This window comes from Budorcas taxicolor, chromosome 17 (assembly GCF_023091745.1).
Source record: "Budorcas taxicolor isolate Tak-1 chromosome 17, Takin1.1, whole genome shotgun sequence".
NCBI lineage: Eukaryota > Metazoa > Chordata > Mammalia > Artiodactyla > Bovidae > Budorcas > Budorcas taxicolor.
Window position 1 is genome coordinate 31,320,703 of NC_068926.1, and position 288,358 is coordinate 31,609,060.

Consider the following 288,358-nt stretch of genomic DNA (forward strand, 5'->3'; position numbering starts at 1 on the left):
ACCTTGACTTTGAATATGTCTTCAGGACTTTCCTCTAACAGAGACCCTCCCTCTTCTGTTCCCTGTATTTTTGAACTCTTGTCCATCTCCTTGCTAGCTCCTTCCTCAATCAAATCGTCCTCACCCTAAGGGGATTATTGCTCACAATGCAGCTTCTTTATTACCTAAATCATGTTGTGTTTTCTCTCCATCATTACTCATATTCTTGTAAGAGTCACTTACAAGATCCTTCTCTGTATTGCAGACTACTGTCTTCTTGTATTCTCACTTGGCTGAAGGGCTGAGAGAGCTCTCTGGGGTCCCTTTTTGAGGGCACTGTATTGTGAGTGTGCTGTGCTTAGTCACTCAGTCATGTCCAACTGTTTGCAACCCGATGGACGCCAGACAGGCTCCTCTGTCCATGGGGATTCTCCAGGCAAGAATACTGGAGTGGATTGCCATGCCCTCCTCCAGGGGGTCTTCCCAACCTAGGGATCGAACCCAGGTCTCCCACATTGCAGGTGGATTGAGGGCACTAGTCTCATACAAAAGAGCTCTACCTTCATGCACCTAATTATCTCCCAAAGGTCCCACTTCCTAATAGCATCACAGTGGGGATTAGGATGTCAACATATGAATTCTGGGGAGATACAAACATTCAACCCATTGCAGTCTCAATCTGAGCATGTCAAAAAGTCAGTGTTAAGTTTCTGCCTCAGATATGCTTCTCCTTCACTGCCTCCTATTTTAATAGACAACTTCCTTTATTCTGGTATGGGTTTGGTCTTGGCTCCCATTTCCTCTTTGTCCTCACGTCTATTATGTTAGCAAATCCTAACAAGTCTGTACATATAATGTGTCTCCAAATTCCTTCTTTCTGCTGACCTTGTTAGTCTCAGCCATTATGACTTATAACCTGAGTACCACAGAGCTTACTAATTAGTCTCTCTTCTGCTTCACGATCTCTGTCTATAATCCATTCTCTACAGAAGAAACAGAATGATTTATTTCAAATGTACATATCTTCATCCCCTCTGAAAATCTGGCAGTGGTAACTTTTGACTCAAAATCTCTGACAGGTCCTACAGGATTGTGCAAAATTTAATGCTCCCTCCTTATTTCTTCTTCTCTTTCTCTCTAAGTTGATTTTTCTGCTTTACTGCCAACCTACAGTACCCAGTGTGAGTAGACCACTCATCTTGCTGAGGTTGCTTAACAATTGCTACCTCCTTATGCTGCAGGGCTTTTTCTTAAGTTACTCTTTCAGTGAAGTTCTTCATCCTCTTCTGTTATCTGATTACCTCCTACTTTTCTGTCATAGCCTCACTTAAATGCTGTTTCCTTAGGGTGGCCTTCCTTGAATTATTAATGAGCAGCAGTGAAAGTCAGTCGTGTCTGGCTCTTGTGACCCCTTGAACTGTAGTCCACCAGATTCCTCAGTCCGTGGGATTCTCCAGGCAAGAATACTGGAGTGGGTTGCCATTTGGCTCCAGGGGATATTCCCGACCCAAGAATCGAACCCAAGTCTCCTGCATTGTAGGCAGATTCTTTACTGACTGAGCTAGGAGGGACTTGAATCATTAGCTGAAGAAGAATAAGCATGTTGTTTAGCTTCCCTGTCTAGATTCTTTCATAGCAGCCAATGTTTTTCCCTACAGTCTTGCTTACAATTGCAATGGTATACTTATCTGCAGCATTATTTCTTTAACATCCATTTGCTTATTAGACTGTAAGTGCCTGGATGGCAGAGACAGTTACCTATATCCACTGTTGTAAACATAAAGGACAGAATGAATAAGTGAATGAATGAATGAAAGGTGCTTAGGATGCAGTGACTAATTCTGTTTTCAAATTGCTTGAATGACACCTGCATAGAACCATGTTCACCATTGCTTTCTAAGTTGATCTAAGCTGTGACAGCAAGTACATTTTCTTGAGACTCTGTGTTCTTACTTTATCCTATGAAGACATGACTTGTGATTTTATAAATTTCAATAGTTATGACTACTAAGTACCTGAGGTCATAAAACAAAACAAAGCAAAACTAAACTCTGTTATGCTATGTAATTATCAAGTCTGAGTCGTGGAATTGTTAGAATCTCATTAACTTCATGAGAAATCAAACAAAACTGAAAAGAAGTACATATCTCCACACACTGATCTTACCATGTAGTGGCTTCCACTGATTCAGCTCTAGATATTCCATGTAGTCAATAAATTGTTTATTTAAAACTGGCCATAATTGGAGCCATAAGTCAGGTAGTTTTCAGTTCACTAGAGAAAGTAATCAGTTGGCTACTAATTTTAAAGAAAAAATAAAGAATTCACTGCTCAGCATGTGTATTTCTAGCATACCTGTCTTTAGAAAAAGGCAATAGCACCCCATTTTACTGCTTCAAAGATATTCCAATGGACAAATACATGCTGAGATAACAATATAGTTACTGTATTATTAAAATTAAAGGCTTGTTTCCTCAAGTAACACTATTTTAAATTTTTTTCTAAAATGAAAGATAATTGCTTTACAATGTTGTGTTGGTTTCTGCCGTAAAACACGAATCAGTCACAAAGATACATATATCCCCTCCCTCTTGCTACTGTCCCCCACCCCCAACCAACCCATCACCCCTCTAGGGTATCAGAGAGTGCCAGGCTGGGCTCCCTGTGTTATAGCCGCTTCCCTCTAGCTCTCTGTTTTACACAGGGCAGAGTATATATCTCAGTGCTACTTTTTCAGTTCATCCCACTCTCTTTCCCCAGTGTGTCCACAGTCTTTTCTCTACAACTGCATCCCTATTCCTGCCCTAAAAATAACTTCAGGATGGGGAACACGTGTATGCCCGTAGTGGATTCATGTTGATGTGTGGCAGAACCAATGAAGTGAAGTCAGTCGTGTCCGACTCTTTGCAACCCCATGGAGCCCGCTCAGGCTCCTCTATCCATGGGATTCTCCAGGCAAGAATACTGGAGTGGGTTGCCATTTCCTTCAGTAATTAGCCTCCAATGAAAATAAATAAATTTGAATTAAAAAAATAACTTCCAGTATCATGCATCGAACCTGGACTGGCAATTCATTTCATATATGATATATACAAGTTTCAACGCCATTCTCCCAAATCATCCCACCCTTGCCCTCTCCCACAGAGTCCAAAAGACTGTTCTGTAACTCTGTGCTTCTTTTGCTGTCTTGCATACAGGGTTATCGTTACCATCTTTCTAAATTTCATATATATGCGTTAGTATAAGACAACCCAGAGGGATGGTACGGGGAGAGAGGAGGGAGGGGGGTTCAGGATGGGGAACACGTGTATACCTGTGGTGGATTCATGTTGATATATGGCAAAACCAATACAATATTGTAAAGTAATTAACCTCCAATTAAAATAAATAAATTAAAAAATAAATGTTAAAGGAAAAAAGAAATAAAAGGTGACTTTAAATGAAAAAAAAAATAAAATAACTTTATCAGTACCATTTTTTGATCTTCCATATATATTCATTAATAATAGAAAATTTGTTTTTCTCTTTCTGACTTCACTCTGTATAACAGGCTCTAGGTTTATCTATCTCAGTTAAACTGACTCACATTTGTTGCTTTTCATAGACTTTCTAAGTCCTACAAAGTCAAATCAAAATAAGTTTTATTAGGGGAAAAGAGTATAGACGACCAAAAACACTCTATAAATAGGAAAAAGAGCTGTCATTTTCATTAGAAAGAAAGCAAGATAACATTTCTGGCACTTTTATAAAGCTTTATATAAGAATACTATTTTGTGATGATATTGCCATCATGTTCATAATCTCTACTTAATTGATATTTTATTATTTTTATTTTCACTAAGAACAGTGTAAACCCATTCCCAAAAATCTTGTTTTATGGTTTTATAAATAGATATAGCTTTTAAGGTCTTTGAAATCAAGCAGTTGTGGCTAGATGTTAATTTATACATCAATATTAAGTATGCATATATTGATTTTGAGTTAATTCATGTGTTAGAACTTGAATATTTATTTCAATTTTTAACTAAATTAATATTAGGAGTTTTAGCTTAGGTAGATTAAATACATGTTTTTAAAACTGAAAATGACTTGAAAATATAATTTTTAAAAATAACAATTACTTTTCACATTGGTTTGCATTTACAAAGTATTTTTATGACTATGAAATACTCTTTTAATTCTTATTTCATATATGAGTAATAAGTAATAGAAATTTCAGTGGATCATGAAAGATTGCATCTTTTTTCTATGAGTAATGCTATAGAAATTCTCCAAAAGATTTCTTTTTGAATGTTGAGATAATTTTATTTTCACATAGAAATATTAACTCTTTATACCTCAAACTGTTTAATTTTGGTATTTACATTCTAAAGAGGTTCTAAAAATTGTTATTTTGATTGTGACATTAATAGAAATCTCCGTTTTGCATTTTTGATGGAATGTGATAATGAGAGACAGAGTAGGCAACATTTTACACTGCTAATAACTGAAAGTATCTTCCCCAAATGTCACAAAAAATAATCAATTAATTTCAAACTCTACCACTTATAGTGCACAGCCATTCAATATTATATTACAGTGACTGATTTTTAAAGAGCAAAGTTTCATAGATATATTTTGAAAGACCTTCTTACCTTACAAAAATTTATGACAAAGCCTAGGACTATTAAAAATATTAAAATACATTTTTGGCCACTTGATTCACATTTCTGGAATACCACCTACTGTCCCACAATACTTGTAATTCTCTTCACATTCAGATACACTCTGTTGTACCTGAACCTCTTTTATGAAGCTCCTAAAATTCCTTTTGTGACCCAAGATAATACTCTCAGAGTCTAAGTTTATATTGAACTCCAGACTGCTGAGTGAATATATTTTGTTCTTTTATTTTTCTGCTGACAAAAACCAAACCCCTCTTTCTTATAAGGTGTTCATTTTCTATAAAGTGCTTCAGTTAGGGGCTCATAAATCCACGAAGGCTTTTTTGCCATTATGAAAGTCTTATAGAACTAAATGTTTTTATCCTTAGCATTGCAAACCTGTGACTATATACATATCTTATATGTCTTAAGTTTTAATCAGCTACTTGCCCATCAACTTGGTGAAAACTTGCCTGACTGATAAGTACAGGAAATGAGCTGTGAAGAACATCTTACAAGTTTCTGGACTCACTTAAACCACAGAATTTCAATAATGAAATACATTTCTTTCTAAAATAAATTGATCATGTATCCTATTTTGCCAGAAACTAGGTTAAACTACTTTGTACTTGAAATAGGACTTATACTGTTGTACTTTTCTGCCTTTCACTGGTGTCATTCCATATATTTTGATCATGGACATCCAAGTTTCTCTTTCCAATAAATATCTTGGCTAAAGTAAGCAACATCATAAGAAACTTCACTGGACTTACCAAGTGTTTCACTAATTAAAAAGAAAAAAAGAGAGAATGCCTCAGGCTTTTGATTCTCTTCGAATAATATAATCAAAACAATACTAGCAAATCAGATGTGAAATCAAGAAATGACATGAGTATCTAACACATATTTCCCTTTCATAGTATTCAAAAAAAAATAGCTGAACATTGAATAACATTAAGTTTGGAAATCAAAGTAATGTAGATAGACTATATCAAACATCATATGACTAACATTGAGCTCAGTTTAAAAAATCAATTTAGTAATTACTGACAGCCATTGACTTTTTATTTCTCTTTTTGGAGTAAAATCTTTCTTGCTTCAGTGAACATGTTGCTCCTGCCACTGTGTTCTTTCTTTCATCTTTACTGAGACCTTTTGCAAACTGATTTGGTTACAGTCAGGTATTTCCAATAATCTTTCAAACAGACATCTCTTCCCCATTTCCATCGAGACCAAAACATTTTTATAGATAGTCTACTCATTACTGTTTCTATAAATTATTAGAGAAATATTAGAGTGATGACCCACTGTAGATCTCATATAGCATTTTTATAATACAATGTGACTTGGATAATTTTACCCATATCTGCCTGTACTCATATCACAGCTGTAATTGATTTAAATAGTTCTGTACTAGAGTTTTCTTAGTCAGGATAGAAAGGGGTCTTCTATTCTTCTCACAAGTTATTCCCATTAGCTGGCCACACTGTTCAGTTTTAAGTATTAACTGTCCAAAATACTCAGTATCCTTTTTGAGAATGACTATAGGGGCTTCCCTGGTGGCTCAGAGAGTAATGAATCTGTCTGCAATTTGGGAGACTCAGGTTCGATCCCTGGGTTAGGAAGATCCTTTAGAGAAGAGAATGGCAACCCACCATGGTATTCTGGCCTGGAAAATCCCATGGACAGAGGGGCCTGGCACGCTACAGTCCATGAGGTTGCTTAGAGTCAGACACCACTGAATGAACGCACACAGGGATTTACATTGACTAATGTTGACTGATAACTTTAGGAACACTGTGCTAACTTAAGAATGACATTTGTTTTCCAACAATTAAGACATTGGGAAATGGTTTATGTGGAATGTTGTATCTTTTAACTTCTTGGACTATATAATAATATCACTTTATTTCTCCTGGCTCAGTTCCTTATGCTAATAGTTTTTACAACTGGTTGTTGAAAATAGCTGTATGTGTATGGTACAGTCATATACATAGGCAGTACTCAAAGCTGCAGTTTTAATTTTCTGAACTTGCTATTTCAGCTGCTCTATTTTCTGTGATTTGGATTAGACTTCCACTCAGACCTATTGATTGATTAATACAGCAATTACTTTATCCAGTGTTTATTAATAATAACAAAAGGCAAATTTTCTACAAAATTGGAGAAGTAAACCATTCTTCATTCTCAGGACATTTAGTACTTAGAACACCCTCATACTGATGGATACAGATTATTTTTCTGCTTCATAACATAAACTGAATTATTTAGCTTTCTCTTGGGCTGACAAATATTCTGTTGAAAAATGGAATTGTCTGGGGAAATTGGTTGGATCAAGTCAAATTCATTACTGGGAGAGAAACATATGCACACATAACACACATGTACACTCAAATATTATGGCCTTCTGAGCAAAAATCAGTGAAAAAGGAAAACTTTATGCAGAAGCAGAAAGGATGTCCCTTAGATAATGTGATTATTTCCTAATTATTTTAACTCTGGTGGCAAGTGTGTGTTAGGTGAGGAGGAGCACTAGATAACTATGACACATATTTTTGAGTGTTTAGTTTTACAAAAGGGTGAATAATTTTAACGGAGATAGAGTACAGATTGTTATAATCTTAACATATAAATTTCTGACTTCAAAGGAGTTTCCTGACTCTCGTAGTCTATTTCAGAAGACTTTCTCTTTGTCATCCTTGATGAGCCAGTTTGCCAAAAAAGTTTTGGATTGTTTTTCCGTGAAAGTAGCTGTTATGGCTGACATATTTTGATTCAAGGAGACTCCCTGTCTGAAAAGAATGTCCCTTGCTATTCATATGAACCTAAGTACTTAGACTGATTGCAATGCTTATAAGGACTGCAGTGTTTTTGAGTTTTTCAATAAATTTGTTAAAATGCATGTGTCATTAGGAAAGAATGATCAATTACACTGTCATTTTTTTTTTTAATCACAGGAACCTGTACTTCCAGCAGATAAGCAACTACATAAATGTTTCAGTCAGAGAAAATGTGAAATGCCTGTTTAGGCAGGGTAATAGTGCAGTAATGATGTGGAATGCCTTGATTCTCCTCCCATCGCAAACATATTAGGGTAGTCATACAATGTTGAATAACTGAAGGATTGTATACGATATTGAGAATCTCATGTAGTAGATGCAGTAGAAGGTGTTTCTAATTGTTCATTCAACTTGGAAGGTAAATGTGGTTAGAGTTGATTGGGATTGGTAGGAACACATTGGTCCAGTATGAACTGTATCATAAATAGATTTTTTTAAGAGAGTTCAGTTTGTCAAGTTATATGTCTGTATGCAGTCTGTCACACCCAGGGTACAATTTGGATTCTTTGCTTACAGCCTTTAGTCCCCTCACTGTATAAAGGAGATCTAAGGTTAAGACCATTTCAGAAGTCTAGCATAGTGTCTGGACCTACAAACTGCTTATTACATTTTGAATCTTTTCTTACCTCTCTATTCTACTCTTACTACATTTGTTAATTTACTACTAGATTTAAAGCAATAAAGTCATTGGCCCAAAAAGATTTATATATGAAATTATGCCACTGCTCTCCTGCTTCATAGAAATTGGAACATGGTCAACTAATTTAAATGATCAAGATGATTTACTACTGCTAGACATTTCAGTGTCCAGTAATGCTTTTCTACTTGGGATTTTCTTGTTTTTGTCTGAGGTCTCTGCCTGTATTGAGTCAATTTTATTATCATTACCAGTACTCTCAATCTTTTGGCAACGTCTCTGTAGCCTTAGGGAGGGCAGCCAACCAGCAAAACGAGCAAAGGCAGAAACAGGAGTTGCTGGGGCGGGTTGAGGGGAGAGAGACCAGGAGTTCAGCCAACCAGTCAGCCAGGGGACTCAGCTAGTTCCAAGAGGTCAGGCATCAGTCAGCCAATATTTGATAAACAAATGAACTCAGCTACTGAGCTTCAGTCAGCCTCATTTTACTGAGTTCTATCTTGGGAGAAATGACCTGAATCTTCCTTAAATTCCAGTGGACCTTCCAGCTAATCAGTATGTTTTGGAGCCAAATGCTGAAGAGTGTTACGTATGTGGCAAATAATTACATCCTTTTCTTCTACATGGGGAAGATAAAAATATGAAACAAAGTTTGAAGATAGTCTATTTGCCAAGTATCCAGATCAATAATGGTGTAATCTTATTGTGTAAGTGTCACAGGACAGAATGAATTGAATTTTTCATTATTTTTTTATTGTTTTTAATATGCTTCTTTTTATCTATGTTTTGAAATAGCTTAAAATATGCATGCAATTTGCCAGATGGTACAGAAAACTTCTGAGTTCTAAGTACAAAATATTCCAAAATACAAAAAATCCCCCTGCCAAAGCAATACTATGTTCTAGAGTCTCAAACTAACACACTACTGCATTTATTCTCTCTTTCCCCCCAAGTAAAATTTCCCTATATTGCCTTCATAAAGTTCCCCAACTAAGAAATAAGCACTGATATAATGATAGCATTCACATTTTACCAATTGTCCCAGCAGTGTCTCTTTTTCCTTTCTTTCCAGGATTCTGTCTAAAAATATGTGTGGCACCTAGTTATCAGATCTCATCAGTTTTCTTTGATTCATCCCTAAATCTTGCCTTGTCTTTCATGTCACAGACTCAGGCCATGCTTTCTTGGCAGGAATGCCACAGAAATGATGCAAGGCTTTTCTCAGTGGACCCCATCATGTGACACATGATGTCATTGGTCCCACTACTTGTGATGTTAACTTTCATCACCTAATCTAGTCACTGCCCATTCCTTTTCTTCAATATACATTCACTATTTTCTTTTTGGTATTTGACTAATATTTTGTGAAGTGATATTCCAGTATTTTCTAATAGCCTATACCTCATAAACTTTTACCCACTGGTTTTAGCCTCCATTAATCACTCTTATGTATAACAAGTACTCCTGTGATGTTTACCAAATGATGAAATATATATTGTTCACTTTTTCTACTTTGATTAGTTACCATTCTACTGTTTCTTATATCTGTGATGGATATTCCTCTCCCTGTTAATGTAGGGCTTGATAATGTTAATTTCAAAATCCTTGAAATCAATGATTATAAGAAACAACTGTGTTTTAAACTTTAAATAATCAATACATTTATTTTATGTCCTTTAAGAGGATCATTGAGAAGGAAACAAAGCAAAATAGTAGTAGACAATTACTTAGATTTAAATATATTAAAAATGCTCCCAATGAAAAAATTCTCAAAAACAACAAATCAAAGGAAAAAAAATCCAAAACTCAAGAGTGTCAATAGATTACAGACATTGGCAGTATTCATATTATAATAAAAATTTATAACAAAAAGTTATAATCATAGATTATTGAACTTGGTTCTGGTGTCAATACAATTTAACAATAAGTGTCAATACAACAGAGACCAAACATATCAGTAGTCTCCATAGTATTTTCTTGGTGTAACTTCATTGACCCATGTGGAACAGAATTGGGGCAATTTCATAGAGATAATTGAGAATGTTATAAAACTCCTAAATTGTTTTTTGAGATTATCATGGAACTGAAATGTTATATTAAGGATACTGAAAGTATATTGGTAAATTGAATTGAAAGGAATATCTGTATAACTAAGATTTATATCAGTTCAGTTCAGTCAGTAAGTCATGTCCAACTCTTTGTGACCCCATGAACTGCAGCATACCAGGCTTCCTTGTCCATCACCAACTCCCGGAGCGTGCTCAAATTCATGTCCATCAAATGGGTGATGCCATCCAACAATCTCATCCTCTGTCATCCCCTTCTCCTCCCGCCTTCAATCTTTCCTCAGGGTCTTTTCAAATGAGTCAGTTCTTCGAATCAAGTGGCCAAAGTATTGAGTTTCAGCTTCAGCATCAGTCCTCCCAATGACTATTCTGATTTCCTGTAGGATTGACTGATTCGATCTCCTTTCTGTCCAAGCGACTCTCAAGAGTCTTATCCAACACCATAGTTCAAAAGCATCAATTCTTCGGTGCTCAGCTTTCTTTGTAATCCAACTCTCACATCCATACATGACTACTGGAAAAACCCTAGCTTTGACTAGACGGACCTTGTTGGTGAAGTAATGTCTCTGCCTTTAATATGCTGTGGACTTTCCTGGTAGCTCAGATGGTAAAGCGTCTGCCTACAACGCGGGAGACCCAAGTTCAATCCCTGGGTCAGGAAGATCTCCTGGAGAAGGAAATGGCAACCCACTCCAGTATTCTTGCCTGGAAAATCCCATGGATGGAAGAGCCTGGTAGGCTACAGTCCACAGGGTTGCAAAGAGTCTGGACACGACTGAGAGACTTCACTTTCAGTAGGTTGGTCATAGCTTTTCTTCCAAGGAGCAAGCATCTTTTAATTTCATGGCTCCAATCACCATCTTCAGTGATTCTGGAGCCCAAAAATAAAGTCTCTCACTGTTTCCATTACTTCCCCATCTATTTGCCATGAAGTGATGGGACCAGATGCCATGATCTTTGATTTTTCAATGTTGAATTTTAAGCCAGCTTTTTCATTCCCCTCTTTAATTTTCATCAACAGGCTTTTTAGTTCTTCTTCACTTTCTGCCATAAGGGTGGTGTCATCTGCATATCTGAGGTTATTGATATTTCTCCTAGCAATCTTGATTCCAGCTTGTGCTTCTTCCAGACCAGTGTTTCGCATGATGTACTCTGTGTATTAGTTTAATAGGCAGGATGACAGTATACAGTCTTGACGTACTTCTTTCCCAATTTGGACCAGTCTGTTGTTCCATGTCCAGTTCTAATTGTTGCTTCTTGACCTGCATACAGATTTCCCAGCAGGCAGGCAAGGTGGTCTGGTATCCCCATCTCTTGAAGACTTTCCCAAAGTTTGTTTTGATCTACATAGTCAAAAGCTTTGGCATAATCAATAAAGCAGATGTTTTCCTGTAATTCTCTTGCTTTTTTGATGATCCAGCAGATGTTGGCAATTTGATCTCTGGTTCCTCTGCCTTTTCTAAATCCAGTTAGAACATCTGGAAGTTCATGGTTCACATACTGTTGAAGCCTGTCTTGGAGAGTTTTGAGCATTAATTTGCTAGTGTGTGAGATGAGTGCAATTGTGCATAGTTTGAACATTCTTTAACATTGCCTTTCTTAGGGATTGGAATGAATCCCAGGCCTGCTGTGTGTCTCACTATTCCCATCTGGGCCATGAGGGTATTTACTTACATTATTATTATGTTAGGGAATGAAATATATTGTATGAAAAACAGTATTTTAATATATAAATGTATCCGAGACTTGGTTTTAGTATTTTGTTTTCAGATAGAATTATCTGAAAAACTGTCAGTAGTTTAATTTCCTGATCTATTTTTATATTTAACATACTGCATAAGAAATGAGATCCTGGAAGCTAACCATTGTACCCTTAGTTCAAAAATGTTTTTAAATATGTGTTTTATGGAAATGCTGTATTTCTTTTTATTCATATTTTATTTTTTATGTTTTAAATATAAATTTATTTATTTTAATTGGAAGCTAATTACTTTACAATATTGTATTGGTTTTGCCATACATTGACTTGAATCCACCATGGGTGTACATGTGTTCCCCATCCTGAACCCCCTTCCCACCTCCCTCCACATCCCACCCCTCTGGGTCATCCCAGTGCACCAGCCCCAAACACCCTGTCTTATGCTTCGAACCTGGACTGGCAATCTGTTTCACATATGATAATACACATTCTAATGCCATTCTAAACTTTAAAGCACCTTTAGCCATATAATTTATATGAATTAAAAATGCATATGCCATTCAAAGTAATATTGATTGTAGAATACCTGTTAACTTCACTTGCAATTATTAGAACTAGGTTTCAGTGTGAGAAAGTTTTGATTGCAGTATTTACTTCTGTGATCACTTTCCTGGCTTTTCTGGCACACTGAATGTGGAGTTTTAAAGACTTCTGTGAAGCTGCTATCTCTCCTTTCAGCCTGAAACAGAGGTCACAGTCTCTGTAGTCTCTTCACCTCTTTACTCTTTTCTTTCTTCACAGCAATTGGTCATACAGTGATTTTTCCCTCTCTAGCCAAGACTCTTCCTGAATTGGACACATAGCCAAATCAGTTTATGATACCATTCAAAGTAAGGGGGCTACATATTGGTAATGCTTAATATGCTGTCCTGTTTTCCCCTACTCCTTCATTTCCTCCTTCCCCAAGCCCAGTAATCATGTGTTGCTCCTACTAAGCTCTGCAGTACTCCCTCATCTTTCAGTTTTGTTTCACCACTTCCGCAGTCCATTTACATGTTATAATCACATTTATAGGAGTCCTTTGCTTTGGAAATAATTAGCAAGAAAGGAAACTCAGGCTTAGAAATACAAAGGAAATGGTAGAAGAATAGAGAGTTATTTGGAGACAAACCTTATGAAATATAATGAATGAGAGCATAAGTTTCAATTTATGATATGGAAGGAACTGAGGCATAAAAAGGGAAGACTAAGGGATTGAAAGAAGGATACTAGGAATTAAGAAAATGAGATGTGGAAAGTTGGAATTAGCACATTTTGAGTTAAAAAAGTAATAAAAGTAATAAAGGTGTTGAATAATCATGTATAAATTCACATACAAAAACATACTTCCCAATGTCTGTTCCCTGGTGGCTCAGGGGTAAAGAATCCACCTGCAATGCAGGAGATGCAAGTTTGATCCCTGTATCAGAAAGATCCCCTGGAGAAGGAAATGGCAACTCACTCCAGTATTCTTACCTGGGAAATCTCATGGATAGAGGAGCCTGGCAGACTATAGTCCATGGGGTCTCAAGAGGGTCAGACATTACTAGCAACTAAAAAGCAACAAAAATATATGTTACCTGTGACAGACCAAAGTGAATTTTTAGGCATCATCTTGAAACTTCTAAGGGGGAGATCCAATTAATTTTGAAGGAGCATGGAGGAAAAAGGAAATTAAGGGTCTAACATCATTTGTATATTGTTACTCTAACATTGTATAACATGTTCCTTAACTCTATTTTTATTTGATGTAAAATTGCTGTAACAGCTTTTCATATTTTCATATCTACCTCAAAGACCCATCCTAATATTCCACTTAAAATGTTAAAATTCTTGGTTGTATCTTCCTCATTAATAGTAAGTGATTACATGCAAAAATATTTTATTGGTAGGAAAATTTTGTTTTTTCAAATGTTTTTTTCATAATTCAACAAAATAGGACCATTAGCAAAATCATGAGTGATTTTCCTTCTAATTTATTAGATTTCCATTTAAAAAGAATGTATATCTTCAAGGAGACCTTGCTATTCTTGGATGTAATAATTGGGTTTCTTCTCTTCTGAAATTCTTTTTTTTTTTTTGAAGTCATCCTTTTAGTTTTATTTTATTTATTTATTTTTAACTTGACTGTGGCTGGTCTTAGTTGTGGCACAGGGGATATTTAGCTGTGGTAGGTGGGATCTAGTTCCCTGACCAGGGTTCAAACCCAGGCCCTCAGCACTGGGAGAATGGAGTATTAACCATTAGACAAGCAGGGAAGCCCTGAAATTCTTTCTTTAATTCATCTTTGTTTTTATCATCCCAATCTAACTTCTAGTCCCCTTTTTCTCTCCCTTGTATGCCTGTGTGCTTACTCATTCCACACTGCACCATTATCATCATCATCACTATCAGTAATAGCAACAACAAAACACAGAGGCTATAATAAAGATTTCCAAACAATGTATAGGGGGACTTGGGCTTTGAAGGTACATAGAGTATGTAAGGTAATAAACTATGTGCTATATTTCTAGTTAATCTATCAGTAACCATCCAGCTGGGTTTATTAAACTTCTTAGAGCTTTATTTCTTTATCTGTAAAATGGTAAGAATTGTCTTTTTTTTTCTTCTAAATCACAAGGGTATGGTGTGAACCAAATAAAATAATGAGAAACATTTAAAATTGTCTAATGTTATGTAAAACTCCCTATTATTTTTATTATCATTATTATAAGGAAACATTTTACTTTTACTTATTGTAGGCCCTTATGTGCCTGAGTGGGTCATAGTTGGCCTAATTCGAAAACAAGACCAAAAACATATATTTTAATTCCTGTTGACTTCTTATCTATCGTGATTTAAATGGAAAGTTTAAAAATTTATAAGAATAATGGTTTGAAATAAAAGAGAAACTTTATAACATGAATTTTATGATAACATGGAAAGTTTTATGATAAATAAAATAAAATAATTTTCATTGTATAGCCCAAAGATCACAGTTTCTCACAATAGTTTTAAAAGTTAATTTTACATATATCTTTAACAGCAAAAAACAGGAATGTGATCAATAGCAATTTCATTCCAGATTGTATTATTTCTATTCTAAGAGCAATCTTCTAGATTAGTGGTACTCATAAAACTTATACTAAATTGCAACAAGGTAACAAAGAGGAAAATGTAAATTTTGGTTAAAGATGCTACAGAGTAAAGAAAAAGACTTACTACCTGAGATTAAAAGACTTACTACCTGAGGTTTGTTTTGTTTGCTTGGTGTTGGATTAACAAGGTAGAATTTTCTATACTTGAATGTTGAAGTGAAAAATACTAATATTTTATTTAAATAATAACATTGTAATTTAAAGCAATCCATCTGGAATATTATTACATTTTTAACAGAGGAAAATTTGTTATAATTGAAACTATTTTATTTTTTTTCCTAGTGTTAAATATAAAGTATAGATGATTGACTGTGACTTCATGTGTGTAATTCACCTTTTTTTAAAATTTTACTTTATTTTACTTTATAATACTGTATTGGTTTTGCCATACATCAACATGAATCTGCCACTGGTGTACATGTGTTCCCAATCCTGAACCCCCCTCCCACCTCCCTCCCCATACCATCTCTCTGGGTCATCCCAGTGCACCAGCCCCAAGCATCCTGTATCCTGCATCAAACCTAGACTGGTGCTTCGTTTCTTATGTATGATATTTCTTTTGGACTCTGTGGGAGAGGGAGAGGGTGGGATGATTTGGGAGAATGGCATTGAAACATGTATAATATCATATATGAAACGAGTCACCAGCCCAGGTTCAATGCATGATACTGGATGCTTGGGGCTGGTGCACTGGGATGACCCAGAGGGATGGTACGGGGAGGGAGGAGGGAGGGGGGTTCAGGATGGGGAACACGTGTATACCTGTGGCAGATACATGGTGATGTATGGAAAAACCAATACAATATTGTTAAGTAATTAACCTCCACTTAAAAAAAAATAAATGTATATTAAAAAAATAAATAAAAGAACTGAGTATATTGTTAAGGGATATTCAGTTCAACTTTCGGAGAAGGCAATGGCACCCCACTCCAGTACTCTTGCCTGGAGAATCCCATGGATGGAGGAGCCTGGAAGGCTGCAGTCCATGGGGTCGCTGAGGGTCAGACATGACTGAGCGACTTCACTTTCACTTTTCACTTTCATGCATTGGAGAAGGGAATGGCAACCCACTTCAGTGTTCTTGCCTGGAGAGTCCCAGGGAAGGGGGAGCCTGGTGGGCTGCCATCTATGGGGTCGCACAGAGTCAGACACGACTGAAGCGACTTAGCAGCAGCAGCAGCAGTTCAACTTTACTATTTTTGTATTATTTACATACAACTAGAATGTTGTGAATCTAAAGGCATGAAAATTATTGAGCATTTCAAGTGAAGCTTATTGTTTGTTTCATACTTAAAAAAAAAAAAACAAAACTCACTAGATTTCTTCTGAAGACCTCAGACTTTCTACAAAGGAATGTGTACCCTTTCCAAATTTCCCCCCAAGAAAGGATTCAAATAAATTGTCTTTATGTTTTTCATTGCAACTATGACATATAAGCAGGCATATTCATTATTTGAGAAAGTTATAAAACTGTAAAAATGTCATTACAAAATCTATCTTAAACAATATTAAATGCCACATGATTACTCTCTTCTGATCATCCTATCTCTTTGGTGTTCTAAGAACTATGAGTAAAATCTATAAATTAAACTCTGGCTTTCCATATTGTATTTCCTAACACTGATGTTATCCAGACAGGCAATCGTGAACATTTATTTGGACTACCAGGTCTGTTTACATTTAAAATATTTGTATTTAAACCTACTGTACAATTATTTTTTTTCTATTTGTCCCATCTGATCTATATAATTTTTTTCTCTCTTTCTCCCCATTCTTGTTGGATTGTGTTTTTTTTTTTTAATTTAATTCATTCTCTTTATTTAGTTTAACATTGCATTCTCTAGATATTCTTTCTGTGGTTACCAGGGGGCAGACCAGAAATATCCTTAATATATATAAATTAAGGATGTTAACACTTTCTGGGACAATGAATGGACTTTTTAATCCTTGAAATCCATTTTCACCTCCTGCCTGTCGTTCCATTCTTTTCATGTATTCTATTTATCTATAAATAAATATATTCTATATATTTATCATGTATTCTATTCTATGTATCATGTATTCTAATATTTCAGTCCTTACAACTTATTACTAATCTTGTTTCACATGGTCAGTATTCATTTAGAGTCACCAAATATTTACCCTTTTGTTATTTCTCATTCCTTTCTTCATCTCTGTGCTTCCAAATATGATTTATTTTCCTTTTAATAAAAGAACTTTTAATATATATTTTTTATCTTCTGAGACTAAATCCTTTTGGGTTATTTTGTTGTTGTTGTTATTCTAAATATTTTTCTTTCCTCATTTTTTCTCCATTTTTCATTTTGAAAAAATTCAAACCTAAGAAATATTTAAAAGATCTACTTGATGAAACATCTTTAAGCTAAGCTGATATATTTTTAACATTTTGCCACATTTGCTTTCTTTGTTTACTGATCCATATTTGTCTATCTACCAATCTGTCTATCTATTTATGCTTTTTTTCTTCTTGCTAAAACATTTTAAAAAGTAATTGCCAGATATCATGACATTTCACTCCAGACATTTCAGACTCCATATCCAGAGAACAAGCACATTCTCCTACATAACTCCAGCATTGTTATAACCAAAAATATTAATTCAATATTTATTACTGATTCAATCATAATGTTTGCAATATAGGCCATAGTATAGTCCATTTCTGCAATTTTCCCAAGAATGTCCTATCTGAAATAGTATTGATGCACTGTATTTATTTTTCATGTCCCTAGTTTCCTTTAGTTTGAAAGTGATGCACTTTTTTATGTCTTTCATGAACTTCTCATTTAAAAAGTTAGATTTTTAAAAAAATGTCTTATAATTTGAACATGATGAATTGTATCCTATTATTCAGATTAGAAAGTTTTATAAAGATTTTCATATGTGATGCTCTGTATTTTCTGTCCTATCACATCAAACATAGTTTATTCTACTTTTTTGGTAATCCTCAGTTTGATTACCTGGTTAAAGTATCAATAGTACCTACCAGCTCTTTGAGCTTTAAAACTTATTAAGTAATCTGTAAGGTGATACACTGGGGTTGTGTTCTGTTCCCCAGTATGACCTTTGATTAAAGTCATTCTTCACTTTTCTGTCATTTAACAGATTTGTGGATTTTAAAATATATGTTATGATGAATTATTATCTGCATTCTTTTCTGATGCTTAAAAATATCCCATATTTGGCCAGCAAAATAATAGATTGCAGAATATCTATTTTTATATATATATGTGTATATATATACACATATAATACTTATAAGATTATATACATATATATGTATATATACTCATATATGTATATATACACATATATATTTACTGGATTATAGAATATCTATATATGTATATGTATGTATATATCCCCATTTTGAAGATATACTTGCTACTTTGATAAAAGTTTGGTAATTTTACAATTTTATAATATTAATTATTCTGATAGGTGTATAAAAGTATTTTGCTGTGCATTTAATTTGCATTTCTCTGATGGGTAATGAAATTGAGCACAGTTTAATATCAAAGCACAGCAAAATATCAATTTGGACAGTCTGTTTTGTGATGTGACTATTCAAGCCTTTTGTATATTTTTCTATTATCTTTTTTTTTCTTATTGATTTGTAGGAATTTGTTATATATTTTGGGTGTGATTCTTTTGTCATATATGCATTGCAACTATCTTCTCCCATTCTTTGTTTTGACATTATTTTTCTCTGAATGATGTCTTTTGATAAATGTAAATTTCAAAATGCTAAGTATTAGCTGAACAGAGAGGAAGCAGAGCTTTCTTACTTTGCTTGTGAGAGTGTAAATTTATACAACCATTTTTGAAAATTTTGGCACTGTTTACCAAAGAGAAAATATAAATATTCTGTGACACATCAGTCTAATCCTAGGTATAAACTTAAGAGAAATGCATATATATTTTCACCAAAGGGCATATGAAAACTGTGAAGTGTTGCTCCAAACGTTAACCTCACGTTTTGAGCTTTCCCCTTTTTCTTAAAATCATGGTCCCTCAAATTGCTACTGCATTAGAAGTAGTTCAACACTTCCAAACAAATTTAAAATAGTTTTCAGTGTTTCTAGTTACTCTTGACAGAGGATTAGCGTGCAACATATTATTTGGCCATTGTCAGAAGCAGAAATCTTAAAGTGGTATTATGTATGTTTTTTCACATATCTAGTCCTAAATTCCTAAGTGGGGTCATTAACTTAAAATCAGAAATAAAGTAGCTTTTATTGTTGTAAGTCCACATATATAAATGTAGAATCTCTGAATTCCCACTTAATCTGCATGTGTCTTTTGGGTAATATCAGCATTAGTAAAACCTGGGTGGTCAGGATTTTCAGCTATTTCAGGGATTCCAAGTCAGTTTCTATCCAGTCTGATTCTTTTATAGCATCCACTTACTGGTAGGTTTGTGATCCTTCTGAGTGTTACTGCTGTTGTGTGCCCACTCTTCAGGTAGTGTAATGGTCTGCCTTAAGTGTAATAGCTGCAGTCTCATCATTCTTATCTAGCTATATTGTCCATTTTCTCCATGGGCCATTCAAATGGGTTTTCACCATAGCAATTCTCAGAACACTGATGTTAATTAACACATGTAACAAGTATTATAATTGGTACCAAAAACTTTACCAATTAAACATATTAGATTAAAGTCTCTAGGAGAAATATAAACAAGCATTTTTCTTTCCTTAAAACAGGATATTTTTGTCTCGAGATTTCAAAAATGAAAGTTCTTATATTTTTCAAGTTTTTATAATCTGCTAATTTGCTTTGAGAAGAAAAATTTGGGATTCCCCAGTGTACCTTTTAAATTTTAAAATGTTGAAGTAAGTGCATAGGACTGGACCAAGCAGAGAAAAGCAAACATCAAATATTGCAGAAATGAGCCTTGCCAAGGGATGGTCTGGATGACCTAATATGGGGTTTTTGCCATCACTAACACCTAAGGCTTGAGGGACTTTAAGATTAACTGCATTGGAGCAGAGATATACGCTGTCCTCATTGGAAATTCTTGTGTCTGGTGAGATATAAAGTCATAAAGTTACTTCATCAAATAGTGCTTTACAAAGGGAAGGAGGGGAGTTGCATTGTAGGCCAAAAATGATCTAAAATAAAGGCTAATCATTATGTACCTCTAGGAGTCACTTACATAATACTTAGATACAAATAAATTCATCAAATTCTTTGTTCTTTTCTTTGGTACAGTTCTAGAAGTGTGTTAAAATGTAGTCAAAAGTCAGTTGGCAGAATGGGAAATCTATATTCTCAGATGTGGTTGGTTGAAGAAGAAAGTTATATAGTTCAACAAATGGCAATTTGACAATAAAGTAACCTACTCCCTATAAAATCTGGGACATTATGTGGAATGAAATATAGTGCTTTGACCATTGCCTCAGTCTTCAAGTGGGAGTAGATGGAATGACCTTATCATCTCCATGAGGAATAGGGTGAGGATAGGAAATGAAAGTCTGTTGGTCAGGTGGGACTAAGACATTGAAGTATAAGTGCATGCTTTTGTAGTAATTATTCTGTTTCCCACGTGTACAAAACAATTATGTGGGAACGCATTATTGTGCTTTTGTTTATAGTTGCTAACCGAATATTTGAATGAAAAGTCCTGGTTTTCATTAACTTGTAAAAACACAACACTATATTTTATATAGTTGAATTTTTGAACCCAATTATACTGCTATAGGAGTTCATTGTCTTTAAAAATAAAATGATATGTGTATTTATATATTCAGTAATTTCATCTTTTGGAATTTAATCTACCGATATTCTTATCTACTCTAAAAATGACTGTTATAAAATGTTACACACTGAAGCTTTGTTGATGTAGAAAAATTATACATGCCCAGAAATAGTCCATTGACTAAATACGTTTTGGAATATATTCAATATATAAAAAGGGAGCTTATTATGTATGGAGAACTATCTTAAAATGTCTATAACATGCTCCTTGATGTGTTAGGGCGGGTGCAAAAGTAATTATGGTTTTAGACTCTGAATTTTAAATCATTATAACTAGGCTCAAATACACCTTTATTAATCAAAACAGGAACCATTGCAATCAACACATTTTTGCCAATGAGAAATGTTTGTTTATTCCTAAAGCATAAAAATCCATGTTTCAGGGTTTGGCTATCTTTTGGAAAGCATTTTCTGCATCCTGCTGGTTGTGAAAGCATTTTCCCTGCAAAAAGATATTGAGATGCTTAAAGAAGTGATGATTAGTGAGAGGTCAGGTGAATATGGCAGATGAGCAGAACCTTGCAGCCCAATTTCTTCAACTTTTGAAACATTGGTTGTGCAATGTGCAGTTGAGTGTTGTTGTGAAGCAGAATTGGTCTCTTTCTGTTGACCAATGCTGGCTGCAGATGTTTCACTTCTGAGTGCATCCCATTGATTTGCTGAGCATACTTCTCAGATGTGATGGTTTCACTGGGGTTCAGAAAGCTGTGGTGGATCAGACTCGCAGCAGATCAACAAACAGTGACCATGACCATTCTGGGGGCAAGTTTGGCTTTGGGAAGTGCTTTGGAGCTGCTTCTTGGTCCAGCCCCTGAGCTGGTCATTGCTGGTTGTTGTATGCAATCCATTTGGTCTCACATCACATCCAATTGAGAAATGGTTTGTTGTTGCATACAATAAGAGAAGACAACACTTCCGAATAAAGATTTTTTTTTGATTGCAGTCAGCTCATGAGGAACCCACTTATTGAGCTTTTTTACCTGTCCAGTTTGCTTCAAATGCCAAACAGCTGTAGAATGGTTGACATTGAATTCTTGGGCAACTTCTCATGTAGTTGGAAGAGGATCAGGTTTGATGATTTTCTCAGTTGGTCACTGTAAACTTCCAGTGGCTGGCCACTGTGCATCTCATCTTCAAGGCTCTCTCCTTTGCAAAACTTCTTGAACCACCACTGCACTGTACATTCATCATCAGTTCCTTGGCTAAATAAGTTGGTGATGTTGCAGGTTGTCTCCAATGCCTTATGACACATTTTAAACTTGAATAAGAAAATCACTCAAATTTGCTTTTGTCTTACATCAATTCCATAGTCTGAAGTATATGTAAAAATATGTAAAATAAACAGCAAGTAATAGTTCATTAGCAAAAAACATAAAGCAAGAAATGCACATTAGAATGATGTATAACATAACCACATTTATTTAACAGTATATTCCAATATCAAATGACAGAGTTCAACAATGCAAAACTATAACTACTTTGCACCAACATAATATATTAAGCATTCTGTATGTATATCTCTTTATTTATGAATAGAGAAATTATGCAAGGAGAAATAGAAATTCAGGACTTCCTTTGGAGGTAGAGACAGGGGTCAGGTGGTAGAGGGATGCAGAGAGGCTTTGCATACCTTTTATTCTTTCTTTTTGAATCATGAAAACATAGCACTTATTCCAAAAATAATATTTAAATTGCAGTCACAAAATGAAGATCAACTACAATTTGTGAATAATAAATATAGCAGCGATACTTAGATTCATTATGAGTTGTGCCAAAGTGTTATTAGATCATAGAAAAGCAAGGAAATTCCAAAAATCATCGCTACTTCTGCTTCATTGATTATGCTAAAGCTTTTGACCATAATCACAACAAATTAGAATATTCTTAAAGAGATGGGAATACCAGACCACTTTATCTGCCTCCTGATAAACCTGTATGCAGGACAAGAAGCAACCATTAGAACTGGCTACATAGAATGACAGACTGGTTCAAAACTGGGAAAGGAATACATCAAGGATATATATTGTCTGCTTATTTAACTTATATGCAGAATACATGATATGAAATGCTGCACTGGATGACTCACAAGCTGGAATCAAGATTGCCAGGAGAAATATCAACAACCTCAGATATGCAAGGGATACCATTTTAATGGCAGAAAGTGAAGAAGAACTGAAGAGCCTCTTGATGAAGGTGAAAGAGGAGAGTGATCATGCTGCCTTAAAACTCAGTATTCAAAAAGCAAAGACATGGCATCCGGTCCTGTCACTTCATGGCAAATAGGTGCTGAAACAATGGAAACAGTGCCAGATTTCATTTTCTTGGGCTCCAAATTCGCTGTGGATGGTCACTGCAGCCATGAAATTAAAAGACGCTTGCTCCTTGGAAGGAAACTATGACAAACATAGACAGCATATTAAAAATCAGAGATGTCACTTTGCCAACAAAAGTCCAACTAGTCAAAACTATGTTTTTTCCAGTAGTCATGTATGGATGTGATAGTTAGACCATAAAGAAGGCTGAGTGCTGAAGAACTGATGCTTTCAAACTGTGGTGCTGGAGAATACTCTTGAGAATCCCCTGGACAGTAGAGTTCAAACCAGTCAATCCTAAAGGAAATCAACCCTGAATATTCATTGGAAGAACTGATGCTGAAGCTGAAGCTCCAGTATTTTGGACACCTGATGCAAAGAGCCAGCTCATTGGAAAAAATCCTAATCCTGGGAAATACTGAGGGCAAGAAGAGATGGGGGAAATAGAAGATGAGATTGTTGGATGGTATCACTGACATGAGTGATGGACATGAGTTTGAGCAAACTCTGGGAGATAGTGAAAGATAGGGAAGCCTGGTGTGCTGCAGTTCATGGGGTTGCAAAGAGTCGGATATGACTTAGCAACTGAACAACAACAAAGTATTACAGTTATGTTTTAGTCTTTCTTACTTGAGGGATTTGATTGATTATCTTGTCTTAAAGATATATTTGTATCTCATTAATCACAGTGCTGACAGAATCCCATACCTTACCAAGATCACATTCTCTGATTTTTCTTTACGAGAACAGACATATTTAGAACACTGTAATTTTGATAATCTGTCCTTAATGTAGTACCAAATGATATGTTGAAGGACAGTATCGCACAGTTTTTTGCATCATGAAATAAAGAACAAAGATCGCTTATGACCCTTTACATTATGTTTATGTAATCATTAGGAAGCTCTCAGTTAGGCTTTTTTCCAGTTTCCTAATGTGATTAATTTTGTTAGTTTAGGTTAATTTCTTGTCCCTGTATTTCATGAGCACTGATATATGTGTGTGTGTGTGTGTGTGTGTGTGTGTGTGTATTCTTGGGCTTTCCAGGTGGTACAGTGGTAAAGAATCCAGCGGGAGACACAAGAGACATGGGTTCAGTTCTGAGTCAGGAAAATCCCCTGAGAAGGAAATGGCAACCCTCTTCAGTGTTCTTGTCTGGGAAATCCTATGGACAGAGAAACCTGCTGGGCTACAGTCCATAGAGTTGTAAAGAATAAGAAATAACTGAGTAACTGAGCAGCAATGAGAAATATATATATGTAAACTTGCATATATATATACACACACACACACACATATATAGCAAGTCTTGTCTGTATGAATATATTCTTCATAAAAAATTACAGTGATGTAATAGGACCTTAAAAATGTGTTTTGTATAATGACATTTAAATGTGTTATTTTTGCCAAACTAGTCCACCTTGAGAGATTTACATATGTATTATGATCTCTCTTTATGATATACCTATAGAATTATCCTTTAAGAAATTTTATGAGAATCTTTTAAGAATGAAATTAAGCATCCATGATCACACATATTTTCATAGCCAAAGTATTTTTATTCATCTGATGACTGAATATGTTTGCTAGGGCCGCCATAACAAAATACCACACAGTGGTTGGCTTAAATAGCAGACATTTATTTTCTCACAGTTCTGGAATCTAGAAGTCAGAGGTCAAGATTTTAGCAGGATAGGTGTCTTCTGAAGTTTCTCTCCTTGTTTCCAAAGGGCCGTTTCCTCCTCTCTTGACATGGTCTTCCCTCTCTTTGTGTCTGTAGCCAAATATTCTCTTCTTCTAAGTTCACCTGCATGCCTTCATTTTGACCTGATTACCTTTTTAAAGACTTTATCTCCAACTACGGTTACATTTTGTGATGTTGTACAACCCAGGTGTGCGAAATGCCAACTGTGCTAAGCAGAAAATCAGGAAGTGATAGCTTTGGCTTCCATTCAGCTTTCAAAATCTCACTCACTTTCTTCTCATTAGCTGAACCTGAAAGAGCTCTTCCAGCAAGGGCTGCCTGGTGAAAGTGTGTCCAAGGGGTACAGACTTGTGATTCAGGGGAGAGCAAGTCAGGCAGTGAGTAATTCTGAACAATAGACAGACAAACTAGCAAGTTTCAATATGTTAGTTGATAATTAAATCATTACACCAAAACCATAATTTATAGTCATATTTTGAGAAGAAAAATAACACATCTAACAACTTTGCCATTTCAGTTTGTCCAATATGCATCATTCATTTGAAATCTACAGGATACTTGACTGCATTCACCAGGTGTTTTAAAACAAATGATGTTTTAAAAGAATTCAATGAAGACTGAAAGAGTTATTTCAAAAGTGATATAATGTGTATTTGAATTTTCCTCAATTATTGTACATTTTATCACTGACTGTTGAAATTAAAGCTTTAAGAAAGTAACCCTGAGTTCAAGAATTCACTAGAACATTTCTTTTTTTTTCAAAAGTTGTTTGTCTACTAGTAATCAGAATAACTTCTGAATAGTGCAAATACAATATATCCTTCATTTTGTTTTCTTTTAGGTTATAACATAGCTTTACTTCCCCTGTTCTTTTAATCTACTACTGAAAATGATTCCAGATATTTTTAGTAGAATATTTGTCCTTTGTTTACTTTCCTTAATTTTGGGCAAGTCTTTATCTTATCAAACAACAACAACAAAACAAGAAACCAGTCTTCTCTTCCAGAAGAAACAGCTTTTGCTTGTGTAAAATTAAAGCCTACTATCCCTGAGAGTAAATGGGAAAGACACAAAAAGGAATTTAACAAAGAAACATGCTGTATCTTTCTCAAGGTTTTTCTGACTCTCATTGTCCAATTTTCCATTCTTTTATTTCAATTTTACTAACTGGGAAGTCTGCTAAAGGAAGTATGAAAACAGGCAGAACCCAGATAGAAGTACACAAGTTGATAATTTGCAAGCATTCATATTATTTGACTCATTATGGAAATTTCTGCAAACCTAAAACCTTTGCCTGATTTCATGATTATGTGTTAGGTTTAACTAGGTAGGCATGAAAGATACTGTATATGTCCAGTGAAATGTAACCAGCTCCCAAAGCATGTGCTACTTTGGATTAATATAATGTACATACCCATTGTCACATGTACTCCTTGAATATGACAACAGAGTGGTTCCAAGACAGATGCAATTTTAGTTTTATATAAATAAATATATATATATATATATAAATATATATATGTGTGTGGATGAGTGGGGATATAGAGATCTAAAGCCCAGTGGTTCTGACCAAGGGAAAAATAAATATTAACAGGTACACTGAATTAATAAATGGTATTTCTAACTCTGAAGCATTTAGTTTAAGAGTTTTTTTGTATTTCAAAAGATGATGCAACACCATCAGAATGTAAGAATTTGTTACTAATGTGCTCTAACTTTTATAATAAATAGTCATTAGCTTCACAATAACTGTAATTTTCTTTAGCTTGATTGGTGACAGCAGTATTTAACTGTTGAAATAGTTTTATAGGCATAGCTGCCTTTCCTGGTGCAAGAATAAGTATCCATATTTTGATTTTGCTTTCCCCCCACAGGAGGGAAAAAAGACCCAAAATGATCTAATTATGTTTTGAAAACAGAGATACATGAAGTTTTCACTTCTAATTGACGTATAATACACTACCATGTGTAAAACAGATAGCTAGTGAGAAGCTGCTGTGTAGCACTGGGAGCTCAGCCCAGCACTCTGTGATGACCTAGAGGGGTGGAATGACAGATGGTGGGGTGGCAAGGCTCCAGTGGGAGGGGATGCATGTATACATATGGCTAATTAACATTATTACACAGCTCTCTAATGAATGGAAGTATCGATTCCTTCTATTTTCATCTTGAGAATTGCTGATTATTTGTTTTTATGACAAATATTCAGAAACATCAGCTTCAATCAGCACAATGCAAGAGAGATCTATGTACCATAAGGATTAACATCTGTAGTATTTTCAGAAGGAAAAAGTGGGCTAATTGGGCTAATTGAGGTTTTTGAATGGGTTAACACTATACAACAAAACTGAAATTGATACTTTCATAGCACTATAAAAATTATTTTAAAAGGAAAGCAAAAATAAAATAATGTAGTTGTTTTAGTACTTGTGTGTTATTCTAATTCCCAGCTGAGTTGGGTGAACACTCAATATAAGGCTAACTATACTTTACAGTGATTTCTTTCTTAAATTCTTTTGGCTGTTTTGTGTCCTTTTCCATATGAATTTTAGGATCAAGTGGAATCTTGATATGAAATTCCTTGACTCTAAAAAGCCTATAGTTTGGGAAGTAGTGTCATTTTAACAGTGTTAAGATTTTCAATCCGTGAATATGGAAGCTCTTTCTACTTCTTTAGATTGTTTTTAATTTCTTTAAACAATGTGTTTTATAGTTTTAGTATACAAGTTGTGCACATCTTAGGGTAGTTTTATTTCTAATTATTTTATTATTTTTGCGATTTCTTTAAACACCCAGAACCAAAAAACACAAAACCTTCCACTACTTCCCAAGGGGCTTTGTGTGTGTTGGGCTGTATGTGTCACCATCCACACACATCCAGGAAGTTTAAAATTGTGTCTGCATCTTCACTTTATGCTTCCTCAGAGCCTTAAGATTATCAAGAGATGACAGCTATGGCTTCCTCTAGTCTTTCCTATGAACTTATTATTGTGCAGTCTCTATGTCATGTCTGACTCTTTGTGACCCCTTGGACTGCAGCATGCCAGGCTTTCCTGTCCTTCACTGTCTCCCAGAGTTTGCTCAAACTCTTGCCCACTGAGTCAGTGATGCCATCCAACTATCTCATCCTCTGTTGCCCTCTCCTCCTCCTGCCCTCAGTCTTTCCTAAAAAATGACTCAGCTCTTTGCATCAGGTGGCCAAAATATTGAGCATCAGTCCTTCCAATGAGTATTCAGGGTTGATTTCCTTTAGGATTGATTAGTTTGATCTCTTTATGGTCCAAGTGATTCTCAAGAGTCTTCTCCAGCACCACAGTTTGAAAGTATCAATTCTTCAGCACTCAGCCATTTTTATGGTCCAGTTCCTACATCCATACATGACTACTAGAAAAACCAGAGCTTTGACTAGATGGATCGTTGTTAGTAAAGTGACGTCTCCTTTTTTATTAACTGTCTAGGTTTCTCGTAGCTTTCCTAACAAGAAGCAAGTGTCTTTTAATTTCATGGCTACAGTCACATCTTCAGTGATTTTGGAGCCAAAGAAGTTAAAATCCATCACTGTTGGCATTTTTTACCCATCTATTTGCCATGAAGTGATGGGACCAGATGCCACAATCTTAGTTTATTGAATGTTGAATTTGAGCCAGGTTTTTCACTCTTCTCTTTCACCCTCATTAAGAGGCTCTTTAGTTCCTCTTTGCTTTCACTTTCTGCCATTTGAGTGGTGTCATCTGCATATCCTAAGGTTGTTGATATTTGTCCAGGCAGTCTTGATTCCAGTTGGTGCTTCATCCAGCCCAGCATTTCACATGATGCCCTCTGCATATAAGTTAGATAAGCAGGGTGAAAACATGCAGCCTTGATGTACTTCTTTCCCAATTTTTGACAAGTTCTATGTCTGTTGCTTCTTGACCTTGATTAGATGTTTTTGTGGAATTCCTTTGCTTTTTCTGTGATACAGTGGATGTTGGCAATTTGATCTCTGGTTCCTCTGCCTTTTCTAAAAAAACCCAGCTTGTACATCTGGAAGTTCTTGGTTAACCTACTCCTGAAGCCTAGCTGGAAGGATTTTGAGCATAACCTTGCCAATGTGTGAAATGAGCACAGTTGTATGGTAGTTTGGACATTCTTTGGTACTGTCCTTCTTTGAGACTTGAAAACTGTGCAGTTATAAACATGTGCAGGAACTTTGAGATTCCCAGGAAAATTTTAAGGTTTTCCAAGTCCTTAAGGACACATCTTTCCCCAGCCTTTCATACAAAGCCTTTTTTTTTTTTTTTTTTCCTAGGCTACTGTTTGCCTCAGCTGTTATCTATCACCTTGGGCAGTGGCACAATGTAAATATTTTTGACAAATTCTCTTGGAAGTAGCAATAGAAATAAGCTTTTAGAAATACGCTAGTCAATTCTGGTAGGTGAAATAAAGACACACCTTTTATGCTGTTATTCTTGGGCACAGGTCAGAACAAATAATTAGTGATAATTTATGAATGAGGTCCATTCTGCCCTTTCAGGTACTGGGAATGTAGGCTGTGACTTTCACTCATTCCATTGAACTGGGGTGTGGGAGATGGGACTGGGGCAAGCTACAACTTCACTATTCTTGCCAAGAATCAGCTTTTTTTTTTTCCTTCTTCCTTTTTTTTTTGAATAAGTGTTTCCATGGATTGCTTCAAGCCTTTGGTTAATTTTGAGTTCTGAAAAAGTTTATTCTGATGATCTTTGCCCATTTGAAAAAAAATTGCTTTGTGGATGGGCAGAATTTCCAGTTCCCTATTGTGCAGTTTTTGCTGAAATGCTGATGTCATTGTGTGCTAATTTTTCCAAAAAAAATTTTTACCCTTTTATTGATCAACAAATTTATAGTCTTATTTTCTTAGTCTTTTATTAGTTGATGAAAGCTTTATTTTTGACAATCTATTTTGCAATACTGGCTCTTCTGATAATAAACTTTATAAATATGTTTGTGCAACCTCTGTTAATTCAGCGAACATTAATTGAATGCATGCTATATGTGAGGTACATATCTTACTAGACATAGGATATAGACAAGTGAGCAACTCAAAGTTTAGTGGGGGCAGACAAGCATCTAAATTGTATGATCATTTATACACTTTTGCCATTAATTATAAACATCACATTTTTTCTAATATGAGTATATTTACCCATTAAATAAGTCACTTAAATTAAAATAACAAGGTTAATTTAGCAACTGGGTATTTCTAATTTTGAAAGCACAGTCCTATTAAGGTATAGAACAAGGATTCTGAAAACCAGACATTCTCCTTGAGTTTGTTTAACTTGGACCAAGAACCTCCTTGCCTGAATGACATGCTTCATTCCAACTTTTAAACTGTCGACTGAGTTAAGATGTGTTGATGAATACTAATTTCTTTTACTAAAAGCTCTAACACTGAGACATGCCTGTTGTCTGCTTGTTCCATCAAATAATGAAAGGTCTTGGTGATTTCCTCCAATGTGTGGATGTTGGCACCTGGAGCTAATGGACATATTTCAGAGAACCCCTGCTATAAACTACTCTGTTTTGCCATTTATTGATGGCCTCGAAGGTGCCTTTATTCTATTTCTGCTGCACGTGTTTGATACTGTAGCCCCCTTTTGAGACCGTCTCAGGGATTATTTATAATGTACTGATGTTACCTTCTTAGTAGCTGCTATTTCTGCACAGAAGCATGAGCTTTGTTGACACTTGTTTTACTGCTGAAACTTTATTTTTGGTGTCTGGTAGACCACTATGGAGTTTCACTCCTGAAACATTATGGCAGCCTGAGTGAAAAGTCATCCCATGCTCATTTTCCTGTGGGCCCTAAAGGTTCAAATAAGCACCTGAATAAGCTTTAGAGCTTGACAGACAATGCAGTTTCACAGTGTTACTGCATTCTTGTTTCAATTGGCACTTTTAATATTCTTACAGTTTGTGGAGTTGATAACTTTCCTTTGCAGGAGTATTTAAAAAATAGGTCCAAAGTAGCATGAATGCAAATTTACAGAAGGGAGACATATTAAAGCATTTTTTCAAATTTAATTTTGGAACAGTACTTTTTTAGCACTGCTGAGTAATTCCCAAGGCTGGCTCTCCTGTGACCTAGGAATCTATGCACAGAATCAATGTGAGCTGATAGGAAGCCTTCACTCTGCCCAGTTTGCAGGGGGTGCTTTTTTATTCAGCTTCTTCATGAAAAGCTCCAAGCTAAGGCACTTTGGGCAGCTTTGGTTCTTTTTCTTCTCTGCCCTTTAGACATCTCTGCACCATCTCCTTTCTAGTTTCCAATAATCTAACCATTTTTAAATGGATGCATGCAAACTAATTTTTAATTTAAAGTACATCTTGGGGAACAAACATTAACAAAACTGTATTTCCATTCTTTGAGGCAAGCTGTGTTTGTAAAAATGTTTCTTTATTTATGGCTGTGTTGGGCCTCCGTTGCAGCATTCTGTCTTCTGTCTAGTTGTGGACGTGACACACTAGCTGCTCTGCAGCACGTGGGATCTTAGTTCCCCGGCCAGGGAGAGAACCCACTCCCCTGAATTGGAAGGTGGATTCTTAACCACTGGGCCACCAGGGATGTTCCAAGTTGTGTTTTTTAATTAAAGCTTTTCCCCTATAAAATATGTATCTAAGACTGTTTTGTTGTTTCATTTTTCTTTGATTATAATACGTTATAAAACAAGAAGGCTAGAGCTACATGTAAAATAACCCAAAATTTTGTAAAACCAAGGGTAAGAAGATGATATTTCTCATATATACACACATACATATATATATGTGTATATAGTGTGTGTATGCATACATATAAATATACAGATTGCTCATCAGTGCCTATATAGATACATTGATTGCATATAGACAGTATATATACATATGCATATATACTGTCTATTGTATGTCTCTTTGTGTACATATTTATTTGCGTGTATATATACGTGTGTATACAGCTGGGAAAGATTGAAGGGGGGAGGAGAAGGGGACGACAGAGGATGAGATGGTTGGATGGCATCCCCGACTCAATGGATATGAGTTTGAGTAAACTCCAGGAGTTGGTGATGGACAGGGAGGCCTGGTGTGCTGCGGTTCATGGGGTTGCAAAGAGTCCGACATGACTGAGTGACTGAACTGACCTGAACTGATACACATATAAATATGTATACAAAGAGACATATACATTGGTATATGATATATATCCATATGTATATATGTATACACACACACACACTTGGGTTTCCCAGGTGGCACAGTGGTAAAGTATCCCCCTGCCAATGCAGGAGACACAGGAGATGCAGGTTCAATCTTTGGGTCAGGAAGATCCCCCCTGGAGTAGGAAATTTTCCTCTGGAAAATTCCATTGACAGAGGAGCCTGGTGGGCTACAGTCCATGGGGTCGCAAAGAGTCAAACATAACTTAGCACATACACATACACCCACGTAAATGTGGTTATATATGTAAATATGTGTGTATATATATGTACATGAAAATGGCTAAAATTTAGAAACAGATAAGTAGAATATAATTTTTCTCATTTATTCAACATTTGTTTTTGATTCCCCAATGCATGCTAATTTATGATGCTCAGCACTGAGATACAAAGTGGCAAATTAAAACTTGGTCTTATGTGTAATGACTATTTGTGTTTCTTTTTCTGAGAGATTCTTGTTACTCTTCTTGGCCTGTTTTTCATTGGGAATTGTTCATTCTTTAGTCATTGATTTGTATATATTGTTGTAAATGAACAGACATAGTCATTTATTTCTCAAATATGCTACAGGCATTCTTCTAATCTGTCTTTTGCTTTGACATTTTCAATAAGAAAGCCTTGTGTTTCTTTAGGGGAGGGGACTTGGTCTTGCTTTCAGGTTACTTATACAGAGGAGGTTACAGATAGCTAACAGACAGTTATAAAAGCCTGTGAAAACTGCTGAGACAGCAAGCCGAGGGTACTAGAAGAGGAGTCTAAACCACCTGAGGAGGCCCAGAAGACTTCTGTGAGGAATTCCTGTCTACTGAGACCTGCAAGGTTGGATCGTCCTTACTAGACAGAAGAAATGAGTGATGAGGAGGAGGCGAGGAGGCAAACTAGAGTGGAAGGGACAGCATATCTGAAGGCCAAGAGACCAAGGGGACAGAGGAAGCAGAAAGGGCATATATTTATATAGCTGGGGAAATAGGAATGGTCTTCATCAGGAAGATTTTCATAACTCATGTTAATGAGTTTTGAGTAGGAGAATGAGATGGTCACACTGAACATGTAGCAAAGAGCTGCACAATAGTGAGGTTGGAAATTCTAGAGTAATACAGTCATCAGGGAATTTTAAAACATGTCATTGATACTTAATAGCTCAGAATCATTTCTGATAAGTCTATAGGGCTTCCCTGGTGGCTCAGCCTATAAAGAATCTGCCCACGATGCAGGAGACCTGGATTCAATCCCTGGATTGGGAAGCTCCCCTAGAGAAGGGAATGGCAACCCACTCCAATATTCTTGCCTGGAGAATCCTCATGGACAGAGGAGCCTGGTGGGCTACAGTCAATGAAGTCACAAAGAGTCGGACATGACTGAGTGACTAACACTTTCACTTTCATGTAGGTTAGCAATAGTTTAACATCAGTTAGGTTGATCTTGTTTTGTCCCGTAAATTATATAGTATGTGGTAATGAAGATCCCTTAAAATTCCGGGTTGTCTTTGCTATGAATGTTTTATCTCTGGTTGCTGCTGCTGCTAAATTTCTTCAGTCATGTCCGACTCTGTGCGACCCCATAGATGGAAGCCCACCAGGCTCCCCCGTCCCTGGGATTCTCTAGGCAAGAACACTGGAGTGGGTTGCCATTTCCTTCTCCAATGCATGAAAGTGAAAAGTGAAAGTGAAGTCGTTCAGTCGTGTCCGACTCTTAGCGACCCCATGGACTGCAGCCTACCAGGCTCCTCCGTCCACGGGATTTTCCAGGCAAGAGCACTGGAGTGGGGTGCCATTGCCTTCTCCATTATCTCTGGTTAGAGACAGTATTAGTATTAATATCTTCTTGTTTCCTCTCTTAGTTTATAATGAATAGCAATTAGGTAAACCTAGTAAATAGTAAGTTGTCAAAAGAAAATAGGAGAGAATTACAGATATATGAATGTCCAATTAATGAGGGAAATTCAGATTCTATGTATTTTGGAAAATCAAGAAAAAAAGAAAACCTGTTATGGGACAGGTCAAATTCCCTCCAAAAGAAAAAAAAATCATGAACATCGTCAAGCCCCAAAGGGAGAAATATCTTAAGGATAAATAATGGTTAAATATTTGACAAAACGTGAAAAAAGTCCTAAAGTTGTTGATGGCCAGAGGACATGTGCACCAGGATTTTCAAGATTCCTGGAATTGTCAATCTTATTCACCTCTTTGAGTTGGATCTGGCTCTTGAAGATCATATTAAAATACTTTCATATTTCCCTGGAAGAGTTATATATGAATTCATTAGCCTAGATTAGTTTGTCAGCTGAGTTGAATGTTGTCCAAGAGATGATAAAGTTGAAAAGAAACAGGAATTGGAGTACATATATTCTATGTGATAGAAGCAAGTTTGGGAAACTTGAAGATTTTAAAAAGTCAGGCTTAAGTGGGGAGCAACAACAGCAGTCTCACTATCTGGGGGCAGGAGGAGTTAAAATTTGGAGGTATGTTAAAGAGAAATTGAAGAAAAACTTGCATCTTGAAACTGGTAATTGTATATTGGGTCTAAGAGCAAATTTAATTAACAGAATTTTAACACAGTTACAACTATCTGGGGATCTCTTATAATTTTAATTGCAATGAAATGAGTTTTAGCATTAAAGTTCAGACAAACAGTTTCCTTGTCTTGCTGTTGTTTAGTCACTCACTTGTGTCTGAGTATTTGCGACTCCACGGATTGCAGCACATCAGGCTTCTCTGTCCTTCACCATCTCCCAGAGTTTGCTCAAACTGATGTCCATTGGTTGGTGATGCCATCCAACCATCTCATCCTCTGTCGTCCCCTTCTCCTGCTTTCAATCTTTCTCAGTGTTAGGGTCTTTTCTAATAAGTCAGCTTTTTGTATCAGATGGCCAAAGTATTGGAGTTTCAGCTTCAGCATCAATCCTTCCAATGAATATTCAGGACTGATTTCCTTTAGGATTGATTGGGTTGATTTCCTTGTAGTCCAAGGAATTTTCAAGAGTCTTCTCTAACACCACAATTCAAAAGCATCAGTTCTTTTGCACTCAGCCTTCTGTATGGCCCAACTTTCACATCTATACACGACTACTGGAAAAACCATAGCTTTGACTATACAGACCTTTGTTGGCAAAGTAATGTCTCTGTTTTTTAATACACTGTCTAATTTGGTCATAGCTTTTCTTCCAGTGAGCAACTGTCTTTCACTTTCTTGGCTGCAGTCACCATCTGCAGTGATTTTGGAGCCCAAGAAAGTAAAGTCTGTCACTGTTTCTATTATTTCCCCATCTATTTGCCATGAAGTGATGGGACTGGATGTCATGATCTTCATTTTTTAAATGTTGAGTTTTAAGCCAGCTTTTTCACTCTCCTTTTTCACCTTCATCTAGAGGCTGTTTGGTTCCTCTTCACTTTCTGCCATAAGTTTGGCATCATCTGCATATCTGAGGTTATGATATTTCTACCAGCAATCTTGATTCAGTTTTTACCTCATTGAAGAAGAAATCACCAAGACCTGGAGTCTATGACATGCTCCAGCCTCTGACTGTTTTGGTACTTGATTAGCATTGAGAAGCGAACAGCTAATAGATCATATAATCCAATGATGTCTATAATTCAGTAGGAGTGTCATCACTGTCACTATGTTCCCTGGGGTTTCTGAATAGGTTACTCATAAGGATAATGAGGATATGTAACAATTGCTTTCTGAGGAACCCTTGCATTCTGTTCAGGAGCTTTTAGGAAAAGAGGGAGAGGGAGGCTAGTACTTAGGCCCTCCCTTCTCAAGCTGAAGTGGGCAGAGTCACTGTTTTAGTAACTAGGGTTCCATACAAGATTTCCTTAAAAAAAAAAAAAAAGCCAGTTTTTAAAAAGAAGAAGAAAAACATGTAAATCCATTCTTCTCAGTTTACCTTGGAAAAACACTATGTACACAGAGGTTTAGCTCAGGGTTACACACAGATTAGAGCAAAATCAGGCAGTGAACTAGGATGCCTTATTTTCTAGTCCAATTTCTAGTCACGATTTGGTTCTACAATACAGTCAGTACACATGGGTATCCGCTTTTTAATTAACAAAATGTGTTAGATCACAGCTCAGAAAGCAGGCTTACTCAATCATTTATGCATACTTAATCATATATATCTTTTAATTTCCTAAATTCATGGCTAATGCTAACTGATGTAGTGGATGACTTGTGATGCATCTGGTGATAAATTGAAAGTAAGCCTGGTGTTTTTCTTTTCTGGCATACCTAATTCTTATTTGTGGATTAATCACTGATCCTAATCAAGCAGCTTGAGATAGATTTACTTCTTCTAAGTAGAAACAGCTCTTCTTGGGATAATAATGGATATAGGACACATTCACATGCTTGGTCATATTTTTGAGTGTTTTGTGCTTATCTGCATGCATATTTTCCTGTGTATCTTATCAGTAGCGTGGATTGAAATGAAATATTTTTGAGACAAAGGATTGCTTGGTAAGCTTGACAAGGGGTGCAACCACAGTTGTCTGGATAGGCCTTGTGGAGGTAAACATTCTTTTATTAGTTGGAAGTGTGCCCATTTTCAAATTTGTTTAAAAGGAAAAGGAAATTTTCTCCTCCCTGCTTATTCCATTTCTAAACATCTTGTAAAGACCTCTTTTTCATCTTTTATTACAGGACATTATGAGGATGGCAGAAATTAGACTTTCCTGGGCATTTACAAACCTAGTGTTTTGAAAGGTATATTACTTTTTCCACTGGAAATTAATGTAATGAGAAATGTTTTACCAATACTCTAAACTATAAAAACACAAACATGCTTTGTGTGTGGCATTTCTACTTCAATGGAACCCTAGTCTCTGGGTAGATCATCCCTCCATGGCCCTGACACTGTGACCTCGGCCTTGCTAGCTCACCAGTTTTTCTCCCTGGCTCACTTTTCTCCTAAATGGTCTTTGTACCATTGTTCCTTTTCAATCTGCCTTTACTTATTTCTTTTCTATAACAATTGTACTTCCTATTTGCTTGTGTTTATATGAATAACTGACATTTTTCTTTGAGATTTGCCTTGATATATTTCTGTTCTTCCTGGATTCTTTTATGCTGAGGACTCCTAAATCTATATTCCTAACCACTGGAGGAGGAAATGGTAACCTACTCCAGCAGTCTTGCCTGGAGAACCCCATGAATGGTATGAAAAGGCAAAACGATATGACACCAGAAGATGAGTCCCCCCAACTCTGAAGGTTTCCAATATTTTACTAGGAAAGAGTGGACGGCAATTACTAATAGCTCCAGAAGCAGTGAAGAGGCTTGGCTAATGCAGAAATGGTGCTCATTTGTGGCTGTGTCTGATGGTGAAAGTCAAGTCCGATGCTAAAAGAACAATATTTCACAGGAACCTAGAATGTAGGTCCATGAATCAAGGTCAAGCAGTAGATGGCAAGACTGAACATCGACATATTAGGAATCAGTGAACTGAAATGGATGGGAATGGGAAATTTTAATTCTGTACTACTATAGGCAAGAATCCCTTTGAAGAAGTGGATTAACCCTCACAGTCAATGGAAGAGTCTGAAATGCAGTACTTGGGTGCAGAGCCCTAAAAGTGACAGTATAATGTCAGTTCATTTCCAAGGCAAATCTTTCAACATCACAGTAATCCAAGTTTATGCCCCAACTAGTAATGCCAGAGAAGCAAACTGAAGTTGGACAGTTCTGTGAAGATCTGTAACACTTAGAACTAACATCACAAAAGATGCCATTTTCATCATAGGGGACTGGAATGCAAAAATGTAGGAAGTCAAGAGATACTTGGAGTATCAGGCAAGATTGGCCTTGGAGTACAAAATGAAGCAGAGCAAAGGCTAATAAAGTCTTGTAAAAAAATACTCTCGTCAAAGCAAACACCCTTTTCTAACAATACAAAAAATGACTCTACACATGGAATCACCAGATGGGCAACACTGAAATCAGATTGATTATATTCTTTGCAGTTGAAGATGGAAAAGCTTGGTACAATCATCAAAAAACTAGGCCAAGAGCTGGCTGTGGTTCAGATCATGAACTCCTTATTTCAAACTTCAGGCTTAGATTTAAGAGAGTAGGGCAAACCACTAAACCATTCAGATATAACCTAAATCACATCCCTTATGATTATACGGTGATGAATAGATTCAAAGAATTAGATCTGATAGATAGACTGCCTGAAGAACTATGAACAGAAATTTGTAACAGTGTACAGGAGGCAGTGACCAAAACCATCCCAAAGAAAAAGAAATGCAAGCAGGCAAAGTGGTTGTCTGAGGAGGCCTTACAAATATCTGAGAAAAGAAGAGAAGTGAAAGGCAAGGGGGAAAGGGAAAGATAGACCCCAGCTGAATACAGAGCTCCAAAGAATAGCAAGGAGAGATATGACAGCTTCTTAAATGAGCAATGCAAAGAAATAGAGGAAAATGATAGAATGAGAACATCTAGAGGTCTCTTCCAAGAAAACTGGATATATCAAGGGAATATTTTAGGCAAGGGTATGCATGATAAAGGACAGAAAAGGTAAGGACCTAACAGAAGCAGAAAAGATAAAGAAGAAATGGCAAGAATACACACTCTACAATAAAGGTCTTAATGATGCAATTAATCGCAATGATGTGGTCACTCACCTGGAGCTGGACATCCTGGAGCGGGAAGTCAATTGGACCTTAGGAAACATTACTATGAACAAAGCTAGTGAAGGTGACAGAATTCCATCTGAGCTATTTAAAATCCTAAAAGATGATGCTGTTAAAGCGCTACACTCAACATGCCAACAAATCTGGAAAACTCAGCAGTGGCCACAGGACTGGAAAAGGTCAGTTTTCATTTCAGTCCCAAAGAAGGGCAATGCCAAAGAATGTTCAAACTACCGCACAATTGCACTCATATCACATGCTAGCAAGGTTATGCTCCAAATCCTTCAAGCTAGGCTTCAGCAGTATCTGAACCAAGAACTTCCAGATGTACAAACTAGGTTTTTGAAAAGGCAAAGGAACCTGAGATCATATTGCCAACATTCATTCGATCATGGAGAAAGTGAGGGAGTTCTTCAAAAACATCTGCTGCTGCTGCTAAGTCACTTCAGTCGTGTCCGACTCTGTGCCACCCCATAGATGGCGGCCCACCAGGCTCCCCCGTCCCTGGGATTCTCCAGGCAAGAACACTGGAGTGGGCTGCCATTTCCTTCTCCAATGCATAAAAGTGAAAAGTGAAAGTGAAAAGTGAAAGTGAAGTCGCTCAGTTGTGTCTGACCCTCAGCGACCCCATGGACTGCAGCCTTCCACGCTACTCTGTCCATGGGATTTTCCAGGCAAGAGTACTGGAGTGAGTTGCCATTGCCTTCTACTTTTGCTTAATTGACTATGCTAAAGCCTTTGACTGTGTGGATCACAACATGTGGAAAATTGTTAAAGATATGGGAATATCAGACCACCTTACCTGTCTCCTGGGAAGCCTGTATGTAGGTCAAGAAGCAACAGTTAGAACCAGAACAACTGATTGATTCAAAATTAAGAAGGGAGCATGATTAGGCTGTATTTTGTCGCTCTGCTTATTTAAATTATATGTAGAATATGTGCATGCTAAGAGTACCCCATGGGCTATAGCCTCCCTGGCTCCTCTGTCCATGGGATTTCCTAGGCAAGAATACGGGAGTGGATAGCCATTCCATTCTCCAGGCGATCTTCCCAACCCATGGATCAAATCCAGGTCACCTGCATTGCAGGCAGATTCTTTACTATTTGAGCCATCAGGGAAGCCCAAGCATTATATGGATATTGTTAAATGGAATTTAAATTGCAAAAATAAATGCAGTTTCATACTGTTGCTATGTAAGATAATATAGTTATTCTTAGGAAATACACATTGAAATATTCAGGGGTAAATGACAGTGGTATATGGAAAATACTCTTAAATGGTTTAAAAAGTAATGTTAATGTACACATGGATGTATATGCACGTAACATATGTAGGTGTATGTTTAATTGGGTGGATAAGTGGACAATGAAAAAGCAAATGAAGTAAAATATTAAATGTAGGTAAATACAGAAGCAGGGTATATGAGTATTCATTTTATCATTTTTATCTTTGTCTAAGTTATGTCATTCCCATATGTGATGTCTGTGATTTATTATATGGGCCTCAAAGGGAAGACCTTTAAATGAGTAGATGTTTTTCACAGACTTCAAGGACTTTTTATTTATCTGCATAGTTTATTATTTTTATTTTTAACCTGACTTTATCATAAATTAGTCTGCCCAAGATAATAAATAGTTGATTATACCCATATTAATTAAGAATTGATGATATTCAAAATATGTAAGTTCTTAACAGTCAGGCACTGACTAATCACAACAGACACTTTGGATTGTAGTCATTTGGCTGACATGTGAGGTCAAAAGCTACCTGGAGCTGAAGTGGTGTGTGCTAGTGAAAAATTAGCTATGATATTCCTACTTCGAAGAAAGAATGAGAAAAATCTCATCTTTAAAGATAAGATAAAAGATAAAGATAAAAGAATGTATGAAACTTAGCTGGCTAGATCACTTTAAGGACTTTGTTGATAACTTTACGTGGTTCTAAACTTACATTTTTTCCATGAAACTACTTTTCTTCTCCCCAAGTTGCTGCCTTTCTCTGTAGAAAACCAGGTTTGCTTGGCACTTTACATATGTTATCTTTTATATCAGGCATAAGAATATATGTTTTACAGATGAGGAAATTGAGTCAGAGAGAGGTAGATAAATAAAATGCTTTTAAATTTACAGGTTTTCTCATGGTTAATACAGTAAATTCTATTCTAGAGGGTCTAGTTTTAATAAAGAATTTGGTCTATTTAATCTAATACTGTTTAATTAAACAACACATTTATGCACATATAGTACATATACCAAATATATACACAAAATATGTATGTAACATACACATAATATTTATTTGCCATATATAAAGAAATTTCTCTCCAGCATAGTCTAAAAAATTTCTATTTTCATAAGCAGTGTATTAGGTCTATTTCCTGAAATCTTCTCCAATAACTTGGCAGTTTTGTTTTTGGGAGTTCTGTAATCTGATAGATGTGGTTTGGGAATTTTTCTTCAATACCTAAATATTTTCAGTACTAGACAGGGCCTTCAAAATCATCTATTTCAAATCTTCATTTTCATGTAGAAAAATGAGTCTCAGGACCTTTAAGTGATTTAGCTAAACTTGTAGAATCCATTACTTGACTCTCGCCCAGTCTTGCTACCATTCTAATATGCTACAACCAGTGATCAGTGATCTTATCTATATAAATTGCTTCATACACTTTTTCTAAGTTAAATTTTTTTCAAATCATTAAGTGCTAATTTTAATTTGAATTATTTGTCTGAAAAGCTATAATACAGAAAAATAGAAGTTGGTCTTTACGATTTAGATCAGCAAATTCTTTCAAGCTATTAAAATTGTTCCATAACCTGATTGAATGGCATTGTGCAATTAAATTATTTATTCATTGAATTGAAGCTTCTCTATTTACAGTATGCATTACACTTTCTGAGATGTTCTTTAGTTTTGCATTATTAACATGGATAAAATTAAGTATTAATTTAGAACATTCTGTAAAGTATTTATAACATTCTATAATTTAGAAACCTGATAACTCTAATGTTATCACTGTAGTGGATAATGACTCTGGAAGTAAAATTGAATTCGATAGATTACTTTAGTAATTCAAATGTGATTTTACTAATACCATTAAATGTGCATGAAAACAACCTTTAAATGTGGATAATTTGAATACTTTCTTCACATTTAAAAATATTAGTTTTGTTTTTCCCACTACCCTCCAATCGTTGTCTTTTAAAAAAAGCAATTAACTTTAGAATACATACTTGACATTACTCTAGGGACCTAATTCTGAAAAAGATTAGCCAGGATAATAGAAGAGGGATAGGGTAGTTTTGTATTTCCCATGAGCTGATGCTTGATTTTCCTCAGGTCTTCATTAGATTTACCTTATGCTTCTTGGCATCTGTGTTGGTGCTTATTTGCAAGATTTTATTAAGGTAGTTAATTATGCTGTTGTTTGTGGACTTTTAATCTGAATCTCATTATTTTTTCAATAACTGTTTACTCTGAATTTAGAATGCACAGCAGGAAAGCCAAATTAAAGGGGTCATTATAGAGCAAGAGGTGCAGAATGCGTAAGAAGCTTTAAAAAATGAATTTGATATTAAAACAGTTTTTAAAACCCTTAAAAAATTCCCTCTCTCTCCCTGACTCTCTGTCTCTCTCCGTCTCTGTCTTTTATTTATTTTTTGACCTGGAGTTTATTTGTGTGCTTTAACCACACAGGAGATGATGTCAGATGACAGGAGAGTGTTATAATGTCTATATGAATTATCATAATGGGTTACAGACTTGATGGTCCGCCATGATCTCACCAAGGAAACGAGGTTAATACAGATTCATATGTTGGAAGCACACAATCTGGAGCTATACTAGTGAGTCAGAGAGTAGATATCTTAATTTGGGTTCCTACAAACTGCATATTTCTAAAATACTAATTCATCAATAAACTGCGTTAGTTTCAGAAATTCACTGACAAAGGATTTTATATTTTAGGTGAATAGGGAAATTATCTCTGAATATACTTGAAAAAAATCTCTAGTATTTTTTCATCTTTAAGCTAAGAAGTATTTATGAAGAGTTAAAGTTTTATTATCTTTATGTTTGCAGTTTTGAACCAATGACTCAATATGAGTCTTAATAGTGCAACAATGAGTACTAACTGAGTAGAAGAAAAGAGAAAATTGTTATGATTGCTGGACACATGGCATAAGTGTAAAGAAGGTTTCTGCTTCTTTGGACTCACAAGTTTAGATTTTAAGAAAAGATATCACTGTAGAAATTGCATTTAGAAGGTATTCTGTTCAATAATATTGTGTAATAGAGTAAAAATAGCTTTGCCAAAGTGGTAGGCAATCTAAAGTAGCTCAGTTAGAGAAAAAGACAAAGAGAATTTACTCTTCCTTTCTCTGAGTATGAGTTAGTCTGGACTCAATTAACACCTACCTACCTACCCAAAGTAAACTCAATTATAACATGCTATTTAGGTGACTATCTTTTAATTTTTATGTCTTTATTCATTTATACTTATCATACTTTCGAGTTGAATTGTCCCATATGAAATGTTTTACTTTAAAACAGATAAGATAGTATAAAATGTATACTTTATATGATCAAATATATATGTTTAGAGCGTGTATATTATTGTTGATATTGATTACATAGTACTCACTTGTTAATTTTGTGACTTATCATTAGTAGTCAAAACAATGATTTATCATTAGTCCCACATGATTATCTCAGCCTACGAAATTCAAGATGTTTTCAGTTTTTAAACATTAACATGGACAACAGCTGGATGATGGAAAACACATTCATGTTCTACAAGACTGCTTTTCATGTGAACCATAAATAGAAAATCTTAAAACAGACAACTGAGGGTTCTAAGATTAGCCCAGCCTAAAGATAGAGATAACATATCAACATGAATTTCCAAAAATAATTGAGCAAAAGAACAAATGAAAAATGTAGGTTCTTTTACAGCCCTAACTCTAATATGTGCTATCCTTTTTTATCAGATGGAAACTAAAGCATAGGATTTGGATCTTGCATTTTCTTTTTAAGTTATCTTTCCTCACCTTGTGCATCTTATCTTTGAAAAAAATCTATTTCTGAGCAACAGTTAACTGATTTCACTTTCTCATTTACAGTGATTTCTAATTTATATAGTTTTACATGTATGACATCCAACTTGGTTAAACCACAGAAGAGAGAAACAGTCTTTTAGACAAGAATGTTAGGGTATCTTGAACAGAAAAACTCAAAAGGACATAGTACACATTCTAAAAGAAATATATATGATCTTCTTATTTATCTCAGAGGCTTGATACCTTATTATTTTGCCTGGTGTCTTATTATAATGTCTCCCAACCTGATGTAATAACCAACTATGATGCCTTTATTTTTTGATAATAAGTTTTGTAAAACTTTCCAGATTAATGTCAAACCAACTTTTCTGATACACAATGAAAAGGTGCTTATTGGCCTATCTATATTCAAAAGCAAAGATATTACTTTGTTGACTAAGGTCCGTCTAGTCAAGGCTATGGTTTTTCCAGTAGTCATGTATGGATGTGAGAGTTGGACTGTGAAGAAGGCTGAGCACCGAAGAATTGATGCTTTTGAACTGTGGTGTTGGAGAAGACTCTTGAGAGTCCCTTGGACTGCAAGGAGATCCAACCAGTCCATTCTGAAGGAGATCAGCCCTGGAATTTCTTTGGAAGGAATGATGCTAAAGCTGAAGCTCCAGTACTTTGGCCACCTCATGTGAAGAGCTGACTCACTGGAAAAGACTCTGCTGCTGGGAGGGATTGGGGGCAGGAGGAGAAGGGGATGACAGAGGATGAGATGGCTGGATGGCATCACTGACTCGATGGGCGTGAGTCTGAGTGAACTCCAGGAGTTGGTGATGGACAGGGAGGCCTGGTGTGCTGCGATTCATGGGGTCACAAAGAGTCGGACACGACTGAGCGACTGAACTGAACTGAACCTAATACTGCTATGTTCTAGTCAAATATCAAAATTGTAAATCTCATTTAACTATTTCCTTTTGGTTTTCTGAAATTAAGGAAAGTTTGCAGCTACTGGTAAATAAAAAATATTATTCTTTAGGCAGAAGTATAGTATTTATGACCCTAACTAATGTAATTAAGAAAAGAACATAATATAAAATACAGACATCAAAGAGGACTTCTAATAAGTCAAAGAAACATGAAACAGAAAGGAAAGACAAAGAAGTGGGGTAAGCAAAGGGCTAAATAGTGCACTAAGTAGAAAAATATATTTCTAAAATTTACATTGATATCATTAGATAAATCTTTTTAGAAATATTTGGAAAAAATCTCCAAAGCATAAAATATTACAAAACATAGTTAAGTATGATAAATTAGAGAGACTAGGCTAAAAATATGCCCATCAAGTTTAACAAATTTGACAATGATAGAAAATAGCTTAAATTTTTCTTTAAATAGGAATAATCTATTATTAAATAGAATCCATTTATCTGCTAATACAGGAGGCACCTAAAAATCACATTATTTAAATACTAATAAGAAAAAACCATATATAAATTTAACTCAAATTAGAGTAGGGATTTTATATCAATTTTGAAACATAGAATTTAAGCTGAGAAAACTAAGTTTCATTTCATGTGAAAATCACTGATTACAATATATTAAAATTCATGGTGACTTATTATTACATCTTTTGTATAAAAGTCATAGCAGCAGGACAAAACATTGTTAAAAAACCATAATAAATAGAATTTTAGATAGAAAATCTTAAACATTATTAGTATGTCAGACCAATTAGTCAGCAGGATCAGTAAAGAAATGGATAATCTGAGTACAGACAGAATAAAATGCATCACATTACACACTTTGCAAATATAGACTATGCTTTCTATTGTGTCCATTTAATATATATGTTGTTGATCTTTGTTGACAAATACAATTCCAATAAATACAATAAGAAAAAAACAGGGTTCTGTTTTCTGATGAAAATATAATTGTGTGTGTGTGTGTGTGTGTGTGCACGCGCACAGTCACTCAATCATGTCTGACTCTTTTGCGACCTCATGGACTGTAGCTTTCCAGGCTCCTCTGTCCATGCAGTTTTCCAGGCATGAAAAATGGAGTGGGTAGCCATTCCCTTCTCCAGGGTATCTTCTTGAAGCTGGGAATGAACCCATGTCTCTCTTCATCTCCTGTGTTAGCAGGCAGATTCTTTACCACTGTGTCACCTGGAAAGATTTAAGAAACATTAATTTAAGGTCAATAAAAATTAAATAGAAACAGTGACAGTTTTTATTTTCTTGGGCTGAAAATTCACTGGGATGGTGACTGCAGACACAAAATTACAAGATGTTTGCTCCTTGGAAGAAAAGCTATAACAAACCTAGACAGCATATTAAAAAGCAGATACATCACATTGCCAGAAAAGGTCCGTATAGTCAAAGATATGTATGGGTGTGAGAGTTGAACTATGAAGAAGGCTGAGCACTGAAGAATTGATGCTTTCAAATTATGGTGCTCAAGAAGACTCTTGAGAGTCCCTTGGACAGCAAGGAGATCCAACCAGTCAATCCTAAAGGATATTAACCCTGAATATTCATTGGAAGAACTGGTGCTAAAGCTGAAGCTCTAATACTTTGTCCACCTGATATGAAGAGCCAGCTCATTGGAAAAGACTCATTTGCTGGGAAAGACTGAGGGCAAGAAAAGTAGGGGGGCAACAGAGGATGAGATAGTTGGATGGCATCACTAACTCACTGGACCTGAGTTTAAGCAGCTCTGGGAGAGCAAGCCTGGTATGCTACAGTCCATGGGATTGAAAAGAGTCAGACATGACTTGGTGACTGAGCAACAATTAATTAAATAAATTAAATAATTTAAAATTTTATGATAAAATATTAGATAAATCATCTGATAAAATTAATTCAGCTAAAATAATGACAACTATGAAATAATTCAGTTAAAATAATTACAACTATTGCATCAAAAGAGCTAATATGTTTATAGCAAAGTAATATAATTACCTTAAATAAAATTGATAATATGATAAAAAACTACAGAATTTGGATTTTTAAAAATTATACTTTTATGCTTTCATAAGTAAATATAGAACAGATATATGTGAGCCAAGCTTTAATATCAACATTTAATAAAGTATAAAATACTGTTAATCAAAAACTAGTAAAAATAATGAATATACATAAATTATAAATGAGACAATATATACATTATTAATACATTATATTTAATAAATATAATATATTTATATTATATTTAATAAATACATAATAAATATATATATTATATGATAAATACATTATATTTAATAAAATTATTTCCCATAGTCACACACTATTTATTTTATATTACAAAATTAATTATCAGAGAACTATTAAAAAAAAAACCCACAAACCCCATTTTTTCTTAGTATATTCTTGAAGCCAGAAAGGAAGAAATAAAGAGACAAACATTTGAACTGTTGAACATTTTTTTCTCTGTCAGTATGACTGAATATAAGGAAAATCTTACTTTTTTGGATTTCATGTACATCCTAGCATATTTTCTGATATTTATTGTCAAATATGGGGCTTCTCTCATAGCTCAATTGGTAAAGAATCTGCCTGTAATGAAGGAGACCCTGGTTCAATTCCTGGGTTGGAAAGATCTGCTGGAGAAGGGATAGGCTACCCACTCCCCTATACTCGCGCTTCCTTTGTGGCTGAGCTAGTAAAGAAACTGCTTGCAATGCAGGAGTTCTGGGTTCGACCCCTGGCTTGGGAAGATCCACTGGAGATGGGAAGGGCTACCCACTCCAGTGTTCTGGCCTGGAGAATTCCATGGAGTATACAGTCCATGGGATCGCAAACAGTCAGACGTGACTGTCTGACTTTCACTTTCATTGTCAAATATTTGAGGGAATCTATAGCATTTATCTGATGTAAACTGCTCTCCACTATAGATGGACAGGAATAATCATTATCTCCTTCATCTTAACTTCCATTTCTTTTTCCTCCAGTAATGTGAGTGTTTGTATTTACTTTATTAAAAGTTAACCTAGGAAACCCCAACAGGAGAAAGGGAAATAAGGCAAAGAACTGAAAGAATTCATGATAGAGTGTATTAATGAGATGTTATCCTTGTGGGCAAATAAGGCTTTGACCTGTTGGAGATTGCTCATGTAAAGAACACTTCTGGAATCAGTCCCACTGAAGGAGAGTGGAAGCTGGGGCATTTATTCTTCAGTTCTCATTCATCAGTGACCAAGATTGCCAGGGTTGAGAGGGAGTTATGTCCCCAGCACTAATGAACTGTCCTTTGCTGAGAGAAAACCCTGGATGAAGAGTCACAGGTACGAGTACTAGATACTAGATCTGAGGGGTTACAAGTAGAACACCTGTGGTAGGAGGGCTTCCTCCCCTCCTGCTTTAAAGACTCTTTTTACACAAAATTACTCTGATGAGGCAAGCAAATTGACATTAGTAGTACAATATCTGAGTCATAATGAAGTACTATAGATGGTAAGTGAAATATTATTCTTGGAAAGAAGGAACTGCTGAAGTTTTTAAAAATAGGAAAGAGATCAATAAAATATATACAGAAAGATTTTTTTGGACATACCTGAAAAAAAATTCAAAACTGAGCAGACTTGTTAAAGTAGAAGATGGGATTAAATGAGAAATTTTTATAGTCTATTTATATGGAAAGTAATAAATAGATGTTTTTTCAAGTAAAACATTGTAAATTATTTAAATTATACGTATGCTCAATTTTGGAATAGTGGTTTATAATGGAAATTTAAGAGACTTTGCATTTTTTAAGACAGGTATTTTAGAATATATATATAGGTGTGTATATATATATAAGCATATTTAAAATATATACTTTAAACATATTTTTTAAATGTATATTTTGAAAATATACATTTCTCCCCACTTGAGAAACTAAAGCATCTTTGTTAGAATATAGAATACACAAATAAGCAAATATCAATAGAAAATGCTTCTAAGTTCATTAATTGATTATTCAGTTTATAATTAAAATAAAATTTTTATTTTTTATGACATTTAATAATTTGGACATGAAAAGTGGCTGGTGAATATTTTTATTATTCAGTATGGAAAAACAACTTATATATTTGATTCAAACTTCTTGTTTTAATTAAGAAGTGCTATGCATTAGAAACCTACAAAGCTATGCATTATTTTCACTTAAAATCAGTTACATTTATTTATGGTGGTTGAAATAGACCCACATTTTAAAGGTGGGATATTCCTGACTATCACAGTTTTATCATGAGATTATTTTTAGGTGTAATTGGAAATCCTATGTTCTGTACTTCTTATAATTAGAATAATGCACCGATATATTTTTGTTCTATCCTCCCTCCCTCCTTTCCTCCCTTCCTTTCTTCATTTCTTCTATCCTCCCTTCTCTTTTTATGTGGGATTTTCTGAAATATTTAGGTCTATTTACATTTCTTATTTCAAGTTCAGTGTAAATGGTTGTATATATTTTATGTAACACTGAGATTTTCAGTGTAAACACACGACTTGTATAATTCCAAATTCTGGATTATTCCTTTTTTAACTCCATTTTTTTTCCTTCTATTCAAAAAAGTGTATGGAAATTCAGTCAAGTAACAGTGACAATTAAAGAGAGAAAAAATTTCAAAATCCAGTTTCTTGTTGCTCAGGCTATTAGTCTCAAACTAGCTTTCAGTATTCATCAAATACTGTCAGCACTTTGATCTACAATCTGTTCTAGAGGGAACTTCCTTGTTGCCTTACTGAGTGTTATTGCTCAGAGTTCTGAAGGAATAAGTATCTGTTCCTAATCACCCTCAAGATTTTGTTCATTTTTTATCTATCTTTGTTGAATGGTTAATGCTAATGGAAATTACCTTGATCTTTCTCAGCTTCACTTTTTCTTAGTTAATTTTTTTCCGCAGAAGGATGAGACAGAGTGAATCAGGTGTCAAATAGACATTAAATTTTACTGTTATTAAAATAGTATTGAACTATATTCATATGAACAACTTTCATGTTTATGGATTCCTGATTATGATTAAGAATAAGAGAATTTGTGATTTTTTTAAAAAAATAAGCTTACTCTGACAATACTAGATTTTTCCTCAGAAGAAAACTCATGTAAGCTCCCGAGCCTGGCTTAATTCAACACTTAGTGTTCTAATTGGGCTATGTTTATCTTCTAATGACATCTGTTTTTTCATTTAAAATTTTTCAAGTTTCTGTAGGGTTTAGACTCAAACTCAGAATACTATGATACACAGAAATTAATATGTGCTTTCTTGAAGGAAATTATTCAAAGTTACCTGAAAGGAAGGCAATGATATTTTTGTTTTCATTTGTAACATAGGAAACCTCGATTTGAGGAAAACAAAAAGCAACAGCAACCACCTAAAATTCTATGTCCCTCTTCTTAGTAAAGCATGAAACACTGCTGATAATCAACCCAGGATCTAATCAGCCTATACAGCTTGAGAAAACTCCAGCTTCTGGGTCCTTTAACAGTAAACCAAATGCATCAGATTATCTGCTACTGAGACCCAAAGTTCACCCTCCCCTAAGACTGTTATAATTGTCTACTATTTTCAAATCCCTGTTTTCCTCAGTCAATGTCTAAAATGTAAGCCTTTAGCCACTGATTTTTTATTTTTTTGCCACATCATAATGTCACCCATAATGGTTGTACCTCTTTACTCCTAATGAAATCCTTCATATATCCCCACTATGCTGGAATTGGTCTATAGCAGTCCTGTCCAATAGAAATATAATGTCAGCCCCATATACAATTTAAAATTTTCTAGTAGCTGCATTAAAAAAAGTAAAAAAAAGAAACAAGTGTTAATAATAGTGTTAATAATATTTTAACCTCTTATATTCAATATTACTATTTTATATGTATTGACAGATTATATATTATAGGTTGAATATATAATGGGTTTCCCAGGTGACGTTAGTGATAAAGAACCCGCCTGCCAACGCAGGAGACATAAGAGTGGCGGGTTCAGTCCCTGGGTTGGGAAGATCCCCTGGAGGAGGGCATGGCAACCCACTTTAGTATTCTTACCTGGAGAATTCCATGGACAGAGGAGCCTGGCAGGCTACAGTCAATGGGGTTGCAAACAGTCAGACATGACAGAAGTGACTTAGCATGCATACATATATGTAATACATATAAAAATAATTTTTAAAATATTGTGTATTTTTATATACTAAACCTTAGAAATCTGGTGTGTACTTTACACTTACATCATGTCAGTTCCAAGTAGCCACATTTCAATGTTAAAGAGCTACACGTGGGTAATGGATACCACATGGGACAGAGCAGCCATGAGGAACATGGCATTTATTCTCAATCTTTCTTTCTGTGTTTCCTGGCTATCAAATTTGAAGGGATAAACTTGCATGACCCAGAGAAGCCTCAGCAGGAGACTGAACATAGGAGTGGGTCAGACGTCTTTCTTGTGCAGTGGCAGCTGGCAAGCCATGTTGAACATAGTGAGTGTGGTGGCCAGTCTTCACGTTTCATGTGTGGTCACCTCCTCATGGGGGTGGGGCAGTGGGGCAATGGGCTGGGGGGAGTAGTGGCAGAACCACCTGATTTTTTTTCCACCTGGGGTCCTGCAGTTTTCTCTTAATGTCTAGTCATCTTTTCATCATATCCTTTCTTTCTTTGAGTAATACAGTTTCAAGAGCTAGCGCAGGAAACATCTCCTGAGCAACATTCCCTGACCTCATTCACTCTCTTACCCATGTACAATTACTTCTTCCCTGAGTACTTACCATACTATTTTATAGTCGCTTTTTAAATCTCTCTGTCTTACTGAAAGTGGGGATAGTCTTTTCACTATTGCTGTTTTTATTGTTAATAGTTGTTTAGTATCTGGCACATTATAGGTTTTCAGTAAATGCTCACGAAATGAATGACTGAAGAATGGACAGAATAACAATGGTCAGAGTACATAGAGCTAAGGCTAGGACAATCCTGGGGCATGTGGTGCAAAGGGAATTCTGCAGTGTGGGAGTTTTTGGCACTGGGCACAGCATTGGAGAGTTCTGACAAAACGTGGTCCACTGGAGAAGGGACTGGCAAACTACTTCAGTATTCTTGCCTTGAGAACCCCATGAACAGTATGAAAAGATAGACACTGAACTCCCCAGGTTGGAGGGTGCCCCGTATGCTACTGGAGATCAGTGGAGAAATAACTCCAGAAAGAATGAAGAGACAGAACCAAAGCAAAAACAGCCCTAGCTGTGGATGTGACTGGTGATGGAAGTAAAGTCTGATGCGGTAAAGAACAATATTGCATAGGAACATGGAATATTAGATCCATGAATCAAGGCAATTTGGAAGTGGTCAAACAGGAGATGGCAAGAGTGAACATTGACATTTTAGGAATCAGTGAACTAAAATGGCCTGGATGGATGAATTTAACTCGCATGACCATTAATATCTACTACTGTGGGAAAGAATCCCTTAGAAGAAATGGAATAACCCTCATAGTCAACAAAACAATCTAAAATGCAGTACTTGGATGCAATCTCAAAAACGACAGAATGATCTCTGTTTCCAAGGCAAGCCATTCAATATCAGAGTAATCCAAGTCTATGCCCCAATCAGTAATGCTGAAGAAGCTGAAGTTGAACAGTTCTATGAAGACCTACAAGACCTTGTAGAACTAACACTCAAAAAAGGTGTCCTTTTCATTATAGGGGACTGGAATGCAAAAGTAGGAAGTTAAGAGATACCTAGAGTAACAGGCAAATTTGGCCTTGGAGTACAAAATGAAGCAGGGCAAAGGCTAATAGAGTTTTGTCAAGAGAACACAATGGTCAGAGAAAACACCCTCTTCCAACAACATAAGAGAAGACTTTACACATGGACATCACCAGATGGTCAATACCGAAATCAGATTGATTATAGTCTTTACAGTCAAAGATGGAGAAGCTTGATACAGTCAGCAAAAACAAGACTAGGAGCTGACTGTGACTCACATTATGAACTCCTTATTGCCAAATTCAGACTTAAATTGAAGAAAGTAGGGAAAACCACTAGACTATGCAGGTATGACCTAAATCAAATCCCTTATGATTATACAGTGGAAGTGACAAATAGATTCAAGGAATTAGATCTGATAGACAGAGTGCCTGAAGAACTGTGAATGGAGGTTTGTGACATTGTATAGGAGGCAAGGGTCAAGATCATCCCTAAGAAAAAGAAATGCAAAAAGGCAAAGTGGTTGTCTGAGGAGGCCTTACAAATAGCTGTGAAAAGAAGAGAAGTTAAAACAAAGTAGAAAAGGAAAGATACCCATTTTAATACAGACTTCCAAAGAACAGCAAGAAGAGATAAGAAAGGCTTCCTCAGTGATCAATGCAAGGAAAAAGAGGAAAACAATAGAATGAGAAAGACTAGAGATCTCGTCAAGAAACTTAGAGATACCAAGGGAACATTTCACGGAAAGATGGGCACAATAAAGGACAGAAATAGTATGGACCTCACAGAAGGAGAAAATAACAAGAGATGGAAAAATACACAGATGAACTATACAAAAAAGATCTTCATGACTCAGATAACCATGATGGTGTGATCACTCACCTAGAGCCAGACATCCTGGAGTCAAGTGGGCCTTAGGAAGCATCACTACAAACAAAGCTAGTGGAAATGATGGAATTCCAGTTGAGCTATTTCAGCTTCTAAAAGATGATGCTGTGAAAGTACTGTGCTCAATATGCCAGCAAATTTGGGAAACCAACAGTGGCCACAGGACTGGAAAAGGTCAGTTTTCATTCCAATCCCAAAGAAAGGCAATGCCAAAGAATGCTCAAACTACTGCATGATTGCACTCATCTCACACGCTAGTAAAGTAATGCTCGAAATTCTCCAAGCCCAGCTTCAACAGTATGTGAACTGTGAAATTCCAGATGTCCAAGCTGGTTTTAGAAAAGGCAGAGGAACCAGAGATCAAATTGCCAACATCCGCTGGATCATAGAGAAAGAAAGAAAGTTCCAGAAAAACATCTACTTCTGCTTTATTGACTATGCCAAAGCCTTTCACTGTGTAGATCACAACAAACTGTGGAAAATTCTTCAAGAGATGGGAATACCAGACCACCTGACCTGCCTCTTGAGAAATCTGTATGCAGGTCAAGAAGCACCAGTTAGAACCAGACATGGAACTACAAACTGGTTCCAAATCAGGAAAGGAGTACATCAGTGATGTATATTGTCACCCTGCTTATTTAACTTATATGCAGAGTTCTTCATGAGAAATGCTGGACTGGATGAAACAGAAGCTGAAATCAAGATTGCCGGGAGAAATATCAATAACCTCAGATATGCAGATGATACCACCGTTATGGCAGAAAGCAAAGAACTAAAGAGCCTCTTGATGAAAGTGAAAGAGGAGAGTGAAAAAGTTGGCTTAAAACTCAACATTCAAAAAACTAAGATCATGGCATCCGGTCCCATCACTTCATGGCAAATAGATAGGGAAACCATGGAAACAGTGTCAGACTTTATTTTGGGGGGCTCCAAAATCACTGCACATTGTGACTGCAGCCATTAAATAAAAAGACGCTTGCTCCTTGGAAGAAAAGTTATGACAAACCTAGACAGAATATTAAAAGGCAGAAACAATACTTTGCCAACAAGGTCCATATAGTCAAGGCTATGGTTTTTCCAGTGGTCATGTATGGATGTGAGTGTTGGACTATGAAAAAAACTGAGTGTCAAAGAATTAATGCTTTTGAACTGTGGTGTTGGAGAAGACTCTTGAGAGTCCCTTGGACAGCAAAGAGGTCCAACAAGTCCAACCTAAAGAGATCAGCCCTGAATATTCATTTAAAGGCCTGATGCTGAAGCTGATACTCTGATACTTTGGCCATTAATGTGAAGAACTGACTCATTTGAAAAGGCCCTTATGCTAGGAAAGATTGAAGGTGGGAGGAGAGGATTGCTGCTTTAGTCAGCTTTTTGATTATATCCATTTTTTTTTCTTTAATTTGTTTCAAGTGGTGAACTCTGCTTTTCTTCTTTGGAAAATATAGGTTATTTTTCTTTGCAGCCCTCCTCCCTGTTTAACTGTGTAATAGAATTTGATTCTATCATCATACTTCTGATCATAAAATTAGCACAGAATTCTTTTAGATATTCTAATATTTTATACTGAGAGCAACATGAGAAAATAAATAAGAATATTTTAAAGAAGTTTAATGAAACCTATCTGTATTACTTATTAAAATATATTAATCAGCATATATTTTAATACAATATAATATCAACCGACATGGTGCTAATGCTAAAGAACCTGTCTGCCAATGCAGGAGGCTTAAAGACGCCAATTTGATCCCTGGGTCAGGAAGATCCCTGGAGAAGGACATGACAACCCACTCCAGTATTCTTAGAGAATCCCATGGACAAAAGAGCCCGAAGGGCTACAGTCCATGGGGTTGCAAAGAGTTGGACATGACTGAAGAGACTTAGCATGCATGCATGAGCTCTGATAATTTTCACATGATTACTACATCTCTCTTGTTAAGGATTTCAGTCAGTACATTTGCAGAATTCCTTTTGATTAAGCAAGAGGGCTTTCTTTTATTGCCCTATCCTCTCTGTCCAAACCTAGCAACATTTCTTGATTTTAGCAGTAAAATTTTCTACAGAGACTTTTGTTGAGCAATGTGATCTGGATAATATTACTAGGTATTCTATGAAAGAGGGCATCCTTTGGGAATCTCAGTTGGGTAAATGCTCTAGCTTAGGCACTAAAATAATTTCAGAGTTTTTAGTATGTTGACATGGAAGGAAACTCTCTAAGATGAGAGAGTATTGAACATTTTATCAGCTGATTGAACTACAGAAGTGTTTTGCTTTTTGCTTTAACATTTTTGTTTTTATCTTTATTATGTTTAATGTTTTTGCTTTTAAAGTATTCAAGTTAAAGTATTGTTATGCTGCAAACACTTAGTTTTCAATTACTTGAAAAGATACATTTCATATATACAAGAATACTAAATATAAATTTTAGTTCCCAGAATACTCAGGCAGTATTACCCCTCAATTCAAGAGTAATCAAATTTTATAGTTCTTCCAGGATCTGTTATATTTTTAAAAAGGAATATCATGGGGATAAGTCTGATCTTTCTTTTGTAGAGAGAAAAAATGGTTTAGTCACACAACCCTACATTCTCTGCTACAGTGGAAGGAGGTGAAGAACCTGTAGCAGGAACTGGCTCTCTTAACATTTCAATTCTCCCAAAGATACAGTACCTTCTACTGTATTACGCTGGTCTTTCGTAGTAAAGCAGCAGCCACTTAGGTATTCTGCTAGAAATAAGTTTAAAATGAAATTAGCAGCAATATATCCAACCTTAGGAGTCCTGAGGGGGCAAATGTTAGGTTTTGCTAGGTTGCTAGGTTTTGAAGCAAAGGTTGCCTTCAACATCTTTGGAAGTACAAAGATCACAGAAAGCTACCACCAATAAAGTGGGCCACTCCCAACACCAAAGTTTATGCAGGAAGTCTCCCTACACTAAGGGCAAAGAACCCATAGATCTACCATCTTCCTCTACCCACATGACTTCCCACAATGATCACAGAAATTAATGGTCATTTCTTATCTTTTGTCTTTAAAGTCATGTCTCATTGGTCATGTCAAAACAGACCTGCTGGCAAGTAAATCCATAAAATATTTGTGGGATTTAAGGCTCTGTAATCTAGGAGAGACCTTAGAAGGATGGAACTAGAACCTGAGTGACAACAACAAAAAATATCTAGAATACCTACACTGTAGGCAGCAAGTAGAAAGGTATAAGGTGGCTGTTATATTGAGCAGTTAATATCCTTTCAGTGTTGGAGGAAAGGGAAAAATTACAAAGAAAAATGCCGTTCCTAATTCCACTAATTGGAGCAATCAGTTATCAGAAAAGATCATATACATTTTTGGTTCTTAAAGTATGGTTTGTGTTTCAGCAACAACAATGTTACTTGCAAGTTTTCGAAGTGCAAAATCTTGGGCCACCACAGACAAACTGAATTAGAAACTCTGGGAATGGAGCCTTGAAACCTGTGTTTTAATAAGCTCACTGGATATTTCTGACATACACTAAGTTTTGAGAATCATTGGTATAAGGTTTCTGAAGGGAGTATCCCATGAGTATGGCTTCCGTTCTTAAGAAGGGTAAAGAATGCTTGAAGCTTTATAAACTCTTAGTAGAGGCTAAAATGCCTGAGATTCTGTCCAAGAATATCTGGATAGAGCTGAGAAATTTAAAAGGAAGCAAGCCAGCTGAACTTTCCATTTTGCAGAGTATTAGTGTAAGAGTAGGAAGAGTGGTGTCTGAATTACTGAAAATGAGCTGGCACTCACAACAAAAGACATTAAAAGGGATCAATGTAAGTGATTCTAGTTTTTATACACATACTCTGGGTAAAAACGGATAGGGTATGGGACATGGATATGGAGTAAGCCACCAGAATTACCAGTGTAGTTCCCTGGTCTTCTTCAAAATTCATGCATCCTGAGCAACAATTCAGAGCTTCAGGCAGCTTCTGTTCTGTGTTTGATCCACTGTAAGTTTCTGCATTAACCCTTCATCCACTCATGAAAAGCACCTTGCACTGACGGATCATGGGGATGTGAAGACCTACCGGCTTTACAGCCACCATGAGGCTAATTATGGTAAAAGCAATGCTTTCTTTATTACTTCCAAAAAGTGATCTCTGTTTTTCCCCATCCTTAATTTTAAAAGCAGAAAGAAAGAAAAAAACACACACACACACACACACACCACCACCACCACCACCAATTATTGGTTAACAAAACTGAAGGAGTTTGAACTCTTACCATGCACAAAGTGAAAACAGGTTTTCAAACTGTCTTTTTTAATTTAAATATTGCTTCTGTATAAGAAGATTTTCCAAAGTCATCTAGCAGGTAGCTCAAGGGCAGAGTTAGTCTAGCAGCCATCCTTCCCTGGGGATTGAAAGGAATGACTTCTGAAACCAGCCATTTCTTAGCAAATCATATAAAAACCTCACTGGAGAATTTTGCTGCCAGGAGAGAGATTTTATGCATCCACTGATGAAACCTCTAAGACAATAAAGAGTGCCAGACGCATCCGATTTGAGTTTTAAAACTGCTGATGTCCACATTTAGCCTAAACATGCTTTATCCAATCTTGAAAAACTAACGTAGTGCTACGTTCTTTCATGTGAGGTAATGTCGATTTGAAGAGATTTTCTTCTCCTGCTAATACAAATCAGAAGGGTGGCTGTCTGTATAAAGTAGAGAAAAACAAAAATAAAAATAAAACATCCTGATTAATAGTGGAAAGAGAAGGGTATATGTTTTGGTGGGGGGAGGTGGGTTGTAGTTTAAAAGGGAGGGAGTGAAGGAGAGAGAGGGAAAGAGAGATGCATAATACACATCCCCTGTTCTGAAAGAAATGAGAGTTAAGTCATTCAATATATTTGATTTTATGTCTAATCATCCTATAATTGAATATCTTCTATTAATCAGAGCCAAAGTAAAGAAAAGATATTAAAATTTTGTCATGGATCAGGCTTTTAAAAAGTAGCTCTTATTAAATTCTTAAAAGTTTGGAAGTGATCAAACTCTTCTATGTCTTGATTGAGGCGCTGGTAACATCCCTACATGCATCTGTCAAAACTTACAGAACTGTGCTCTCAAATGGGTGAGTTTTACTGTACTAAATGTAATCTTAGTAAGAAAGTTGCTCTCCACATTTTAGACTACTGAGAGAGAAATCATTGTTCTGAGCATCTCTGAAGCTGTCAGTAAAACAAATTAATTTTATAATTTGTTGAATTAAGTTGTATAAGAAATATGTTTGAAATTAACGCCAAGATCAAGTACATCAATCAGAAAAAAATTGCACTGGAAAAAACAATACTAGTAGTTTAACTTAGCATGGGCTATAAATGGAATATTTTGATTTAACTTCCTTGAGTGTATTTCTCTTGTTCCTTCAAAAATCTAGATCCATCTTCATTTTTAAAAAGAGTCAGATGAGGTAACACTGGCAATCTTCATTGTGGAAAATTTTACACACTATTTAAATGCTCTACTTCTGTGACATGAACAACCAATTATTTTCTGTATATATATACACACAAGTTTTCACATAGATGCCTAAGTAGGAGGAAATATGCATTGACCAGGTGATGAAAAATTATCTTATATTAGTTTCACTTTTATAATAAGCAATTAATGATTTTGGATTTTTTTTTTTCTGCTTCCACAGTGTACTTCTTAAAGCATTTTAATAAAGTATATTTTTAAACTTGATTGTTAAAATGAGTTTTAACATGACTATTTCCAGTGTCTTTAAACTTTGGATTCCATCTCCACCCTCTCCCCTCCCAGCCAAGCCATTGCAACCTTCTAATGGGTCCCTTACTTTTCCTTGTTAAATCTTAACAACCTATTACTGGCTCTAGGCTGGCTGGCTTGCTGTAGAAATATATGCTGTTTTTGAATCCTAAGTGCTTAAGGGCTTTTGGGTCAGATAAGGGCCATGGGATAGAGCCAAAGGAACTGGTAATGTTGGTACCTAAAAGAAATCTGAAATGAAGGCTTATTATGCAGAGAGTGATGAGGTGAGAAACCAGGAGGTTTGTGTGTAGCTTACTGTATTTGCTGTTTGACAATGTCATTCTTTAAAAATAAAAACCCTTTTCACTTAAAAGGTATGAATTACATCATACAACCAACCCTTTCTCTCCCTTCCTTTTTACACACTTGTCCCAATACATCAGTTGACCCAACTTAATGAATTTTCTTTATCCAATATTACTGACTTTTGCTCCTTTTTTTTTCAAAATCCCCAAAAGAAGAAAATAAGAACAGTTTGTGATTGTCATGCCCATTGTTTTTAAAATTACCATTTTATTTAAAAGTAGATGAACCTTAAGGTCACTTTGAAATAAACTGTAGTTATGTTATCAAACTCAGGTCCGGCTGCTCACTACTGGAAAATCAATACTAGAGAGACAGGCAAATGTTGGTTAAAAAAAAGGAAAGTTGCTTTTAATTAGAATGCTGGCCATCTTGGAAGATGGTGTACTCTTTTTGGCAAAAAACCCAAAAATTCAACTTCGCCTTGCAAGTTTTTGAAGGAAAAAGGGAAAGCAATCTGAGCTAATCATTTGAGATAGGTCAGACTCTTTTCTGTCTCCAGCCTTGTACAGTCTTGTGACTTCCTACCTTCTTTATTTAGATACTATCTTGTTCATGCAGTTTGTCCACATTGTTAGGTTCTTCTTCCTTGACTCTTTTCTGGTTATAGCAAAGAACTGAAATTACAGACCATGATAGCTCAAGCAGGCAAAATTCATTGAGTATACTGTAAGCAGTACTCTTTCTCAAGACATGAGAGGGGACCAACCCCTGCAGGAGTGGTCCTAGCCCATCTTGGCTTCCCTTTTAATATCCTTTATTCCCTCTCTTGGGCAGTTCCTGGGGCCGGATTGGTTGTGCCCTATGCAAATAAGGCATGAGCCTGAGGCCAATCTGGGAATGGGGTGTGCCAGGCTTGTTTTCCCTCAGGAAGTCTTCACTCAAGTTTGCGGTTTTCTTTCCTTTGTTTTTTTTCTTTTTTTTTTTTTCTTTTATTTGTTCAGTTCAGTTCAGTAGCTCAGTAGTGTCTGACTCTTTGCAACCCCATGAATCGCAGCACACCAGGCCTCCCTGTCCATCACCAACTCCTGGAGTTCATTCAGACTCACATCCATCGAGTCAGTGATGCCATCCAGCCATCTCATCCTCTGTCATCCCCTTCTCCTCCTGCCCCCAATCCCTCCCAGCATCAGAGTCTTTTCCAATGTGTCAACTCTTTGCATGAGGTGGCCAAAGTACTGGAGTTTCAACTTCAGCATCATTCCCTCCAAAGAAATCCCAGGGCTGATCTCCTTCAGAATGGACTGGTTGGATCTCCTTGCAGTCCAAGGGACTCTCAAGAGTCTTCTCCAACACCACAGTTCAAAAGCATCAATTCTTTGATGCTCAGCTTTCTTCACAGACCGACTCTCACATCCATACATGGCCACTGGAAAAACCATAGCCTTGACTAGACAGACCTTTGTTGGCAAAGTAATGTCTCTGCTTTTCTTTGTTAGCCCTCTGTATATGTGATCTCCTAGCTTCCACTTCCTCTAACCACCATTTTGGACCCCTTTCTTCCTTTTTTAACTGCTTAACAATGTGATTACTGAAGAGGAAGCTATGGAAGTCATGTGTTAATTACTTACTCTTCATTTCTACTTATTTGACCAATGGAAAGAATCAACAGGTTAGGCAAGATATTGTGTAATCAAAAGATCTGAAAGGTATGCTAAGGCCAAAGATGAGTAGATCATGGGGGTGCCTGATTTAAAAGTTAGTTACAAAATTGGCTTAAATTGATAAGAAAAGGGGTTTCTTCCTTAGAGCAGTTTCCTGCAAATTGCTGCTTATGGTTATACTGAAAAAAATTTCAGTGAAGAGATTAACTTTTATAAATCACCGTAACAGGTCAGTCATCCTTTTATTTGAAGAACTGTAACATTCTTAATATTCAATTTTAACACCAAGCTCATCATACCAAAGTGACACTAATAGATAAGTTACATATAAGAAAACTGTGGGCCATGTCCAATAAAGTTTGACATAATTTCCAGTTAAGTTAGTAACAGACACCTTGAAAGAGGTGAGGACTTAGAATGGGTGGAGCTACCACTGAGAATTCTGGGAAGATATTTGTACAGATAAATTCCCCTGGTAAAACTTCACATCTTACTATTGCTGCAACTACACACTGAAGCAAATCCTGTGGTTCGGATACACTGACTTCATTTTCCTCACTTCTGGTATTGTTTAGATTTGGTCGTGCCCACTCTTTTCACAGTAAAACACTAGTGGAGCTGGTATAACTGACAAAGAGTTTACGGTGTTTGAGGAACTGGCAAGAAATGGAAGGCAGGCTGGATTATAAGTGTAAATGTGAAGAAAATGGTTGTACTTGGTGAGAATATCAGTTTATTGAGGATTGCTGGTAACTTGTATGGCTTCTTCAACTAATTAGAAGCAGAAAAGGAGGGCAGATTCCTTTTATGTTATGGTCATCCTAGAAAAGCAGAGGAGCCTCCCACTCAAAATTTGATTCATATTGAGACTGATGATGCTGTATGAATACATATGAAATGTATATAAAGAGTTTATTTCCTACAAAATTGAGGTTTCTGGGGAGAACAGGAGGAGAGAAGCCAGGCCTGGGTTTTAGCTATGGTGCTTTGTGGGGTGGGACTGGAGTGACAGTAGGGGTTTGCGTGGTTTCAGTCTCCCTAGGGTGCTAAGGGGAAGCCAGGCTTTCTAATCAGCTTGGCAGATGTAGGGTGCAGGGGAATAGGGAGGGGTAAAGCTTAAAAGCTTTCAGCGCTCAAACATCAAAAAATGGAATCAGACTCCTCGTTATAACATAGGCTCCAAATTCCTGCAATTCTGGTCTTACCTCTTCCCTTGAGAAGGAAGTCCAGGGTTTATTTATTTATTTATTTATTCCCCCCCCCCCCCCCCCCGCCCCCGCCCCATTATCTTTCATAACAAATTGCCCCAGCATTTTTGTGTTGTATTCAAAATTGAGGTCTATTATCTTGTTTACCTGCTAAAGGAAGGGAACTCTCATCTTCTCTTTAATGCATATATAGACAGTTTCTGGCTTTCAGCACAGCCCTGCCTTGATAAACTCCTTACAGAAATTACCTTATTGTTTTTTGCTGAAGAGGAGGTCTAGAAAGAGAACTGATATCTTGACAGACTCCATCTGCAAGAATAGAACCTCGGTGATTTTTACTGACCTCACAGTCATTGCTGCCAGTGTCAGCTGATTTGTGCAGGTCTAGTTGGCAATTCGCAAGGCATAAAATTAGAGGAGTCTTGGTGGAGAAGGAGAGAAGTTCATCAAATCTCACTCAGATTTTTGTGACTGAGGAGACCAGCAGCAATTCCATTAATGACAGAGATTAACATGCTCATGTAGAACAGCTTACAGCAATAACTTCTCAAGGTCCTTACTAGTTAACTTGCATGAGAACAGCTATGTATTTCAGGGCAAATGCTCACTCCAACTCTCATCCTGTTTGTTAGAGCCCCTAAACCTCTAATGCTGCTGCTGCTAAGTCACTTCAGTCGTGTTCGACTCTGTGCGACCCCATAGACAGCAGCCCACCAGGCTCCCGTCCCTGGGATTCTCCAGGCAAGAACACTGGAGTGGGTTGCCATTTCCTCCAATGCATGACAGTGAAAAGTGAAAGTGAAGTCACTCAGTTGTGTCCGACCCTCATTGACCCCATGGACTGCAGCCTTCCAGGCTCCTCCGTCCATGGGATTTTCCAGGTAAGAGTACTGCAGTGGGGTGCCATTGCCTTCTCCGAAATCTCTAATAGATACTTACACAAAAGCCCATTGTTACATTTCTCAGTGTCAAAAGTTTTTACTCTCATCAGTGTGGAAAGCATACTGTCTATACTAATGATTATATTTAAATACTTTTTCAGGATAATCTAGAAATCTTGGTTAAAACCAAAAGCCAGATGCTTCAGTTAATATGGAGAACACATCAAGCACCCTGCTGGTTTTGGTTGGTTATAGAGGTATGACATGATAAAACCTGAATGTGTTGTTACCTTGGGGTGCTACAGGATTTGAGGTCCTTCAAAGAGGATATTGAAAGGAACCCTGAATGTGCTACACAAACCAGGCTCCCTTTCTCTGTCTTCCAGTTGGGTTCAGCTCATGGATTGGCCAATGCTATGCTCCTCTACGTAAGGCCAGAGCCCTTGATGGAGGCTTCCGTCTCATATTCTCATAGCTACAAAGAAAGCTAAGGTTTCTTGGGTCCAGTAGCTGCTTGTCTTCCTTTGCTCTTTCAGACTTCGGGGTGGTGACTTCCACACTGTTTCTAGTCCCAATTTTTGGTTTCTTTGCCCTGCCTGCAGCTTTGTAAATAAACTCTTTATTAAAATTTCCCCAAGTACTCTGAATTTGCTTCTCTCTTCTCCTGGAGCATTGTCTGATTTCCTAAAATATAAGAAGGAGTCAGCCATGCAGAGTTAGGGGAAGGACATACCAGGCAATGATGTCAGCAAGTACATTTGTATGAAACATAAACATGTAATGATGCAGATAGTTGTGATATAAAGGGGGCAAATTAATTATAAGACATCCAGAGTTATTTTAGATGGGTGACTTATACAACTCATTGTTGTTACACAAACTTTTTTTTTTTTTTTACCACCTGTTTAAGATGATGAACTAGATACCGCAGCTGTATTATGGATCCAGTTCAAATATTCCAATATTCATTGTTGAATTTGAGTCTGTCAACAGATCACATTCTTTTGATGCTGACTTATTGGGAGCAAAAGCAGTAGCATATTTTAATAGTGGGATCACTTAAAGAATTCCTTAGTGACAGTGCATGAATTGAGATGACTACTTAGAACTTTCCATTCCTTCATGCCCTCTCTCCATACACACACACACAGACACACATCCACACATCCACAAAACAAAGTTTCAGTTTATTCAAGTTTCAGCTTCATACTTGAAATTGTCTCTAACAAGGTCATGTAGGTTCTTTGCTACAGGTTTTATACTTCAAAGCATATTATCCTTAGCTTGGCATCTACTCTAATATTGCCTTCATAAGAACATTCTTTTCTGTTTTGGAGTAATATACTGCTTTGATATGATTAATGACAGCCCAATATTTCCTTCACTTTTTCAGTGGAAGAATATGGTTTTTCACAAAATGTCCTCATGCGATAAACAGATGCCAGAATTTTATTCCATGCAAGTTTTAATTAGATATTAAATCAGAAATGAAAATGTAGTTTGGGGAAATAAAAGGGAGTCCTGTTTAGCTTTGATTTTCTCTGTTGGTCTTATTTTTACAGTGACTTTTATCAGCCCTCTTCTCTACCATGAAGCTTGGGAAAGTTTGGGCTATTTACATTGCTTTTCCTGTTTTCATTTGGCAGACATGCATTGTTAAGAAAAAAAAAGAAAGTCTTCTGTTAAAAGCCAAAGGCAAGGGAAAGAGAGAAAGTATCCTGAAATTTTAATCATGTTTTTTCTAGTCTAAATTTAAAAAATTTTATATTTAATCTTTTTTAGACCATACATCTCATTTTAAAAATAATTCTCTTTCCATCAGAAAGTTTTGTTGATCACATATTAATTTTTCTTAACTTTTACTGGCTTAGATTTTTAAGAAAATTTTTCTTTTTTTCTATATTTATGACATATTTGTTTAGAATACAAATCTAAGAAAGTTTCTTCTGGTGAATTTTGATTCTTCTCTCACATTATATATACTTGTTCAATTTACAGTTTCTATTTAGTTTTGAGAATTTTATTTCTCCCTAATTAAATGTTTGAACAAAGAAGAGATGTGGTATTGAAGGCAGAATTGGATAAAGTACACAGAATTATGATATCTTGCATATAGAAAACTCTATTATTAGTACAGAGACTAAAAGAACACTCTGAAATCTTACTAGGGAAATGTTTGATTTGTCCAATTATGTTTTACTTATGACTGCTTTGGGGAAGGCTTAATAAGTAGAATTGTCTCCCAAAGATGTCTACACCCTAATTTATTTAACCCATGAATATGTAACATTACACGGTGAAACTAAAAAGATTCAAACCTTGAGATGGTCTCTATTAGATTATATCTATCAATTATCAGTTAATCTTATTATATTTTGGAAAGAGTTTGAAGGTAGTCATTTAAATATAGACCTCTCTGGAAAATCCTGAAATGCCAATATCATCTGAGTCATGAGTAGAAACACTGATACTTGGTGGATATAGATTCTAGATGACAAATATAAAATCAGTAATTTTGTGATCCATATATGTTGGGGTAGGTGTGGAAGTGCCTTCAGTGTTGGGTAAGGTGTTTAGAGTATCCCTCGAGCTGGGTAGAACCAAGAGAGTTTTTACCCAAATTCCTGGGCTTGCTGGGGGTGGTGGATCAAACTAAGAAAACTAGTAGAATGGAGACTGGTCTTACGTCAGTAAATGTACTACTATCCACACACTTGCTCAAATCATAATTTAGAGATCATCCATGATTTGTTCCCAAGATATTTCTATCAACCTTCTGATACATGTCATTCCGCTCATTATATCTTTCCATACTCACTCAGTGGTACCATCCTACAAAAGGATACCTACAACTTATAATACTCTTACTACTAAGTGCTAACTCCAGTAATATATATGTGGGCTTCCCTGGTGGCTCAACTGGTAAAGAACCCACCTGCGATGTGGGAGACCTGGGTTAGATCCCTGGGTTGGAAAGGTCCCCTGGAGAAGGGAAAGGCTACCCACTCCAGTATTCTGGCCTGGAGAATTCAATGGACTGAATAGACCATGGGGTCACAAAGAGTCAGACATGACTGAGTGACTTACACTTTCACTTTCTTTTTTTCACAACACCTGGTAGCCACTGTTATTATTTTCTTTGCAATAATAAAGAATCTAAAGAAGTGACTTGCTCAAAATCACACAGGTTGTAAATACCAGAGAAGAGCTTTGTTAATCTCTTTCCATAGCCTGCACTCAACCACTCCATTACATTCTCTTCCAAGTCCAGGCCCAAGACCCCTTCACACTGCACTGAAACACCAATACCTTTGTCCTTCTGTGGACATTTATCTAGGAAAATGATGCTTCTTAACATCTCTGCTTAATTTTAGGGAGTATTCTATTGTGTGAGAATTGATTGGAGGCACTCCCCTCTGGTTTTCACTACAGAAAACAAAGGGACCAGCTTCGTCTTGTAACATCCTTTGTAAGTTTGAGTATGGACATATGACACAGTTTAGACCTTTGTTTGATAGTACTCAGGAGTTTGAATCTGAAGACATGATGCACAGAGGCAGGAAGAATAGGAGAAATGTTTATGACAACAGGGAAGCATCTAGAATCCAACAGATTATGAGAGTTTAGCACATGCATCACTGAATAATCAGTGGCAATGACATTTGGGAAGGCATCCCTCCAGATTGTTTTTATCTTCATTTTTCTGTGCTTCCTGTTGTCCACCCTTTCTCGATTACTGTTGGCTTTTATATCCAATCCTCCAGGCTTCTGGATGATTCTGTGGGTTACTTGACATTCTTCCAAACAGTTCCTTTCCTGTGTAAGTTAGTCAAAGTATGTTTCTAATGCTTGCAGCCAAGAACCTTCAGTCTTCCAACTTCTACTCTTGGTCTACTTGTGTTCTTTTCTGTTCTTGGCAGTTAGAATGGCCTTTAAAAACATTAATTGATATTATCTCTCCCATTAAAAACTCACAATTGCACTGAGAATAACATTCAAATTCTTTACTCAGGCTTACAGGCTTACAAAGTCAAATACTATTTACCTACAGACTTTTCTTATCTAACCATGTTCCAATAACTCTGTTTTTCAGAGGTGTTCTCTCTGGTTAGAAGGCTGCCTATCATATGGTTCAATAAATATCTTCTGGATAAACTAGCATATAAATTAATAATTGAGCTTGTTATGTTTTAGCCTGCCTCTCCTTTCATCATATTTCTTCTTTCTTTCTATTAGGACACTTCGCATATGGAAGGAAAGTGGCCAGGTCCTCGTTCTCTTCCCATAAATGCAGGGTAAGCAGGTAGCATGGGTTTAGATATTCAGACTTGATGCCCAGACAAGGACATAGAGACAGGTAGAGGTCATATTTTAACCAGTGGCAGGATCTGTATTGAAACCAGCCTCTTCTGTTGTGTGGCTTTGCTATGTACGTTTTTTATTGCCTCACTTTGTCAGAAGTTCTTGGTATCTGTCAATTTCCCAAAGCTGATATTCCAGGTTCCTATTATTTCTGTGAGACTATGATATTTTTCCAATAAATTCATTTTTTTTTTTTTACTTAAAATATGTTGCTAACTGCCAAAAATGTCACTGATGATTATAGCTTGGTAACTTAGGTCTACATGGTGGGAAACAAAACTCTGTCAAAGTTAAAAGATAAGACCAAAATAAAACCACAGTATGGTTGGTTGGATGTATGACTGGGGATATAGAGAAGTGAAATGCAATAAGTTTAGGAGACTTGGTTCATTAATCAGGCTCATATTCTCAGATTGCCATTTTACATTTTTTTAAAGGGGATCTTATCTGTTGTACCTTCACCTTAGATAGTATCATGTCTATAGAAAGAGCAAAGAAAAAAAAATAGTTAAGTGGAATTTGCATTTACTAAACTGAGAGATAAGAATTTGTGTGGAGCCCTAGAGTTCTGTGTCATAAATTAAATGTAGAAATGAAATATTGTGGTGATATTGAAGTACCAATGAATGTCTAGTTATGTGTGGGCTGGAATGATGGCTTGCTCTAGGTGGAGTTCATTACAAACATAATCTAAGGCTATTGACACAGCTATGCATCTCAAGGTAATAGGAAATCCTAATGATGTAGGGAAATTTCATTCAAATTTAACAACTCAAAATTGAATGGATTCTTTGTTGGGCCTCAAGCAAAAATGTCTAGCTGATTATTTTCGCAAAAGTTCAGTTATATTTATTAGAAGTGGGTTGGGAGTTCTGCTAGAGTGTTTACTTATATTCATGATGCTAATGACTACATTTAGTTTATTTTGTTACTTTTTCTATGACCCATTCTTCAGGATCCATTCTTCATATGGCTGCCAAAGAGATCTTTTAAAAACAGAAATTAGATTATGTCACATTCTTCCTTAACCCTACAATGACTCCTATTGCATTTTCTGAAATCAGCCTCCTAACCATGCCCTGAAAGGACTGACCATATCTGTTTCTGTACATTTTGCTTTCTAATATCCAATCTCAGCAATATACACAAAATATATCAGGCTTATGCCTATTTTCGGTCCTTTGTCACTCACCATTATCTCTGTCTAGAATGCTGTTTCCTCAATGGTCTTTCCTTTGGCTGAGTTGTGCTTCCAAATGTCATCTCTTCAAACAGTACTTGTCCATGACTCTAAAATTCTTCTTCCCCATTGCTTTCTATGTTTTGCTGTGTTCTGCTTTGTTCACAGCACTTAACACTTCCTTATGCTTGCTTTATTTGCTTGGTATCTTTCCCACTGAAATTTAAACGATTCACTAGGAAATCTATTTATTTCATTCACTGAGGCACTTCCTATATATAGAACAATGCCTAGGTGAGTGAGTAAGTAGTGTTTTATAGATCTAGATGAAGATTAGTAAACGGTGCTCTACCTGTTGATAGGGTTGTGGATTTGCTACTGGGTGAGACCGCAGTAAAGTGGGAAGCCAGGAAGTGGGTGATGTAGAATAATGACTCCCTAAATTGGGCCCCCAAGTGGTTCTCTGATATGTGTTCTCAGTTTGAGGGGAACTCCCTTTAATGAAAACAGTCTTTGAGGTACTAGTAGCCATGTAGCCTTCTGTCAGGCCTTTAGCTCCCATTACACTAAAACACTTTGGGAGCGTCCCATCACAACCCACGCGCTTTGTTAGGAAGGAAGTGTAGCATGGAATTTAGCCAGTGCTAACCAGAGCTAGACACAGAGCTCAATTAGTTTGGCTTCTCTGCCAGATTTCACAGCCAAGTCAGTTCATCCTTTGGGCCTACTGTGAATATTTTTTGGTATTACACCTGCAGTGAAATATGATCCCAAGACAGTTCTTAAGTAAATAACTAAAATGCAGAGGCATGATAATCAATGAGATGAAGGAATAAAATGTAGAAGTGATTAACTAAGTAATTAGGTAGAGTCCTCACAGAAAGATATTTGAGCTTGAGTTTCAGGGTAAAGGATAAATAACATTTAACCAGGCAAAGGAGAAAGATCAAATAAAGGCATATGTTAAACATGAATAGAGGTGAGAAATTCATAGCGTGGATAACTGAGATTAGTTTGGCCTCACTAAATTATGAAAGAAGGATAGAAGTCAAGATATGATGGAGGTTAAGACTGGAAACCTCATGAGAGTCAAGATTATGAAGGAGCGTGAGGGTTAAGGAATTTCATAATCATTTTATAGTGGCACAAAACTAATGATGTCATTTATTTTGAGGAATAGCAAAGTCATTTTTGTATCTAAAGCAGGTACATTTTAATAACATTCATTCAATACACGTATATTCAGCATTAGTACTTCCAATGAATATTCAGGACTCGTTTTCTTTAGGATTGACTGATTTGATCTCCTTGCAGTCCAAGGGACTCTCAAGAGTCTTCTCCAGCACAGTTCAAAAGCATCAATTCTTTGGTGCTCAGCCTTCTTTATGGTCCAATTCTCACATCCATACATGACTACTGGAAAAACTATAGCTTTGACTAGATGAACCTTTGTCGGCAAAGTAATGTCTCTGCTTTAAATGTGCTGTCTAAATTTGTCTTAACTTTTCTTCCAAGAAGCAAACATCTTTTAATTTCATGCAGATAATCAGTTATTATCTGCAGTGGTTTTGGAGCCCAAGAAAATAAAATCTGTCACTATTTCCATTGTTTCCCCATATATTTGCCATGCAGTGATGGGACCAGATGCCATGATCTTAGTTTTTAGAATTTTGAGTTTTAAACCAGGCTTTTCACTCTTTCACCTTCATCAAGAGGATCTTTACTTCCACTTTGCTTTCTTCCATAAGTGTGGTATCATCTGCATATGTGAGGTTACTGATATTTCTCTGAGCAATCTTGATTCCAGCTTGTGCTTCATCCAGTCTGGGATTCCACATGATGTACTCTGAGTATAAGTTAAATAAGCAGGGTGACAATATACAGTCTTCACATACTCACTTCTCAGTTTTGAACCAGTCTGTTGTTCTATGTCCAGTTCTAACTGTTGCTTCACAACCTGCATACAGGTTTCTCAGGAGGCAGGTAAGGTGGTCTGATATTTCCATCTTTTGAAGAATTTTTTCACAGTTTGTTGTGATCCACACAGTCAAAGGCTTTAACGCAGTCAATGAAGAAGAAGTTGTTTTTTCTGGAATTCTCTTCCTTTTTCTATGATTCAATGGATGTTGACAATTTGATGTCTGGTTCCTCTTTCTTATCTAAATCCAGCTTGTACATCCAGAAGTTCTCAGTTCACATACTGTTGAAATCTAACTTGGAGAATTTTGAGCATTACTTCACTAGCGTGTGAGATGAGTGCAATTGTGCAGTAGTTTGAACATTCTTGGGCATTGCTTTTCTTTGGGATTGGAATGAAAACTGACCCTTTCCAGTCCTGTGGCCACTGCTGAGTTTTCCAAATTTGCTGGCATATTGAGTGTAACACTTTCACAGTACCATCTTTGGGGATTTGAAATAGCTCAACTGGAATTCCATCACCTCTACTAGCTTTCTTTGTAGTGATGCTTCTTAAGGCCCTGTTGTCTTTGCACTCCAGGATGTTTGGCTCTAGGTGAGTAATCATAACTCAGTGGTTATCTGGGTCATTAAGATCTTTCTTGTTTAGCTCTTTTGTGTATTCTTACCACCTGTTCTAAATATCTTCTGCTTCTGTGAGGTCCATACCATTTCTGTCCTTTATTGTATATTGAAGATTATATACTAAAATAAATGACATTATACTTTTTAAGTACTATAATAGATGGAACATGGATCCACTGGGTAAATTAGGAATATTTTGGATGGAATGCTCAATAAAAGAAACCAGAGTCTATAACTGTGGAAGATTAAAGAGTTTCAAATTCTTTGCTACTAATTCCAGTTGTTTTTGTTTGTTTGTTTTGTTTGTTTATTTGTTTTAAGGGGAGGGAATATGGATTGGTTGTTGCAAACTTCTGTCTTTTTTTCTTTTGTTTTTGACAACCCACTCCGGTATTCTTGCCTGGAGAATCCCATGGACAGAGAAGCCTGGTGGGCTACAGTCCACGGGGTCGCAAAGAGTCGGACACGACTGAGCGACTTCACTTCCACTTCCACTTTTGGTCTTTACTGCTACACGAAGGCTTTCTCCAGGTGCAATGAGTGGGGGTTACTCTCTAGTTGTGGTGCAAGCACTTCTCGCCGCACTGGCTTCTCTTGTCCTAGAGTAAGGCTGTAGGGCACGTGGCCTCCAGTAGTTTCGGGTCGTGAGCTCTAGATTACAGGCTCATTAGTTGTGGTGCACGGGCTTGTTTGCCCAGAGGCATGTGGGATCCTTCCAGGCCAGGGATGGAACCAATGTGCCCTGCATTTTGGGGTGGACTCCTAACCACTGGACCACCAGAGAAGCCCTATGTAGTTGTTTCTAATTTCTCTTCCCTTGGATTTGGTTGGGATGGCAATAGTGAAATATGATCAATAAGCTAAACAAGAAATGACCTTCTGGAACTTCGTAAGTGAAGTCATTGAAGCCTTTGCAGCTTTCTTCCAGGCCTTTTAAGATACTAGCTCTTAGAACTCTAGATGACATATAAGGCATTTGGCTACCCTTAGGACATCATGATGGAGAGACCATATTGAGGGAACATATACAGTGGCCCTAGATGACATAAAGAAAAGTTAACGCTTGGCCAGTCCCTAGCTGTCCTAGCCACCAGCTACTAGAGTGAACCCAGCTCAGGTATGAGACAATGTACAGTGGAAGTGAGTAGTTACTTCCTAGCTGTCTCACACTGCAAACTTGTGGGTTTTTCAAGCCACGTGAAATACCAGAGAGTCAATCCAAAGTGAGAAGGGGAGACAAATTCAAAGTTTAACTGTCTAAAGACAAATTGACATGGGATACAAGAATTGGAGGGAAAAGGAAGACTTCAGGGTAATTGCTACTGTGATCACTAGTTGTCTAATACTAGTTAGAAAGTTAGTTCAGATTAAGAACACAGTGTCAGAGAAAACAGCCATAGAAATATCGAACAATGCCATCATAAATCTTCTAACTTACTATAGTGGATGAAAAACCAGAAGTTGACCAAAAATATGTGTAATCTCAGCGCAGAATAATAGAATAGAAAAAATTTAAATATTAGATTAGTAGAATTGAGTAACATTTATATATATGTAAAATTATAATTAACTTTAAAAAATAATTCACATAGAAGTAAAAATCCCTCATTTTTTCCTCTGTGAAAACAGATACTACTTTTTGAAATTAGTATTTGTATGAAAAGTGAAAAGAGAATGGGATGGAAATGAACGACAATAGTTTAGAATGTTGAGACACTGAAGTTGTATTAGGGTGACTGGGTTGTGAGTAATATTTTTTTCTTTTCTAGTAATTTTTCTTTACTGTATTGTTGCATTGTTGGTTTAATTTAAAAAGTTAAAGTATAGAAATTGAAAAAAAATTCAAATAAAATGGTTTATTTCCTGAGTATATAGTACATTTTCACTTTTCCTCTAGATAAAACTGTGTTTTCTTCACTGTTAATATTGGTATTGCCAAGTCTTGCTAGTTTTATTTTCTTTGGAAGGCTTGTAAATATTCTATAAATATCCTGGTGTTGCAAAATTGTCTTCAGTTTGCCTATTTTTATTTATGGAAATTCTTGTGAAATTTCACCAACAGCATTGTGGTGCCTATTACTATTAAAATAAAGAATACAAATATTCTATATGTCAACATTTATTATAATGTATATGTATATTTTTAAAATTCTTGACTATGTTTGCAATTTTGGGAGTAATCACTGATATCCATTGTATTCCTTGTTCTATTTTTAGGTTCACAGGATATAGTTAAAAATAAACAAACATCATGAAAAGAAAAACATTTTTATACCCTGTGATACTTGTGTGAAATATTGGATTGGCCAAAAAGTTAGTCCAGTATTTTCTGTACCATCTTCCAGAAAAATCTGAATGGACTTTTTGGCCAATCCATATATATTTGTGTGAAAGGAGAGAATAGGAAAGAAAAAAAAGAAATAATAGATACAAAGGATAAATTTTGATAGTGATAAGTATTAAGTAGAAATAATTTTTGGCAGCATCTTATTGACTATCTAGGAAAATACAAATCTAATTTTTACCATACCTGCTTACTTTTCTCTTTGTTTTCCTTAAGGCATCTAATCCCTTTATTGATATCATGAAATCTGTCTCTTTTTAAAATCAGTACATCCATTATTAAACAGCATTATTAATGTCTCAAATCTAAAACTCATTATCATAGATGACTGCAAATGTTATTTGTAATACTAAGTAATGAAATAACAACACTGATTAGTATATAATACATAGTTTATATTGTATCTAAGATCTGGGATGTTTTGTTTCTAAAATATAGAAATTGGTCTCAAGAGTTTTTAACCCTCAACTTGATTATAAATATGCAAATAAGTACATAGCCACAATTATATGATTTAAAAGAAAATTGAGCAGGGACTTAAGCTAATTACTCTGGGCTTCTTTATATTTTTGGTAGTTTGGACATTCAAAAAATTATTTGCTACTTGGAACTTCAGACATTTGCTCAAGCAGAATCAATATTATCTTATTTTGAAGTGTAACATCTGTTATATTATGTAGTTTATTCTTCCCCAAAACAAAAACCCATGACTGTTTTCAGCCTTGAAATGTATTTCATTTTTCCGTCTATTTCATGTTTGGGTTTTTTGGCCTGTAAATTTAATCTTTGAAGTTTCAAGGTCTTGTTAAGTTTACTGGTATATGAGATCAAACATGCTTTGAAATGCTAAAGTTTTATACAGTCCAAAAAAGAGCATCAGTCAATCATTCATTTCTATGATGCCCTTTAATGGTATTTTTAGTTACATGGATTTACCAGAACTTGGAAATTTACAATGACTATTTTTTAATGTATTTTATGGTGAATTTTTATATGGAATAGAACCTTCTTCTCTGTTAAAGTCAAAGATGTCATTTTAAATTTACTTTACATTTAAAAAGTCACTCTCAGAACTTTCTGAATGGCAATATTACCCTTCTACACCTTTAATATAATTATAAAAGTTTGCCTTTGACTCTCTAACAGTTGGATATTTGTGTTTAAATGTATTATATCAAAGTTTCCCTAGTAATTTAATAAATGTGAGCCCTTAAATGAGTATGAGTTGTATTTTTGCTAAAGAAAAAAAAAATTAACTTAAAAGTGGGATGCCCTGCACATATGGAGAAGATTTTATTGACCCAGCATCAGTTGGCCATGTGTCTTTAGTTGTTTTTCCAATAATTGTAATGGATTTACACTCATTCACCCATACCCTTTCATCCATTTCTCATTGTGAAGAAGAGCATCCATGTGCAAGATGGCTGGAATAGAGAGTGCATGTGATAGTCACAGAACAAAGAGAGTTAAGATATAACAAATATCTGTTCAGTGTTTACTTATATCAGACTTTAAGTGCATTTTTAATTGATTCTTTTAATTAAATTTCACATAGAGGAAAATCAATCAGCTTGTTATTTGTATAGTAAAGTTTTAAAATGTTCTTTAAAAGAAAGACATTCAGAGCCTTTAAATATAATATATATATATTATTATTATTATGCCAAATTGCTTCAGTCGTGTACAACTCTGAAACCCCATGGACTGTAGCGCACCAAGCTCTCTGTCCATGGGATTCTCCAGGCAAGAATAGTGGAGTGGGTTGCTATGCCCTCCTCCTAGAGGATATTCCCAACCCAGGAATCAAACCTGAGGTACCTATGGCTCCTGCATTGTAGGTGGGTTCTTTACCACTGGTGCCACCATATATATATATATGTTTATGTGTGTGTGTGTGTATAGCCTACCTGAAGTAAAGAAGAAACCATTGCCAAATGTAAATATCCTTTTGAAAGGATATGTCAGGGCCTAAGGGAATCTTTGTATTGGGAAGAGGCCAACTGGATGGGTGTTATATGCAGTATAGCCATTCTACTACTAGAATCAACCAAGAAGAATGGAAAAATCAGGGCACAGAATCCAAGCTGCAGACCACAAAACAGCCTATACATTCCAGACCGTGTTGAAACTTTCTGAAAATCTGTCATGTGAGGTCCTTTCTGGATGAGTAAGAATTTGCTAAATATTTTAGGGCTTGTTTTTTATTTGTTTATAATGTTAGTACATGATTACCCTAGGGAAGTTATTTCTATAATTATAACTCCTTGGAAAGAGGGCAGAAATCAAGACAGTTTATGCAAGTATCATAGTACTAGAGGAAAAATAGCAACATATTTGTCCTGCTCTGTCCGTGCTGACTATAAGAGCAATTCAGTCCCAAGTGCCACTGTAATTTTTTTACTCTGAGTAAGATACAACAGATATGCTAAATAATTTACTTCCTCATACCACATATTAGCCTTGAAAAAAAGAAATGAAAGTGTTAGTTGCTCAATCATGTCCTATTCTTAGTGATGCCATGTAGCCCACCAAACTCTTCTGTCCTTGGAATTCTCCAGATAAGAATACTGGAGTGGGTAGCCATTTTCTTATCCAGGGGATCTTCCTGACCCAGGGATCGAACCTTGGTCTCCTGCAATGCAGGCAGATTCTGTACCATTGGAAACACCAGGGAAGCCCTACGGGCCTGTAATCCAATGAAGCTCACCTCTTCCCATTCAGATGGACCATCTGTGGGCAAGACAGACCACTGAATAATGAGGTAGCCTTCTCTTCCCCCTAATTCTGATGACAGGAATTGGGAGAAAATTTAGTAAAACATTAGCCTTATTAGACTAATTAGAGTAAACTAATAAAATATTAATTTTATTATACTAAACACTAATCTTATTAGATTAGAGTAATAGTTATGAGTATTATTAGTCTGATAAGAATGACCTCTGGTCACTTGTGTCACTGTTTATATATCATTGTAAAAATAGGAAATCATAAATAAATATAACATCAAACCTATTGCCATGGCCTAGACATACCTTTTATAATATTTTAAAGTAATTTTTGTACAGCATGTTTTTTTTTTTGTTTTAAGTAGTGAAGATAGTTCTTTTTATTTTGGCTTTAAAATATATACTTTTCCCTGAGTTTTATAATTTTTCATTTTCTGTAGCTGTATGGTATGCCATTACATGAATATACTTGATTAATTTTAATCTTTATTTTGAGATCACTTGTTTCTTAGTGTGAATATGTTTTTGACAAGCATTGTTGTAAGCAAATCTTTACATATGTGTGTGTGTGTGTGTGTGTGTGTGTGTGTGTATCTGTGTATACCCCCGATAGACTCCTACAAGTTAATATACTTGAGTCAAAGTATAAGAAAATGTATGAAGTTGTTAATAAAAATTGCCAAATTGCTTTCCAAACCATTGATTTGACTTTCATTCCTTCAAGTAGTGTATGAAAGTGCCTGTTGAACAACACCCAGGGAAACACCTTGTTAAAAGTGTGATGCCTAAAGCAGGAGGGACAGGCTGAGGCACTAATGTTCACACATTCTGCTAAAAATAGATAGAAGCTTGAGACATTTTGGCATAGAAAGCTGGCCACTTCCAAATCCCTACAGCCAAGGCAGGCTGAGGCCTTCTAAAGCCAGCTTCTCTCTGGTTATGTGACCAGCTGTGCTTGGTCCAAGCCAGAAACTGAGTCACACCATCTGGGAGTATCAGTGAGTGTTTAATAATGTGCTCCCTCAAAACTAATCGAGTCATTCATGGATTGTTTCCATAGCACCTATGCATTATTAAGTAAACTTTGCCTAAGTATATCAGGCTCACACTATTCTACATCAGTTAATGATGGACTGCTTTAGAATATTTTTCATGCGATGTCTTCCAGCCAGTTATTTAGAAGATGTGGTTTCATTGTCTTTGTCTAGAGAGCCTACTTACTTATGTGGCTAATTATGTAAAGAGTTGGCATAAAAATGAGTGAGAATTAGAGATGGAAGTTCTGATAAACTATTATAATTAAATTTAGAATTTTAGTGTTAAGTATCAAGAAGAACAAAATGCAACTTGATTAAAGATAAAATGCACATTAATTAGGCTAAAACTTATAACTTATGAAATGATTTGGACTTTGAGAAACAGTACTTTCCTTTCTTTCAGAATAGCTTTGGTGGATATCTAGCCCTTTTGAGATGAGCATTGAACTGAATGAATATAAAGGAAAATAACACTACTAAGGGTAGGTATGAAATAGTATGAATATACTATTAAAATTGTGTCCAAAATGTGTTAGTCTGTTAACAAAACCCAGTTATTTCATATAAGCCTATTGGTTGGCTTTCTTTCACTCTCTCATCACACTCTATTTCAATAACACATCATGCCTTGATGTAGGTGTACTACTCATGCATAAGAGCCTATTGGAGAGGCATTCAGTTGCTTATGATTCTATTTCTTTGAAATTACTCCTTTGTAATTTTTTTTTTATTTTGGTGGTGATACTTTATTTCTTCTGGGTTATACATTATTTGTGCTATATTGTTTTAATAAGGAATTAACATAAAATTTATACTTTTTATTGTGGTGCTAATTTACTTCACACACACACAGAAGTGACCAGTGAAGGACTTCTTATTGCTTGGTCTTCATTCTAGATTAAGCCTTCATCAAAGTACAAAATTCCTGGCAAAAGTTTAGTTTGGAGAAGATGCCTATCAAATTATATTCATGGGTTTAGAGATCAATTACTAATGTTAGAGAATTTAACTTTCTGAGTAATGTTTCAAAGTTATAATGTGATATGATTTTCTTTCTATTAAGTGGTAACAAAGGTACAGAATATTTTTTTCATATCCACTGTGTTATTTATAGTCATTCCTTCTTTCTCCACTTATAGTTTTTCGTACTTTTCTTATTTTTCTCTTCTAACAGTAAAGTAACTAAAAAACTAATAAAAATTTTTAATTGCTATTATATTGCTTTCAAGTAAAAAGTATATATTCATAATATTCTATTATTCTTTTAGCCCAAGTAATAGCATATATGGCTGTTGCTCCTGGGGCTAAGTCGCTTTAGTCGTGCCCGACTCTGTGCGACTCCATAGACAGCATCCTGCCACGCTCCCCCAACCCTGGGATTCTCCAGGCAAGAACACTGGAGTGGGTTGCCATTTCCTTCTCCAACACATGAAAGTGAAAAGTGAAAGTGAAGTCGGTCAGTCATTTCCGACTTGTGGTGATCCCACGGACTGCAGTCTACCAGGCTCCTCCACCCATGGGCTTTTCCATGGAAGAGTACTGGAGTGGGGTGCCATCAGCTTCTCTGATATGGCTGTTAAGAGTAATCGATAAGGTAGTTAAAAAGTAATTAAAATTTTATTTTCTCTATACTTCATTGTATATATTTCTGTGTTGCTCTATGCAGGAAGGAGAAAACCATAATGAGAGTTAATTCATTTTACATTGGGTGGAATACTCTTATCTCTGAGTTTCTAACAGTCTACTATATGAATATCAAGGACCCAAGTCATAATAAGTAGCATTCTACTATTGTTGATGGCATGCCAAGCTCTATGTTAAATATTTTAGACACTTTCTTGTTTAATCTTCACAATGATTCTATGAAGTGAGTGGTAATACTTTAAGAAAGGAATTGATAGAAAAATTAATTAATAGTATTGGTTTGCATTTATTTAAACAAAAGCAGTGATCTGGGCATTTATGTGTTTATCAACTTATATTTACCATGAATAAGTGCAAAAATGTTTTCTAAGAACATTAAAAAATGTACTGAATATTTTCTGTACACCAGAGTCTTTCTACTTTGACCTAACATATGTTGCTAATCCTTGATTCTGGGTTCAACCATATTATTTGCTTTATAAAATGGCGTGTTAACATATATGATGCAAGCAGAGTTTCAAAGCATGCTTTTTTGATTAGGCTTACTCTTTCTTGTGCATTTGCTATTGCCACAAAAATATATGCCTATCTGAACCCCAAAATACCCATAGGCAGATTACAGACACCCCAGAAGCAAGAGTGAGACCCCAACCTAAATCACTCTGTTCCCAGTATTGTGATTTGTGAGCTGTAATAATTTTGGATAGGTTTTTTCATCAGCGGTAACTAACTGATACAGAAGTCTAGAGATGAGTTACTCATAGAACCTCCTAAAAAGGAAAAACGAGAGTTGCAAATATGAACTTCACATAGTACTTTTCTGTACACTAACACATTTTTTTTGTCCTCTAAATGGTGAAGTGCACAAAACTGATTGATGTAATAGAGTTGTCCGAATTTAATTTCATTCCAGGTGAGAAATTGGTATCACATGTATTCGGTAATAAAAGTGTTACTGAAGTATTATAACTCTCAGAGATCAATATCTCCAGTTTTTGTTTTTGTTTTTTTCTCTCTCTCCAATCCCCTTGCTATACTTTAGCCATAGGGGTCATTTAAAACAACAAATCTTATCGTGTCAGTTTCCTGCTAAAAATCTTTCATTTTCTCTTTATATAAGGTCCAAAATTCTTAATATGGTAGACAGGGTCTTATCTATCTTGTACATCTTTTTCTAGCTTAATTTCATGTCATTCTAACTCCTGTTTTGCCTGCTATGTTTCTACCTTTTAAAATTTCTTTCTTACTAGCTATTGTCTCTTTGATCCCTGTGCCTTCATGCGCATGGTTCCCTCCACCTAGGACGTGTACCATGTTATTTCTTGCCTAACTTAAAAAATATATTTTTCCATTTTCATCTTAGAAATCACTTCATTTAAGAAGTCTTCCCTTCTCTGCTAGTGGAGTTAGGTAGTCCTTCATTTAGGACAGGATACTTCCTTTTACTTTCAGTTACACTGCAGGCAATTGTTTGTTTATGGAACCCTATGAGACCAACTACCCTGCATATTTGCTTATTGCATTCATAGGTGCTTACATGGGACCTGAGAAGGTGAATGCCCTTCAAGTTCTTAATAAATATATGTGCTGTGCTGTGCTGTGCTTAGTCGCTCAGTCTGTCAGACTCTTTGTGACCCCATGGACTGTAGCCCACCAGGCTCCTCTGTCCATGGGGATTCTCCAGGCAAGAATACTAGAGTGGGTTGCCATGCCCTCCTCCAGGAGATCTTCCCAACCCAGGGATCAAACCCAGGTCTCCCACATTGCAGGTCGATTCTTTACAGTCTGAGCCACCAGAGAAACCCTAATAAATTTCATTTAACTTAGATCAGCCTTTCTAAAGTAGGAATAGTAAAGACTGCAAAGTATGAACCACTTTCAGTCATGCTGGTAAAGTTAAGAGGTAGACTTTATGGTTTGAATGTTCAGTTTCCTGAGGATACAGACATCACTAGGCAAACTTGGGACACTTTGATTCATTGAAGTATTTTATAACATTTTACATAAATTATTTTTGGATGAATTAGTCATATTACTAATGAACCATATAAGCCAAGTGTTGTGTTGTATTCTTTAAGGATTGTCTCCATACTTACTGAATATTTTCCTGGCACACACATTAGGCACCAGTATAATCATTGTCAGCACTTTTTCTAGCTTGTTTTATTTTCATATGTCTGTATATTATTTTGTTGTTGGTGTTTGTAGCAAATATTGTAGTAGAGCCAACTGATATACATTTCTATTTTATGTCTATTTTATATTGAGTTTGAAAAACCTTATGGAAAAGTTACATCTTAGTGTTTGTGGAAACAAATACATAACTGGTTTAAAGAGATCTTCCTATAAAGAACTCTTTGAGGATCTATATGTGTGTGCATGCATGATTTTTTCTTTCCTTATTTTTTAAAATTAATGAGGCAGTGTTTCGCCTGAGGAGTTGGGGATAGGGAGTAGAAAGAGTGTGTCCTTTGTTTTGTTTTTCCTGAGGAAGAGGACTCGTATTAATACTGTCTCATGATGTTGCTGGTAATGAGTTATTGTTGAATAAAGGATGGGTGTAAAGCCCACTGGACCTGAATGCTTGGAATTTATTAATATAACACTGAGCTCTTTCTTTTCGTAGGGGTATGTGGGCATATAATTCAGACGTAAATGATCACAAAGGCTAATTTTGAGGGGCAAAGTAGAATTGCATATCCCATTTGCTTTGGCACATCGATTAAAAAGCCAGATGTTAAGAACAGATGTCAGGGAGCCATTTTTCATATGCCATGGTTTACAGTTATGAACTCTCCATTTATCACCTCAGATGGGAACAGTTAATTTGACAGGGAGTGCTTTGGTTATTAGCCAATTTCAACATGAGTCCTTGGTTTTTGAAATCTGATGTACAGATATGTGATAAAAGACTCACAATGGAAGCACTGTTAACTTGATTTTTATGCTTTAGAGTTTACCAGTGTATATGATGCTCTTCTGGTGAATGAACATAAATTCAGTATTGGCAAATAAATAATGTAAATGTTATGACTGAAATACAGAATGGTTAATCCAAATGTAGATTTTAAATAAGCAAAAGTCAGACCTTATATGGGTGAATGGCATAGTGAGTTTTGCTTATTTGTTGTATTTGATTGTAATAACAGTTCATTGAAATATTTCTGGCTATGTTTGTTTTAAAAATATCTTTGGTGTTGGTTTCAAAATTTTGCTCTATTATGAAGTAATTATGGTATAGAATGCCATATTTCAAATTATTTGTAAGCTTTGTTGATATAATAAGTATTTTAAACCAGCCAGTTAATATAATCTATAAAACTTAAGCAACAGATAAAAATAGCATAATAATAATTTTGAAATGCATATGGACAATATTTGGAATATTAAAAATATGTCTACACATATCTTTATATTTTCACATCAACTTTATGAGTTAAATCATTATTTTTACTTTATTATTCCTAAGGCTAGGAAGGATGGAAATGGAATTTTAGTTTGTTTTTTTTTCCATTTTCTATACTGTCTTTTTTTCTTACTATATTTTACTCCCTCTTCTTCAATTCAGAAGTCAAAAAAATAATAGTTCAATCCAGGGGTTTAAAAATGTATGATTTGGCCTTTGGAGATCTGATCATATTCCAAACAATTTAACCCCTTTCCAACTTGTTACCTAAAGTGATGACTTGATAAGTGCAATAGAAATTAGGTTAAATTACACTTTACCAACTGCTAGATTAACTGAAGCTCTCCATTTTCTCTGTAACATACTGATTTGAGCCAATAGCACACTGAAATCTCTATTTCTGTTCATACCACATTAACTGTGTGCTGAGTATAAGTCAGTACTGTCTTTTCATGATTTTTTGTACTGTTAATAGTTGCTTCTGTTATATTAGTTGAATATTGTATAAGCCAGTGAAATATGAAAACTAACAAATAATTATTTATATGAGAATTAAGTGGAATGGTTTGAAGTGTTAAATCAAGGTTAGCTGCAATAATATTGTGTACCTGAAAACTTATGATTATTGGGGGAGGGTGTTATATAATACTAGAAAACTTTTGCATTCAATTTGATTTCCATTTACTTTTACAAATTCTAGTTTCTCTTTAAAATGGCAAGAGGAGATGGTGCCTTTTGCATATAACTGTAGTATGAGAAACGGTGGGCTGGAAGAAGCACAAGCTGGAATCAAGATTGCTGGGAGAAATATCAATAACCTCAGATATGCAGATGACACCACCCTTATGGCAGAAAGTGAAGAGGAGCTAAAAAGCCTCTTGATGAAAGTGAAAGAGGAGAGTGAAAAAGTTGGCTTAAAGCTCAGCATTCAGAAAACGAAGATCATGGCATCTGGTCCCATCACTTCATGGGAAATAGATGGGGAAACAGTGGAAACAGTGTCAGACTTTATTTTTGGGGGCTCCAAAATCACTGCAGATGGTGACTGCAGCCATGAAATTAAAAGACGCTTACTCCTCGGAAGAAAAGTTATGACCAACCTAGATAGCATGTTCAAACGCAGAGACATTACTTTGCCAACAAAGGTCTGCCTAGTCAAGGCTATGGTTTTTCCAGTGGTCATGTATGGATGTGAGAGTTGGACTGTGAAGAAGGCTGAGCACCGAAGAATTGATGCTTTTGAATTGTGGTGTTGGAGAAGATTCTTGAGAGTCCCTTGGACTGCAAGGAGATCCAACCCGTCCATTCTGAAGGAGATCAGCCCTGGGATTTAAAGCTGAAACTCCAGTACTTTGGCCACCTCATGCGAAAAGTTGACTCATTGAAAAAGACTCTGATGCTGGGAGGGATTGGGGGCAGGAGGAGAAGGGGACGACAGAGGATGAGATGGCTGAATGGCATCACTGACTCGAAGGACGTGAGCCTGAGTGAACTCCTGGAGTTGGTTATGGACAGGGAGGCCTGGCCTGCTGTGATTCATGGGGTCTCCAAGAGTCGGACACGACTGAGCGACTGAATTGAACTGAACTGTAGTAAGAAAAAGGATAATTTTATAAGTAACTGCAAGCTGTAGATCAATTCTTCAAGAAGGCCTTTTTTCCTACCATAGAACACTTCTGTGTTTCAAATTAAAATTAAATGTTTAAATTATGATTGTATTGCTTATGAATTCCAGATTCAGCTTCTTTTTATAATAATTTTACCAATGCCTGATCTCAAATATTCCAGATATGAGCAATTCTCTTATTTCTAAATACCTAATACTGATTTATTAAATACCTGTTGGCTAGCCCAGGGTCCATATCTCAGTGATAGTTGTTTATGGAGCCCCAGAGTAGACTTGCAGAGGTTTCAAAAGTCCCCATGGACTGTAGCAACCAGGCTTCCCTGTCCATCACCAACTCCCAGAGTTTGCTCAAACTCATGTCCACTGAGTCGATGATGCCATCCAACCTTCTCATCCTCTGTCATCCCCTTCACATGCTGCCTTCAATCTTTCCCAGCATCATGATCTTTTCCAAGGAGTCAGTTCTTCATATCAGGCAGACAGTATTGGAGTTTCAGCTTTAGCATCAGTCCTTCCAGTGAATATTCAGGGCTGATTTCCTTTAGGATAGACTGGTTGGATCTCCTTGCTGTCCAAGGGACTTTCAAGAGCCTTCTCCAACACCACAAGTTCAAAAGCATAGATTCTTTGGTGCTCAGCTTTCTTTATAGTCCAAGTCTCACATCCACATATGACTACTAGAAAAACCATAGCTTTGACTATGGTGGACTTCTGTCAGCAAAATAATGCCTCCGCATTTTAATATGCTGTCTAGGATGGTCAAGCTTTTCTTCCAAGGAGCAAGTGTCTTTAAATTTCACGGCTGCAATCACCATCTGCAGTGATTTTGGAGCCCAAGAAAATAAAGTCTATCACTGTTTCCATTGTTTCCCCATCTATTTGCCATGAAGTGATGGGATCAGATGCCATGATCTTTGGTTTTTGAATGTTGAGTTTTAAGCCAACTTTTTCACTCTCCTCTTTCACTTTCATCAAGAGACTCGTTCTTCTTCACTTTCTACCATAAGTGTGGTATCATCTGCATATCTGAGGTTATTGGTATTTCTCCTGGCAGTCTTGATTCCAACTTGTGCTTCACCCAGCCAGGCATTTCACATGATGTACTCTGCATATAAGTTAAATAAGCAGGGTGACAATATACAGCCTTGACATACTCCTTTCCCAAGTTGGAACCAGTCTGTTGTTCCATATCCAGTTCCAAATGTTACTTCTTACCCTGCATACAGATTTCTCAGGAGGCAGGTCAGGTAGTCTGGTATTCCCATCAAATGGAGAATTTTCCACAGTTTTCTGCAATTTTTTACACAGTCAAAGGCTTTGGCATAATCAGTAAAGCAGAAGCAGATATTTTTCTGGAGTTCTCTAGCTTTTTCGATGATTCAGCAGATGTTGGCAATTTGATCTGGTTCCCCTACGTTTTCTAAATCCTGCTTGAACATCTGGAAGTTCATGGTTCACATACTGTTGAAGCCTTGCTTGGAGAATTTTGAGTGTTACATTGCTAGCATGTGAGATAAGTGCAATTGTGCAGTAGTTTGAACATTCTTGGCATTGCTTTCCTTTGGGATTAGAATGAAAACTGACCTTTTTCAGTCATGTGGCCACTGCTGAGTTTTCCAAATTTGCTGGCATATTGAGTGCAGTACTTTCATAGCATCAGTTTTTAGGATTTGAAATGGCTATACTGGAATTCCATCACCTCCATTAGATTTGTTTATAGTGATGGTTCTTAAGGCCCACTTGACTTTGCATTCCACGATGTCTGGTTCCAGGTGAATGATCACACCATTGTGGTTATCTGGGTCATTAAGATCTTCTTTGTATAGTTCTTCTGTATATTCTTCCACATCTTCTTAATATCTTCTGCTTCTGTTAGATCCATTCCCTTTCTGTCCTTTATTGTGCCCATTTTTGCATGAAATGTTCCCTTGGAATCTCTAATTTTCTCGAAGAGACCTCTTTTTTCCTTTCTATTGTTTTTCTTTTCTATTGCCTTTCCTATTCTATTGTTTTCCTCTATTTCATTGCATTGGTCACTGGGGAAGTCTTTCTCATCTCTACTTGCTATTCTTTGGAACTCTGCTTTCAAATAGGTGTATCATTCCTTTATCCTTTGCCTTTAGCTTCTCTTCTTTTTTCAGCAATTTGTAAGGCCTCCTTAGACAACCATTTTGCCTTTTTGCATTTCTTTTTCTTGGGGCTGGTCTTGATCACTGCCTACTGTACAGTGTCACAAACCTCCGTCCGTAGTTCTTCAGGCACTCTTCAAATCTAGTCCCTTAAATCTTTCTCACTTCCACTGTATAATCATAAGGGATTTGATTTAGGTCATACCTGAATGATCTAGTGGTTTTCCCCACTTTCTTCAACTTAAGTCTAAATTTGGAAGCAAGGAGTTCATGATCTGAGCCACTGTCAGCTCCTGGGCTTGTTTTTGCTGACAGTATAGAGCTTCTCCATCTTTGGCTGCAAAGAATATAATCAATCTGATTTTGATATTGACCATCTGGTGATGTCCATGTACAGAGTCTTTTCTTGTGTTGTTGGAAGAGGGTGTTTGCTATGCCCAGTGCATTCTCTTGGCAAAACTCTGTTATTAACCTTTGCCCTGCTTCATTTTGTACTCCAAGGCCCAATTTACCTGTTACTCCAGGTATCTCTTGGCTTCCTACTTTTGCATTCCAGTCCCCTATGATGAAAAAGACATCTTTTTGGGGTGGTAGTTCTAGAAGGTCTAGTAGTTCTTCACAGAACTGTTCAACTTCAGCTTCTTCAGCCTTACTGATTGGGACGTACACTTAGATTACTCTGATACTGAATGGCTTTCCTTAGAAATGAACAGAGATCATTCTGTTGTTTTTGAGATTGCATCCAAGTACTGCATTTTAGACTGTTTTGTTGACTATGATGGCTACTCCATTTCTTCTAAGGGATTCTTTCCCACTGTAGTCGATATAATGGTCATCTGAATGAAATTTGCCCCTTCCAGTCCATTTTAGTTCACTGATTCCTAAAATGTCAATGATCACTCTTGCCATCTCCTGTTTGACCACTTCTAATTTATCTTGATTCATGAGCCTAACATTCCAGGTTCCAATGCAATATCTCTCTTTACAGCACTGGAACTTACATCCATCACCAGTCACATCCACAACTGCTTTGGCTCCCCTCTCCATTCTTTCTGAGTTATTTCTCTACTGATCTCCAGTAGCATATTGGGCACCTACCGACCTGAGGAGTTCATCTTTCAGTGTCTATCTTTTTCCTTTCTAATACTGTTCATGGGGTTCTTAAGGCAAGAATACTGAAGTGGTTTGCGGTTCCCATCTTCAGTGGACCATGTTTTGTTAGACCTCTCCATCATGACCCATTTTTCTTGGGTGGCCCTAGATGGCATGGCCCATAGTTTCATTGAGTTAGACACAACTGTGATCCATGTGATCAGTTTGATTAGTTTTCTGTGATTCCAGCTTGTCATTAAAAAAATATATTTCACTCTCATATAAAAATTTCTTTAAACGTATTTTTCTGACTAAAGGGCTAAAAATCATTGGTTAGGATAAACACAACAATAGTGAAATATTTTTATACACATTAATTTTGAAACTTAAATGCACACACAGTTATTTTATATCAACTCTGGTTAAATCCCCTGGAATATTTAATCTTCAGTTATACATCTAAACCTTCTCTTTTGGTCCTTCTAGCACCTAGTTATATGGCAGAAAAGTGCTTATTTTTGCACACAGATATTAATGATGATTACTAGAGGCAATCTGCTGCTAAGTCACTTCAGTCATCTCTGACTCTGTGTGACCCCATAGATGGCAGCCCATGAGGCTCCCCCGTCCCTGGGATTCTCCAGGCAAGAACACTGGAGTGGGTTGCCATTTCCTTCTCCAATGCATGACAGTGAAAAGGGAAAGTGAAGTTGCTCAGTCGTGTCGGACGCTCAGCAACCCCGTGGACTGCAGCCCACCAGGCTCCTCCGTCCATGGGATTTTCCAGGCAAGAGTACTGGAGTGGGATGCCATTGCCTTCTCCAGAGGCAATCTAGTAATGATTATTACTAGAATAATAATTTAGATTATTTTATTAATTTAAATTTGGCTCTGTTAAAAATACTATAATTCTATTTTATGATCCATATAAATATGACCTTGGAAGGGAAAGCGTATAACTTAAAATAAAATATAATACCTATCAGTTCTTAGGTTTTGTTTTTTCATCTGCAGTCCTACAAAACACATTCCATTCCCATCCACAAGTTAATTTCTTAAAGTTGTCTTAAGAATTTTATCTGCATGAAAATTTTCAGTTACTGTGAAATAACTCGAAATTTCTCCAAAGATATTATGATTAAATCACCAGGAAAAGTCTTACATGCTTGGAATTTCAGAATGATTTGGACAAGCAGCCAAAATCTTTGTCATCAAATCTGTGGTTACTAAGTATAGCTAGACAATTTAATGCTGTTTTTGTGCTTTACATTCCTCAATTCTGTGACAGAAAAATCAAGATTGTACACATATCTATGAGCATAGCTAATAAGGCCATATTGACTGAATTGACCCAAGATGAGAAGAGAGACTGTTTATCAAGAAAAATGCTGGGTTTTTTTCCTTAGAATTTTCTTGCTATTTATTTGTCTACTAATTTAATCAGAATGTTCAAACAGTGTACAATTGGCCCTCTGTATCTGCAGGTTTCCCATCAGTGGTTTTAGCCAATCTTGGATCAAAAAATCTTTTTAAAAATCCAGAAAATTCCAAAAAGCAAAACTTGAATTTGTGTTTGCATGGCATTTACATTGTATTTATAACTATTTCCATAGCATTTACATTGTGTTACATATTATAAGTCACTTCAGTTGTGTCTAACTCTTTGTAACCTTGTGGACCATAGCCCATCAGGCTCCTCTGTCCACAGGATTCTCCAGGCAAGAATAGTGGAGTGGATTGCCATACATTCTCCAGGGGATCTTCCTGACCCAGGGATCAAACTTGCATCTGTTAATCTCCTGTGTTAGCAAGTAGGTTCTTTACTGCTAGCACCACCTGGGGAGCTGTAGAGTTGAGTTAAGGTTTAAGGGAAGATGTGCATGGGTTATATGGAAATACTATACCATTTTATATAAGGAACTTGAGCATCCATGGATTTTGGTATCTGCAGGGGTTCCTAGAACCAATCTCCCTTAGATACAGAGGGATGACTATATATTCAAATTAAATCAGAATTCATTGAGAAGTTCACTTTTTTCTCTTCTTTTAAAAAACTTTATTATTAATATTACCGTTCTCTCTTTTTTTTTTTTTTTGCTTTACAACTGTTTTATTTTTTTAATATAAATTTATTTATTTTGATTGGAGGTTAATTACTTTACAATATTGTATTGGTTTTGCCATACATCAACATGAATCTGCCACAGGTATACATGTGTTCCCCATCCTGAATCCCCCTCCCACCTCCCTCCCCATACCATCCCTCTGGGTCGTCTCTCTTTTAATGCAGTTTTAGGGTTCACAGCAAAATTGAGTGAAAGGTGCAGAGATTTCCCATCTATTCCCTGTTTTCACACAAGCACAGCCTCCTTTATTCTTAACATGTTTCACCAGAAGGTACATTTGTTATGACTGATGAAACTACATTGGTACCATAAACAAATGGTTTAGGTTTTGAAACAATAAGTTCTGATGATCTATTATGTACCTCATATATAAGTAGACTCTTTAAAATTCGTGAAAAATACATGTAGCGATCTTTGTACAGAGAGTCCTCTTCTGTTGAATTATTTCTGTTATTTAATTTGGGAAGATTGTAGATTCATAGGTTCAGTCACCATCTTAACTGGAAATTTCCATCAGGTGTTCTAGACATTTATCATATTTTAAGGTGTGTGTGCTTAGTTGCTCAGTTGCATCCAACTCTTTCTGACCCCATGGACTTAGCCCACCAGGCTCCTTTGTCTATGGGATTCTCCAGGCAAGAATATTGAAGTGGGTATCTATTCCATTTCCAGGGTATCTTTCCAACCCAGGGATTAAACCTGGGTCTCCTGCATTGTAGGCAGATTCCTTATCATCTGAGCCACCAAGGGGGTATGAGCGAATTTGAAAATGTATGCAAAGTAATGAAGAGGTTAAGGATATAGAGACTAGATTATATTTAATAATCAAATAAACTGAATACATTTCCTTTCGGTAAAACTGCTTGTGAAGGCATGTCTTCAAATATGTGGAGTGGTGTCATTTCAAGTGCAGATTAGACTTACTGTTTGAAATTCCAAATGGCTGAGGGAACTAAAAATAAAATAACTGAATAGGAAAACAGATTTTAGTGTAAAAATGACATTTTTTAAATTAAAATAATCCAAAAATTGAAAAAATGCTGCATGAGATTGTGGTGTATTTCCTTTTGTGGTATGAGACCATACTTTGTTTAATTTCTATTCTTTTAAATTTTGTAAAGTGTGTTTTATGTCCCAGAATATGGTATATCTTGATGACAATTCTGTGTGAGATTAAGAAGAATTTAGATTCTGCTGTTAATGGAACCCCTGGTGGCTCAGTGGTAACGAACCTGCCTGCCAATGCAGGAGAAGCAAGTTCAATCCCTGGGCCAGGAAGATCCCCTGAAGAAGGAAATGGCAATCTACCCCAATATTCTTGCCTGGGAAATCCCATAGACAGAGGAGCCTGGCGGGCTAGAGTCCATGGGATTGCAGAAGAATCAGACATGACTTAGTGACTAAACAACAACATCGCAGTTTGATTGATAGTGATATTTAGATCCTCTTCATCCTTATTCATTCTCTGCCTGCTGAATCTGCCTGCTGAACACTACTGACAGAAGAGTGTTGAAGTCTCCAATTGCAGTACTGCATTTGTCTACTTCTTATTTTAATGCTCTAAGTTTTTGTCTCACATATTCTGATCTCACTTTTTAGGTGGATGCAGGTATTAGATTGGTCTGTCTTCTTGATAAGTTGACCTCTTTGTCATTTTGTCATTCTAGTGTTTATTCTTGATAATGTTCCTTGTGTTGAAGTCAACTGTGTCTGAAATCAATAGTTATTCCAACTTTCTTTTGATTAGTGTTATTGTGGCATATCTTTCTTTATACATTTATTTTTAACCTATTTAAAGTCATTTTTTGTTGGCAACATAGAGCTGGGTCCCACCTCTTAATCCACTCTGAAAAACTGTCTTTTAATTGGTGAATATAGATCATTCATTTAAAATATTATTGACATATTTGGATTAATATCTATCATATTTGTAACTGTCTTTTACTTGTGACCTTTGTACTTTGACTTTTCCCCTCCTCAATCTTTTTCTGTAGCTTTCATTTATATAATTTGATATAATTCCATTTTATTTTATAATATTTTATAGCATGTCAATTACATTTCCTTTTATAAAATTCTTAGGATTGCCCCAGAATTTGTAATATCCTTTTTTAAATAACCTTAACCAATTTAAAATTATACAATACCACTTCCTTGTGTTAGAAATATCCTATGAAAGAGTATTCCCATTTTCTCTATTTTCTCCCATTTTTTCCTTCCCATCCCTTGTGACATTACTGTTATTCATTTCATTTATCCAGATGCTATAATCACACAATACATTGTTACTATTTTTACTTTAAACAGAGAGTTGTTTTGATGATCTTTTAAAAATAAAAAGAGGCTTCCCTTGTGGCTCAGGTTGTAAAGAATCCACCTGCAATGCAAGAGACCTGGGTTCAATCTTAGGTTTGGAAGATTCCCTAGAGAAGGGAAAGGCTACCCACTCCAGTATTCCGTGGAGAATTGCATGGACTATATAGTCCATGGCGTTGCAAAGAGTCAGATACAACTGAAAGCGACTTTCACTTTTTTTCTTTCTTAAAGAAAGAAAAAAACATTGAAGGATTTTATATTACTTTCATTTATTCCTTCTCTAATGCTCATTTCTCTATATGTTAATAGATCTAATTTTCTTTCTCTATATCATTTTTATTTTCATGAAGACTTTCTAAAATATTTCTTGCAAGACAATTCTACTGGTGATGAATTAGCTTAACTTTTATTTGCAGACAAAAGTTTCATTTCTTCTTCAGTTTTGCAGGATAATTTTACTGGATGTAGAATTCTAGGTTGATGGCATATTTTTTTCAAACACTTAATTATTTCCTACTCTATTCCTGCTTCCATGGTATGAGAAATATACTCTAATTCTTATGTTTGTTCCTCTATAGTGAAGATTTTTCCCCTCTTAGGCTTTTTTTCCCCAAGAATTCCTTTTTCTCTTTCTGATGTTTGAATATGATAAGCTTTTAGGTTTTTTTTTTTTTTTTTTGTACAGGAGTGGTATTTATACCCTAGGTACTCTTTGATGTTTCTAGATCTGTAATTTAGTATCTGTTATTGATTTTGAAAAGCTCTCAGTAATTATTATTCATGACCAGTCCTCAGAGATAGTATGGAACCAAATCAAAATTTGATGCAAAAGTTGATTCTGATGATAAGACACACACACACACACACACACACACACACACACGAGAAAGGAGACTATGATATTTTTTTTTTCTGATATAATTAGGCTCTCTGGAAAGAGCAGGAGAACTCCCTAGCAAATGGTAGAATGGCTTGTAAGAGCTTGTGAAAGGGAAAGCCTTGGGATTTTTGTGGTGGTTGGGTGAGAGAGGCAGGATGAAGATTCCTGCTTGTGGTGGGAGTTTTCTACTAGCCCTGAAGGAAGGGACACATAGGCTTATTCAGATGTGGAGGAAAAGGCAAGAGAGGGAAGGTGAGGCTTAAAAGATGTCAGTTAGATTCATTATTACATTACTTCCAATATTTTTTTTTTCTGGGCCATTCTCTCTTTTTCTGGTATTCAATTGTGTTTATGTTACAACTTTTGAAATTGTCTATTTTGGAAGTTCTGTTGTGATTTCTTTTTTTATTCTATTTTTTGTTTGTTTGTTTTTTTCTATCTATACTTCAGTTAAGAGATTTCTATTGACCTAGCTTCCCTGGTGGGTCAGCAGTGAAGAATCTTCCTGCCAACACAGGAGATGCAAGTTGTGAATTTGACCTCTGGGGCAGAAAGATCCCCTCAAGGAGGAAATGGTAAACCATTCTTGTCTGGGAAATCCCATGGACAGAGGAGCCTGGAGGGCTACAGACCACAGGATTGCAAAGTGTCGGACAGACTGAGTAACTAAACAACAAACAGTCTTCACGATACTTAGTCCTTCCTGAGTTCTTCCTCAGTTAAGTCAACTCACTATCAAAAGCATTCTTCATTTCTGTTACAGTGTTTTGGATTTCTAGCAATTAAAAATTATTTCATGGAAGGATTTATTAATACAATGGGAAATATAGCTAATATTTTACAATAATATAAATGGAATATAACCTTTAAATTCTGTGAATCATTATATTGTACACCTTTTCATACTGTAAAAAAATAGAGGAAAACAATAGAATGAGAAAGACAAGAGATCTCTTCAAGAAAATTAGAGATACCAAGGGAATATTTCATGCAAACATGGGCATAATAAAGGACAAAAGATATGGACCTAACAGAAGCAGAAGATATTAAGAAGAGGTGTGAAGAATACACAGAAGAACTATACAAAAAAGATCTTAATGACCCAGATAACCACAATGGTGTGATCACTCACCTGGAACCAGATATCCTGGAGTTTGAAGACAAGTCACTATGAGGAAAGCTAGTACATGCAATGGAATACTAGCTGAATTATCTCAGGTCCTAAAAGATGGTGCTGTGAAAGTACTGCACACACTATGCCAGCAAATTTGGAATATTCAGCAGTGGCCAAAGGACTCGAAAAGTCAGTTTTCATTCCAATTCCAACGATGTGAATGGAAAGATGCTGATTTGTGTCCGACATTTGCAACCCTGTGGACTATAAAGTCCATGGAATTCTCCAGAGCAGAATACTGGAGTGGGTAGTCTTTCCCTTCTCCAGGACTATCCCAAATAAAGACAATGCCAGAGAATGTTCTAACTACCACACAATTGCGATTGTCTCACATGCTAGCAAAGTAATGCTTAAAATTCTCCAAGCTAGGCTTCAACAGTACATGAACTGGGAAATTCCAGATGTTCCAACTGGATTTAGAAAAGGCAGAGGAACCAGAGATCAAATTTCTAACATCTGATGGATCATAGGAAAAGCAAGAGAGTTCCAGAAAAAAAAAACTTTTGCTTTATTGACTATCCCAAAGCCTTTGACTATGTGTATTGCAACAAACTGTGGAAAATTCTTAAAGAGATGGGAATACCAGACCACCTGACCTGCCTCCTGAGAACTCTGTATGCAGGTTTAGGAGCAACAGTTAGAATTGAACATGGAACAATGGACTGGTTCTAAATTGGGAAAGGAGTATGTCGGGTTGTATATTGTCACCCTGCTTATTTAACGTATATGCAGAGTACATCATGCAAAATGCTGGGCTGGATGAAGAAAAGGGGAATCAAGATTGCTGGGACAAATATCAATAACCTCAGATATGCAGATGGCACCACCCTTATGGCAGTAAGCAAAGAGGAACTGAAGAGCCTCTTGATGAAGCTGAAAGAGGAGAGTGAAAAAGCTGGCTTAAAACTCAACATTTAAAAAATGAAGTTCATAGAATCTGGTCCCATCACTTCATGACAAATAGCTGGGGAAACAATGGAAACAATGACAGACATCATTTTCTTGGGCTTCAAAACCACTTGGACAGTGACTCCAACCACGAAATTAAAAGACGCTTGCTCCTTGGAAGAAAAGCTATGACCGACTTAGACATCATATTAAGAAATGGAGATATTATTTTGCTGAAAAATGTCCATCTAGTGAAAACTATGGTTTTTCTAGTAGTCATGTAGGATGTGAGAGATGGACTATAAAGAAAGCTGAGTGCTAAAGAATTGATGATTTTGAACTGTGGTATTGGAGAAGATTCTTGAGAGTCCCTTGGACTACAAGGAGATCAAAGCAGTCCATCCTAAAGGAAATCAGTCCTGAATATTCACTGGAAGGGCTAATGATGAAGCTGAAGCTGCAATACTTGACAATCTAATGTGAAGAACTAACTCATTTGAAAAGACCCTGATTCTGGGAAGGATTGAAGCCAGGAGGAGAAGGGCATGACAGAAGATGAGATGGTTGGATGGCATCACCAACTCGATGGACTTGAGTTTGAGTAAGATGCAGGAATTGGTGATGGACAGGGAATCCTGGCATGCTGCAGTCCATGGGGTCACATAGAGTTGGACACGACTGAGAGACTGAACTCATATTGTATACCTGTAACTTATATACTACTATACAGCTACTATACCTCAGTTTGAAAAAAAGAAGAGTAGAATGGTCCAAGGAAACAAAAAACAAATTGTTATACATCTGTTTTTTTTCCATGTTGTTTCCTATTTCTGCTAACCCTTAACATGTTAATCATAGTTGATTTAAATTTTCTATCTGATAATACCAATATCTGTAGTATTCTCTTACATCTATTTCTGATAATCACCTTTCCTCTTCAAGCTCTATTTTTACTTGCTCTTAGGCATTTCTTACAATTTTGTTGTTGAAAGCTAGGCATGTTTTATTGCATAATAGGAGTTGAGCTAAACAGAACTTAAGTGTAGGAATTTATGTTACCCTGACTAGGAGTTAGACTTTGTTTAATGTTTGCTGTATTATACATGCTAGAGCTATTTATTATGTTTCTAATATCATTGTTTCATCTACCCCTCGACTTTGGGCTTTCTTAAGCATTCCTTATCAGTGTGATTGAAGCTCCTCCGTCTATAATCTACTATTTTTAAACTGGATTCCTATTGGCATGGTAATGAAGTTTGGAGGAACAGAAGCATTCTTTAATCTTCCACCTGTGTAAAAATACTTTAGTATGCCTGTGTTTCAAGGCTGTGATCTTGGCAAGTGTTTCTTCAGTGATACAGCTTTAATCTCCTGACCCTCTTATATCAATTCTGATATCAGCTTTTCCAATCCATTTCTTTGAAGCCTCAATCCTGTTAATAAATATGTTTTCTTTTTTTCCTTAAGTGACTAGAGGGTGCTAGAGTGGGAGAATACCCCTTCTTTCACCTTTAAAAAGACTCCAAACAAATCTTTTTCTTGTAATAGTAGGCTTTTGTTATGAAGAAGACTCTGCATGTTTAACAATGATTGCTGCTGCTCCTGCTAAGTTGCTTCAGTCGTGTCTGACTCTGTGCAACCCCATAGATGGTGCCCACTAGGCTCCGCTGTTCCCGGGATTCTCCAGGCAAGAACACTGGAGTGGGTTGCCATTTCCTTCTCCAATGCATGAAAGTGAAAAGTGAAAGTGAAGTCGCTCAGTCTTGTCCAACTCTTCACGACCCCATGGACTGCAGCCTACCAGGCTCCTCTGTCCATGGGATTTTCCAGGCAAGAGTACTGGAGTGGGTTGCCATTGTCTTCTCCATTAACAATGATTTTTCTTTCTTTTATCCCTACCAGAGCCACAAGGGGCCATTCTGAGATATTCACCTGGTTGGGTTCAGGGAGGTAAAGTGCATGAAATTGTGGGAGCTTCTCTAAGTCTGCAGTACCTAGGAGTTTTTTTTACTCTCAAGCTAGTCCACATTTTTGTTGTTCAGTCTTTAAGTCATGTCTGACTCTTTGCAAACCCATGAACTGTAGCACACCAGGGTCCCCTGCCCTTCACTATCTCCCAGAGTATGCTCAAATGTATGTATATTGCATTGGTGATGCTATCTAACCTTCTCTGCGGCCTATCTATCCTCTGCTGACCCCTTCCCCTTTTGCTTTCAACCTTTCCAAACATCAGGCTCTTTTCCAAAGAGTCAGTTCTTCGCATCAGATGCCCAAAACATTGGAGCTTAAGTTCACCATCAGCCCTTCTAAAGAATATTCAGGGATGATTTCCTTTTGACTGCTTTGATCTCCTTGCAGTCCAAGGCACTCTTGAGAGTATTCTCCAACACCATAGTTCAAAAACATCAATTCTTTGGTGCTCAGCTTTCCTTATGATCCAACTGTCGCATCCATATATGACTACTGGAAAAACCATAGCTTTGGCTTTGTGGATCTTGGTTGGAAAAGTGATGTCTCTGCTTTTTAATACACTGTCCAGTTCAATTCAGTTCAGTCACTCAGTCATGTCTGACTCTTTGCGACCCCTTGAATTGCAGCACGCCAGTCCTCCCTGTCCATCACCAACTCCCAGAGTTCACTCAGACTCATGTCCATCGAGTCGGTGATGCCATCCAGCCATCTCATCCTCGGTCGTCCCCTTCTCCTCCTGCCCCCAATCCCTCCCAGCATCAGAGTCTATTCCAATGAATCAACTCTTCACATGAGGTGGCCAAAGTACTGAAGTTTCAGCTTTAGCATCATTCCTTCCAAAGAACACCCAGGACCGATATCCTTTAGAATGGACTGGTTGGATCTTCTTGCAGTCCAAGGGACTCTCAGGAGTCTTCTCCAACACCACAGTTCAAAAGCATCAATTCTTCAGCACTCAGCCTTCTTCACAGTCCAACTCTCACATCCATACATGACCACTGGAATAAAACCATAGCCTTGACTTGATGGACCTTAGTTGGCAAAGTAAAATCTCTGCTTTTGAATATGCTATCTAGGTTGGTCATAACTTTCCTTCCAAGGAGTAAGCATCTTTTAATTTCATGGCTGCTGTCACCATCTGTAGTGATTTTGGAGCTCCCCAAAATAAAGTCTGACACTGTTTCCACTGTTTCCCCATCTGTTTCCCATGAAGTGATAGGACCGGATGCCATGATCTTCGTTTTCTGAATGTTGAGTTTTAAGCCAACTTTTTCACTCTCTTCTTTCACTTTCATCAAGAGGCCTTTTAGTTCCTTTTCACTTTCTGCCATAAGGGTGGTGTCATCTGCATATGTGAGGTTATTGATATTTCTCCCAGCAATCTTGATTCCAGCTTGTGCTTCTTCCAGCCCACCGTTTCTTATGATGTACTCTGCATAGAAGTTAAATAAGCAGGGTGACAATATACGCCTTGACGTACTCCTTTTCCTATTTGGAACCAGTCTGTTGTTCCATGTCCAGTTCTAACTGTTGCTTCCTGACCTGCATATAGGTTTCTCAAGAGGCAGGTTAGGTGTTCTGGTATTCCCATCTCTTTCAGAATTTTCCACAGTTTATTGTGATCCACACAGTGAAAGGCTTTGGCATAGTCAATAAAGCAGAAGTAGATGTTTTTTGGAACTCTCTTGCTTTTTCCATGATCCAGCGGATGTTGGCAATTTGATCCCTGGTTCCTCTGCCTTTTCTACAACCAGCTTGATACACTGTCCAGATTTGTCATAGCTTTTCTTCCAAGGAGCAAGCCACAATTTTGTGGCTGTAGTCATCATCCATAGTGATTTTGGAGCCCAAGAAATAAAATCTGTCACTGCTTTTTCTTTTTCCTTATCTATTTGCCATGTGTAATGGGACCAGATGCCATACTCTTAGATTTCGAATGTTGAGTTTTAAGCCAGCTTTTTCATTCTCCTCTTTCACCTTCATCAAGAGGGTCTTTAGTTCCTCTTTACTTTCTGCTGTTAGAGTAGTATCATCTGCACTGTCCTTTAGAAATTCATCAAAGTTACCAGTTAAGTGTTTCTGCTAGTTCATGACTCCAGTAGTTTCCACTCTAGGTGCATTGATCTTGGTTGTGTCTCTCAGGATAATTTTGCCTCTCTAAATTCTAGGGTAGCAATTTGCCCTACCGTCTAATTTATTTTTATTTTGGGCCTTGCTGTGTAGCATGTGGGATCTTATTTCCCCAACCAGGGTTCAAACCCATGCCCCCTGTAATGGAAGCACCTGGTCTTAACTACTAGACCACCAAGGAAGTCCCAACAACCTCATTTCTTGGTAACTTCAAAAGTCATTGATCTTCTGTTTATCCAGCTTTTGTTGTTGTTGCATGAACAGGAGTGATGACTTCCAAGTTCTTTACAAATTGGAGCTAAAATCTGGTCCTTTGTTTTTAATGATCAGAAGAAGTTTAAGATTAAGGAAAGGTTTAAATTCATGTAGTTCATAAATAGTATTGGAAAATAGTAAAGATTATCTTTCAGCCTCAGAATATTTGTGTCTGATTTCTCTTCTGCCCTTAATTCTCTTCATTGTTTCCTCATTCTCAGGTCTCCTCTTAAAAGTTACTTCCTCAGAGGTGCCAGGAAGCTATAAAATGGTTTGGGCATAGACTCTGTAGTTAACCTGCATATATTTGACATCTAGCTCCATCACTTACCAAAGGCTAACCTTCAGCATGTTACTTACCTGTTCTCTTCATTAATTCCCTCATTTGTGAAATATAAACAAGAAGAGACTTACCACATTAATAAGTTATTTAATTCTTTTGAATAATATGTGGTACGTAGCTAAACACTCTACAGATGCTACATATGTTAAATGAGTGGCCTACAGTGAGGGTAACTTATTGTATGTCTCCATCATGCATGAACTTCATTTCAGGTCTTACTTTGAATAATCAGGAAGTAATACCTTGTAAAGCGTAACAATTTATAGGACCATCAAAGTGATGTCAGCCACCATACTTTTTATTCTGACCGTCATAATCTTTTGATATAGTTTGGGCAGACATTATCTTTCTCACTTTATAAGGACTTCATTATCTTGCCAAAATTCCATCAGGAAGTAGCTGAACTAGCACCTCAGTCTATGCCTTCCTTCTATATATAGTAATTATTCTATATCCTGTACACCTTGGCAGATTTTAATGAGCTCTTAACCATATTCATGTTATAGTTTAATTGGTATCCCATTATATCTGAGAGAAAGTAATGAAAATAAGAATTAAAAATTACTTTCATTTTAGCCTTCAATTTCCCTTTAACACTCTGGGCAAAGCTGTGGTTTAATTAATTAATTAATTAATTAATTAAAGTTTTCTTTCTGCTGAAATGCACCTTAGAAATCTCAGCATTTATAAAATGATGATACTTACTTACATAGAAAATGCAAGTCTAACCAGCATTTCTGTTCACAACACCTAAGAAAACAAAGGTGACTATTTTGAAGGAAACTGAGTTACTGTATAATTGTCCCAGTTTTCACTTCATCTTAAATTTGTGTATGCTACATAGAATCACTAAAGATTTCACAAGTATTACATTAGATTTAATACATAGCTACGGTGAATGTAATTACAGCTTACTTTCCAGGCCTATGTTATTGTCAACAGTTTAAAATATTCTACATTTATGTCTACTTTTGTTACCAGATGCTTTGCTATGTTTATTTGCCATCAATCTATAAGTTAGCATCATTGATATTATAGATTTCCAACTTGATAATGAAGTAATTATTACATGGAAGAAGGAATAGGTTGTTAAATTGCAACCATGATCCAATGATTTTATTTTTTCATAAACTCCTTCATAATCTATTTTTCTAACCTAAACTGCTTTAGATGTTTTAAGAGCAGGACATTGTGCTACTGTTCAGATTATTAACTCACCCTGGATGGGTCCTTTAATGTCACGCTACAAGAAGAACTTTTTCTTGATCCAGGGGGAACCAGAACACTGAACCAAATCTGTAAGCCAAGAAGAAAATAGGGCCTATGTCTTTGTCCTAATTCTGTCAAATTGGTCACACTTCTATTACACTTGAGAAGAGTTGACAAATTTGTAGTGCATTTTCCAAATGTCACACTTAGCTAAGAACAATTTATATCCTTTGGGTTTTCCAGTAAGGCATTCTACTCTACTTTAATATTTTTAGCTTCTCTATCTTGCCTAAACAAAGCGCTAGGAAAAGGGAAATTCATAGTTTTAACAATGAAAATGCTCAGTTGTTTTGCCAGCTCTTCTGGAGAACACACACTTTATTTCCCAGCTGTATGAATTATATACGTTTCATTTTACAATACACAGAAATTTTTTTCATAGCTGTATAAACAAACAAATTAAACTGCTATTCAGGCTTGCTGAATCAAGAACCATAGTTCTATATTATTTGCTGTCTTTTTTCTTTTTTTAGCACTAGCTAAACACTTTCTGTTATTTCCATTTATAATGAAAAATTTTAAGAGAAAATTTTTTTTAAAGTTTTCTGTAAGATCTGATAATGTTTTAGTTTTATTTTTCAATTAATTTTTGAGAACCATTTATAATTCTCTAAAGGATGGATGTATTCCCATACTTCATGAAATAGTAGATTTCAAAATAGGTTTCCAGGATTTCTAGGGTCATTGGGAAGTGCCTCAGGGTTACTGCGGGCTCCCCTGGTGGGCTCAGTGGTAAAGAACCCACGTGCCAATGGAGGAGACTTCGGCTCGATCCCTGGGTCGGGAAGATCTCCTGGAGAAGAGAATGACAACCCACACTAGTACTCTTGCCTGGAGAATCCCATGGACAGAGGAGCCTGCTGGGCTACAGTCCATGGGGTCACAAAAAGCCGGACATAATTTAGCAACTAAACAACAGCAACAGGGAGGTGGAGAGAGAATTGTGGAGAGGAATAATGAGTTATGGGTTTTCCAGTCCTATCTCAACCTGAGTAGGTGGTGCTTTATAATATTTATTTTGTTACTAGAAAAAAAATAAGAATTCTGCTGCTAAAAAAGCAACACAAATTTGAAGTCCTCTAATTTTTTGCAGGTGATATTTGTTTTTAAATGTTGTGATATTGAGGGTATACTGTGTCAGGAAACAACATTAAAAACAAGTGTGATGATTTACTCTCAGACTTTTAGAATTCTAAATAGGGAATAAAACTTTTAGGAAAATGTTAACGTTGAAAAAGAAGCATATTATTTCATATATTTTTATGTATGAGAGGATATAAGGACACTGGAATTTCTATTCTGCAAGGAAGCCTGTGAACATCCAGTTGGTCATTGTTCTTATGAATTGTTGTCTGCCATATATTGATACTTAAATAGCCATGTTGTTCCCTCAATACTTGAAAGTCTATTCAACTCTAAATACCCAAAAGAAAACACCAGATTTTCATCTTAAATTACTAAAAATTGGAGCAACCATTGAATTACCATAAGGTGACACTAAGAATTTTACCCTCAAATAATTTTAGTTCAATATTTGAAAAGTATTTAAGGAATGTTACTTTGCTAGCAGATGATTTGTATTACAGAAGTATGGATAGGACCTCCATAATTATCTTCTGTGGACAGTTTTCCTTTGCTTGTCTTTTTGCTCAAAATATTCTTTTGTCAAATTTCAACCTTTAACCTTAAATTTCATTTTACTGTGAGGCCTGCCAAATTCTCATCAAGGCAACAGAATATAGATACAAAGGAAGTATAAATTATTATCATTAATAATCTGTCCTGTTCTTCCCCCACCTCATTTAAACTAATGGACCATATGTTGCCATTTTCTTTCAACTATATCCAAGAATATTTCAGAACAAAAGAGGAGAAGAGATTGTAAAATGTTATATGGCCACAACCTCACATTTATTTTCCAATTAAGACAAGGAGAATAATGATAACTGTGATACTTTTCATCTGTCTCCATGGAAATATTTTTTTGATTAAAAATAGGGTAATCAAATTTTTGTTTTTTAAGGTTGCAAAGGAGAAAAATACTTTTGAAACTGTTTCAAGGATTTCTAAAATTTAAAGGACAAACATCAATAAAACTTTGTCTATCCTTCACAGTGTAATTACAGCTGATTTTTTTTTCTTTTACTACATAATTGGCCAAGTTTTCATTTGTCTGTGAATCTTGTCATCATTTTATGTTTGTTATGAAGGCATATATAGTGTTGAATGTGTAGAATATGCTTTCCAGGCAGTAGGGAAAATAAAAGCAGCAGAATCATAGCAGTTGGGTGTAGATCCTTTTCAGGAGGCAACAGGCGGTGGAGAGAAACTGAACTGTAGCTTGTAGTAAAGAAGAATGGAAACTGATGTAGGGATTTTGAGTGTCTTAAATCATATATCTCTGAAAGATTGGGGCAAAATCGAATAGACTCTTGAGGAAGAATTTAGCAAACATAAGGGCAAATATGATTGAGGCACAGAAATTAGGTTCAGAAAACTTCCCAAGGGTAAGCAGAAGGAAGTGGATTGCTCTGTGCTATGGTAGTGACGATGGCACCCCACTCCAGTATTCTTGCCTGGAAAATCCCATGGACAGAGAAGCCTGGTAGGCTGCAGTCCATGGGGTCGCTAAGAGTTGGATACGATTGAGTGACTTCACTTTCACTTTTCACTTTCTTGCATTGGAGAAGGAAATGGCAGCCCACTCCAGTGTTCTTGCCTGGAGAATCCCAGGGATGGGGGAGCCTGGTGGGCTTCCATCTATGGGGTCACACAGAGTCTGACATGACTGAAGTGACTTAGCAGCAGTCTATTCAAGAATTCAAGTCTTGCTGGCTCTAAGCTGGGAGATCAATACAACATGTCTTTCATAACAGGTTTCAGGAGCCTCGTTGTATTATTTTCATTGGAGAGGAGGTTCCCCAGATTTGGCAATGTTATGAGATGATGCTGAGGCATAGTCTTCAGTTCTCTCAGTCTTGGACTTTGGAGGATTGTTATGTGAGTTAGAATATCTGCAGAGTGATTAGGGGCAAAGCTAAAGAAATGCTTCACTTTTTTTTCATTTTCAGTTGCTCTTATGAAGTAACAGAGAGGTGTGGCCAGGATGTGGAACAGGAAGCCCCTGAGCTCACCTCCTCCCATGGGCATACCAAATTTACAACCATTTACAGAGCAGATATCAATGAGAATAACCTGTAGCCTAGAAGAAAAGATTTCCCAGAACTAAAGACATGAAGAAGGAAACACAGTGAACTGGGTAGGAGAGACAGAGAACGTGGTTTAGTGAAGACACACACCTCCAGGTAACATAAAGGTAATCACAGTTACAGAGGTTCTCCCTAAGGAGCAAGGGGTCTGAGCCCTCATCATGCTCCCTAGTGCAGGTCACTGTCCTGGGAAGACAAGTTCACAGAACATCTGGTTTTGGTGCCAGCAGGAATTACTTTCAGGAGAGCCAGAAGGCTGTAGGAAATAAGCTGCTCTAAACAGATGTGTACAAAATCTCATACACTCTTGAGTACCAGCACAAAGGTAGTCATTTGAAAAGAGCTTGGGTCAGCCCCACTTGCTAATCTTGTTTAGCCTCCCAGAGAGGCCCAAGGCACCTGGAACTCCCTCTGGGGACATAGATGGCCATGGCAACCATATTGGGGAGCTTGTTCAACTGTGAGGATAGTGGCGATGGCAAGCACGGTGGAGCCTTCTTTCTAGCTTATTGGGGCTTCCCTGGTGGTTCAGACGCTAAAGCATCTGCCTGCAATGCGGGAGACCAGGGTTCAATCCCTGGGTTGGGAAGATCCCCTGGAGAAGGAAATGGCAACTCACTCCAGTACTCTTGCCTGAAAAATCCCATGGACTGAGGAGCTTGGCGGGCTACAGTCCATGGGGTCACAAAGAGTCAAACACGACTGAGCAACTTCACTTTCACTTTTTAGCTTATTAGTGCCGAAGGTCTTATCCATTTAACAGCAGGCCAGCACCATCCCCAGCCTCACCTGGGCCCCACAACCAGCCACCCTGGGGCTTGGTCCTGCTCATCAGTGGCCTGGCACCAGCCCTCGCCCCTCAGCACCCATAGCCAGTTGTCCTCAGGACCTGACTCTACCCACCAGTAGGCCAGCATCAGCACCAGCTTCCCTGGGCTGTGTATCCAGCTGACCCAGGACTCAGCACCACATACCAGTGGGCCTGCACTAGCCCTGGAACCCTTCGGCCCCTGCAGCCAGCAGCTCTAGGAATTACTCCCATCCCTTATTTTTCTCAATAAACATGGAACAAAAGCAATCTCAGGCATCAATGCTTATATCAGACAAAAAGTACTTTAAAACAGACTGTAACAAGAAGCGCGGAAGGGCATTCCATAATGAGAAGAGGGTTGATCCTAAAAGACGGTATAACAATTGTAAATGTATATGTACCCTACATAGGAAGACATAAACATACACAGTAAATATTAACAAGCAGAAAGAAAGAAATTGACAACAGTGCAATAGTAGTAGGGGAGTTGAGTATTTCTTTTACATCAGTGGATAGAGCAACCAAATAGAAAATCTGTAAGAAAATACTGGTCTTAAATGATAGTTTAGGCCAGATGAACTTAATAGATACATATAGACTCCTCCTTCCAAAAGTAGCAGAATACACATTCTTTTCAAGTACATGTTGAACATTCCCCAGGATATAGCACACACTAGGTCACCAAAAATGTCCCAGTAAATTTAAGATGGCTGAAATTATATCAAGTATCGTTTCTGACCACAAAGGTATAAGATCAGATATCAACTATAAGGGAAAAAAAAAAAAAGAAAAAACTGCAGAAAACACAAACATGTGGAGGCTAAGTGTTGCTCAGTCTTCCTGACTCCTTGTGACCCCGTGGACTGTAGCCCACCAGGCTCCTCTGTCCATGGGATTCTCCAGGCAAGAATACTGGAATGGGTTGCCATGCCCTGCTCCAGGGGATCTTCCCAACCCAGGGATCAAACACACATCTTTTACAGCTCCCTGCATTGGTGTTCTTTACCTTCTGAGCTAGCAGGGAAACCCTGTGGAGACTAAACAGCATGCTAAAAAACACTATTGGGTCACTTAAGAAATTTTTAAAAATACCTGGAAGCAAATAAAAATGGAAATACACAAAGCAGATCTTTGAAATGCAATGAAAGCAGATCTGAAAAGGAAGTTTATAGTAATACAAACTCACCTAAAGAAATAAGAATATTCTCAAGCAAACACTCTAGCTTTACACCTAATGCAACTAGAAAATTAAGAAATAAAACCCAAAGTTTATAGAAGGGAAGAAATAATAAAGACCAGAGCTGAAATAAGTGAAATAGAGGCGTAAAAAGCAATAGGAAAGACAAATGAAACAAAGAACTGACTCTTCGAATAGATAAACAAAATTGATAAACCTTTAGCCTGACTTATCAAGAAGAGTTATCAAAGAATGAAGGGATGGAGCCAAAGCAAAAACAATACCCAGCTGTGGATGTGACTGGTGCTAGGAGCAAGGTCCAATGCTGTAAAGAGCAATATTGCATAGGAACCTGGAATGTCAGGTCTATGAATCAAGGCAAATTGGAAGTGGTCAAACAAGAGATGGCAAGAGTGAACGTCGACATTCTAGGAATCAGTGAACTAAAATGGACTGGAATGGGTGAATTTAACTCAGATGACTATTATATCTACTACTGCGGGCAGGAATCCCTTAGAAGAAATGGAGTAGCCATCATGGTCAAGAAAAGAGTCTGAAATGCAGAACTTGGATGCAATCTCACAAATGACAGAATGATCTCTGTTCGTTTCCAAGGCAAACCACCCAATATCACAGTAATCCAAGTCTATGCCCCAACCAGTAATGCTGAAGAAGCTGAGGTTGAACGGTTCTATGAAGACCTACAAAACCTTTTAGAACTAACACCTAAAAAAGATGTCCTTTTCATTATAGGGGACTGGAATGCAAAAGTAGGAAGTCAAGAAACACCTGGAGTAATGCAAATTTGGCCTTGGAATGCGGAATGAAGCAGGGCAAAGACTAATAGAGTTTTGCCAAGAAAATGCACTGGTCATAGCAAACACCCTCTTCCAACAACACAAGAGAAGACTCTACACATAGACATCACCAGATGGTCAACACCAAAATCAGATTGATTATATTCTTTGCAGCCAAAGCTGGAGAAGCTGTATACAGTCAACAAAAACAAGACCAGGAGCTAACTGTGGCTCAGATAATGAACTCCTTATTACCAAATTCAGACTTCAATTGAAGAAAGTAGGGAAAACCATTCAGGCTAGACCATTCAGGTATGACCTAAATCAAATCCCTTATGATTATACAATGGAAGTGAGAAATAGATTTAAGGGTCTAGATCTGATAGACTGCCTGATGAAAAAGAAGAGAAGCAAAAAGCAAAGGGGAAAAGGAAAGATATAAGTATCTGAATGCAGAGTTCCAAAGAATAGCAAGAAGAGATAAGAAAGCCTTCTTCAGCGATCAATGCAAAGAAATAGAGGAAAACAACAGAATGGGAAAGACTAGAGATCTCTTTCCAAAAATTAGAGATACCAAGGGAACATTTCATGCAAAGATGGGCTTGATAAAGGACAGAAATGTTATGGACCTAACAGAAGCAGAAGAAGAGGTGGCAAAAATACACAGAAGAACTGTACAAAAAAGATCTTCACTACCCGGATAATCACAATGGTGTGATCACTCACCTAGAGCCAGACATCCTGGAATGTGAAGTCAAGTGGGCCTTAGAAAGCATCACTATGAACAAAGCTAGTGTAGGTGATGGAATTCCAGTTGAGCTATTTCAAATCCTGAAAGATGATGCTGTGAAAATGCTGCACTCAATATGCCAGCAAATTTGGAAAACTCACCAGTGGCCACAGGACTGGAAAAGGCCAGTTTTCATTCCAATCCCAAAGAAAGGCAATGCCAAAGAATGCTGAAACTACCACACGATTGCACTCATCTCACGTGCTAGTAAAGTAATGCTCAAAATTTCCAAGCCAGGATTCAGCATTGCGTGAACCAAGAACTTCCTGATGTTCAAGCTGGTTTTAGAAAAGACAGAGGATCCAGAGATCAAATTGCCAACATCCACTGGATCATGGAAAAAGCAAGAGAGTTCCAGAAAAACATTTATTTCTGCCTTATTGACTATGCCAAAGCCTTTGACTGTGTGGACCACAATGAATTGTGGAAAATTCTGAAAGAGATGGGAATACCCGACCACCTGACCTGCCTCTTGAGAAACCTATATGCAGGTCAGGAAGCAACAGTTAGAACTGGACATGGAACAACAGACTGGTTCCAAATAGGAAAAGGAGTACATCAAGGCTGTATATTGTCACCCTGCTTATTTAACTTCTATGCAGAGTACATCATGAGAAACCTTGGGCTGGAAGAAGCACAAGCTGGAATTAAGATTGCCGGGAGAAATATCAATAACCTCACATATGCAGATGACACCACCCTAATGGCAGAAAGTGAAGAGGAACTAAAAAGCCTCTTGATGAAAGTGAAATAGAAGAGTGAACAAGTTGGCTTAAAGCTCAACATTCAGAAAACGAAGATTATGGCATCTGGTCCCATCACTTCATGGCAAATAGATGGGGAAACAGTGGAAACAGTGTCAGACTTTATTTTTTGGGGCTCCAAAATCACTGCAGGTGGTGACTGCAGCCATGAAATTAAAAGATGCTTACTCCTTGGAAGAAAAGTTATGACCAACCTAGATAGCATATTCAAAAGCAGAGACATTACTTGGCCGACTAAGGTCCGTCTAGTCTAGGCTATTGTTTTTCCAGTAGTCATGTATGGATGTGAGAGTTGGACTGTGAAGAAGGCTGAGCACCAAAAAACTGATGCTTTTGAACTGTGGTGTTGGAGAATACTCTTGAGAGTCCCTTGGACTGCAAGGAGATCTAACCAGTCCATTCTGAAGGAGATCAGCCCTGGGATTTCTTTGGAAGGAATGATGCTAAAGCTGAAACTCCAGTACTTTGGCCACCTAATGCGAAGAGTTGACTCATTGGAAAAGACTCTGATGCTGGGAGGGATTGGGGGCAGGAGGAAAGGGGACGACCGAGGATGAGATGGCTGGATGGCATCACTGACTCGAAGGACGTGAGTCTGAGTGAACTCCCGGAGTTGGTGATGGACAGGGAGGCCTGGCGTGCTGCGATTCATGGGTTTGCAAAGAGTTGGACATGACTGAGCGACTGAACTGAACTGAACTGAACTGATCAAGAAGAAAAAAGAGACTGGGCATAGATAATTAAAATCTGAAATTCAAGAAGATTAGTTAAAACTGACATCACAAAAATACAAAGAATCATGACAGTACTGTGAACAATTATACACTAATAGAATAGATAACCTAGAGGAAATGGATAAATTCCTAGAAACATATTATTTTCCAAGACTGTATCAGAAAGAAATAGAAAGTGTGAAAAAAACCAGTTGTGAAATCGAACCAGTAATAGAAAAGACTCTCAACAAACAAAAATACAGGACCAGATGGCTTCACATGAGAATTTTGTCAAACAGTTAAAGAAGAGTTAATGCCTATCCTTCTCAAAATTTTTCCAAGATTTGAAGAGGAAGGAATGCTTCTGAACCCATTGCCTGAGGCCAACATCACCCTGATGTCAAAAGCAGACAAAGACACCACATCATTTATAAAGACTTGCAAAAAGTAGATACAGAGGAAACATACCTCAAAATAATTATGGCTGTATATGACAAACCCACAGCCAGCACTATACTTAGCATTGAAAAGCTGTAACCATTTACTCTAAGATCAGAGACAAGAGAAGCACACTTGTTCTCACCACTTTTATTTGGCCATAGTACTGGAAGTCCTTGCTACAGCAATCAGGAAAAGGCAATGAAAGAAAACAAGCAAATGGGACTGTATCAAACTAAAGATTTTGCAAAGGAAACTATTAACAAAGGGAAAAGATAGACTATTGAATACGAGTATACATTTGTAAATTATATTTCTGTTAAGGGCTTAATATCCAAAATAATATAAAGAATGCAAACAACATCAAACAAATAAGCAACTTAAAAAAAATTGGAAGAGGATCTGAGAAGATATTTTTCCAAAGAAGTTACACAGAACAGACACATGAAAAATGCTCAAAATCACTTCTTATCGGGGAACTGCAAGTCAAAACCATGATGAGATGCTATCCCACACCTGTTGGAATGGTTATCATTCCAGAAGCCAACAAATAACAAATGTGGTGAGGATGTGGAGAAAATAAAACTCTGGTGCACTGTTGGTGTGATTGTAAATTGGTACCATCTCTATGGAAAATATTATGGATGTTCATCAAAAAATTAAAAATAGAACAGCCATAAGATCCTGTGGTCATGTATGGATGTGAGAGTTGGACTATGAAGAAGGCTGAGCACCAAAGAATTGATGCTTTTGAACTGTGGTGTTGGAGAAGACTCTTGAGAGTCCCTTGGACTGCAAGGAGATCCAACCAGTCCATTCTGAAGGAGATCAGCCCTGGGATTTCTTTGGAAGGAATGATGCTAAAGCTGAAACTCCAGTACTTTGGCCACCTCATGTGAAGAGTTGACTCATTGGAAAAGACTCTGATGCTGGGAGGGATTGGGGGCAGGAGGAGAAGGGGACGACAGAGGATGAGATGGCTGGATGGCATCACGGACTCGATGGACGTGAGTCTGAGTGAACTCCAGGAGTTGGTGATGGACAGGGAGGCCTGGCGTGCTGCAATTCATGGGGTTGCACTTAGTCGGACATGACTGAGTGACTGAACTGAACTGAACTGAAAGATCTAACATTTTCACTCTGGATATTTGCCCAAAGAAAACAAAAATCAATAAATGGAAAAGATATATGCACTCCATTATTTATGGTAGCATTATTTACAATAGCCAAGATATGGAAGAAATCTGTTTCCATTATCAACTAAAAGGATAAAGAAAACATGTTATATATAAAAATATTACTCAGCTATAAAAGATTAATGAAATCTTGCCATTTGATACAACATGGATGGATCTAGAGGGTATTATGCTAAGTGAAATAAGTCAGAGAAAGGAAAATTTGATGGTAAAGAATCTGCCTACCAATGCAGGGGATGTGGGTCTGATCCCTGTGTCAGGAAGGTCCCCTGCAGAAGGATATGGCAACCCACTCCAGTATTCTTACCTGGGATATCCCATTAACATAGGAGCCCAGCAGGCTACAGTCCATGAGGTTGCAAAGAGTTGGACATGACTTAGGGACTGAACAACAACATGATTTCAGTTACATTGGAAATCTAAAAACACACAAACAAAAAATGTAAACAGACTAATAGGATAGATAGAGAGAACCAATTGGTCATTGCCAAGAGAGGTGAGGGCTAGTGGGTGAAATCTGTGAAGGGGATTAAGAGCAGCTAACCTCTGTTTATATAATGAACAACTCATGAGGATGTAATAAATAACATACGGAACATGATCAGTAATATTTTAATAGCTTTGTATGGGGACATGGGCTTACTAGACTTGTTACTGAACCAAACTTGGGTCCATTTACCTAGGCTCAGCAAAGCCAACTTACTGATACTGGGTTATGGTAAAGGAGAGTGCAATATTTATTGCAGGGCACCAAGCAAGGACACCAGTCCTTCTCAAAAGGCCTGCAGGAAAGTTTTTAAGGCTTTCAGGGAAAGGTTTTTAAAGACAGAGTGAAGGAGGTGGGTTGTGAGATGTGTATCAGCTCATGAACATTCTTCTGATCGGTTGGTGGTGAGGTAATTGGGAGTCAACTTCTAGCTCCAAACCCTCTAGGGTCTATGTGTTGTGGGCAGCATACAGTTAACTTCTTCCACCTAGTGGGGGTTTTAGTAAAACAGCTCAAAGGACGTGGCTTAGAATATTATTTGTAGCCCTTGAGGGAGAAGCTAAATGTCCTTGACCTTACTTCCATGATTATTTTGTCTTGCTTGAGTGTTTTCCTTTCTTCCTGCATTTTCTCAACTTCTTTGATTAAATGTATTCTTTGGAACTCGGGGAAGGCTAGGAGGCTACAGTTTTTCTACAGACAAAAGGCAGGTGGCGGACATACTTGGGGAGCAGGGCTATTCTGGGAAGGCCCCATAGAGTCCTCCTAGATTACTGACTCATTGTGGTGGGTCATTTTAGAATGTATCCAAGTGTCAAATCATGTTGTACACCTGAAACTAACATAATACTAACTATACTTCAATAAAAAAGTATAAAATAGTGACATAATCTAGACATTTAGGTGCTAATAAAATAAGTCTGTTTTTGCTTTGAAAATTGTTATTTATGACCCTGGATAAATTAGGATAGGAAAGAAATTTATATCTTTTCCTTCTTGCATTTCTAATATGAAAGCCATGGAGAAAGAATAATAGACTCTGAAATTGTAGGAAATTATATATTTGACTTAACTCATATTTTATGATCATATTTCAACTTGTCTTCACTAGTTAAAATTAGTTATTATATATCAATTATATACTGGGTATCTTGCTAGATCTTAGCTAAAGAAAAATTAAAAACTGAGGTCTCTGTTATCAGAAACATTTATTTGAGAGGATTTTCTTAGTTTCTTCATACTTTTTTTCTGAATAAATGGGAATAAAAAAGAATAGGACAAGAGGGCTAAATGAAAGAAGGAAGAATTTCACAATCCATAAGCTACTATTTGGTCTCCCTATTTCTTCTCTTGCTACCCTAATAATATTCTTCACATAGAAGATTTTGTGAAGTTTAGATCATATCATTCTGCTGCATAAAATACTCAAGAATACCCATATGGCTTAAAGAATAAAACCCAACTCCCAACTTTGAATACCTTGTCTCAAACTTCCTCTCTAAGCTTCAGATATATTCTTTCCTCTCTATATTTCTTGCCTAGCACCATCACACTAGCTCTCCTTTGACCTGAGAAGCTCCCGGCCTGGATCTTGCCATGGCCATCTCCTTCTTCAGTCAATCACCTCTCCAGAGAACATTCTCATGATCTTCAAATAGAAAGTCATTTTCCAGAATATGGTCATATTCTGTTTTCTTCATGTGAATTCTGATTACCAGAGATTAATTGTTCTACACATTTTATTTATTTATTTATTTTTATTTATTTTATTTTTTTATTTTATTTTTTTTTAAATTTTAAAATCTTTAATTCTTACATGTGTTCCCAAACATGAACCCCCCTCCCACCTCCCTCCCCATAACATCTCTGTGGGTCATCCCCATGCACCAGCCCCAAGCATGCTGTATCCTGCGTCAGACATAGACTTTTAATTACCTTTTACTCATAAGAATGTAAGTTTCATATGTTTGTTTTATTTACTACTGAATAGCCACATCTTCGAATAAGCTCTTATATAAGATTTTCATTAAAAATCCTCATGTAAATGTCCAAATAAAGAAAACAAGGTCAGGTAAAAAATGTAAAAAAAAAAAAATCATCCAGTAGAATTTGCAAAAATGTTGTCCAAATACACATTTAATTTGTCTGGAAAATAAATAAAAATAAATAATTAAAAATACTGAACATTACATGCAAGAAAGAAATTTTGAAAAAAAATATTAAATTTGTTGGTTTATCCTAGTGAAAATTCCAGTGGTAAGACAAACTTCAAGCATGGTAAAATCCATGTACTCTAAGAACATTTTCATAATTCAGTTTCCCTGTATTCATATCCCCAGTCTGCTTTTGTTATGTTGGCTTGATATTCAGGCTGGATTTCTCCACCTGTTGACTAGCATTACTTCAAGGCTTATTATCCTATAAAGTAGTAACCTAAGCTGAAGGAGAACTTTTCTTTTTCCAAAATTTTCCATTAAAAAAAAAAAATCTAAGCTTAGGTATCATTGAACTGGCTTGGACCCTGTGATAATTCCTGACTTAAATCCTATGGAGTACATTGACCAAAGCCTTAAAGCCATGTGTATGGGTGAGATTATCTGGAACAATATGGAATGAGGGTGGGATAAATTCTCAAAGGAAACAGGAATGTTGTCATATGTGAAAAGAGATGGATAAAAGTAGGCAAAAACCAAAAAGAAAAAAATTCACAAGACCAAAGCATGTGTTATTAATGTACTTATTACATAAAAACAATAGAGATTGTAATATTTGACTACTCTAATATGAAGCAGGAAGTGGAGTAGGAGGGACAAAACCACTACTTTTTATTTCAGAGAGAGCAAAATATTTTATCGTTAATGTCTACTAGATTGATATGAATTTAGGAACTATTTGAGAAACTTTAAGTTATTGACAACTAAATTTATAAAATTAATGGCTATTTCTCAAGCTACTGATATACAATCTACATAATATATTAAATTCTATTAAATGTTCACTGGCCAATGTTGATTTTAATGATATAGTACTTTTATTTAAGTTGCTATTATATTGGCATGAAAATCATATATTATCAGGCAATATAAGAAAGAGAACATTTTTAATCCTGTGATAGGGATTATACAAATCCTTGAATTCTTTTCAGTAATGGTGTCTGAAGCATGTCTTATTCAGTATGAAAACTTCAATCTATAAACACTGTCTGCTTCCCAAGAGCACAGCTCAGAAAGAAATACAGAACATACTTCAAGGTGGGAAGATCCGCTGGAACATTTCAATTTCTGGAAATTAGCTGAGACCAAAATGGGAGAGGAGAGGGGGTGGAGGTAACTCCTTATAAAAAATGTCACCAAAAAATCCTGCACATATAACAAACTTATAATTGCAAGCAGAGAGATTTTAATTTTTTGCATTGCCATTAAAAACTTATACAGAAATTTTCCTTCAAGTGTTAGATAATCAACTACTGTCAGGGGTGAATTGTATTCCAAGTTCTAACTCCGGTATCTCAGAATGTGACGATATTTGGAGAAAAGTTTTGTAAAGTGGTAACAAAGCTAAAGAGAGGTCAATAGGGTGAGCCCTAAACTAATATGGCCGGTGTCATAGTAAAAAAGGGAAGAAATTGGGACATACGTATCCTCACAGAGTATCCCTCTAAGCCTGGGATAGGTCCTTCTCTCATAGCCTTCAGAAAATACCGATTTTAATAACACCTTCATTTTAGACTTTCAGCCTCTGAAAAATAAATAAGGACAATGAAGAAAGGCACACCATTTTTTTCTTAAAAAAAAAATTAGAATTTGATATCAGATCTACATTTGATACTATTGTATACTATCTAAAATGTATTGTGTTTGGCTATCTAGTAAATTACATGTAATTCACAGTATGATATTCAAAATAATACATTTTATTATCCTTATAAATGCTGAATTAAATGAACATCTTTAATAGAGATAAATTGCAAGTATATGCATAATTCTTGAGAAATATGTCTCTAGTATTCTGTTCCATTTTGGGGGAAATGAACAAACACATTCTGTGATATCCTACATGTTAGTGTACCTCCTTTACCAAACCTAAAGGAGTTGACTAGGTTGGCACCACCCTCTGAGGAACAGTGATTTGAAAGAGTTTAGTACTTTACTCGGAGAAGGCAATGGCACCCCACTCCAGTACTCTTGCCTGGCAAATCCCATGGACGGAGGAGCCTGGTAGTCTGCAGTCCATGGGGTCGCTAGGAGTAGGACATGACTGAGCGACTTCATTTTCCCTTTTCACTTTCATGCAGTGGATAAGGAAATGGCAACCCACTCCAGTGTTCTTGCCTGGAGAATCCCAGGGACAGGGGAACCTGGTGGGCTGCCATCTCTGGGGTCGCACAGAGTCGGACATGACTGAAGCTACTTAGCAGCAGCAGCAGCAGCAGTACTTTCCTAGTATATTCCCACTTTATTTCTTATTTGAATAATACACTGACATCCATTTGCATGAAAGGCAATTGAAATTAATAATTTTTCTTTTAGTCACAGCCTCTGAAATTTACATTTATTGTAAAAACTATAAAATATAGATCCTAATTTTTCAGCCTGAGTGTAGTAGATAGTTACCAATTCCTAATCATAGGCTAAGAGTACGGTGTAGTTTACAGTGTTTGATTTGTTTTATAAAGGAAGAACTAACATTTGAGTGTTTGCTTATTAGTCTCTTTCATATTTATGCTTTTATTTACCATAAGAAGATAAAAAAAAAAAAACTTTTCCTAAATGAGAAAGGGCTAACTTTTTGAGACGTATAACAATTTCTTTGATTGCCCTTGATTATATAATAATTAGATTCAGGTTTAAACAAGGCATGCTAATTCAGATTAATATAAAAATCTCTGCATCATTTGCCTTACTTTGTTGATGTTGCACTCTTTCAAAAAAAAATATTGTCTTTCAAACTTTACTCAGGGATTCATCATTTGTTTAAAATCAGTTGTCCCAAATTAGTTTTCATGCAATATATTAAAATAGGAAACTAATCAGCCTGAAAAAACATCGTATGTACAGTGATTCTTTTTTGTACTGGGAAACAAACCATGTTCTGTATTTAGAAATTCTGAAAGAGACAGCAAGCCACATTTTACTTTAAAAATGTACAAATTTGAAAATAGGTCATACACACTAATTATTCGAAAAAGTTCTTAATTGTACCCTATATATATTATGAAAAGCCAGGGTAAAATGTGTAAAATATTAAGTGAATTTTCAGGATTGTCTGTTAATGAAGTATGCTTAAGTGGTCTTCTTTTCTAAGATGTTTACATTTGTAAGTCATTATTTTTTAATTAAACTAAATCAGGCACATCTGTGTCCAGAATGCAATGAAAAGTCCATATTTCATACCTCAGTCTCTGTACTGCTAATTCTAAGTGAAAAAAGTGCCCAGTACAATTTTGTCCTCAAAACAAAATACCAATTAAATAATCTGGAAAGTGTTACTGATGAGCTGGAGCCTGGTTTCTGTATTTAGTTTGAAGTAAAGCATGCTTTCGGAGAAGGCAATGGCAACTCACTCCAGTACTGTTGCCTGGAGAATCCCAGGGATTGGGGAGACTGGTGGGCTGCCATCTATGGGGTCGCACGGAGTCGGACACGACTGAAGCGACTTAGCAGCAGCAGCAGCAGCAAAGCATGCTTTATGCTTTCTCAATATGTTAAAGGTGAAAACTGCCAAGGAGTTTTTAATAAGAATAAAAATCATTGCATGAATGCTTAATTATGTATCACATTTAATTTACCTGTGCCTATATGTCCAGCATTGTTATCCACTATCTAGTCTGTTCATTGCAGTTTGAAAAACAAATGTAAGTATTAAGCTTGTAGGAGAGGACTGTGAGGTATATTGGGTTTATTTAAGGAAAAAATTTCAGAACAGAAAAATAATTGCAAAAAAAAATATCTATAGCCTGTAAAAAAAAAAAAAAAAATCATGACTCTTACCACATCAGAAAAAGCAGGACTGTAATGCTACTCAAAAAGTTAAAGGCTACAATCCTTTCTATTTGTTTTTGTTATTTCCTATGTTTATTTTTGTGGTTCAGAGTCCATGTAAGCTGTGGATATAAAGGCATTAGAATAATTGAATGATAAAAATTTAGCCATTAGAAAATAACATTATATAGAGACTTATGTTGAAGTTTTTCTTCTTACATACATTTATTTTTCATGGAATGAATTATTAGGTTATATTGGCAACATTTACAAATTGCTCTTTTCAATCATCTTTTTTGTTTGTTTGTTTGTTTTAAGAAAGAAGGATTTTTTCCATGGGTGGTAACTATTTTGCTCCTTAAGTTAGCTCATGTGTAATCATAGGTTAATTTGTGCTTTTAAATATCTTCATTCTTTATTTTCTTTCTACAAAATTAAAAGCCAGAAACTGTGATTTCAATTATTTATTTATTTTTTCTTTTCCAATACATTATTTAAAAAGTGAAGTTGAGTATTTTCTTGTGTTATTTTATATAGTTTATGACTGCTGTTGAATTTTATGTCTCCAGATTCCTTTTTGATTAAACACTTATTTGACCAAAAACATAAAATTAGACAAAACTTTTCTAGAGCATTTCTACTGCTGAATGTGTAAATATAGTCAGATAGTTTGAAGACTACTTGATCTTGTCATCACCAAATCTGAATAAGTTTTAAAATAGAGTGGAGAGCAAAAGGTATAAAGTTAGACTGTCTGGATTCAGATTCAGACACTAAAAATTACTAGCTTTTAAAGGGTAGAATACCTAATGTTTTTAACCATCAGTTTTCATATGTAGAATATGGGAAAAATAATAGTGCCAAACTCATGGTTCCTCATGCAAAATGGCCATCAAACTTCCTGACAAGTAATGAGCACTCAAATGTTTTTATTTTTAAGTTCCTTCAATGTTTTATTTAAATTATTATTTAATTCTTATCACCTTTATAGATGGATTTATTAATAACTCACATTATTTTTTGAGTTTTACTCATTCAGTGGTAATAAATAGTTGTTAATCTCTTATTGCCATTATCACATGCATTGTTTTACGAAGCAAAATGTAGAGATATTTTTCTATTCTGCATAACAGTAGAGTTCTTTACTTTTGGGTAGCCTAGGAGTTTTCTCAGTAAATATTGAAGACTCTAATGGATCCATAGACTTACTGTCATGAAAACACCAAATTGACCTTCAATATGAGTGAGAATTTTAGAAGAAAAATTCTACTGTATGATGTTTAATACAACAGCACCCTTTGTTAAAGTTTGGGTTAATATGGATTGCCTTTTTTTCCAAGTTAAATATATAAAATTTTAGAACTGTAATTTCACTTTTCATTCACACTTCCTTCCATGATGGTTTCATTATATTTCAATCTCATGTTAAATGAATAAATGTATTCCATTAGCTAGTACATTTATAGCATTTTTGTCACAATGTTTCTGGATATTCCACATTCAAGGACATAAATTAATAGAGAAAGCATTTTTCATTTTAAATTTAAGCAGTTGTTACATTTAGCAAGGTATGCTTTACTAATTTCCTTCCATTTCAGAAGAGAATTTTCTGAACAATTTTATGCCATCTTTTAAAAACATTTTAAATGTAACAGAAATTTAATTAAATAGAGTGATACACAAGATTCACCATTAATGGTTTAATTACTTTTAGTTTAGGTATTAAACATTCTTTGTGAATCATTATATTTTCATAACTTTTTTTCTGAGAGAAAAGTTGTCTATTTTGGAATATTTCATTGAAACTTACAGAAAGTCCCTTTCAAGAGCTTTCTGTATATCAGCTGTCTCTCTCTTCAGTTGTCCCAGTTCAATAATGACTTCAGTGTTAATGTCTGCTTCTGCTCTATTTAATACCTCAGTTTCTAAGCCCAAATGACTGAATGACAGTTAAATAAGACTGAAGGTTGTTAACTTTAATTGAGACAGACGGGTAACTTTATTTTTGAGAGAAGTAATAATCCCTAAAACAGATATTATGATTATACACATATATGAGATGTACTATGCTCCACCAAAAATATATATGCAGAACCACAGTTATAGGGATTTGTCAGTGCTTGGAGAAATATGTGTGTGTGTGAGAAACAGTATATATGTAACATTGTATACATATGTTTATGTGTAATGTATATATTAACACATATGCTTACATATATGTCATTGATGCCTTCATATGTATGTGTATATCAATACAAGGGTGCATATATGTTTTTAAAATTATATAATGTATTTATATGTGAATATATATATACATAAAATATCTCAGTTTATTTGTAATAACCTGTAACTACATATATCTCATTAAAATAAAAGGAACAAAAGAGTAATTCTTCAATCAATCTATCTTAATCCAAAAGCCTACCTTACTTAAAGGCAAAATATTGAGAGGGTTTTCAAAAAGAGACAGGCATGTCTTTTGTCACCACCGCAGTTTGGCAGCAGACTGCAAGGGACATAAGTGCAATTACACTTTTTTATTTTCCAGCAATTTATACAACATATTCTGACTTAAGTCAAAATGATCTATTATTTTTAAACTCTTCCTTACGGTAAAGTATGAATGCAAAAAATGTAACAAGTCCAGGTGTCCAGAATGATACATTCTTGGAGAGTACCTGTCAAGTTCTCAGCAGTCTCCCTGGTGTTCTCTTCCAGGCAGTACTCACCCCAGAGTTTATATGCTTCCCTGATTGTTAACAGTGTATATTAACTTTGCCAAAAGCAGCTACTCATTTAACTACATTTACTTATTATAAGCAAAGTTATGCTATAGTAATAAAGCAAATTCTTTGTCAAAGCCAGTAAGATTCTGCAAGTAGCTAACAAATAAACAAGAACTAGGTAAAGTTGGAAGCTGTGCTAAAATATGCTAAATGTTCTTATCACATATAATGGAAGGAAGATGCTGGTGAGATTCATCGTTGGCCTCACTGGTGATAATAGAACCTCAGACCTGGGAATATGGCCTCTTGGCCATGTTAGAAGCTTTATTCTTGACCCACTTTGACATTGGTCATTGGGAGCTTGAAATAAGAAGCTCAAATGCTTAGCTTCAGATAGAGAAGATAGTCTTAAGGGTAATTGTGGAATCTGAATTGTAGCAGCAATTGCTGAAATCCTTTGTGTCTGGCTTTAGCCTTTGTAAATACAATATTCACCTTCACTTTCTCCCAAGGAACATGAATAGCCCTGCATAGGAATTGGTAAATGAGCCATGGAGAATGAGGATGGAATCAAATTGAGTGAAATAATTTCAGCGGCTGGGAACTCTTAATAGGCATGTAAACAAGAAGGGGTTTGTTGTGTGTGAATGCTCTCACAGAGGTGTGTGAACTCTTATCTCTTCATGCTGGCTGCATTTGGAGCGGTTCATGTTTAATTTGAAAGAGTCTCCTGATGGTTCAGTTCAATTTGAAACTGTGCTCAACCCATTATTTTATTATTCTTAGCTTAGCTTTAGAACAAAAGAAAACATTGTGAAGTAACAGTCCTTTCAAGTTGATGGGTTGCATAGGACACTCCGTATCATTTTTCAAAGTATCACTAGACTATTTGAACATGTGGTTAAAGGGTTAGAGGTACTACATGTGATGCATTTTATTTGCATCAGACATGGGAAAAAAAAAAAGAGTAGAGGAATCATGCCTAAAATTTTCTATAAAGCATGTAGTTCTTTTGTTAATGGGTCTAGATCTTCCATTTCTTTTCCCACCCCTTACAATGTCATTGTCTACATATCCTTATTTCTGTTTATTTGTTAGAAAAATCAATGAAATTAGACCTTTGATATTTTTCCTACCAAATCTCATGTCTTAGGGTTATTTTTCATACCTCATTATAATTTTTCTATGCTTTTCTCTGCTTTTACCGAAGGAGTGTTACCCATTTAGAGATCTGCGATGCTTAGGGCACTTCTGTTTTATGTATGCTTAACAGAAGAGCATTTTAATGACATTAGGTAGTTTAACTGTTTCAGAATAAAAAAATTACATAAAAAAACTTCTGTGTCTATGATTAAAATGGCTATTATTATATTTTAACAGTTCATGTATCAATCAACATTATTAGAAAAAAAAACACAATTTTGGGGAAAAAAAAACATAATTTTTTGAAAAAAAACCCTTTTCCTCCTATAATTAAATGAACACAAAAGGAATTTTAGGAAAGTACTACTTTAATGCCCTGTCGATTAAAAGTTATCCACTCCCTCCGAACAAATTAATGTTGTTAGTGATTTTAAATACGATAGAATTTAGCCCCAATTTTCCTGTGCTGTAAACAAAGTCTTGACTGTTGCAAACATCTGACAAAATTAAGTTTAATGCTCACTTTGTTTTCATTATTCCCACTCTGTCTTGGACTCAGCTAAATGCTACAAAAGAAAGAAGCAGGAAAAGAGAAAAACAAACAAACAAAAAAAAACCCCTGAACAAATAGTTTCAGTTAGTCAAATAAAATTGCTGAAAACAGTAAATATATGTATTAATGTCAATATAAATTGAATAATACATATTGAAGCTATTCTTCCTCTGGTTTACTAATTGTCATTTTGAACAAAATCGTCCAGTCATAGTTCATTATCAGCAAGAGTATTTAAGCTAAAATGGCCTGGGAACCACAGAACATTTGCGTATGTGTGCAGAGTATTATAACATGGAATGAAAACATGGCTCTGGTTCTGTTTTTGGTGTAATTTTGTCCTTCCTTAGATGTCAAGCAGTCCCAATGATTCATTATCACAAAACCTTAGGAAAAATCATAGAGGACGCGTTTTTATCTATAGCTTCTAGGTGGGGAAATAAAATGCCCCAGTACAATTTAGTAATTTAATTCTGGCCAATAAAAGAAGTAAAAACAACATCTCTAAATGTCTCATGTCCTTTTTTTTTTCCTTCTCAAAAGACATTTCCCCCAAACTAATTGTTATAGAAACATAAAGTACAAAGCCCGCGCTGCTTTAGATAATTGGTTCTGTGGTGAAGATGTATCATTCCATAAAAGATAATTTAGTACAGATAAAATTAGGAACTAGTAAAGGCATTCCTGTGTCATCCTTTCTTTTTTGAAGAGGGATGGACAAAATACAGTCCTAGGGCCAAATCTGGTCTGCTACCTGTTTTTATAAATAAAGTTTTGCTGGAACATAGCTATCCCTATTCATCTACATATTTACTAAGGCTGCTATCATGTTTCAACTGTACAAGAGTTAAGGAGTTACAATAAAGATCACATGGCCTACAAAACCTAAAATGTTTACTGTACTATTTGGCCCTTTAGAGAAAAAGATTTCAAACCTCTATTTTAGAAAATAAGTCTCATACTACATCCTTGATTATAAATCATGCTTAAGCACTATGAATGCTTAACTCTATTTTTACTTCTTTTTCAGTACCTAAATTCAAATAAAACTTTAATAATAATAGAATTAATATTTGTCTATATTTATCACTTGACGGGAAAGGTGATGCTGTGAAAGTGCTGCACTCAATATGCCAGCAAATTTGGAAAACTCAGCAGTGGCCACAGGACTGGAAAAGGTCAGTTTTCATCCCGATCCCAAAGAAAGGCAATGCCAAAGAAGGCTCAAACTGCCACACAATTATACTCATCTCACATGCTAGTAAAGTAATGCTCAAAATTCTCCAAGCCAGGCTTCAACAATACGCGAACTGTGAACTTCCTGATGTTCAAGCTGGTTTTAGAAAAGGCAGAGGAACCAGAGATCAAATTTTCAACGTCCTCTGGATCATTGAAAAAGCAAGAGAGCTCCAGAAAAAACATCTATTTCTGCTTTATTGACTATGCCAAAGCCTTTGACTGTGTGGATGACAAGAAACTGGAAATTCTGAAAGAGATGGGAATACCAGACCACCTGACCTGCCTCTTGAGAAACCTGTATGCGGGTCAGGAAGCAACAGTTAGAACTGGACATGGAACAACAGACTGGTTCCAAATAGGAAAAGGAGTATGTCAAGGCTGTATATTATCACCCTGCTTATTTAACTTATATGCAAAATACATCGTGAGAAACGCTAGGCTGGAAGAAGGACAAGCTGGAATCAAGATTGCCGGGAGAAATATCAATAACCTCAGATATGCAGATGACACCACCCTTATGGCAGAAAGTGAAGAGGAACTAAAAAGCCTCTTGATGAAAGTGAAAGAGGAGTGTGAAAAAGTTGGCTTCAAGCTTAACATTCAGAAAACGAATCTAAGACATACGGATGGCTAACAAACACATGAAAAGATGCTCAACATCACTCATTATCAGAGAAATGCAAATCAAGACCACTATGAGATACCATTTCACACCAGTCAGAATGGCTGCAATCCAAAAGTCTACAAGCAATAAATGCTGGAGAAGGTGTGGAGAAAAGGGAACCCTCTTACACTGTTGGTGGGAATGCAAACTAGCACAGTCACTATGGAGAACAGTGTGGAGATTCCTTAAAAAACTGGAAATAGAACTGCCTTATGACCCAGCAATCCCACTGGTGGGCATACACACCAAGGAAACCAGAATTGAAAGAGACACGTGTACCCCAATGTTCATCTCAGCACTGTTTATAATAGCCAGGACATGGAAGCAACCTAGATGTCTATCAGCAGACAAATGGATAAGAAAGCTGTGGTACATATACACAATGGAGTATTACTACTACTACTACTACTAAGTCGATTCAGTCGTGTCCGACTCTGTGTGACCGCATAGACAGCAGCCCACCAGGCTGCCCCATCCCTGGGATTCCCCAGGCAAGAACACTGGAGTGGGTTGCCATGTCCTTCTCCAATGCATGAAAGTAAAAAGTGGAAGTGAAGTTGCTCAGTCGTGTCCAACTGTTAGCGACCCCGTGGACTGCAGCCTACCAGGCTCCTCCATCCATGGGATTTTCCAGGCAAGAGTACTGGAGTGGGGTGCCATTGCCTTCTCCAAATGGAGTATTACTCAGCCATTGAAAAGAATACATTTGAATCCGTTCTAATGAGGTGGATGAAACTGGAGCCGATTATACAGAGTGAATTAAGCCAGAAAGAAAAATACCAATACAGTATACTAACACATATATATGGAATTTAGAAAGATGGTAACGATAACCCTGTATGCTAGACAGCAAAAGAGACACAGATGTATAGAACAGACTTTTGGACTCTGTGGAAGATGGAGAGGGTGGAATGATTTGGGAGAATGGCATTGAAATATGTATACTATCATGTAAGAAATGAATCGCCAGTCTAGGTTCAATACAGGATACAGGATGCTTTGGGCTGGTGCACTGGGATGACCCAGAGAGATGATATGGGGAGAGAGGTCGGGGCAGAGGGTTTCAGGATTGGGAACTCATGTACACCTGTGGTGGATTCATGTCAATGTATCACGAAACCAATACAGTATTGTAAAGTAAAATAAAAAATAAATAAATAAGAAAGAAAATGAAGATCATGGCATCTGGTCCCATCACTTCGTGGGAAATAGATGGGGAAACAGTGGAAATAGTGTCAGACTTTTATTTTGGGGGGCTCCAAAATCACTGCAGATGGTGATTGCAGCCATGAAATTAAAAGACACTTACTCGTTGGAAGGAAAGTTATGACCAACCTACACAGCATATTGAAAAGCAGAGACATTGCCAACAAAGGTCCATCTAGTCAACGCTATTGTTTTTCCTGTGGTCATGTATGGATGTGAAAGTTGGACTGTGAAGAAAGCTGAGCACTGAAGAACTGATGCTTTCGAACTGTGGTGTTGGAGAAGACTCATGAGAGTCCCTTGGACTGCAAGGAGATCCAACCAGTCCATCCTAAAGGAGATCAGCCCTGAGTGTTCTTTGGAAGGAATGATGCTAAAGCTGAAACTCCAGTACTTTGGCCACCTCATGCTAAGAGTTGACTCATTGGAAAAGACTCTGCTGCTGGGAGGGATTGGGGGCAGGAGGAGAAGAGGATGACAGAGGATGAGATGGCTGGATGGCATCACCGACTCGATGGACGTGAGTCTGAGTGTACTCCAGGAGTTGGTGATGGACAGGGAGGCCTGGCGTGCTGCGATTCATGGGGTTGCAAAGAGCCAGACACGACTGAGTGACTGAATTATCACCTGACGTTTCTAATAATATACTACAATGGGGATGGTTTAAAGTGTTTAGTCTGTGGTAATTCATTGTTGTGTTACTGTAGTGCAGTTGTTAATTCGTGTCTGACTCTTTGTGACCCCATGGAATGCAGCACGCCAGGCTCCTCTGTTCTACACTATCTCTGGGAGTTTGCTCAAATTCATGTCCATTGAGTCAGTGGTGCTATCTAGCCATCCTCATCTTCTACCACCCTCTTCTTTTGCTTTCTATCTTTTATTATTAATTCATTATTGCAGTTTTAAAGTAATGAAATAGATATTTCTATTTTGTTGATAAATACCTCCCTCCAGATTTACTTTGGGGCTTTCCTAATAGCTCAGTTGGTAAAGAATCCGCCTGCAATGCAGCAGACCCCGGTTTCTGAACTGGGAACACCTGCTGGAGAAGGGATAGGCTACCCACTCCAGTAGTCTTGGGCTTCCCTTGTGGCTCAGCTGGTAAAGAATCTGCCCATAATGTGGGAGACCTCGGTTCAATCCCTGGGTTGGGAAGATCCCCTGGAGAAGGGAACAGCTACTCACTCCAGGATTCTGGCTTGGAAAATTCCATGGGATCACAAAGAGTTGGACACGACTGAGCAACTTTCACTTTCAGATTTACCTTGCTCAAAACTGTTGGGCTTCCCTTTTGGCTCAGACGGTAAGGCGTCTGCCTACACCACGGGAGACCCGGGTTCGAGCCCTGGGTCGGGAAGATCCTCTGGAGAAGGAAATGGCAACCCGCTCCAGTACTCTTGCCTGGAAAAATCCCATGGACGGAGGAGCCCGGTAGGCTAGTGTCCATGGGGTCACAAAGAGTCGGACACGACTGAGCGACTTCACTACCCTTCACTAAACTGTCGGGAGTGTTTTGGTGTTTCTTGGGAAAATCTATCCCAGGGTGATTTCCTGTCCTATAACATGGATCTGTATTTCTAAAAGACTGTTCTTATTTTCACCCAGTTAGACAGGATTACCAAAACAAGGTAAAATGTATATATTTATTTTACATTTAAGGTGGAGAAGAAAATGTTGGAATGCATTTCAACTTTCTTTCTGCTGAAAGATTGATCAAAAAATCATCAGGATATTATGAAGAAAAACAAACATCATTTTAAAAATATTGCATGTGGTCTGTTTTATTATAAGATAATTTCCTTAGGACAGGTGGTTGGCCATATCATCATTTAAAGTGAGACATGTTATGTACAAGCAAGCTGCTCTGTTCATCATTTAGGACATCAGAAAGGAGAGAAGTGGAAACCTGTGTACTGTAAATTTTCAAATATAGAAAAAAAAATAGATGAATCAGAAATAAAGAATGTGATCATATAATAATCAATAACAGTTTATAATGATAATACTTTTTTCTTTATTCATTAAATTAACAATGAAGTCAAAGTAAGGTACATTATGAAGTTAAAATTGATTCTTGGGGCTTGAAAATTTTTATTGTGTTAAGAAAGGTACAAGTGTTTATAGGTATGCTAGAGGTAATGGAGCTACCCGAGAGCTAATGGAACTAGAAAAAAATCCATATGTTTAGGGTGTGACGCTACATGGCTGTCTAGTTTAGAACTGCTTTGTTATTAAGGAGCATGCAAAGGAAGTTAGAGATTCTATCCTAGCAACATCTGGTTACTTGAAGGCTAATCAAAAGTTGGGTAGAACTTTCTGGAGAGTCTTCTTCCTCAATGCTCTACACCTGTGTTTACAGAGAACCTTGAGACAACTTCTCTTCCCATGGGGTATCAGAAGCATCATTTGGATGCTGTTTGTCTATTTTGTAAAGAGCGTGTTATTCAAAATTTCCTAAGCCTGGGAAATTGTAAACTAGCTAATCATAGTATGAGTTCAGTATTTAATGTTAACTCAAAATCTAAGGCAAATTGCAAAAGTTCTTAATTAGAGCCAAATGTTGACAACACATCAAAAACTGAGAACAAAACTTTCTACCAACAGCAATTTCTTTAAAGAATTAGTATGCTTCCTCTGTTTGTATGTTTTGGAGGAAATGACAGTGTGACTGACTTTAAAGTTTTCATTCAGCAACGTTTTACTGACATGCACATGAGAATACAAATTAAAAACTCACACCAGGTGATTTGGTTTTTCTCATCTAATTAAAAATAAATTTTAATTTTTATAATAATAAAAAAGGCACAAATTATGGGAAAGTATAAGATAATAGAGCTTAATAAATTTTGAAAGAACAATATTATAAAATGTCATAAATGTTATCTTTTTTTAGGATATGGCTAACATCTCAATTTTGACAGCTTTTTAAAAACTAGTTTTCAATATTTGGGAAAATTAATCCACGAATGATATGAAACAATATTATTTTGTTGATATGTGATGTGAAACAATATTATTATAAATGTTTTGAAGATAATTTTATGTCCTATTTATTGTAATTATTGATCAATAGCTGCATGTACTATTAGGAAGTCAAGATTAGAGACTATAAGGCTATATGTACAAACTTTAAGAGTTATTTAAACAAAAACTTTTTAAAAGGAAATTTTACTTAATTACTGAAAGTAAATAAAGATTGTGTGAATAAACTAAGAAGGATTAATCACTGTTTCTGAAGTCAGGACACTCCTAAATCAAACTATATGTGATTCCTCTACAAGAAACTAGGTATCTAGTTTATCTTCCCAGAAAAATACTGAACAGTATCCTAAATTGAATCGAAATGCATGCAGGAGAGCCTAATCTGACTGAAAGTGTAAGATTTCCTTTATTTTTTAGCTATTACTTTTATTGTTGTAGATTTTTCAAAAACTCATAAGTACGACTACTAGTGGTTTTAATTCTACTGGAAGGATAAAGAGTGAAAGGATATGGGCTTTGGAATTAAACATGTCCCAGTTTGATGCTTATCTCCAATCCATACCTGAGTGAATCCTATAAACTTTTCTTGGGTTAATTACCTTCAAAATGGGATAAATTTTGCCCATCATAAGTAGTCATAGGGCTAAACTTGTCCAAAATGCTACTACTCATTGTTTGGTTGCTCAGGTAATTTGAAACTTGTAGGCATTATTATGAATAAAATGATTATATCCTACATTAAAATATTAGGTGGTCTTATAACTATACATAAGGTAAGAAGTAGTTTAAAACTAAAGGGTATTAAAACATTAAAATTAAAATTTCTTCTTATATATTTGATCATTTTGTTTTATAACAAAAACTATAAAGAAATGTTAAGCTACAGGGTAGGAGGAACAGAGTAACAGAAAAGTCTAGCAGAAAATTAATGCTATAAAATAATGTGTAAAACAGAATATCAAACTCTACAAGGCATATAGCAGTGAGCAAATGCCAAAAAATCCTGTCATCATGGAGCTAATATTCTGGTATATATTGCTTAAAATTCCTTTGTTTTTAAAATGTGCTTAGTTGCTAAGTTGTGTCTGACTCTTTGTGACCCCATGGACTGCAGCCCACTAGGCTTCTCTGTCCAAAGGATTCCTCATATTACGGATTTAGAATTAATGACCATGAACTTTGGCATTTTCTCAATCTCAATCAATGGAACAATCTCATTACCCAAGACACCTGATATGATGCTTTGTACAAGTATGAGAAATCAGTCATCTCTTTAAGTAGCAAAGAAAAACTTAAAACATTTATTTTTAAAAAAGGAAAATTATAAATACAATATTATTTATTAGGTTGGTTAAATTTTCAAGCTTCTCTAGCTGCTAAATGTCATTTTTATTGAGGCTTTAGTAAAACTTGAAAATGTCTCCTTTATATCTCAGCACACCTTTTTATATATGCATGCATATGAATATATGTAAATATGTATTTATATGTTATAAATATATTTTAAATACTTGCATATTTTGTATACTCTTAGAAACTTTCAGTTATACCATATTTTATATTGGTTTCATACAATTACTGAAGATGCTAAATAAAATCCTACCTACTCCTAATGTATTTATTTGACTCTGTCTCGTATCGTCTTTACCCCATCTTGTTCGGTTGCTACTTCTCATACCTTTTGTTAATATCTGTTTTTGCTATTCTTCAATCCTTTTGAAAGTTTCAACAAATAACAATGCAAATTCATTTAGCTGGAAAAGCAAATCCTTATTCTGGGTTGTAAACTTTCATTATATTGAGTCAAATTTATCCAATCACTAGTGCAGTGTTTCAGAGAAATAGGAATGTGGTCTGTGTTTCCATGCTCATTTGTCTCATTTTAAAATCTGTCATTTGTTCTTTTGCAAAATGTTCATGTTAGATAAAGGCAGTTTCTAATGATGTAAAAATAGTGGCCTGTTATGATTGCAGGATTTAGAAAATAGCAACTCAATTGAGAAATAGTTTTGTTTGGCTCAAACCAGTGAAATAGACTGAGTTCTTCTTTCGTTGCTGTTGTTCAGTCACTAAGTTGTGTCCAACTCTTTGCGACCCCGTGAACTGTAGCCCGCCAGTCTCCTCTGTCCTTCACTGTCTCCTGGAGTTTGCTCAGATTCATGTCTATAGTAGGTAATAATATCTGTCTCATCCTCTGCTGCCACCTTCTCCTCTTGCCCTCAATCTTTCCCAGCATCAGGGTCATCAGCCTCTTTCCAAAGAGTTGACTCTGCATCTGGTGACCAAAAGTGGAGCTTCAGCTTTAGCAATAGTCCTTCCAATGAATATCCAGGGTTGATTTCCTTTAGGATTGACTCGTTCTCTATAGAATACATGAAACTTGATTTCAAATAGCTCAGTTTCTTTTCCTCAATTAAGGTAGCTCTCTGAAAAGGTGCTCTAATATGATTTTAAGTTGATTGAGCAAGTTAATTATATTATGATTCAGATGAGAAACTGTTAGAATTTCAAGTGTGTGTTTTGGGAAGATTCTTGCTTCTAGAATAGTATTAATAATTTGAACCTGTTTTTGTATCTTTTTTCCTTCTTCATGCTGTAAGTTATATAATGATTACAATAAAGAAGGAAAACCAAAAACATTTTTAAAATGTCCATACCCCAAGGGACAGGTCATTGTAAAACTACAATCTAGAGATTGTAGTTATAGCTTTGTTATGTTTAGATTTGTATTTTTTTTATATATTATAAAACACATACTTTAAAATTGGATTATATTTTAAAATTTAATGTAGTATTTTAAAATGTTAAAATGTACAGTGATTGTAATTTCTTTAACATCATTGGCAGTGGTTGCATAGTGGTCCACCATATAGATAGTTAATAATTAATTTGCCTTCCCTGTGGAACTTTGGTTTGTTTACAGTTTTTTGATAATACAAGCAATGCTAGGGAAAACACAATTGTATCTATGTCTTTGAACAAACCATGATTATTTACTTAGGATAAATTCTAAGAAATGGAAATATGTAGTCAAAGTTATATACACACTTTCAAAGTCCTCATATGAATTGCTTGGAAATTTGTACAAATTTAGATCCTGTCTGATATTTAACATACAGTTAGCAAGATCCATCATTAACACTGACTAGCTTTTCATTTTTATTATATTGTTTTAATATTTGTTAAGTTGAAAATGACACATTTTAAATTGTATTCCTTTGGTTTTTAGTCATTTTAAACTTTTCTCCTACTTATTTTAGTCATTTTTATTTATTTTATGTAAAGTTTCTTTCATGTCCTTTGCTATTTTCTGTCTGTGACATTGATACTATTTACTTGATTTGCAAATCACTTGGAGAGTAAGAAAATAATATAGTATCTGTCATTATTTTTTGTATATTTCTTCAAACTATGTTTATAGGCATGGCAACCCACTCCAGTATTCATGCCTGAGTAATCCTATGGACAGAGGGGCCTGACAAGCTATAAGCTATAGGATCACAAAGAGTTGGCCACGACTGAAGTGACAGCATGCATAATATATTTAAATATATAAGTAAAATATATCATTTTAATGTCTAATTTAGACATTTCATGTTACCAGCTTTCTCACAAGAAGCTAATACAACAAAACTTATCTTAGAACAGTGTCTGGCAAATAGTGAAAGGCTATTTATGGATTCGATATTACCATGATTCTAATTTTTATAATGGAGGAAGCTGGCAGACATATATTATTGGGTTGGTACAAAAGTAATTTCAGTTTTACATTGTTGAACTTTGCTATTTGATACTGGAATATATTCTTAAATGCAGTTATGCTATACATCATTTTAATGAACATTTCTTGCTTTATGTTTTTTGCTAATGAATTATTCAGTTCAGTTCAGTCACTCAGTCATGTCTGACTCTTTGCGACCCCATGAACTGCAGCATGCCAGGCCTCCCTGTCCATCACCAACTCCCGGAGTCCACCCAAACCCATGTCCATTGAGTTGGGGATGCCATCCAACCATCTCATCCTCTGTTGTCCTCTTTTCCTCCTGCCCTCAATCTTTCCCAGCATCAGAGTCTTTTCAAATGAGTTAGTTCTTGGCATCAGGTGGCCAAATTATTGGAGTTTCAGCTTCTACATTGGTCCTTCCAAAGAATATTCAGGACTAATTTCCTTTAGAATTGACTGATTTGCTCTCTTTGCATTCCAAAGGACTCTCAAGAGTCTTCTCCAACACCACTGTTCAAAAGCATCAATTCTTCAGCACTCGGCTTTCTTTATAGTCCAACTCTCGCATCCATACATGACTACTGTTCATTACTTTGCTTTTTTAATCAACTGAGGATTCGGTCCTTTTTCTTCAGTTTTCAAGGCTTTCCTGATAGCTCAGTTGGTAAAAATCCGCCAGAAATGCAGGAGACCCAGGTGCAGATTCCTGGGTTGGGAAGATCTGCTGGAGAAGGGATAGGCTACCCGCTACAATATTCTTAGGCTTCCCTTGTGGATTAGCTGGTAAAGAATTCGCCTGCAAAGCAGGAGACCAGGGTTTGATACCTGGGTTGGGATGATCCCCTGGAGAAGGGAAAGGCTATTCATCCTAGTATTATGGCCTGGAGAATTCCATTCTATAGTCCATGGGGATCGCAAAGGGTCGGACACAACTGAGCGACTTTCACTTTCACTTTCTTTACTTTTCAAGAGTCCTTTATATATATCAGTCCTTTACTCATGACATATGTTGTAAATATTATTTTTCAGGTTGTCATTTTTCTTTTGATTTTACTTATGATATTTTCCACATGCTCAGGTTTTTTAATATATATTTGAATTTACCAATATGTATTTTACTGCTGATTTTCCCAAAATCAGCACTTCAAAGAAAAAAAGAAAATTTTTTCTTCTAGTAATTACAGTAAAAGTGAAACATACCTTATTAATAATATTATTGGTATTTGAATGTAACCCAGGACTGTCCCAGTAAAATAAAGGTCTATAGTTGCTTGTTATAAGTATTATCTTATTTAAGCTATATAATTAATATCTGCATCATTTACTTTATTTTTCATGTGAATTTATATTTTTCAATTTAAGTTTTACTTTATATTGGTATATATGATTTACAATGTTATAACACTTTTAGGTGTATAGCAAAATGGTTCATTTATGCATATACATTTATCTATTTTTTTCCAGATTCTTTTCCCGTATAGGTTATTACAGAATATTCAGTGCAGTTTCCTGTGCTATATGCAGGTCCTTGTTGATTACCTATTTTATATATAGTAGTGTAAATGTTAAATCCCAAACTCCTAATTTTTTCATCCCCCCATGTTTCTACTTTGGTAGCCATAAATGTGTTTTTGAAGTCTGTGAGTGTGTTTCTGTCCTGTAAATAAGTTCATTTGAATCATCTTTTTAGCTTCCACATATAAATGAGACCATATGGTATTTGCCTTTCTCTTTCTGACTTACTTCATTTACTATGGTAATTTCTAGGTCCATCCATGTTCCTGCAGATGGCATTATTTCATTCCTTCTTATGGATGAGTAATACTACATTTTGAACTGTGGTGTTGGAGAAGACTCTTAAGAGTCCCTTGGACTGCACGGAGATCCAATCAGTCCATTCTGAAGGAGATCAGCCCTGGGATTTCTTTGGAAGGAATGATGCTAAAGCTGAAACTCCAGTACTTTGGCCACCTCATGCGAAGAGTTGACTCATTGGAGAAGACTGATGCTGGGAGTGATTGGGGGCAGGAGGAGAAGGGGACGACTGAGGATGAGATGGCTGGATGTCATCACTGACTCGATGGACATGAGTCTGAGTGAACTCTGGGAGTTGGTGATGGACAGGGAGGCCTGGCGTGCTGTGATTCATGGGGTCACAAAGAGTCGGACACGACTGAGCGACTGAACTGAACTGAATACTACGTCATATACGTATATTACATCTTCTTTATCCATTTCTCTGTTGACGGACTTTTAGATTTCTTGAAAGTCTTGGCTATTGTAAATAGTTCTGGGAGTGAGATTGCTGGATTATACAATGGAGAAGATCCCCTGGAGAAAGGGGATGATAACCCCTCCAGCATTCTTGCCTGGAGAATCCCCATGGATAGAGGAGTCTGGTGGGCTACAGTCCATGGAATCACAAAGAACTGGACATGACTGAAGTGACTTACAACACACATGATAGTTCTATTCTTAGTTTTTTAAAGAAACCTCCATACTGTTCTTCATATTGATTGTAAGAATTTACATTCTCACCAACAATGTAGGAGGATTCCTTTTTCTCCACATCCTCTCTAGCATTTATTTTTTGTAGATTTTTCGATGGTGGTCATTCTGACAGGTGTGAAGTGAAACTTTGTAGTTTTGATGTACATTTCTCTAATAATTAGTGATGTTGAGCATCTTTTCATGAGTTTTTTGGCCATCTGTATGTCTTTTTTGAAGAGATGTCTAATTCAACCCTCTGCCCATTTTTTGATTCTTTTTTTTTTTTTATTGAGCTGCGTGAACTGTTTACAAAGGAGATTAATCCCTTGTCAGTGGACCCTTCATTTGCAAATATTCTCTCCCATTCTGCGGGTTGTCTTTTTGTTTTGTTGATGGTTTCCTTTGCTATGCAAAATCTTTTAAGTTTAATCAGATTCGATTTGTTTATTTTTGTTTTTATTTTCACTACTTGCAGAGATGGATCCAAAAACTTATTGCTGCGATTTATGTCAGAGAGTGTTCTGCCTATGTTCTCCTCTAAGAATTGTGTAGTTCCTGATCTTACATTTAGGTATTTATTACATCTTGAGTTTATTTTTGTGTGTAATATCAGAGAACATTCTAATTTCATTCTTTTACATGTAGCCATCCATGCAGTTGTTCCAGCACCACTTATTGAAGAGTTGTCTTTTTTCTCTTGTGGAGTCTTCCCTCCTTTTTGTAGATTAATTGACCACAGGTACATGGGTTGATTTCCATGCTTTCTATCCTGTTCTGTTGATCTATATTTCTGTTTTTGTGCCAGTGTTATGCTGTTTTGATTACTGTGGCTTTGTAGTATAGTTTGAAGTCCAAGAGGCTGATTCTTCCAGCTTCATTTTTCTTTCTCAGTATTGCTTTGGCTGTTCAGGGTCTTTGTATTTCCTAAGAAATTAAAAAATAATTATTCTAACTTTGTGAAAAAATGCCATTGATAGTTTGATAAGGGTTGCATTGAATCTGTAGATTACCTTGGGTAGTATAATCATTTTGACAATATTGATTCTTCTAATTCAAGAAAATGGTGTCTCTTTCCATCCGTATCATTTTTCTTTTCTTTCATTGATGTCTTATAGTTTTTTTTTTTAATACATGTCTTTTGCCTCCTTAGGTAGGTTTATTCCCAGGTATTTTATTCTTTTTGATGCAATTGTTTGTAATTTAGGTTAAAGCTATAGCTGTTCTGTTTTCTCATTATAAATATTTTATTCTGTTATCAAAGGCAGTGCAATGCAAGTAGGTTAAAGAATGCTGTATTTCCTGGTATTATCACATTGTGGGGCAAATGTATATTAAGCATGCTGCTGCTGCTGCTAAGTTGCTTCAGTCATGTCCAACTCTGTGCGACCCCATAGACGGTAGCCCACCTGGCTCCCCTGTCCCTGGGATTCTCCAGGCAAGAACACTGGAGTGGGTTGCCATTTCCTTCTCCAAGGCATGAAAGTGAGAAGTGAAAGTGAAGTTGCTCAGTCATGTCCAACTCTTAGCGACCCCATGGACTGGAGCCCACCAGGCTCCTCCGCCCATGGGATTTTCCAGGCAAGAGTAGTGGAGTGGGGTGCCATTGCCTTCTCTGATATTAAGCATAGGCTGCCCCTTAAAAATTTCTCTGATTAAAGAATGTATCAGGTTTATTTATTCATACTACATGAAAGTTGTATTCCAGATCTTTATTTTTAATTAATCAATAATTAAATCTCTATAAAGAAAAATGATTAATCATCTTTAATTATTCTATACTGCAGAAACTGTATTTACTTCTTGAAACTCTTCTATAGTTGTTGTCATCAGTTAAAGAAGTACACACATCCGTATTAGAACCAAATTAATTTCAGGGGGAGAAGAAAATTAATCCCACTGTGAGTTTAATTTGTACTGTTTTACCTATGTAATTTCACTGAACCCTCCAGAGTGCTCAATATATCTCATATTACTATCCTTGTTTATTAAGGGTAGATACTGAGACCTGAAGTTAACTAATCTGACTAAGGCAGAAAGTTAGAAATGAAGTGAATGAGGATATAAACTCAAGACTGCATCGCTGCAAAGAACTTGCTTTCCCACAATACTTTGTGGCCCCAAATGGAAAGCAAATTGCTAAGTTTTCTGGGAATTTCTCAGAGTGAACTATTTTTTACTTGTTTTACTGTCATATGTTAGCAGTATAGGTAGCTGTAAGCTCCTGTGACACCCAAATTTTCACTCTACTTCACACATGATTTAAAGATGAACCTCATATTCTCATGAATCAATGCACAAAAAAATCACAGAATATAAGTTCCAATGCAGTCATGATGATAATCTTTCCAGATCAGCTGTCAAGTGGTGTTGGATATTCCTATGTACAGGGGTATACACTGCCTTAATTTAGATTTCCCCTCCCCCATTTTGTTGTCATCCTTACAAGGGATGTGTGTTCCTAGAACATGGGATTTCTCTAAAGACTTCTTTCAGTAGGCCATTGAGGGATGGACTTGCTTCTTCTTGGGGTCTGAGAAATTAAAGGACATGCATAGCCTCAGGCCCTCATTTAAAAGCACTATCCATTCCTTATAAAATGACAAAAGAAGCAGCAAAACCAACCTTTTATTTTCCCACCTTGCACTTCGATCTATTTAGTAATACCATGACATTTCTATCAGGTTTTCTCCGTAAAACCCTTTCAGAACACAAATAAAAGAATGAATAAAGGAGCTGAGCTTTCTCCCATTCAACTTTCAGCTCTGTTAGCTTTCAATACCAGAAATGTATTTAAAACTGGATAAGGTTTGTTAACTCTTATATACTACTGTCATTCATCCAGATAGAAAAGAAAGAAAAAACAAAACAAAACAAAACTATATATGTGATAAGATTTGCAATTCAAATTAAACTATTTCACTTTGAAAATATAGGGTGTTGAGGAAGCCAGAGAAGGAAGGACAGAATAAGGCTTTCTGTTTACCTTTGGTGATCATATTGTGGTCAGTGTTCAGAAAACTTTAGCTATATATTTTTGTATATTCTTTAGACAATATTGTAAAGAACTTTCTGATGAGGCTATACTTTATATTTGATTGTGAGAAGTTGACTGTTTTATAACACATCAAGTTTTAGAAATTTATTTCTGAAACAAATTTAGATTTCTGAAGCCCAAAAGCCAAAGAAATGAAGCTGCTTCAAATTTTTCTGAAAAAAATAAAAATGTCTTTTAAGTCATATGTTGTAGGTCCCATCCATACTTCACATAACTTATTTCTGCAGAGAGGCAAAGAGAACTGAATGGGTATAATTAGAATCTTTCACAATGGAACACAAAACAAACAATGAACAAACTCTTTTAATAACGGTTAAGCTAAATTTCTCTGCCTGTTACTCAGAATAATATTATTTTAATAATTCCATAAAAGGCTTAGTCCAGTAACTTTAGCTCACTTTAACTTGAAAAATAAACTCAACAGTTTTTTTTTTTTGAATCACAGTGATACCAAAGTCCATTGGAATTATTTTAAATTGATTTTAAAGAACTTTGTATAATGAAATAGCACAAGAAATGTTTCTAGGTTCTATGCTGAAGTAGTGACTGCCTGGTATATCATAGGTCTTTAGGAAACAATGGAAGCAAAGAAAACAACATGAATTCAGCATTACTACATTTTAGAATGGCAGTAGGCTAGCTTCAGTGATTTACAGATGAATCAGATGCAGATAATAGAGAACAGCTTAGCATTGTTATGCTAACTCGCCTGACTCTAAGAACTATCTACCTGAACCCTAGTTCAGTTCAGTTCAGTTCAGTTGCTCAGTCATGGCCAACTCTTTGCAACCCCATGAATCCCAGCACGCCAGGCCTCCTTGTCCATCACCAACTCCTGGAGTTCACTCAGACTCACGTCCATTGAGTCGGTGATGCTATCCAGCCATCTCATCCTTTGTCATCCCCTTTTCCTCCTGCCCACAATCCCTCCCAGCATCAGAGTCTTTTCCAGTGAGTCACTCTTCTCATGAGGTGGCCAAAGTACTGGATTTCAGTTTTAGCATCATTCCTTCCAAAGAACACCTAGGACTGATTTCCTTTAGAATGGACTAGTTGGATCTCCTTGCAGTCCAAGGGACTCTCAAGAGTCTTCTCCAACACCACAGTTCAAAAGCATCAGTTCTTCAGTGCTCAGCTTTCTTCACAGTCCAACTTTCACATCCATACATGACCACTGGAAAAACCATAGCCCTGACTAGACGGACCTTTGTTGGCAAAGTAATGTCTCTGCTTTTGAATATGCTATCTAGGTTGGTCATAACTTTCCTTCCAAGGAGTAAGCATCTTTTCATTTCATGGCTGCAATCACCATCTGCAGTGATTTTGGAGCTCCCAAAAATAAAGTCTGACACTGTTTCCACTGTTTCCCCATCTATTTGCCATGAAGTGATGGGACCAGGTGCCATGATCTTCGTTTTCTGAAAGTTGAGCTTGAAGCCAACTTTTTCACTCTCCTCTTTCACTTTCATCAAGAGGCTTTTTAGTTCCTCTTCACTTTCTGCCATAAGGGTGGTGTCATCTGCATATCTGAGGTTATTGACATTTCTCCCGACAATCTTGATTCCAGCTTGTGCTTCTTCCAGTCCAGCATTTCTCATAATGTCCTCTGCATATAAGTTAAATAAGCAGGGTGACAGGATACAGCCTTGATGTACTCCTTTCCCTATTTGGAACCAGTCTGTTGTTCCATGTCCAGTTCTAACTGTTGCTTCCTGACCTGCATACAGATTTCTCAAGAGGCAGGTCAGGTGTTCTGGTATTCCCATCTCTTTCAGAATTTTCCACAGTTTCTTGTGATCCACACAGTCAAAGGCTTTGGCATAGTCAATAAAGCAGAAATAGATATTTTTCTGGAACTCTCTTGCTTTTTCCATGATCCAGCGGATGTTGGCAATTTGATCTCTGGTTCCTCTGCCTGTTCTAAAACCAGCTTGAACATCAGGAAGTTCACAGTTCATGTATTGCTGAAGCCTGGCTTGGAGAATTTTGAGCATTACTTTACTAGCATGTGAGATGAGTGCAATTGAGCATTAGTTTCAGCCTTCTTTGACATTGCCTTTCTTTGGGATCGGGATGAAAACTGACCTTTTCCAGTCCTGTGGCCACTGCTGAGTTTTCCAAATTTGCTGGCATATTGAGTGCAGCACTTTCACAGCATCATTGTCCAGGATTTGAAATAGCTCCACTGGAATTCCATCACCTACACTAGCTTTGTTTGTAGTGATGCTTTCTAAGGCCCACTTGACTTCACATTCTAGAATGTCTGGCTCTAGGTGAGTGATCATACCATCGTGATTATCTTGGTCTTGAAGATCTTTTTTGTACAGTTCTTCCGTGTATTCGTGCCATCTCTTCTTAATATCTTCTGCTTCTGTTAAGTCCATACCATTTCTGTCCTTTATTGAGCCCATCTTTGCATGAAATGTTCCCTTGGTTCCTCTAATTTTCTTGAAGAGATATCTAGTCTTTGCCATTTTGCTGTTTTCCTCTATTTCTTTGAATTGATCACTGAGGAAGGCTTTCTAGACTGATCTGAAACCAACCATGTTTATGGTGCATGACCCATCCCAATTCAAGTTTTGATTTGCCTAGGTCCTGATATTTGAATCAGACAAAACGCATCAGATTCCTTTTCCCATGATTTTGGAGTTTGATCTGCAGACCCGTAAGATTCTTGGCTAAATGGATATGATCTGCATACTAAGAGAAAGTATAGGACTTTCAACAACTAAGATCTCTGAAATGATTCTTGTTTCTCCCTTTTCTGAAGCTTAGTATATCAGCTCTTCCTTGGATTCTGTGAGGTTACCCAATATCCTTTCACTAATTGTCCTAATTATACTACCACAAGTTAGTTTCTGATATTTGCAACTGAATATTCATTGGAAGGACTGGTGTTGAAGCTGAAGTTTAATACGCTGGCCACCTAAAGTGAAGAGCTGACTCATTGGGAAAGATCCAGATGCTGGGAAAGATTGAAGGCAGGAGGAGAAGGGGACGACAGAGGATGAGATGGTTGGATGGCATCACCAACTCAATGGACATGAGTTTGAGTAAGCTCCAGGAGATGGTGATGGACAGGGAAGCCTGGTGTGCTGCAGTCCATGGGGTCATAAAGAGTCAAGAGTCGGACACTACTGAGCGACTGTACAATAATAACTTGCAACCGAAAGAACCTCAGTAGAAATTGAGGTTTAATGTGTTTAATAGGTTCCCTTGTACACCTCTTATTAATCTTAGTATCACAATATCATAAAAGATGCATACCTTTCAATACAGTTTTTTGGCAATGCTTAAATGATTTATGTGTGTGTGTCTGTCTGTCTGTGTGTCTGTGTGTGTTAAGTTGCTTCAGTTGGGTCTGATTCTTTGCAACCCCATGGACTATAGCATGCTATATATGCTCCTCTGTCCATGGAATTCTCCAGGCAAGAATACTGAAGTGGGTAGCCATTCCTTCTCTAGGGTATCTTCCCAACCCAAGGATCAAAGGGTCTCCCACATTGCAGGCAGATTCTTTACCATCTGAGCCACCAAGGAATATATATATAGCCCCAAATGACATACATATTTTCAACAAAACTATGTCTAAGAAAATTATAGAAATACATTTAAATTCAGTTTCTAGACCATCATAGTCATGTGCAGACATTCTGAAAAGCATGTATAATGTCAAAAATGGGAATGTGAATCTTTGATGTGACTGGAACTAAAAGAGGTCATGACTACACAGAGTTACTTTAATTGTTCTGGAAGAAATGTTTAAGCATTTAATGTTCTAATACAATGCTACCTTAGTGTTTTAATTATATTTTAGAAACTGGTTGAAAGTGTTGATTGATATTTAAATTATACATTTCCCATTTAATGGGGTCTTCCCTGGTGGCTCAGACAGTAAGGAAACTTCCTGGCATGTAGGAGACCTGGGTTTGATCCCTGGATTGGGAAGATTCCCCCGGAAAAGGGAATGGCTACTCACTGCAGCATTCTTGCCTGGGAAATCCCATGGACAGAGGAGCCCCCTACAGTCCAGGGAGTCACAAAGAGTCGGACATGACTGAAGCAACTTAGCACAAGACAATCTTCCATAAGATGATGTTGCAGCACCATTGGAGCTTCTTGATCCTGAACAGAACAATGATGGCACCACAGAATCTGTCAGAGAACAAGGATGAGGTGGACCAACTGCCTTCCAATATCTCCATGAGAACTGACTCCCCTCACCCCTGCACTCACCCAAGGAAAGTGACACCTGGCTCCTTGTTCATGGATGGAGTTTTTTTTTTAATACATAGATAGGAAATGTTTGCTTTCAGTCTCCTAATTCTAATCTTTCAGTGATAGATCAACACTCAAAAATGTATACCTACTTATTTTTTGGCAGCAAAGTGTGACGTGAAAATACTTACCAGAATGAGAGAATGAGATTACTCAGGAATGCAGACTATTTGGCTCTTTGAGGCTAAAGTTCCTCATTTCTATTCAATTACAGGATTTCTTATTTTCTCAAAGCCCTTTCAGATATGACTGAATTACCATGCAGTCAGCAGTTCATATTTAGTCATACACTTGTATAAGTACTCTTACTTGAAAAGCATTCCTGATCATTCAACTCCTGAAATTATTTACCTCTTCTCCCAAACTATAAACCTGTAAACCTGTATGAAGAGACCCTGGCATATACTTCTGTATCCCTCACTGAAAAACTGGAAACAGAGAACAAAAACAAACAAAAATAATGGAAAATAGGTCTCCTGCTTTTTTTTTTTTTTTTTTTTTTGGCTTCTAGTCAGAAATTGCTTACTAAATGAATAGGAAATACCCATCCATAAATTTGCTTGCAAATGCTGGAAATTTCTGTCTGTCAATGAGATGACCCTGATGCACAGTTAAAAATGGTATTCTCCTCAAGGACAGTGAAGAACAGTATTATGGGGGTTCCAAGGAAACAAAGGAACTGAAACCTGACATCATGCAGGAGATGTTTGTCAGCAAAGCAAAGAGGCAAAGATTTGAGACTTAAGATTTTGGATCGCTACATAGAGATGACAGATAAAGTAGACTTGCAAAAATAAAATTCAGAGCAAATAAAAATGTTTTGAGAAACAATTTGGATATTCTTCATATTAAGATGGGACTAGGTCTTTGAAATCATGTGCTAACACATGTATGTGTGGTTTTCTTAAGAAATGATCAAGGCCTTTCATCAAACCCCTCCAACCTTCAGCTGAAAATTAAAAGAACCACAGCTCTATAGGAATGCATAGCTTAAATTGCAATTATTTTTAAAGAAGCTGTTAGTTTTACTTAAATTATGCTTTCTGTAAGAAATGGTCAAAAGAAAGCATAAGGTTATATTAGAAAATAATTTAACAAAATAATTTGACAAATGACAGTGATGTTTTAGTATTTTAATATACTTGTATATTCATTAGACAACTTTCTTAAGGAATCACATCAGTGATATAGTCACAGAAACAAAAAAGATTGCCCTCACTGAATTAAAACATAGAATCAACTCATTTTCAAAGAGAGTGGTATTAAGCTCTAAAGCACTTAGGAAAAAGTGATTTCCATACCAAGAAGACTAGACCATAGTCTGACTGAAGGATTTTAGCATAGCTGAATTAAAAAAATAGAACAAACAAAAATTAAAAAGAGGATGTTTGTTTAGGAAGAGAGCCCTTAAACAGGATTACAGTTATAAATATTGGTAGGGCTCATCCTTTCCTAACCTTGTCTGGGAAGAAGGTAGCTTGATCAAACCTAAGAACCAAATCTTTTTGTCCTGATGGTCTGTGGACCTAACAGAAAGACCTAGGCATGAGACTGTTTTAACCTCATGGCACTTAGCTTTTAAGTCATATTTCAGTCTTACATAGCCATGATTTATAATCATCAAACAGCATTTTGATTTTGATTTAACTTCCTGTGTAGCCTTATGAAATAGGATACCATATATCTTATCACTTGGACTGTTCAGCAAGTGATAAGTAAAGCCCCTTCTTCCTTTTCCTTCTTGAGAGTCGGCTTGCCCAGAGAGAAAATATTGTTAGTCCTAATCATTTAGCTTGGGAAGATAGTGATTTTTTAGCCTTGCTTATAAAAGGATGTACAGTTGTGGAGTTCAGTATGGAGAAATACTTGTCCACAGCAATAAAGCTCCTTTCGCAAAAACCAGGTTGATCATACAGTTAGTAAGTTTAGATGTGGGTTGCCCATTTCTAAAACTCCAGTTTCAACATTTGTTATGTACGGACTTCTTTATCTGTTTACAAGAAATATTTCCATCTATACCATTTTCCTCCTCTGGAAAAGTAAATAGTGCCTTTGAAGAAATATTTAAATGTAAATATACATAATGAAATTGTCAGTGAATATGCTGTGCTGTGCTTAGTTGCATCTGACTCTCTGCGACTCCATGAAATTTAGCCCACCAGACTCCTTTGTCCATGGGGATTCTGCAGGCAAGAATTCTGGAGTGAGTTGCCATGCCCTCCTCCAGGGAATCTCCCTAACCCAGGGATTGAACCCAGGTCTCCCACATGCAGGCAGGTTCTTTACCATCTGAGCCATTAGGGAAGCCCAAGAATACTGGAGTGGGTAGCCTATCCCTTCTCCGGGGGATCTTCCCAACCGAGGAATCAAACCAGGATCTCCTACATTGCAGGTAGATTTTTTACCAGCTAAGCTATGAGGAAAGGATGAATATACGTACACTTCTTGCTAAACGTGAAATGTGTAAAATTCAGAATATAGAAAATTATGTCATATATTTAATTTAGGGCTGATGCTTAGCAAAATCTGAGAACAAAGACAATCCTGGCTGGTTTTGATGGAAATCTTTTTGGAGTCTGTGATGTCTGAAGTTACTTTTTAAAATATTGCTTTATAATGAATTGAAAAAAGTCTTCTTCAATTGATGTCTTTCACATTATAGAATCTGATTTGCTTTAAAGAATATAATAATGCTCCCCTCCTCCAATATAGAAACCATTGTTCTATGTAAAGAGAGAGTTTCCAACTCAAAATTTCAGCTAAAAGCCCACGTTTACACATACATCTCTCTTGTCCTGTTTCACATGGCCTTTATTTCCATAAGATAAGAATTACATTTCTCTAAGACTGATATGCTATGGCTGTAACTCTTTTATATAAAATTAAAATTTTCATTGGATGATTATATTGCTTGGAGGTTTTCAATCATTATATTGTTTAAAGTAACAAAGCATATAGTTACATTTTTCTCAAACATCACATTTGAAGATTGGTTTGTGCTCAGAGAAATAGTAGAAATTATAGTTAAAAAAATGAGCGATGATACGGAATGATAAATACTTACTCTCATATAAATGTGAAGTTTCTGATTATCCCACTCTTTAATGCCAGAGACATGTTTCAGTAGTGCAAATGAAAATGCTATTTTTAGTCCTTATAGAATATGTATGTCAACTTATTTCCTTTCCACTGTAACAGATAATATAAACATAACTATTCTATAGTAACATCATATTATCTTGTGTGAGGCTGTGCAATATAAAACACTTTATAAGCATGTAAATTACCTCTCTAAATTACAAATAAGATAAATCAAAACACCATTAGATTATTAATAGTTCTGGGGAATGGGAGATGAATGCATAATGCTTTATAGTTTATCTGCCTACATTCTTTTCTTAAATTAACTTGCCAAGTTCCCAGAAGAATTTAATGAGTACTACTATTCTATAGACAGTGATCTATACATGGAAGGTATAGCTATGAAAAATGAAGTGAAAGTTATTTTTCTCATGGGCTTATGTTCTAAGGAAATATGGACAGTTCAAGATACTTTAGATAATGGAAAGTGGTATACATAAAATAAAACAGGTTAATAGAACTACTAAGCAGGTAAGCTCTTTTAGATATAATTAGGGAAAACCTTTCTGGGAAAGAGATATTTGGGCTGAGATCTGAATGAGGAAAGACAGGCAATTATGCAAAAGTCCCTGAGAAATGCTTCCCAGGCACAGAGAACAGGGAGTGCAAATGCTCTGAAGATAAACATCCTTATAGATGTGAGGAAATCAAAGACCAGTGAGTGATACGTAACAAATCAGGTAGATATGAGATCAAATAAATAAGCATAGACCAGGTCAAGGAAGAGAGCTTACACATTATAGATTTCCTATTTTATCTTGAGTCTCTTAAAGTAGAGCAGTGATATGTCTTAAAGTATAGCTTTAAACTCTCATCCTGGACCCTGTGGGAAAAATTACTGCAGAGAAATCTATAAAAATGTGATTTTAACAAAAAGAAATAATATGTATGTAAGAATAGACTTCCACTCTGCCCAAGATGGAGTAACAGAAATTGGATTTACCCATACATCTGAAAGAATGGAAAGAACTTGACAAAATATATGAAAAAAAAAAATGTTTTTAAGAGCTTGGACATGAAGTATTAAAGGGAAGTAATCCCTAAGAGAGAACGGGGTGAACCCTATAATTGTCCATCCTGAGTTCACAGCCTTGAGAGAGTTTGTAGGCTGCAGTGCAGAGAAGCAGATGGGGGCACAGAGGATTTCATTAGTTGAGGTGACAGAGCTGGGACTTATGGTGAAAATGAGTTTGCCATAGATAGCAGGACAGAAGAGCTGAGGGGAAAAAAAAAAAAAACTGCACAGAAGTCTGGAGGTCAGCACAATACTGATCAGTGTGTGTACAAAAGGAAGCTACCTAAGGCTGTAGCAAGAACCAGGTCAAACGATTTGAAATAACAATATTCAGATCTCCTGGAGAATTAAGAACAGTGCCTATTATCATAGTCAGATTGGAAAACCTCATTGTTCATAGGGCACTGGGAAGACTGCTTGCAAAAAGCTTTGCCTCAGGTAGTAAGGGATTTATGTAGCAGTAAACATATATTTGTCATACATACATTTCTTGTATGTACGTGCTCAGTTGTGTCTGACTCTTTGCAACTGGCCTGGCTCCTCTCTCCATGGATTTCCCAGGCAAGAATACTGGAGTGAGTTACCATTTCCTCCTCCAGGGGATCTTCACAATTCAGGGATCAAACCCACGTCCCCTGTGTTGGCAGGCAGATCCTTTACCAATGAGCCACATAGGAAGCCAAGTTATTTTCTAGAGCTGCACTAATAAAGCACCACAGGCTGAGTAGCTGCAGTTAAGAGAAGCGTATTGTCTCACAGTTCCAGTCGCTGGGAATCCGCGATCAAGGTGTTGACACAGTTGGTTCCTTCTGACGTTTGTGAAGGGGAGGTTTCACATCTCTCTCCTAACTCCTGGTGGCCCTGATACCTTGGCTTGTGGCAGCATAATTCCAATCTGTGTTCTCATATGACCGTCTTATTCCTGTGTGTGTCTGTACAAACTTCCCCTTTTTATAATGACACCAGTCTTATTAGGGCCCACCCATGACCTCAACTGAAGCTGCTTAAATCTGCAATCATTGTATTTCCAAATAATGGTTAGGAATTTAGCAACTCTTTTTTTTTTTTGAGAGGACTCAATTTAACCCATCACACTTTTAGTAAAGGGTAATAATTAGCTTCAGAATAAATACTGCCGCAGTGTTACCTAATAAACTTTGAAATAAATATCAAAAGAATCAAATGGTTTCCAAGGAACAGTGTCCCAGAACAAAACTCAGAGATACATATAGGGAGATAGAAAATATGTAGCCCCAAACAAGGTCACAGAGAAGGCGATGGCGCCCCACTCCAGTGCTCCTGCCTGGAAATCCCATGCACGGAGGAGCCTGGTGGGCTGCAGTCCACGGGGTCGCTAGGAGTCGGACACGACTCAGCGACTTCCCTTTCCCTTTTCACTTTCATGCATTGGAGAAGGAAACGGCAACCCACTCCAGTGTTCTTGCCTGGGGAATCCCAGGGATGGGGCAGCCTGGTGGGCTGCCGTCTATGGGGTCGCACAGAGTCGGACACGACTGAAGCAACTTGGCAGCAGCAAACAAGGTAAAATTTACAATGTGTCTGGCATCCAATCCAAATTACCAGGCAAAAAGGCGGGAAAGTATGAACCACATTATGAAAAATATACTAATCATCTTATCCTCTGGATATTTGCTTTATTTATGGCATTTTGTTATTTAGTTTTGGGGCAGGAAGTGCCCGTTATTTAGCAGTACATTCTTAGTCCTAACTTTTGTATGATCACAATGCTTTGGGTAATCTTAGCTTGGTGCTTGCTCTTCTGTGCTTAGTCACAATCACGTCCGACTCTTTGTGACCCCATGGAATATAGCCCACCAGGCTCCTCTGTCCATGGCGATTCTCCAGGCAAGAATACTGGAGTGGATTGCCATGCCATCCTCCAGGGGATCTTCCCAACCCAGGGATTGAACCCAGGTCCCCACCATTGCAAGTGAAATTCTTACCATCTGAGCCACCAGGGAAGTCCAAGAATACTGGAGTGGATAACCTATTAGCCTATCCCTTCTTCAGGGGAACTTCCCAACCCAGGAATCAAACCAAGATCTCCTGCTTTGCAGGAGGATTCTTTACCAGCTGAGCTGCCCAGGAAGCCCAGCCCCATGCTTATGTTTGAATAACTATATATTGTGTTACTGGGCTCCCCAGGTGGCACTAGTGGTAAAGAACCTGCCTGCCAATGCAGGAGACATAAGGGATGTGGGTTTGGATGATCCCTGGATTGGCAAGATCCGCTGGAGGAGGGCATGGCAACCCACTCCAGTATTCTTGCCTAGAGAATTCTATGGATAGAGGAGCCAGGCAGACTATAGTCCATAGGAATGCAAATAGTTGGACATGACTGAAGCAACTTCGTGCGTGCGAGCAAACACACACACACACAGTGTTATTATTATATATTATATAGTGTAATCAGGAAGACCATATGAGCAAAATGGATATTTGGTAAAATAACATGGAGAAAGTTATGATGTCATTCACTGTCTATCAGGATCTAGATAGGAGATAAAACTTTATGATATAGGAATATAAGTGATGATATCGTACAGCTTTGATAATGTTATAGTAGTTTCAAAGAAAATCACTGATTTTTTATTTATATAATATGTATTTGTTTTTCATACTACAAAAACACTTATTTTAAAATATATGGAAAAGAAAGATTTAAATACCATGTAATTATATAAGTTGTATATTTAGAGTATTTTCATTTGATACTGTGTCATGGGGATTATTCATGCATTTAATTTTCTTTTAAAAAATAGTTTCAAATGGTTCCATAATATTTAATTGTATAAGCTATCCTAAAGTGTAAATATTTCTTTACTCTTGGGTATCTTGTAATTTTGGAGAATAATTTCTCTTAAACAAGTATTTAGCTCTGAACAGAGCTATTGTGTACAAAGTACCAAATTTATTGTTCTTATGTGTTAAGAACTACACATACAGTTACAGCTACATATTTTGTGCTGACAAATAACTTGGTAATAATTTTCTTGTGTATTTAACCAGTGCAAAGCTAAAAAATTCCTATATATTAAAATTTTTAATATAATTCTAGAATATTTGGGGGAAAATTAAAAGTTAAAGATTAAAAAATAACAAACCATGAAGGAACCCATGCTCAAAAATTATAAAGGAATTTTTACTTCAAACCCTTGATGCTGAAATATTTACAATTTACTTCTGGACAATATATATAACTTAAAAGTTGTTTAAAAATTCATGAAAATTAATTAATACAATTATGTTTAACATCATCTCCTAAAAGATAATAAGCTGATCATTATCAGTAGAGAGAAATCTTGTACTATTTGTTGTATGTACAAGAAGATGAAAACAGAAGCTTTGAACCTATAAGAAAATTTGATATTAAATATGTTGTTACTGTTGTTATTCAGTTGCTAAGTCGTGTCAGACTCTGTAATCCCATGGACTGCAGATGCCAGGTTCCCCTGTCCTTCACTGTCTCCCAGAGTTTGCTCAGATTCATGTCCATTGAGTCGGTGATGTATACTAAATAGGATCTGGGCTTAATCTCCGATGTACCATTTTATTTCATGATGAATTGCTGGGCCTATCTGACAGTATGACTTGCAGGGCAGACTTTCCCATGGTCAAGCACGCCATCCGTCCCAAGGATCAGTAGCTGTTTCTCACAAGGTTTACAGTTCTTCCCTACGGCCCTGCTCCAGATTCCCAGGGACCTACATCGTGATCCTCTCGCTGCTGTTTGCCATAAGCTTCGCACTGTGTCTTTCTCACCACTGATACCGCCACACAACAGGCTCTGCTGTTGTTTGTCCCAAGAGGCAGAGCAGCTTGAGCTGAGTCATGGGGTCAGCACCAACTGAGATTTGCCAGCCTCCATATCACCCAAGGCTGGAGCAGTCTTCCTTGGTGTGGAATGTGATATTTCAAGATCTAAAGAGGCCTCCCAGGCGCTGTGCTTTCCTTCTGTGCTAGGGGATATAAGATGCAGTAATTTGCTTCTTATTTTTAAGGTGATAACTGGGTAGGCCTTTGCCTATTATATCCCTAAATTTTCTCTAAATTTGGCTTGCCTCTCGAATCTTCACAGGTCTTCACACACACTTCATGAAACACCATGTCTTGCCAAGATGTCCAGGGTACTAGCTGTCTTGTGTTCTCTCCAATTGGCATGATCTCTTCAATACAGTGATTAATGTGGTACTCTGGGGATGCTTATGTGGTTCAGACCTCTTTGTATTACTTTGTGATAGAGGGCAGGAGGTTAACACAGCTCTGAGGAAAATGGTAAATGAATATTTTATTTATTCTACTTAAACATGAGTTGTTTCTGATTCTCTTTTTTAATTGAAATGGAAAACAACCACGTTCACCAGATAAATATTCAAGTACCATGTAATTGGGGGCTTCCCTGGTGACTCAGCGGTAAAGAATCTGCCTGCCAGTGCAGGAGACCTGGGTTCAATCCTTGAGTCAGGAAGATCCCCTGGAGAAGAAAAAATGGCAACCCATATCAGTATTCTTGCTTGAAGAATTCCATGAACAGAGCAGTCTTCTGGACTACAGTCCATGGGGTTGCAAAGAGTTGGACATGGCTTAGCAACTAAATAACAACAACAACCATGTAACTAAGGCCTTATTAACATGCCCTAGTGAGGAAATTATATTTGGCACAGTAGCAGTGATCAAGGACGTTACCTGATTCAACCTGCCTTAGTCTAAAATCATTCTTAAGAATGTTCTCAGTTTTTCCACTGGCTATCAAATGCAAAGAAGATTGGGATCATCACCACTGAATTCTTTAGGTCATTAATAGCGGTGCTAACTTCTGCCACCCCACCCCTCTCTGCCCCTGAGATGTAATGATACTACCTTGGTTGGGGGCCGTTAAGTTTCATAGGTTCCCACTTGGCCTTACCTACTATGAATGCTCTTCCTTAGAAGCTAAAGATGTGGGGATCATTGTAACTGCTAAGTATAATAATTCAAATTGTATACCTGAGCACTGGATAAATGAACACTGAGTCACTCCCAGTTCTCCGTTGTGAGCTGGATTTAGCCAGGGCTTCATTTATTGTAAAGAGCCAATAAGTCCTGACTTTACTCAAGGGCCATGATAAGGCCTTAATGTCGACTCAGACCTTGGTCCTCCAGCTATTTTGATGTTCCTCCTACCTCAGAGCACAGAGCTGAGTAAATGGCCATCACTGCTTCTGAGGGAAGTGCTGGAGAATCACTGCAGTCCTGTAATAGCTGCAAGTTCCCTCTTCTAGGCACCGGCCACTTTGTTAGTCAATGGGTTCCAGATTTGAAAACTGGCTCAGGGAAATAGTAAGAGCTCGTTACTTTTTATTGGAGCAATTGCCCTCACGCCTCTGCTCCTGCATTTTTGCCTTTTTCGGTTATAGATGTTAAGCAGCACCCTTCTTGACAGCTCATCTGTTTTGCCCCCAGGGATGCTATGTCTATTAACCATATGTCTACAGCTCCCTGAGGATGACGCCCCCTCCGCTACTCTGCTGACCTCGCCTTGCAATTATTCTAAGTGCAGCCTCCTGGCTTCTGGTGATTAAACAGTGCCACCTGGCTTCTACAGGTGGAGGACATTGTCCCCATGGAAGCTAATGAGCTCAGAGCCACAGCAGTTGCAAGTGTCTTCGGCCTCGGCCTGCAAAGGTGAGCTACTGGTGAACTTCTTAAGGATGCTGAGCATTGTCCGCAGAAGGAGGTGAATCTCCCTTGTCACCAGAGCAGGCCTCGTGTCCTTGGTGAATGGTGTGCCCTTGTGTCCCTCCTCTGGAACCCTGCCTCAGTGGGTCTCCTTGTCTTTCCTGTGTCTCCATTCCACCATATCCACTGACCTCAGACTCTTTGTTTCCTTCTCCACCATACGTTAGGGTTACTCGGGCATTTTTCCTTTTCTGAGCATAGGCCTTTGCTTTCTCTAGGACTCCGAGAACCAGCATAATAGGGAGTTTGCTTCATTCCTTAGGGCTCTCTCTAGGACCAGGGTGTTCAATCTTGTGGCATAAAAGTAGTCAGTCTAAGTGCATAAATTCTGGTTTGTCCATCCTTACCTTTTAGCTCCCTTGAGCAAGCTCCATTATATTCCAACCCCGGGAGTGTTTTCCTGGCTCTTGCTTGTTCAAGATAGTTAATTCTTCAAACTCTGGTTGTATAGTCTGTTTCATTACTTATGAGGCCCAGCACTTCTCCTGACAGATTGGGGAGGGCATCCAGAACAGGTAATAGGAGTGGCTCCTGAAGGGCTCAGCTGTTACGTGGCAGGTTGTAGGGAGGGTGCCCTGCAACATCGTAGTCCAGTGCAGTCGACATGCTGGCTCTCATGAGGGGAGGGTGGGCTACCTCTGTAAACCTCGAGGCATTTGTGGAGTCTGCAGTGCCAGCATTCCGAGGTGCATACATCCCAACCTCCCAGCTCACAGTGCAGGGTCTCATATTTTTCCTTACTAACTCCTGAACCTGTGCATGGCACACTTACGTTGGCTGAGTGCATTAGTCAGACAGTGAGAGAGTGGCAGGCAGAGGGAGAAGGAGGGATGGAAGAGAATGAGAGAGAGATTACACTATGACAAACTGACTTGCAGTTATGGAGGAAGACAGGTCCCACCGTCTGCTCTCTACTGGCTGGAGACCAAGCAAAATCAGTTGTTTAATTCAGACTCCGAAGGCCTGAGAACCAAGAAAGCTGAAGGCAGGAGATTAATGTCTCAACTGAAGCACTCTGGCAGAAAGGGGAGGATTCTGCCTTTCTCAAACTTTTGTTCTATTCAGGCTCTTAACAGTTTGGATAATGTTCACCCACATCCACATATGGTGGAGGGCCATCTACTCTACTCCTTCAACCAATTCAAATGCTAATCTCATCCAGAAATATCCTTAGAATCCCCAGAAATAATATTTAATGAGGTCACCTTCCGGCCAGTCAAGCTTGACACCTCAAACTAACCATCGTGCTGAAGATTCAAAAGTCTTTGGACTCTAAAGTTTACAACTGTTTATTCAGCCTGCCTCTCAGCTATTTCTGCTCCTCCACATAAAATCTTTAGCCAGTGAGATGATACTTTTTGCCAGGGACTATCCATGCCCCAACCAGGATAGAACCCTCTTGTCTGCTGAGTGGGGAATGAGTCAGTTCCAAAATTCCATCTTAACTGTATGCTTTTTATTTTATAGAGAACTTTCATAAGCGCCTTCCATGATGTTTATATTAATATATCTACTATCCATATCTGTACACTTGTGCACTATTTCTGCCTTCTTTGCTATAGGAACTCTCAGCGTTTCTAAGTAAAGCCAGTGGAAGTGTTAGTCGCTCAGTCATGTCCTGCTCTTTGTGACCCCATGGTCTGTAGCCCACCAGGCTCCCCTGTCCATGGAATTCTCCAGGCAAGAATACTGGAGTGGGTTGCCATTCCCTTCTCCAGCGGATCTTCCTGATCCAGGGATCAAACCCGGGTCTCCTGCATTGCAGGCAGATTCTTTACTGTCTGAGCCAGCAGGGAAGCCCCAGGTAAAACCAATCCCTCCACTTTTGCAATAGCTTCTATTCCCTCTCTCTTAAATATATTACTCCAGCAGTTTCCTCCTGTCTATACTGCATCATCAATTTGTCAATATATCTGCATTCACCATTTTCACTGCTTATACTGTTAACATTGCACTCAACCACCATAATCACCCACATACACCACTGAGAAGCCTTTTAAATGTTCTCCCTACTTACACCTTCCTTCCATCCCCAGCCTATTCTCAACACAACTGCCAGAAAGAATCTTATAAAATTCAAGTCAGATCAAGTCCCTCTTTTGCTCAAAATTCCCCAGTAAGCTTCCATCTCAGCAGCCAGTCTTACAATGCTCTCCAAGGCCATACATGTCCTGGTTGCTCATTCCATCTCTGAGTTCATCTTCTAGTACATTTCCTCACTCCATTTCTGTTGCATTTTCTCTGCATATCCTTTAATATGCCAGGCATGTTTCACCTTAAATAATTAGCAATGACTCTTCCCTCTCCAGGGAGTACAATTGCCTCAGATATTTACGTGGCTAATACCCTCACTCCCCTCAAATATTTGTTCAAATGACACCTTTTCAAAGAGATATACTGACACTTCGTTTAGAACTCCTGTTCTCATTTTCTTCTTTCATCTTTTCCCCGTAAGACTTCTCATCTTCTAACATACCAGTGCTCTTTATTGATTTATTACAACTATTTTTCTTTTACTGTCTCCTCTCCAGAGAATGCAATCTCTGAAGATGATGTTTAATATGAAATATGGATGTCAAGAAGAAAATACATTCCCAGTGGAAGTGCTAATGTCAAATCCTTAGGGAGAAATGGAGTAGCTGTTTCTGAGAAACCAAAGGAAGCTGAGCTTGATGGGAGTTTAGTAAGGGAAGGTTTACCCAGGGCTGAGGGGGGTACCTGGAAGGTGAGATTTTTTTCAGAGCTAAAATGAAGACAGTCTCAGGTAAGCCTTGGTCTTGGTACTGGGATAGGCAACATTCTAAGACATCCACCAAGATTCCTCCCCGTGGGCTACACTCAGCTTCTTTCCAATTAGTCAATCAAGCACAGAAGTTGCTGCTGTGAACTCCCTGATTGGTAGACCCTTAGAAAAGGGGCGTGTTCTAGAGGAAACGGAACTAATTAAACGGGCTCTTATAAGAATACAGAGAGGATTCAAGCAACACAGGCTCTTCGACTGACCTGAAAGCAAGTCAGCGGCATGTTGTGAGCTTCCTCTTCAAGCAAGGGTTGCATGAGTAGGAACTGAGAGTGGTATAGCCACTAAGAGCGATCCCAAACACCAGCCCCAAGAAATGGGGACTTAGGCGCTACAACCACAGCACTAAACTCCGCCAACAACTTAGATGAATTTGGTGGAGGCCTGAGCTCCACATGAGAACACAGCCCTAGCCAACGCCCCACTTTCAGCTTTGCAAGGCCCTGAACTGTGAACCTGGTTATGCCACACCAAGATTTCTGACCTGCAGAAACTGTGAGTTAATAAACAGATACTGCTTTCTATAGTGAAGTTTGTGGTAATTTGTTACACAGAAGTAGAAAAGTAGCCCAGTGTTCTGAAGCAAGAACTTTTTAAGATAAATTCAGACTGAAGGTAGCCTCTAGATCATGTAAGTCTTTTCTAAACTGGGGGGATGGAGTTTGTATTTTATTTTTAGTGCTGTAGAAAGACAAAAAAAAAAAAATTTAAATGGAGAGGTGCAAGTTTTTTGTTTTTTTTTTTTTTAACCTGACATGTCTATGACCACTGGCTCCTTGAAAATAATACCTATGTGTCAGTCCCCTGAATCCTCACAGAGTTTATCTACCTCACTTTTGCAATATAGGTGTCTCAACAAAGTCCCCTTCAGTGGATCAATGTGATGTTCCACCAAACGTCCAGAGAGTTCTTAGCTCTCTGGACTATAACACACCACAGGGGAAGTAATGTAACCAGGGGCAAAACTGTAAATGAATTTTGTTTTCTGTTTCATGTAATTATAAATTTTTAGTGAGTTTTTTTGCTGGCACTATAATAGATGGAAAAGAATACCTTCACCAAATCTGGCTACCCACTATATCCAAAGGGCTATTCATCTACTCTAAAAGAGATACTGTACCTGGCAAGGTGGCTACAGTTGGAGTTTTACTTGGTTAAGTTTGCAGTGGTTTATTTTCAACCTATAGGATCTAATTTCTGTAGGAAATTAGATGAATGGTGAAATAGAGATGTGTAAGAACCTACACTCCTGCATTTTTTTCCAGTTTGTAAAATTTATTTATTTGGCTGCTCTGGGTCTTAGTTGTGACACACAGGATCTTGGTTGCTAGGTGTGGAATCTTTGGGATCTTCAGCTGTGGCAAGTGAACTGTTAGTTGCAGGATGTGGGCCTAGTTCCCTCACCAGGGTTGAACCCCGACCCCCTGCATTGGGACCTTGGAGCCTTAACCACCCCACCGGACCACCAGGAAAGTCTATCCTGCATTTTTAAAATCCTCAAAGGAGATAGTTGCCATCACACTCTTCCTTCAAAGCAATACAGTTTGTGAAGTACTCTAATGGCTCAGAAAAGGCTGCAGTTGGAGGGGTGGGTATGGCCAACAGTTTCAGGTGCTGCCACTTGGTTTTCAGTTAACTGTCAATTGATCCCAGCTTTTTGTTATCTTCTCATAACGCATACATTGAATTTAGATCATTGGATGCTGTTTTTCCTGGAAGCTTACAGTTTTCTCCATATGTTTCAAACAACTGGTAAATTGCTCATTCCTTTCCACTGGTGAATTATTCTATTTTACAAGTAGATTTTAAACCCCTTGTACCAGGGAATATCCTATGCTTACCTAACCACAGGAGATGGGCTCCTGCATGCCAACTGGCGATGAGTGATCTAGCTCCAAGACTCATCTCATGCCTGCTTTCTTGGACCACTCTTGACATCAGCTGTCATAGTTTGGATATCTAGGAAGCAGACTGAGATGAAGTTAAATGTGCAGACATTTTCTAGGGAGAGTCCTAGATATTAATACTTATGGAAGGGAGGTGAAAGCAGTAGAGCTGGGCAGAGGCAGAAGACGAGGAGTAACATGGGTCTGGTAGCTTATCCTCATCACAGGGAGCTCTGAACTACCCTTTACAATGTCCATCAAAGCAGATCTTATTGATTATCATAGGTTACTATGAGTACTTCCTAGAAAAGCTGAATTTTTTTCTTTTTGATCTTCACATCACTCATTTTTCATGAACAATCAGTTCAAACAGCTGGGCATTTTCATGCTTGCCTCAGCAGTCTCTGGGGACCTTGGCTAAAATGTTCTCTGCAGCTGAGGCTGTCCCTGAAGGGTTGTCTGCTGGTAGTAATCCCAGCATTCAGGGCAACAAATTCTTCCTTACAATGTGATTCAGGAGCTGCATCTCTATGTCCATTAAATCCACTATTAATTATCATAGGTTTAACAGGAATGGGGAGGGGAGAGTTGTGTTTTTCATGTTCACATCAGTTGTTTTAATGAATAATTTGTACAAAAAGCAGAGTAAGAACGACTCTTGGGTCTTCAGTCTAGCTTTCCCTTACAGACATCTCCACACCTTGGTCATTGCCATGGGGTCAGCACTTCTGACCCGGTGTGAGGTGTGGAGATGTCTGTAAGGGACCCTGTGTGGTTCTCTGGGTGCTCTGTTATGCTCCGGGCAACTTCTGGTGACAGGTCCAATCCTCAGGGGCTACACAACCCCTGTACTTGAGGTCCCTGATGATTAGGAAGGCCCACCAGATGACTTTTGTGTAGAGAGCCCCACACTTTTGCCTGTGGTCCAGGAGGCTGGGAGAGCAGCATTGTACTTCTCCACCTTCCTACTGTGCTGCTGCTGGTGTTGGGCATGAAGCTGAGTCTACACTTGGCATTTTGGAAGGGCTTCTCCCTGGTGCGGAGCTGCAGATGGTCAATCAGGTTCTTGTTTTAGCTGTAGCAGCCCTCACACTCAGGACACAGGAAGGGATGCTGACTTATGTGCAAGTGAGTCTGGAGCCAGAGGCACACATGCTCTTCCTGCACTCAGGGATACCAGCAGGGCCAGCGCCTCTTAAAGTCCGATGGGGCCTGGACACACGCCACCACTCCTGTGCACAGGGCCTCCCGGGCTCCACAGCCAGGTGCAGTAGCGAGGGAGGCAGGAGCTCCCAGTCTAACAGCAGCCAGGTTGGCTTTCTGCCATCCATGCCAGGGGGAGCGCCTCTTGGGGTCTGGGGTTCACACTGGTAGCTCTAAGCTGTGGAACTTGTCCTGAGGCAGAGGCATTTGGCAGGCATGTGGCTCTAACCCACAGATCCCTGTTTCCCATCATCCTCTGACACCATCTCCGGGTTGTCTTCTCAGGATTTCCCCTGTTTCTTGTAAAGTGTACATTTTGAGGGTTTGAACAACAACTGTTCACACTACCACCAGTATTTTTCTGTTGATTAACAGAAAGATGGAGTCTTTAATATCCTGAGCCTCTTTCTCTCCATCAAGAAAGGAAATAGTCTTCCCTTTTAGGGCCCAGGTCTTTAAAGGGGAAACATAGAGAAAGGATGGTTGGACTTTTTCAGGCACAAGTCTTCACCACACCCTCTCAACACTGACTCCCAGAGTGCATAGGTTCCATTTTAGCATATGCCTGTGTACTTGAGTGTGTGTTCCTGGGTGTGCGGGGTCAGCTGGTGTCACACTTCATACAACCATAGGTCATTTTGACATCCTGATTTCACCCACCCTTCAGCTGAACCAGATCTCTCCAGCTTCTCTCACTTGTCCCTTCTGCGGAGCTGACCCCATCTTGCCTGATTTGCAAACTGTTCTCCTCCCATCTCCCCAGGATGTACACATACCAACGAGTTCTATCATATTGGTTGCATATCTAAAGCCTGTTTTAGGTGTTTGTGTTTATTCTTTTTGCAATTTTATTAGGATACTTTGAAAATCAATACTTATCACCAGATACCTGAGTTATGCATTCCCCAATATTTTATGGCAGTTAAGAGTCCTAAAGATACTTTGGCACACATTAGACTTACTTTTTGAGTGCAAAGACAGGATCATAATAGGGAACTATTGCCTAACTTTTCAGATTAGGATATTACAATTTTCATCCACATGCTAGGCATAAAATGCATACAAAGTAATCTATCTCTAATGTAAATTATGTCTTCAAGAACTATTGCTTCATTATGAAATTGATAAAACCTTCAATCAGATAAGATGAAAGCTCTCTGTTCTGTGCTTTGTGATCCACTCCCTTCTTTCATGCCCACGTATTATTTTCTGTGCCTTGCAGTGTGCCGTAACCCACCCTGGTTTGCACCAGAATGGGATATTCAGTGAGTCGGACGTTTTATATTAACTTCAAAAAAACCATTTTCTCTGACAATGCCTACTTCAAGATTAGACTCTGAAGAACAAAATCTTTCTCACCTGAGTTTCTATTATAACAACATCTGTTGCTAATTTGCTAATGCAAATATCCCTGATGGACTTCAGGAGGATCTATAGCCTGCAGCTTCTTTGGCATTTCTCTTCAAGTGTGAAGTGGAAAAGGGTGCCTGGCATGGAGAAAATAACAGAAGTTTTCTTTTTTGAAGTTGTAATGATAAGCCTCTATACAAATGAAACCTGTTTCTTTTATTAATTCTGTTTCTTGTTATTAATTCCATTTGTAGAATTAACATACTACTGATAACAGAATGCTATCTAACTATGAAAATAATTCACTATATATTAGTGCTCATCAAACCAGAGAGAAGAATTCTCTGGAGCATTTTTATAAATTGTAGATATCTTTTAAAAAATGATTTATTCATTTAAGTATTTTTGGCTGCACTTAGTCTTTGTTGCTTTGCACAGGCTTTCTCTAGTTGTGGCAGGCTTCCCATTGTGGTGGCGTCCCTTGTGGAACACAGGCTCTTGTGGGCTCGGTAGTCGTGGCTCATGGGCTTAGTTGCTCTGCAGCATGTGGGATCTTCCCAGACCAGGGATAGAACCTGTGTCCCTCACATTGGCAGGTGGGTTCTTAACCACTCGACCACCAGGGAAGTCCCAACTGTATCTTGAACCCACTTCTTAAGACTCCAATTTAGTAAGTTTGGGGGGGGAGAATCAAGGATTGACATTTCAAGCAACCATGCTAGATAATTCTGTTGTAAGTGGTGAGCAGTCCTTACTTAGAGTTATGACAAAAAGCTTTTGTGTTCATATGTTCATAAATTGGTGAAAATTGTTGGAAGGAGATGATAAACTAGAATTTGTGTTTAAAGATTATCCTAAAGTCCTCTGCCTTGAAGTCACTGCCAGAAGTCAAGCCAGTGCTCTTTCCATCATCACTTCCTAACTAGTATGTTATCACGTAGATGCACAGTTGGTGTGACAGAATTCAGGTTATAAAACCTTACTGGATTTAATAAGTTTTACCGTGATCATGAAAAAGCCAGATCTTTTGCACTGTAAATGTTTCCATGTGATTGTTGACATAAATATATTAGCATAGATTCTTAGTATTCTGAATGATGCTATGGTAGGCAGAAATATCATTACTTGTCTCTTTAAAAACCTTGCACTTGAAAAGAATCCTGCTCTATACATTCTTTTGTAAACTCCAGGAGAGACGAATAAAAGTGCCTTGCTTGCAACAAGAAAGCTGGAGATAATAAATAGATATGTGTCCAAGAAAGTCAACCCAAATCTATTTGAACTGTGTATGTCATCTCTGGAGATTCTAAAGAATTTTTAAAAGAGGCAAAGACAACTTATCCCTCTTTTCAACTTATATCCTAGTAGATGCTGTGGTTTCTCTGGATAGACATTGAAATGTAGTATTAACATATGGTCCATATGCATTTCTAATTAAAACATTCAATGTCAATTACAGGAGATTCTTTTTTACATAAATTATTTTGCATTTTTCTTGGTTTTCCAAGCTGAGAATTTTTGGAAAATATCACTTGACTGTATACTTGCATTAGAGAATAATACTTTTGGCATGGAGTTGTTCTTATTGATGTCAGTTCTTGGCTTATATACTAAAACTGGGGAAGTCAAAATTATTCAGCAGCAGTATATATGAACCTGGGAGAAAAGGAGGCAGTAAACCATGCTGGCATGATAACAGAATACAGTAAACAAAGCACAGCGTAAGAATGTGTTTATTTAAAAAAACAAAAAAACAAAAAAACATTGCAGTCATAGAATTTTTAAAAAAATCATGAAGTCATCATAGATATAATATTAAATCTGATTGTTAATTGGTATATTTATAATTTGACTTAGAAAAAAAGTCACGTAATCTCCTTTTGAGTTAGTTGTGAATTCACAAGTTTTTATATTGCATCTTATTGTCACTTTTCAACCATGCTATCCCCAAGCAAAACGTACCAATAGAATGCTTATAACTGTATAGTTATTTCAGAAAAGTAGGCCTTTTTTCTGTTGTTTGTAACAATTTGGATAGAAAAAATGCTGTTGTGAATTTGAGTATAAATTGTAATGCAAATTTTAATCATTTTTAATAAAATCTCTTGTTTTACCTATCCATACCCCATACAGGAAGAAAAGAATGTGAGCTGAGAAAAGAGGGGCAAAATTTAGGAATGTGTTGAAGGATATCATCTGAAGCACAGAAGCGGAGAGAGAGATGGCAGGGTAGACAGGAAGGGGTGGGGTGAAGGATGGAGTGGAAATTCTGTCTCATTTATGGCTTAAAGTAAAATTGAATTTGAAATTTTAACTTTTTTAAGGTGTATTGACATCTCCCAAATCAAAAAAGTCACATTAAATTTTCCCCTGGACTTAATGGAGAGTAGAGATGCCTTTCCTAGCTCTGAATCTTGGCAAACAGGAACTTGATTCTTTTTCCTGTCACTTGGTTGTATTTGATCCTTTTTCCAGGGCTTAGCTTAAATGTCACTTCGTCAGTTCCTAGAGTCGGTAATGCTCTCCTACTCTAGAATTGAAGACGTGACATTTAATATATACTGCAGTTTAATTTTGCTTGCTTAAATTTCATCATACTTCATTCAAATTGTTTAATGACTATCTTTCTACCTACATTGTAAGTTACAAGAAGTGGAGGAGCTTATCAGTTGTATTCAGAATGTAGGATTTTACTGAACAGAGGGAGTGGCCAATAAACATTTGTTGTATTGTTTCTAGAGGGTGCTCTCCCATTACATACCTTTTCTCACTGAAAACTTTTTCCTACTTGGTCCCAAATTTCATATATGACAGTGCTACAGTTTTCGTTCTTTCCTTTTTTGGCTTAGACCAGCTTATCCCAAAAAACGTGTGTTACAAAAGCTAGTCTTAAAAGATATCATGGACAGACAAAATATCTAAGGTTAAATAGGTTTTAGAAATACTGTGTACTAATATTATTTTTTTAATAAAAAGTATACTTTAACATGTCAAAGACTGTACATTCTGAGATAAAGATAACCACTTAACCTTATTTAACTTGCCATTTAATAGACAATATTGAGTTGACCAAAAATTTCTTTCAGGTTTTTCTCTAAGATGTTGGGGAAGATCAGAATTAACTTAATTGGCCAACCCAATAGAATTTGCAGCCCTTTCTCTATGATTTTTTTATAACATCTTCCAGAAGAATCATGTCACAGAATGCGACTTTGGTGAAAGGTTGAGTTGTTTACAGCAGAATTTGTTTGTTGACTTACATCAAGGCTGTTTCCAGCACGTATGAATATCCAGTAATTAAAACCAGGATTCTAAGGGCTTCCTTGATAGCTCAATTCATAATGAAGCCACCTGCAATTCAAGAGACCTGGGTTTGATCTCTGGGTTGGGAAGATCCCCTGGAGAAGGAAATGGGAACCCTCTCCAGTATTCTGGCCTAGAGAATTCTATGGGCTGAATAGTCCATGGGGTCGCAAAGAGTTGGATATGACTGAGAGACTTTCACATAACCTGGATTCTAGCCACATTTTCACTATATACTGGCTATATTACCTTGAACTTTTAAAACTCATGACCATTCCCTAAGGATAAAATTTTCACTTCTGCAACATTACCCGACCTGATACAGTGGGTTGAACTCTGTCCCCTCTGCCCTGCAACATATTTTATGTCTTAACTTGGAAAATCTCTGAATATGACCTTATTTGGAAATAGTCTTTCTAGATATAAGTGAGTTGAGCATCTAAAGATGGGACTGTCCTTCATTATCCCCGTGGTTCCAAGATCCAAGAGGAAGAGGAGAAAATGCGGATTTTTGTTATTAATGGTAGTGCTTCTGTTGGTATTAGTCATAGTGATACTAATTAGTAGCAGTTATTGCTTACTGTGGAGAAGGAAATGGCCACTCACTCCAGTATTCTTGTCTGGTAAATCCCATGGACAGAGGAGCCTGGCAGGCTACAGTCTGGGGGGTTGCAAGAGTCGGACACTACTTAGCAACTACACCTCCACTACCACTGCTTACTGAAAAGCTATGATATATATACTATAAGATATACACTGTCCTAGGCTTTTATGTGTATTTTCACACTGAAGCCTTAATTTTCAACTAAGGACAGTAAAACTCAGGAGTTAAATAAGAAGCCCACAGTGACACCGATGGCCAGTTCTGGGACTGGAATTTGAACAGAAATCTTGCTAACTTTCTATTACATTGTGACATGTGTGTTTTACCCCAAATTTACTTCTAAAGGAAAATCTTGGTAGCTTATTATAGACTATTATTTTTAAAATAGTGTCATGCCGAGAGGGTCATGTGAGAGGAAGGTACTCATCTCTGGAAGGCAGAACGGTGGGGAGAAGAAGAATTAGAAGGACGAGGGTGGCCACACAAAGAGCCTGAGAGAGGACCAGGGAAAGAGAAGACCCCAAGTGTGCTGGTAAATGGCTAGGGAGTCTTGTCTTCTTTTCATGATGAAGATGCTCTCCACGATAACCGGCAACTAACTGTTCTAACTGTTTTCATGACTCTATCTGCTGGGGGAAGGAAAGCTTTTTGCCACCATCAAATCCTAGACGAGAAACATCTCAACAGCTGTCATTCCTTTGAGATTTATTATTCCTTGTAATAGAGACAGCTTGGAAGATCTGTCATATCCATGCATTTGCCACCACAAGATCACCCAGGCCTTTTCACTTTCTTAATTTTGACCATAAAACTTAAATTTCCTCAATAGTTTTCTCATTTTTTATTCCTATCATGTTTATCCATTTTGCTTATTTAATTTTCATTTTCCTTTTAAATTTCTTAAGGCTGCACAGATCGTTTAATATTAAATGACTTACTTTTTTGTCTTAAATGCAAGTTTTTGCTTTTTAATTTTTGCTCATAATGAAATCTGTTTCCAAATTGTTTTGAAATTATGTGTAGTTCTTAGAGGAAGAGGGGTGTTGTGTGTTATACAAATACATGCAATAACAAAAACATTTATTTAATATATCAGAGAAAAAAGTGTATGATGAACCAAAGTACAAGTACTCAGTCTTGAATATTGAAATCTCAGTGACAAAAATGCCTTATATTTGAGATGACAAGTTTGTTGCCTTTATACCTCTACTTGTAATTATAGGGATATAATTTAAGTTAAAAAATCAACTTAAAATTTATTACATGATAGAGTTTGGTGAAACCTTTCCTCTGCACTGGGATTTGTTGTAAAAGCCATCTTATTGGTCAACTATTTTTCTTTTGTTTCTGAGGAGTATGGCAGTTTTTTCTTTGCATACCATGATGAAAGACAAGTGCTTTGTATGGCATGCTTCATTGAACACAGTCATTTGTTGAAAATTGTGATAATGCGCTCCATGTGCATAAATCTATGTACCACTGTGCCTAGGTGCCTAGTAAAGGAATAACTGGGTATATTCAATGAGGGAAAATATTATCAAAGGTTTTCTTTTCCTTTAACTAAAAAATATTTCTGAGATGTGAAATTGCCTGCTGGCCACTAACGAATTTTGACAATATTTTTAGTTACTGCATTTGGAAGAAAACCTGCCTCAGAGATTTTCTAAAACAAAACCCCATACATTGGCTTTGCACTGTTTTTAGCACTGAATGAAATTATTGACAGGGAAATAAGTTTTGTATTAATGTAGAAAAAAAAAAACACCCCTATTTTTCTCAGTTGAACTTCAGTGATCTCAGCAGTGTCTGTATGACAGTTTACATTTAAACTGGTTATGCGTGTCACTCTTTGCTCTGATAATGAAGACATAGAAATCTACACACAAATCCATATGGCTTTGAAGTCCTCTAAAAAAATTAGACTCACCCGAAATCTATTTACCCTGATAAATGTCTTTTGCCCTTTTCTGTTCCCTAAACAAATACCTTTGGATAATCAATTAGTTTCTTAGGCTTCAGTTGTGTCATATTTTCATAAAAGACTGTCTTAAGATGAATTATTCTTCAGACAGCTTCCAGCTGTAATGGTCTAGACACAAGTGCAAATTGTTCAAAACACATTGTCAAGCAGACATCAAAGAAAAATGAAGAAAAGTTTATTTGTAGACTTTTTCCCCTTTCTTTACTACTTTCTTTCTTCCTTTCCCTCTATGAAACAGGCCAATTGAAGGGAAAAGTCCCCATGAATAATAACTTTAATAAAAAAAATTCTCACTATTTACTCTATGTACTATTACATGATTTTTATCCATTACTTCCAACAGTGTGTAGCCTTTGACTCTGCATTTTGCCATTGGATATACAATTAAAACAATTATAAGTAGTTTTGTCTCAATTATACCTGCTATAAATAGAAAATTCATTTCTGTCTTTTAGGAAGTTTTTAGTTGAGGAACACATCATTGAAATAAAAATAATGGTTTTATTATTAGTACTAGTGATAATAGTATTAGTAAACAAAGATAGTAGTGAACATATATAGAGTGCTTGTTGTTTTTGTGGTACCATTATGTTAGATATTTTATATGGGCAGATATTAGGTTGGTACAAAAGTAATTGCAGTTTCAAATGATTAATTTTAAATCATTATGACTAGGCTCAAATATATCTTTATTAATCAAAATGGGCTTCCCAGGTGATGCTAGTGGTAAAGCACCTGCCTGCCAATGCAGGAGACACAAGAGATTTGGGTTCAATCTCTGAATCAGGAAGATCCCTGGAGGAGGATGTGGCAGTTGACTCCAGTATTTTTGCCTGGAGAATCCCATGGAGAGAGGAGTCTGGTGGGCTATAGTCCATAGGATCACAAATAGTTGGATATGACTGAAATGACAGTGCACAGCACACACACACAAGTAATTGCAGTTTCAGACCATGAATGTTAAGTCATTGTAACTAGGCTCAAATACATCTTTATTAATCAAAATAGGAACCACTGAAATCAATACTTTCTGCCATCAAGAAATAAGTTTGCTTATTCCTGTAGTGTCAATATTTACGGTTTTGGATTCGATGAACTCTTGGACAGCATTTTCTGCCTCCTGCTGGTTGTGGAAGTGTTTTCCCTGCAAAAAGTTGTTGAGATGATTGAAGAAATGGTAATCAGTTGGCAAGAGGTCAGCTGAATATAGCAGATGAGGCAAAACTTCATAACCCAGTTACGGGTTATGACATGAGGTCAGCATTGTCATAGAGGGGAATTGGGCCCTTTCCGTTGACCAGCGCTGGCTGCAGGTGTTGGAGTTTTCAGTGCATCTCATTGATTTGCTGAACATACTACTCCAGTTTTGCTGGGATTCAGAAAGCTGTACTGGATCAGACAGGCAGCAGACCACCAAACAGTGACCACGGTCATTTTTTAGGTGCAAGTTTAGCTTTGGGAAGTGCTTTGAAGCTTCTTCTCAGTCCAACCACTGAGCTGGTAATTGTCTGTTGTGGTATAAAGTCCACTTTTTGTTACATGTCACAATCTGATAGAGAAATGGTTCATTGTTGTTGCATAGAATAAGAGAAGACCACACTTCAAAAGGACGATTTATTTTTTGTTTGTTTTGATTTCTGGTCAGCTCATGAGACACCCACTTTTGAGCTTTGTGACCTTTCCAATTTGCTTCAGATGCCAAAGGACCATAGAATGTTCGACTTTGAGTTCTTTGGCAACTTCTCTTGTAGTTGTATGAGGATCAGTTTCAGTGGTGGCTCTCAACTGGTCATTGTCAGCCTCAGATGGCTGGCCAGTGTGCTTCTCATCTTCTGGGCTCTTTTGTAAAACTTCTCTAACTACCACTGTCCTGTAAATTCATTAGCAGTTCCTGGGCCAAATGTGTTGTTGATGTTGTGAGTTGTCTTTGCTGTTTTACGACCCACTTTGAGCTCCAATAAGAAAATAACTAAAATTTGCTTTCTGTCTATCATTTCTATAGTCTAAAATATAAAATAAACAGCAAGTAATAAGTCATTAGCAAAAAAAAGCATAGAGCGAGAAATGCACATTATAGTGATGTATACCATAACCACATTTATTTAAGAATGTATTCCAGTATTAAACAGCAAAGTTCAACAATGCAAAACCAGAATTACTTTTGTACCAACCTAATAACTAACGATTCTATGAAGACCTACAAGACGTTTTAGAAGTAACACCCAAAAAAGATGTCCTTTTCATTATAGGGGACTGGAATGCAAAAGTAGGAAGTCAAGAAACACCTGGAGTAACAGGCAAATTTGGCCTTGGAATGAAGAATGAACCAGGGCAAAGACTAATAGAGTTTTGCCAAGAAAATGCACTGGTCATAGCAAACACCTTCTTCCAACAACACAAGAGAAGACTACACATGGACATCACCAGATGGTCAACATCGAAATCAGATTGATTATATTCTCTGCCCCCAAAGATGGAGAAGCTCTATACAGTCAGCAAAAACAAGACCAGGAGCTGACTGTGGCTCAGGTCATGAACTCCTTATTACCAAATTCAGACTTAAATTGAAGCAAGTAGGGAGAACCGCTAGACCATTCAGGTATGACCTAAATCAAATCCCTTATGATTATACAGTAGAAGTGAAAAATAGATTTAAGGGCCTAGATCTGATAGATAGTGTGTGATGAACTATGGAATGAAGTTCGTGACATTGTACAGGAGACAGGGATCAAGACCATCCCTATGGAAAAGAAATGCAAAAAAGCAACATGGCTGTCGGGGGAGGCCTTAAAAATAGCTGTGAAAAGAAGAGAGGCTAAAAGCAAAGGAGAAAAGGAAAGATATAAGCATCGGAATGCAGAATTCAAAGGAATAGCAACAAGAGATAAGAAAGCCTTCTTCAGCGATCAATGCAAAGAAATAGAGGAAAACAACAGAATGGGAAAGACTAGAGATCTCTTCAAGAAAATTAGAAATACCAAAGGAACATTTCATGCAAAGATGGGCTCAATAAAGGACAGAAATGGTATGGACTTAACAGAAGCAGAAGATATTAAGAAGAGGTGGCAAGAATACACGGAAGAACTTTACAAAAAAGATCTTCATGACCAAGATAATCACGATAGTGTTATCACTCATCTGGAGCCAGACATCCTGGAATGTGAAGTCAAGTGGGCCTTAGAAAGCATCACTACGAACAAAGCTAGTGGAGGTGATGGAATTCCAGTTGAGCTATTTCAAATCCTGAAAGATGATGCTGCGAAAGTGCTGCACTCAATATGCCAGCAAATTTGGAAAACTCAGCAGTGGCCACAGGACTGGAAAAGGTCAGTTTTCATTCCAATCCCAAAGAAAGGCAATGCCAAAGAATGCTCAAACTACTGCACAATATCTCACATTCTAGTAAAGTAATGCTCAAAATTCTCCAAGCCAGGCTTCAGCAATACATGAACCCTGAACTTCCAGATGTTAAAGCTGATTTTAGAAAAGGCAGAGGAACCAGAGATCAAATTGCCAACATCCGCTGGATCATGGAAAAAGCAAGAGAGTTCCAGAAAAACTCTATTTCTGCTTTATTGACTATGCCAAAGCCTTTGACTGTGTGGATCACAATAAACTGTGGAAAATTCTGAAAGAGATGGGAATACCAGACCACCTGATATGCCTCTTGAGAAATCTGTATGCAGGTCAGGAAGCAACAGTTAGAACTGGACATGGAACAACAGACTGGTTCCAAATAGGAAAAGGAGTACATCAAGGCTGTATATTGTCACTTTGCTTATTTAACTTCTATGCAGAGTACATCATGAGAAACACTCGGCTGGAAGAAGCACAAGCTGGAATCAAGATTGCCAGGAAAAATCTCAATAACCTCAGATATGCAGATGACACCACCCTTATGGCAGAAAGTGAAGAGGAACTAAAAAACCTCTTGATGAAAGTGAAAGAGGAGAGTGAACAAGTTGGCTTAAAGCTCAACATTCAGAAAACAAAGATCATGGCATCCGGTCCCATCATTTCATGGGAAATAGATGGGGAAACAATGCCAAGCTTTATTTTTTTGGGCTCCAAAATCACTGCAGATGGTGATTGCAGCCATGAAATTTAAAGACGCTTACTCCTTGGAAGAAAAGTTATGACCAACCTAGATAGCATATTCAAAAGCAGAGACAGTACTTCACCAACAAAGTTTCGTCTAGTCAAGGCTATGGTTTTTCCTGTCGTCATGTATGGATGTGAGAGTTGGACTGTGAAGAAAGCTGAGCGCCAAAGAATTGATGCTTTTGAACTGTGGTGTTGGAGAATACTCTTGAGAGTCCCTTGGACTGCAAGGAGATCCAACCAGTCCATTCTGAGGGAGATCAGCCCTGGGATTTCTTTGGAAGGAATGATGCTAAAGCTGAAACTCTAGTACTTTCGCCACCTCATGCGAAGAGTTGACTCATTGGAAAAGACTCTGCTGCTGGGAGGGCTTGGGGGCAGGAGGAGAAGGGGACGACCGAGGATGAGATGGCTGGATGGCATCACTGACTCGATGGACATGAATCCGAGTGAACTCCGGGAGATGGTGATGGACACGGAGGCCTGGCATGCTGTGATTCATGGGGATGCAAAGAGTCGGACACGACTGAGAAACTGAACTGAATAACTATTTCATCTATTTACAGAGTAAGAGTTCTGAGTTAGCATGGTTGAATACCTTGTTCAAGATTACGTAGCACCTAAATTGTTTTGGAGTGCAAGGTCAAAATCACTAAGCTAGACAAAGCAGAAAATTCATTTTCTACCATATCATCAATCTAAGTCAGCCTCTATTAACACATCTAAAATCAGCCTCTGTGCATAAGGCCATTGTTAGTGCTGTGACAGAGTGGAGGCCATTGTGTTGATGAATCCAGTGGGCCCTCCAAAAAAAGTCCCTATTCTAACAAACTTCTGTATCCAGTTAATCATGTGGTCAGAGACACCATTATTAAGACATCATTTAGCGTAATTACTGTTCTCTAGGCCACTTGTTTTAAGTTCAGATAACCCTTAGGATGGATATAGGTTAAGTAGTTACTAGTTATTAAAAATTTCCACATATTATAAAGATGAAACTAGTCACCATATATTGATCGCTTACTATGCTCCAGACCCTATGATAATCAGTATGAGCATACATGCATGTGTGTGAGGCTGTGACTTTTACATTTGTTTGTGCCTGTGTCTATTAGTGGGTTTGCATTTTCTTTCAGTCTACAAAATAACCAGTTAATGGAGAAACAAAATTGAGGCTCAGTTTGTCAGTAATAAGCCAAAAGTTATTTGTTTGGCTCAGCAGAAAGAAAATATAACTTGGGAGTTAGATATAACTGAATTTTAGTATTTCTCTGCCAATTTCTATCTGGGAGCTTGTAGATGATGCTTAATATCTGTTTTCACATTAGTAAAATACAGATATTAAAATATAACTTAGGCTGTATAACATCTAAATGAGAAATGTACATAACACTGCAAGTACCTTGACTACAAAGAGTAAACCGTCTTCTCATATTGCCAAGTCCAACTAGTCTGCCTCCAAAAGGATGAGCCACTATGTTTATCTTCATAGTATACTGAGAAACTTTGTGAGAAAGGCTCATACCCAGATGGAAGACATGGTGTGTGCTTTAAACAAAGCTTGTTTAATCGTATCCAATTCTGCAACCCCACAGACTGTAGCCCTCTGTCCATGGGATTCTCTAGGCAAGAATACTGGAGTGGGTTGCCATGCCCTCCTCCAGGGGTCTGCTGCATTGCAGGCAGATTTTTTGTTTGTTTGTTTTAAACCATCTGAGCCACCAGGGAAACCCCAGAAGACATGGTGCTAATAGATTATTTCCTGGGATGAGACGTAGCACTGTCTGAGCAGTGCAGCTCCTTTAGTGTCAAGTTGCTCCCGGGGACCCGTACACATGTCTGAGGCCTACTTGCTTGCTTCCTTTATGCAACAGGACGCGAAGACTGAAGACATCATAGTTCGATGGCTCACACTTCACACTCACTGTGTATTTAGAAACATTGAAGTCATCTGATCATCTTCACCAAGAGCATCAACATCAGGTGAAATGGGCTTGATACATTCAGTGCTAATTTGAAAACTGTGTCAAAAGCACATTTTGCTGAAATGGAAATACTAATAAAACTGGGGACTCCGAAGGAGTCCATTATCCTCCTCACCAAGTTTGCGGAGAAATTGCTTCTCATTAGTTCCCATTCCCTGGTGGATTCAGGCTGTTTTTTTTTTTTTTTTTTTTTTTTTTTTTTTTACAACTGGGTTTAAACAAAGCGTCTAGGACTACCTGCCAAGGAGGAGCAGGCGCTTTGTTCAAGAGGCTTGCTCATCACATGAGGTAATGGCACATCTGTTAGGACTGTCTGGGCCCAGATAGCAGATGCTGCTGCAAACTGAGTATCTGGAGAAACAACAACAAATACAAAGAGAAACCTACCCGCCTTCAGCACAGATTCACAGGCTGCTGCCAAAGATTTGTGGAGAGCTGTCTGTACGTCCTAAATGTGATGGGGAAGCTCTGATGCATCACAGATCTCCTTGGCCGGTTAGAAGGACTAGCTGAAAATAACTTTAAAAAAATATAACAGATTCCTTGCAGCACTCGAACATTCAAAATGATATTCTCAACTGGTGTGACTTCTGGCAAATGGCACTCTTTGCTTTGTGGCTCTGTTCAACAGAAAAGGCTTTGTTCAGCATGATCCAGGCTCATGTTGAAGATTGCCAGAGATCATTCCACCTCTAGTCTTCACAGACCTCACCATTCTGGACAGTTCAGGTTCCATTTCTGGGTTATTTTAAAACAGAGCACCCACCTATTTTTCATTGGGTTTTAGTCTGTCTCTCAGATTGATCATCTATGCAGCCATCCCTCCATCCCATAACAATGATCAGACCTTAAACTGGCTATTTAGGCTTGTTTTCAGTTTTTAGGAACAATAATTCAAAATGTAGACTTTAAAACGGGTAACGTAGCATGGTTGTACATTTTCCCTTCTGGTGGCTCTGACAGTAAAGAATCTGCCTGTAATGAAGGAGACATGGATTTGATCTCTGGGTTGGGGAGATTCCCTGGAGAAGGGAATGTCAATCCTTTCCAGTATTCTTGCCTGGGAAATCCCACGGACAGAGGAACCTGGCAGGCTACTGTCCATGGGGTCACGAAGAGTTAGACACGACTGAGCGACTAACACTTTCACATTTTTCTTTGGTAATAATGTAGCTAGTCAAAATAGGTTTTCATTAATGAGGACTATTTTCTGTACCCATAGAAAACAGGAAGAGAGACCTACTAGCTTTTTACCAGGCAGATGCTAGATTCTCAGTGTATAGGGTAGTTTAAAACTGTGTTTGCCCAGGTCACACCTGTTTTTGCCAGTTATTTCTTGGTTTTTAGTTTATCACTTGCTCTAGATTTTTCAGTTTTTATAAAATATTTATTTGTATTAAAATAAACTTGAATGAGGTTAGCAACACCCAATATTTTTTATTATAGTTTAGACCGGTAGTATATGAGATGCAATGGCAGTAAACTGTTGTTTTAACATGTAGTTAGTCCCGATGCTCTACAGTATGTCCTTCTTCATTACATATCTTATATATAGGATAGTGTGTGTATGGAATTTCTGCTACCGTAGGAAGATTGGAAAACCAGACTGGAAGACAGCTTGGCCACCCATTAGTCCCCTATGATACAAAGTGAGAAAAGAACAACCTGACATTATCACACACCGCAGTCTTCCAGTGGCACAGGGCTATACTGTCTGGATCAAAGCAGAGGTGAGGCCTTTGTGGTCATTAACAGTTCCTAGTGTAGAGGCTGAAGATCATATGCAGGGTGTAGGGGGAAGGTGACTGGCATGAGCAAGGCCCCATCCAGATGTCTGTGGAGAAGAAGCCAGGATACCCATGGCCCAAGGATCCAAGATGAAGGACCTGGGTCTTTAAGACACTTGGTTTTAAACTTTAAAAGAATATGGTGTAAAGGCATTTATTGAGAGTATGAGTGTGTGCCATTGCCAAAGAGATTGTGAAGCTGTAACTCTGGGAAACATGAGAAATTATCGATTACATATGTATGAAATATGTGTCATAGATGGGAGTTGAGCAGTTCTGTTGAGCTTACAGAGAATACTTTGCACATGCTTCCTATAGTCATGTAGCTGTACATTGAATAAGGTAGACCTCGAATTGTATCTATATGTGAGATCTATAATGAAACTTAGTAATGTGTTTTAATGTTGTAATACATCCCTTCCATAAGATGCAGAAAATCAAAAGTGCACGTTTAGTGAAAAATTTAATCAAAATTCAGTTATATGGAATTGGTAATGATCTGTATAACTTGATGTAGTTTTCACTGCCATCAATCAACAGATATATGGGCTGCGTGGACAACATAAAAATCAGCATAGTGGTGAGAAAGCATCAGCCAGACTTTAAATGTCACTAATTAATTTTAGAAGATCATGACAGAAATTTGACATGGCCTGCTTATAGAAGCTATATTTAAATAGCATTCTTTCTGCATGATCTTTGATGCATATCAAGTGACTATTTTTCTTAATTAGTTTTACTCTTTTTCTACTTAATTTGTGTATGTGTGGAAATTGACTCAATGATTTTGGACTTATTAAATAAAAACTTGCAAACAGATTGATATCTACATCGTCAGACTCTTCCAGTAGAAAACCAGATAATGAGTTCTCAATTCAGTCACTCAGTCGTGTCTGACTCTTTGTGATCCCACGGACTGCAGCACGCCAGGATTCCCTGTCCATCACCAACTACCAGAGCTTGCTCAAACTCATATCCATGGAGTCAGTGTTGCCATCCAACCATCTCATCCTGTTTTCCCCTTCTCCTCCTGCCTTCAATCTTTCCTAGCATCAGGGTCTTTTCCAATGAGTCAGTTCTTTGTATCAGGTGGCCAAAGTATTGGAGTTTCAGCTTCAGCATCAGTCCTTCCAGTGAATGTTCAGGACCGATTTCCTATAGGATTGACAGGTTTGATCTCCTTGCAGAGTCTTCTCCAACCCCACAGTTCAAAAGCATCAATTCTTCAACACTCAGCTTTCTTTATAGTCCAACTCTCAGATCCATACATGACTACTGGAAAAACCATAGCTTTGTCTAGACAGACCTTTTTGGCAATGACTTTGGTTTTTAATATGATAAGTTGGTCATAGCTTTTCTTTCAAGGAGCAAGTGTCTTTTAATTTCATGGCTGCAGCCACCACTGCAGTGATTTTAGAGCCTCCAAAATAAAAGAGTACATAAATATAGACATGAATGAGTATGATTCCATTGTTATGAACCTCAGGAACCGAATCACTAATTTCTGATATACATAAATCAGAATAGTGTCTATCTCTAATTTGAACAGGAATTTGACTAGAGAGAGGCAAAGGGACTGATGGGCATATTCTGTATCTTGAGTTGGAGGAGAGTACATATGGTCTGTACATATGTCATTGAGCTGTACAATTAATACTTGCACATTTCCAATATGCAAATTACCTTTCATAGAAAATACTAAATGTTCAATAAGAGTTAGTTTTATTAAAATACATACATATTATCTAACAAAATGATACTTGTTCTACTAGGTAGTAATGCATTTCAAAATAATACTAGTGGCAATATTAAAGACACATGGTGAAGGAACTTCATATAATACAGGAATATATTACAAGGACTAACAATTCTCATTACAGTATTTTGTGATAGAAGATAAAAGTGGGTCTTGAAATTTTTACTACAATGTGTGTGTGTATGCTCGTTCATTCAGTTGTATCAGACTCCTTGCGACCCCATGGTCTGTAGTCTGTCAGGCTTCTCTGTCCATGGAATTCCAGGTAAGAATACTGAAGTGGGTTGACATTTCCTTCTCCAGAAGATCTACCCAACTCAAAGACTGAACTCACATCTCTTGTGCCTCCTCCACTGACAGGCAGATTCTTTACCACTGTGCCACCTGGGAAGCCTCTTCATGTGCATGGATTCATGCAGTTTTTATTTTTAAAAATAGTTTTTGAATATAACTATTGTTCAGTTGCTCAGTTGTGTCTGACTCTTTGTAACCCCATAGACTGCAGTGCACCAGGCTTCCCTGTCTTTCATTATCTCCCTGAGCTTGCTCAAACTCATGTCCATAGAGTCAGTGATGGCAACCAACCATCTCATTCTCAGTTGTCCCCTTCTCCTCCTGCCCTCAATCGTTCCCAGCATCAGGGTCTTTTCCAATGAGTCGGCTCTTGACATCAGGTGGCCAAAGCATTGGCACTTAAGGTCCAACATCAGTCCTTCCAATGAATATTCTGGGTTGATTTCCTTTAGGATTGACTGGTTTGGTCTCCTTGCTGTCCAAGGGACTCTTTAAGAGTCTTTTCTAGCACCACAGTTAGGAAGCATAACTATTTTATAAAACGATTATATTAAAATGTTGTTAATATTTCAAATATTGTAGTTGTTTCAATTATCGCCTTTTACTATCACAAGTGTCCTGATATTGGTAAGAAATAATATTAAAAAAATAGAGTGATTATATAATCATTTGAAAATGCTACATTTGATAAGGCAGTCATTATTATGTATATTTTACTTGTGAGAAAATTTAGCCTCAGAGAAGAAAAATTATTTGCCAAAAGCTGTGCAGAACTTGATGTTAACTGTGGCAGAATTGGCGGGGAGGATTGAGTCTAAAATCTTTCCAGTCTCCCTTGATCACTCTGTGCCCTTTAAATCAAATGAGTTCTTGGTTGACTAATGTACTTAATAGGAAGCATTACTTTGGGAACCACAGTATATTATTCTTTACTCTTCTCTGCTGAGTTAGGAAGATGGCCAAATAGAATTATTTCATAGAACCTCATAGTCTAATGAAAAGAGAATGAATTTCAGTGTAATGAGTTTCGTGGTAGGGGATGTTAGTGGTAAAGAACCTGCCTTCCAATGCTGGAGACCCAGGAGAGAGGAGAGTTCAATTCCTGGGTCAGGAAAATCCCCTGGAGAAGGGCATGGCAACCCACTCCAGTATTCTTGCTGAAGAATCCCGTGGACTGAGTAATGTGATGGGCTGCAGTCCCTAGGGTGGCAAAGAGTCAGACACAACTTCATATACATTCACATACATGGACAGAGAGTATGGGTACACATAGAAAGAGAGGTTAATCTTCCTAGCAAATAAGGTTTAGGGGAGAAGTAATGATGAAGTAACATATTTTTCCACATTATTACTTTTTTACAGTGAAATATGACATAAAAATTGAATATTTCATGGAACATATATGTACATTCAAATGAATACTTACTGAGAAAATACTTCCCTAATTACTGCTCAAGTTAACTTAAAAAAACTTAAAAGTCTTTAGGATCCCAACTCATATACTAACTCTTGTAGAGATTGTTTTATTAAAAAAATAAGTTTAAAGTCTAGGTATACATCACTAAAAATATGGGTTTCCTTTGCCAGTTTTCGAACATTTCATAGGTGGATAAAACATTGCTATAAATTTTGGGATAGGCCTATGGAAATAGCAGCATATTTTATCTTGCATACCTGCAACAATCTGGAGAGCAACAGAAGAATTTCTTCTACCACCTTCTGGTGAAAGTTGAGATGAGAGAAACGATTATTTCCATGAATGATCACTATTAACATCTATGAGGATTTGTTGGGACTAATCAACCCTGATAAAGAGACAACTTGTAGTATAGGTAATATGCACTCATGACTCAACATAGATCATTGTATACTGGGGAGAAGTTCAGTAATTTAAACTTCCAAAGAACTGACTTCTATGAATTAGTTACATTGACCTGAATAACAGTAGCTGCTGCTGCTGCTGCTGCTAAGTCGATTCAGTCGTGTCCGACTCTGTGCAACCCCATAGACAGTAGCCCACCAGGCTCCCCCGTCGTGGGATTCTCCAGGCAAGAATATGGGAGTGGGTTGCCATTTCCTTCTCCAATGCATGAAAGGAAAAGTGAAAGTGAAGTTGCTCAGTCGTGTCCGACTCTTAGTGACCCCATGGACTGCAGCCTACCAGGCTCCTTCGTCCATGGGATTTTCCAGGCGAGAGTACTGGAGTGGGGTGCCATTGCCTTCTCCATAGTAACAGTAGTCACAGTGTTTATCAGTAATGCATGGAACATTTTTGGAGTGCTTTACCCTTTATAACTATATAAACCAGTATGGAACTTCCAATGAAAGGAGGACATTTTCAGTCCTGGGTCTAAGTGTAGTTTTTCAGCAGGGAGAAGCAAACTGGAAATCTTTTCTCTTTTTGTAGTAGGCAGCAGAGGCTTTGTTAATCTCTGAAAGTCTTACTTACAGGATGTAAACCCCTGGGAGGTCACTGAAGAAACACAGATGGAGAGGTAGTTAGCCAAGCCAGACCAAATCAGAACAGAGTTAAAGCCATCAAAGTATATATTCAGAGTTCTCCATTAGCTTTTCAAAAGTTGAGAACACACACACTTAACTGACCAGATCCAAAACTTCAGATTGGCTTTGTTACAGTTCATGTAACTACCTCATCCAGACTTTAGAAGAATATCCCTCAATTTGGTAAATATCCTGTCTTTCTATCAGATTCCTGCAGAATCATAAATTTTAATTGCAAAATACCATTATTAAAATTTCTCTGGAAGCCTGGAAAGACCCAAACTACAGTAGACAGATTGCCATATGTGTTAAAACATCTTTGTTAGAAATTAAGTATGTGAGTCTAAAAGATGAGGGGAAATGTAACCAGCCCATGAATAAATGTTATGCATGATGGCTAAGACAATAATGAATAATTTATATGGAGGTATTTAAACAATTACTTGAATTTGAGTTTCTCATGTGTGCCTGGTTCACAAGGAAAAGACAAGATGCTGTAAAAGCCAGAAGATTAGCATGAAATGTTGTTTTACAAATCATTTGTTCTTTTGAAGACTTATTTTAGTCAGTGACGAAACATGCTATGAATCTTCTCTGGGGACATTAAGGGATTCTTGACACCTTCAGCAAAAAATAAGATCTCCTGAACATCCAAACTTAATGTGGTTTCTTCTAGGTTTTTTCTTTCATGTAAATGTTACACACACTAATTGGACACCTAAATGGGGAAGAAGTTCCATTCTCTTGAGAACATAATGTTCCTGCTACACAGCTGGTTCCCTTTGGACTTGAATTTTCTTGTGAAATCCCAACAGCCATTTTCATTTGTTTCCCACTGTGATCCAACTGAAATAATTGTGTCCAATAGTGGGTGAATTTAAAATCCCTATGCAGTTTTCCAAGCATGCCTGAGAACGAAATGCAAAGCTAAAATATAATTTGAAATTAGTCTCTGGAATGCTTGCCTTTCTTTTATGTCTGAGAGCCTTGTCAGAATTTGGGAGCTCGCCTTTCTCTGTCACTTGTCTTCCTGTGCTTATTGTTTAATCAGCTGATTGGTAAACATCCGTCCTTATGTGCATTTCTAATTTCAGGCTGAATGTGTTCTTTTGAAACTTCAAAGTCTTGCCGTTACTGTCAGCATAATGCATTGGTTCATTGACGGCTCATTTCTAACTCCTTAGCTTCACCACATTCCAACACACACTTTTGTACTTGCCACCATATACATTCAGTCCTACCAGATGTGTTCACGTATTCTTTGAGTGATAACAGTCCTTGCAATGATCCTGTTAACATAGGGCAGTAATGAAATTATAAAACTTATAAAACATCTGCAGGGTGAAGTTTTATGTTTTATCATTTAAATCTTAAACTATGGATAACTTGGGTAATTATATTTTGCTTTTGTCTGATACTTTTGCTTCTCTTCCTACTACTATTATTAGAAATACTTTGCTAAAGAATAGAGTCATATGATGATATTACCCCACTAGTGCAGAGCCAACAAATTACATACTCTGTCAGGAACTACCTTATTGGATGAGGAAAAGTGCTGTGAATTTGAGAGGCAGGAGTCATAACATTGGTTTGAATCCTGTTCTGGCATTTACCAGTGCCCACCTCATGTGTCTTAAGGCTAAAATGAAATAATCAATTCATACCGATTTTAACAAGTACCTTAAATTTTGCTTTATCGCTTTAATACCTATATTCAACTGAGCATGGAGTCAAGTGAGATTGTAACAGAAGTAGTTGCTATTTAAAATTTGCATTTGAATTCCTTTAGAGAAGATGTATAAAATGGAGTCCAAGTGAACAATAGAACAAAAGCAAAACAAAAAAGAAAAACCAAAGACACTGCCTGTTGTTTTCCCTCAAGTAATGTATTATTTATTGACCCAAATGCAAATCATTGTATTATTACTTTTAGAAACATCTAAACATTTTGTTGCTGTATTGAACAAGATCATAAGTGAAAAGTTGCTGCTTAATAGATCTTAATAGGTATGACAAGAGATTGTTAAATTTTGTGAACAAGCCCTACCTCGGTGATACAACTGTTGTACTAACATTGCTAGCCTTCTTACTGAGGAGGTCAGTTCCTCAGAGAAAAAAATAACCTGCTCAAGATTGGATTTGGCAAAAGTATTTGAAGTGAAGTATATAGAGAGCAAGCAAGTAGGTAAATACTATCTTTGCTTGTTAATGCATGGGAACACTAGGTGAATATCTAAGATATATTGTTGATGTTTTCTGTTTTTTGTTTGTTGGTTTTCACCAAGCCTCATTTTGGAAAGAATTAAACCCAAATTGCAAAATGGCTGAAAATCATAAAGGTTTTTAAATTGTTAATGATAGAAAAAAATAGGTGAATGATTAAATAGAAGCAAAGTGGGATTAAACAAAAGAAAAGTGCCATGAAGTCAGGAGTGAGGCATGAAGGTCACTGATACCATCCAAAAAGAGAAAAAAGTTTTTGCTTTTTCACAGGTCATGTAATAAGGTTCTATTTTCATATCTTCCTGATGTTAGGTATGGGCAGATTAATTTGAAATGAACTAATGAAATGAAATGTAAGAACTGCTGCCATTTCTTTCTGAGAGAAAGCTCTGAGATCTGCCAAGTGTTTTTCTGCTCTTCCCTCTGTCATAGTGACCAGCAACATTGTGAAACTGAATGCTGTATCACTCTATTTCCAAAACAATGTCCCGTTATAGATGTAGCATTAGTGGAAAATGTCCACCTGCTGCTTTATTTCAGTGTGATTTCGGATGGCTGGTTACCATAGCAAAGTCTAACTTAACTTTGACTAATACATATGTTGTATACAAAATACATAGTGTGGAAGCCTCAATAACTTAATAGAGATGGTTTAAACAAACTTCTCTCTTTTCTACCCGACATATCACCAGCAACTAGGTATATGTGGCTGTAGGAGCACTAAATTGTCCAATTCCACGTTTCCATCATTATGAGCTGCTTCTTAAAACCACTTCTGGTAATGAGGAGGAAGACTTAGTTCCTCTAGAAACTGGCTATGAGATGAGTTTGAGCAAAAACAGTTGATTTTATAGTTTGTTTCAGAAGGCACTTGGGTGGAGTTGGGGAAGAGTAGCAGCTGACGACTGAAATCCAGTACAGGCTACAACTGTGCACAGGACACAACTGTGCATGCAAACACAGGGTACATTGTTGAGCAGGTTAACAGTATGAGCATTAAAGCAGCCACTTATCTGGGTTTTTCTGTGGAAAACATACTGAGTACAGTTCAAAGTTGTTCTTCTTGAGGGTTGTAGATCCTGGTATATTCATCTACCAGTTTCTTTCTGTAACTGGTTGAGAGTTTACCTCTAGACATCCTGGCCTACTCATTGTGAAGACCGGAAAAGATCTATTGTCAGAAAGAGCCCTCAGTAGGGCCTTCAGGCAGTAGGCAGGTGATGACTTGAGTACTGACTAATTGTAGATTGGATACAGGCAGGGCACCAAAGGTAGTATATACTTCCAATAATATTTGTTTATCTCTAATATTTAGTAATTTCTTTTTTTAATATAAATTTATTTATTTTAATTGGAGGTTAATTACTTTACAATATTGTATTGGTTTTGCCATACATCAACATGTATCCACCACAGGTATGCACATGTTCCCCATCCTGAACCCCCCTCCCTCTTCCCTCCCTGTACCATCCCTCTGGGTTGTCTCAGTGAACCAGCCCCAAGCATCCAGTATCATGCATTGAACCTGGACTGGTGACTCGTTTCATATATGATATTATACATGTTTAAATGCCATTCTCCAAAATCATCCCACTGTCTCCCTCTCCCTCAGAGTCCAAAAGACTGTTCTATACATCTGTGTCTCTTTTGCTGTCTTGCATACAGGGTTATCGTTACCTTCTTTCTAAATTCCATATATATGCATTAGTATACTGTATTGGTGTTTTTCTTTCTGGCTTACTTCACTCTGTATAATAGGTTCCAGTTTAATCCACCTCATTAGAACTGATTCAAATGTATTCTTTTTAATGGCTGAGTAATACTCCATTGTATATATGTACCACAGCTTTTTTATCCATTCATCTGCTGATGGACATCTAGGTTGCTTCCATGTCCTGGCTGTTATAAACAGTGGTGCGATGAACACTGGGGTACACGTCTCTTTCAATTCTGGTTTCCTCAGTGTGTATGCCCAGCAGTGGGATTGCTGGATCATAAGGCAGTTCAATTTCCAGTTTTTTAAGGAATCTCCACACTGTTCTCCATAGTGGCTGGACTAGTTTGCATTCCCACCAACAGTGTAAGAGGGTTCCCCTTTCTCCACACCCTCTCCAGCATTTATTGCTTGTAGACTTTTGAATCGCAGCCATTCTGACTGGCATGAAATGGTACCTCATTGTGGTTTTGATTTGCATTTCTCTGATAATGAGTGATGTTGAGCATCTTTGCATGTGTTTGTTAGCCATCTGTATGTCTTCTTTGGAGAAATGTCTGTTTGGTTCTTTGGCCCATTTTTTGATTGGGTCATTTTTCTGGAATTGAACTGGAGTTGCTTGTATATTTTTGAGATTAGTTGTTTGTCAGTTGCTTCATTTGCTATTATTTTCTCCCATTCAGAAGGCTGTCTTTTCACCTTGCTTATAGTTTCCTTTGTTGTGCAGAAACTTTTAATTAGGTCCCATTTGTTTATTTTTGCTTTCATTTCCAGTATTCTGGGAGGTGGATCGTAGAGGATCCTGCTGTGATGTATGTCAGAGAGTGTCCTAACTAAACTGACACACTTTGAAAAATTGTGTTGTAACCATGACTTTCAGATTCTGGTCTGTGTGTATGTGACTGGAAGATATAATTCTTTAGCCTGCCATTCAAGGCAATTCACAATCTGGGCTCAGTCTTTCAACCACAAGTTTTCTTGCGTTATTTCATGTGTATTTTTGGTTCTAAATAACTAGTTATTTTTATCAAACCAGTTTAACTTATGACTATCATAATTAATTACTTAAAATGACCTCCCCATATTTGTCAGCCCACCTAAAGCCCATTTTTTTTTTTTTTTTTTTAAGTCTCTTCCTCAAGTCAAAGTTTCTATGTCATGAATGTCCAGGCCCATAGTTGACCTCTTTTATTTTCTGGAATTTGATTGTTTCATATTTATAGCACATTTGAGCATAACCTCTACAGGCATTTCTTATTACAAAAAATTTAAGACTCATTGTACCATGCCTTTGCACATGTTATTTAATACTATTAATAGTATAAGAATTGCTATTTATTTGTTTTACAAGGATGCTTTCTGTCACTTCTTCTATCAAACTTCCTTAATCCTAACCATCAACCTAACTTCATTTCCTCAAAGGAAACTTGCTTCTTCTGTGCCCACATCACACTTTCATATGTGCCTTTACTATAGTGATTCTCATTGTGTTTTGCTGTCTCTCTGCATCATCACTGAACCGTGAGTCCTTGAAGAGTAGTAAGAAGGCTTTCTTTATCTACCACATCCAGGTACAATCTCTAAAATATAGACATCAACAGGTTTATTGAGAGCAATTCTTAAGTTGTTAAGGCCAGTCTTTGTTTCCTCAGTCTTAGAAGTCTCCAACATGAATTCCCCTCCACTACCTTTCCTCTGTCTTAAACTCATGCCATGATCCTTTTATTCTTACTGTTCATGCCTTATGGAAAAATAATTCAGATGATTCCAAGGGCTATTTTTTAATTTTACTGTAAATTCTCTTCCTTCCTGGCAACTATAGATTTTGGCCACGTCATGAATATAGTGTCTTATATGTAAAAAAGTACTCTTTCCAGTGGATTATTTTCTATTCTTTCCTCTAAACATTAAAATTATATTTATCTTTCATATACCAACATATATTTTATAGAACATGGGACTTGCATTCCTGTGCAGTTATCTCCAATCTTTTTGTTTGTCTTATCTCAGACCAGTTCAGTTGATCAACCATGTCCAACTCTTTGCGACCCAATGGACTGCAGCACTCCAGGCTTCTCTGTCCATCAAAAACTCCCGTAGCTTGCTCAAACTCCTGTCCATCCAGTTGGTGATGCCATCCAACCATCTCATTCTCTGTCATCTCCTCCTCCTCCTCCTGCCTTCAATCTTTCCCAGCATCAGGGTCTTTTCCAGTGAGTCAGTTCTTCACATCTGGTGGCCAAAATATTATAATTCAGCCTCGGCATAATTATTAAGGACTGATTTCCTTTAGGATTGACTGATTTGATCTCCTTGTAGTTCAAGGGACTCTGAAGAACCCTCTCCAACACCACAGTTCAAAAGTGTCAATTCTTCAGTGCTCAGCTTTCTTTATAGTCCAACTCTCACATACATACATGACTACTGGAAAAACCACAGCTTTGACTAGATAGACTTTCTCTGGCCAAGTAACTTATCTACTTTTTAATATACTGGCCAGGCTGGTCATAGCTTTTCTTCCAAGGAGCAAGTGTCTTTTAATTTCATGGCTGCAGTCACCAATGCACAGTGATTTTGGAGCCCCCCAAAATAAAGTCTGTAACTGTTCCCATTGTTTCCCCATCTATATGACTTGAAGTGGTGGGACCAGATGCCATGATCTTAGTTTTCTGAATTTTGAGTTTTAAGCCAACTTTTTCACTCTCCTCTTTGACTTTCATCAAGAGGCTCTTTAGTTCTTCTTTGCTTTCTGCCGTAGAGGTTGTGTCATCTGCATATCTGAGGTTATTGATGTTTCTTCTGGCAATCTTGATTCCAGCTTGTTCTTTATCCAGCCTAGCATTTTGCATGATATACCCTGCATATAAGTTTAATAAGCAGGGTGACAATCACAGCCTTGACATACTCCTTTCCCTATTTGGAACAAGTCCGTTGTTTCATGTCCAGCTCTAACTGTTGCTTTTTGGCCTAAATACAGATTTCTCAGGAGGCAGGTAAGGTGGTCTGGTATTCCCATCTCTTGAATAATTTTCCACAGTTTGACAGCAGTGGCCTGCCACAGGGACAGGGGCTTTGGGTACACCAGACCTGTGTGTGGTATAAGCCCTCTTGGAGGAGGTTGCCATTAACCCCACAATAGAGCCATTCAACAAACAACCCACAAACTGCAGAACAATTATACCAAGTAAATTCTCCCATTGTTAAGAAAATATTAGGACCCACAATAGTTTTCCCAACCTGGGTATCTGGCAAAGGGACTGAGAATCCCCAGGGAATTTGAATTTGAAGGCCAGTGGAATTTGATTATGGAACTTACATAGAACTGGGGAAACAGACTCTTGGAGGGCTCAAATAAAACCTTGTATACACCCGGACCCATGAGAAAGGAGCAGTGTTGCCCCAAGAGAGTGAGCCAGACTTGCCTGTGAGTGTCCAGGAGTCTCTGGTGGAGGCATGGGTTGGTGGTAGCCTGCTACAGGGTTGAGGGTGCCGAATGTGGCAATGTGTGCATGGGACATTTGGAAGGAGGTCACCATTATCGTCATTACCTTCACCATAGTTGGTCTCAGGTCACATAACAGGGAGAGAACACAGACCCACCCATCAACAGAAAAGTGGGTTAAAGATTTACTGAGCATGGCCCCACCCATCAGAACAAGACCCAGTTTCCCCTTCAGTCAGTCTCTCCCATCAAGAAGCTTCCATAAGTCTCTTATCCTTATCCCTCAGAGAGCAGAGAGAATGAAAACTACAATCACAGAAAATTAATCAAACTGATCCCATGGACCACAGCCTTGTATGACTCAGTGGAACTATGAGCCATGCCATGTAGGGCCACCCAAAATGGGTGGAAAGGTGGGACAAAATATGGTTCATTAGAGAAGGCAGTGGCTAACCACTTCAGCATTCTTGCCTTGAGAACACCATGAACAGTATGAAAAGGCAAAAGATATGCTGAAAGATGAACTCCCCAGGTCAGTAGGTACCCAGTGTGCTACTGGAGAAAAGTGGAGAAATAACTCAAGAAATAATGAAAAGACAGAGCCAAAGTTAAAACAATGCCCAGTTGTGGATGTGACTGGTGATAGAAGTAAAGTCTGATGCTGCAAAGAACAACACTGTATAGGAACCTGGAATGTTAGATCCATGAATCGAGGAATGTTGGAGGTGGTCAAACAGGAGATGACAAGAGTGAACATTGACATTTTAGGAATTGGTGAACTAAAATGGCCTGGAATGGGCGAATTTAATTCAGATGACCATTGTATCTACTCCTATGGGCGAGAATCCCTTAGAAGAAATGGAGTAACCCTCGTAGTCAACAAAAGAGCCTGAAATGCAATACTTAGGAGCAGTCTCAAAAATGACAGCATGATATCTGTTCGTTTCCAAGGCAAGCCATTCAATACCACAGTAATCCAAGTCTATGCCCTGACTAGTAGTGCTGAAGAAGATGAAGTTGAAAGGTTATATGAAGACCTAAAAGACCTTTTAGAACTAACACCCCAAAAAGATGTCCTTTTCATTATATGGGACTAGAATGCAAAAGTAGGAAGTCAAGAGATGCCTGGAATAACAGGCAAATTTGGCCATGGAGTACAAATTGAAGCAGGGCAAAGGCTAACAGTTTCTCCAAGACAATGCACTGGCCATAGCAAACACCCTCTTCAAACAACACAAAGAAGACTACACATGTACATCACCTGATGGTCAACACCAAAACTGACTCATTATATTCTTTGCAGCCAAAGATGGAGAAGCTCTTTACAGTCAACAAAAAGACCAGGAGCTGACTGTGGCTCAGATCATGAACTCCTTATTGCCAAATTCAGACCTAAATTGAAGAAAGTAGGGAAAACCACTAGACCATTCAGGTATAACCTAAATCAAATCCCTTACGATTATACAGTAAAAATGACAAATAGATTTAAGGGATTAGGTCTGATAGAGTGCCTGTAGAACTATGTACAAAGGTTCATAACATTGTACAAGAGGCAGTGATCAGGACCATCCTCAAAATAGAGAATGGATAAACCACAAAGTCCTACTGTTTAGCACAGGGAACTATATTTATATCCTGTTACAAACCACAATGGAAAAGAATGTGAAAAAGAATAGATAGGTAATTGAATCACTTTGCCGTATAGCAGAAATTTACACTACACTGTAAACAACTATATTTCAATAAAATATTTTTAAATGAAAAAAAAAAAAGGCAAAATGGTTGTCTGTGGAGGCATTAAAAACAGATGAGAAAGGAAGAGAAGCTAAAGCCAAAGGAGAAAAGGAAAGATATACTCATTTGAATGCAGAGTTCCAAAAAATAGCAAGGACAGATAAGAAAACCTTCAGTGATCAATGCAAAGAAATAGAAGAAGATAGTAGAATGGGAAAGACTAGAGATCTCTTCAAGAAAATTAGAGATACCAAGGGAACATTTCATGCAAAGATGGGCACAATAAAGGAGAGAAATGATATGGACCTTACAGAAGCAGAAGATATTAAGAAGAGCTGGAAAGAATACACAGAAGAACTATACCAAAGAGATCTTCATGACCCAGATAAACACAATGGTGTTATCACTCACCTAGAGCCAGACATCCTGGGATGTGAAGTCAAGTGGGCCTTTGGAAGCATCACTCTGAACAAAACTAATGGAGGTAATGGAATTCCAGTTGAGCTATTTCAAATCCTGAAAGATGATGGGGTGAAAGTGCTGCACTCAATATGTCATCAAGTTTGGGAAATTCAGCAGTGGCCACAGGACTGAAAAAGGTCAGTTTTCATTCCAATCCCAAAGAAAGGCAATGATAAAGAATGTTCAAACTACTGCACAATTGCACTCATCTTGCATGCTAGCAAAGTAATGCTCAAAATTCTCCAAGCCAGGTTTCAACAGTATGTGAACTGTGAACTTCCAAATGTTCAAGCTGGATTTAGAAAAGGCATAGGAATCAGAGATTAAATTGTCAACATCCATTGGATCATTGCTAAAGCAAGAGCATTCCAGAAAAAACATCTGCTTTATTGACTTTGCCAAAGGCTTTGTGCAGATCACAACAAACTGGAAAATTCTGAAAGAGGTGAGAATACCAGACCACTTTACCTTCCTCCTGAGAAATCTGTATGCAGGTGAAGAAACAACAATTAGAACTATACATGGAACAACAGCCTGGTTCCACATCACAAAAGGAGTATGTCAAGGCTGTGTATTGTCACCCTGCTTATTTAGTTTATATGCAGAGTATATCATATGAAATGCTGGGCTGGATGAAGCACAAGCTGGAATCAAAATTGCTGGGAAAATTATCAGTAACCTCAGATATGCAGATGTCACCACCCTTATGGCAAAACGCAAAGAAGAATAAACAGCCTCTTGGTCAAAGTGCAAGAGGAGAGTGAAAAAGTTGGTTTAAAACTCAACATTCAGAAAACGAAGATCATGGTATCTGGTCCCATCACTTCATGGCAAATAGATGGGGAAACAGCGGCAGACTTTATTTTCTTGGGGTCCAGAATCACTGTGCATGGTGACTGCAGCCTTGAATTTAAAAGACACTTGCTCCTTGGAAGAAAAGCTATGACCAACCTAGACAGCATCTTAAAAAGCAGAGACATTACTTTGCCACCAAAAGTCCATCAAATCAAAGCTATGATTTCTCCAGTAGTCATGTATGGATGTGAGAGTTGGACTGTGAAGAAAGCTGAGCGCCGAAGAATTGATGCTTTTGAACTGTGGTGTTGGAGAAGACTCTTGAGTCCCTTGGACTTCAAGGAGATCCAACCAGTCCATCCTAAAGGAAATTAACCCTGAATATTTATTGGAAGGACTGATGCTGAAGCTGAAACTCCAATACTTTGGCCAGTTGATGTGAAGAACTGACTCATTGGAAAAGACCCTGATGATGGTAGAGATTGAAGGCAAGTTTAAAAGGGGACAACAGAGGATGAGATTGTTGGATTGCATCACTACCTCGATGGACATGAGTTTTAGTAAGGTCCGGGAGTCGGAGATGGACAGGGAAGCCTGGCTTGCTACAGTCCATGGAGTCACAAAGAGTTGAACATAACAGAGCAACGATTATAGCTATTAAGCTAAATTTTAAATTTTGCATATTTTAAAATAATTTCAAGTTAATACCAATAGATATAATTTAAGTACTCAATGACTTCATGTGACTAATGCCTTGCATATTGGACAGAGCAGATATAGAGAATTTCCATTATCACAGAAAATTCTATTAGCATTCAATGAGACCGATTTTCAAGTGACATTCCATAAATAAAAGATTTGCTTTTTTATATGAAATATGCATTTATCATTGAGTATAGAACACACTACTCCAGAATCATTTTCCAGAAACATAGTTTCGATGACTATGAAAACAAAATCGTAATTTTACATCAAATTTATTCCAAAAATAAATATTTGTATTTGTAGTTTTCTGTATGTGAAAGCACATTACTGAAAACCCAATTGTAAAAATTCTAAAATTTGTTTTTAAATGTGTATTCTGAAGTCGGGACTTCCCAAAGTTAAACTTTAGCACTAAAAATGGACAAATGTCGAGGATAAGACTGAAATAATTAAATTCAGTAAAAAGAAATACACACATAGTGGAAGGCAAACTTCACCAATAGAATTGTTTCCCAGAATGTGTCTGTAATTCTTGACTATTTAGAAAAAAAGTCTTCCATAACAAACAGAACAAAATTTATCCTACCAGATGATATAGCTATAGTAATGTTTTTTAAATAAAAGAAGGCTTTATATTTCTTGAAGAATGACTTATATTATTGGGAATATCAGCCATTTGAAAAATCTAAAGTTTATGATAAATGATGCACATTCTTCAATTAAGTTTGGCATTGCACAAGACACATTGTATAATTGATGATTTTTTTTAGATTAAAACAAAATGTAAATATCAAACCTTAGTATACTGGGTATTCAGTTTTCCTTGGTATTAAGTTCAATAAATTCCATTATTTTAAACAACCTTTCACAAAAGATTGCATTATGCACTGTTGTCAGGTCATATTCCTAGGTTTGCAAAATCCAGTTCTACTAGACTACCTAGCTACTATGCAGGCTGCATAGATACCAAAACATTTGCTAATAGTTGAGTAAGTGACTAATTTGTTCTGTTTAACCCAAACTGGTGTACTGTTATATTAATAATTAATATTGGTCATCTACTTAATTTAAAATGTACTACTTATGAAGTAGAAATATTACATGGGATTTTGGTGGAATAAGAATGAGAAGAATGAAGAGTCTCTACAGAGGGTTAAAAAATATACAACTTAAAGTAAATTAGATTCCTGGGTCAAGAAAATCCCCTGGAGAAGGAAATGGCAACCCACTCCAGTATGCTTGCCTGGGAAATCCCTTGGCAGTGAAGAGCCTGGTGGGTTACAGTCCATGGGATTTCAAAACAGACACGATTTAGCGAGTAAACAACAACAACCTGTTACTATAATGGTTTAAAAGTTTATCTGTAAAAAAACATGTAGCTCATTTGTTTATATAGAATACGTGCTAAATAAACCTAGTAGCTATTAATATTATTAAAATTTCTACTTCGCTTAACCATTTGGTATTTATTGCATGTCTGTTGTATGCCAAACATTATGATACAGATACAGAAATGAAAATGTAAGGCTTCCTCTATATCCCTTTGACTCTAGGTTAGTAAAACTAGATTCAAGTCAGGGAATGTTTCTCTTTATGACTTCTGTATACTGATTATACTCTTTAATTGTTCAGTGTCTGTCACATGTTAGCTATCTGATGAATGTTTAATCTTGCAGTACATACATTATTATTTGCTTTAATTTTTATCTCCCAAGATGTGAATACCTCAAAGTCAACAGTTGTGTCTGATTCAGCACTGTTATTCTCAGTGCCCAGCACAATGGAAAGCCACATGGAAAAACCTCAGTGTCTGTGAAGAGAGCTAAAATCTGACACAATGCAAAAGTACAAGCTGGAGACCTGATTTATAGATGAATTCAGTAGAGACCAGAACACCGTAGGTGTCCAGGCCAAGCAGAGTTCTGAGGTATGAAGGAGATGTACAGTAACAGAAGAGTTAAACGCAGCCCTCTGAAGCTACATTAGACTTTGGGTTTGGACTGCAGCAACAAACACTTTGTGAACCAGGCAAGAGTCAGTGTTGCAGCCTTTCTACCTATAAAATAAAAACAATAGATGATAATTGTATTTGTATTATAGTTGTTGTATAGATCAAATAAATTAATATAAATTATGTATAAGAATGTCTCACAAAAAGTGCAACTTTAGTTGGAAGAAGGATCTCAAACTAACACGAGTGTCTTGATAAAACCTTGCGGCTTTGTAAGCTTTTTATGTTACAGATGTCTTGCCTGGTGGCTCAGTCAGTAAAGAGTCTGCCTGCAATGCAGGTGACCCAGGTTCAATCCCTGGGTCAGGAGGATCCCCTGGAGAAGGAAGTGGCAAGCCACTCCAGTATTCTTGCCTGGAGAACTCCATAGGCAGAGGAGCCTGGTGGGCTGTAGTCTATGGGGTCACAAAGAGTCAGACATGACTGAGTGACTAACACTTTCAGTTCAGTCACTCAGTCATGTCCATCTCTTTGAGACCCCATGAACTGCAGCACGCCAGGCCTCCCTATCCATCACCAACTCCCGGAGTTCACCCAAACCCATGTCCACTGAGTCGGTGATGCCATCCAACCATCTCATCCTCTACTGTGCCCTTCTCCTCCTGCCCTCAATCTTTCCCAGCATCACGGTCTTTTCAAATGAGTCAGCTCTTCGCATCAGGTGGCCCAAAGTATTGGAGTTTCAGCTTCAGCATCAGTCCTTCCAATGAACACCTAGGACTGATCTCCTTTAGAATGGACTGGTTGGATCTCCTTGTAGTCCAAGGTACTCTCAAGAGTCTTCTCCAACACCACAGTTGAAAAGCATCAATTCTTCGGCACTCAGCTTTCTTTATAGTCCAACTCTCACATCCATACATGACCACTGGAGAAACCATAGCCTTGACTAGACAGACCTTTGTTGGCAAAGTAATGTCTCTGCTTTTTAATATGCTGTCTAGGTTGGTTATAACTTTTCTTCCAAAGAGTAAGCGTCTTTTAATTTCATGGCTGCAGTCACCATCTGCAGTGATTTTGGAGCTCAGAAAAATAAAGTCAGCCACTGTTTTCCCACCTATTTGCCATGAAGTGATGGGACTGGATGCCATGATCTTAGTTTCACTTTCACTTTGATGTTACAGGTGATTTATTTTTATAGAGAAACTGTAAATGCTAGGATAGACTGTTTCATTCCCCAGACCTTCACACTTCTGTCTCATGATTTTGTGTGCAAAGGTGTTTTGGTTGAAAATAGGACATCAGTTGAAACTAGCTTAAACATAGCAACAAAGAAATATACTTTCACGATGTAGAGTTTTTGTTTATAGTTTTTAGGTGGAATTCAAGTACAGAAGTTCAACTGGGCATAATTGGCAGAAAGTAGAGCCAAGAACAAAGCACCCACATGGAATGTAAGATGTACACCCTGTGACTCTCCTCTTTGCCTGTCTCTCTTTCTGTCTCTCCCTCCGTTGCTGCTTAATTTTCTCTCTGCAGGTGAGCTTTCTCTGTTACTTGGTTCACGAGGCAGAAAATGGATGTCCCCAAATCCCAAGTTTTCATATCTCCACCATTCTAACAACAAGCCTGTTAGATAATCCACTTGAACTTGGTGGCTGTCTAATCTCCCATGAATGAGTAACCAATCCATCTTTCAGGACCAGAAATAGCCTTGTAAGAGGTTTGAACTAATTACCCAAAATATGATATAGTTTCATATTAAAGTGGCTTTACTTCTTAACTGACAACCTTACTTGTTTATTATGAAATTGTAGCCTCCCTATCATATTATCAGTAGAGGAATGGCTCTGGGCATTTGACAGGGACATTTAAGAACATAATATTTTGGTGTTTAAGCTCCTAATGCAGGTAAATGTGGGCCAGGGCACATCAACTATCTGGTTCTATATTCATTTTGAGATATATTTTTCATTTGTTTGTACCTAACCTGTGAAACTTACTGAAAGGCACTTGAATGGAGAAGGAGGCTAATATGTTAAAGGAGAGGATGGACTTACTCAATATAATATTTCTGCTGAAGATTTTGCAGAAGTTTTTCTTCCAGTGTTCAGTCTTATTCTCCCAAACATGTTGGCTTGAGTTATAGTTTGCTTCCACTGTTTTTCCTTTATGTAAATGAAAAACCATTAATCAGTGATTAGACAACCTTGGCTAAATTTAGCTGAGTTCCACATTTTTTAGGTCAATATGCAACAGCACATGCATACCATAGGAGGTTTCACTGGAGAACAGATCAGATCTCTTTGCTTATTAACTTTAGATGCTGCCTGTTTTGAAACTGGGCAAAGATTTCTATTCCAAGCTATTTTAGATTAAAATATATTTCTTCAGCCCTTCTGTCTATTAAATGTAACTTTTAACCATTTACTGCCTGAATCTGGAGAGCAGGCCATAAAACATTAAATATGAGAAAGCTGAGAAGTGTAACACACAATAAATGCCTGAAGGTAGAACCTCAAAATGAGTGCATGTAAAGCTTTTATTTCTTTAAGGTTTACATGAACCTTACTACTACTGTACTACTGTATAAATCTTTACTTTTAAAGTAGACTGTCATTTTTAAGGAGAAAATGCTTGACTGTTCAAAGCAAAACATTTTACCTTGAGAATAATTCAGTAGTACCACAATAAGGGCTATATACAAATAAGCTTCAAACCATCCATTCCTTCCCAAATTACAACTAAAGTGTCATAAATATTTTCAAAAATTATACAATGTTTGTTATTTTTGTTTAAAAAATTATGTTAAAGGTAATACAAGCTGATCAGTTTAATATGTGTGTATAGAAATAGTAAAATTATCTGAAGGATACAAGATATATCCTCTTGTATATTATTTTGTAAGACCGAACTTGTTATACTGTTTTATGGTTTACTACATGTGTTGAAACATAATTTCAGTCTTATCTCATATAAATTCATTGTTTTATCTTCTACTTGTAAATGAGGAACCTGTGACTCAGTTCAGTTCAGTCGCTCAGTTGTGTCCGACTCTTTGCGACCCCATGAAGAGAGGAAAAACGACTTACAGGAAACCACACAGACAATAAGAACGTCTCCAGACACCAAACTTGCTTAACTTGATTAAACAGTGCCAGGCTGTTTTAAGTGACAAAGAGAACACTACGTTATCATCGCTATATTGCTGTCTGAAAGGATTTTAACACCAGCTAAAGTCTTTTATGATGTTTTCATAAAGCTTGTAGTGCTTCTAGTGATAGTAACAGTGCTGAGGAAACACTAACTGGTAGGATAATAGAAAAAACCATGTGCCATCACATACCACCTAAAATACATGCTGGAACATGCAGAAAACTACAGAAAAAGCAAGAAACAAAAATACCCCAAACCCCCAAACAAAACCAGTGTAGGTGTGTTAGAAAATTGATGCTATTTGATGTACTGGAATTAATCGTGCACAAATTTGAATTGAAAACAAAGTTTTTCAAAGGAAATACTTTCTAAGTTTGGAATGACAATATTATTTCATGTGATTCAGGTGAAATGTATTTATAAAAATCTTCTAGTACACACAATGAACTAAATATAGATGAAGGAAAGATTCACAGTAAGAAAAATCATCCCAAATCGGGCTTTCCTTTTGTACAATGTGTTCAACTTAGGACAGTAAAGTATGGTTTTCTATCACATATATAGTAGAAAAATGCTATAGATTTGGATTTTCCCCTCTGATTCTGAATTTCTTTGACTACACTGAAAAGATTTATCAAATAAGATTTGTAGACTCAAACCTTTTATGAACTGCAAAGCACTATACAAATAAATGGCGACTATTTTCAGTTAACTGTGACTTGGAGAAGGATTAGAAATTAAGTTTTCTGATGACCTCAGAAATTTACCATCATAATCACATGAATAATTATAGGAATTGTTATTTATTTTGAGTCCACTAAGTGTTCTTGTTTTGTCTTAAGGAGACTGGGTGTTTTTTTGTTTTGTTTTTCAATTGCCAGTCAAATATTGCAACAGGTAAAATTAAAGCAAACAGATGTATATCACGATGTTTACATAATTAGGTTAATTAAAAAATGTGTATACCTATTTAAAATTAAAAAATTGCAAGCTATTATTAAAAATCCATTAACGATACTGATTTCTCTAATATGTTAAACAAAAGCTTTTTAGTGATTCTTCAACATTATCATCATCACTTATACATCTACATGAATGGTTTGTACATTTTCACGCACAGTGGTCTTATTTTTTTCTTTAAACAGCATTTAAACTAGATAGCTTACCCAGTAAATGTCATATCCGATTTTGTTGATTAGGGAAAACTAACTTTTCTTGAGTAAATTTGCTAGTCATTAACAAAACATACCAGTACAAATTATAGTGTTTATTGCATTTGCGTTATGCATAGATTATCCAAAGCTCTGGCTTGATTCCAAGCAACTAATCATATATTCTTTAATACTTTCCTTTAAATTCATAGCAGACTGGGTGATAGTAGCAAGGGATAGGATCTAGAAGGCAACTGGGACCTGCACAATTAAGTCATTGAGATTAGATGGAACTGTGTCAGGTTGTGGCTTTAAAATTCTACACAGAACAGAAACTCAGGGTCTAAATTTTACATTGTAATCATTAAAAAAAATAAAAAAACTCCCACAGCTTATCAGAAAGTGCCTTACTGTAGCAGGTGCTCAATAAATAACTTGTGGAACAAACTGGCTTGGCTCATCAACACCAAACCAAATTTACTGTTATTAGATAGCACCCCTGAAGTGCCCACTAGATGGCAGTCCTGTACAGAGATGATGTTGCAATTTGCTGGGTAGAAAAATTGCTTTTGTGCCAAAACCTGTTCTTTTCATAGCAACAACAAAACCTTAAATAATGTAAAATTAAAACCATTTCAATTTTTTTGTTTTGATTTTAAGGTCAGTTTTGGCAATTATAAAATTATAGTCAACCTGGAAAATAGTACAACTCTTGAGTTTAGGTCATTTGCATGAAATCATTACATGTTGGAACACATCTAGGGATAGAGAAGGTGTGAGAAAAGCAACCGCTGATAGAACTTTCCCATTCATCACGGCACAGCTACATAGGGGGGTTGTAGCTGCTTTAAAGCCGACCTCACCAGAAGTAGTATGTGGAGTGTGATGCTTACAATGAATGATAACCAGTGTCCATGACCAAGGGAAGCACAGACAAGTGAGACTGAACAGAATACCATAATTCACTTATATTATCCAATAAATCTTGATAAAAAGATTTTAATCCTAGTATGTGGGATTGTAGTTATAGTCTATCATAGCTGAAGCTGAGGAACCATTTATAGATATAAGGTTATCTGTGCCCAATTCTTATTAAAATTTAACATTCTAAAAATAGTAAAATATGAAAAAAGAACCACAGTTTTGGAATAAGGTAGACATGTGATAGTCAAAAATTTAATATTAGTCATTTCATAGTCTAATGGTCTTCTGAAGGTTAATAATTGATAACTTTCAAAATTTGTCATAATCTTAGGAAAAAATATTTGGTGCTATTTAAAGAATTTTTAAAATTATTTCAAATAAATAATATTTAACTGTCCTTATAATTTTCAAATAAGGTACAATTTCTGTAGATAATTTATGTCCTAATCTAGCAACAATGAGATTTTGTTTAAAACACAAAGATTTCTCTCTGTTTTAGCATATCCCAAGTAAAACTTTTTATCATTTACATATGGCCTCAAAGCATCTTATTCCGTTACCTTATTAAATTAGGAAAATGAATTTAAATTTTCAGGGCAATTCTCTTATAGATTGCATATGAAATTATAGTAACTAAGTGTAATTATAGATATTTATAATTTAAAATTCAAAGATCTTGCTTTTTAAAGGCCAAATCAATGTAACTGGTCCATGGCTATATATATTCCCCTTTCCATGTATTGGGGAAGTAAATCATAGACTTTTTCTTTCTACCATTTGAAAAAACAGAATATGTAACTTAATATATAGAAATTATGGTATTTTGGTTTCTCTATTATCAATGTTTTCCTTTCTCAAAGTATAATACTGTAATATATTTAAACAGTTAATCTGTTGAAAATAAAGTAATTATGGAGACACTGATTTTGAAAAAATTAAAAATTATTAAATATTTTTACTGTTCCCAAGCCACTTAATATTTTTATTTACTTTTGATTTTTTTAGATAATTGAATTTTTAAAAAATTGAAACGCAATTGATATCCAATTGTATAAGTCTAAGGAGCATGACATGGTTTTATATATTCACATATTACAATATGCCACTGTAATGTTAGCTAAGACCACTATCACTCCACATAATTAATATTTCTTTTTGATGGCAAGAACATTTAAGATATAATCCCTTAGCAACTTTGAAGTGTATAATACTGTAGTTATATAATCATATTGCAGTGCATTAGAAACCCAGAATTATTCCTCTTCTGACTGCAAGTGTGTATCCTTTAACCAACATCATCTCTTATTTCTACCATCTCAAAGCCCCTGGCAAGCACCATTTTATTCTCTGTCTCTGAGTTCAGCTTTTTCTGGCTACACATGTGATATCACACAATATTTGTCTTTCTCTGACTTACCTCATTTAGAATAATGCCCTCAAGATCCATTTATGTTGTTGCAGATGGGAAGATTTCTTTCTCAATGCTAAATAATATTCATATTCACATATATATCACATCTTATTTATTCATTCATCTGTTGATGGATACATAGGTTGTTTCCATATCTTGGCCTTTGTGAATGATGCTGAAATGAACTTGGAGATGCACATATCTTTTCAGTACAATGTTGTCATTTCCTTTGGTTATATGCCCTGAAGTGTGATTGCTGGATCATGTGGTAATTTTATTTTTAATTTTTTGAGTAGTCTCAATATTGCTGACCAAAGTGGATGAACCAATTTACATTTCCACCAATAGTTCACAAGGGTTACCTTTTCTTTGCGTCCTTGTTAACACTTGTGTTCTTTGTCTGGTTTTGATATAAGAGTGATAGTGGCATAGAATGAGCTTGGAAGTGTTCCTTCCTCTGCAAGTGTTTGGAATAGTTTCAGCAGGATAGGTATTAACTTTTCTGTAAATGTTTGATAGAATATTCCTGTGAAGTCACCTATTCCTGGATTTTTGTTTGTTGGAAGTTTCTGAATCATAGACTCAATTTTAGTACTTGTAACTGGTCTATTCATGTTTTCTGTTTCCTCTGATTCAGTCTTGGGAGATCATACCTTTCTAAGAATTTGTCCATTTCTTCCAGGTTGTTCATTTTATTGGCACATAGTTGCTTGTAGTGTTCTCTTATGGTCCATTTTATTTCTGTGATGTCAGTTCTAAGTCCTTTTTTAATTCCTCATCTTATTGATTTCGGCATTTTCCTTCTTTTTCTAGCTGCTTTAGGTGTGCGGTTAGGTTGTTTATTTGAGATTCTTCTGTCTTGATAAAATTTTGGAAGGTACAGATATATGTATTGTCAAAATGTAAGCACCTATGTAATCCAGATTTCTGTATTTATTGTATGTAAATTCCACATAAAATTAAAAGCTTTGAAGAGCCTCTTGTTGAAGGTGAAAGGGGAGAGTGAAAAAGTTGACTTATAAGTTCAACATTCAGAAAACAGATCATGGCATCTGGTCCCATCACTTCATGGTAAATAGGTGGGGAAACAGTGGCTGACTTTATTTTTCTGGGCTCCAAAATCACTGCAGATGGTGACTGCAGCTATGAAATTAAAAGATGCTTACTCTTTGGAAGGAAAGTTATGACCAACCTAGACAGCATATTTAAAAACAGAGACATTACTTTGCCAACAAAGGTCTGTCTAGTCAAGGCTATGGTTTTTCCAGTGGTCATGTATAGATGTGAGAGTTAAATTATAAAGACAGCTGAGCGCTGAAGAATTGATGCTTTTGAACTGTGGTGTTGGAGAAGACTCTTGAGAGTCCCTTGGTCTGCAAGGAGATCCAACCAGTCCATCCTAAGAGATCAGTCCTGGATATTCATTGGAAGGACTGATGTTGAAGCTGAAGCACCAATACTTGGGCCACCTGATGTGAAGAACTGACTCACTTGAAAAGACCCTGATTCTGGGAAAGATTGAGTGCAGGAGGAGAAGGGGATGACAGAGGATGAGATGGTTCGATGGCATCATTGACTCAATGGACATGAGTTTGGGTGGACTCCGGGAGTTGGTGATAGACAGGGAGGCCTGGCGTGCTGCAGTTCATGGGGTTGCAAAGAGTCGGATACGATTGAGTGACTGAACTGAAACAATATTGAATTATAACTAATAACATGTATAATGAAATATTCAGAGTCAAGCTACATATACCTGTAGTTTACTTTGCATCAAAAAGTAAAATTGATAAATAAATGGACAGATGGAAAAAGAACGTGTGATGAAACAAATATAGTAAAATGTTAATGACAGAACACGTCGTTGTTGTTCAGTTGCTAAGTTGTGTTGGACTCTTGACAACCCGATGGGCTGCAGTGTGCCAGACTTCACCGTCCTTCACTATCTCCTGGACAGAACGTTGATGACAGATCTAAGAATGTTCCCTCCAAGATTCTTTTGACTTTCTCATGCGTTGGAAATTTTTTCATAAGGGAATGTTAAATATATTGATTGAATATATATATATATGTGTGTATATATATATATATAGATATAGATATAGTACAGAAAAATATGGCAAAACAGAGTAAGAGATAAAATGCCAAGAACCAAGAAGGAAGGAACCAGACAACCAAAGATTTCCTGACATGCTTCTTTTGAAATATTTCACAGATCTCTGAAGTGAAAATTAGTCAAGACTCAGGGGAAAATTTGTGGGTGTTTGAGGGTGTTTGCAGTAATACCATTGAACATCAGCAAAAATATTTTCTATTCACTGTACACCATTCACAGATACTGTTTCAATGGACAAGACAACTTGGAAAAGGTAGTATGAACCAAGCTGTGTGAAGGGAAATTCTTGACCCATAAATGCTTTAGTCTCTTCTGAATACAATGTGTTTAAATAATTCTACTTACCGTATTTCTGAATGTGTTGGTACAGTGTAATGCATATGTTTCCATCTGGAATTTTCCATCTGCACTATGAAAAAGTGGCCAAAAGGGATGACTCATGCTATCTCATATAACAAATAATAAAACATATTTTCATATTTATTTCTTTTATTTGAATATCCCAGAATATCTAACATGCAATAACATTTTTATGTGTACAGAAACTTGAATAATTAGAGGTTTTCAGTTCTAGAAAAGATTACCTGATTGTGAGTCCTGGCTATACACTTACTAGCTAAGAATCTTTGTACACATTCAGTTCTCTTGCTTATAAAATGTATGTGATAATAGTAGTAATCTCCTAGAATTGTTTTGAGGATTAAATATGCATTTATAATAGAGCTTGACACATGGTGAGTCCTCAGTGATGTTAGCCAGAATTCTTAAGCCTAGGCTTATAGTTAGAAAAACTGATAGGATAATTCCTTGCTAGTTAGAGACCAATAGGACATGAAACAACACACCTAGAATTCTAGTTCTGCTGCCTGTTCTAACCTTGGAAAGTAGTATATTAAAACATGATCTGCAAGATCTTGAAAAGTGAATAAATAAAAGCTAGTTTAGTGTCAAGTTGCTTAAAGGGTTCCCAAAGGAGTTCTAAAACACAACTTTTGGAAAGAATTCCAAGACCCCCTCCATGGCATGGTTCACCAACTGCTTTGAGATAGAGCTTGAATTTCACTATGTCCTTTACAATCTCTAGGTTTTCTTGCTCTGAGGCAACCTGTAGAACAATTGTATGGGAAAAAAAGTTCCAAAAGAGAAAAACTGATGAGAAATAATGAGTGGATAAAAAATTAGTTTAACAGCATGAATGTGTTATATGATATACTTTGTGTTCTTTATAAGTATACAACATTATAAGACATTGTTTCCTTAGATTAAAATGTTATTTAACACAAGTATATTCTACCTGTTGAGATTTGTTCATTATTAGTATAGTTTCTGAGGTAATATTATTGCTGTCAGGAAAAGTTCTAATGTTACTTTTCCCTGTGCATAAAATACTGTTGCATACCATATTTCTTAGCAAGAGCTAATCCATACCCATCTCATAAATGTAGGCAGCTGTCTTTAAAATTTCTCTGGAAATAATAAGCAAAAGAAGATTGGAAATGATAAAATCTTGATTTATGCAATCATTAACGTTAGATCCCGTGTTGGTCCAACACTGTCTTTAACTTATCTGGGTCACAGATGCCTGGACTAGAGTCTTCCTGAACTCCTTCTTTTGGACTTGAATTTCAGACTCAGTTTCTTGGGGCACATATTCCAAAGGGTTTTGACACAGAAAGCTAATAGACCCTGTGTTGCTGAATGATTTACTCTTTTGTTATTAATAGTTACAAATTATATTGTAGTTCTTTTTTTTCCCCCATATTGGGTCTGGCTTATCATTTTTGGATATTGAAGGAATATCTGTTTCAGTTATTAATATAAAAACATTTTAAGGCATTAAGACTTTCTATTTTACAACATAAATGCACTAGGAAAGAAAATGTCATCATGAGTTCTTGGGTACATCACTAATCATCTAATTGAATTTTAATGGAGAAAGGAAGAAGCCTGGGGTCAATATTGAAACATATTTTCATCCATTTATTTCTGTCATTCAAATAAACTCTGGTAATGGTATGCATCAAAAAGTTGCAGTCATAATTAGCTTCTATGAAGCTTAGAACAGCCACATTTCCAATCCCATTATACCTTGGTGTCCATCACATTCCCAAGGAACCTCAGCCTCCAATGTGTTACATAAATGATTATCTAAATAATGTGACAGCCTAGACACATGACACCTGCAGCCACTCATTTTTCTTTAACACAAGTATATGGAATTTATTTTTTTTTCCATTTGATGCACGAATAGTAAAATATTTATTTAATATAGAAGTGGTGGAGTGGTAGATCTCTCCTATATATTTTTTTAATTTTTATTTTTACTTTATTTTACTTTACAATACTGTATTGGTTTTGCCATACATTAAGCCACTCATTTTAAAAAATGTTTTACAATAAAAGAGTCTTTGATCTCTCTCATATACCATTAAAGAGTTTGGAAATAAAACTCCTGAAGGACACAACAGTTTCTTTCATATGTCTCTTCCTTAGGCTAATGAAATAATGATATAATTCATAATTTAATACACTGAGTTTACAGAAAAAAATAGATAACTCTTTGCTCTTATTATAAGTAACTGCGAAATTAAGATGAGGCTCTTTGCGTCAACTTGTAAATCAAACGCAGTTCCACAAGGTTCAGTGCATTAATTGGACAAGAAGTCAGCCTGTGCTCCTTGTTAACATACCAAGAACTGAAATCTTATCCAATCATGTAGAATCCATGAGAGGGAGGAACAATTCCAACAGTACATTGAATATATAAAAGATATTTCAAAGGTGTTTGTCAGGATCAGAAAGGTAGTCGGTGTTGTTGCCAGAATGTGTTAGATCTAAGAGATCCAGTGTAGTTTCACTAATTAAACATGGTTTTCTCTAATTTTATACTTCCCATGAGACGGAAACCAGGAAGTCGCCCACAGACTTGCCTCAATAAGTAGGGCCATAAAGGGGGAAGACACAGCATACTAAGTAGGAGAGACAGGTTAAAAGAGAAGCTACAAGGGAAGAGAAAATGTTTTCATCTTAATGAGTGGAATGTGGAGTTTGAGAATGGGAAGCAGATTGTTATAGGACCCACGAACCTTTGGGTAGAATTCTATAGAGAACATTCTGAGAACCAATGATATAAGAGGACATGTTAAGGAACTCTCAATCAATGATATCTTATCTTGGTTTTAGGACCCATTAACATTTCTTCTTATGTGTATAAGAAATTTGAAAACAAAACAAAACAACAAAACTTAAACATAGGCTATATTATTTGTCAGTTCCTTCAGAAGAAATAGAAGTTACATTTAGCCTTATTTAAGGAGATTTGGGAAGGGATAAGGGAAACAATAAAGGATGTTGAAACATCAAGGAAATGGCAACAGTGGAAAGACTAAAATGACAATACAAGGAAACAGGTTACAAGAGCCTCTGAAAGCTCAAGTAGTTTAAGGGAACCCTCCTGATTTCTTTTATCTCATGCTCTCTTATCCTCTGCCAAAACCTTCCTTGACTGAACCCAGCTAGCAGTTCAAGGGCGATGAAACTGGGAAGAAGTAGATTTCAAGTTAATCTCCTCATCTCAAGTCATAGAATAGGCTAAAAACCAAAGGTGGCGGATGAATTGGGGGGAAATGAAGAATTAAATGCTACAGTAATAGAGAACAAAAGGGATCAATGTGGATAGAAACAAATTAGTTCTAAATTTTAGGATCCTCAAATATGTTAAAAGTCACAACGGGGTCTGTGGAAGGAGTATTATAAGCTAAGGCTGACTGAAAATAGTATTTTCCTCTCTAGGTTTTTAAAACAGAGATACAGTTATTTCTCCAGCAAAAATGGATTTATTGGGGATAAACAAATAGTTGCCACTTGGGGTCTGCAATCATGGTAAGCCATGTGCAAGCCCCCAGCAAAAATGGAGAGAAGAATTCTTTTATAGAGGGAAGAAGGGAGCTGGGAGGACTAGAGAAAACAGACGTCAAGACTTCTCATTTGCTGACTTGGGACACTCTCCTTGGCTGAGTTCTTGCCAGGCAAGAAGAGGGAATTTTCTTCTCCCTGTTGGGTCCTGCCACCTTCACAGGGCATGAGAGCTCTCCATTTCTGGTCTCCCAACTCTATTTAATTGATGTTTCTCTTTATTATTTTGTACAAGGTTTGACCTGTGGGAGTTCGGAAAGGTTGCCTTAGGGATTATCAGAACGCCAGTTTCTTCTGGGCTTTCCCGGTGGCTCAGACAGTAAAGAATCTGCCTGCAATATGGGAGACTTGGGTTCAATCGCTGGGTTGGGAAGATCCACTGGAGGGAGGACATGACTACCCACTCCAGTATTCTTGCCTGGAGAATTCCCATGGACAGAGGAGCCTGTCAGGCTACAATCCATAGGGTCGCAAAGAGGCGGACATGACTGAGTGGCTAAGCACAGAGCACAGTTTCTTCTGGAGACCAATGGAGTATGGTTTGAGAATCAGATATATTTGGAAATCTTAGTATATTTAGAATATATTCTAGAGAACACTGAGAAGGCATAAAAATCTCTCTTTAACAACTTGCCTGGAAGCAACAAGGTTGAAATCTTTAGTTGACAAATGTTCTTTTGCACTGCTTTGATATTTATGTGGAATTAATTGTTTCTTTTTCTTTTTTAACAACAGATAAATGATTTAGAAATCTCTCTGGTTATTCTCTTTAACCTGTTCAAGATAGACAACTAAAGATCTTTTGGAAATTGGGTGTATATTATAGGATGTTTTTTACAGACCAAACATCTCCCAAATTGAATTGTCAATAGAATCTCAGTCTGGCTTTGTTAGGACAGTCCTTGATAGGTCCATGGGGGTTGTGGATGCTGAAGCTGGGAGAGAAACAGGCTTGAAAGAGTTATCAACAAACTAGGAAAGGAAATTCCCCAAATATTTAAAATCTTAATCTGAGTTTTCCTTCAAGGATATATATATATTTGAGTGTAATAAAACAAAAATGTTCATCTCCCCTTGTTCCTAGCACAGAGCTTCCAAAAGTTCTTGAATTTTCTGAGTGATAAAGGTTTAAAAAAAAAATGTATGTATGTATGTATGTATATATAGTATGTATGTATATATATGCTAATGAGATGACTGGTGGCTAGCGGCTCTAGATAGCTTTGCAGTCAGCAGAAAGACCAAGAAATCCATGAGTGGACTGGAGCTTTCAGCTCTCTCCCCAGGGAGAGAAGGACTAAAATTGAGGATAACTGATGGATAATAATTTGGTTAACTTTGCCTATATAGTGAAACCTCCATAAAACATCTAAATGTTAAGACTCAGGGTGTTTCTGAGGTGCTGAGCACATCAAGAGTGATCTCTCTGAAAGAACCTAAGAATTTCAGACTACCTCCCACCTATAAACCTAAGAGGCAAGGGACTTTGATTTTCCACTGGATCTCTAGAAATTAGAAAAATGTGTATGTATTCAAAGCTCAATACATATTTGTGGAAGTAATGAATGAAGCTCAACAATGATATGTAGACTGATAGAAAAACAAAATCCTTATTATATTCCTATAGAAGCCAAAGAGACAGCTTTCAAGTCTCTCTAGTCACTAAACTTCTAGTATTTATTAATTAGAGGTAATAATCTGAAATAGTCACTTGGAAATCCCACCTTTCCATACACTAATACATTTCTAGTGAGGGGTTGTTAGACATGTTTTATGTTGGATAAAACATAGTCCACAAAATCTCCTGAAGGAAGGAGATGATATGACTGAGAGACTGGAGCTACCTCCAGAGGTTGCACCCTTAGCAGCCAACATTTCTATAACCCTAAATTTATCCTTGCTTATTTACCAAGGCCAGGGAGTGGTGAAAAAGTATTCTGAAAGCACAGAATACTTGAATCTGGTGCTACTGTGAGAGGAAAAAAATCTTTGAAAGTAAGGCTTTCTTCCAGAGCATAAAAGTTGACTGTGAAAATGATGCTCTCTCTCGAATGAGCTAGAATAAAATATTACATAACTAAGGACTAAAAACAGGATGTAAAAAGCAGTTGATGTTAGGACAACATATTTTGAAATATTAGACAAGGATTAGATACTTGATCAAAATAGGGTAAATTTTATTTAATCATCAGTGATAATCAGGGATGCTAATATAGAGTATAAGAATAGCAACTGGTATGTGAAGAACATCTGAGTGGCCTAACCAAGTGATCCACTGGGAAATGAGGCAGAGTAACCTAGGCTTAATACATATGCATCCATTTTTTTCAGGGTATATAGGATGGTATTGGGACGTGGTGGTCTCTCATACCAAACATTCTGTAACTGGGCAATATACTCTAGAAAGAAGTAAGGTCCCTTGGTACATCTAGAACCTTTCAATGTGAATTCATAGAGCTGCAATTATGGTGTGATACTTCACTTTTTTGAGTCACCTCTCAAACATATTCTAACCATGTGGAAGGGGGCTAAAAACCTTCAGTTTAGTTCAGTTACTCAGTCATGTCCGACTCTTTGTGACCCCATGGACTGCAGCACACCAGGCCTCCCTGTCCATTGCCAACTCCTGGAGTTTACTCAAACTCATGTCCATTAAGTCGGTGATGCTATCCAATGATCTCATCCTCTGTCGTCCCCTTCTCCTCCTGCCTTTAATCTTTCCCAGCATCAGGATCTTTTCAAATAAGTCAGCTCTTTGCATCATGTGGCCAAAGTACTGGAGTTTCAGCTTCAACATCAGTCCTTCCAATGAACACCCAGGACTGATCTCCTTTAGGATGGACTGGTTGGATCTCCTTGCAGTCCAAGGGACTCTCAAGAGTCTTCTCCAACACCACAGCCTTAAACTTTGGAAAAGGTTTTTGTCTTTTGTTTCTTGGCAGCTGTGAAACTATCCAGGGGCTTCCTACGTGGCGTTAGTGGTAAAGAACCTGCCTGCCAATGCAGGAGATATAAGAGATGTGGGTTCGATCCCTGGTTTGGGAAGATCCCCTGGAAGAGAAAATGGCACCCCACTGCCGTATTCTTGCCAGGAAAATCCCAAAGGCAGAGGAGCCTAGCAGATTACAGTCCGTGGGATTGCAAAATAGTTGGACATGACTGAGGGTCTGAGCATGTAATAAAGTATCTAGGATTGCAAAACTCATAGCAGTCAAAATACCAGAGAGCTCAGATAATATGTGATGAAAAGATGGATGTGTGTTAACTGGTGGAGCACGACAGAGAAATCCATGAGTAGATGGCTCAGTCATGGTGAAATAGTCAAGGAGGAATTAATGCATCCTAAAGATACTAGGAGACTTTTAAGTGTCAGACCTCTCAACTATGTAGAGTGGAATGATGCATGAGACTAAAGAAAAGTACATTATCTTTGGAAAATCTATATGAGAAATTATTACCCACCCCATCTTTTGCTTGCAGACTGCCCCTCAGACCAAAAAAAAAATTTTTTTTAAGTGGAACAAAGAGAAACTAAATCCAAAGAGAGATGCTTCTCCATTTAAAATTATGAACACTTTGGTAAAATCTAGTGTAATTGCTTAATGGCCAGTGTGTAACTTCAATATTCTTCTATTTAGGAATCTAGAAAAAATGAGGGCAGATTCTTACTTCCAGGGCTAAGAAATGTCCAACAGCAAACAAGCCAAAATTATTTACACACACTTATTTTTACTGATTGGTTATTACATATAAATCAACAGCTTAGGTTAACCACTTTTTGAAGAATTAGGAACATAAGAGAATGATCAAAATAAAGAAGTAGGGAAGATATGATCCAGAGGAAGCAGATATTTTGGAGGAGACTATTCAGATAGCAACAAAAAGAACAACAGAGGTCCTACAAATATTAAAGGTTCTCTAGTTAGTCTCAGTGGCATTTTATGAGAGATTCTCACTTTAAAAATAATATCTTATAAAGAGAATATCAGAGAATTAGAGAAGTTTAATAGAAATTAAACAAATGAATGTTGCAGTTAAAACAAGCAACTGAAAATAGTCCACAGCAGTAAGAAAAGACTATTTGACATATCATCAATGACTTTATAAAATGTAGAATGAAAGACAAGTTTTGTAAATATGAAAAAAATATAAAATATAGACATTAGTAGTTCAAGAAGTCCAAGAGCAAGAGTTTCAAGAAAAGAATAAAATGGAAAATGGTGCATCATTTTACATTTCCACCAGTTGAAAAAGCATTCCAAATTTCTGCAAACTCATTCCAATTTGTTTTTTCATCTTTATGATAATCATTCTGACAGATGTGAGGTAATATCTCACTGTGGATTTGATTTGCATTTTCCTGATAATTCATAATGTTAAATACCTTTTCATACACCTTTTGGTCAATTACATATCTTCTTCAGAGAAATGTCTGTTCGGATCCTTTGCACAATTTTAATTGTTGATTTTTTGCTGTTGCAGGGGTTCCATATGTATTTTTCATATTAACCCCTTACCAGATATATGGTTTGTGAATATTTTCTCCCATCCTATAAATTCCCTTTTCACTCTATTAGTTGTTTCCTTTGCTTTAAGGAAGTTTTTCAGTTTGATGCAGTCCCACTTGCCTGTTTTTGCTTTCCTTGCCTGTAGTGTGGTTACATATCCATGATTTCATACATGGCTAGACCAGTGTTGTAAAGCTTTCCCCCCAGTGTTTTCTTCTTGGAGTTTTGCAGTTTGAGGGTCTTACTTTGCATCTTTAATCCACTTTGAGTTGATCTTTGTATGTGGAGTGAGAAAAGTCCAATTTCATTCTTTTACATGTGGATGTCCAGTTTTCCCAGCACCGTGGGTGGAAAGACTGCCCTTTCCCCCATATGTATTCTTGGCATCCTTGCTGAAGATCAGTTGACCCATATACACACATAGCTTTATTTCTGGGCCTTTAGTTCTGTTCCATTGGTCTATGTATCTATCTGTGAAAGTGAAAATTCCTCAGTCATGTCCAACTCTTTGTGCCCCTATGGACTATACGGTCCATGGAATTCTCCAGGCCAGAATACTGGAGTGGGTAGCCTTTCCCTTCTCCAGGAGATCTTGCCAACCCAGGGATTGAACCCTGGTCTCCCGCATTGCAGGCGGATTCTTTACCAGCTGAGCCACAAGCCCAAGAATACTGGAGTGGGTAGCCTATCCCTTCTCCAGGGGATCTTCCTGACCCAGGAGTTGAACCAGGGTCTCCTGCATTGCAGGCAGATTCTTTACCAACTGAGCTATCAGGGAAGCCCTGATAGTTACTGTACCTTTGTAGTTAGTTACTATAGCTTTGTAATATAAACTGAAATCAGGAATCATGACACCTCCAGTTTTGTTCTTTTATTTTTTTAGGTTTTTTTCTCTGTTTTTGTTAAAACACCACTGGAGTTTTGATGGGAATAGTATAGAATCTATAGATTTCTTTGGGCAGTATGTGTGTTTTAACAGTGTTAAGTCTTTCAACCAATGAACGTGGTATGTCGTTTTGTTTATTTGTGTCCTTAATTTGCTTCATTAATATATTTAGTATTCAACACACAAGTCTTTCACTCCTTGGTTATTTATTCTGGAGTACTATGTGAGTTTTTTGATACTATTATGGTGTTCCCTTAATTTCCTTTTTGAGTAATTGTTGTGTGTAGAAACACAAACAGTTTTCATATGATTTGTATCCTGAGCCATTACTGAATTTATGCTAACTATTTTTGGTGGAGTCTGTAGGGTTTTCTATTTATAAAATTATGTCACCTACAGACAGAGATCATTTTACCTCTTCCTTTTAAATTTGCGTACCTTTTACTTCTTTTTCTTGCCTAATTGTTCTGGCACAGATTTGCATTTGTTCTTTTGAAATACTACAGATATTTTTATGTGTTATGTCAAATTTAGCAGTAGCAGATTTTTAGAAAGAATCTATATGAAATGACAATGCACTTTAAATCAGGGGAAAAAAAAAAAGAAATCCAAAACTTCTTTCAGTTTATTCAAAATAAAAATAACATAGAATTATGAAAATATAGGTTTATCATTTATACTTTTAAGTACATAGAATTTTTGACTACATGAACATATTTTAAAGGAAAAAGTATCTTGCAATTAAGTTTGCAAAGTTTTTTTAAATAATTTTTCTCATTAACTAGTTATTTATTGATGCTTCTTGTATTTTTTCCTTTAAACATTTGGCGATAGATAACTATCCAATAAAATTGTGCGGTATTTGCCCGAGAATTATATAAATTAATAATGGTAACAATTAACAGAATGAATAGAGGTGTTCATTTTGAGAAAATGAATCATGGACAGTCTTATCACAGAACTAATACAGGTATGCCGAGAATCTTCTTATATGCCTGCAGATGCTTCTAACATGGATGGAAATAATATTGAAAACATTTGATTTTAGTTGTTTGAAAAAAGATACTGAGGATGGAGAGACAGACTATGAGTGTTAAGTATAGACTGAACCCAGTCACCATGAAGACTCCACAGTATACCGTCTTCTTTTATCCGTATGTGATGCTGGATAGTGTTCACGTGTACAGCATTGTGACTAAGTTATCAACATAGATTATATTACTTAGGTATTATTTGAAACTTAACCCTGATCCATGTAAACCTTTTACATTTATTCAAATTCTCCACGTCCCATGAGATTGGACTTCCGCTGGAATTAGTAGTGGCTGCTGCAGTGTCCAGAACTTGATTCAACTGTTTTCTGAGCCAGCACTGTTGCTCAGCTCACCCTAGCTCCTTCTGTCTCTGTCCTTTCATCAGGACCCACACCTACTCCCTCTACACACCTGAAGTCACACCGTGCTTCTCCAGGCTGTAGCTGCACCTTGTCTGATTACCTGTGAAACCTCATAGTCGACCTGGACCAGGCCCTTCCCCATTTGTGGGCATCGCCCATGTTGTTCAAAACAGAAAAAAGAGAGAAAAAATCCTCCAATGCTAAGTTAAATGTATTAAGTAACCTTATTGTGGTAATAGTTTTGCAATGTATATTTTCTCTGCAGTTATCTTAACATCCAGAGCATATAATATAAGGACTAGAGCTTTCTCCCAGACTCAAATTTATAAATTCTCAATTGGTTTGTGAGGCCAATAGAGATACTTTCTGTTTAGTTTAGTTTCTGGGAAGACTTTATTCAAGTCACTGGTCATCTGATCAAATGGAATTATATTCTTCATCTTCTTCAGCTCTTTCTTGTACTCCTCAATTCTGGCCTTTGAGAGAGACAAAAACTCAGCATAGCTTTTTACATCACCTTTTTTCCTTTGTTCTTCTGGTAGTATATGTATCCTCTGGCACAGAAACCTTCATGACATTAAACTGAAATAGATACTTTTTTCATATTTTAAAACAAAGATAGGATTATTCTTCTAGATTTTCTTTGGCTTTTTTTCAATCTAAAAGAAGGAAAAAAGGATGAAGTGACTATGTAAGATGTGTTTTTACTAAAGCCTTAAAACCATTAATGATGTTTTCATCAAGTCGAAAGAGATCATTTTTACCCTAACTGATGAAAATGCTGGAAACAGTTCTTACATTTCCTCTATGCAGCTTGTTTAAACATTTGTTTTTTGTTTGTTTTTATGTTATTGTTCACACACAATGTATGACTATAGAGTAGGTTTCCAATTAAGTTCTAGTGAAAATTAGCCCCTTAAGACTCTCAGAAACTGTCAAAGTGACAAAGCATGTTCTTCAGGGTATGCTTCATCAGAAGCTTGTTACTATTATCAGGAGTGTATAAATGTTAGCACAGAGCACAAGCTTGGATTTATAGTATTGAAAAATATGTGACTAGTTCAGGTTTATGATGGTGGGAAGTATGGTCTAACAGTTATATCAAATGAAAGTCATGTGTGTTACCATGATATCTGGCTAGTGACTTGGAGATTGTGGACATAGCAGTGGGCTGTATTTGCCCAGGTACTTTGCAGAAAAGATTTCACCCATCTTCATAACATCCTTTTCATAGAAGGATATTTGGAGAAGAGGGAAGATTGCTAGTTTCTTAGCAAATCAGTAGAGTGTGGGAGGGGTCGAATCAGGTCTTTCCAAACCTTGATTTAGAATTGTATGTATTCCAGGTGACCCATCATTACAGCACAGCTTTGTCCCTGACTGTAACATGTGCATGGAGACTGTTTGTCACACACTTTGGAATTCTTCAAAAGATTGTACCAAGCCTTAATACTGCCAAAGGCCCCAGGCATTGGCAAAAGATCTTTCCATTTGTTCACCCATATGTGATATTTTGTGTGTGTGTGTGTTATCTCGGTATGTGTAAAACTGGAAGATTTTGTTTATGGGACTTTTAATATGTGTGCATGGTTTTGAGCAAAGTATTTTGCACTCTGGTATTTAGAACAGCCTGTAAATATTCAAATAGATATAAAAATTTGAAGTTCATGAAAAATTGATCCAAATATCACAGCTACCATTTAAAGAGAATCAAATTCACAACCTTTAGGATGAAGGGCAGCACCTTCTCTCCCAGTGGTTATCTCTTGAAGAGCCTAGACATGTTCAGGCGAAACATGGGAAAAGAAACATTACAATGCACAATCTTAGACACAGGCTCCTTAAGTAGCACTAAGCAATAACTTCAGCATTCATTCAGTTATTTTCACCTCATACAATTTACAAACTACAGTGAGACTAAGTCATCCAACTTTTAGATCTTAAGCACTTCAGGATATAGAAATAGTAAAACATCATTGTTTTTCATTAATCACATTATGAAACATTAAAAATATTTGAAAGTTTGATTACTTTTCAGGCATTTCATATGATGTCCCTCAATGGGGAGTCATCTGATTTTTTTTTTCCCCCTCATGATTAGGCTGGTATTATAGGTTTGGGGCTTCCCAGCTGGTGTCGGTGGTGAAGAGCTTGCCAATGCAGGAGACATAAGAGATGTGGGTTTGATCCGTGGGGTGGGAAGATCTAGAGGAGGGCACGGCGACCACTCCAGTATTCTTGCCTGGAGAATCCCCCATGGACAGAGGAGCCGACAGGCTACAGTCCATGTGGTCACAAAGAGTCAGACATGATTGGAGCAGCTTTTCATGCATGCAGGCATGGGTTTGAAGTGAGACAAGAGAAGTAAAATGCTGTTCTCATCACATCATATCAAAGGTACATACTATCAATATGACTTATCACGGTTTGTTACTTTTCATCAGATAATTTGAAGTAGTTGTCAAGTTATAAAACAATAAACTTTTTCTTTTTTTCCCTCTCTTCCTTCTCGTAGTCCTGGATGAAGCCCATGTTGAAAGGGTAGGGAGTTACGGTCTTCTTATTTGATGGTAGGATGTCTACATAAATTATTAAGAATTCTATAAGGGAGATTTGTTTATTTTCCCTAATTTATTGACTCAATTATTTATATATCATTAAAGACTGAAGACAAAAACAAAGTCTCAGAAATTCTCCTAGCTAAGAGTTGCCTAAGAAAACAAGACAACTAAACATGATGTAATACTCTGGAACAGAAAAAACACATTAGGGAAAAATCATGAAAATATAAATAAAATATGAATTTTAGTTAATGATAATGCAAAGTATCAACTCATTAATAGATTTAATTAAACAACCAGTATACTATTCTAATATATTAATTAGATGTTAATATTAGGGAAAACTGGGTAAATCCTTATATTATTTTTTGCAAGAGTTCTATAAATTTAAAGCTCTTCTAAATTTTAATGACTTGTTAAATTAAAAATATTACCCTCCCCCCACACAGAAAAATATTACATAATTTGTTCAGGAATTATCAGTCTGGGAATCAAATCCACACAGTTTTAGTGGAAATATGAAGTGGCACTCTCTGTCAGTAACTATTGAAATGTTAGTGTACACATATTCTTTGATTCTTCAACTCATTTCCAGGAATCTATTCAATAGAAATGAAAGCAAAATGGAAGTATGTCACTTACAAAATGAAAGTGTGTCATTGCTGCAATTTTTTTGTGATAGTCACTATACAAAAAACCCATAATAACTTAACCTACCTACATATTCAACAAGGCATCATCATTGAGGAAATGTAATACTTGTCCATAGAATAGCCATTATAAAGAAGTTCTCTCTCTCTATATATATATATAAGCTATATTTTCCAGAGAATATATATATAGAAAAAATATATAATGAAAAATACATGCATATACATATATACATATCTCCTGTTTTTAAATAAATAAATAAGAATATGTTATATATGTATAGAATCATGCACATTGAACTATTAACAGAAGTTACTTTAAAAGAGTATAATTGTAGTGGGGAATATTAACTTTTATATTTCCCTCTCTTGTTGGAACAGATACAACCTAATTTATTCCTTTTGTAATAAATATACAGCTTTTCTTTGTAGAATCAAAGGATATATTTATAAAAATATACATTATTTTTGTAGTAGTTACGCTCCAGTTCATTAATGTTATTAATCAAACTCAGTTCAAGTTCTTATAATTTCATTAATTAGAAATTATAAATCAAGAGCTACTACCTAAATTTAAGAAACTTAGATGTCATTTAGTTATGAATGCTTTCATCCATTTAATGGTTCTCATAATATGAGCTGCCTGTGTTCTTCTTCTTTGTCCGGGATTGAAAGATAAATAAAATATTCCTTATGTTTTCCAGGCTCATTGTGTACCTGGGGAAGTAGCAGACTGACTAAGGGCTTCCCAGTGGCTCAGACAGTAAAGAAACTACCGGCAGGGTGGGCAATCTGGGTTTGATCCCTTCGTCATGAAAGTGCCCTGGAGAAGGGAATGGCTACCCACTATAGTATTCTTGCCTAGAGAATCCCATAGACAGAGGAACCTTGTGAGCTACAGTCCTAGGGATCCCAAAGAGTTGGACATGAATGAGCAACTAATACTTTAATTTCCACTTTTTCACTGACTAATAGAGCAATGTAGTAAACGACTTTATCTTTAAAGGCTTCTTACATAATTTCCTATCTTTACCATTGTGTGTTGAAAATGAAGTGGGAGGAGAGAGGTAAGGAAGCAGCAGAAAAATCTTTGAAGCTAACAGATGCTGGTTCATGAGGTTTAAGGAAAGACTGTATCTTCATAAAATACAAGAGGAAGTATCTAGTGCTTATGTAGAAACTGCAGTGAATTGTCCAGATCTGGTCACACTAATCAATGATTGTGTCTGAACTAAACATTTTCAATGTAGAGGAAATTGCCCTATAGTGAACTAAAATACCATCCAGAAGTTTCAAAGGTAAAGAAGAAAAGTCAGTGCCTGGCTTCAAAGCTTTAAAGGACAGCCTGACTCTCTTGTTGGGGGCTCAATTAGCTGGTGACTGGTTGAAGCCAGTGCTTATTTACCATTCTGAAAATCCTAGGGCCCTTAAGAATAATGCTGAATCAACTCTTCCTGTGCTTTATGAATGGAACAATAAAGAACATCAACATCTGTTTACAGCATGGGTTACTGAATATTTTATGCCTAGTGTTAAGACCTACTGCTCAGGAAAAAAAAAAAAATTCCCTTGAAAATATTGCTACTCTTTGACCATGCACCTGGTCAAGAGTGCTGAGGGAGACGTACCACAGAGTCATGTGGTTTTTGTGCCTGACAGCACAACATCCATTCTGCAGCACATAGATCAAGGAGTCATTTCGACAGTCAAGTCTTAGTACCTGAAAAATACATTTTGTAAGGCTCTCGTTGCTGTAGATAGAATTCCTCTGATAGATCTGGGCAGTTCGTTCGCAATTTTAGAGGTAATATCTAAAATTTATGCAGATGAAGCCATCTGAAGTTGTAATCATTTCTTCCACTGTGCCAAATATCCTACTTTGGGAACTGCCTGTTTGTGGCAAGCATATGTCTTAAAATGATCTCTATGCGCTAGATAGATGCTTTTATATGATTTTTAAAATTTTCGTTGAAGTATGATTGCTTTACAATATTAGTTTCTGTGAAGTTAGTTTCTGTTAGTACAGTGAAGTGAATCACTTATTCATATACATGTATCTCCTCTTTTTTGGATTTTCTTCCCGTTTAGATCACCACAGAACATTGAGCAGAGTTCCCTGTGCTATCCATTAGGCTCTCACCAGTTATTTATTTTATACATAGTAGTATATGCATGGTGATCCCAGTCTTCCAATTCATCCCACACTCCTTCCCTACCGTAGTGTCCATATATTTGTTCTCTATTTCTGTGTCTATTTCTACTTTGCAAATAGGTTTATCTGCATCATTTTTCTAGATTCCACATATGCGCTTTAATATATGATATATTTTTTCTCTTTCTGACTTACTTCACTCAGTATGGTACTCTCTAGGTCCATCTACATCTCTGCAAATGGCACAATTTCATTCCTTTTTCTAAGTGATATACCATGGCATATATGTACCGCATCTTCATTATCCATTCAGACATAACTAAGTACTCATGCATCCCAACTTTTACCTTTAGTACACACCCCAAACTTTAGCAGTCACTACTGTGATTGGTCAGTAACCATCAACATGGAAGCAAGATCCTGAGTCCAGAAAAAGATTAGGACTCACTGAAGGCTCATAAGATGGTTAGCATTTTTTTTAGTAACAGGCTATTTTTAAATTATTTTTAGCAGTAGACTTTTTAAATTATGTTATATACATTGCCTTTATAAACATAATACTATCACAACACAGCAGACAATCAGTTCAGTCCAGTCGCTCAGTCGTGTCCGGCTCTTTGCGACCCCATGAATCACAGTGCACCAGGCCTCCCTGTCCATTACCCACTCCCAGAGTTCACTCAGATTCACGTCCCTCGAGTCAGTGATGCCATCCAGCCATCTCATCCTCTGTTGTCCCCTTCTCCTCCTGCTCCCAATCCCTCCCAGCATCAGAATCTTTTCCAATGAGTCAGCTCTTCACATGAGGTGGCCAAAGTACTGGAGTTTCAGCCTCAGCATCATTCCATCTAATGAACACCCAGGACTGATCTCCTTTAGAATGATCTGGTTGGATCTCCTTGTAGTCCAAGGGACTCTCAAGAGTCTTCTCCAACACCACAGTTCGAAAGCATCAGTTCTCCAGTGCTTGGTTTTCTTCGCAGTCCAACTCTCACATCCGTACATGACCACTGGGAAAACCATAGCCTTGACTAGATAGAATTTGTTGGCAAAGCAATATCTCTGCTTTTGAATATGCTATCTAAGTTGGTCATAATCTTCCTTCCAAAGAGTAAGTGTCTTTTAATTTCATGGCTACAATCACCATCTGCAGTGATTTTGGAACCCCCCAAAATAAAGTCTGACACTGTTTCCACTGTTTTCCCATCTGTTTCCCATGAAGTGATGGGACCAGAGGCCATGATCTTCGTTTTCTGAATGTTGAGCTTTAAGCCAACTTTTTCACCCTCCTCTTTCACTTTCATCAAGAGGCTTTTTAGTTCCTCTTCACTTTTTGTCATAGGGGTGGTATAATCTGCATATCTGAAGTTATTGATATTTCTCCCGGCAATCTTGATTCCAGCTTGTGCTTCTTCCTGCCCAACGTTTCTCATGATGTACTCTGCATAGAAGTTAAATAAACAGGGTGACAATATTCAGCCTTTACGTACTCCTTTTCCTCTTTGGAACCAGTCTGTTGTTCCATGTCCAGTTCTAACTGTTGCTTCCTGACCTGCATACAGGCTTCTTAAGAAGCAGGTCAGATGGTCTGGTGTTCCCATCTCTTTCAGAATTTTCCACAGTTTCTTGCGATCCACACAGTCAGAGGCTCTGGCATAGTCAATAAAGCAGAAATAGATGTTTTTCTGGAACTTTCTTGCTTTCTCAATGATCCAGTGGATGTTGGCAATTTGATCTCTGGTTCCTCTGCCTTTCCTAAAACCAGCTTGAACATCTGGAAGTTCATGGTGGCTTGGAGAATTTTGAGCATTACTTTGCTAGCATGTGAGATGAGTGCAATTGTGTGGTAGTTTGAGCATTCTTTGCAATTGCCTTTCTTTGGGATTGGAATGAAAACTGACCTTTTCCAGTCTTGAGGACACTGCTCAGTGTTCCAAACTTGCTGGCATATTGAATGCAGCACTTTCACAGCATCATCTTTCAGGATTGATATAGCTCAACTGGGATTCCATCACCTCCACTAGCTTTTTCATAGTGATGCTTTCTAAGGCCCACTTGACTTCACATTCCAAGATGTCTGGCTCTATGTGAGTGATCACACCACCATGATTATCTGGGTTGTGAAGATCTTTTTGTACAGTTCTTCTGTGTATTCTTGCCATCTCTTCTTAATATCTTCTGTTTCTGTTAGGTCCATACCATTTCTGTCCTTTATCAAGCTCATCTTTGCTTGAAAGATGCATTATATTTACTACTGTGGGCAGGAATCCCTTAAAAGAAATGGAGTAGCCATCATGGTCAACAAAAGAGTCCAAAATTCAGTACCTGGATGCAGTCTCAAAAATGACAGAATGATCTTTGTTTGTTTCCAAGGCAAACCATTCAATATCACAGTAATCCAGGCCCATACCCCAACCAGTAACACTGAAGAAACTGAAGTTGAATGGATCTCTGAAGACCTACAAGACCTTTTAGAACTAACACCCAAAAAAGATGTCCTTTTCATTATAGGGGACTGGAATGCAAAAGTAGGAAGTCAAGAAACGCCTGGAGTAACAGGCAAATTTGGCCTTGGAATACGGAATGAAGCAGGCCAAAGGCTAATAGGGTTTTGCCAAGAGAATGCACTGGTCATAGCAAACACCTTCTTCCAACAACACAAGAGAAGACTACACATGGACATCACCAGATGGTCAACACCGAAATCAGATTGATTATATTCTCTGCAGGCAAAGATGGAGAAGCTCTATACAGTCAACAAAAACAAGACTGGGAGCTGACTGTGGCTCAGATCATGAACTCCTTATTGCCAAATTCAGACTTAAATTGAAGAAAGTAGGGAAAACCAATAGACCATTCAGATATGACCTAAATCAAATCCCTTATTATATACAGTGGATATGAGAAATAGATTTAAGGGACTAGATCTGATAGATAGAGTGCCTGATGAACAATAGTCGGAGGTTCGTGACATTGTACAAGAGACAGGGATCAAGACCATCCCCATGGAAAAGAAATGCAAAGGAGCAAAATGACTGTCTGAGGAGGCCTTACAAATAGCTGTGAAAAGAAGAGAAGCAAAAAGCAAAGGAGAAAGGAAAGATATTCCTGTTTGAATGCAGAGTTCCAAACAATAGCAAAGAGAAATAAGAAAGCCTTCCTCAGCGATCAATGCAAAGAAATAGCGGAAAACAATAGTAGACTATATATATTGTAATTATAGCTTTTATATGCACTGGGAAAGCAAAATGTTCATAAGACTCGCTTTAGTGCAGTATTGACTTTATTGTTGTGGTCTGGAGCTGTCCCACATCTTCAAGGTACATAATTAGGAAAAATCCGATGATAGTTGTAGATGGTGTATATAACATACAATTAGAAGATGTATATGTGTAAGTCCTTTGTTATCTAGAAACCAGCTAAGCAGGACATAAATTATCTTTGTGTCTAAATATGGATAAGGATAGTTATGCAGACATTAATATGTGTATTTACATACACAGACATCTCTTTACAAAAGAGATACAACTTTGGAAAAATAAGCCTGTGTAGCAGAGATTCGTTGGTCAATGTACATTAAGCCTCATACTCTTAAGAAAGACTGTGAGATGTGACAAACGATAACTCTCAGGTACTGTAAGACCTCCCAAACTCCAAAGGGCTTGCTGAACTGTCTTTACTTAAATAGGAGAGAAAGCAACTGTGACTTTAAATATTTTATAAAAACCATCTTGTTATAAATAATTAATCAAAACCCCTAAGTCCTTGAACAAAATTACGTGTAATTTTGCATTTTAAATTATAGACTCTTAGTATTAAAGTCATTACAAATAAACACAGTATTTCTTCTCACTTACAGAAAAATAAATGGTTTAACAATCTAACCTAATATTGTTAGAAGCAAAAAATTTTATATTTACAGTAATTAGTCAATTATCTAACTGTTCTAATATTTAATAAATAAAAATAGCTGATTTCTATTCCTTAAAAGCAAAGCGAACATACATAAATTGAAAAAGGGAACACAAGTGGTTAATCTCAGTTCAAAAAATTTAATATTTGTTATCACAAATGGACAATGCATACTTATTGTATTTTCACAACATACCTGGTTACATTATATATGACATTAAAATGTTTTTTTATATACATTATAAACATTAATGAGAACTACATAAAATGATTATAATTTAAATGTCGCTTGATCTACTAGAGACATTATCAAATTTTCATGAATGAAACTCAAGAATAGAAATTGTTTTGTGTGCTCACATCAGGGTGTCTCTTTCAACTGTTACAGTGGCTAATGATAGGAATAATAATAAAAAAGTAATTTATGTTCTTGAACTCTTTTTCCATAAATTTATTCTATTTCTCACCAAATCATCTGATTTAGCAGTAATTTTATAGACAGATAAATGAGAGAGCAAAATCTTGTGTATATAATTATTTAAGTCACAGATTTTGCACAAATTTGTCCTTAGTATCTCTGAGTGTTATAAAACATATATGTAGTCAGCTTTCCCCAGTTACAATATAGGAGATCAACGCTGATTTCTCTTTTTAGAAAAATCCCTCTAGAAACCTTTCCAAGCCCATTCTCTTATCAGCCATCTACCTTCATTCCCACAGAGGCTTAAGGATAATCGTTCAGAATTGTAATTCATCCAGCAGAAGGGGAGTCCAGCAGCAACTGAGGTTTAGAGACCTAACTGGATCTCAAGGTCATTTCCTTTGTATTGCTTTTGTGCTTTGATTTCCTAACATGGGTGGTCCAGGTGTTTTTCTTGTTGATCGGTGTGAACACTGCCTTATTATAATCACATCTTGCCTAGCACCCTGGTACTTGACTTCTTACAATGCAGTGCATTTAGTTGTTGATAATTCTACCTAAACTTCCTGCTTCCTTGGTGCACTGGGGTTGGTGTGCTGCATAGCCCAGTGCTACTCGAATGAGTGTGTCAATGAGAAGAATGGACTGGTAGGCAGTGCAGTATGGATTGCAGACATTCATGGACAAATTAGCTAAACTAGTATTGTTTTGATTGCTTGATTTAATGCTAGAGAAAGTTGAACAGTGCTGTATGACATTATATATACATGTTATAAATCTTTATCTAAATTATATGCATTAATTAGATATTAGGTATATATATTAATTAGATATAGGGCTTATATCTAATTTATAACTTATGACAAGTCTGCTGTTAAGTTATTCAGAGCAGTCTCTGAATATCTTTAGCTTTCCTGTCTTAAAAAAGTCAATGAATTGAGAAAGAATAGTGTGTTATGGTACATAATGTGCATTTTACTATTTTTATGCATAGTGAAAATGCACGTCATTGGAAGAAAAATAGAATATTTTGAAAAGTGGAAGAACTCTACCAAATAAGTTTTTTGTATATCACCAGACTTGAAAGCAGAATTGTCAGGAAAATGAAGGGAAATTAGCATTTAGAACAACAATAGAATGCTAGTTAGTTTTTTTGTGTGCAGATAGAAAGGAATGGGAAAAACTACAGGAGAGTATAATTGTGCTTAGTTTAACTTAACCAGTTAGCCAAGACTTTTTGCAACTAACTCTTTTATAGCTATGACATCTTTATGCAGCTGTCCTTTTCTCTTTCTGACTTGGCTGCTTTTGTGCACATTTCAAATGTTTTTGATCAAATGCATATATAGCCCAATTTTTTTTTTTTTTTCCTGAAAGCAGTGTCCCTTGATTAGGCAAAAACCTAAAGTTTGGCTTTCATCAGAAATAAAGATGTGGGGACAGGGGTCGGAGGATGATTGATAGTAAGCAGGATGCTGGCTGTATCTTTAACAGTTTGAAAGGGATTTGAAGGGAGATGGCATGACCAGTAAAAGCCCGTTGGCTGGTCAAGAAAACTGCCATCTGCACAGTGGAAAGATTGGTAAAATACCAACGAGTTCATGTGTAGCATTGGTTATAATAGTTACTCCTTTTTTTTTTTCTCACTTGGATGAAGTAAAAATTGAAGTTCATACACAAACCCCATGGCCCTGTCTCCTTCAATGCTGGCAGTGACCTGCACAGATAGGATTTCACGTTCACACACATAGAAGGGCTGGTCTCCCCTATTATCTTAGTGCTTCATGGTTATAATCTAAGACCTTCTGCCTCTCCCACAACATAAACCTTTCTTCTTTGAAAAAAAGAATAAAAAAGAGCTGAGCTAGTGGGGATAGAATATATTACCTCATTCTATGCAATGGCTCGAGATTAACTAGACCACTGAAAAATCTCATTTAGCTAAACAGGCATGTAGCTCAAATTGGATCATTCTGTTTTGTTCAGCACAGGAAAAAATAGAATAAAACACATTAAAAGAAAGCACAAGTAGCATTAATTGGAATAGTCATTGTTAAAGTAATTTTACCAGGATAATCCAACAACATTTTTGCTTAAACTTGAGACTCTGGCAGTAGAGAGAAAAGGAATTTTGTTTGTGAATTTGAATTTTCTACATCATCCATTTGATATATATATATATATATATGATTGAATTTTATAAGGTATTCATAATGTTTATATATGATGATTGAATATTTGTACAAAATGGCAAAAAGAAGGGAGTTTAATAGTTATTTCTTGTAAATACTACAATGTTCTATCTTCATATGTAAATCGGTGATAAACATTATATTCTTAATGGAAAAATGCAGCCTTTCTATTTCAGTGGGCCATTGGAAGGGGCATTTGAGATAACATGTGTAGATAACAAGTTATCAACTTGCTTGCTGATTTTCTTTCATTTACAAAATGTACATTGTTAGGCTGTTCTTTGTAAAGACTGGTATTTATCCCAGGAAGAGTTTATTCTAGCAAGATAAAATATAGCCAGATATTCAGAAGTTAGTTTGTGGAATATAGGATTGATACGGGAATGTTATAAAGGAGAAAATTTACCTTCCCACTTGAAAAACACATCCTTGAGCCTTTAGAGAGAAATTATCCCATAGTGCTCTAAATGAATGTATATTTCAAATAAATTTTACATTTTAGAAATGTCATTGAATAACACAATTCATCAAGTTTTGCTTTTATACTTCAAAAGAGTTTTACTGCTTTTTCTTTAACTTGAGCATTTGATTTCAAGGAAAGTTTTGTCCTCTTTTTATTTACCTGTATATATTTTTCATCCTTCCGTCTACAGGTCTTACACCACCCCACCTCTCCCTCTTCTCTCTCTCTCAACTATCTACTTTCCTACCTATAATACATCTATTGATCTACCTTTTATTTATCTACACACCTACTTAAATTAATAGATGTATTCATAGATATTTATTTTGGACTTGCGTTGGAATGTTTGGTTAATCATAGTTTCTAGTTCTTAGGACATTGTTGTTGGAGATTTATGCAAGGCCTTCCATTGTTTCTGTCTTTCAGCCTATTCTTTCTTCCTTTTCTACTTACTGCCTTCTCTTCTAACCAACCCCTCCACTCACATTCCTCTCCCGCCATGTAAGTAATCATTCTGTCACACTTGATCTGCATAATTTATTTACATGTTCTTTTGTATTATGTACATATGCATTTAATTTACATAATTGGTATTGTTATAAACTTATCCTTCTTTTCCACCAAGCACCATTTTTTAAGGAGGTATTAATGTGTCCATGTTTAGATCTAGTCTTTTTCTAACTGCTGCACAGCATTACATCATGTTCAAGTACCACATTTTTATTGTCCACTCCTCCCAGTGATGAACACCTGGATTGCATTCAAGTCACTTCTGCTAAAAACAATACTGGGGTGAACATTCATATATAGTTTCTCACACTGAGGCGAGGATTACTCTGGGATCTACATCCAGGATATGACTTGATCTAGATCATAGTGTATACCTGCACTGAATTTAAGGTAAAACTGTCATGTTACTCTTTGGAATGGGTGAGTCACATCATTGTGGGCTATAAACTCCCACAAGCAGTTTACGAGATATTTTTATATCTCCGCTTTCCCAGCAACTTTCGCACTATTTCGTTTTCTAGTATTATTCACCAGAGTGAGTACAAATCAGGTCTGTGTCTTAGTGGCCATCCTTGAGTCTTTCTCCTGTGAAGTACTTGTTCACATTGTTTCCCCACTATTTTTAGTGATTTTGCCTTGTATTTTTACTGTGGATTAGCAGCAGTTCTTTGTATATTCTAGACGTTCGATCTTTGTTGGTATTAAGTACTGCAGGTGTTTTCTGTAGATAATAAACAATTGGTCCATTAGCTTTATTCATCATATCCTTTTGTTGACACAGAGCCTCCATTAGATGCTTTAGAACCCATGAGCTTTTCATCTTTGCAACCTTTTGTTAACCTCTAATAACTTTATAGATTTATCTTTTGCAATTAGATCTTTGCTTCTTTGGGGTGTACCTTACACCCTATAAAGTGGGATAGAAACCCAGTTTTATTTTCTCCATATAGTAAGCCAGTTTTCATACATCATCAACTAATACTCAGTTGTTGGACCATTGATCCATGTCTTATTTAAAACCCATGACTTTCTTTTTCCCAGAAAACCTATAAGTTAGAAGGCAATGAAGTGACATTTATAAAGCACTGAAAGGAAAAATACATGTATACTGTCAAGTCAGAATTCTATGCCCAGGGAAAATATCTTCCAGAAATAAGGATGGGAAGATATTTTCAGACAGATACTAGTTTACTGCTAGAAGAATATTCTATAAGAAAAGTTTAAAATTTCTTTAAGTCCTTACACTACTTGTGAATCTGTATAAATATTGTTTAAAAGCAGATATCAGCCACTAAATTTTCTTACAGAGAATGGTAAGTTGCTAGAGTTGATAAAGTGGAATCATAAATACTGCTCAGTTAATCCAAAAGGAAAATAGAAATAAAGGGAAAAAGAACAGATGAAACAAATAAAAAACAACTATCAAGATGGTAGATCTTAACGAACTATGTTGATAATGATATTAAATATTAATTGCCTAAACATACCTATGAAAGACATTTCAGATTGTTTTAAAATAAGAGGAGATCAGACTTTGATTTATATAAGAAATCATCTTCAAATGTGAAGATATAGATAGGATAAAAGTTGAGAGCATAGCAAAATAGCATATATGTAAGCCTTAAACAGAAGTTGAGTACTATTTAATGTTAGATAAAATAGATTTTAGAACAAAGCATAATGTCAGGGATAAATAGAATTACTGAATAATGAAAAGGGGTCAATTTTCCAAGAAGACATGACAATTTAAGTGGTTTGAACCTAACCACAGAGTTTCAAAATACACTGAAAGATAAAAATGAAAAACAAGTTAACAAATGTACAGTTATAGTTAGAAACATCAACATTCCACCATCACGAATTGATCCAACAAGAATATAGAAAATCAGTATATAGAGGATTTGAGCAGCACAATCAACCGCTGTAGATTCAGATACTTATAGCAACTCCACAACCAGCAGGTCTGGCATGCTGCAGTTCGTGGGGTCGCAAGGAGTTGGACACAACTGAGTAACTGAACTGACACAATCAACATAACAGAAAACACATTATTCTCAAATGGACATAGAATTTTCACCAAGATAGGTAATATTCTGGGTTGTGAGACAAATCTTAAATTTGAAAGAATGAAAGGATACAAAGGTATGCTCACAGCTGATAATTAAATTTGATTACATATCAGTGACAAATATTCCTGTGGTATCAGTATCTGAAAAATTCCTGGATATTTGGAGACTAAAAAAGTATATTTCTAATTAGTATATAGATCAAAGAGGAAACCTCAAGGGAAATAAACAAAGATATACATACACTAAATTGAATGAAAATTCAGTGTATTAAAATATATGTGATGCAGTTAAAATAGAGCAAGACCACAGATCAATAATTGAAGCTTCTACTTTAAAAACTGCCTTGCTTAATTTTCAAATGGATGAGATCTTCTAACTTCCTTTTGTTTCCTCATTGAATTCCATGATGTTTAGAGAGCATAATCTGTGTAATTTAAGTACAATGATTATTTTGAGATCTGTGTTATGACTCAGTATACATGCAAATATGTTGTAAATCTATATGCATTTGAAAATAACATTTACTTTTATTGGATTATCTGTCTACTAGATCAAGTACATTAATCTTATTTAACTATTCTATATACTTAGTGATTTATTACCTACTTGTTCTTCCATTTAACAAATGGTTTACTAAATGCCTAAGATTGTATGTTTATTTCTTCTTTGACACTATTTTTGGGTCATCCACGCTACTAAATGCATGCATTTATCCCTTCAAATTCTAAATTAGACTTTTGTTTTTAGATAGATTGTTGTTGTTATTTAGTTGCTAAATCATGCAACTCTTTCGCCAACTCATGTGTTGTAACCCACCAGGCTTCTCTATCCATGGAGTTTCTGAGGCAAGAATACTGGAGCGCATTGCCATTTCCTTCTCCATGGAATCTTCCTGACTCTAGGATCAAACCCAGGTCTCCTGCATTGGCAGGTGGTCTTTACCGCCGAGCCACCTGGGAAGCCTTAGATGGATACTCAGTTTCTTTTACTTGTTCCTCAAAACCATTCTGCGTTCATGTTTTTGATTTATTTATGTTTTTCTGTGATTAATTTTTAAGTAGGGAGGCAGCAACCCAAACTAATTTTCCATTTGTCAGGGGCTAGAAGCCACTCCATAAGCTTCATTTTAACACATCTTCTAAGAACTCATTATCAACTATGATTGTGTACACACGCACACAGACATGCATGCACACGCACCCGCTTTCTGGTGGACTTACCAGTAAAAAATTTGCCTGCACATGCAGGAGACATGGATTGATCCCTGGGTCAGGAAGATCCTCTAGTGGAGGAAATGGCAACCCACTCCAGTATTCTTGCCTGGAAAGTCCATGGACTGAAGAGCCTGGTGGGCTACAGTCAATGGGGTCGTAAAGACTCAGATGCAACTGAGTGACTAAATAACAGAATCTACATACACACTCAATATAATTGTGTGTACACAAACACACATATTAGAAGTATTGACATTGAGTTTCAGGTGTATTGGTTGCTATTCTGACTTTTTTGGTACACAAAACTTCAACTTTTTAACCCATGTGTAGTGTCCTGCTGAATGTTTTCATAGGAAAGCTAGCAAAATATAGGACTGAATTTTCAAAGGCTATTACTTGAACTTGTGATTGGCCCAATGCCTTTCCATAAGTAGATGTTTCCTTGGATTGTAAAGCAGTAATTGGACACTGGAGAGCTGTTATTTGTTGGGCCTCTGAGTAAATTTTGTTTTAATGCAAAGCCAAAGTGGAGGGCTGGTAAGGGGTATCTGGAAATGTGGCTCAGTATATCTGAATATAGTGGTTTTGTATGGAAAACACATTTCCTTTGCAATAGGGCATAGCATCTAAAAAGTTGGCAATCTGTCTAATCCTTGGTATCTCTGGATAATGTTATAATCAGAGATAAAGGCACATAAGTGCATTAACATCTCCAAAGCTGTGTACCATTTCTTACCCTTTTTTGCTTATTTTTCTGATATTTTATTGTACAAAATTATACTGTAATTTAAAACCCATATTTAAGAGAAGTGATTTAGGGAATATCTTACTAGTCATAGACTTTATGAGAACCCTTTTGAGACAAACTAAGCTACTAACTGAGTAGTTTAGCATGGAAAGTTTTATGTGTAGTAACTGCTTCCCTTGCCCTAATAGAATAGTATGGAAATATCACAAAACGATTTGTGAAGAGTGATGCTGAGGTCAGTTCACTGTAGTGTGTTCATTTCTGGATGCTTGATGGTAAATTTTAGGGACCTAAGAAACAATGTCTGAGAAGAGTTGACATTAGAAGTAGTAAGTGAGAAGGTTCGTGTCTTGGAAATGTTTCAACAGGACCATTTCTAGATAAAGTCTAGGGAGAGAAACACCTTGTATAACTTGTTTTCTTTTCAGTTATGGTGTATTACGAGATAGCTCAGTTGCTAAAGAATCTGCCTGCAATGCAGGAGACCCCGGTTCAATTCCTAGGTTGGGAAGATCCACTGGAGAAGGGGTAGATTACCAACTTCAGTATTCTTGGTCTTCCCTTGTGGCTCAGATGGTAAAGAATCCACCTGCAATGTGGGAGACCTGAGTTTGATCCCTGGGTTGGGAAGATCCCCTGGAGAAAGGAATGGCTACCCACTCCAGTATTCTGGCCTGGAGAATTCCATGCACTGTACAGTTTATGGGTTCGCCAAGAGTAGGACACAACTGAGCAACTTTCACTTCTGCAAGATATTGAATATAGTTCCCTGTGCTATACAAGTAGGACCTTTTTGTTTAACTATTATATATAGTAATTTGTATCTTCTGGGCTTCCCAAGTGGTGCTAGTGGTAAAGAACCCTCCTGCCAGCAGGAGATATAAGAGACATGGGTTTAATCCCTGGGTCAGAAAGATTCTCTGGAGGAAGTTATGGCAACCTACTCCAGTATTCTTGTCTGGAGAATCCCATGGACAGACAAGCCTGGCAGGCTATGGTCCATAATGTCACAAAGAGTCAGACACTGATAAAGCAACTTAACACACACACACATCTATTCAACCCAACCTAGTGTTTTTTTTTTTTTTTTCATGTATAAACTATTGATACCCAAATATGTAAATATATATATTTGATTAATTTTTAATGTGATTTCATGATTGATTTTAATTTGCAGAGGCATTTAAAAGTATTAGATCATTTAACCATTTGGCAAGAGTTATTTATACATATGTATTTAGCAACATCAACCTATCTCTTACAAACAACCTTAATTTTAAAATAACAGTCAAAAATAACACTGTGTGTATGTGTGTGTGTGTAACAGTTGGTTTAGGCACATGTACAGCTAAGTAAGGTATGCTGCTGCTGCTGCTGCTGCTGCTAAGTCACTTCAGTAGTGTCTGACTCTGTGTGACCAAATAGACGGCAGCCCTCCATGCTCCTCTGTCCCTGGGATTCTCCAGGAAAGAATACTGGAGTGGTTGCTATTTCCTTCTCCAATGCATGCATGCATGCTAAGTTGCTTACGTCATGTCTGACTCTGTGTGACCCTATGGACAGCAGCCCACCAGGCTCCTCTGCCTATGGAATTCTCCAGGCAAGAATACTGGAGTGGGTTGCCATTTCCTTCTCCCAAGTAAGGTATAGGATTGTTAATTCTCAGTCTCTCAGTATTAATAGGCAACTCAATGCTTGTTAGTCCTGTTGGTTATGTACTTGGTTACATGTTCCTTTGCTTTGGCTTATTGTTCCTTCCTTATCTTGCAATGGCTCTTTTGAAGACCTTAACTTATTTCGTCCCTGATGGCAGAATGTGAGCTTTCAGACTAACTCTGAATTTTCCTAGTGTCCCATAATTTAGTATACATTTCTTTACTCATTCCCAGAAGTAGTTTTGTTTCGTATCTACCGCTCCTGACTCTACTGGATTCAAGGGGTTAACTTACCTGGATTTGTGCTCTGTGTGTGTTCTCAATGCAGTGTTTTCCCTTTGATCAAGTTCCTGTTAGATAAATTTCATATTTATAGACCCTATTCTGAGCCTGTCTTTGGATCAGTGATTGTGCTGAAAGAGCAGATTTTGCTGCTGAATTAGCTAAACGAACTAAAGTTCTTAATGGTAAAAAGTCGGTTACTCTAGCCTTATACTTAATAATGTGGTAATTCTGATTATTATGACTTTACCTTTCTAGTTGGGTCTCAAGTTCTATTTTGATCTGACAGTTTACTCCAAAACATTGTGGAAGGATTATAATTTACCTTTTTTGTATTTATCATGCAGGTGTGTGTGTATGCTTGTATCACACATGTGTGGTGGTGGTGTTTAGTCACTAAGTTATGTCCAAGTCGTGTGACCCTGTGGACTGCAGCCAGCCAGAGTTCTCTGTCCATGGGATTTCCCAGGCAAGAATACTGGAGTGGATTGCTATTTTCTTCTCCTGGGGATCTTCCTGACTCAAAGATCAAACCAGGTTTCCTGCATTGCAGGCGTCTTTGTGTTTCTTGTGTATGTATGTGTGTATGGGTGTGCCATACACTTACACATTTCTAGAACTATATCATTAAAGATTCCTCACAAAAATAATTGGTACCTTTTAATGTGCTTTTCATGTTTACTTGAAAAAAATGTACCTCATTATATTTTGGGCAGATAGGAATTTTCTATATTCCTTAAAACATATTTGTGATTGAAAAAGCATCCAGATAATAATAATTCTTTATTTTCTCTTTTCTTCTCTCTTCTACTTGTCTGACCGCCAGGATTTTCAGGTTAAATGCATGCTGCTGAGGTTTCTTTGCTGTTCAGTTTTTAGAAAACATTAATTTGTTTTCATCTTTAGGATTTGCGCATCACTAGCAAATGAAAGCAGTAGACTCATCTGCAATATTGTTACTTCAGTATCGATCTTTTTTGAAAGAGTAGACATAATTGTTGTTCAGGCCTCCTTTGGGAAATTACTGAAAACTCTTTTATTTCTTGACATTGACCAGTGAACGATATGTTTTTCATTGTTTACTTCAGTTCTTTTTGTTTAAACCTAGACTCTCTCCAAAAGGGATAAGGGGTTATATGCTTAATAAATGTGTCAAATATGCTTATTTCAGATCATAAAATATTTCTATATAAACTTACCACTGATATCTGCCAGAAATCTATGCAGTTTCTGCTGGACTGGACATAAAAGACAGCCAAGTAAAATAATGATCAACTGCCCAATAGATACGACCATGTTATGTGTAGTATGATTCTCTAGAGGTTACTGTAACCACCACCCCCACCCCCCCACATTCATACATGTTGGCTGGAGGGAGAGAAAAATTGATACTTTTCCATTTGAACCTTAATATGGTATTAATAAGGAGGGTTGGAGAGGAAGGATAGAGACATTTTTAGTCTGTTAATCTTAGATTCTAAGAATGCAGTTCTGCACTCCCTCACGTACTTTGTGCACACACGCTCAGTAATGTCTTGACTCTTTGCAACCCCTTGGATTGTAGCTCACCAGGCTCCTCCATCCACGGAATTTCCCAGGCAAGAATACTGGAATGGGTTGCCATTTCCTTCACTGAGGGATCTTGCTGACCCAGGAATTGAACTCACATCTGCTGCGTCTTCTGCATGGGCAGGTGATATCTTTACAACTGAGCCACTTGGGAAGCCGTTCAATTCATTTCAGCTCAATTCAGTCACTCAGTCATGTCTGACTTTTTGCGACCCCATGGACTGCAACAGGCCAGGTTTCTCAGTACATCACCAACTCCTGGACCTTGCTCAAACTCATGTCATTGAGTTGGTGATGCCATCAAACCATCTCATCCTCTGTTGTCCCCTTTTAAACTTGAGTTCAGTTTTTCCCAGCATCAGGGTCTTTTCCAATGTGTCAATTTTTCACTTCAAGTGGCCAAAGTATTGGAGTTTCAGCTTCAGCATCAGTCCTTCTGATGAATATTCAGGACTGATTTCCTTTAGGATGGACTGGTTGGATCTCCTTGCTGTCCATGAGATTCTCAAGAGTCTTCAACACCACAGTTCAAAAGCATCAATTCTTCAGTGCTCAGCTTTCCTTATAGTCCAGCTCTCACATCCATACATGACGACTGGACAAAACATAGCTTTTACTAGATGGACCTCTGTAGGCAAAGTAATGTCTCTGCTTTTTAATATGCTGTCTAGGTTGCTCATAACTTTTCTTCCAAGGAGCAAGCTTCTTTTCATTTCATGGCTGCAGTCACCACCCACAGTGATTATGGAGCCCCCCAAAATAAAGTCTGTCCCTGTTTCCATTGTTTCCCCATCTATTTGCCAAGAAGCAATGGAGCGAGATTCCATGATTTTCATTTTTTGAATATTGAGTTTTAAGCCAGTTTTTCACTCTCTTCTTTCACTTTCATCAAGAGGCTTTTTAGTTCTTCTTAGCATTCTGCCATAAGGGTGGTGTCATCCATGTATCTGAGGTTATTGATACTTCTCCCAGCAATCTTGATTCCAGCCTGTGCTCTATCCAGCCTGGCATTTTGCATGATGTACTCTGCATATAAGTTAAATAACTAGGGTGACAAAATACAGCCTTGACATGCTCCTTTCCCAATTTGGAACCAGTTGGTTGTTCCATGTTCAGTCCTAACTGTTGCTTCTTGACCTGCATACCAATTTCTCAGGAGGCAGGTAAGGCAAGGAATGCCTGAGGCAGGCATTCCCATCTCTTTAAGAAATGTCCACATTTTATTGTGATCCACACAATCAAAGGCTTTGGTGTAGTCAATAAAGCAGAAATAGCTGTTTTTCTGGAACTCTCTTGCTTTTTCAGTGATCTAATGGGTCTCGGCAATTTGTTCTCTGGTTCCTCTGCCTTTTCTAAAAGGCAGCTTAAACATCTGGAGGTTCACGGTTCATGTGCTGTTGAAGCCTGGCTTGGAGAATTTTGAACATTACTTTGCTAGCATGTGAAATGAGTGCAATTGTGTGGTAGTTTGAACATTTTTTGGCATTGCCTTTCTTTGGGATTGAAGTGAAAACTGTCCTTTTCCAGTTCTGTGGCCACTGCTGTTTTCCAAATTTGCTGGCATGTTGAGTGTAGCACTTTAACAGCATCATCTTTTAGGATTTAAAATAGCTCAACTGGAATTCCATTACCTCCCCTGGCTTTGTTCGTAGTGATGCTTTCTAAGGCCCACTTGACTTCTCATTCCAGGATATTTGACTCTAGATGAGTGATCACAGCATTGTGATTATCTGGGTCATGAAGATCTTTTTTTGAATAGTTCTTCTGAGTATTCTTGCCACTTCATCTTAATATCTTCTGCTTCTGTTAGGTGCATAACATTGCTGTCCTTTATTGTGCCCATCTTTGCATGAAATGTTCCCTTGGTATCTCTAATTTTCTTGGAGAGAAAATTAGTCTTTCCAACTCTGTTGTTTTCCTCTATTTCTTTGCCTTGATCACTTAGTAAGACTTTGTTATCTCTTCTTGCTGTTCTTTGAACTTTGCATTCAGATGGGGAAGCCGTTGGTTTAGGACAACTAATACAGTCATTCCAGTTGGACAAGATATGAGTGCATGTGTGTATGTGTCTGTGATAGAAGATGTACAACACTTGTTTTTAGGTATTAGACATATGGACAACAGTTGTTTTGCTTTCCACTTTTCAGTGTATGTATACTGAAATATTTTGAGTATTGAAATTTCAATATATTAAATTACTTATTTATATTTGTATATGTATTTTATAATCAGAAAAATAGTGAACACATTTTTAAAACTAGAAAGAGAAATTCATATTTGAAGGCATCAGAAATATAAATAATTCAAAGTAATGTCCATCCTAAAGGAAATCAGTCCTGAATATTCATTGGAAGGACTGATGCTGGAGACTAAACTCTAATACTTTAGCCACCTGATGTGAAGAACTGATTCATTGGGAAAAACCCTGATGCTGAGAATGATGAGGGTAGGAGAAGGGAATGACAGAAGATGAGATGGTTGGAGGGTATCACTGAATCAATGCACATGGGTTTGAGTAAACTCCAGGAGTTGATGATGGACAGGGAGGCCTGGTGTGCTGCAGTTCATGGGGTTGCAGAGTTGGACATGACTGAGCAACTGAACTGAAAATAATGTCTTTGTTCGTGTCACTGCTTTCACTCTATGTAGGCACCTGTGTGAAAAATACATCAGCTTACCATAAACTTAATCTGAAATTTGGATGAAAAATTCTGAAGAAGTATAGAACTGTAATTAAAATAGGAATATGCCTATTGGTCTCATAAGTCCAAACCTTACCTAAATAATTACCCCTTTATAAATGCCTCTTCTCACTAATCTACATTTGTTACATTACCTAATAGCTTTCCTATGAAAACTGCATGTTCTTTAGGAGAGAGACACATCTTTCTTTCTTTTTTTTTTTTATTTTCCATGAGCTTGGTATATGAAAGACCCTCAAGAAATATTTGCTGAGCAAATAATTTCGGTGAATGGATGCATGCAAGTCCACCTTTTCTAGCACTGTACGGAATTTTCTCATAGAAGTATAAATTCCTCAAGTGAGTGATAGTGGATCTTGTGAAAATTTAAGTCTTCAGGCCAGTGCTCTGTTTATTTTAAATACTCAATAAATGTCTGTCAACTGTACTTCCCAGATAGTTAAACAGAAAAGTCTATGGAGTGAGACACGGCCACCCAGAGCACTGGAATCACAATTGCATTGCCTCCCAAGTAGCAGAAAACTGAACTCCATCTATTGTACTTGACTTCAGCTGCACTTTGATGTGTGCGTCGCAGCCTGAAAAATTCTTACAACTAATACAGTGTTTTGGTAAATTTCTGGCTTTTGATGATTTACCAAGAATTTTTAAAGTAAGGTAGCCATTGTCTCTGAAATTATTGCTTCAGAAAATAGTAAGCTTCAATAAGCTAGAAAATGTAACATGTCAGTAGGAGACTTTATTTTCAATATATTCTTACAGAAGTGCTTTATCTCTTACATATTGCATAAAGATCAAGGCTGCTGCTGGTGGTAAGTCACTTCAGTCGTGTCTGACTCTGTGCAACCCCATAGACGGCAGCCCACCAGGCTCCCCCATCCCTGGGATTCTCCAGGAGGCTATGTAATTTTGTCAGGGTTACACAATTTGTCTTTAGCAAAAACAGTTCTCCAGCCTAAGTGTATCAGCTCTAAACTAGGCCCCTTCACTAATTTACTGAAAAAATCTTGCTATTATAGTCATTCTGAAAATGCCTGGTAAGCAGCAGCCAATTATATTCCTCAGTCATTTCTCATTTCTGTCTCCTGCGTTGGGTGTTATCAACCCTCAGTGATAAGAGGTAAACACACTCTGTAAAAACAAAAAGCAGGGTCTCAGAAGTACAAACTTGAATCTTATCAATATTGTAAACCTGTTTCACATCTATACATGTTGTTGTTCAGTTACCCAGGCCTGTCCAACTCTTTGTGACCCCAGAGACTGCTGCATACTAGACCCAACTGTCCCTCACCATCTCCTGAGATTTGCCCAAGTTAAGTCCATTGCATCCGTGATGCCATCCAGCCATCTTATCCTCTGACACCCTCTTCTCCTTCTGCCCTCAATCTTTCCCAGCATCAGGGACTTTTCCAATGAGTCAGCTGTTCACATCAGATGATCAAAATACTGGAGTTTCAACTTCAGCATCAATCCTTCCAACGAGTATTAAGGGTTGATTTCTGTTAAGATTGACTGGCTTGATCTCCTTGCTGTCTAAGGGACTCTCAGAAGTCTTCTCCAGCACCATTGTTTGAAGGCAGCAAGTTTTTGGCAATCCACCTTCTTTATGGTTCAGCCCTCACAAGCATCCGTGACCACTGAGAAGACCATAGTCTTAACTATAGGGACCTTTGTTGGCAGAGGTCTGCTTTTCAACACGCTGCCTAGATTTGTCATAGTCTATACACAGTGGCTCTATGTGTATTGAATATGTATTTATCTGTATGTATGTATATATATTCACATATGTATATATGAATATAAAAATCATTAGTGTTGAAGTCTTACTTCATTTCTGATTGATAAGGAAGCGATTGTTATGATACCATGATAATTACCAAAACTGAGTAACTGTGTGGATAGACTTTTATATTTCAAGCTTTCTTAGAAAGATTACCCCAAATTATATTGGTGCCGTTCAGTCACTAAATCATGTTTGACTCTTTTGCAACCCCATGGGTTGTAGCCCATCAGGCCCCTCTGTCCTTGGGATTTTCCAGGCAAGAATACTGGAGTGGATTTCCATTTGCTTCTTTAGCGAATCTTCCTGACTCAGGGATCAAACCCACATCTCCTGCACTGGAAGGTGAATTCTTTATCACTGAGCCATCAGGGAAGCCCTACCCCAAGTTACCTTCACATTAATAGAGAAGGAATAGTAATCTGAGAAACAACCAAAGAAGTGTACCTTTTATAAGTGTGGCTTATAGTGTTTGTATTTTATAATATCTCATGAGTCATCCATCATGGTGAATGACTAAGTGCAAATGTATAAAACCTTTTAGTTTTGTTTGCTTGAAATTTTCATTTTCTCTTGGAGATATTCAATGTGAAATACTAGTTAAGTAAAAATAAAGCTTCTTATGTCATTGCATGCTATATTTGCAAAGAATGAACTCAACATTTTAATTTCCTGATATATAAGACCAGGTACCATATAAAACAATCTGCATATCAGTACTAATAATCACATGCATAGGATGATTTGTAAGATCTTTCATGAAAGACTGTCAATATTTTTTATTTCTAATTTTAATAATTTTATTAAAATAAGTATACATATGAATGTCTGAATTACTGACATATTGGAAAGGATTGAGGCCAAAGGACCTAGATGAGGCCCTGTGCCATTAAGCTGAATAAATATTACCATCTAATTGGGATTAGCTTGGTTTTCTTGTTAATATTATGCCAGATTCATACAGTTGTCCCCAGTGTTTCTCAGAATTCAGTCTCCCTGCCCAGACTTAAAGGAACAGAACTTAATATAAAGCTATGAAAAACTAATACCATACATCTGAAGACATTTTACAAGACTTTAGCCAGATTGGGCTGTAAAAAATTTGGTAAAATTTAAAGTATTGGGGATGAATTGAATCTAGGAAAAGTTAAAATTTAAAAGTCTAGACTGTATATCATTGTAGCTAAGTAAGAAAATTTCAGGAGAAATTAAAGACATCTGTAGTTTTTCTGAGAGCCTTAAATAATATTGATAAAATAATATAGGCTAACTTTCCATTCCTAAAACTCAACAATTGACTTCTAAAATCTAAATGAAGAAAGAAAATTTTGTTTGTTTGTTTGTTTTTCTGGAACCTATAACCTGTTAACATTGAAGTATTAAAGTTCAGTGATAGTTGCTATGTTTAAAAAAAAAATTCTGATTTTCTAATGCTTGTCGGAATGCAAAAGTTCGGTGCGTTATTCAGAATGATGTTAAGACATTTCTGAAGACTGAAAAGCATAGAAAGAATGTGATACCTCTCCCCTCCCATCTATAATATATTTGAGGGTAATGCTAGGATGGAAAGAGAAATGGATGAGATATTTAGTAAAGTAGCATCAACCTAACTCTGAACTTCTCAGATCTCTGAAACATTCAGGTAATGATATCAAAAAGGGTTGTAAACCACGTTTCCTTAGCTTCTCTATTTATATTTCTTTTGCATGATATATAAGATTATTTCTTATTTGAGCCCATCCCCTGATATTGCACCTACCTAGCCATACACAAACCACTTTCTGTTCACTGATTTTATCATAGATACTATGTTGCCATCTTGCCTGGACTGATAGTCCCTTTGCAATGAATTCCCTTCTAGTATTGCTACACTTCAAAGCTTCTATTGTTGGAATCCTCACCCTTCAAGTCCCGTTTCAAATACTGGTGCCCATACAGCTTCTCTGCTGCCCTCAACTATATTAGTGACATATGTCTATGTGCACTTGTACTGTTTCAAATGATTCAATGATTCTATTTCAATGTATAGGGTGTTTATTCACCTGTTTTTTTTTTAACTTTTCAATTATAGTTTTATATCAAATTCTTTATTTTTCATCTGTCTGTCGTTCTCCAGTGTCCAGAACATACTAGGTCCTGAGTAAGCAATCCTACTTAGGTGTAGTCTGCTTTAGTAGAAAGTACAATATAAGAATATTTGTTTTATGCTGGGTATACACACCGAGGAAACCAGGATTGAAAAAGACACATGTATCCCAATGTTCATTGCAGTACTGTTTACAATAGCTAGGACATGGAAGCAACCTAGATGTCCATCAGCAGATGAATGGATAAGAAAGCTGTGGTACATATACACAATGGAGTACTACTCAGCTGTATAAAAGAACACATTTGAGTCAATTCTAATGAGGTGGATGAAACTAGAGCCTATTACACAGAGTGAAATAAGCCAGAAAGAGAAACACCAATACAGTATATTAACACATATATATTGAACTTAGATGGTAAGATGACCCTATATGCAAGACAGTAAAAGAGACACAGATGTAAAGAATAGACTTTTGAAATATGTGGGAGAAGATGAGGGTGGGATGATATGAGAGAATAGCATTGAAACCATAAGTAAAACAGATGACCAGTGCAAATTTGATGCATGAAGCAGGGCACCCAAAGCTGGTACTCTGGGACAACCCAGAGGGATGGGGTGGGGAAGGAGGTGGGAGGGGGGTTCAGGATGGTGGGACACATGTACACCCATGGCTGATTCATGTCCATATATGGCAAAAGCCACCACAGTATTGTAAAGTAATGGGCCTCAAATTAAAGAATTTTTAAAAATTTTTTAAATTTTTTAAAATTCTTTTTAATATAAATTTATTTTAATTGGAGGCTCATTACAATATTGTATTGTTTTACCATACATTGACATTTTTATGGATTTACTTTATTTTATTTTTATTTTTACTTTATTTTACAATTCTGTATTGGTTTTGCCATACATTGACATGAATCCACCAATACTTGTTTTTAGAGAAGCTATTACATTACAGTTCTAAGATTGCTTTCTTCTAATCCTTCTATGCTATACCATAGAAGAATTTGGAGACTTGCAATTTACTGGATGTGTTAGTATGTAATTTCTATCACATTTATAATAATTCTAGTCAGTGCATAGTTTTCCTTTTTAGATATTTAATGATAGATATGTGCATAATGTTTGACAATTTAGCTCTTTATAATTCACGTGGAATTTAGCACTGTTAGGTAAACTGGCAAAGTTGTCAAAGAAATTATTTTACTTGCATCTGAATCTGTATATCTGGTTAAGATTTAAATTAAACCCATTCTTGTAGTTCTCCTTAAAGTGTAATAGTTGGTTATGTGTCCCTTCAAATGTTACTTAGTGACTTCCGTTCAACGGATTTAACATCACACAAGTAGTGGCCTAATACTCAAATTCACACATTAATAAATGCACACCTTCACTTATTTAATCTACTGTTTTCCTAAATATTCAAGTTGAGGTGTTTTGTTTTACATTGCATCTGGGTTAAGAATTCTATCCATCAGGCATTTGGTTAACTAGAGTTGTCACTCACCCTGTCACACAGGGTTTAGGGGAAAGTTAGAGACTTGAGAAAGCACTCTTCTTCTTCTTTTTTGTTTTTTAACTTTATTTTACTTTACAATACTGTATTGGTTTTGCCATACATTGACATGAAACCGCCACGGGTGTACATGAGTTCCCAATCCTGAACCCCCTCCCACCTCCCACCCCATAGCATCTCTCTGGATCATCCCCGTGCCCCAGCCCCAAGCATCCTATATCCTGTATCGAACCTAGGCTGGCGATTTGTTTCTTACATGATAGTATACATGTTTCAATGCCATTCTCCCAAATCATCCCAACCTCTCCCTCTCCCTCTGAGTCCAAAAGTCCGTTCTACACATCTGTGTCTCTTTTGCTGTCTCGCATACAGGGTCATCATTACCATCTTTCTAAATTCCATATATATGTGTTAGTATACGGTATTGGTGTTTTACTTTCTGGCTTACTTCATTCTGTATGATCGGCTCCAGTTTCATCCATCTCATTAGAACTGATTCAAATGTATTCTTTTTAGTGGCTGAGTAATACTCCACTGTGTATATGTACCGCAGCTTTCTTATCCATTCATCTGCTGATGGACGTCGAGGTTGCTTCCATGTCCTGGCTATTATAAACAGGGCTGCGATGAACATTGGGGTACACGTGTCTCTTTCTATTCTGGTTTCCTCGGTGGGTATGCCCAGCAGTGGGATTGCTGGGTCATAAGGCAGTTCAAGTTCCAGGTTTTTAGGGAATCTCCACAGTGTTCTCCATAGTGGCTGGACTAGTTTGCATTCTTTACAAAAGTACGTTTTCATAAGTTTTGACATTTGTCTATTTTCAAGTGTATTACATTGTCATTGAGTAGCATTGCCCATGTATTCAGTCACAAGCTCCACACACAAGTTGATGTCTCAGGCCACATTTAAGGAAGATGAAAAGGGAAGTATTCCGTAGTAAGTAAGTTTGAGGAAACTGTTAGTTTAAAAAAATACTTTTGTTCATCGTTATTATCAATGCAGGACTTCCAGATATTTTAATTCACTGTGGATTTCCAAAGGAGTTGATATAGTGTGAAGTGTATTTATTTGCTCATGAAATGTTTTTGAGGAACACCTTAAGTAACTGCTATGGTAAACAGATCTTGTCTCTCCCAATACATTTTGGGAACATTATTAAAAATCAATTGTCCTACTTTATTACTTTATATTTCTTCGCCTTCTTCCTCTTCTTCCCCCCCTCCCACCCCCTTAGCCTTCTTCCTTTTCTTCCTCCTCCTCATCATTCATTCAGAGAAATTAAGTTACCCATCAGATTAGGAGAGAAGCAAATTCCCTTTTGAAATAGCTGTATGTGCGTACATTGGTACATGTTTAATTTCAGTCCTTTGGGTTTGAGTATATCTGTGTGATTTGTTTTGTATTCCTGAAATATTTTATATAATGGGAACTCAGAAATGCTGCTGATTGTCAGAAAAAATATACCCAGTCTGGAAAATGTAACTACACATGCAGAGAAGTCATCATATAATGTTTCAAGAGTGAGATGTCTAAAGCTGTTTATTTTTTTTTTTTCAGTTAAAAAATTGATTTAGATTTGGTTAAATTCCACTTAAATAGTTACCTTTATTTTCATTCTCATGTTTTTTTTCTAGGGGAGTGAGGATGGGAAACATTTACGATTCCATGGAGGAATAATAATTGGATTAATGTCTAAGAGATCTATGTTACATGAACAATACTTTATAAGGATTATTTGTCAAGCGTAATTTAGCTAATAAGTATATGATCATGTGCTAGTCACTTACATTTTCGTGACCTCAGTTTTTTCATACTAAAATGAAGTGACTTAGTTCCATGGAATATAGCATGTTTTTTCCGGTCCTCTTCTCTGATACTAGAACCTAAAATTGGGAATGCTTTTGTGTTATGAGAAGAAATGAAAGTCAGTGTTTGTTCAGCAATTGTAGAGGTAATATCTTAAATTTATACAGGATAAGCCATCTGAAGTTATAATTATTTCTTCAACTTTGCAAAATATCCTACTTTGGGAACTGCCTATTTGTGGGCAAGTGTATACCATAAAGTTGGTCTCCATGACAGATTTGTTTTTTTTTTTTTAATTTTTATTGGAGTATAGTTGCTTTACAGTGTTGTGTTAGTTTCTGCGGTTAGTTTCTGTTAGTACAGTGAAATGAATCACCTGTATGTATACATATATCCCCTCTTTTTTGGATTTCCTTCCCATTTCGATCACCACAGAATTTTAAGTAGGGTTCCCTGTGCTATACCTTGTGTTCTTGTTAGTTACTTCTTTTATACATAGTACCCTTGGACTGCAAGGAGGTCCAACCAGTCCATCCTAAAGAAGATCAGCCCTGGGTGTTCTTTGGAAGGACTCATGCTAAAGCTGAAACTCCAGTACTTTGGCCACCTCATGCGAAGAGTTGACTCATTGGAAAAGACCCTGATGCTGGGAGGGATTGGGGGCAGGAGGAAAAGGGGACGACAGAGGATGAGATGGCTGGGTGGCATCACCGACTCAATGCACATGAGTCTGGGTGAACTCCAGGAGTTGGTGATGGACAGGGAGGCCTGGTGTGCTGCGGTTCATGAGGTTGCAAAGAGTTGGACACGATTGTGTTACTGAACTGAGTGTATATATGTTGATCCTAATCTCCTCATTTATTCCATATCCCTTTCCCCCCTTGATGGCCATACATTTGTTCTCTATGTCTGTGTCTCCTTCTGCTTTGCAAATAGGTTATCTGTACCATTTTTCTAGATTCCACATATATACATTAATGTATGATATTTGTTTTTCTCTTTCTGACTTGCTTCACTCTGTATAACAGTCTCTCAGTCCATCCAGCTCTCTGTAAAAGGCAAAATTCCATTCTTTTTTTTTTTTTTTTTGACTAAGTAATAGTCCATGGCATACATGTACCATGTCTTTATTTTCTATTTCACTGGTGATGGACATTTAGGTTGCTTCCATGTCCTGGCTACTGTAAATAGTGTTGCAGTGAATATTGGGGTGTATGCATCTTTTGGAATTATGATTTCTCCAGATATCTTCCCCAGAGTGGGATGCCTGGGTCATCTACATGCCTGTGGTTCTACATTTAGTTTTTTAGGAACCTCCATACTGTTCTTCATAGCGGCTGTATCAATATACATTCCCACTAACAGTGTAGAAGGATTCCCTTTTCTCTACATCCTCTCCAGCATTTACTGTTTGTGGACTTTTTGACAAAGTCTTTTCTGACTGGTGTGAGGTAATAGCTCATTGTTGTTCTGATCTGCGTCTCTCTAGTAATTAATGATCTCGAGTGTCTTTTCATGTGTTTGTTCCCCATCTGTAAGTCTTCTTTGGAGAAAGGTCTACTTAGGTCTTCTGTTCATTTTTGATTAAGTTGTTTGCATTCTTGATATTGAGTTGCATGAGCAATTTGTATATTTTGGGGCTTAATTCTCTGTCATTTGCTTCATTTTCAAATAATTTCTCCGATTCTGAGGGTTTGGGTGGGTCTGGCTTATGGTTTCCTTTGCTGTGTAAAAGCTTTTATGTTTAATTAGATCTCATTTATTTATTTTTGTTTTTATTTTCATTACTTTAGGAGATGGGTCAAAAAAGATCTTGCTGCTATTATGTTGAAGTGTTCCTCCTATGTTTTCCTCTGAGATTTTTTGCTGTCCATTCTTACATTTAGGTATTTAATTCATTTGAGTTCATGTTTGTGGATGGTGTTAGATAGTGTTCTCAACGGTTCAGATTAGTTAGGGTGTAGATAAGTAGGTGTTTGTGTGTATGTGTGTTTGTGTGTGTTTTAATTTGCATTGTCTTCTAAATATTTAGTGACATATAAAGAGCATGTTAGTAGAAGCCTGGATACCTGACTTCTGTGACTGGCCCAGCTTATTGGCTCTTTGACTTGGAGCAAGTCATTTCAACTCACAGCCAGTTTTATAAAACTCATGTGTATAAAAGTTGAATCCAGTACATTTCATATTCCTTCCAGCACTATAAATCTATACATATTTGAGAAACATGCTCTTCCCTTTCCCAAAACTGGTATAACAATACCTATTTCACAAGTCATCTTTGGCAAAAATCCTTAAAATTCTCAAAAGACTGACACCCTATATAATGGGATAAAAGAAATAAATAGTATTTATAGAGCATTACATTTTCTGTTCCAGATTTATCTTCTGGATGATTACTGAGAAAATAACTTCTTCTATTATCAGCATACTTTGTGGTTTCTGCAGTGGTACTGCTTACCATGCTTGTTCCTTGGATTGTTATGGCAAATGAGCATCAGGATTTTTCCTGGGTTTAGAGAAAGCTGCCAAGTGACTGGAAATGAACCCAGCTTGGGAATATTAAGCCAGCATGTGAAAGGACACTTTTAGTACCTTTCACTGTAATTAGTTTTTATTTCATTCTCTTATTATAAAATAAACTCATTAATATAAACCTCTAGAAAGAGTAGTAAAATTAGTTCAAGGATATTGTTTTCACCCCAGGTTGCTTCATTTTACAAAGACCTAAGTTAATAAATTGAAGATGTGAAAGGAGGTTTCAATGGCCATATTTCTTAGTGTGCCATGGACTCCAAATGAGGGGTTGGAAGGAGCTGAATGCCTCAGGTCCTTTGGAGTTATCAGCAGGTGTAGACCATCAGTGGCAATCTAAGGAATGCAAGTCACATATGAAAATAAACAATAAATGTAACCCATTCATGAGGAATTAAAAACAATGTACACAGATGATCTCTGTACACTCTCATGATCCCAGAGAAATAAATAGAGGAATACAAAAATTTTAAAAAGATGCTGGTTTGCTTCTATCGCTGTTCTCAGGAATGGATGCTACTTCCCTTGTATCCCAATGTTTGCTTCCTTGGATCATTCCATCCAGTAGAACTGCTATTTCTGTCTCATCCCTCCCTTTTTAAGAATAGACTGAGAATTATGAACTATCATTGTTTTGTTTCCTTTAAAGCAGGATGAATATGCAGTCATTCAAGAAACTCTCTTATCTCAATCTGAATGCTTGTATGTCATGTAAGACCCCCTCTTCCTGTCTCCCATGGTGTACACTATACTCATTGATTACTCTAATCATCCATCCTGATCCCAGGGTTCTGGGAGTCATCATAGTTTCTCTTGTCATGTATTTGCATATGTTGATCTGTCTCCATGTATAACGCCTTCATGTTCTCTAATTTAAATATCAAAAATCACCGTTACCTGACCTGTTTTGGCTCTTATCAGAAGAGATAAAATATATGTATATGTTTATTACAACTTTCATCAAACAACATTATTAATTCTTGATTATTAGCTAATCTAGTTGGGATTCTCTGGTTCAGAAGGTAAAAGTTCTGCCTGCAGTGCAAGAGACTCGGGTTCGATCCTTGGGTCAGGAGGACGAAATGGAAACCCACTCCAGTATTCTTGCCTGGAGAATTCCATGGACAGAGGAGCTTTGCAGGCTACAGTTCATGGGCTGGCAAAGAGTCAGGGAGGACTGAGTGACTAATATACACACATAACTTAAAGTATTAGCAGTCACTAATTTCTTCATCTGTTTTTTCTTAATTCAGTTGTGAGCTCCATAAACGTCAGAATTCTGTCTTTAACATTTTTACTTTTTGTACCTAACACAGTGCCCTGATATGAGGGACATTCATACTCAATAATGGAGTAAGTTTAGTGAATAATACTTAGACTTTTGTACTTAGACCTTTATACAAGACATATATTTGATAAAAAGTAAATGACACTGAGTTCTGGTCCTGTGATTTGTTTTTCCTATCATTGTTATTAATAACCTTTGTTTTAGAATTGGAGAAAACATATTGAGGATGCCATTAAAAATTGCTTGACTCAGAGATTTTGAGGTAGGATTACCCAGGATTGTTTTTCCTGTGTGCTTAGAATACTTTCAACATGTTCTTCTGGGAAGAAGACCTAAAATGGGATCGAAATACATATAACACTAGGAGGGATCCCTTTTAAAGATGAAGTTGGTGATTACCTGAACATCACTATAAAATTCTATTACTGGTTTGGATGCTTCCATGGATGAGAATAAAAAACACATGACAACCGGAAGCTTTGTTAATGCACCCCGCTTTGGGAGTATGGAATTGGAATATGAAAACACAGATCTCTGAATATCAAGGTCATGGACAGCTGGGGGCGATTTGCTTTATGGCTTCTGTGTGTCTCGTGTTAACACACACCATGTAGTCAGTGAACGATTAAGAGAGGTACACAGTTATTGGCTCTGTTTAAAAAATGCCTGTTACGGGGTTCAGTGAATGTGCTAAATCTATATACAGTTCCTATAGGAAAATATTCTAGGTTTGGTTTTTTAAAGGAAATAAAAAGTGCAATGCAATCTGCTTCACATAACCCTCTGCAATGAACAATAAAATGGCTGTAATGTAGATAATTTCTTCCCATATGGAAAAAATATAAGTATTTGTGTAGCCTTGTGCTAGTTGAAAGTTTCTGCTCAAGCTGTTTATTTAAAATTTATATGCTGCTTTGGAAGATGTTGGATGATACCAAGCAGAGTAATTATTTTTGTTTTTAAATATCTGGCCTTATACTGTAATGTTTTCTTTAAATATGATACAAACAAGCACATTTTTCAGTGTTTTGATACATAATATATCTTCATGTGTGTGCGTGTATGTGTATGTATATGGCAACCCACTCCAGTATTCTTGCCAGGAGAATCTCATGGACAGAGGAGCCTGGTGGGCCGCAGTTCATGGGGTCACAGAGAGTCAGACATGGCTGAGGTGACTGAGTGTGTATGTGCATGTATATGTGTGTGTGTGTGTGTGTGTGTAGGTAATATAATTTTCAGAGCTTATAAAATCTATGGAAACCATATTCCTTCTACCTGTACAAAGAGGAAAACGAGAATGGTGTCTAGTAGAACTATGTTTCCTGGAGTGTTGAACCAAAGAAAATCTACAGATTAGGTGATATGGTACACAGTATGGAATAAAGCATTTAGTCAACAAACATGATCTAACAATACAGCTTGTAAGCTTAACTTTCCTAAATGTGATTGAAACCTAGATTTAAAAAAACAATCTGTTACTGATGTGGCAGGTTAACATGAAATGTATTTTCTATGCTTGGTTTTAAGGTAAATTCTTTTTTCAGAATTAAGAAATCTTATATTGGATATCTGGAGTATCATTTCTATAAGTCGGTCTGTTTTCTGACTTTTGGATTCCAGAAGTCCAGCAATATTTTAAATGTTAGCAATTTATTGAACATTTAGTATGTGCTAGGCATCTACTGCTCTAAGTGCTGTGGTATTACTTAGAGAAATGATTTCTGGTGCTGTAAAAAGCAGTTGGCAAATTTAAGTAACTTAAGACAGCAGAGGTGTACTTTTCATTCATGTCATGGTTTAACTGGGTTTTCAGGAGGCAGTCTTTAACACGGTGATCTGAGATGCTAGCTCTTTCCAGCTCTGCTAGAAATGGGCAAAAAGCAAAATGAGAGAGCAAAGATCATGCTAAACATATTATGGCATGACCTGGAAGGGCCATTCAGTTCAGTTCAGTTGCTCAGTTGTGTCCAACTCTTTGCGACCCATGGACTGCAGCATGCCAGGCCTCCCTGTCCATTGCCAACTCCCAGAGTTTACTCAGACTTGTCCATTGAGTCACTGATGCCATCCAACCATCTCATCCTCTGTCGTCCCCTTCTCCTCCCTCCTTCAGTATTTCCCAGCATCAAGGTCTTTTCCAGTGAGTCAGTTCTTCACATCAGGTGGCCAAAGTATTGGAGTTTCAGCTTCAGCATCAGTCCTTCCAATGAATATTCAGGACTGATTTCCATTAGGATGGAAGGGGCGTAGGTCACTTTAAATCATACTCCTCCGACAGGAGCACAGTGGTGTTGCCCCAACCTAAATCAAAGGGAACTTGGGAGATGTGACATTCTTTAGAGCCTTTGAAGAAAAGTAAGGTTGGTGAATATCAAGCTAGTTTGTGCCACATTGACATGTATTTGTTTGATTCTCACAACTCAGGTATTATTACTATCCCTGTTTCACAGATGAGAACACTGACCCATACAGAATTTCATGCACATCCCAAGTTTCACAAAGAGACAATGGCAGGGCTGAGAGTTAAAGCCAGGAAAATTGTTTCCAAAGTCAAATTTCTAATTACTGTGGACCTGAAGTTCAAGTTAAATGTCACTGAAAACTTAAATCACTTTTATTTACCAGACATTATTTTATACTCTTTTCAAATTCAGGAGGGAAATAATTGGCTTCTTCAACAGATTATTTCTGGGCTGCTTATTACTTCATGACTACTCACAATCTTTTGTGTGTGGATATATATGTATATAAACGTGTGTGTACATGCATTTTGAATTTTTTTTTTTCAGTTGCTGAATTTTATCTCAGAGTTGTCATTATCAGTTACCTTAGACATCACTGAAGTATCGAATTAACACAATGACCAGGCATTCTGATAGGTTATTTCAGATTGAAAGAACCTTGGGAGGTGGGTTAGCACTAATAGAATTTTAGAAACAAACTGATACTTAAGAGAGGCTGAAAACTAGAACACTTCCTAACAGCACACACAAAAATAAACTCAAAATGGATTAAAGTCTCAAATATAAGGCCAGAAACCATAAAGCTCTAAGAGTACACTTTTTAACATAAATCACAGCAAGGTCCTCTTTGACCACCTCCTAGGGTAATGGAAGTAAAAACAAATGGACCTAATGAAACTTAAAAGCCTTGGCACAGCAAGGGAAACAATAAACAAGATTAAAAGACAACCCTCAGAGTGGGAGAAAAATAATTGCAGATGAAACAACTGATGAAGGATTAACCTCCAAAATATAGAAGCAGCTCATACAGCTCAATATCAGAAAAAAACAGCCCAATCAAAAAACGGGCAGAAGACCCAAACAAACATTTCTCCGAAGAAGACATACAAATGAGCTACACTAGAAAAGATGCTCAACATCACTCATTATTAGAGAAATGCAAATCAAAACTACGATGTAGTATTACCTTATACCAGTCAGAATGGCCATCATTAAAAAATCTACAAACAATAAATGCTGGAGGATATAGAGAAAGGGGAACCCTCTTGCACTTTTGGTGGGAATGTAAATTGATGCAGCCACTATGGAGAACAGGGAGATTCCTTAAAAAACTAGGAATAAAAGTACCATATGACCCTGCAGTCCCACTATTGGACATATAAGCTGAGAAAACCAAAACTGAAAAAGACACATGTACCCCAATATTCCTAGCAGCACTTTTTTCCATAGCTAGAACTTGGAAGCAAGCTACATGCCCATCAGCAGATGGTTGTATAGAGAAGGTGTGGTACATATACACAGTGGAATAGTAGCCATTAAAAAGACTGGACTTGAGTTAATTCTAGTGAGGTGGATGAATCTAGAGCCTGTTGTACAGAGTGAAGTAAGTCAAAGAGAAAAACACATTGTATATTAATGCTTATATGGAATCTAAAAACACGGTACTGATGAACCTGTTTGCAGGGAAGGATTGGAGAAGCAGATGTAGAGAATGGACTTGTAAATACAGAAGGAGGAATGAGAATGGGGTGAATGGAGAAAGTAGTATCAATGTATGTACACGACCAAGTGTAAAACAGATAGCAGGTAAGAAGGTGCTGTATACCACAGGGAGGCCAGCCTGGCTCTCTTCTCTGTGATGAACTAGATGGGTGGGAAGGGGAAAGGGGAGTGAGGCTCAAGAGGGAGATGATATATGTATAATTAAAGCTGATTTGCATTGTATACAGTGGAAGTGAGAAATAGATTTAAGGGACTAGATCTGATCGAACTATGGACAGAGGTTCATGACATTGTACAAGAGACAGGGATCAAAACCATTCCCATGGAAAAGAAATGTAAAAAAGGAAAAATGGCTGTCTGAGGAGGCCTTACAAATAGCTGTGAAAAGAAGAGAAGCAAAAAGCAAAGGAGAAAAGGAAAGATACACCCATTTGAACGCAGAGTTCCAAAGAATAGCAAGGAGAGACAAGAAAGCCTTCCTCAGCGATCAATGCAAAGAAACAGAGGAAAATAACAGAATGGGAAAGACTAGAGATCTCTTTCCAAAAATTAGAGATACCAAGGGAACATTTCATGTGAAGATGGGCTTGATAAAGGACAGAAATGGTATGGACTTAACAGAAGCAGAAGATATTAAAAGGTGGCAAGAATACAGAGAAGAAATGTGTAAAAAAATCTTCACAACTCAGATAATCATGATGGTGTGATCACTCACTTAGAGCCAGACATCCTGGAATGTGAAGTCAAGTGGGCCTTAGAAAAGCATCACTATGAACAAAGCTAGTGGAGGTGATGGAATTCCAGTTGAGCTATTTCAAATCCTGAAAGATGATGCTGTGAAAGTGCCGCACTCAATATGCCAGCAAATTTGGAAAACTCAGCAGTGGCCACAAGACTGGAAAAGGTCAGTTTTCATTTCAGTCCCAAAGAAAGGCAATGCCAAAGAAGGCTCAAACTACTGCACAATTGCACTCATCTCACAGGCTAGTAAAGTAATGCTCAAAATTCTCCAAGCCAGGATTCAGGAATTCGTGAACCGTGAACTTCCAGATGTTCAAGCTGATTTTAGAAAAGGCAGAGGAACCAGAGATCAAATTGCCAATATCTGCTGGATCATTGAAAAAGCAAGAGAGTTCCAGAAAAACATCTATTTCTGCTTTATTGACTATGCCAAAGCCTTGACTGTGTGGATCACAAGAAACTGGAAAATTCTGAAAGTGATGGGAACACCAGACCACCTGACCTGCCCCTTGAGAAATCTGTATGCAGGTCAGGAAGCAACAGTTAGAACTGGACATGGAACAACAGACTGGTTCCAAATAGGAAAAGGAGTATGTCAAGGCTGTATACTGTCACCCTGCTTATTTAACTTATATGCAGAGTACATCATGAGAAACGCTGGACTGGAATAAGCATAAGCTGGAATCAAGATTGCTGGGAGAAATATCAATAACCTCAGATATGCAGATGATACCACCCTTATGGCAGAAAGTGAAGAGGAGCTAAAAAGCCTCTTGATGAAAGTGAAAGAGGAGAGTGAACAAGTTGGCTTAAAGCTCAACATTTAGAAAACGAAGATCATGGCATCTGGTCCCATTACTTCATGGGAAATAGACGGGGAAACAATGGAAATAGTGGCTGACTTTATATTTGGGGCTCCAAAATCATGGCAGATGGTGATTGCAGCCATGAAATTAAAAGACACTTACTCCTTGGAAGGAAATTTATGACCAACCTAAAAGCAGAGACATTACTTTGCCAACAAAGTTCCATCTAGTCAAGGCTACGGTTTTTCCAGTGGTCATGTATGGATGTGAGAGTTGGACTGTGAAGAAAGCTGAGCACTGAAGAATTGATGCTTTTGAACCGTGGTGTTGGAGAAGACTCTTGAGAGTTCCTTGGACTGCAAGGAGATCCAACCAGTCCATCCTAAAGGAGATCAGTCCTGGATGTTCATTGGAAGGACTGATACTAAAGCTGAAACTCCAATACTTGGCCCCCCTCATGTGAAGAGTTGACTCATTGGAAAAGACCCTGATGCTGGGAGGGATTGGGGGCAGGAGGAGAAGGGGACGACAGAGGATGAGATGGCTGGATGGCATCACGACTCAATGCACATGTGTTTGTGTAATCTTCGGGAGTTGGTGACAGACAGGGAGGCCTGGTGTGCTGCGATTCATGGGGTCATAAAGAGTCAGACATGACTGAGCGACTGAACTGAACTGATGGTAAAAACTAACAACATTGTAAAACAATTTCTCTCCAATTAAAAATTAAGTTTATAAGAAATTAATATTATGGTTACCAAAGAGGAAATGTTGGAGGAGGGTATGAATCAGCAGTTTGGGATTAACATACATGGACTACTATGTAAAAGATAAAAAGAAACAGTAAGAACCTACCATATAGCACAGGGAACTCTACTCAACATTCTCTGATGACCTATGTGAGAAAAGAATCTGTGAAAGAATGGGCATATGTCTACGTATAATGCATCTCTTTGCTGTACACCTGAAATTAGCAACATTGTAAGTCAACTCTGCTACAATAAAACTAAAATTTTAAACAAACATAAAATGAGGTTAAGTAATTGGTCCAAGTGACATCACTAAGGGTACTGCTACTTAGTCTCTTACTCTGGAATCTGTGCTTTTCAGCATTTTGATGACATTTTATAAACATTTATTGTTATATGTTTATGTGTGAAAGAGTCGTGATGAGACTGAAATTTTGCCATTTACATTGTACACCATATCAATCTTTCCTCTATTTCTGCTATTACAGTTTTTTTTTTTAACCCAATTTCGTGGGTTCCTTTCAGATAGTTGGCTAATATGTTGGCACCTGTGGTCTGTAAATTTAATATGAACAGAAATGTAGTGTTCTCACAAGTTTTGTGTAATCCTTTCATGATAGAATCCAGTTGGCTAGCAACTTCACTCTTCTGGGAAAGTCCATGATTCACTTTCTCCTGCATCTTCATCTCTGAATGCTCTGGGGATTGATTCAACCAGCTTTTAAAAGTGGTGAGGTAATTCCATCTTTAAAAATAACACATAGTTTCATTCTTTTACAAGTGGTTGACCAGTTTTCCCAGCACCACTTGTTAAAGAGATTGTCTTTACTCCATTGTATATTCTTGCCTCCTTTGTCAAAGATAAGGTGTCCATATGTGTGTGGATTTATCTCTGGGCTTTCTATTTTGTTCCATTGATCTATATGTCTGTCTTTGTGCCAGTACCATACTGTTTTGATGACTGTGGCTTTGTAGTAGAGCCTGAAGTCAGGCAAGTTGATTCCTCCAGTTCCATTCTTCTTTCTCAAGATTGCTTTGGCAATTCGAGGTTTTTTGTATTTCCATACAAATCTTGAAATTATTTGTTCTAGTTCTGTGAAAAATATGGCTGGTAGCTTGATAGGGATTGCATTGAATTTGTAAATTGCTTTGGGTAGTATACTCATTTTCACTATATTGATTCTTCCGATCCATGAACATGGTATATTTCTCCATCTATTAGTGTCCTCTTTGATTTCTTTCATCAGTGTTTTATAGTTTTCTGTATATAGGTCTTTAGTTTCTTTGGGTAGATATATTCCTAAGTATTTTATTCTTTTCGTTGCAATGGTGAATGGAATTGTTTCCTTAATTGCTTTTTCTACTTTCTCATTATTGGTGTATAGGAATGCAAGGGATTTCTGTGTGTTGATTTTATATCCTGCAACTTTACTATATTCATTGATGAGCTCTAGTAATTTTCTGGTGGAGTCTTTAGGGTTTTCTATGTAGAGGATCATGTCATCTGCAAACAGTGAGAGTTTTACTTCTTCTTTTCCAATTTGGATTCCTTTTATTTCTTTTTCTGCTCTGATTGCTGTGGCCAAAACTTCCAGAACTATGTTGAATAGTAGCGGTGAAAGTGGACACCCTTGTCTTGTTCCTGACTTTAGGGGAAATGCTTTCAATTTTTCACCATTGAGGATAATGTTTGCTGTGGGTTTGTCATATATAGCTTTTATTATGTTGAGGTATGTTCCTTCTATTCCTGCTTTCTGGAGAGTTTTAATCATAAATGGATGTTGAATTTTGTCAAAGGCCTTCTCTGCATCTATTGAGATAATCATATGGTTTTTATTTTTCAGTTTGTTAATGTGATGAATTACATTGATTGATTTGCGGATATTGAAGAATCCTTGCATCCCTGGGATAAAGCCCACTTGGTCATGGTGTATGATCTTTTTAATGTGTTGTTGGATTCTGAAACTAGATCACTTTCTAACACCACACACAAAAATAAACTCAAAATGGATTAAAGATCTAAATGTAAGACCAGAAACTATAAAACTCCTAGAGGAGAACATAGGCAAAACACTCTCAGACATAAATCACAGCAGGATCCTCTATGATCCACCCCCCAGAATTCTGGAAATAAAAGCAAAAATAAACAAATGGGATCTAATTAAAATTAAAAGCTTCTGCACAACAAAGGAAAATATCAGCAAGGTGAAAAGACAGCCTTCTGAATGGGAGAAAATAATAGCAAATGAAGCAACTGACAAACAACTAATCTCAAAAATATACAAGCAACTTATGCAGCTCAATTCCAGAAAAATAAATGACCCAATCAAAAAATGGGCCAAAGAACTAAATAGACACATCTCCAAAGAAGACATACGGATGGCTAACAAACACATGAAAAGATGCTCAACATCACTCATTATCAGAGAAATGCAAATCAAAACCACAATGAGGTACCACTTCACACCAGTCAGAATGGCTGCGATCCAAAAATCTGCAAGCAATAAATGCTGGAGAGGGTGTGGAGAAAAGGGAACCCTCCTACACTGTTGGTGGGAATGCAAACTAGTACAGCCACTATGGAGAACAGTGTGGAGATTCCTTAAAAAATTGCAAATAGAACTCCCTTATGACCCAGCAATCCCACTGCTGGGCATACACACCGAGGAAACCAGAATTGAAAGAGACACATGTACCCCAATGTTCATCGCAGCACTGTTTATAATAGCCAGGACATGGAAACAACCTAGATGTCCATCAGCAGATGAATGGATAAGAAAGCTGTGGTACATATACACAATGGAGTATTACTCAGCCGTTAAAAAGAATTCATTTGAATCAGTTCTGATGAGATGGACGAAACTGGAGCCGATTATACAGAGTGAAGTAAGCCAGAAAGAAAAACACCAATACAGTATACTAACACATATATACGGAATTTAGAAAGATGGCAATGACGACCCTGGATGCAAGACAGGAAAAAGACGCAGCTGTCTATAACGGACTTTTGGACTCAGAGGGAGAGGGAGAGGGTGGGATGATATGGGAGAATGGCATTCTATCATGTATACTATCATGTAAGAATTGAATCGCTAGTCTATGTCTGACGCAGGATACAGCATGCTTGGGGCTGGTGCATGGGGATGACCCACAGAGATGTTATGGGGAGGGAGGTGGGAGGGGGGTTCATGTTTGGGAACACATGTAAGAATTAAAGATTTTAAAATTAAAAAAAATAATAATAATAAAAAAAAAAAAAAATAACACATAAATGTACAGAATATGCAAGTTACTACCAATTTCAAAGACCTAAAAGTAATCAGAATATGGTAGACCATTGAGCTCGCAGATTTTTGAGTTCACCTTTCTACCTTTCACAGATTTGGTCCCTGCCTTTTGTGGATAGACACCTCTAGTGAGTGCCTGTTTGGATCTTCCCCAGTGCCTTCATATTTGTAAGAACGATTGTCAATAATTTAGAATTGTCATTGATAAGATGAATTCAACCAACTACTCTGCCATCATTCCTCTCCCCTTTGGGAAACCCTGTCTTCCCTTAGTTTTTGTGACCCCACACACTGAAGCCATCTCCTGTTTCCCCTGAACCTCCTTAGTGCTTCATTTCCATTTAAAGTTACTCAGGGATTGACTTTGGGTCCACTTCATGCCTCACTTTGCACTTCCTCATTGTATTCTCTTCTCCTTTCATGGCTTCAAACATCTTCCCTGCATGGATGGCTTCCAAATTTATACTGCTAAGCCTTACTCCCCTCAAGACTTCCAGAACAGTATATTCAAGTGACATCCTCAACATATTAAACACCCAGTTCTTAATCTTTTTCCCAAGTTTTCTCTGCCTCCAATTTTCTGTATCTTGATAACCAGCACTACCAGCATTCAGGCCAGAAACCTGGGAATCAGCCTTTCTATTCTACTCTGTCTCATGCCTCACATTGAATATAGCTGGAAAACATCAAGAGGCTCTCCTTTTTCTTTATACAGCTGTACCCTCCAGCAATATTTTTTCCATACTGTAGATGAAATGATCTTCTGGAAACAAAAATCTGATCATGCCCGTACACTGCTTAAAACCCTTTGAAGGCTTTGGACATGCTTAGAATAAGGATGAACAAGTAAACGTGGCAGTCAAGACCCCACATTATTTGGCCCCTTGTCAATCCTAGAACTTGGTCTCATGCCACTGCCTCCTTCCCTTTCTATCACACTCGTGTTTGCAGAGTTTCAAAATGTGCTATGGTTTTCCAGCACTGGCCATTCGCACATGCTTTGCTTCTGTCTAGAAGAAACATCCTAGCTCCTACATATTGCATCAGTCTCAGGTATCAGTATAAATGCTGCTTCTTCAGAGACATTTTTGTAGTGAACATAAATCCCAGGCCAACACACAGTTCATTTTTGGTTGTAGCAGGCAGATGACTTGGCCGAACTGAAATTCCAAATTGTGCTCAGTGGGCAGCACCTGAAATCGATGGTCCCTTCTCTCGCCTCAGCTGGGCTGTCTGGACCGTGCCAGTGCGTGTGTGGTTCAGGGAGCAACCAGAAACGTGGCCTTGGTGTCTCTCCTGGGATACCCCCATCCCATTTGCAGGTGCTGTCATAGCCCCGAAGTCTTTGCTCTGATTCCTCAAGCCAGGAAGAGGTCAGGCTTCTATCAAGGATTTGGTCTTCACAGAGGTGAATGCGACTCCCCTCGGGAGGAAAGTTATAAACACGGGAATCTCGGTAAATGCTGTTCATTTCCTTCTGCCAGTGTGTTTGCTGCTCACCCATTTCTGCCTGCTTTTCCTTTGTATCCAGGTGTGTGTGTGTGTTGTGTGTAAATGCATATTTTATTCAGTGCTTATTCATTGCTTTCTGTGGGAAGGTTTGTCTGATGTGAGGCCTTCCACCCTTACCAGAAGCACAACTTGTGTTCAAACAACTGAAAATATTGAGTGCCGACTGTGTGTAACATACTCTGTTAAGTGGTAGCAATTGAACAGGATTTATGTTTTGTTTTGGGAGAGAGACATTCAATAATTAATCAAACAATTAATGAAAATTGTCAAAAGGGATATGAAAATGAGTTTCAAGGGAATATTAAACGGTGTATCAGGAAAACTGTTTCCCAGTTGAAATAGAATAGGATTATAGAGGACTGAAGTATTGTCTAATATTTGAGAGTTCGTAAAAGATAACTACTCACAGAGGTGAGAGTCAGCTGTAGTGGAGAAAGCACTGTATGCAAAAAGAACATTGGAATGGAATTACTGAACCATGAAGGAACCTTTGAAAGAATTTCGGTGTGACCAGTGTTTAGAGGGTGAGGAGAGAATAGTTAGTGTGATACAGTTTGTTTTAGACAAAAAAATAGAATGTCATTGAAACATTTTAAGTAGGAAAATCATTTGATCAGGCTTTTAGATCCATTGCAAAAATTATGCTTGAATTTATAGCTTCTAAACCTTTAATGCAAAAGTTTATGATACTATAGAGTGAAATTGTAAACCATACTTTCAATTGTCCTTATAGAGCAAGCATTTTTCCCGCCTAATTAATTTGTATGAACATTTTATCAAGTTTATAGCATTCCAGTGAAAGTATTCACTGTAGCCTTTTCAACTATTTTCTAAAGTTTTATTTGATTCTTTACAGATTAGCCAGTTCAGAGAATGCTGCTGTGAATATCTTTGTACAAAAGTCTTCCTTGCATTTAGAAAGCTAAATTGTTAGGCCATCTTATTATATACATTGAGAATTTGAAGATAAAGTTGCTTAGTAAATTAACATTGATGAAAATATTTAAGCATGGAGTAACTGAACTAAAGTTTTTTAATGATTTGCTTTAAACAAAACATCATATATTTATAAGTTTTATGTCGAGCATCCTTGTAAATGACTGAATGAATCAAAATGTCACTGATATCAGAATATTTCCATCATAGATCACCCTGTTTCTAAGGAGGAATCTTTCAGGATGCCACAAGCTGCTTTTTGAGCATTAAGTGTTCCCTAACATGATGACATTTTTGATTATATTCACGCAAATTGCTTGAAAGCTCCAAGTACCTTAATTACTTTGCAGCTGCAATATTTTCAAACTTGTTTGAAGATGTTCCAGGAAAAGTGCACTTTCTGTCTGATTTAGAGAAGTATCCCAAGTGAAAACCATGGTTTGGCTTTCTTTTTGTTAAATCTGTTCATGAATGAAAACTACAGCTGAGGGTGATTATAAAGAGACTACTAGAAACTTAAAGAGACAGTAAGTGTTCAAGTGATCAAGCAATGACTGAAAGCATTAACCTAACTGTTCCTTTATCTTTTGTTTCATTAAATAAATGAAGATCTATTTTTCATTCTGTAGCTCATATAATAATACTTTGTCCACTTTCTTACCAGACTGTCACCTGCATCTATGTAGGTATAAAACCGGTTTAACAGAGCTTCTGGGCAAATATATGATGGATCCAATTCTTAGAGCTTCCTGTCTGTAGTCTGTAGGTAATGCTGCAGTCATTTTGGATTAGTGATAAACGGTCATGAAATTGGAAACAGGTTTCTCCAGCCTTTCACAAGAATCTGAAAAAAACATAAATACATGCACCCAGAAAGTGTGAGTCCAACTCAAACATCATAAAATAATACACAGTGCATGCTTAATGGCATGCAGGACCATATGAACCTATTAAATGACATCACCTGATGCCAAAGTCAAGTATGGTTTCAACATTCAAATGTGTAGAAATTTGGAGCAGTCTTAGCACTAATGACATTGCATTATGTTTACCCTTGTGATAACAGGAAAACATGTTTTTATACTCTTTTCATCTCTTTCCCTCAGCACAGTTAATAAGTGATGCTTTCCAATTTATTACCCTTGGAAATATTCATTATAAAATGACAACAGCAGCAACAATAATGGGGTTAAGCATTTAAAATGTGTCAGAAAGTTTCCAAATATTACTTCATTTAATTTTCACAACCACTCTATGAAGTAGGTAAAATCACTGTTAACCCCATTTTGTGGTGGAGAAAGCTGAGTCTCTGAATTATTACATGACTAACCCATGGTCACAGAACGGATAAATGGTGATGACTGATATAGGATAGCTTATTCAAGAATAAGGTGCTATTGACTCCAGAAGTCCTACACTGGACAACTCCCTTATATTGAGAATACTAGGCTTTTCTTGGTTTCCTTCTATAGAAGTTAGATTCCACTTCTACTTCTAGAATGAAGCATACAGGCACAAATAGCCTCCTAGTAGATCTCTGAAGGTACTTTCTAAGATGTGAGACCCTGTTCCCTTGCTTTTTGCCGCAGACAATACTGTTGTTTCTTAAAGCTCTAAGCTACTCAACTCATAGAAGCACCGCCATCTCAGAAGATTTACAAACAGAGTCACAGCAGTCTTCAACTTTGTGGGGAAGCCCTGTGATCTCTTTATTCAGGAGACGCTGACATGTTGGAAGGACAACAAATTAATACTTAGACTCTGTAACCCTCCACAACATCTAATTTAAAGAGAGCCCCTTCTGTGTTATTCTACTTAGTCATCCAAGCAGAAAACAGGTCCAGCAGGGAGCCTCCCTGGGAATGGCTATCAGGATGTTTGCCTTTGGTTTCACTTCTTTCTTGTTCTTATTAGGGAAATTGGAGAATAAGGAGCAGAGACATTTAGGATTTTGTGAGGTAAAACATGTGAATTTTAAGACTGACAGACTTTAGGCACATACTCAAATTTGGGAGGAATTGCTCTGTACACTCGGGTTTGATCATTACAGAAAAATCTTTAATTCCCACCATCACCTCTTGTGAGGTCCTAGGCAAAGTTTCCTTTATTTCCATAAAGAGATAGAAAGAGGTATGAATGATTTGATGCCTAAATGGTCATATCACAGATTTGGAATAAGCATCTATAAATATATGGTTTCAGGGGTGTAAAGAAAGCCCCCTTCCCAGCTTCTTAGCTTCATCTCTCACCTGCTCACAGAGATCATAAATTATTAAAGTTAATTGCAGAGTCGTTCCTTAGATTTAAGGCTCTTTGTCTAGGGTTAAAATTCAAATGCACCTGGGAATGACAACACACTCAGCTTTATAAATCACGGTGTGATGAGTTAACCAGATCTTTTCATGAAAGTATGTTTTGATAGAGCAGGACACTACACTGAGGCGGAGAGTGTGAACATAAGAGAACGAGGGGCTAGGGGAGGGATACGCTTGGAAGGCTTGGGAAAGGCTCCAGGAGTTCACGAGGATCTCAGCTTCATGTGCTTACTCTGAGTGATAAGGTCACTGTAATGGCAGAGACGTTGAAGGGAGCCTAACTAGAGCTCTGGCCCTTCGCAGCTGCCAGTCTGGAAAATATGACATACAGCAGGTCACGTTAACATTGTGCGCAACAAGCAGCATTGAGAATAGGAAGCTTGAAATAGTCCCTCCCATAGGGCTTCCCCGGTGGCTCAGATGGTAAAGCGGCTATCTGCCATGCAGGAGATGCAAGTTCGATCCCTGGGTTGGGAAGATACCCTGGAGAAGGAAATGGAAGCCCACTCCAGTATTCTTGCCTGGAATAATCCCATGGATGGCGGAGCCTGGTAGGCTACTGTCCATGGGGTCGCAAAGAGGAGGACATGACTGAGCAACTTCATACAGGATAGACTCTCCTAAATCTTCAACTGGTTTGAGCAGGAAGGAAAAATCTGAGAAATCACTTATTCCGTGTATCTCATCAAAAATAGTTAGAGGGCAGACACTTCTGAAGCTATAAATCCTTGTTCAGTTCAGTTCACTTCAGTCGCTCAGTCGTGTCCGACTCTTTGCGACCCCATGAATCGCAGCACGCCAGGCCTCACTGTGTGCTCATCGCCAGCTCCCGGAGTTCACTCAAACTCCTGCCCATAGAGTTGATGATGCCATCCAGCCATCTCATCCTCTGTCGTCCCCTTCTCCTGCCCCCAATCCCTCCCAGCATCAGAGTCTTTTCCAATGAGTCAACTCTTCACATGAGGTGGCCAAAGTACTGGAGCTTCAGCTTTAGCATCATTCCTTCCAAAGAAATCTCAGGGCTGATCTCCTTCAGAATGGACTGGTTGGATCTCCTTGCAGTCCAAGGGACCCTCAAGAGTCTTCTCCAACACCACAGATCATGACCAGAGCACAAATGAGTAACAATTCCTTATGACCATAGGTCCTCATATCGGTTCTCTGTTTTTGAGATTTTTTCAGGCAATGATAGATCCAGGTTAGCACACTAATCACCACCCCCAGATGATATGATCTGTGGGTTAGCACTCTAATCACCACCCCCAGATGATATGATCTAATACCAATAAGTAGCTCCTTTTATCATAACATCCCTCAACTTTGACTTTGAATCTAAAACGAATCACAGTCCAAATATTTTTGAGAGTGAAGATTTTGTTGGTGATGATTAAAACAAAAATCATGGCTACTATTTTAGCACAAGGGTTTTTTTTTTTTTTTTTTTTCTTTTTCCTGAAATGTAAAAATGTGAGTCTCTGAAGCCTCTTTCTACAGAAACTGTTTTGGTACATATGAATTGTCCATATATAGCCAGCTTGTGCTTACTGAAGTAGTCGTAAATTTGAATTTCCTCACTCACAGTCTCATAAAATCTCAGAATGATACTACACTCATGTAAGAATCAATATATAATATTTTGTTATGCAACAGAAAGCAGTAAAATCAAAGAGAGACATGACTGAGCATTGTGCTTGAAACTAAATTGAGTCATTGACTTGAGAGAAAACTTGAGGAAAAGTAAACAAATTCATTCAGTTCAGTTCAGTTCAGTCACTCAGTCGTGTCCGACTCTTTGCGACCCCATGAATCGCAGCACGCCAGGCCTCCCTGTCCATCACCAACTCTCTGAGTTCACTCAGACTCATGCCCATCGAGTCAGTGATGCCATCCAGCCATCTCATCCTCTGTCATCCCCTTCTCCTCCTGCCCCCAATCCCTCCCAGCATCAGAGTCTTTTCCAGTGAGTCAACTCTTCACATGAGGTGGCCAAAGTACTGGAGCTTCAGCTTTAGCATCATTCCTTTCAAAGAAATCCCAGGGTTGATCTCCTTCAGAATGGACTGGTTGGATCTCCTTGCAGTCCAAGGGACTCTCAAGAGTCTTCTCCAACACCACAGTTCAAAACCATCAATTCTTTGGCGCTCAGCCTTCTTCACAGTCCGTTTGAGTCTAATTTTTATGCTCATGCATGGTAGAACAGTGCTTACTACAAGAGGAAACGGTGAAAACATGGGCTGGCCTGAGGAGTATTGTAGAAAAATATGAGGAATGCGGACTCCTGGTTTACTGTTGCCAGTAGCAGAAGAATTTTATTTGTAGTAACTCACATTGCAGAACCAAAGCCTAGCTTGATTTTATACCCAAAGCTCCTTCCTGTACGAATATGAATCTGGCATCCAGGTTGTCCATGCCTGTCTTCTACTGTGTGACTTCTGGGGTAACTGAGAGACCAAAAATCAGGGGAGTGGGTTTATCTGAGGATGCATTGCCTAGCCAATGAAAGAGCACATACGAACCTTAAAGTCTCTTTCACAAGGTTCAGTAAAAATAATTCACATCAGTCAATGGTTAATAAGCTGTTTGTATTAATTTTGTTTAATTTTCCTTCAAGATCTTAAAAAATACATACAACTTGTTTATAGGTATTGATAACTGCATTTTGTTCTTTTGTATAAAATATGGTTAAGCTAATATTTTGGCTGTAAAATATGAATAAGGGCTCTGCTTCACAAATGTATCAGTCATTCAGAAGTTGCTATCATGGAAAAGCAGTTTAAGGAAAAATGTAAGTAAGCATGATTTTACAATTAAATATATTTTAATTTTTAATCTTGCTGCTTGACAAATAGTTTTATTAGAATTGTGTGTGTTAATAGAACCTTTGTATAATAGGATGTAAAACTTGAGAAGTCTGTGTAAATGATTATTCACCATTATTTTTTTAAAACTGGTCAATAGACTGTATCTAAAGCGTCTGTGGTTTGTATGATGTTTAACTTTGACTTTAAACTACAAAGAATAAAATGCAATCAAAACAGAAAAACTTAAATATGAAATATATTTGCTAAACATTATTTATGACTAATTAAATTACTTAAGGTCATTTTGAGCTTGGTAGTCTCCTAATTCCTTTCCCAAATAATATCCCATTTGAGGCCTTCATATAAGGCAGCCATCTTCTTAATCTAAAGGAGATAATAGTGACAACATTTCAAAATGTTGCACTAGTATTAATATATGAGGTTTGGGAATACCAAGAGGAAATTGAGAATTGGCAGTATGAAGACCTGAATATAGGCCATCTAAACTTATTTATTAAAAGCATTTTGATTTTGAACAGATTTTTGTATATGTAGCTATATATCATAAAAAAAATATTTGTATTAAGGTAATATTTAGTGTAAATCCGCCTGCAATGTGGGAGATCTGGGTTTGATCCCAGGGATGGTAAGAAACCCTGGAGAAGGGAATGGCTACCCACTCCAGTATTTTGGCCTGGAGAATTCCAAGGACTGTATATAGTCCACGGGGTTGCAAAAAGTCAGACATGACTGAGTGACTTTCACTTTCATCTCATGGTATAAACTTGTTTATTAAAGTATAAATTAAAATGATATACATATATGATTTAATAATGCATATATATACACCTGTGCATATATTTATATACATGTATATACATCAGTATATTCTGTGTATACATATTTATATCTATTTAATCTATCTATAGGAAGTAGATGGATGGATATAATATCCTAGTATAAAGGTTTTAGCATTAAGAATAAAGTCTGCACTGTGATAAGCAGCATTCTTCATAATTTAAAATCACTAAACATTATTCAGGATATTATCATTTCAGAGAATTGAGTGAACAGAGATATGGGACTGTCAACTCATTTATTCAGAAACCTTAATTTCAAGATGCAGTAATCTTATGCTGATATTTTAAAATACAGCATAACTAGCTTTTAGTAAAGAAAACTCCTTTTTATTTATGGTAACCTATCTATTATTGCCAAGTGAAAAAGAACTGCTTTCATCAATTACAGTTGAGTGCATTATGCTCTGAATGTATCTTTAAGATCTAGTCACCTTGGCATGTGAACAAATATATTTAAAAGGAAAATTGGCTTGTTTGAAGGGCGGAGCAACTTTGCTCTAAAGAACTCATGATACTGTCTTAGGATTTTGCATGTAAAAGAAATCAAAGAAAGAAGCACATGGGACACACTGCTAGAAGCACTAATATTTGTTTAACCTTAAAACTGACTTTGGAAAGAACAACTTCCTAGGGAATACAGGACCCTTGAAATAAATGAGCCAATATGTTCAGGAAGAAGCTGTGTGACAGGCTTTCCATAGCTTTGACCTCAAATGTAAACATGAGGCCAAAGAGCCCCCTGGTGAGCCTGGAACCCAAACTTACCCAAGTCAACAAGTTTGCCATGTTCACGTTCAGAGAGGGCAATGGATAGTGGAGACCCTGAAAAGCGAATGAAGGAGGAATGGAACTTGAGCCTTGTTACAGGAGTATGCTTCTAAGAAGGAATGCTCTTCTCCAGTGGTTTAAAAAAAAAAAAAATCCATCTGTGGGAATAAGAGCCATAAAGGAACGCACTTAAGCATGAAGGAGCTTCAATTTGTATTTCTACTCATCTCCTAGGTCTACTTGGGATTCTGAGACTTGGCGGAAGGTATGGTGTCATCTTGGTGGGCTGAAGTGGAGATTTACACACTCTGTCTCAGCCAGCTTTCAAGTTATATTTGTGCAGTCTGGCTTCTCACTAAGGCTGCTCCTCAGCCTCTGCAGGTTAAAGGCTACAGTGAGGCACTTGGTGCACCAGCCAACAGCGCGAGAGAGGATTATCATCACGGGGAGGGGTTACTGATGGACAGATGCTTTTTCTGTCTTTCTGCATGCTTTGGTAAACTGAACATTTAACTTCCTTTGTTTTGAGTTATGTAATCCCTCAGGAGATTTAGTTGGTGGAATTTTAACCCTTACTACCACAGCAAGCTCTCAGCTAACCTCCAATTTTCTCTAAGAAAAAAATAGTTTTATAAGCTTCTTTAGGAAAGGTTAGCTATGGGTCACTGCAAATGGCAGAGTAACACTGTGCCAGTGAATGACATGTCACGAGTGATTATGGAAAAACTAAAAAGGAAACTAATTGTTGGTCCAATTAGTATGTATCAAAAAAATCATCTGTTTCTAATGTATGCTACATATATATATTTTTTCTAATTCAAATTATATTGAAAAGGGAAAGATAGGTACTGAAGCACATTTGCATCAGAAAGAACCAACACTTGGGGGTCTGTACTGTAAAAAGAAATAACTCCAGAAAGAATGAAGGGATGGAGCCAAAGCAAAAACAATACCCAGCTGTGGATGTAACTGGTGATAGAAGCAAGGTCTGATGCTGTAAAGAGCAATACTGCATAGGAACCTGGAATGTCAGGTCCATGAATCAAGGCAAATTGGAAGTGGTCAAACAAGAGATGGCAAGAGTGAACATCGACATTCTAGGAATCAGCGAACTAAAATGGACTGGAATGGGTGAATTTAACTCAGATGACCATTATATCTACTACTGCGGGCAGGAATCCCTCAGAAGAAATGGAGTAGCCATCATGGTCAACAAAAGAGTCCGAAATGCAGTACTTAGATGCAATTTCAAAAATGACAGAATGGTCTCTGTTTGTCTCCAAGGCAAACCATTCAATATCACGGTAATCAAAGTCTATGCCCCAACCAGTAACGCTGAAGAAGCTGAAGTTGAATGGTTCTATGAAGACCTACAAGACCTTTTAGAACAAACACCCAAAAAAGATGTCCTTTTCATTATAGGGGACTGCAATGCAAAAGTAGGAAGTCAAGAAACACCTGGAGTAACAGGCAAATTTGGCCTTGGAATGTGGAATGAAAAAGGGCAAAGACTAATAGAGTTTTGCCAAGATAATGCACTGGTCATAGCAAACACCCTCTTCCAACAACACAAGAGAAGACTCTACACATGGACATCACCAGATGGTCAACACTGAAATCAGATTGATTATATTCTTTGCAGCCAAAGATTGAGAAGCTCTTTACAGTCAACAAAAACAAGACCAGGCACTGACTGTGGCTCAGATCATGAGCTCCTTATTACCAAATTCAGACTTAAATTGAAGAAAGTAGGGAAAACCGCTAGACCATTTAGATATGACCTAAATCAAATCCCTTATCATTATAGAGTGGAAGTGAGAAATAGATTTAAGGGCCTAGATCTGATAGAGTACCCGATGAGCTATGGACGGAGGTTCATGACATTGTACAGGAGACAGGGATTAAGACCATCCCCATGGAAAAGAAATGCAAAAAAGCAAAATGGCTGTCTGGGGAGGCCTTACAAATAGCTCTGAAAAGAAGAGAGGCGAAAAGCAAAGGAGAAAAGGAAAGATATAAGCATCTGAATGCAGAGTTCCAAAGAATAGCAAGAAGAGATAAGAAAGCCTTCTTCAGTGATCAATGCAAAGAAATAGAGGAAAATAGGAAAGACTAGAGATCTCTTCAAGAAAATTAGAGATACCAAGGGAACATTTCATGCAAAGATGGGCTCAGTAAAGGACAGAAATGGTCTAGACCTAACAGAAGCAGAAGATATTAAGAAGAGGTGGCAAGAATACATGGAAGAACTGTACGAAAAAGATCTTCATGACCCGGGTAATCATGATGGTGTGATCACTCATCTAGAGCCAGACATCCTGGAATGTGAGGTCAAGTGGGCCTTAGAAAGCATCACTACAAACAAAGCTAGTGGAGGTGATGGAATTTCAGTGGAGCTATTTCAAATCCTGAAAGATGATGTTGTGAAAGTGCTGCACTCAATATGCCAGCAAATTTGGAAAACTTAGCAGTGGCCACAGGACTGGAAAAGGTCAGTTTTCATTCCAACCCCAAAGAAAGGCAATGCCAAAGAATGCTCAAACTACCGCACACTTGCACTCATCTCACATGCTAGTAAAGTAATGCTGAAAACTCTCCAAGCCAGGCTTCAGCAATACATGAACTGTGAATTTCCTGATATTCAAGCTGGTTTTAGAAAGGCAGAGGAACCAGAGATCAAATTACCAACATCCGCTGGATCATGGAAAAAGCAAGAGAGTCCTAGAAAAGCATCTATTTCTGCTTTATTGACTATGCCAAAGCCTTTGACTGTGTGGATCACAATAAACTGTGGAAAATTCTGAAAGAGATGGGAATACCAGACCACCTGACCTGCCTCTTGAGAAACCTATATGCAGGTCAGGAAGCAGCACTTAGAACTGGACGTGGAACAACAGACTGGTTCCAAATAGGAAAAGGAGTATGTCAAGGCTGTATATTGTCACCCTGCTTATTTAACTTCTATGCAGAGTACATCATGAGAAACGTTGGACCTGAAGAAACAGAAGCTGGAATCAAGATTGCCAGGAAAAATATCAGTAACCTCAGCTATGCAGATGATACCACCCTTATGGCAGAAAGTGAAGAGGAGCTAAAAAGCCTCTTGATGAAAGTGAAAGAGGAGAGTGAAAAAGTTGGCTTAAAGCTCAACATTCAGAAAACCAAGATCATGGCATCTGGTCCCATCACTTCATGGGAAATAGGTGGGGAAACAGTGGAAACAGTGTCAGACTTTATTTTTTGGGGCTCCAAAATCACTGCAGATGGTGACTGCAGCCATGAAATTAAAAGACGCTTACTCCTTGGAAGAAAAGTTATGACCAACTTAGATAGCATATTCAAAAGCAGAGACATTACTTTGCCAACAAAGTTTCGTCTAGTCAAGGCTATGGTTTTTCCAGTAGTCATGTATGGATGTGAGAGTTGGACTGTGAAGAAGGCTGAGTGCCAAAGAACTGATGCTTTTGAACTGTGGTGTTGGAGAAGACTCTTGAGAGTCCCTTGGACTGCAAGAAGATCCAACCAGTCCATTCTGAAGGAGATCAGCCCTGGGATTTCTTTGGAAGGAATGATGCTAAAGCTGAAACTCCAGTACTTTGACCACCTCATGCGAAGAGTTGACTCATTGGAAAAGACTCTGATGTGCTGGGAGGGATTGGGGACAGGAGGAGAAGGGGACGGCAGAGGATGAGATGGCTGGATGGCATCACTGACTCGATGGACATGAGTCTGAGTGAACTCCGGGAGTTGGTGATGGACAGGGAGGCCTGGCGTGCTGCGATTCATGGGATCGCAAAGAGTTGGACATGACTGAGCAACTGAACTGTAAAAATGTATTCATTAATGAAAATTACAGAATTTACATTGTTTGGGAAATTGCATGAACATTTCTACTAAATATTATAAATATTTGTAAGGTGTTAGTAATAATACCATATTACAACTAAGGTTGCAAAATCCTCAAAATAGGAATGCCTGTTTAATATTCTCCAAACCATGTTACTTAAGCTGGAGAAACCCATATTTTTATCCTCCATAATTGCTATTAATGATTGAATTTTGTATATTGATTGAATTATGTATGTATAGGAAACTCATTACCTTAAGATGCTTTTGGAGGACCAAATAAACCAGGAATGAGGTAGTTTTACTATTATTATTTACAACAGAGTTCAATGGAGTGAAAGGTTAGAACCCTGTAATCTTTAACTCTGTTAATGATATTAGCCTTACAAGAGAAACACTGGTCAAGCATTGACTCAGGTCAGCAAACAGCCTAATGTGTTTATCATCTTTGGGTAGCCTTTAATTTATGCTTTTTTTTCTGGCATAATAACACCATTTATTCTTTTTATTCTTCCATTATTCATCATTTTTAAAATTACTTTACAATATTGTATTGGTTTTGCCATACATCAACATGCATCCTCCATAGGTATACATGTGTTAAATGGAATATGAGTTGCTTCTTTCTAGGATCCTGACATATTTTGCAATTAGAAAATATTAGTCAACCATGCACATAAAGCTCTTAAGTGCTTTATTTTCTGTATTAATATAAGGTAATTAAACTGTGATTTTTGTATAGTTTACGTCTGATTGTATATATAGCTTTTGGGACTTCCCAGGTGGTCCAGTGAACTTCCCTGGTAGCTCAGCTGGTAAAGAATCTGCCTGCAATGCAGGAAGCCCTGGTTGGATTCCTGGGTCAGGAATTTTCCCTGGAGAAGGAAAAGGCTGCCCATTCCAGTATTCTTGGGCTTTTCTGGTGGCTCACATAGTAAAGAATCTGCCTGCAGTGTGGGAGACCTAGGTTTGATCCCTGGATTGGGATGATCCCCAGAGGAGGGCATGGCAACCCACTCCAGTATTCTTGCCTGGAGAATCCCCATGGACTGAGGAGCCTGGTGGGATATATTCCACGGGGCCAGTTGCAAAGAGTCGGACACAGCTAAGCACGTACACGCATGTATATATAGCTTACTGTTTATTTCCTTAAACGTACTCTACCATGTTATAGTTATTGTTAATGTTCCTCATTTGCATAGCATAGATGTCAATTTATCTTTAACATCTATGGCTAGAAGCAGACTAAACTCTGGATTCTGTGCAATGAGGAATCTTGTATCTTTTTCCATGACTGTATGTATAGCAATTTGCCAGTGTTAGCACACATGCTCAGTCACTTTAGTCACGTCCAACTCTTTGCGACCCTGTGGACTATAGCCTGCCAGGCTCCTCTGTCCATGGGATTCTCCAGGCAAGAATACTGGACTGGGTTGCCATTTCCTTCTCCAGGGTTTAGTACATGTATGCATCACAATTTTGTTCAATGAAGGGATAAACCAAGAGCCACAATTTTGTTCTCTAATTTTGTTTTCTGTTTCAATCTACTCTAATAAGCATCTGAGATATAAATATGCTAATTACCTTGTCAGATATAAATATGATACCTACCCTTCTTTTGCGGTGGATTTGCTGTGTCTTTCCAGATAATCTGATATCTTAAGATCGGATTGCTATGTTTGAATCATGAGCCTAATCAGCTGAATGAACTGAGAAAATTTATTTACTCACCCTTCATCTCAAATTATGATAATAATAAAACATACTAAGGCTATTGTGAGGATTAAATGAATTCATGCATACAAATCCTTTAACACAATGGCACTCAGTAAATGACAAATATGTGCCCTTACTAATGTTACTGTTGCCATTATATTTGTATCAGAATTAATCTTAGGATTAATATTATGTTCATGGAATAAATTTTTGCTACTTATATCAGCTTTTTTTCCCCAAAATGGGATCTGATGACTCCATATTATGAGAAGTCTGCCAAAATGATTTTCCTCTACCAAATTTTCACAAATTATTCAAGATTAAGTTTGTAGTACAAGATGCAGCCATTTTTATGATGAGTTATCTTTTGTAAACTTATCCTATCTTCCTTGGTTCGTCAAAGTTACCTCCTATAGCATGATTAAAGTAGTGTTGCTTAGCAGGACCATGTTTAAATTGTTAGGGAAGAAACCGACTTTTTATTATGGAAATTGGAAGTAATATTTGAGCACATGTACTGGCAAAGCCTTTTATTCCTCTGTTATTTTATTTTATTTTTTATAACCAGTTCACTTTTCTATTTGAATATAAACATTATCACTAAAAGTCCATTTAAGAAGGGGTACAAGGGGTACTTTATAACTTTCAAAATATGCTTTGACGGTAATTTTCCCAGCTGTGCAAATAAGAATAGACTTATTTCCTCGGGTGATAGAAATAATTCAGGAGAGAGGAATAAGTGAATCATAGACTGTTAGAGCTGGAAACAGCCTTACATATAATCTTGGGCAGAGATGGCAGCTACAGGGCACCATTGCCTCATGTAGTACGAGCCCATGCCCATGACATTCATCTATAGTGAGTCTTGAGAATCTGTTCACGAGCCCAGATGGATTTGTTCTCAGACTCTTTCTCAGGCCATTGTCTCAGACATTCATCCACAATCAGTTGATTAAAGTTGCTACTCAAAATGAAACCTGTTTTCTATCCTTGAGTCCCAGTCAATCTTTCTGTTTACAAGACGTGACTTTGAAAACCCAAGGCTCTTTTTGACTCTTCCCATGTTGCAAATTATTTGTAGTAATTTATTATTTATAAATCATTATTTGTAGTCTACAGGTTTTCTGACACTGAATTCTGTATTCTTTCTTTTCCAATACCGGGGAAAAATAATCATGTGTGAACAAAATTGAGTGACTAGAAATAGACAAAAAGTGTCTGTAATCTTCTTTAATTCTTGTAAATTAATTTCCGGGAAACTCAAAGTACTTCAGGATAGATAGATACTGCGGTGGGAATGCATTTAGCTGGAGGAAATGATGGTGTAACCACAAGCGTGCGAGGAAGCTTTCGTAAATATGAGAAGGGACTATGTCCAGTTAATGATTCAGATGGAAAACTGACAGGCCTTATGATTTTTGAGATCTACTTGAAATACTGCCCCTGGTATCAGGTTTTACTACCAATCCCACATATAAGGAAGATTGTAAAAAGTTTCACAAATGTTTGGAAAGCTTTCATCAAACTTGATCCAACCTTTGTTAAGCATTTCATCAATGTAGGTTTATTTTCACAGTTTAATATAAAACTAGTAGTTTGCAATTTTGTTTTTAAGACTTGAAAATGTGCATAGAATCAGTCCAGGTCAACTAAGTTTTGCCTTTACAGAGTGTGTTAGATGTGTTAAACTCCAAACATTTGCTAGTTTCTAAAACATTTAATTTCTTTGAAATTATATTTCCATATACGCAGAGTAAACATATTGCACATTTTTTTTTCTCACACACACATACAAGTTGAGACATGCTTATAGATTTTTCTAAAAAGGAGTATAAGCCATCAGAAATGCTTTGCTTCATCCTCTTGTCAGTCCTGAGGTCCTGAATTTAATTCTTCTTCCTGAAATGGGGAGTCACTCTATCAATTAATGTGTGGAGATCAGTCAGCTTATGATAGCAAGCAAACCAAGTGCTAAAGTGTAGGAGACATTTTAAGAAAAAAGGAAAACAGATCGGTGGTAGCTAGTGATGTGCATGATGAAATACCAGAAATTACACTTGAGACCACAGAATAAGAGAGGTTGGGAGTGGTTAAATATTTGATAATACGGAAATATATAAATAGTCCAGGCTTTTGCCAATTTCAACAAATAATCTATAAGGTCCAGGACACATTCTGACTTCAAAAGTGAATTCAGGCATTTCTTTTAGTGAACTCAGACATCGGCCATAACTACAGAATGATGTAATAGTAAAAAAAAAAAATATGTAAGTTGCCATTTGCAGATACGGTTGTGAGGATGTGTATTTAAAATGACTTGGTAGGGGTTACAGTCAATGCAAATTCTATCTTTCATTGGATTTCAAAACCTAATATAAGCTTTGCCTGTTTCTAATTCTGGATTTTTTTCTCTTGTCATATCACTTGGAACTCTTTTCTAAGGTATAGCTTTTCATGCACATCTGAACATAGTTACCTAGAAATAAACTAGGTATCATCTCAATCAAGACAGTTGTCAATTGGTATCTTGGAAACAACAATAAATAAAAATCGATGCAATTGCTTCACTGCATATCAGCACTGTTGTAGAGTTTTCTAAGGCTTCTTTTGAGAAAGTCCAGAAATATTGCAGAGCAAATGGTCAGAAGAACAAAATTCCTCATGACTTATTATATGAAAATACACACTAGATTTAATACATGTTGTTTCTTATTCTTTATTGAAGCTCACATTTTATCGTGTGTGTGTATATGTATGTGCGTGCTAAGTAACTTCAGTTGTGTCTGGCTTTTTGCAACTCTGTGGACTAGGGCCTTCCAGGCTCCTCTGTCCATGAGATTCTCAAGGAAAGAATACTGGAGTGGGTTGCCATGCCTTGTTCTAGAATACTAGAGACAAGAATACTAGAGTAGGTAGCCATTCCCTTCTCCAGGGGATCTTCCTGACTCAGAGACTGAACCTGAATTTCCTGCATTGCAGGCAGATTCTTTACTGTATGAACTACCAGGAAAGCCACTATATTTATAGATATTATATATGTAAATAATATATATATAATGCATATAAATGTGCATATAGTCTAAGATACATCGGAATATGTATAAAATGTATATAACATATATAAATATATATGTCTTTCAGCTAATCTTGGTTGAGACTACTCATTAATTTTATAAGGTGGACAACTGTAATATTTTCTTTTTGACAATTTAAAACAGTTTTGATCCACACTAGAAATTTTTAATCTACTGGTGTTCAGTTTACCTCCCATACAATATCATTTCATACTTAATTCTACATAAGGGACTGAATATCGTGGAATTAGACTAAAGGAACTTCAGATCATTCTTGTTTGCTCTTTTTTTTGTTGTTTGCTGAAATTTGTTACCTTTAAAAATATTGCTTTAAATTTTGTAGTTCCAGAAAGTAGCAGGACATCTTATAATACTATTTTAGCAGTGTAGAGTCAGGTATACTACTTAGTATGAACTGATCTCAGAGACCACCCTTCTGTTTTAATAAAACTAGCTGTGAGAAATTCTGAAATCATATTGACTGTGAACATCTATATATTCTTTAGGGAAACATTTTTCTTTTGTTTTTTCCTTTGGGGAAACTACCTTGCCCTAAGCTCTGAAATCTTTGAAGAAAAGGATTCAGCCTTATTGACATATACTTTACATATAACATTGTCATAAGTTTAAGGTGTACAGTGAATTGATTTGATACATTTATATATGGAAATTGATCACTATCATAGCATTAACAAACACCTCTATCATAACACATAATTATCTTTACTTTCATGTGGTCATATTTAAGATATATTTTCAAGTATATAATACAGTATTATGAACTGTGATCCCTAGAATTTATTAATTTTGACGGATTTTTGTATCCTTTGACCAATATGTCCCCATTTTCTCCAGTTGCCAGTCCCTGGTAAATACCTTTCTACACTCTATCTCTGAATTCACTCTTACTTTCTACATAGAAGTGATATCATACAATATTTGTGTTTCTCTGTATTTCACTTAGCAAATGCTCTCAAGTTTCATGCAAGTCATTGCAAATGGCAAGATGTCCTTCTTTCTCATGGCTGAATAACATTCTGTTATAATCATACTACACACACACACACACACACACACACACACACACACACGTAAAATCACACCTTTATTCCTTTGGCTCTGATGGAAGTCTAGCTTGTTTTCATATCTTAGCTATTGTGAATAATGCTTCAATGAATGTAGGAGTGTGAATATGTCTGTAAGATCATAATTTCAGTTCCCTTAGGTTTACAGCCAAAAGTGGGATTCCCATATCATATGGTAGTTCTTTTTTTTTTTCTCCTTTGGAAGAACGTTTATATTTTTGCCTATAGTGGTGAGGGCTTTCTAGGTGGTTCAATGGTAAAGATTCTGCCTGCCAATGCAGAAGACTTAAAAGACATGGATTCAATCCCTGGGTCGAGAAGATCCCTTGGAGGAGGGCATGGGAACCCACTCCAGTATTCTTGCCTGGAGAATCCCGTGGACAGAGAAACCTGGAAGGCTATAGTCCATAGGATCTCAAAGCCTTGGGCATGTCTGAGTGACTGAGCGCTTAAATAGTGGCTATACAAACTGTTGTCATTCAGTGGCTCAGTTGTGTCTGACTCTTTGCAACCCCAGGGACTGCAGCACACCGGGTTTCCTTGTCCTTCACAATGTCCTGGAGTTTGCTCAAACTCATTTCCATTGAGGTGATGATGCCATCCAACCATCTCATCCTTTGTTTCCCCCTTCTCCTCCTGTCCTCAATCTTTCTCAGCATCAGGGTCTTTTCCGATGATCAGCACTTTGTATTGGAGGTGTCCAGTGTACTGGAGCTTCAGTCTTAGGATCAGTCCTTACAGTGAATATTCAGGATTGATTTCCTTTAGGATTGACTGCTTTGATATCCTTGCTGTCAAAGGGAGTGTCAAGAGTCTTCTCCAGCACTGTAGGTTGAAAGCATCAATTCTTTGGTGTTCTGCCCTCTTTATGGTCCAACTCTCACATCTGTACATAACTACTGGAAAATCCATAGCTTTGACTATACAAAGCCTTGCTGGCAAATCCATGTCTCTGCTTTTTAATACACTGTCTACATTCTCATCAACAGTGTACAAGGATTCCCTTTTCTTCAGTTGCCAGCATTTTTATCTCTTCTCTTTTTGATGCTAGCCATTCCAACAGGTGTGAAATGATATCTCATTGTGGTTTTGACTTGCTTTCTCTGATGATTAGTAATGTGGAGCATCTTTTCATGTACCTGTTGGCCATTTGTCTGTATCTTCTTTGGAAAAATTGCCTATTTCCTTTTCCCTTTTAAAAAATCAAGTTTATTTATTTTGCTGTTGAGTTGTATGCTTTCTTTGTACATTTTGCACACTAAAGTGAAAGTGAAAGTCACTCAGTCATGTCCAACACTTTGTAAACCCTAAGCTCTTATTAAATATATGACTTGTAAATATTTTCTCTGATCCTGAAGGGGTGCCATTATATTTCTTTTGCTGTGCAGAAGCTTTTTAGTCCAATGTCATCCCAGTTAATCAGTTTTGTTTTTTTTGTTTGTGCTTCCAGTGTCCTGCCCAGGAAATCACTACCAAGGTTAAGTTCCTAAATGCTTTCTTCTAGTTTAATGGTTTCAGGGCTTTAAGTCTTTAATACATTTCACATTCATTTCTGTAAGTGATATAAGAGATTCCTGATTTCATCTTTTGTCATGTGGTTTTCTGGTTTTCCAGCACCATTTATTGAAGACACTATCCTCTCCTTATTGAGTAGTTTTGTCTCCCTTGTCAAATACTACTTGAATTCAGTTCAGTCACTCAATCATGTCTAACACTTTGTGACCCCATGGACTGCAGCACACCAGGCTTCCCTGTCCATTGCCGACTCCCAGAGCCTACTCAAACTTATGTCCATCAAGTCAGTGATGCCATCCAACCATCTCATCCTCTGTCATTCCCTTCTCCTCCCACCTTCAATCTTTCCCAGCATCAGGGTCCTTTCAAATGAATGAGTCAGCTCTTTGCATCAGGTGGCCAAAGTACTGGAGTTTCAGCTTCAGCATCAGTCCTTCCAATGAACACCCAGGACTGATCTCCTTTAGGATGGACTGGTTGGATCTCCTTGCAGTCCAAGGGACTCTCAAGAGTCTTCTCCAACACCACAGTTCAAAAGCATAAAGTTCTTCAGCGCTCAGCTTTCTTCATAGTCCAACTCTCTCATCCATATATGACTACTGGAAAGACCATAGGTCTGACTAGACAGACCATTGTTGGAAAAGTAATGGCTCTTCTTTTTAATATGCTGTCTAGGTTGGTCATAGCTTTTCTTCCAAGGAGTAAGCATCTTTTAATTTCATGGCTGCAGTCACCATCTGCAGTGATTTTGGAGACCAAGAAAATAAAGTCTGCCACTTTATTCATTTTTTCTCCATCCATTTGCCATGGAGTGATCAGACTGGATGCCATGATCGTCATTTTCTGCATGTTGAGTTTTAAGCCAGCTTTTTCACTGTCCTCTTTCACTTTCATCAAGAAGCTCTTTAGTTTCTCTTCACTTTCTGCCATAAGGGTGGTGTCGTCTGCATATCTGAGGTTATTGATATTTCTCCTGCCAGTCTTGATTTCAGCTTGTGCTCCATCCACCCCGGCATTTCTCATGATGTACTCTGCATATAAGTTAAATAAGCACGGTGACAATATACAGCCTTGACATACTCCTTTCCCAATTAGGAACCAGTCTGTTGTTCCTTGTCCAGTTCTAACTGTTGCTTGACCTGCATACAGATTCCTGAGGAGGCAGGTAAGGGGGTCTGGTATTCCCATCTCTTTAAGAATTTTCCTAAAAAAGAAAAAAAAAAGAATTTTCCAGTTTGTTGTGATCTACAGGTCAGAGGCTTTGGCATAATCGGCAAATGAGAAGTAGATGTTTTTCTGGATTCTCTTGCTTTTTCTATGATCCAACGGATGTTGGTAATTTAATCTCTGGTTCCTCTGCCTTTTCTAAATGCAACTTGAACATCTGGAAGTTCATAGTTCATGTACTGTTGAAGCCTGGTGAATTTTGAGCATTACTTTGCTAGTGTGTGAGATGAATGCAATTGTGTGGTAGTGTGAACATTCTTTGCCGTTGCCCTTCTTTGAGATTGTAATGAAAACTGACCTTTCCCAGTCCTTTGGCCCCTGCTGAGCTTTCCAAATTTGCTGGCATATTGAGTGCAGCACTTTAACAGCATCATCTTTAAGGATTTGAAATTACTTGAATAAGTTGTATACCTGGGCTCACCGTTGGGTTACATTAATTTGAGTGTCTATGTTTATACCAACAATTACCATACTATCTTGAATATTATAGCTTTGTAGTAAAGCCTGAAATCAGGAAGTGTGAGGCATGATGATGTTGACCTTGTTATTCTTTTTCAGGATTACTTGGGCTATTCAGGGTCTTTCACATATGAACTCTAAGGTTGTCTTTTCCATCTCTGGAAAACACCGTTGGAATCTTAGTAGGTTGTGCATCAATAGATGGGTTTGGGTAAGACGAATATTTTAACAATATCAACTTTTCCAAACCGTGAACATGGACTATCTTTCCATTTGTGTCGCCTTCAGTGTCTTTTATGAAAGTCTTGTAGTACAGCTCTTTCATCTCCTTGGTTAAATTTATTCTTAAGTGTTTTATTATTTTTTATACTACTGTAAATGGGATCATTTTATTTATTTCTGTTTTAGATATTTTGTTATATAGAAACCAATCTGTGTTCTGTATGTTTATTTTGTATCCTGAAACCACTAAATCTGTCCATTAGTTCTAGTAGTTTTTGGTGGAGTCTTTATTATTATTTCTATATTAGATTATATCACCTGAAAACAAAGACAATTTTATTCCCTCCTTTCCTATTTGGATCCATTTATTTCTTTTCTTGTCTATTTTCTGGCTAGGACATCCAACACACTGTTTAATTGAAGTGGTGACTGTCAGTGTGCTTGTATTTTTCTGATCTTAGAGAAAAAGTTTTCAGCCTTTCACCATCGAATATAATGTTGACTATGGATTTATCATATATGACCTACATTGTCTGAAGATACATGCTGTGTACACTCAGTTTGTTGAATGTTTTTATCTCAAAAAGGATATGGTATTTATCAACTGTTTTTTATGCCTCTGTTAGATGAATGTATGATTTTTTTCATACTTAATTCTATTAATGTATTATATCACATTTATTAATCTGCTTATATATTAACATCCTTGCCTCCCATGGACAGATCCTATTTGATGGTGGTGAGTGATCCATGTAATATGCTGTTAACTTTGGGTTGCTAATACTTTGTTTATAATTTTTGCATGTATATTTATCAGGGATATTATTTTATAATTTTCCTTTCTTGTATTCTTATCTGGCTTTGGTATCAGGATTATGCTGGCCTTGTAGAACGAGTTTGGGAGTACGTCCTCCTCTTCAATATTTTGGAAGACTTTGAGAAGGATTGATATTAATTCTTCTTTAAAATACCTGGTAGAATTCACCAGTGAACTCATCTGGTCCTAGGCTTTTCTGTGTTGGGAAAATTTTTCTTCAACTGATTCATTCTCCTTACTCATTAGTGATCTCTTCAGAGTTTCTATTTCTTCATTATACAATCTTGGTAAGTTGTATGCTTCTAGGAATGTATCTGTTTCTTCCAGGTCATCCAGTTTATCAGCATATAATTGTTCATGGTGATCCTTTGCATTTGTGTGGTATCAGTTTTAATGTCTCCTCTTTCATTTATTTTTAATTAACCTTTTTATTTTATACTCTAGTATAACTGATTAGAAATGTGGTAGTTTCAGGTGGACAGCAAAGGGGCTTAGCTGTACACAAACATGCATCTTTTCTTCCCCAAATTCCCTGCAATCCAGGCTTCTCCATAAAATTGAACAGAGTTACTTGTGCTATAGTGTAGGTCCTTGTTGGTTTTCCATTTTAAATATAGCAGTGTCCTGACTTTAAGTCTTCCTACTTTTTCTTAGTTTAGTTAAGTGTTTGTCCTTTTTATTTATTAAAAAAAAAAAAAACAATTTATAGTTTCACTTTTCCATTGGTTTTCTGGTCTCTTTTTCACTTATTTCCACTCTGATCTTTGCCATTTCCTTACTTCTGCTAACTTTGGGCCTAGTTCATCCTTCTCTAGTTCTTTGAGGTATAATGTGAGGTGGTTTATTTGAGTTCTCTCTTGCTTCTTAATGTAGGTGTTTATCACAAAACTCTCCCCTCTTGGAACTGCTTTACAGTGTTCTGTAGGCTTTGATATAGGACAAAGTGTAATTATACTTACACTTTCATTGTTTCAAAACGTTTCTTGATTTTCCTTTTGATTTCTCCTTTACCCATTACTCCTTCAGGATGTTGTTTAATCTCCACTATTTGTAAATCTTCCAGCTTTCGTTCTGTTGTTTATTTCTACTTTCATACCATTGTGGTCAGGAAAGATACGTGGCATCATTTCAGTCGTCTTAAATTTGCTAGTACTTATTTTGTAACCAGTCATGTGATCTATCCTGGAGGATGTTTTGTGTGCAGTTGAAAAGAAAGTATATTCTACCGTTGTTTGATGGAATTTTTTGTTCATGTATGTAACTAACATTTAATCTAAAAATGTGGTCACGTCCATTATTTCCTTCTTTATGTCTGGATGATCTATCTGTGGTTGGAAGTGGAATACAGAAAGTCCCTAGTTAGTGTATTGTTTTCTATACCTCCCTTCAGATCTGTTGGATGTGGAATTGCATATATTTGATTGTTATGTCTTGATAAATAAAGCCTATATATATCTTGATAAATAAAGCCCATATATATGGGCTTACTTGGTGGCTCAGACAGTAAAGAATCTGGCTGCAGTGCAGGAGACCCAGCTTCTATCCCTGGATTGAGAAGGTAACCTAGAGAAGGGAATGGTAACCCACTCCAGTGCCTTGCCTGGGAAATCCCATGGACAGAGGAGCCTACAGGCTACAATTAGTAGGGTCACAAAAGAGTGGGATGTGACAGAGTGGCTGACACTTTCATTTTTCATCATGATATGATGACCCTTTTTTTTTCTGTTGTCACTGTTTTTGCTTTAAGTCTGTTTCATCTGCTCTAAGTATAGCTACCTACGCTGTCTTTTGGGTTCAACTTGCCTGGCATGAAATATGTTTTTGTTGTCCTTTCACTTGGAGCCTATATATGTAACTTAAAGCTGTAGTGTTTCTCTTGTACACAGTGTGGCATAAAATTGGGTCTTTTTTTCTTTAATCCATATACTATTTAAAAAATAGTATACTCTGTACCTTTTTATTGGGGAATTCAGTCCATTAAATTTAGAGTGATCTTTTTGATAGGAAGGGACTTCCTTTTTTTTCCTCTTTGCTCTTTTAACTGGGTCAGGAGCCAGTTGCAGATACATTCATAATGATGAGAACTTGGGCACGTGGCTAGGGACTTTCCCAGTGGTGCTAATGGTAAAGACTCTGCCTGCTAATGCTGGAGATGCAAGACACTGGGTTTGACCCCTGCCTGGAGAATCCCATGGACAGAGAAGCCTTACAGGCTACAGTCCATGGATTCACACAGAGTTGGACATGACTAGGCATGCACACAGGGCACGTGATAAAGGCAGGGGCCGACGCTGGGCTCTTTGGCAGCTGCAGAGGCCCTGGATGTCAGTGTGCTTGCCTGTGGCTGTGTACTCTTCACTCAGTGTGCACACATCAGTGGGGTAGGTTGGGGACATACACATGCACAGCTGGAAGGGTTGGCTACAGGTTGTTGTGACAATGCTGGTTGATAACAGAAGGTGGGGTCTGCTCTGGCCTGCAAGCAGCAGTCGGGACCCTATCTACTGACGTGCTCGTTCACTGCTTTTCTCTCTCCCCTTGTGTGTGCATACTGCTGTGGATGTCAATGCCAGGCGTCAGACTAGTGGGTTTAGTTGCATAGCTGGAGGGGTTAGCCACAAATATGGGCACAGTGGTGGGAGTCAGCTGGGATGTTCCAAGCTGGTTTCTTGCACTTACACAACTGCAGAAGCCTGAGCTGGCTGCAAGTGGGGCTCCTTGGCTTTGCTGAGGTTAGGGAGAGACTCAGGCAGCTGGTGTTAGTGATAGCAAATACCTGTGGGGAGAAAGCTGGAGAGATCACGGGGGTCCATGGCAGCTGTGCTGGCTGTTGGCTTCATCCATGGCAATATCTGCTGAGTTTGTTACAGAGGCAGTCTCTGTGAACTGTGATCAGTTCTGCTGCGCGTCTGCTAATAATACTCTCTGCTTTTCTTCCTTGTTCCAAGCTGGCTCAATATGTCTCAGCTTTGCCAATCTGTTTGAGGTGAAACCAGACTGGGATCTTGTGCGGTGCTCAGTGAGGGTGGGGAAGCCAAGTCGTTCACCTCATTCTTCGTTTCCTGGCAAAAGGAGCTCCTAGCCGGGGTGTACCTTCTTGGTGCTGAACAATACCTTTCTGGGGGATGGGATGATCCAGGCAAAGCAGTCATCTTCCTTTTTTTCTTGTACATTTATTCTCAGGTTTGTTTCACAGTGTTGCTAATCCTTCCTAAGTGGGCTCCAGAGGTCTTTTGGAGCTATTTTTTTGTTCATGGATATTGGTCCGATTGTTGATCTTTGTGGGGGCATGTGGAAGCTGGGTTTCTCAGTGTTGCTTTTTGCCCACCCTCCAAACTAATCCAAGAGATTAAGTTTTGAAATACTTATATAACTCCTTTGAAATTTTATATCTCTTAAATTTCATATAACCACTCAAGATTTTAAGTGAAGACTTTCATAAAATGATAATTAAAGCAGAATAAAACAGTTTCATAAGTATGAGTTCCCTTAGGTTTTATTTTGGAGAGAACTTGATTCATAATTACTGGTAGGGAAATGTGTCTTGGAAAAGACAGAAGTAAGGAAATTCAGTTATGCCTCCATGATTCATATAGCCTTGGCTTGAACTATCTGCCTTGTGGAATTGAATGGGTTTCTTTAGAAACTTGCTAATAGAATTTATCCTTACAAGTTTTGATTTATAAACTACTTTAAGTGAAAATGCCTTATTTGCTTTTCCAAATATAAGTTTCCAGTAGATTTAAGAACAAGAAAAAATGAGACAAAAATCCTATCTATCTTTGTGCCATGGTGATTAAAATAGTGCCTTGTAGTTACTCTCAATCTTATCTTCTTTGACAGTGATTAATTTAGTTAAATCATTTGACTGAGAACTAGGAAATCAGGTTTAATTAATGCCATTCTGACTCTGAAGGAGACCTATTTATTATTTAGTATTCTGAATAGATATCAAGATAGTTTTGGTTAATTTATTCCATAATTTTGTATTAGTTACCTATCATGTGCCAAATGTTTTTCTAGGGAATGTGGAATCAACACAACAACAAACAAATAATAAAATAAAAGTACTTATATTTCTGCCCCTGTAGGTTTTAAGGTAAGTCACATAGGGGAGTTATAGGAATTTTGTGATGGCAATTGTGTTTCTACGTTTAAATTTGCCTTTCAAATTTTTCTCACATTCATCTCATCCATTCCTTTTCTACTCTTAGTAACTGAGTTCTCACCTTCAATTTAGTTGTCATCAAAATTATAAAATATTTTAATATAAATTGGTTTTTTATATGTTAAAATTAGTTACCACTATGTTCCAGAATACCCCTTCTAAATCATGAATTTAATCATGTCTATCCATTACTCAGGGCTTCCCTGGTGGCTCGAGTGGTAAAGAATCTGCCTGCAATGAGGGATACCCAGGTTTGATTTCTGGGTCAGGAAGATCTTGAAGAAAAGAATGGCTACCCACTCCAGTATGCTTGCCTGGAGAATTCCATGGACTGGTGAGCCTGGCGGGCTACAGTCCATGGGGTCGCAAAGAGTCAGACATAACTGAATGACTAACACTTTCATTTTCACCCTTACTCAAAAATCCTTGCTTATCTTTGCCCCTAGAGAAGACCTACATTCCTCATGATAGCATAGAGGATCTTCTGTGGTTTTAAACCAGGGTGCTCTAGTGGACACACTGTTTGCCCTCAAGCACTATTCTAGAAACCAGAGATCAAAAATTGCCAACATCCGTTGGATCATTGAAAAAGCAAGAAAGTTCCAGGAAAACATCTACTTCTGCTTTATTGACTATACCAAAGCCTTTGACTGGGTGGAGCACCACAAACTGTGGAAAATTCTGAAAGAGATGGGAATACCAGACCACCTGACCCACCTCTTGAGAAATCTGTATGCAGGTTAGGAAGCAACAATCAGAACTGGACATAGAACAACAGATTGGTTCCAAATAGGAAGAGGAGTACGTTAAGGCTGTATGTCACCCTGCTTATTTAACTTATATGCAGAGTACATAATGAGAAATGCTTGGTTGGATGATGCACAAGCTGGAATCAAGATTGGTGGGAGAAACAGGAATGACCTCAGATATACAGATGACACTGCCCTTATGGCAGAAAGTGAAGAATTAAAGAGCTTCTTGATGAAAGTGAAAGAGGAGAGTGGAAAAAGTTGGCTTAAAACTCAACATTCAAAAAACTAAGATCATGGCATCTGGTCTCATCACTTCATGTTAAATAGATGGAGGAACAGTGAGAGACTATTTTGGGGGGCTCCAAAATCACTGCAGATAGTGACTACAGCCATGAAATTAAAAGACGCTTCCTCCTTGGAAGAAAAGTTATGACCAACCTAGACACATATTTAAAAGCAGAGACATTACTTTACCAACAAAGGTCCATCTAGACAAGGCTATGGTTTTTCTAGTCATGTATGGATGTGAGAGTTGGACTGGGAAGAAAGCTGAGCACTGAAGAATTGATGCTTTTGAACTGTGGTGTTGGAGAAGACTCTTAAGAGTCCCTTGGACTGCAAGGAGATCCAACCAGTCCATCCTAAAGGAAATCAGTCCTGAATATTTATTGGAAGGACTGATGTTGAAGCTGAAACTCCAATACTTTGGCCACCTGATGAGAATAACTGAATCTTTTGAAAAGACCCTGATGTTGGGAAAGTTTGAAGGTGGGAGGAGAAGGGGATGATAGAGGATGAGATGGTTGGATGCCATCACTGACTCTATGGGCATGAGTTTGAGTCGACTCCAGGAGTTGGTGATGGACAGGGAGGCCTGGCGTGCGTGCTGCAGTGCATGGGGTCACAAGGAGTTGGACACAACTGAGCAACTGAACTGAACCATTCTAGACCAGCATAAATGATATTCCCCTGTATATCTTGAGTCTTTCTGCCTCCATATTTCTTCTTTTTTTTCTTTTTTGCATATATTTTCTCATCTCTGATTTGTCTGTATTTGTCCTTTGCTCATAGGTCAGTTAGTAAGGAATCCACTCAAACTCATGCCCATTGAGTCGGTGATGGTTAGGGTTAGTGCAGGTCAGTGCAGGAGACCCAGTTTCAATTCCTGGGTTGGAAGGATTCCCTGGAGAAGGAAATGGCATCCCACTTCAGTATTCTTGCCTGGGAAATCTCATAAACAGAGGAGCCTGGAGGGCTACAATCCCATGGGGTTGCAAGAGTCGGACACAACTTAGTGATTAATCCACCACCACTTTTCCTTCAGTTTCCAGCAATGTCTTTGATCCTATTTTCTAATTTGTTAAAGTTACTAGCATACATGTAACTCTTCTTCCACTGAATTTGAAATTCTGGGAATAATAGTTTTTGTTTTTTCCAAATTTCCCAATATTTCTCTCACTGTTGCAATAAACAGTGTAATATATAATTAATATTTGATAATTTGACTATGATGAGAGAAGAGAGCAGTACAAAGTCTGAAAGTATGTGCTGTGGTGCCACAAAAGCAAACAAGGAAGGCTTTGAATCGGAGCAAAAGAGCAAGTCACTAGGCAACTTGGCATCTATCGTATCTGAAAGGAGAAGTGACATTAAGAAAGTGAGGAAAGGACACAACAAGCACTCGTTGCATACTTCACTCTTTCCTTCACACAGAATAAATAGACATTCAATTACCAATATATTTTAATGCCTTCTGTAGTTTTTCTCTAGATGATTTAAGTTTATAGGAACAAGACTGTCAGCCTGTATTTTGTGAACCCAGTGGCTATACAATAAATACTTATATGGTACTAATGATATAAAAATAATGTATTTTTTTTTAATCAAGCCACTTCTTTTTTGGTGATTAGGTTATTTGGGGGAGAAGGCAATGGCAGCCCACTCCAGTACTCCTGCCTGGAAAATCCCATGGACGGAGGAGCCTGGTGGGCTGCAGTCCATGGGGTTGCTGAGGGTCGGACACGACTAAGCAACTTCACTTTCACTTTTCACTTTCATGCATTGGAGAAGGAAATGGCAACCCACTCCAGTGTTCTTGCCTGGAGAATCCCAGGGACGGGGAAGCCTGGTGGGCTGCCGTCTATGGGATCACACAGAGTCGGACACGACTGAAGTGACTTAGCAGCAGCAGCAGGTTATTTGGTGATATACTCAGTGCTTATCTGTTTCACTTGAACAAATTAGTTTCTAAAGTTCCTTGTGAGAACTTACTGTCAGACTTTTTCCAGCATTTAAAACTTCATATTTATTTTTTTAACCTCATTTTAATTCACTGTAATGCAACACACACACACAGACACACACTTTTTTGTTTCTCATTAAAAAATGCAATACAAATTCTACCTGTATTATGGTCAGGAAACAGGCCAGATGAAAAGTTTTACAAAGTATTTAAAATTTTTAAATGATGAATAAATTTTAGAAATGAATGTTTTCCTATCACAGCAAAAACTTTGGGATACTAATCCTAACACACATATCCCTTGCTTTGAGATACCTATTCAACTTTTCCCAGTCAGTGAATGATTAGGAATGAGATACAAATCACATGTACATATTGAACAGGACTGGAGGGAAGGAGAAATGGTGAGCCATTAGAGGACGAGTTGACCCAAGTAGGAGTCAGGGAGCCCTCAATGGTACCATCCAAGTCTCTAAATGGCGTCGTTATCACAGATGTCTTCCAGGAGTCCTCCAAGGGCCTGATCATGGTGAAGGCAGGCATATGTCTCGTTTGTTAAAAATGCAGTGTGTCCAGTTAGCCACTGTCGTCTCCAAGCATGAGGTTCTGTTATAAATATGACAGACCATAATGATACTTTTCTTTCTGCCCACTTTCCTGGCTTAAGCAATTAAGCAGAATACCAGCAGTATCTGTATACACAGGAGAGCACCTCCACACATGGTTGCTCATGCCAAATCCTTCCTCAGGGAGGCATACTAATATTTCAAAATCTCCCTACTGTGCCAACCATCAGCATCACATCTCATTCTAAGTTATCTTTGAGAGCATATATTAGTAAATTATCTCAAAATGTTCTTTTTGCTTTGTATTGTTTAACTCAGTGAAACTCATTAAAATGAAGTTCTATATTTTTAATCTCAAGTATTGATTATTAAGTTGTATAATTTGGACATTTCCTCCAGTCTGAGGGTTTTTTTTTTTCCCACACATTTTACATTTATAATCATTACTTTTTTGTCATTTCCCCACCTTATGTCTCTACTGTGGGAGTTCATTCCTTTTCATGTCCTCATTCAACTGTAAATAAAGAAATTTTTTGCTAATCAGCTGAACAGATTCTCATTGTTTCTGTTTTTTTTTTTTTTTTTTGCCTCTGCCCTCTCAAATATTTGTTTTAAAGGTTAAACATTACATTCTAGAAACATCTTGAGCAGATAGAAATATCCATGATGTGTAGTCATTCAGATCTGGTATTGGAACATTAACACTGAGAAATTAAGCATGTGAGAGTCAGGAAATTCCGAAGTTAAAATTCCCATAGCAACATTAATTTATCTACATGAGAAAGATATAGAATTAAAAGTCCTCCATGGTGTCCTTAGCAGAGAACTCTATAAAGTGTATGTACATTTTTATAACTAAAGATATGCTGTGTGATACTCTGCATTTTGCACACTTTACAATTTCACCATAATTATGCCTAATTAAATGAGTGGAAATACTGTGACATATTGCACTCAATGTCATGCACTGACTTAATTCTAACATATCATATACCTGATTTAGAAATGCTTTTCTACTTTCATTTCAATATCAACCTCTCAACTCATCTAATCATTATGTAAAATTTACCCACACAAAGCGTGTAACTTAGATGGAGATTTGGCTAGCTTTATCAAGCCATCTGTTCATATTTATCTAAGTAGTGTATCCATAGACAAATTTGCTATAGCTGTTTTTCCTTTGAAAAGACTACAGGCATTCAAAAATGTTCTAATACTTATTTAAAGTAAAAATACTCTTTCAAAAAACTTTTAATATTTGTCTTTGAAAATTTGTGCAACAAGATGTTTCTGGTTGCTTTCTTCTCCTTGAATGTTTTATTAATATATAATATGACATATGTAAATACTTGTGCTTCCCTGGTGGCTCAGACAGTAAAGAAACCGCCCTAATGCAGGAGACCTGGGTTCGATCCGTGGGTTGGAAAGGGCCCCTGGAGAAGGATATAGCAACCCACTCCAGTATTCTTGCCTGGAGAATCCCCATGGACAGAGGAGCTTGGTGGTCTAGTCTATGGCATTGCAAAGAGTCAGACATAACTGAGTGACTAACCACACACACACACAAGTATTTATACCTATATATCAATATATATGTATTTCTAGGTATAAAATTTATTGTTTAATTTATTAAACATTATATTCACATATATCATTTGTTATGTAGATTTATGCCTATGGAGGAGCCTGGTAGGCTGCAGTCCATTGGGTCGCTAGGAGTCAGACATGACTGAGCGACTTCACTTTCACTTTTCACTTTCATGCATTGGAGAAGGAAATGGCAACCCACTCCAGTGTTCTCGGCTGGAGAATCCCAGGGACGGGGGAGCCTGGTGGGCTGCCGTCTATGGGGTCGCACAGAGTCAGACACGACTGAAGTGACTTAGCAGCATGTATAATATATGGGCCTTCCTTGGTGGCTCAGATGGTGAAGAATCTGCCTGCAATCCAGGAGACCAGGGTTCAATCCCTGGGTTGGGAGGATCCCCTAGAGAAGGAAATGGCTATCCACTCCAGTATTCTTGCCTGGAGATTCCATGCATGGACTGAGGAGCCTGGGTGGGCTATAGTCCATGGGGTTGAAAAGAGTCAGACACAGCTGAGTGACTAACACATTCATATATATTATGCATATTCCCAAGGCTGTGGTACAGCTAACATGTTTTGTTTTTTTTTTTTAAAGGAATTTCATAAATATGCACTGAATGCTCTTCAATGAGTTTTACTTGGCTTCTTAAACAAGAACTTTTGTTTCTTCAGAAAGGTAAACACTACAAGTTCTTTCAAGTCTTAAAATTCATTCTGTACTTACAAATCTTTATAGTTTAACAGATATGTTTCAATTCCTTATGTCACTGTCAGAATTTTCTAATGGGATATACTAATTTTCATTCTTCACACTTAGTCTTGTCTTGTTTATTTCAAATTTTACTCAAGACTTGGTAAAAAAAAAATTATAAAAAAATTGCATTTGTTTATAAATGCACACCTTTTCTTCATTCATCTTTATTGACCTATTGGTATGATTTGGTTTTAAATAAAGTGGATCATCATGATAAAAGGTAGGTCACTTCATCACTCTTATCTCCTTTTCTCCATCTTAAGTTATTCATGATCAAAATCAAATGTTCTTGCCTGCTTTTACATCTCCTTATAAATTTTATTATTTTATGTTATTTCTTTAAAATTATTTTCAGATTTTAATTTGAAATGTTAAATTTATAAATTAGCTTGATGAGATCAGATATTTCTATAGCACTTAATATTTCTAGCTAAGATCAGAATATATTTATTCCTGTGCTATTTAAATTTTTTCTGTTAGAATTTGTAACTTTCTTCCTTTGTTCTAACCTCAATCCTCATGAAGTTTATATCTGAATAGAAGATAAATGCTTGCTACAGCTAGTGAAAACTGATGTTTTTCAATATTTTCAATTGCTCCTATATAAGGATGATATTTAATTATATTAGTCAAATACTCATGTTCTTTTTAAAGCCATTTCATTAATTCATTTAGGTTTTGTTTTGAATTTAGCTTGTTAGTCTTCTTGTGATAGAGGCTATTTTTGAAGGAATTATTATCAAAATACCATAGTGTTGTTATACTATTTTTAAAATGAAGCTGTAGAACAGAGGGAAACATTGATTGGGTTTGCTAAAACTCCATACTTACAGTGAGTCAAAGAAAGCAAATAGCAGAGTGGTATCAGTATTAGTGTTGTTGCTAATACATTTTCCATTATTAATACATATGAAATGTTATTTTATGGTATAGAATAGAAATTGGAAAATAGTAGATTTCATGCTTTTTTGCATACCCTTGAACATACTGCACACATTTGTAGAAGTTATAGCAAATCATCTTTAGGGTTGTAGATGATTTTGGAACTTATTTTAATGTTGTAACATAAATAGTACTTAAAATTGAATCTTTGTGAAAAGCATGAAAGTAGAAAAATTAGAATGCTAAAGAAGGTACGTTGCTTTCCCTAGAGATTATATATACATAATATGAGGCTTATCATAAGGTTAACATGAGGCATAACATGAGGTTATCTTAACGTTTGGGTGACATTTGCTCTAAATGTTAAAATTACTCTTAATTTTTTTTTTTTATTTTGTTTGATTGGTTTTTGTTTTGGTCAGGGAAGGTAATGATTTTTACCTATTTTATTCCTTATTATGTAACCTGTTTTACCGACTAGTTTTTGATAATTTTTTTGGTCACATTTACAAAGTTAAATTGCAGAGCACCCTATTGATCTATGTATCTTCTTAAGTTGTGTGATTTTTCTCTTGATTATGCTTCACAATTGTCTGCTATTTGACAAGCATAGTAAATTTACTTTTATGTACCAAACTTTGTAGATGATGCATTATTAAAACTCTGAAATCTGTTACCTTTATCTAGAGTATTTAGTTTTGTCTGGACAGCGAATGAAATTACTGGGATACCATGATCCTTTGGAGGTTTGGTCTTCAATTTTTGAGGCATAGTGTGTCCTTAATCATAGATCATATCCCTTAGCCAAGAAATATGTGTCTGCTTCATAAGACACAGATATTACAAACTTTCAGTGAAAAATGTGATGTGCTTCCTAAGCTATTCTAACTCAGTAGGACTCCAAATTATGTCTTTCCAGCTCCTCATGTTGGTTAAATTTTCTATTCCAGCTAGTTAACCCTCTAAATATTTGAATATTCTTGGATTGTTGTCTTATACACAAGCATTTTGGAAATCACCAAGAATTGAATGATAGTTACTGAAAATGTGTGGCCTCTCCTCAACTGTGGCTTCCTCTAGCCATCCAGGCAGTCCAGAATTCTGACTTCTGAAGCCTTAGCTTTTTAAGGCTGCCATTTGTTTGCTTGGGAGCTGACCCTCACATTGCCTATAAACTGAGTAATGCCCTTTGTGAAAAATCCGGTTAGATGTTGACCTCACCAACTGTGCAGCATTTTTTTTGTTTATTTTTGAGTTGTTTTCTGTTTAATGACTCTCTGCCTCTGGTGACTTTCTAGCAACTTCAGTTATTTTTTCTTATTTGTTTCTCTCCCTGCCACTACTCTAAGTTTAGGATGATTATTGATAAGTAATTATTTCTTCTTAAAAGTAGTGTTACACTTTTGTTTAGTTGATTGAAAAATCTCACATCTTCTGAAGATGAACAGTTAAGACCTCTATCTTTTTTCTCCTCAATTATTTCTTATCCAGCCAGCACTAGATTTAAAATTTGTGTCCTGATGTTTTTCTCTCGTGTTATTGTCTATAGTAAATGTGATTTGTACCCTATCCAGTTACCCTTTATCAGGCTAATTTTACTATTCTCTATTTGATGATATATGCTGCCTGCAAACGGTTCACAGTTTACAGTTTCTTTCTCTTTGAGAGAACTGCGCTCAGTCACCTTACCTGGAAAACCACATTTCTCCTCTGGAAG